At 44.4% G+C, this 288358-nt stretch overlaps 6 protein-coding genes across 9 annotated transcripts in view; 3 read left to right on the plus strand and 3 right to left on the minus strand.

Moving 5' to 3' along the window:
- Positions 1 to 7694: 7694 nt before the first annotated feature.
- On the minus strand, positions 7695 to 40643 carry clec14a (C-type lectin domain containing 14A; the record flags this gene model as incomplete). The annotated part of the gene is made up of 9 exons (XM_083633043.1): positions 40496 to 40643; positions 39719 to 39952; positions 37681 to 37892; positions 37076 to 37343; positions 33421 to 33834; positions 16193 to 16459; positions 10598 to 10677; positions 10167 to 10194; positions 7695 to 8038 (listed from the first exon to the last, which is right to left on the minus strand). The coding sequence occupies exons 2-9, from the start codon at positions 39936 to 39938 to the stop codon at positions 7695 to 7697; spliced, it is 1833 nt and encodes a 610-aa protein (XP_083489169.1). The 5' UTR covers positions 39939 to 39952; positions 40496 to 40643.
- Positions 40644 to 49964: 9321 nt separating this feature from the next.
- sec23a (Sec23 homolog A, coat complex II component) lies at positions 49965 to 94254 on the minus strand. 2 transcript variants are annotated; one of them, XM_083633987.1, is made up of 21 exons: positions 94201 to 94246; positions 93858 to 93895; positions 89888 to 90136; positions 89378 to 89435; positions 85437 to 85523; positions 84372 to 84608; positions 80278 to 80354; positions 78047 to 78191; positions 73852 to 74010; positions 72360 to 72475; positions 71746 to 71869; positions 71274 to 71354; positions 70874 to 70963; positions 66935 to 67041; positions 64357 to 64510; positions 63796 to 63873; positions 63516 to 63677; positions 60233 to 60319; positions 51961 to 52116; positions 51721 to 51786; positions 49965 to 51309 (listed from the first exon to the last, which is right to left on the minus strand). In XM_083633987.1, the coding sequence occupies exons 3-21, from the start codon at positions 90106 to 90108 to the stop codon at positions 51220 to 51222; spliced, it is 2295 nt and encodes a 764-aa protein (XP_083490113.1). In that variant the 5' UTR covers positions 90109 to 90136; positions 93858 to 93895; positions 94201 to 94246; the 3' UTR covers positions 49965 to 51219. The 2 variants fall into 2 exon arrangements, with proteins under 2 accessions (XP_083490113.1, XP_083490114.1); XM_083633988.1 differs by lacking the exon at positions 93858 to 93895 and having other exon boundaries at positions 94201 to 94254.
- A 7392-nt stretch (positions 94255 to 101646) lies between these two features.
- Positions 101647 to 138449, minus strand: srp54 (signal recognition particle 54). The gene is made up of 16 exons (XM_083633765.1): positions 138365 to 138449; positions 126873 to 126981; positions 123963 to 124060; positions 123083 to 123174; positions 122549 to 122738; positions 121465 to 121531; positions 121320 to 121377; positions 121093 to 121243; positions 118854 to 119002; positions 117815 to 117915; positions 116311 to 116397; positions 115380 to 115453; positions 114736 to 114844; positions 104818 to 104988; positions 103498 to 103593; positions 101647 to 103289 (listed from the first exon to the last, which is right to left on the minus strand). Exons 3-16 carry the CDS (start codon positions 124038 to 124040, stop codon positions 103198 to 103200), a joined length of 1515 nt encoding a protein of 504 aa, XP_083489891.1. The 5' UTR covers positions 124041 to 124060; positions 126873 to 126981; positions 138365 to 138449; the 3' UTR covers positions 101647 to 103197.
- A 5841-nt stretch (positions 138450 to 144290) lies between these two features.
- On the plus strand, positions 144291 to 156301 carry LOC310772627 (uncharacterized protein). The gene is made up of 6 exons (XM_083632473.1): positions 144291 to 144424; positions 149988 to 150148; positions 151782 to 151900; positions 152284 to 152421; positions 154574 to 154891; positions 156059 to 156301. Exons 1-6 carry the CDS (start codon positions 144317 to 144319, stop codon positions 156202 to 156204), a joined length of 990 nt encoding a protein of 329 aa, XP_083488599.1. The 5' UTR covers positions 144291 to 144316; the 3' UTR covers positions 156205 to 156301.
- A 1806-nt stretch (positions 156302 to 158107) lies between these two features.
- LOC310773912 (uncharacterized protein) lies at positions 158108 to 181609 on the plus strand. 3 transcript variants are annotated; one of them, XM_083633913.1, is made up of 8 exons: positions 158108 to 158453; positions 160200 to 160321; positions 161373 to 161511; positions 168947 to 169068; positions 169275 to 169385; positions 177677 to 177783; positions 179024 to 179136; positions 179336 to 181609. In XM_083633913.1, the coding sequence occupies exons 1-8, from the start codon at positions 158357 to 158359 to the stop codon at positions 179413 to 179415; spliced, it is 891 nt and encodes a 296-aa protein (XP_083490039.1). In that variant the 5' UTR covers positions 158108 to 158356; the 3' UTR covers positions 179416 to 181609. The 3 variants fall into 3 exon arrangements, with proteins under 3 accessions (XP_083490039.1, XP_083490037.1, XP_083490038.1); XM_083633911.1 differs by having other exon boundaries at positions 179046 to 179136; XM_083633912.1 differs by having other exon boundaries at positions 179046 to 179136; positions 179339 to 181609.
- Positions 181610 to 191136: 9527 nt separating this feature from the next.
- Positions 191137 to 288358, plus strand: part of baz1a (bromodomain adjacent to zinc finger domain, 1A) — a 114909-nt gene continuing 17687 nt past the window's right edge. Inside the window, exons 1-26 of the mRNA XM_083633763.1 lie at positions 191137 to 191239; positions 191476 to 191652; positions 198284 to 198562; positions 208748 to 208921; positions 214114 to 214215; positions 217185 to 217272; positions 217746 to 217868; positions 222228 to 222332; positions 234851 to 235045; positions 235228 to 235323; positions 235515 to 235653; positions 237048 to 237179; positions 240893 to 240994; positions 241191 to 241415; positions 250033 to 250198; positions 253560 to 253664; positions 261674 to 261768; positions 263573 to 263670; positions 264821 to 265044; positions 267957 to 268174; positions 270345 to 270463; positions 270665 to 270807; positions 276395 to 276537; positions 278542 to 278613; positions 287817 to 287899; positions 288329 to 288358. The exon at positions 288329 to 288358 is cut by the window's right edge and continues 135 nt beyond it. Coding sequence (XP_083489889.1) covers positions 191540 to 191652; positions 198284 to 198562; positions 208748 to 208921; positions 214114 to 214215; positions 217185 to 217272; positions 217746 to 217868; positions 222228 to 222332; positions 234851 to 235045; positions 235228 to 235323; positions 235515 to 235653; positions 237048 to 237179; positions 240893 to 240994; positions 241191 to 241415; positions 250033 to 250198; positions 253560 to 253664; positions 261674 to 261768; positions 263573 to 263670; positions 264821 to 265044; positions 267957 to 268174; positions 270345 to 270463; positions 270665 to 270807; positions 276395 to 276537; positions 278542 to 278613; positions 287817 to 287899; positions 288329 to 288358 — 3369 coding nt within the window. The 5' untranslated portion in view covers positions 191137 to 191239; positions 191476 to 191539. The remainder of the gene's footprint in view (positions 191240 to 191475; positions 191653 to 198283; positions 198563 to 208747; positions 208922 to 214113; positions 214216 to 217184; positions 217273 to 217745; positions 217869 to 222227; positions 222333 to 234850; positions 235046 to 235227; positions 235324 to 235514; positions 235654 to 237047; positions 237180 to 240892; positions 240995 to 241190; positions 241416 to 250032; positions 250199 to 253559; positions 253665 to 261673; positions 261769 to 263572; positions 263671 to 264820; positions 265045 to 267956; positions 268175 to 270344; positions 270464 to 270664; positions 270808 to 276394; positions 276538 to 278541; positions 278614 to 287816; positions 287900 to 288328) is intronic.

Raw genomic sequence — 288358 nt, forward strand, 5'->3', positions numbered from 1 at the left:
TACTAATATACTGTATATGATATATATATACAGTAGATTGCTCGGTTTCGATGACGACATGTTTAGCGTTATCGGAGTCGCCATCTTTTTCCAACGTTACAGATTTTCCTGTTCAGAACTGACCCCTAACTTCCGGGACCCCCTTGTGGCTGAAAATGGAGGCCAGCTCCATCGTTAACTCTTCCTTGCCAGCCATGCTATTTGCTAAGTTAGATAGACCTGGGACCTTAGAAAACTTAGATTTTGTCATGAAAAACTCTGTCAGAATTTTAAACCAAGTTAGGAGTGTTCTGAGTTTCAGCAGAAAAGGCCAGCACACAAAAAAGTCCAGGGGAGGGAGAGCAGGGGGAATGTGAGAGAGGAGAGAGGAGGAGAGCACAAAAGTAACATAGAAATAGAGATGTTAAGTCCTCTGTGGCCAGACATTTCAATACAGTGGGTCATGATGTGTGTTCCCTCAGATTTCAAGGCATTGAACATGTTCATCCTCTGAAGAGAGGTGGTGACAGAGACAGGGCTCTTTTACAAAGGGAAGCCTTCTGGATACACACGTTGCAAACAGAGCACCCTAAGGGTCTCAATGAAGAACTGCTACTCGGTTGTTTTCTTTAGAATGTGCTCGTGTGATACCTGTAATATACAGGCTTACTTTATTTTTCTATTTTTATAATACTTCTAATTTCTATATAAATGCTATGTTAAAATTGTATGTCTATAGGTCTGTTTGTGTGCTTTCCTGACCAATGTGCGTTTTGAACTTTGTTGTATCTCTTACACAATATGACCTATAATTGTAAATTGTTTGATACGGTTGTTTTCTTGTTTGTACCCGTCTACGTTCGGGGGTTTATGTGAAAAATATTTATATAATTGAATGTACTTCCGGTTTTGACTGTATTTAACCGCCATGTCCGCCTACTGCGGCACAACACTGAGAAAGGCCTGTGTGCCGAAACTGTTTGTTGCTGTGCTGCTGCCCTACCCAGACTACAGGTATTAAACCTTTGAAAGGACTTTTTTGTGTGCTGGCCTTTTCTGCTGTGACTTGATATTGTATGTGCCTTGCACCAAAGTTATTTATATATTTTTTGGAGTGTGCTCGCTGTTCACTTTTTTCCCGTGTTCTGAGTTTACCAGATGTTTCTGTCCACACACCAATTTGTTTCAATCACTCTTGGCTCCATGGTTAGACAGAAACAACCATGCCTGGAGTGAGAAGGGGCTGGTTTCCATCAAAGACCTATACATACTGTGTAGATGATCATTTTGCATCCTTTGATCTACTGAAGAGGAAGTTTGAGTTGCCCGGCCGGCACGAACTGGCTCAGGTTCCTGCAAATCAGAAATTATGTTCGATCCAAGATTCGCACCTTTGAAGCACTCCCAAATGAGCATGGTTTTTTCGATGTATTGCTGAGCCCTCCTCACTCCAAGCATCTTATCTCTAGATTTGTATGTCTGTTTGACAACTGCAACATAGCCTCTACTGAGAGGATTAGAGAAGCATGGCAGGGGGAACTCTGTAACAATGTCTCTGAGTGATCATGAAACACTGAAACTTTACTGCTTTTTTAACAGCTGTTTCCACTTTAACCATGACATATGGGTTTGGTTAGTGCTTATTCTATTCGATTCTATTCTATTCTATCCTCTGTGTGTTTTGGCAATGTGGGAGGGGGTCCCTCTTGCTTGGATCACACCCATTTTCGACCTCGCCCTTCATTTTGACGCCATCTACATACCTGTAAAGTTTCGCACCTTGCACAGTTTTGATGATATTGCATATGTACTGTCTGTGCACAGAAAGGCATGCACACATGCATACACACATGCACACATAATGAGACTGTGATGTGAAGCTGGCAGACAGCGAGCCAATCAGAGCAGCTCATTTATTTATTTATATCAACAAAAAAAAAAAATCACAAAGAAAAAGGCAGTGAATGGTTCAATGACAGAGTCAAGTGGTCCTCATATTAGGACTACAAATAAAAATAGAAATAAAATGAAATAAAAATATAAAGAAAAAAGAAATATAATCCCTCCCACCCACCCACCAGAGCAGCTCATTTATGAAGATGTTTATCCTGTAGAGCCTGATGGATAGGTTGCCATGGTAACAACAGGTCCAAACAGCATTTTACTAAAGACACACCCACGCACGCACGCACGCACGCACGCACGCACGCACGGCACACACACACACACACACACACACACACACACACACACACACACACACACACACACACACACACACACACACACACACACACACACACACACACACACACACACACACACACACACACACACACACTGAATGAAGTTAAGGCTCTAAAAGGGATAGTCCCCCCCTTAAAAAAAAGGGGGGGGGGTGAATAGATAACGAATGTTGGATGAACTGTACACTATTCATCACAGACACTTCTCTGGTTATCTGCCCTCTGGCGCCACCTGCTGTCCTGTTACACCCACAGCCTCCTGTCAGAGGACTGATGGGGATGCTTGCATGCCAAATATTTTGACCTGATTTAACTTAATTTGTTTATTATAGATTTAAACTTGGCACCACTGAGATGTTGTTTACGTGTTGCTGTGTTTGTCTTCTCTGCTGCACCTGGTACTCCTCGCTGCAGCCAGGTGTGTTGAGTAAAGGGATCATTCAATCTCTCTCTTTTTGAGTGCTATAGTATGATGTTGTGGTCATTGCAATGCATTATGTTTGTTAAGTCAATGTAATAATAGTTGTGTTGGATAAAGACCCTTCATGTATTGTCGAGTTAATTGCCACTAATTGTCTTTTCTGTGTTTGTGGAAGGGGCTTACAATATTTAGCCGGCTAGCCTGGCTTGCTCAATCTGCCTGATCCAGCCAGGACTTGAGACCCCTCCTGGCCTGACAGCATAGGACCCAAGGGTGCATGGGTTTAGCCTGTTTAGGTTTCCAGTTTAGTTCTGTCATTTTTATATATATATATATATATATATCGTCACCCTCTTAAAATAATGGCCTAAAGTCACTTTTTGAGTAAAATGATATTTTTGCCTAAATCATCTTTTCATGATGCTGGCCACCTCTGGTAAAATGGCCTAAATGGCCTTGACAGACAGTGTTATTTGTATGTCATAGTCATCTATTGTCATAAAAAAAATTGTGGAATGATTAATAAATATCATATATTCTGTATTTGGTTCAGTTTTTTATGTCTTCTGAAAAACATATGATATATATATAATTTTATCTTACCACTAGGAGGACTCCTAAGTCGCACTAATACATATCCAAATAAAGATTTTAAAATAAAATGTAGGCTGTCACTGATTTAACATGAAACAATTACAAATATAGGCAAATTTTCACTGATTTAACATGAAACAAATCATATAGGCTGACTAGTCAAGTGTGCAGCTAATTGTCAGCCTCCTCTCTCTCCCTGTCTGCTTCCCCTCCCTCTGTCTGCCTCCTCTCCTTCTGTTTGCTTCCCCTCTGTTCTGTCTGCCTCCTCTCTCTCCACCTCACTTTGCAGGAATCAAACCTGCGCTTCTCCGCATACAAAGCGGACACACTAACCACTGGACTATGCCGTCTAGCTTACTTACAGTGGATCTATAGGCGTTTTTGACAAGGCTCTCCCAATGAAAGACTGGAAAAGTGTTTACTGTCCGAAACGGGAATCAAACCATGAACCTTTGGCTTGCAAGACAGTCTCTAACCAATGGACTATGCAGCCCAGCTCACATACAGAGGATCTACATGTATAGGCGTTTCTGACAAGGCTCTCCCAATGAAAGACTCAAAAAAGTTTTACAGCCCTAAGTGGTAGTCAAAAGGTCAGCTGTCTGTGGTTTTCTCTCTCATAATAACCCTCTGCTCATATCTCTGCAGAGGTCGGGGAGAACAGCCCGCCCCCCCCTTGGCTCCAGGTAGCGGCAGTGGAGCAGGAATCGAACCGGCCAACCTCTGGCACCTGGTCGACTATTCCTTTTATTTGGACTACCAGCTCCCCTTCACACTCACAGCTCTTCTCTGGACACTTTTGTCTCTTTCCTCTGGCTGTCGCCATTCAAAACTGACTGAGGCTCGAACCCACGACCTCAAAAGTGACTGAGGGGGGGGGGGGGGTCCCATGGGTCCGCTAGTATAAAACCGCAATATAGACTCTGTTTGTGTGTTTGTCTGTCTGTCTGTCTGTCTGTCTGTCTGTCTGTCTGTCTGTCTGTCTGTCTGTCTGTCTGTCTGTTTTATGCCGTTTTACGTGTGAGTGGGCGGAAACTTTCAGGGGGTGTAAAGAGCAGCCAGATTTTTTAATTAGGGCAGATTAATTGCCCTAAGGGTAAGTAAGGCCTTTGGACAGAAGGGCCCTTTTCCAAAGAACAGAATCCAATTGAAATTGGCACAAGGCTGACTGCCCTAAGGCTGAGGCTATAATTCAGTGATGATGTCATCAGTGATGTCATCAGTGATGATGTGATATACTGTAGCCTATATATAAACATAATTGTAAATTTTTGTTTTCAATTCAGTTTAGTTTCAGTGAGTTTCCAGAGTGGGTTTGTTCATTTCAGTTTATTTGTTGTTGTTTAGTTGTTAGTTTAGTTTGTATTAGTTTGAGTTTAAGTTTTGATGTAGACACCCCAAAACTCTTCCAATCACATCAGTGTCTGTGAACTGAAAGGAGCTGTTGGTTTGAGTTGAGATTTTGAAAGCAGAGAGACATCCGAGTCATTTCCTCTCTCCATGCAGACTTCAGACAGGAAGATGAGTTTATAAACACAGAATGGCTGTTTCCTGTCCCCAAACAAACACTTCCTGTCCCAAAAGCTACAGAAACCTCAGGAGACAATGTCTGTGGCCAGAATAGATCTCTATTCCCTCATTTGTATAGTATAGTATAGTATAGTATGGTATGGTATGGTATAGTATGGTATGGTATGGTATGGTATAGCATAGTATAGTATAGTATAGCGCAAGTCTATCTATAATTATGGTCCATTTCCACCGCTATTATTAGCGCGGCCCTGCCCAGCTCGACTCGCTTTTTTGTCTCATTCCACTGGTCAAAAACCTGGACAGCTCGGGTTGAGTCGGGGTTGAGTCATGCTAGTTTTAGTCCCTGCTTTGTCAGGGTTCCAGGGCTGTGGACCTGGTACCATACGGTGACGTGAAAACACTGCAGACGACTGATTGGTCAGGCAGAATCGTGTTTACTGTGTCTGGATACTGTCTGTCTGTCAATGCTGGATACCAATTTAGTGGGACTTTCCTTATCTTCTGTTATTTCCAGCAGTCTTTTGTGTTGCTGCCTTACCATGACGGTAGTTTTCAATTGTTTTGAGAGAGAAAAAGTCTGCTGTTCGGGAACCCCTTGTAGTTGTGTGTTACGTCGGCTCTGCTAGGCCGGAGGCGGGGGTTTAGCAGTTAGGGAATATTGTGAAAATCTAGGAATAAATTCCTTACCGAGAAATGTCTTCACCAATGTGTTCATAAAGGTGTCTTAATATACATATACAAATATTTAAATTCAACTCCTGGAGGAAAACCTGTGACAGCTGCTGAAAGTTGGGGTATCCGGAACCTTATCTGTGAAAAATGTTAAATGTTTAATTATGCCTTAAGTAGCTTGTGAAGGGTCAAACTAGGGGTTTTTCATGATTCTGAATCGATTGCAAGCATTTGTCTTGCACCAAAACCACTCATTGGTGGAAAAACGGCCACGCCCACTTTTACATGTAAATTAAAAAGTAGCTTTATTAGTTTATTTCAATATCTGGCTCAAATGCTCGTTAGAAAACAATACTGCTCCATAATGTCAAATGTCTCACAATGTCAAATGTCTCAGGAGTCTTAGTCTGAGTCTTCTCCAGATTCTACACCATCATGGATACAGTTCTTGCAGCATGTAATGCTCCGCATGCTGAGATACACTTGACACCATTCTTCATGCAGCTGCACCGCCGGTTGCTGCAATCTCCGTTACAATTACAGCTTGTGAACTGGAGTAGCTCTTCAGGAGCCATGGGGACTAGTGTTGGAACTGGCTCATAACCATGAACCCCCACTGTCTATCCATAGGGGTCCAAAGACATGCTCTGCAGAAGCATCCAGTCCTGGGTTTGGAGATAGGCACGGAAAGAATGCTGTGCAGCTGCACCCTCTGTTGGAGGTGGAGTCTCTGGTTTGATCACTCCGGCCGCTGCCTTCCGCGAGAACATGTTGTATCGGATTGCACCTAAAGTAGTACCTGGTGTGGTAAATGTGCTGGAATACCAGCCCTGATCACCAAGTCCTTAGTAGCCTACTAGCCTGTACGTCAAGGAAGATGTCAATGTGTTCATCAATGTCTCCTGCACAAAACCTGTAAGAATGAGAGATAACAAGAATTCCAATGTACCTGTACTTGTACTGGTTATAAATGGCAAGATAAACTTTCTATATTCTATTCCATTCACCTGTCAAATAGCGTTGTTTTCCTGTGGCCTCCAATTAAGTTAAGTTAAGTTATCCTTTATTTATCCCCATGGGGAAATTCATCCTCTGCATTTGACCCATCCTCTACTATGAACCTTCCTAGAACTAGGAGCAGTGGGCAGCCGCAGTGCAGCGCCCGGGGACCAACTCCAGTTCTTTTTGCCATTGCCTTGGTCAGGGGCACTGACAGGAGTATTAACCCTAACATACATGTCTTTGATGGTGAGAGGAAACCGGAGCACCCGGAGAAAACCCACATGAACACGGGGAGAACATGCAAACTCCACACAGAAAGGACCTGGGACGGACCAGGGTTCGCTGTGAGGCAACAGTGCTAACCACTGAGCCACCGTGCCGTCGTTGTAGAAACCATATCACAACCGGTGAAAGCGTGACAAAAGAGCAGGTAGCGCCTCTGTCTTTCAGAGAGAGCTTCTCGGATCCAGCTGACATCGTAAGAGCCCTTTGACTAGTGGATGATTGGTGCTTGAGCTATGGTGCACCAGCATTACCAGCACGTCTGTGTCTTCTGCCCGCACCTGAAAATAGAACAATATACAGTACTGTATGTGCAAAGTGTCTTGAATCGTGCAAAAATGGTTAACTTAACAATTGTCAAGTTATTTAATACTCTTCTTTTTTGAGGATAAATACACTTGCATAATAATAACGTGGCACATCAAAATACAGCACAACACAGCAAAAGATCAACACACATATTTTTTGAGTAATCGTAGTTGATGTAAGTACAACAATACCTACAAAATGTTTTACTGACCTCAACAGTCATCTGTAGCAGCAGCCAATGCCGCTCTCACAGTCGACGTGTCAGCATCATTGTCACACTGCTCCAGTCCATGGTGATCTGATGTTTCCGGAATGTTGAAGAGAGGAGATGGATGAGCTCACTCTTGCTATGAGTGTTGTCCATGAACTTTGCCCTTGGTGTCAAATTTATCATATCCGGTCGAATCCGTAGATCAGAGAGTTCTTGGTACGCCGGATGTGGTCGTGATCTTTTGGCGAGCTGTTATAGCCATCAAAGACTACAATGATCTTCTGAGAGCGACTGCCAATACACTGCACATAGCTCAGGTAACTGTCAGCAATCTCCTGCCAAGTCTGACCTTGTTCCCACTTCACCATGTAGATAAGCCATCCACCATCAATCACCAGACTGGAGCAATTTTGGTTAGTGAGGTCAAGCGGATCGGTCAACTCCTTCAGGCTAGTCTTGAAAAGCCTGCCTTGTTTGCCTTGTTCATCTTTTGATCTTTATTGCTGAACAAGGACAAGGGGAAGGGAGTCAGCTCATACTCTAAGCTTGTCTCGACTGTCATATCCCATTTGGCGATAATGATCAGTCGGTTGAACAACTTGAGTGAGTTTAGGTGAAGCTTCTTCTCATTGACCTTGGGAATCTTTCTGAGCGATGATAGGGCCTGTACCTTGGACTTCACCTCCATGGTCGATGTCACTGACCGTCCATCCAGCTTTATCTGCATCTCCCTCCCTACTTCAGCTGCTCTCTCCGTGTTGACTGTGTCATCTGCAGTGCTCGTGAATCCTGTTGAGAAGGACAAGCAACAGCTTGTCTCGATCGTGGTCGAAGGGATTGTTCTCCTCAAACCATTTGAGGGCAAGTTCAATCGCTTCATCGTCTCGCTTCATCCGTGTTTTGCCAAGGTATTTGTGGAGTGGACCATGATTCTTGGGTGCCATGGCACTAGTCCGATACCTCACGAGTCCGACACCTCATGAGTCCGAAAAAAGAGGCATTGGACAGACGTCTCATTAGTCCAACAGCTCGTTAACCCGACAACTAAAATCTCACTAATCCGACCGCTCGTTAGTCCGAAAATAATGTGCTCTGACTGCAGCGCATGAGTTCTCATTCAGTCGAGACTGTGTACAAAACAGCAAATTGTTATGCTGGTTTTCTCTCCTTTCTCTCTCACCCCCTCCCTCCTCCTCCCTCTCCTCCCCCCTCTCCCTAACGAACATAATTATGTTTTTGATCATCCAATAGTTCAAGCACTGCATGGCTATTATGGCCTGATGACACGGAGGTATAATTTATGATCAGACGTGCGTTATTAGATATGACAATATGGAAACAGCACTCCAGAACAGGCTGGAATGAACGTTGTAGCCTATATGCCTACTATTGTGTGTATTACAGCGGGTCGCGGTCTGTTTAATTAGGCATCATGCGTGTCGATCCTGAAAACACATGATCAACAGGGATCATTTGGATGCGCGCATGGAGACAGGGCGCACAGACCTTGCCGGTCGGATTCTGATCCGCTCCCATGATGAAGATATAGGCTAGCTACAAACACACACACACACACACACACACAGCAAATAGGCTTCCCTGCCAATTCTGAAACAACAGAGCTATGTTTATAGGGGGTATAGTAGTATAATTGGACCATTCTGGTAACATTCTTGGATGTTTATTCATTGCTCCACTAGATGGTAAAATCTGTTGTAGGCTACTGCATCCGACACAATGTCACGGTCGCAATGTAGATACAGATTTTTATTAACTACACACACACACACACACACACACACATACAAATAATAACAATAACAATGATAATAATAACAATGATGATAATAATAATAATAATAATAATAGTAACAACAATAACATAATAACACTACCAATAATATAATAATAATAATAATAATAAACAATAATAGTAGTAGTAATAATAACTACAACAACAACAACAACAACAACAATAATAATAATAATAATAATAATAATAATAATAATAATAATAATAATAATAACAGCTTTATTTTATTTATTTTTTGGGACAGAGTTCACTCAAAAGGTAGCCTACATGGGCTGGGCGTGTGTGTGTGTGTGTGTGTGTGTGTGTGTGTGTGTGTGTGTGTGTGTGTGTGTGTGTGTGTGTGTGTGTGTGTGTGTGTGTGTGTGTGTGTGTGTGTGTGTGTGTGTGTGTGTGTGTGTGTGTGTGTGTGTGTGTGTGTGTAGCTAGCCTATATCTTCATCATGGGAGCGGATCAGAATCCGACCGGCAAGGTCTGTGCGCCCTGTCTCCATGCATGCGCGCATCCAAATGATCACTGTTGATCATGTGTTTATATCGACACGCATGCCTAATTAAACAGACCGCTGTAATACACACAATCCTGTAGCCTACAACGTTCCTTCCAGCCTGTTGGAGTGCGTTTCCATATTGTCATATCTAATAACGCACGTATGATCATAAATTAGACCTCCGTGTCATCAGGCCATAATAGCCGTGCAGTGTCATAGCCTACTGGAAGTATCGGATGATCAAAAGCATAATGTTCATGAGAGAGAGGGCGGAGGAGAGGGAGAAGGAGGGAGGGAGAGGGTGAGAGAAAGGAGAGAAAACCAGCAGCGACTCATGCGCTGCAGTCAGAGCGCATTCTCTTCGGACTAATGAGCGGTCGGATTAGTGAGATTTTCGCTGTCGGGTTAACGAGCGTAGGACTAATGAGGTGTCTGTCCAATGCATCATTTTTCGGACTCATGAGGTGTCGGTCTCGTGAGGTGTCGGACTGGGGGCAGTCCCCGATTCTTGACACCTTCCTCCATGCGCTGGTTGACATCGGAGAAGTGGTTGAGGGTCTGCACCCAGCACTTGTGGCCAGAATCACTATTTCTCATCCTCCCTCTGCTCACCTACCTTCTGACTTGGCCGCCTTCATCAGTGTCTGCTCGATACAAATGTCACACCAGGTGCCAGACCAATGATGGCAAGAGTAACGGACAGTAGGCAGTGAAGCTTTCGAAGCTTTCCTTGTAACTAGGCGAAGTTTCGAATTGCTTCATCAGCTGACAATACAGCTGTGCTGCGCCCTTGCTGTATTGATGATGCCCAGCAACTGAAAAGATGTCCAGCATCCTTGTAACAATGCAGGACAGGTGCCCGTCGTGGTCTGCAAGCCGTTCCCTTTTGATGAAGATCTTGATGACATCGACCATGTAGTCGTACTGCACCCAGAGTGCAGATGTTTTTCCTCCCTCGGCAAGTCTTTTGAAAGTTTCTTTAAATCTCGGTTCAAACACTGCAACTATTGGATCTGTATGTCCGGCTCTCATCTTCCCATGAGCTACCTTCTCCCTGAAGGTCCTCATTTCACCAAGCTCCTCCTCAATGAAGGTGTGTTTCATGACGTACAGATAGATGGCTGCATCTATAAGAAGGTGAGCGTTGATCATCACCTTGTCAAAACACCCTCCATTCATAAAAAAAAGGTGGGCGTACCATTTTTTCCACCAATGAGTGGTTTTGGTGCAAAACAAATGCTTGCAATCAATTCAGAATCATGAAAAAACAATTATTTGACCCCTCACAAGCTACTTAAGACAGAAGTAAACATTTAAAAATTTTCACAGATAAGGTTCCGGGTAGCCCAACTTTTAGCAGCTGTCACGGATTTTCCTCCGGGAGTTGAATTTAAAACTTTTTATATGTTATTAGACACCTTTACAAACAAAATGGTGAAGAAATTTCTTGGTAAGGAATTTATTCCCAGATTAGCCAAATATCACACAATCGCCTGCTCTATTGGCATGCGCAATGCCTATGACATCATCAGTGCCTATGACATCATCAGTGATGTTATAAGATGATTTGGGGACAAAAATTGAAACAAACAGTTCCCAGTGCCCTATAGAGAGGTCCAGTAACGAGTCCGGAAATCATCGATGCTAACAGCCCTGGTTCTTCACAGTTTTCGCCTATGGGAGTTTTGAATGGGTTTTTGGCGCGATGCTTCTAATAATCTCTCTGGGCAACGCTGGCTTAATCAAACGTGAACCAGTGTTTAGTAACATCATCTTCACACATGAAGACCACTTTTATGAGTTTTGAAGCTTTTATGTGCCGTTAAAAGGGTGGCTAGCTAGCAAACGGCTAAATGAGACTACAATGTCGACGCGGATATTATACGTCATCACGAGTGAACGCGGAAATTCTTTCTCTCGCGCCTTCGCGTGGACTCCTATGCGACACTGTGTGTAGTTCTGGATTAGCTTAGCACGAGCTTTTTACTTCTAGGGCTCGCATTTACGCTACAAAACTCATGAAAGTGGTCCTCATGTGTGAAGATTATCCCGCTGAACCTTGGTTCGCGTTTGATTAAACTTGCGTTGCCCACAGACCTTATTTGAAGCATCGCGCCGAAAACCCATTCAAAAATCCCATAGACAGAAACAGTGAAGAACCAGGAAGTTCGGGACTTCCGCATTCAGCCTACAAAAATACGTCATCCCTGGAGCTCTCTATTGCTCCCTTTTATAATTCCTAGGCTCGGCTGCTGTGCGGCCTCACCCGCCCTGCAGATCGACCTCTGTGGGGGCTCGCATATGCAGCGCGGCCGCTGCGCAGCCTCGCCCGCAGCTCAGCTGCTGCATGGCCTTGCCTGTTGGCATGCGCAGCGCATATTTTGCTCAACTTCACATCACTGATGACATCACATTCTCACTGAGGATGTCACAATGCCTATGACATCCTCAGTGATGTCACAATGCCTATGACATCATCAGTGGGACCAAAATTGAAACAGACAGACAAATATTGCCAACTTGCTCCCTTTTATAGATAATACTAGGGATCTCGCGCGCTACGCACGCTCGATTCCTAGGCTCGCCCGGCCGTCCTGCAGCTCGCTGAGCTGCCCCTGCAGATCACCAATCTGGCCCTGTAGCTCGCATTCGCAGCTCGGCCGCAGAGCGGCCTTGCCCGCAACTCGGCTGCTGTGTGGCCAATGAGACCAGCATCACTGATGATGTCAGATTTATGACATCACTGATGATGTCATCAGTGGGATTTACGACATCACTGGTGATGTCACAGTGGGATTTATGACATCACTGACAATATCACAGTGGGATTTATGACATCACTGGGATTTATGACATCACTGATGATGTCACAGTGGGATTTATGACATCACAGTGGGACAATCACAGTGGGACAGAGAAACAAACAGCTCCCATTTATATACTGATGATGATGGTACAGTAAGATAGATAGATAGATAAATTATGTTGAAAAGAAATTGTATTACATTATTGTCTGAACATTGTCGCTTGATATTGCTATATGACGTGCACCTGCTGTCATGACCTTTGCACTCCATTGTTGATTGCTATATATTGACAATAACCTTAAATTTGCACCCTGATGAAGAGTCTTCTGAGATGGGATATTTGACACTTGTTTTTTCACAATAGGAGACAAACTTTTTTATTGTGTGATCCAACCCATTCCTGACGAGCAACTGTTTCCTGTTTATACTGACTGCGGACCGACGCAGTGCTCCTAGTTCGGTCGTTTGTATCATTTTACGATTCGGACACTTAACAAAAAATGTCTGACGTATTACTGTAGTGCCCTGAAACACAGACACAGAGTAATTATTTTGTAAAACTATTACTACCCTGAACATACGCTGTAAACATATTACCCTAGAGTTATGATATCAGAGTAATAATATTCTATTATCAAGGTAATAGTTTTACAGTGTACAATCAATCAATCAATGAAATACTTTATTTCAGACTTGGTCGATATAAAAGACAACACACAAGAGTCTCCAGCACAGCGCTGTTGATGAGATGAGAGAGGAGTGTGTAACTTACTGTACAGAGAACGGAGTAATGTTAATTTTGTCAGCAATTTTTTAATTTATTCTTAGTCCTGTGTCCTTGTTAGTTTTTATCATATAGTCAACCTCATCCTCTTTTTTTATTTAGTCAAGTTTTAGTCGACTAAAAGTTTGAGCATGTTAGTCTCATCTTAGTCAAATAAAACCATAACATTTTAGTCTAGTTTTTGTCAATGAAAACTGTTGAATCTGCTGATGCGCTTGCAATAGTAATGGTCATTTAAAGCAGTTTTGCCAACTCTTTCCCAAGGAAAGTAGCTAATACTGACTCTGCCCGCCCAGGCCAGTGTTGGCGTACACCGGTAGCAATGACGACTTTTGACGAGTGGACCCTATTTACAGTCCCTGCTCGGCCTGCAGCTGAGCTGAGAAGGGAGGGAGGCTGGCTGCGCTGTGAGGAAAGCGCTCAGAGCTCTCTGGATAAGCAAGTAGCTGTACATTTTGGGAACAAAATGCCTCATACACATAATAGATAAGACCCATAGCTACTGTAAGACTGGGCGGGTTCTGTTATAACTGCGATCTCTGTAAATGTGTTTTTAAGACAGCTAAATGTTAGCTACATCTATGATGCTGCAGCACAGGAAAGTGAACTGCTGCATTGAGGGTCTATAATTAGTGTAACTTTCGTTGTCTATTTTTTTATTTAGTCTTAGTCCTGTGTCAATTGTCCTTGTTAGTTTTTATCACATTTAGTCAACCTCATCCTGTTTTTGTTCAGTCAAGTTTTAGTCTACTAAAAGTTTAAAGAGTATTTTAGTCTCGTCTTAGTCAAAGAAACTAAAAGTCTGAGCATTTTAGTCTTGTCTTAGTCTTCGGGAAAAAGGTAGTCGACGAACATTTTTCGTCATAGATTTCGTCATAGTTTTCATCAATGAAATTAACACTACTGGAAAGGTTCAATTATGACTTCCTGCCCATGAGGGGAGTTTGACTTTTGACAACTGATGTGATTCTTCAGTCTTTATTTGTTCCTCACCGATGACAGGCTGTCTGTCCAGGAGCACGGGGGGAGGGTTTTTTTTATTGGCAAACTGTCACTCTGTCGCACGTCTTCTCTGTGATATCATCTCCAGGATCAAAGAACAATTAAATAATATTTCATATATACACAGAAACCCTGTGAGATATAAAGACATATATACACATAAACCCTGTGAGATATAAAGACATATACACAGAAACCCTGTGAGATATAAAAACAACAGCAGACAGAACAGAACAGACAGAAACCTTTAAAGGGACAGTTCACCCCAAAATAAAAATACAAATAAAATGTTTTCCTCTTACCTGTAGTGCTATTTGTATCCATCTAGATCGTTTTGGTGTGAGTTGCCGAGTTTTGGAGATATTGGCCATAGAGTCTGTGTTCTCTCAATACAATAGAACTGGATGGCACGTGGCTTGTGGTGCTCAAAGTGCCAAAAAATGGGAATATGAATCAGGCCCTATTTTGAGAAGTTCTTAAACGATAATTCCGTTTTTTTCAACCTGGACCCTATTTTCCACACTGTATGTGTCTAATAAACTCATCTGACACTTTTTTTTTCAAATTGGTCTAGTACTCACCGAGATTGCCTTGTTTACAGCTGGAGCAATGTGCTCAAACAACTACACAGTGTAACCGAGTCGGGCAATTGCGCACCGCATCGTCAATACACGTTTGCTAATAAAACTGTTTGTTTTGGGCTGGGACTCGGAGGCTCAAACTGTCAATAGTGTCTGGCAACATGGAAATGACTATATGTAGCTAGAGCGAAAATTCTATAAGAGAGACCTTAATGTCATTCATTCACTCACTTTTCATTCATTCACTCTCAGGATATAACTCTAGCTCTCATACCCACTTCTTAATCAACCTGCATTTTCCTGTTCTAGGAGAAACCCTTTAGTTGTCACTGGCTCTCATTCATCCCTCCTGTCCTCATTCACATCTTTCCCTGTCAGGAGAAAACCTTTTAATGTCACGCCCACTCATTCATAAAACTCAGTCACCAATCACCCCTTTCCCGCTTCTACCTAGCGTCACGGTTTGTGGGCGGTATCATTTAGATTTAGCCAATCAGAGCATGACACATCTTCCCATTCAGCCTATCATGGTCTATACTGTCATAGCTAAAAAAAACCTGTTTCTCTCTGTCATCTCATTGCGTTTCAGTGCGTTCCTGCATCCCGCCTCCACCCCATTCTCCTCCAGTCCTCTCTGAGGTCTTCAGATTCAGAAGCCTTCTCCAGCAAGAACAAGTTACTTCACCACCACCAGGTCTAGACTCCACAGGGGGGATATTCAATCTACTCTGGCTGCATCCATCTACCCCTGCTGATCATGACATCATAATCAAGCTGACGTCATGATGGAGTCTAATCGCCAAAACTATATCTCTGTGCCTTCAGGCTCATGTATCTAATCATCTAATAAATCATTGTCATTCTAGAAATGTGTCTCTCTGGTTGAAATATATTTAGCTGATTGATGGATAGTTTCCCATTCAGTCCCTCTGTTTTGGCTGCTTTTTCCAGTTCACTTTTCCACTTTTCCCTTGGGACATGGAAGAGTCTCCAGCACAGCGCTGTTGATGAGATGAGAGAGGGGAAATCCTCCGTGGTGACACAACGCAAGCTTCGCTGTCTTGCTGGTTGCTCCTGCTCGTACGCCCCGGAGAATATTCAGGTAGGAGTCGTCTCCATGCCAGACGATGTGAGAGAGGAAGCATGTGCTAATCTACAACTCTCCCCATCGGCAGAGGGGGTGGAGCAACGACCAGGACAGCAGGGGGAATTGGCCAATTATAATTGGGGAGAGAATTGGGGGGGAATCCAGGGAGGGGGGATCTATCTCGAAAAGACATTGGTGAATCCAGTCCCAGGTGACCATAAACACCATAAACATGGAGAAACTGTCTTTGATGTAAATAATTGAATAGAAAATCAGCCACATATCTCCTCACCAGCAGCGACAGTAACACCCTTCCACCAATCACACGCTCCCTTTCTCATGTTGCCTCCTTCTCATTGGTTGTTTCCATCGCATCCTTGCCTTGCTCCTTGCTCCTCATTGCCATCTTCTCGGCTTTCCTCATGGCTCGTTTCTTGGACCTCCTCATCGTGCAGCACCTCACCAGAACCAGGATCAGAACCAGCAGAAGCAGCAGCCCCATCACCGCACCCAGCGCCGGGATCAGCATGGCGGACAAGCCGCCGCTGTCCGTCACAACCACCGGGGGAGGGGAGGTGAGGGACGGGTTAGTCCCCGGGTGAGGCCTGTGGGTCGGGCTTGTGTCGCCATCGCCTCTCTTCAGTAGAGCTGCAAGGATTAGTTGATTCATTGATTAGTCGGTTGACAGAAAATGTATCGCCAACAATCTTTATAATCGGTTAATCGTTTAGATTAATTTTTTTATAAGACATACTGAAATTCTCTCATTCCAGCCATTAATGCCCCTGGAAACCCAAATCCACAATAACCTAACAATGTAATTGAGGGTGTTATTTACTTAACTAGATTATCAGGCCACTACGCAACCTTCAATTCTAGTTTGCTGGGACTCTGGCCCGGTATTGTGTTGTGTGTGTAAGTTCTGTGTGTGTTCTGGGCGATTCCCAGAAGCGCACTCCTCCAGTTTGAAGTTGATCAGACGAACAGTCCGTGAGATAAACCACTTTTTGTGTTGCCAGTAGGTGGCAATTACCGAATTGCACAAAATTCAGCACTGAACTCCATCAGGTCCCCTAAGCCACTGGCGTGGTATCGGTCGGCCTCCGGCCCGGCCGACGCCACAAAAGTGACTTTCGTGACACAAAACGTGATGCAAATCATGACTGACACCGCTACCCGCTACTCGCCTGCCCACCGGCCCACCTAGGCAATTTTACTAAAGGATAGTTAGTAAGCATCAAAAAGTATTAGAAATTAGTTTCAATCCATATTCGAAATATTGGCATTTAAGTTTTTTTTAAGCTTTCCTGATACTGGGTTTGAATTGGGCGTTGTTATGCTCGAAGACTTATTACACAATAAGCTCGCAAACCAATCAGGCCGAAGTGCCACTACCTGCAAATAAAAAAAAACACACCCAGGTGCTGAAGTAAACGGTGCAGACATACAAACACAACTTAACCAATGTTTAACTATAAGAAGAAGACAATGCTCGAGTGACATCACTGATGACATCACAACTGCCTGATGACATCACGTCATGTGATTGCGTGACATTTCCAGTTGAGAGACATTACTTCACACACACACTCTCTTCCTTATTCCCCTCGATCCAGACCCAAATCACTGTCCGAGTGACATCACTTCCCTGTGACATCACTTCCCTAACCCTACCCTAACCGCTTCCAGGTGAACTTTTTGGTACATCTCAGGCTCATACTGACAAAGTCACCCATAGAAGCGGATGCACCTCTTAAAAATGCATCAGAATGTATCAAGTTCTGCTGCACTGGGGGGTGGGGGGTGGAAGAGAGCACCGGGGGGACTTCAGCAGACATGCACCCACAGTTTCAGAGCAGAGAATACTGCTTAGTTTTCCATGATTTTGAAACCTAATTTCATCATGGAGACATTCAAATTGGCTATAAAGTGGGTGGTGTCTGTCTGTCTGTCTGTGCTCACTCGGACAAACACAGGGCATGCTGACTAGAATAAATGGCAGCCGTCACTGTCAAAGTTATATCCCAAGAGGCTCTAAACAACTTTTTGAGGCCTATTGTCTAGAAGCCATCATAAAGTACTTACCTATGCCATGGAGGACGATGTACAACATTTAAAGTCCCTGGAAACCAGAAATATTTCTTTATTATTTAGCATTTTGAGTTAATCACATCACAGGACCCTATGTTAATAAGCTACCAGCCAAATTTGAACGATGATGAACGTTGCAAAGTATATAAATTTAGGTTTGACAGGTGTGGCAAAACGCATGAGATTTCATTATTTTTTAGAGTGTACTTTCTCCCGCGGAATGTGTGGGCGTGTCCGTCTGCAGCAGGGACATTTATCTCCTCTGAGAGAGAGAGCGCGAGATCAAGTTACACAGCACTTGCGAGTGTGTGTGTGTGTGTGTGTGTGTGTGTGTGTGTGTGTGTGTGTGTGTGTGTGTGAGAGAGCCACCAGCCTGTGTGTCTCTCGCTCTCTCTCACTAGTCGAGAGAGAGAGAGAGAGAGAGAGAGAGAGAGAGAGAGAGAGAGAGAGAGAGAGAGAGAGAGAGAGAGAGAGAGAGAGAGAGAGAAGCACATGGCCTGGCTGAAACCCGACACCTTGCTAATCTCACAAGCATAGCGCTTGGCAGACGCACACAGAGGGAGACGGACAGCAAGGGAGCGCTGTCACTGGGGGCAAAGAACGGACTTGCCATAGGTGGGTGCGGATTGCGCGCGTGTACAAAGGTTATATAGAGCTTATGACGTCATAAGCTCCTGCGTTTTAGCACCTCACGCACTGCTGTCTTCAATGAGGAAGTACTTTGTAGAATCTTGTAGAAAAGTGGCGATTTTAAGGCTTTGGGTTGAAAGTAATGTATAATAATTTCGGAGGCACAAAATGACTAACATAAGACCCTAAATAACATAGTTAGAACGTTTTTGTGGATTTTGGTTTCCAGGGACTTTAAAGCTATCGATAAAAAGAAATGCGATAAGTGCATGGAATCTTTAACCAAACATGCACTTTTAACAAAGGAAGACAGCGAGATAACCAGTGGGGATAACAGGCGACTGACATCCAGAATTTATATTTTATTCACTTGAGTAACCGCTCCGTGGATGATATATATGCCGAATTGAAGAGTGGTGCCTGGCAATCTATTTTATGTAGGCCTACCTCTGTATAATCAAGAAACTTTAAATTAATAGTGTCAATGTTTTTCATAGCGAGACAACAGCACGCACGCATGGGTGTAGCAGATCAGGAGAGGCATAGCCTACAGCAGACCACTTTTTCCATCATGTTTTCTCTTTAGACTACCTCACATTTATTTGGGGAACGAGATTAATTCCCTCGTTTTAGGGTTTGACTGGTGTCTGGCGATGTTTTAATCACATCAATCAATCGTCTTCAACCAACTCCATTACGCGCATAACGTAATGGCTGGAAACTCGCATAATTCAGCATTTTCTTTTGCCGACTTTCTGAATACCATGACGATTTCATGATACCTTTGGATCACGGAAGGCAAATGAGGGAGAAGACTCATCTCACTGTCACCACGATTGCAGATTTAACATCCAAAACAGCAGCATCATTGTGGATGTGAGTGGATCTACGTTTACTAGTTTCTTATTATCCATTGCCTGGCCTCCCAGGATACCTCTAATGTTGCATTTACCCCCATGCACATCGTTTGACCATTTTTTTCTACTTATAACTGTATGAAACACCATAAAACCAGAGCAGAATCCCAATTTCTTCTGCTTCTCTATGGAGCTCTCGCTCAGGTTGTCCGAGTGTATTGTGGAGCTACATGCGCTGTGATTTGCTTGTCTGCGTTCGGGGCGGGACTTAGTGATAGATCAATTGTGATGTCATCAGTGATTTAATAAATCTTTTCTGCGATCGAGAATGTAGGGAAACAGTGGATGGATGGATCCATGGGCGGAGTTAATGTCATAAAAAATGTTAAAAAAAAAATGCTCACCATTGTAAATCTCCATCTCACTGTCTGGCTGAATATGATCATACAATTTATATCCACTTTGACAAGAATCAGAGGTATCTCTTTGCTAAAGCTGTGACCCCCCTGTCACAGCTTTAGCAAAGCTCTGACAGGGCCTCTGACAGGGCTTTGCTGCAGCCGCCCCCTCCCTCTGGAATGCCTTTCCCAGTCACATCTGACAGGCCAAAACTCATTGGCCTCTATCTTCCCAAAAGCGCAAATTTTGCGTTTGCGCTCGTTTAACGCCGTGCGCAATGCAAATTGGGGGTGGACACAAGCGCATGCCTGTGATAATTGTACTGGGCATTGGCTGCCCCATGCCAAAGCAGGCGAAAATGTGAGATAGATGGCGTTACCCTATCGTCAGCAGCGCGCAATTACTTTGCGCTAAGAGCTTTGAAAAGGACCTCTTATGTGCAAATACCTCTCTGCGCTGGGCGCTCTGCACAGAGATTACGGCTGCGCTCCCAGCGCAGAGAGGTATTTGCGCAGTGGAAAGTGGAATTCCTTTTGGATATGTCATACGCACAGCCTTGCCATGCCAAGACAAGGATCTGGAGCTCACCATAAACAACACACTAGTGAGGGATCCCACTATACTGGCATCTGGCTTGAACCAATTCTTTATTGAGTCAGTAAATGACATGTCATGGCCCAGCTCTTTCCCCCTCCTGATTGCATGGACAGCCCTGTCAACCCTTCCCATCCAATCTTTGAGCTCACAGAAATAACTGACTTAGATGTTGTCAAAATCATAGGTAGCCTAAGGAACTCCACAGCCAAGGACGTTTTTGGCTTCAACACCAACTTCATTAAAGAGCATAAAGACGCTCTGGTCCGCCCTATCACCCACCTGGTCAATCTGTCCATTAAACACGCAGTGGTTCCCTTGGTCTGGAAGTTGTCAGTAGTTACCCCAATTTTTAAAGCTGGGAAGAAGACTGATATGTCTAATTATAGACCGATCAGTATTTTACCAATCATCTCAAAAATAGCTGAGAAAGGGGTTGCTAAGCTTTTGGTTGAACATCTCAGCAAGGAACCCCCTCTGCTGCATCCCATGCAATTTGGTTTTCGGGCCCACCACTTGACCGAGACGGCCATTTCTGTTCTAGTTGAAAAAATCAAGGGGCTACTAGACTGCAATGCTTGTGTCGGTGCTGTCTTTTTAGATTTAAAGAGAGCATTTGATACTGTGAACCATCAAGTCCTTCTGTCCAGACTAACTTACTTTAACTTCTCCAATCATGCACTGAACTGGTTTAAATCTTATTTAGCCAACAGAACACAATGTGTAATGGTAGATGGGGACAAGTCCTCCTATTTGGAGTGCCCGGTTGGCGTTCCCCAAGTGATGGAGAAAATTTACATCACATTAGCCTTTATTTGGACAATCACTAGTTATTAATATATTCATATACATTTCCATTTTAGTTACATATAGTTATGACACAGACATATTTCATAGTTAGATGACCTGTGTACATACACAGATAGACGTCATATTTAGATAACTTGTACCATACATTTGCAGCTCCTCTCGATCGCACACTGTGCCCTGTCACCTTGCCACAGTGCTCTCTTTGCAGGGCCAGAATAACAGATAGATTGAGTCTACTGAATGGCCTTCCAGTGTGCGTCAAGACAATCTGATGTGCGTCATGACATGTAATCTGATGTGCGTCAAGACATGTTATCTGATGTGTGTCCTATAAGTGTCTTTGAGTTTCTGTTCACCCTCCAAATGCTTTTTGAGAAAACTGTAATTAGACAAGCTAGGAAAATTACTGCTGACCCCTCCCATGTTTTGCATATAGAATACGAACTGCTTCCATCTGGTAGACGCTACAGAGTCCCAATCAAAAACAAAAAACGATACCTCAACAGATACAAGAACTCTTTCATCCCCATATCAGTTAGTCTCCTAAACTCGGGTCATAATAAGCATCTACTGTAACTATGATGCACTTGCACTTTAATTGTATGTTTGCACATGTTTGCACTGTCTTGTGGTATGCACTGTTTTGTATGTAGCAGCCGTATGTATGTCCAAGACAAATTTCCCTTGGGATAAATAAAATAATCTTGAATCTTGAATCTTGAATCTTGTTCAATGTATGTAAGCCTGTGTATCCATCCGTGAATATACAAGAGTGCATCTCTTGGCCAAGATCTATGTTCAATACATCATATCAGACGACTTCTTCTGACTCCTGGCTCCATCATTTCATTACAACTGGTTTTCCTTCAAGTGGTTCACTGTTTACCTTTTGGCTCTGGAATTTCATTCTCCATCAATTGGCGACACGAAGAACGGATATCTACAAACAGTTCGGTAAGTTGAATTAAATTGAATAATTCCTTACCTAACTGTTTGTCTGATATAAAAGAACCTAAGTTAGTATTTTGTGGGCTTCTTGAGACAAAGGGGGGACGCCCCAATGTAAATAATACAGATGACCTCAGGACCATTACAAACTCTCTTGACCGGCTGTATTTTGCAGTGACCAGGATGGTCCAGTGTTAAGCTGCACGGCAAGAGAGCCTGAGAAGCGTTATCAATATTGCCTCAACAAGGCCATAAGGCTGCATTAGCAGCGACTAGCATAGTCCAGTCTGGAAACTGCGGCAAGATGAGCTCTCTTTTTCAAAGCCACAAGGCTGCATAGCAGCGACTAGAATAGTCCAGTTAGGAAACTGCGGCAAACACGTGAGAGAGCCTAGGCAATAATTGATACGGTCTGAAGGAACCCCACAACTATACTAATGAAACCAAAAGCATTATAAACAGCAAAAGTGAACAAATTCATACATTTCCAAATCCATACATTTCTTAAGAGCCTAAATTAAAGGAGTACAATAATTGTAAAATATGGAAGTTCGCAATGAAGTATTCCCTAACTGTTTGTCAAACTAACAAATAACATCTGGGAAAAGAACAAATGATCTGTCACAAGTTTTTTTGATTCACAGACAAAACGGGCTCAGTCAGAGCCCTGGACAAGGCATCTCCGCCCCAACAAGGAGGTCAAGCGAGATATTGCAGAACCAAAACTACAACCAACGCATAAATTCCCTGGGAAAAGCACCTCCACCCCACTAAGGAGGTCAAGTAAGATACAGCAGACCCAATACTACATCCAGCAAAATTCCCTGCGGCCCTCTGGTAAGCTCATTCCAATTACGCACACACAACAAGGACAGATGCCAGTTCCAGAAACACAGGCCCTAGAAGAAATAGAAAACATAAGATCAGAAAGCTGCAGCTATTCTCTCTGCTCCTCACCCGCCTTTGAGACAAGAGTTTTGACACCCTGAGCGCTTAAATAGAAGCATGATGATGAGACTGATATATACAGTATAAATCTAGATGTGTTGACTCTGTGACAGAGAATCTAGATAATGGGTAAAAATCAGTCCAAATGTGGGGAACCGGAACCTTGTCCACTGCCAAAGGCGGAACGCTTGAGGGCGAGAGATATTCGCAAACACCTCACAAAAGCAAAGGTCCCTCTGGTACCACCTGGTTCATGTGCCGACATAGTCCGTTTGCAACTTGGAGAAAACTATGTGATACCTTTCACCCATGATCTTACTAAATGTAGCCAAGGCCTCTGGCCTATAGGAGGCTCATTTGATAAAGACAAAATTATGTACATGCAGACTGCAGCCAGACAGTCAATCAACCTCGGCTGGTCAGAGTCTTATGTTACAGAATGCATAAGAGGATGGAAGCGGGTAGCTAAAAAGCACCAGCCTCCCCAAGGCAACACAGCGAGAGTGCCTTGCTCTGATGTTAAAAAGAATAAGGCTCTAACGCCAGAAATGACAAATATGATTGATAAAATTGTCAAAACAACGGCACCCGACAAACTCAGTATAATCATATCTATTTTATTTATTTCACCTTTATTTCACCAGGAAAATTATTTGAGATCCAAGATCTCTTTTTCGAGTAAGACCTGGCCAAAATGGCAACATCCATAAAAACAAAAAACAAGATGCAAGCACAACAAGAACATAAAAGGCAATACAGTCATGAGGAGAATTGAATGTGGGTTGGAGCAGTTAAGAAAAACGGGAGATGAGATGGGGGGGGGGGGGGTAGAAGGGGTTAGGGGAAAAGGTAGGAATGAGGAAAAGGGGGTTGGATGCGGAGGGGTTGCATACAAGATATTAAAAACACTTTATACAGAAAAGCAGTGACATTGACCCATCACATTCTTTAAAAAGTCTGCGATGTGAGTTTTAAAATCAGGAAAGGTGATGAGGTTAGCTAGTTTTAGGGTTTTTTGCAGTTCATTCCAGGCAGAGGGAGCAGAAAGTCCTATCCTGGAACTGAAACAAACAGATATAGTCCGGATCTCAGCAAAATTCCCTGAAAACACTGCAAAAAAGCATCTGCCCTCATGCATCTGCACTGTGTAAAAAACAATCATGTGACTCCCCAGTCTTTCATTAGACATTTGAGAAACAGCGGTATCAATTGTGATAGGTTTGCAGACACAGAGCCCACTGGCACGCGTTTATATTCTAAACAATGTGTCTCCTCAGAGTCAGAGGAGGAAAATGATAATGACCAAATGTTAGAGCTAATTGCATGCACAGAAGCAATTCGTTTAAATGATACCGCGGCAGCCAGAGCCCATGAGCAAGAAGGAGGAGGAGTGAGCGGCCAACCATCCAACCAATCACTCTCCTCCACTGAAGCAGCAGAACAGCGCCCAAAATACAGCCCAACTGAAGCAGGTGCTAAACCGAAGGACAGTAAAACAAAACATAGCATCTTAAAGAAACTGGATATAGACCCAGATGAATTCAGTAAGAGCAGTCTCTCTCGCCATCACCGGTCAGGCAAGGATTATGGCACACGGCCACGATCCTCCTCACAACCTGACATCAGAGATATTGATGGAATAGAAAAACAATATAAACGAAGGCAAACAAAAATAGACCCGAGACATAGACTCTCCCGTGAGGATTTGTCCAAGCTCATGACTCGGGAGGAATGGGCTAGATCAATGTTACACCCAACCCTTGATAAAGAACAACTCCCCACCACCAGCAGAGAGTCTCTCACTGACACAACTGACCATCCTCATTTTATTGCCCCCAAAATCATGGTCGGTGAGACACCCATTCTGAAACCTTGGACACCCCACGAGGCGAGACAGATGCTCAGAGACAGTCCAAATCCTCTAAACAGACCTGGTGCTTTTCATGAATGGCTAGCACAAGTGATATCTCTGTATAACTGCTTAATTCCAGATGTACAACAATTATCGGCATTGGCTTACAATTTGGAGTGGAGAAGTGTACAGACACATTTCTCATTTCCAGTGGGTAGCGGGAATGGAGATTGGCTAGCAACAACAGACGGGGAAAATTATTCCCGAGATGATTGGATAACGCAAAAATGCCTAGAGGCTATCAAGAAATCAGCCAGGAACACAGGAGATCTTAGCAAAGTCACTTCCTGTATCCAAGGTAAAACTGAAGAAACACTTCAGTTCCTTCAGAGATTCCAAATTACTTGGGAAACATCAGCAGGTGTTTGTGTGAGTGAACACAATTTGTTGGCGGTGCAAACGCTCATGAATTGTTTACGTCCCGAGGTCGGAACGGCCTACAAAATATCTGCAAAAGATTGGCACACTGCAGACTTTGCTCAGACAGTAGTTGCACTGTCAAAGCTATGCAGAGACAGCACCACAGGTCTCAGCCCCCATGAAGTCCTGATGGGGAGGAGTATGACCACAAGTGTCACTCCCCCTTTAACAACCCATCAGGCCACCCTAATTTGGACAGAGGAATATATGAGGGAGTACATACTCTCTCTGGCTAGCCTGCTGAGGAAGCATCATTTACAAGTCTCCTCCAGGCTACCCGCACCAGGCGAAGGGCCAACCCACCCCTTTAAGCCCGGGGATTTTGTTTTAATCAAATCACTTTGCAAAGTCTCTCTCGTTCCCAGGTGGTCTCAACCATGTCAGGTTCTGCTGACAACAAGGACAGCAGTGAAAGTGGAAGGAAAGAAGGAATGGATACATGCAACTCGATGTCGCATGGCACCAGCAACAGGGCACCTCCCAGGAGCAGGGAATCCAGTACCTGCACTTATGGCATTATCACTGCCCTCATATGTGCAGGGCTGGTCCTCCCTATCTTCCTAGAGGACCTGCATCAACTAACCACTCCCAAACCATCACCTACCAAGGCCACTAAACCCACCACGGCCCCACGCTCTGCCCAAGAGGCGGAGAAACAAGATAGGTTTTGCCGCTCGGCTCTAGATATTAACCCTTCACAACTAGATGCCAACGGAGTTCCCCATGACAATCTCTACATGAGGTTAATACACGATTTTGCAGCTTCCCTGAACCGCTCTGATTGTTATGTTTGTGCGCCCATCCCCCGTACGGCTGAGGGGGGCATGCCCCTGATTCCAAGCCCATTCCACGGCCCAGACATGATAGGATGGCTACTGGCCATGCAAATGCTTCCCAATGCCTCCTATGGTGGTAAAGTTGACTGCACATTTGATTTATACAACCTCACCCTAGTAACCGCAACTAATTACTGCGGAAACACTGTGCGACAGATTAACTTCACCAAATTGGCTAAACGCAGGTCTAGTTTCCCTGCATTGCATCGACCGGTGTTAACTATAAACCCTTCATACGTTCCTATTGGCAAATACTGTTTCATTCGTTATAGACCAGGTATACCATCACAGTTTTTCCTCGGGAACAGCACATGCGAGCACTACCTTCCGTCTAGCTGTGGTATGTATGAAAACAGACCAAAATGGTGTCCTGGAATGTCCCAGCCATTTTTGCAAAATGTACTGATAAACTCAACCTTAAAACAGGACACCTCGACACCCGCAGTTTTTGTCACGCGTGGGTTATGGATTCCTAGCAGCGACGGTGCAAACACACTAACATCCACAGTATTTATCTGTGGCAATAAAGCCTATGCTTTTCTTCCAACAAATTGGACCGGTTCGTGTTACATTGCTCATCTCATCCCCCACATGTACATTAACAATACACTAATCCACAAGCATGCTTACTATCCCCACCGAGTGAAACGCAACAAAAGAATAAGCGCGAGCACCAAATTCATTTCAGGCCTTCTGCCTTGGTACGGGACTGTTCAAAATGCGCATGAAATTGATCGCCTGGCCGCGGACCTCGAGAATCTTACCGCATTGGCAGAGGCCGGATTTGCGGCCCTCAATGAGGAACAGAAAGCAAACCGTTTGGTAACCATACAGAATAGAGTGGCACTAGATTATGTCCTGGCCTCGACAGGTGGCGTGTGCCATCTTATTGGTCAGGAATGTTGCACCTACATTCCGGACGCATCCGATAATGTTACGCACGTGGGGCAGCATTTGAACAACCTACTCAAAGACATGGGGTCACATGATTCGGCCGCCTCCGAGGGGTGGGACATATTTGATTGGCTCAAACGCACGTTAGGTGCCAAGCTGTGGGCTATTTTACAACCAGTATTGGTTACTTTTGTCGTTCTCGTCAGTATGATCGTTGTCGTTCGCTGTGCCATCTCTCTTATTCTGTATTTAATGCGAAAACCGGTACGCCAATGCACAGTCCAATATGTACAGCCCCTATCCGACTCAGCCCCAGTCACGCCCTATGACCTGGCCTGGTCCCCATACTTCATGGAAGACACCGACTCCGAGGAGGATCTTCAAAGCACCGACATCTGACTGCGTGCACAGCCACGTGCATTCTGGGGCTCCAGGATGTTTCCATTCAGAGAATATTACAGTTGATTTGTTCTCTTAAGTAGTTCTCTTAATATAGAATATTACAGTTGATTTGTTCTCTTAAATAGTTCTCTTAAATAGTTCTCTTAATATAGAATATTACAGTTGATTTGTTCTCTTAAATAGTTCTCTTAATATAGACTACTACCGTTGATTTGTGTGATTTTGAAATAGTGCATTTGATTTTGAGATGTTCCCCTCTCTCTCTCTCTCTCCCAAACCCCCCATTTTTAATGTGTTTTATCCACAGAATGTTTATATAGAAATCAGTCACATTGCTATGGAAGGCCATGATTTTAGATAACTATAATTGTATTTAAATTTTCAATGTTGTTGTTACAATTGAAACAGTAACAATAGGAGGGACTGATGGAGAAAATTTACATCACATTAGCCTTTATTTGGACAATCACTAGTTATTAATATATTCATATACATTTCCATTTTAGTTACATATAGTTATGACACAGACATATTTCATAGTTAGATGACCTGTGTACATACACAGATAGACGTCATATTTAGATAACTTGTACCATACATTTGCAGCTCCTCTCGATCGCACACTGTGCCCTGTCACCTTGCCACAGTGCTCTCTTTGCAGGGCCAGAATAACAGATAGATTGAGTCTACTGAATGGCCTTCCAGTGTGCGTCAAGACAATCTGATGTGCGTCATGACATGTAATCTGATGTGCGTCAAGACATGTTATCTGATGTGTGTCCTATAAGTGTCTTTGAGTTTCTGTTCAATGTATGTAAGCCTGTGTATCCATCCGTGAATATACAAGAGTGCATCTCTTGGCCAAGATCTATGTTCAATACATCATATCAGACGACTTCTTCTGACTCCTGGCTCCATCATTTCATTACAACTGGTTTTCCTTCAAGTGGTTCACTGTTTACCTTTTGGCTCTGGAATTTCATTCTCCATCACCAAGGGTCGGTCCTTGGACCACTTCTTTTCTCATTATTTATTAATAACTTGCCATATTTCTGTTCAAATCTGCACTCCCAGTTGTATGCGGATGATTCAGTACCGTAATTTTCACCCCTGCCAAAAACATCGCGGAGGCCTCTCGCCTCCTCACATCCGCTGCATCTGAGGTACAGAATTGGCTTTCCGAATCCTGCCTTTTGTCGATGATGTTCACCAAACGTCCTCATGAAACAACCCGCTCAAATGTTTTCTTCAATGATGTTGAACTGGAATTAGTATCAGAATTTAAATACCTAGGTGTGATATTAGACCCCACACTGACCTTTAAGAACCAGGTTAAAAAGGTTGTAAACTCGGTGAAATTCAACCTGCTCAACTTCAAACACATTAGACACAGCATGTCTGTAGATTCTGCTAGGACATTTTTACATGCTATGATATTTTCTCACCTGGACTACTGTGTGACCAGCTGGTCTCTCACATGCACGTCCACACTTAAACCACTTGAGTCACTCTACAAGAGAGCACTGAAAGTATTTGACAAAAAACCCCGCTCCTACCACTATTGTAACATCCTGGTCAAACACAACTTACTAAGTTTCAATAACTTAATTTCCTTTAAATATGCATGCACCGTTTTCAAGGTACTAAATGGCCTTGCCCCTCCTCCGCTAAATGAGTACAGTACATCAATCAGAGACCTGTATCTGGATCCACATCCAGAACCACCAGAGCCTCAATTAGAGGCGACTGTGTTATCCCATACAGGCACACCACCTTTGGCCAGGGTCAAGGGTGGCAAACTCTGGAACACAATTCCATCCGCCATAAGGGAATGTCCAACACTAGGCATGTTTAAGGGTCAATTGAAGAGATGGCTGAAGTCCACTCAACTATGTACACATCACCAGGGTATAGAACAGTATGCTTATACTGTATGGATATGTGTGTTCTCTGTATTTTTTTTTCTTTTTCTCTTATATCTGTTGAGTAAGTCTTCTATGTAGATCTTACATTTTAGCTGTATGTTGATCCCAAACTCAGGTTTTAGTATCTGATTGTATATTCCTGTATATTTGTACTTTGTACTTTACACTTAGCTATGTAGATCTCAAACTCAGGTTCTTAGTATCTGATTGTATATTTCTGCATACTTGCACTTTGCATTGTGTTTACATTTTAAATATGTATTTGTTGCACTATGTTATTTTTTACCCCTATCAGGACTCTAAGCCTATCATCTGGCAGGGGGACTAACAATGGAAATCAGTCTTGTGACTGCAATTGTCATGCATTTACATTTTTTTAAAAATGTTCATTAATGTACACCTGTCCCCTATCGAACAAATAAATAAATTTAATTTAATTTAATTGAGACATCAAATTATGCTGCTAAAATTGGGTATTAGCAGATAATTCAGTGAGGCAATCAACTATAACTCACGGAGAAACTTGTATCACATCGCAAAGAGGGAGATTAATTGAAAAAACTTGTGGGACAATGGACATAGGCTATTTACCTTCATAACCCGAAGGGTCATTGGCACCACAGACGATCTGTCAATAAGCTCCCTCTGTCCTTGCACGACTGAGTACACTTTATTACGTATGGAGAGAATTACAGCATATTGCATGCCTCGGTGAGGCAACCTCGCGCAAACAACCATTGCGAGACGGGAATCTAATTGTTTTTTATTGACGTAATGCACAGCCTTGCCTGGCCATGCCTGTGAATAATTCTGGTAGTTAAGACCGCCCAAATCCCGTTTGTGCAGGCATTTTGGGGCGCAGATGATTTTTGGCAGAATTGGCACGGCTCTAATTTGCGCTTGCGACAGGTGCCGTGAACGTTTCCGCATGCCCGCCGAGAATTGCATCCCCAAAATATTTCGGGGCTGTTTTAACTTAAATCAGGGAGGTCACGTCTACCAGACAATTATATCACTTTGAAACAGTTACATTTCTGTATAAGTCATTAGAAGTAGCTCCCGTGAGGTGGGGATGTTTTTGAGGTGGGGATGTTTTTTTTTGCTGCTCGGCAGGGGAGCAAAACTCGGCAGAACACCTGGCGGACGGCGCAAGGCGGAATGCTATCGTCCGTGCCTTAAGGCACGTGCAAACAGTACGCAAATCGCTATTTAGGGATAGCGCCTGTCGGAAGATAGAGGCCCATTGTCTTTCATACTCATTATGTCATCTTTCCAAAAAAGCCTTTTTCACTGTTGCTTTTGACCTATAATATTTCTCTTTCTCTCCCCCTCTCTCTCATCTATTTTAATATTTTCTCTATTAAAGTTGTTTTATCCTGTATTTGTAAAGTGTCTTTGAGCACGGTCAAAAGCAACAGTGAAGCACTATATAATATACATTACATTACTAAACATACAATAATGAGTATTAATGTTCTGTAATTCTACTCATATTCTAATATTTCCATTCTTATACTTATTAAACAATAATTAGAGAGAGACCATGATGATGCCAGCCTTAAAATGAGATATTCCTCTAAATCTGGCTTCAAATGGGCAAAATTTCAAATGTAAAACGGCCACATTTTTTGGGAAGCGTGCCGGCAAATGTGTGCCTCCTGCAGAAGTGGCCCCCCCAGAGCTAAAAGTCAAACTCTGCCTATGGATGGATCCAGAAGAAGGCGCTAATGCAACATTAAGGATGCCAACTCCCATAAAACACCAAAAAGAAAAAGAGAAGAAGCCGATGGCGGATTGCGCTGTGCTGCTGGTTTGAGTGGGAAGACGCAGAGGATTGAGATGGTGCGATGCTGCTAAGAGATTCCTGGATGTGGTGAATGAATCTGGAACAGAGATAGATAAAATACTGAGGGATGCATTTGCGCAAACTCGGACAATTGGGTCTGAGTGATAGTATGATAGTATGGACACTTATGAATTGTAGCACTTTGGGTGGACTATTTTTTTTCTTTTTTCCCATTGCATATAAATTGCATTGTGAAACTACTCAATTGCAGAAGGTGGTGGTGATGCACCAAAAACTGGTTCCAACTGCCATAGAACTCAAAAGAAGAAGAAGAATATTCCCCAACTGTGAGAGGCAGCAATGTCCCCGCAAGGCATCCAGTCTGCCGGAAAGCCATTAGAAGAAGAAGAAGCCAACAGGGCACAGTTGTATGATGGTGCTAAGGTGGGTCGGCGCTGTCTGTATGTCTGTCCAGAGTCTCCACCCTTGTTGTTCCTAGTTGTTAAAATTGGGCTCTGTGGTTAATGACACACTTTTTTTGTGTACAGGTACTAGTGACAAACTCAAAACATTTATTTTTGGTTTCCAGGGGCTTTAAATGTGAATATTCTCTGGTTTCTTTAGTCTTATATGACAGTAGACTGATTATCTTTGGGTTGTGGACTGTTGGTCAGGACAAAAGAAAAAGTAACTGAAGCAGTCACGCACATCCAACAAAATAAAGCAGGTGCAGGAACCAAAAAGCAGTATATAAGGAAAACCGGAGGAGAGAACTTTTCTAGATCTACACACTGGATACCCTCACCCCTAGAGGTCTAAATGATGATTTCAGCATAAAACCTTTTCTCTAATGTACTTGATATTCTTTGGTCCTATTGAGTTACAACTGTTGTATGGTCCTATGTATGTCTATTCTTTTCCATTCTATTCTATGCTGCTGCTGTTATGGGCTCAAATTACAGATGTGGTCCTATGTCTCCTGTGCTGTGCATTTAAATGCTCCTTGTTTTCTTTCAGTGAGAGCTTACTGGATATGACTCCTTTGTATATTTCTTAGGGTCATCCATTCTTAAATATAGAAGCGCCTCTTTAGATCTAGCCAATTTTAAGGTATGACGGCTATTTGGCCTGATGTTGTTTTTATTCTTATGTGCTCTAGGGGTCCGATCTATATTTGTTGTATTATAGCTGTATATATTGGTTGTGCAAACATGTCTGTGTTTTCTACTGTTTTACTGTAGTTTTGCATCTGTGGGTTTTATGTATTTTCTTCTCTCTGGGATCATGTGACTTATCACGTGACCGGTTCACAGGTGTTGGAGAAAATATAAGTTCCATGCCATTTCCTATTCAATAAGCTAATAGTTGCCTAATAATTGCATACGCATAATTATGCTATGAGTTAACATGACATGACATCTCACACATCATGACATGACATCTCACACATGCAGCCTTCTGGCTTTTTAAGGCAATATGTGATAATGCTTCTCAGGCTCTCTTGCCTGGTCACTGCAAAATACAGCCTGTCAAGAGAGTTTCTAATGGTCCTGAGGCCTTCTTTATTATTTACATTGGGGCGTCCCCCCTTGTCTCAAGAAACCCATAAGATACTAACTTAGGTTATTATATAAACCATACATATTGACAGAGAATGTATGGTTTTAAATATACTTTCATAAGACATCTTTCTGGCTCTTGGTTTCATTCATTTGGTTTATACTGTATAAGCTGTTTGAATCATTATAATGCGGATGAGGAATGGTGAAATTCCATTCCCTAACAACAGGTGTATTTAAACATGCCGTCTTTTTGTGGTATTTTATGTCTGACGACATTCACTTAAAACGTCACCTGTTTGTGGATGGTTTAATAAATAAATGGGCTAGTAAACAAGAGTGTCGGTATGCGGACCTTCTTCTTTTTCCTCAGGACAAAAGCAGACGTTTGAGGGCGTCACCTTGGGCTTTGGGGAAAAAGTGATGAACATTTTTTGCATTTGGTGACCTTTTATAGACCAAAATAATCAGCAGAAATGAAAATAATTCGTTGTTGGAGCTGCTGCTGTACTGAGTACTGTTCTTTCATCAGATACCCGTTAACTCACACTGGACTGGACCCAAACACAGCAAAAATAATTGTTAATTGCAGCCGTACCCTTCAGACAGGCGTCCGAGCCCTCAGCATGTTGGGTCCCTTGCTGGTCGTAGCAGACACACTGGTAGGATCCCTCTGTGTTTACGCAGTCCTGCCTGCAGGGGGTGCTGAGGCACTCGTCCAAGTCCAGGCAGTTTCCGGAGCTGTCTCTCTGGAAGCCATCTCTGCAGGCCAGGCAGACGGCATCCATGGACCCGTTCAGACGCCACGCGGCCGGGCTGCCCGAGCAGAACAGCTCCACCTCCACCAGGTGTTTGGACCAGCACTCCACCGTCATGCTGCCCCCTGCTGGTGACGGGCTTAGCGAGCGCGCCCCAGGGATGTTGGGGGTGTGGCCGCCGCACCGCCCCGGGTCCACTCTGGACTCCAGCTCTGGCCCCGCTCCCGGTCTGGACTCCGGCTCTGGTTCTGGTTCTGTTTTTGGCAGAGGTGGGATGTAACAAAGTAAAAATACTTAATTACCAGTGTTGGACAACTTACTCAGGAACTGTAATAAGTAACTTATTACTTATTACTCCTTTAAACATTTATAAAATTACTTCCGGGTTGACCTACAAAAATATATCTTTCTGTGGTACTCTATACTGGACAAATCGTGCATTCCTTTATAACTGGGAACTGGCAATCTTACGGTTCAAAGGTCATGAGCTGGGACGGTGACGTCACCACAGCTGGTATTTCCAGTAGAGGCAAAGTGACCGCCTACTTCCTGCTTCAGCACTGTACCAGAGATTTTCATCCGCCATTTATTTTCCCATCCACATTTCGTAAAATGCGTATAAAAATATGCGTTTTACTGGTTCAAACCAAACGCTACAGATATATTTAGAAACAGGAGAGATCGCATAACATTTCACTGGGATCAAAACGTAAAAGAAATGCGGTTATAAAGAAATAATTATTTTTTCGATGTTTTTTTAAGTTTTGGTACGAGTGAAATGTTCTATGGTCTCTCCCGATTATAGCGTTAGCTGAACCGTTTGGTTCGACGAAGTAAAACAATTTTATAAGCATTTTACGAAATGTCTATGGGAAAATAAATGGCGGATGAAAATCTCTGGTACAGTGCTGAAGCAGGAAGTGACGTTCCACTTTGCCTCTCTATTCCAAACTCGTAGGAGCCTCAGCAGCCCCGACCTAAAAAATCCAAGATGGCTGCACCGCGCAACCACAGTAGTATAATCGTAGTAAATGTTGTTTATTAGCACTTCTGTCTTGTTCGTGTCTCATTAAATCAGCTGTACACACAGTAGCTGCCTAACTTCTATCTGTGTGGACATGAGGCTGCAGTGTTTGTATGCGCAAAATGCCGCGAAATGCCTTCTTATCAACTGTTATTGCTAACAATGGCTAGCCTGGCTAGCGACTGGATCTGACCAGTGAACAATGAACTTCCCAGCTCAAGTTATCTGCAAATGAAACACTAATAAAACGGATGTGATGTCATTTAGCCTCCACATCCCAGTTATTTTGCGATAAAGGATAAAAGTTAAGTGAGGCGCTGAGAAAATTCCCAAAGAGCAGAACATGCCGATCTGCTCGTCGTACAAGTGTTACAGAGACATTCAAAGCCACTTACCAAAGCAGAACTGTTCATTGATTAGATCAGCCGGGGTTTGAAAGCTCGATGCTGCTAATAAATAACTTTAAATATACCAATCATTCTGTGTTTTGTGCTGTTGCGCCCAGCAATCATAGTGCTCCACAGCGCCCCTCTGGTCGGAAGCACACGGAAAAACACAGAAGGAGGCACGGCCGCCATCTTGGCAATTTCAAAAAAATTATATCACCGCCACAGAATTGGGATGAAGAGGTAGGCCTACTTACTTGTATTATCAGCATCAAGCTTTCAAACCCCGGCGGATCTAATCAATGAACAGTTCTGCTTTGGTAGGTGGCTTTGGAATGTCTCTGTGACACTTGTACGATGAGCGGATCGGCATGTTCTGCTGCTTGGGAGTTTTCTCAGCACCTCACTTAACGTTTAGAGAAGGGACTGTGGAGGAAGAGTCTAGCAAGCCAGGCGAACACGACACAAGTCCTAGAAGGGGCTAGGAAAATACAGTCCAGGTTGAAAAAATATGACTTCACTCAACTTCTACCAGAGTATATTTTTAGACAAGTATTTGCACTTTTACTTGAGTAGCAACACCTTTTCATTCCGATGGCGTAATACATATGTGTCAAACTCAAGGCCCGGGGGCCAGATCCGGCCCGGCACCTCATTTCATGCGGCCCGCGAGAGCTAGCAAAGAATACAATTGTGCAATACAATTTTTTGCAATATGGCTTAAAATAGCTATTGTTAAATGGAATAATAGTTGTAGGCTACTAGTTGTCTGTTTGCCATTGTTTTCCTTATAATTCTGCTTTCAGAGCTAGTTATTAATTATTAAGTTATTACTCAAAATTAATAATAATCGAATCAGAGGCAATTATGTAATATGAGAACAAGTAGGCTATAGATACATTTATATCATGTTATATTTACAACCGGCCCTTTGAGGGCAACCATAATGCTGATGTGGCCCGGGGTGAAATTGAGTTCGACACCCCTGGCGTAATATATGCTTTGTCACGTACCTTGTGCATTGGATGTTATGCGCATGCCGCATGGTACCCTTGTGCGCAAGTATGATACGCCGTTCAACAAGCACTGGGCACCTGGTTGGGGTGATGCAAAGCTCAAGTTACGCCTTGGGGTTGGGGTCAGGCACAGGCGGATGAGGGGGTTGGGTTTAGGCACTGGTATCCAGCCACTTGGTTGGGGTTAGGGTTTTGATATGGTGGGGGGGCTCCAGGGGAAGGGTTAAGGCCTAAACATGGTCGTCCGTCCGCCTCGAATTGGAGCCGTCTCGCTGTCTGGCGGCGCCAGCTAGCCCTACATGCTCGGACGCCACTACGCCCTCCCTCCTCCCACCCTCCCTCCTCCTGTGGAAGCTCCGTGTGAAAATGGCGGAGATTGTGTGCCAGGCAGTCTGAATGAAATTGAATGTAAAGTTCCCAATTCTATGTATTAAATTCTAAAAAACAACCCTCAACATTTGGGAAGGCTAAGCCACACAACTAGTTCGTTATAATCTAACGTCATGCTTTGAAAGGCGACTTTACGACGATGAGCCAAGGCAACGGCCAGTCACAACTCTCGTGCAGCTGACGTCATGCACGTATCGTCGGCGCTGAGTCACATTTTGGAGCAGCCCCCGTCAGCCGACGGCGCCCCCTCCCCGTAGGACGGGGCTCCACCCGCTGTCATACGGGGAGGGCGGGGCGAGGCTCTGACGGACGACCATGTTTAGCCTTTAGGGTCTCCAGGGTAAGACCCCCAGGGGAGATCCCCGAAGGTGTCGGGACTCAGGGGTCTCCCCTGTAGACCTCCCTTGGAGACCCTGGTTAGACCCTTCATTCTAAGGCCCCTCAGTCCCCACAGTCCCCATAGCTCCAGCTCCAGCCTCCAACCCCACGGCGTAACTTGACCTTTTCCTCACCCCCACCAGGTGCAGCAAGTGCTTGTTTAACGGCGTGTCTGTGGGTGTTCCATAATAGACACAAGGGTACCGTGTGCGTAACATCCAACACAAAAGGTGTATGACAGAGCGGTGATATACGCTGTCGGAGTGAGAACGGGTCGGGTTGTGAGGATAGTGACTTCTACCTCCTCTGTTCAGTCCAGGTTCTGGTCCAGGGATAGTCTGAGGTTCCGGTTCAGCAGGAGTAGTCACAGGTTCTGGTCTAGGTGTAGTCTGGATTCTGGAGCCTGTCTCTCTCTCCTCAGAGACTGTCGCTCTCTCCTCAGAGCCTGTCTCTCCCTCCCCGGGCAGAGGCAGCACGCTGTCTTGCTCTCCTGCCTGTCTGTCTCTCAGCTTACAGATGAACGGGAGTCTGGTCTTGCAGGATTTGGAAAAGAAGCCCCAGCTCCTCACCTATGGGCACAAATATGTGTCACTACAAACTGAAATAGAATTATTTATATTTCAATTTGAATTGCTCAACTGAATAATTGCACAATTGCCGCTTCACAGGGACGTAACATGTGACAGACGGCACTATGTGATACCCTCACAAGAGGCAAACAATATAGAAATCACCGAACTCCTCTGCGATGGTCTCATTTGTTGATGTAAGATGTGAGGCATCAGTATTACATTTAGACTGTTCCATAACCAGTTAAAAGTTCCTCATAACGGCTTTAAACTCAGAACTCAAATATATGTTTCACATGTGGCCCTAATCCTCTTCCATATTCCTGTCCACACTCACCTCCGAGCCATTGAACACTCCATCCAGCGCGGCACAGCGCTCTGTGGTGCAGGTTTTCTGTGGCTCCTCCCTCCACACAGTGGCGCTATCCACCCGCTGGTCGTGGCTCTCGGACCATTTGAAGCCTTTGAGCGGGAGCTCCTGCACCACGCACCCGTCTTTGGCCTTCCTTAGCCCCACCCAGAAGCTGACTTTGCCGCGGTGCTCTGAGCCTGATAGTAGGGATGTTTATGATGAATCAACAATCGATTAATCGGCGCTAAGAATTTGATCGATCAAACTATTAGCCGGTTAATCGACAATGCTGAAATGATTTAACACAGCAAGTGTGAAATGTAACTTTTACCGCTTATAGAGAGGAGAAAGCCAAGCATACAGCCAAAAAGACAGTATTGATTGTACATCACATTAGCAGGCGCTTTTATCCAAAGTGACTTACAATATCACATTTTGTCATATTTGTTTTTATCACATTTTGTCAACAGGAGAAATCAACTATGGCATAGTTGATTGATGGCATAGTTACTATGCTATGCAACACAGGGCAGCTGTAGCTCAGGAGGTAGAGCGGGACGTCCACTAATCGCTTTGGATAAAAGAGGTCGGTGGTTTGATTCCCGGCTCCTCCAGTCTGCATGTCGAAGTGTCCTTGGGCAAGATACTGAACCCCAAATTGCTCGTGTTGGTGTGCCAGCACCCTGCGTGGCCGCCATCGGTGTGTGAATGGGTGAATGTACCTACTGACTGTAAAGCGCTTTGGATAAAAGCGCTATATAAATGCAGGCCATTTAGACTGTGGAGCTGAGAGTCAGGGCAGCTCCCATGCAGCTGTTGTATATAAATGCAAGCCATAACACAGTCTATGACAGCTAAGACTTTCTGAAGGAATAGAGTAGCACTTAATTAGTTTGAGAAGGAATGAGTCACATTAGTTTGATTTATTTATTTATTTATTCCTGTGTGTGTGTGTGTGTGTGTGTGTGTGTGTGTGTGTGTGTGTGTGTGTGTGTGTGTGTGTGTGTGTGTGTGTGTGTGTGTGTGTGTGTGTGTGTGTAGAATTTTATCCGGCCACAGCTATGCCATTTTACGTGCGGTTGGGTGATATAATTTTTCCGGCTTAGAGCTCCCAGCCGTCACACCGCTCAACAGCGCCACTCTGGTCGAAAGCTCGGTAAAAATAATGTCACCAGCACCGAATTCGGATAAAAAGAGGCATTTATGAGCAGCATCGAGCTTTCAAACCCCTCCATCGAGAAGCAATGAACCCTTCTGCTCAAGTATGTGGCTTTGAAATGTTTCTGTGACACTTGTAAATATGTGCATATCGCTGATTTAGACAGCTTGGGAGCCAAAGTCGCAGGCAAGTCGATGCATACGGGACTCTTGTAGGGTAGCATAGTCTACACGGAAAGACTCATACCGGGGCTAAGAAGAGTCGTGATTGTATTAGATTATGTATACAACACGTCTACAAGCACAATGACAGCTAATGCAGGAAGTTTGGTTGGTTGATTAACTTGTGTAGGCATAACGACAGGTGTAAAAACCTGCGTTTTGTATTTTCTATTTTGTATGTATATCAAATGCTGTTTTTTATATAACAAGGATGGAGACTCTGGAGATGATGTGCCATGGCTGCAGTTATGGAAATTGGCCGCTCCACGGGCTCCCAAAATCGTGACAGACAGACAGACAGACACCGCCGACCCACCTAGGCGCCATCGTGCAACTGTGCGCCATCGGCTCATACAGTTGCTCGAGTGACGGCACTGATGACATCACTGATGACATCACAATTGCTCATCACTGATGACATCACAATTGCTCATCACTGATGACATCACTGATGACATCACAATTGCTCAAGTGACATCAGTGATGACATCACAATCATGACTGACACCGCCACAGACACCGCTGCCACAGACACCGCCACCCACCTAGCCAATTTTAACTAAGATGATTCATTGATTCATTGATTGTTAACTTGACCAATTAATCAATTAAGAAAATTTATAAAAAAAATGTGCATCCCTACCTGACAGCGAGGTGGAGAGGAATGCCCGGACGTCAGAGGCTTCCTGCTGTGTGCGGAGCTCGGCGAGGAACGATCCCCGAACAGAACACTCCTTCAGCGCCTGCTCGAAGCTGAGTGGATTGAGCCTCACGGCGTACGGCGCTCTGGGCTCAGAGCCAGAGACGGGTCGGAGCAGGAAGAGAGTCCAGAGGGAAAGCCAGCAGGAGACAGAGGACCCCATCTCCTCTGACCGATCTGTAAAGTCACCTATTAGAATATTACTTGAATAAAAGTCTTGAAGTATAGCCTGTCTGATATTTACTGTACTTAAGTAGCCTAACAAAAGTAATTTTCTGATATTAAATGTATTGAAAGTATATTTCCTATGCCTTAAGATACTCACACCCATTTATCCGCCCCTCTATAGGTTAAGCAACTTTCTGACTGCTAGCATGTCAAGTTTGAAAGCTCTCGGAGCTTGTATTATTATTACTCTACATGAGTTTATATGTCTCAACTCCCATACGGCCAGGCTATATTTAGGTTCTTTTTTAGTTTTGGGGTGGATAACAATATCTATCTAGATTATTTTGTTTGACCTTTTCTCCTGGCTGTCTCTTGCTTTGATTCAATCGGACCACCACAACTCATACTCCCAAAAAATACTGAAGTACTGTAACACTGTAGTACTGAAAATTATTATTACTTAGTTACAGTACATTACACCACTGCACTCCTGTCTGCTGTCTGATCACAGTCACACTTTGTACTCGTCACATTTTAAGGGTTACTTCTTACCAGACTTTTATTTTGTGGAGTACAGACTCTGTCCTCAGCTCAGCAGCTCTAAGATACCAGGAGGAGATATCAGATGGTCTCTCTGCTCCTGGTTCAAACTCTCCCTGAGCTGGTCTGGAGTCCCAGCAGATACCCAGTCTCTCCAGCTTATCCACCAGTCTATCCAGGTTATCCACCAGTCTCTCCTAATATCTCCTTCAGTTGATCTTCTAGTCTCTCCGTCAGTCTCTCTATCCACAGTTGCTCTGATGGCAGTCTGAGCAGCGGTCTCCTCCCTCCTCATCCTCTGTCCCGTGTCTTGCCCCCCCCCCCCCCCTTTCCCGGCCAGGCAGAGGAAGTGTGCTGTGTCTTGATAGAGAATTGGGCTGCTGCTCCATTTGAGCCGGTTTCCTCTGGAGAGTGGCCTGTGGCAGGGCGGAGGCTCCGGCTGCAACAACAGCAGAGACAAAAAACTTCAGAACTAATTAACCCATGGGATGAGGGCTTGCTCCTGCCCTGTCAGAGAGGGAGGGCACTGTCTCCCCTCTGGATCTGTCCCCTATCTGCAGGGCTTTCCAGAGACCTTTAGATTGGCAGGTGCTCAATGTTAAGAGGGGCACATGCAGACCTGCCAAACTTGGAAAATTATTTTTGAGTACCACAATTTGAGTACCACTTTTAGTTCACATGCTTTTGCACTACTTCGCTTAGTTTGCACACGGTCATTATCCCAGCCATATCATCAAGTTATTCAACATCTAAATAGGCTTTAAAGAAAACAACAAGAATTCCTTTAAGCTCTTCTACTCAAGTGGTTCTCAACCTGGGGGTCGGGACCCCCCGAGGGGTTGCGATCATTTTTGGGGGGTCATAATCATATACCGGTCGTTACTATTTTTGTCAAAAAATAAATCTATGATTAAATCTCCCATACCAAAGATTTAATGTATTATAATTATTGTCATGGAAAAATAACTAAAATGCTTTGTTGATTAATCAATAAATGAGTTGCTCGTTGAAAATGAATAGGAGGATTTATTCCATGAAAAGTTCCACTGTGCACAGAGGGTCACACTCCTAGAAAGGTCAGTCAGGAGTGCGCCACGAGCAAAGGCAAATGGCTGTATCCCCTCCCCTGTCTGGATCTGTCCCCTATCTGGCACTGTCCCCTGATCTGTCCTGTGACAGAGGAGTTTGTAGTTGTATAAAATAGTCCCAGGTGTATCAGTATTTCAAGTCACAGAGAAAATTGCTTTACAGTAGGAGTTGCGAACTTACTTTTTTCTCCCACAAACACAACACAGTTACACCTATTCAAATTCTTCTTATGAAACGGATATTTCCAGTCCTTGATTATGATTGACTGATTCAAAGCTGTTGTAAAATGCTATCGTAGGCTACAGTATATTACCTTTACTTATTCTAGGCCTAGGGTATTCACATTGAGATTTCCCTCTTTTTCAGGAGCGCCCTGTTCACATTCACAACTGGAAGCTGACCAGTACAACCAGTCTAATCTGCTGGCCACTGAGCAGCTCCACTGCAGCGGTTGGGGTTAAGGGCTTTGCTCAAGTGGTGGTAATGAGGGAGGGACAAGTGCTGCTTTTTCACTTTCCCCAAACCCCACCCAGATTTTTGTAACCAAAAACGTGACCTAAAACGTGACCACCGAGAGTGTAGTAGGGAAACAGTGGACGGATAAACCCAGAAGGAGGCGGTAATGCAACATAAAGGATGCCAACTGGCATAAAACACCACAGAAGAAGAACGTGACCAACATTTCAGAACCCACTTACTCCCTTTTATAAGGATGAAACCTTGCCAGGTAGGCAACATGTAGTAACTGTTTTATTAAAGCAATAACCCCAAGAGGCTGTGATTTACAATGATTTGACAGTGTTTAGGCACTCCAAGTTGTGCCTAACTCTCCTTACGGGCGAAAATACATCATAAAGTATTTTGATACAAATTACAAATACTTGCTCAAAAAATGTATCACAATACAAATACAAAATACCTGTCTGAAAATGTATTTGAGATACAAATACGTATTTTGTATTTTGAAAATACATGAAAATACATTTTATAAAAACTTATAAAGAGCTGCAACGATTAGTCAATTCATAGATGAATTGCCAAATATTAAATTAATTGCCTATTTTGATGATCTATTAATCATTTAGAGACATTTCTTTAAGGAAAATGTCCTAATTCTCTGATTTCAGCTATTCAAAAGTGAAATTTTCTGGTTTCCTTAGAGAGTAAATCCTCTCTTTAGTCCTCTGTCACAGTATGTGTACTGTGATGGAAAAATTGTTTGTGACCTATAAGATGTTTGCCCAACTATAACAACGGATGTTTTGGACCCAGACAGGAGTTTCAGTTCTATGTTAAAACTGCCCGTAACATCAGACTGCCTGTTTAAAACAAGGATCTGGTCTTGAGTTTCGTGTCCTAAAGAGACATCATGAAACAACTGTTTCTTCATTTCTTCACTTGTTGTTGTGCAGGGATGCCTCACACACTGCAGTTCTTCCATTTTAGTTTTAGTTGTTTTTCAGTAGAACTACTTTCTCCTTCAGCTCAGCTGTTAATCACCTTCTGTGAGGGCTTTTGACTTAAAGGCAGCATTTCTGCATGTTAACCTCAAGTTTTGGAACTTTGACTATGTTTAGCCATAGATATCTGACATCATAACACAATATATAAATAACTGAAATAGGTAAAAGGCATATAGTAGGTCCCCTTTAAACAACTTCACATTCACCACCATGTCAGTAACTTGTCGTCACAGTATTTATTTAACGTGCAAACATATTTATACAACTAGAAAAGGTTACATTTCAGGAATTGAATGCCCTGATGCACATCCTGTCTAAGGTTGTGAAATTGTGAATCGGTGAGAGGAACGATGAGAAACTGCATCTCAAACAAAAAAGGCCTTCCATGAAATTGGACTCTTGTTCAAATCCTTACATCCTTAAAATGACTTCCCCTCCTTCTGCTTCATAAACAAAATCCAAAACAACCTGGCTATCTAGAACATAATTACTAAAGAACAATCACTCACTGAATACAACTTTCCACTATCAGCAGTGGTAACACCATTCTAGTGTCAAAATCTGCACAGCCATCATTATGCACAGTGAAGCTCAGACATCCTTGTAGCAACAGAAAGACATTTTTGATTTTCATTAGGGTACTTTGGTGTTCAGTTATAGTTTTTCAGTATAACTAATTTCTCCATCTATTCAAATCAGGTTTATGACAGTTAGGTGTTTTTCAGTACAACTAATTTCTCCTATTCAAATCAAGTTTCAGTTTAGTTCAGTTAGGTTTTTTTTCAGTACAACTTATTTCTCAATCTATTCATATCAGGTTTTAGTATAGTTCAGTGAGTTGTTTTTTTCCCAGTACAACTTATTTCTTCAGCTATTCACATCAGGTTTCAGTTTAGTTCAGTTAGTTAGTTTTTCAATACAACTTCTTTCTCAATCTATTCTGAATCATATCAGCTTTCAGTTTAGTTCAGTTAGTTGTTTTTCAGTACAACTTATTTCTCTCTCTATTCTGAATCATATCAGGTTTCAGTTTAGTTCAGTTAGTTGTTTTTTCAACTTATTTCTCCATCTATTCATATCAGGTTTCAGTTTAGTTAGTTGTTTTTCAATACACCTTATTTCTCCATCTTTTCATATCAGGTTTCAGTTCAGTTTAGTTCACTTAGTTGTTTTTAGTACAACTAATTTCTCCTATTCAAATCAGGTTTCAGTTCAGTCCAGTTAGTTGTTTTTTAGTACAAGTAATTTCTCTGTTTATTCATATCAGGTTTCAGTTTAGTTCACTTAGTTGTTTTTAGTACAACTAATTTCTCCATCTTTAGTTTAAACCTGTGTCAATGTTTGTGTCAATGTGTCAATTTGAGAATAAAAAGAAAAATGTATTTTATGTATTTGAAATACACAAAATACAAGATCTGAAAGTATCTTGATACAAATTACATCTCATTTTTCTCTGCTCAGCCAAATACAAATTACAAAATACAAAAAAGTAGTTGAAATACGTATTTCAAATACAAGTATTTCAAATACTGCCCATCTCTGCTTACACACACACTACACACTGTGCCTAACTCTCCTTAGCAGTTCTAAAATCACTGAAAAGCACAGCTTTATGGCTTTAATTTACAGGTGCACAAATGCTATTCTACAAATCACACATTTCTGCTCCAGCTGCTGCAGTGAATATGGTGCAAAACAAACAAATTCACACACTGTATCAAATCATGCGAAGTCCTGGAATAAATTTGCACATCTGCAAATCAGGATGTGAATTCATGCAGTGAGAGGTACACACCTGTAGAGTATTTTCTCACAAGTCTTTTTTTCCCCTTGGATATTTTTTTTAGCACAAACACAAGTCAATAACTACACGTGCTTGAATCTGCCGCTACCAGTCTCAAGTGACAAGTTCCACGCTCTGACTTTGCACTTTGCAAACTTTTGCAGACTTTGCACGTCCAGTTTAAGTCCCTCTGTGGCTTCAAACTTCCTGACTGACCGCGCTGCTGGGGTCTGATTGGCTGCAGATAAGCAGGACTGTGATTGGCATAAAGCTGTGGGCTTATCTGGACAAGCAGGAAGTGTCACACACACACACACACACACACACACACACACACACACACACACACACACACACACACACACACACACACACACACACACACACACACACACACACACCAGAATTGTAGGGTAGATCCCCCCCCTCTCTTTCTATTGTTTGAATTTGGTCATGGTGGTTGTGTGGTTAGGTTTAGTTGGCGTTTTTACAACTCTGTGGCCACACTTTCTAGAACAGGGTTTGTTTGTAGGTATATACCAATCACAGCTCACACTACGTGCCTGATGTCAATGTCACGACGTCACGTGCCCATGCACCACACCGGGCAGGCATCAAACAGAACGGGAGTCAACCAGAAGTGGTAATATCTGTGCAAATAAAGATGCAAAAATAAAAGATATATAGTGGATATCTTAGTTTAATGTAGATGTAAGGGCCATGTAATTGGCTAACTTGCATTTCAGAGATATCGCTGAGTCTGCCTCCTACCATTTCAAGCCACTCTGGTCAGGCTTCCTAACACTCACAAGTAATCTTTTGCAGGTCCAAGTCAAGTCTCAAGTCTCTTATGGATGAATGCATAGCTAAGGAATTCAAAGCATGTGCTATTATCCTCACTCTAGAAGATTCACAAAAAGATTGTTCAAGAGTCCCAAATCTCGAGTCCGAGTCGACTCTCAAGTCTTTAGAGGACGAATCTCACGTCAAGTCTCAAATCACTGTGTGTGTGACATAAGTACAACTCAAGTCCAAGTCCCCATCTCTGGTGTGTTGTTTGGTCTCTCTCTGGGTGTCTCTTCCAGGGTGTGAGTATTGTGTGGAGACTGGGCCGCTGTGTGCCAGGTGACTCTCTGTATGAACAGAGGGGATCAATTTCAAATGCAGTCTGGCTTTTGTCCCGGCTTCATGTTACAGTGAATCAACTGAACTGAATCAAATGTCCCCTTCCCCCCGTCTCTCTCATTGTGTTTTGATGGAATGAGGTTGACCTGCTACTGTAACAGGATGGAGCTTTTACCAACACACACACACACACATACACACACTAGGATGGGACTTTAACAAACAGTGGAAATGTGATTCATTCATTATGTGATGAGGGAAATGTAACTCTTACACACACACACACACACACACACACACACACACACACACACACACACACACACACACACACACACACACACACACACACACACACACACACACACACACCACCAGCAACAATAATGAAACCTAAACCATTATGAGCCCATTGTTGACTTTCTCAGAAACACACACACACACACACACACACACACACACACACACACACAGAGGCTGGGGGTTGGTTGTTGTCACGGCGACCCAGATGCTTCCTGCTTCCTGGAGGAAGTGGCAGGAGAATGACAGGAAGTAGCAGGTCGGAGTAGGCGGGGCTCCGACTAATGAACCGCTGCCATAGAAACGCTGTTGTCATTTAGCTCTGTAACCTGACCCTGCTGTGTGTGTGTGTGTGTGTGTGTGTGTGAACAGTAGATAACAGTGGATAACAGTAGATAGTAGATAAGAATGAAGCAGGGAGCATGGTGAATGGGATTTAATTTTAAAACACTCATGCAGCACTCTCCTACCACCACAGAGACCCAGGTTAAATTCCCGGCAGTGGTACTTCTGGCTTGGTCAGACGTTCCTACAGACACAATCAGTGTTAACAAGTTACTCAAGAAATGTAATTACTTATTACTCCTTTAAAAAGTAATAAAATTGCTTATTACTTGGGATCAAAAGTAATTATTTCCGTTACTTGTTACTTTAGCTACCCCCCTTCCGTAAAGTGATGTACAATCTGTTTAGCCAGCTCCTTTTAGAACTGAACCCACTTTATTGAAACAATAAACCTTTAGGAGGCCCAGCACTGGAGAAAATAATGCAGTAACTTGAAGATACTTGGATTAGTAACTGTAATATAATAACTGTTTTGGAAATTGGAAATCCTTTAAATTACTAGTTACTGTGAAAGTAATAAAATTACAGTAACGTGCTACTTTACTGCCCAACACTGGACACAATTGGCCGTGTCTGCGAGTGCACTGCACTAGTCCCCTCCGCTTTTCGGGGGGAGGGGAACTGACTATGAATTTGTTGAAGCCACCCCCCCCCCCCCCCCCAATCTCCAAAAACACTATTCGGCTCGCTGCTCACACACACACACACACACACACACACACACACACACGACATGTTTTATTTTAGAGAGTAATCTAAAGCCTGAACTTAGCTAACTTCTCTGAGCTCAGAGCTAGAATAATCACATACTGATTTGATTTTGATTTATTGATTTTGCACTGTAAAGACCATACATGCCAAGTGTATTTCACCTGGAGGGGAAATTAATAAAATACAATACATATGATATCAGTGCTTGGAGAGGTAAGAAACCCTGGAAGGGCTTATCGAGAACCTCACCATGTAATTCTTTTTTTTATATATTTCTAAAAAATATATATATTAATTATAACCAAGCAGATAGTACAAATAATAATACGTAGATAGTACAAAATAAAAAATAAAACAAAATAAACAAACTTAATAATTGAGCAATACATCAGAAGAAGTAAATTACAATGGCAACAGAATTTTTTTTTAGCACAATTCCATTGAGCACAGATGTTCTTTTAGTTTCCTTTTGTAGACGGGTAGGGAGGGTGAGCTGTCCATCAGGTGGATATAGTTGTTCCATAAGTTAACACCTTTGTATTTGATGGATAACTGCCCTCTGGTGGTACGACAAAGTGGAATGTGCAGGAACTTAGATTGTCTAGTAGTTCTGGAATGAATGTTTGAGTTTTTATGAAAATATTGTTGAAAATGATATGGAAGTGTGTGACCCTGATACTGAACCTTGAACCTTGAACATACAATAGGCTATTTAAAAAAACTTCAACACATCAACTATAGAGCTCAACAGGCACGTGACTTTTCGTGATGTAATTTGCCCTGGAAGTAAGTTCCGTGTCCAATAAAACATTCGGTTTAAGCGAGAACAAAAAATAAAACCCGGGCGGGGGGTGGAATATAATTTTTTCCCGTTGTTATTTTTTGTTCTTGCTTAAACCGAGTGTTTTATGGTCATTCAAGATTCTCTGGAAGACTTTTTAGGCTTGGTTCGAGCCTTAAAACTCATTATATTTGGATTTATCGAAATGTCTATGGAGAAAATGGACGCGGAACTTACTTCCGGGGCAAATTACGTCACAAAAAGTCACATGCCTGTTGTCTGTTCATCATGCAGTGGCATCATTTCAGCAAAAGCAAAGGATTTGGCAAGGGACGCATGGGGGGGAGCCCCAAGATTTTTGTAAAATCAGCTGTGCAATAGTCAATTTTGGTGAGTTGTTTCTATGCAATTCATTTGACATGTAAGTAGTAAACTTTTTTTTTTATTCCAGTGAATCATAATCATATACCGGTCGTTACTACAGGACCTCACAGGCTGTGCATAAAAAATAATGCTGTAAATTGTACAGGGAACCCTCTAACCTCTAAAAATATTAATGTTTTAGCCTACATTAATAATTGACCACAACACAGTTACATTAATGTAGCCTACTTTTTGTCAATAAACATGACCAAAAGAATACAGTAAAAACAATATAGGCTAGCACAGGTGTGAGGAAGTGTAACCTCTGTAAACTGGTATGTGTGGGTACACTATAGAAATTATTCCTGACAGATAATTCTTTGTGGTTGGAAGGTTTATTTCCATGAACTGAGTTTAAATACATCAATCCTAAATAAGATACATTAGCATGAACAACAGTATTGATAGAGAAGAATCCTTACAATTATCATGATATTGTTTTCAACCATATCACTCTATTTTTGGTAAAGCCCTACGTTGACAAAAATGCAGCAGCCGCCCCTGGAGAGAACTGTCTACAAAGTATTTAAACTATCAGTCAATTGAGCTAGAAAGACCGTCTTTCATATGTAAATAGCCTTCAGAGGCTTCCAGCCGAGCAGCAGGTGTAACTCGCCTTACTTTTGTTTTGTTTTTTGGTTATGGTTTCTTTTGTTTATTTTCCCTTTCCTTATCCCCCCCCCCCCCACATTTAATTCCTGTATGTATGTGGGTGGGTGTGTGTGTGTGCATGCGTACGTGTGTGTATGCGTGGGAGGGGTGGGGTTACGTTGGTCTGTGTGTGGGGTAGCTGGGCAGGGGGATTATAAAGTGCTCCATTAAATGTTAAATGGCTGTTAGATGCCATACAACACATGTTTACAACCTGCTCACAGTGTACCCCTTGCTCTTATGTGTTGTAAGTGTATATGCATGTGATTGTGTATAAAAAAATAATGTTATGGAAAAAAAGAAGACCGTCTGCAAATTATGCTAAACAAACATAATTGGTAAGGAGATCTGTTCAGGCATAAGTATTCACACCAACATAAGTGTCACAGCTTGCATTTAGCCTGTGTGTCATTAACGCCCAATTCAGGACAAAACTCACAGGCCTCAAAGCAAGAAGGTCCCGGGTTCGAAGCCCGGTCCATCCCAGGTCCTTTCTGTGTGGGGTTAGCATGTTCTCCCCGTGTTCGTGTGGGTTTCCTCCCACCATCAAAGACATGTATGTTAGGGTTAATACCAGGGTGGGAATTTCATCATTTTAGGGGCAAGGCCATCTGGCCTTCGGTGCACTTTTTTTTTATGGCACAAAGGCTCCATCCAAAGGCCATTAACATCGTGAAGGGTGATTTTTCTGAAATGTGTTTTAAAATAAGCCAATTACACATCCTTTGCATAGGGCAGCTTTTCTTTTATATGAAATTCTACAAAACAGACTGCAGATCAGATCCAACACAACTTACAACAGGCTTATCCACAGCAGAGTTTTATTAGAAACATGAGAATAAACACAGGCAGACAGTCACAGGCAGGCAGACGAGGCCCCGCTAAAAGCAAACTCTTGTAGTGTTGGAGGGCTGAAGTGAAAAGAAAAGAAATAAATCAAAAATCTGGTGATGCATCTCATTTAAAGTCCCTGGAAACCAAATATAAATATGTGTTTTGAGTTTGTCATTCTACAGAAAAATGTGTCATTATCCACCCAGCCAAATTTGAACAATTAAAAATGTCACCAAGTACTGTATATAAAATTTGGTTTCAAAATCATGAAAAACTAAGCAGTATATAGAGTACCGCAGGGATGACGTATTTTTATAGGCTTACCCGGAAATCGCCGGCATGCTGGTTCTTTAGGAAAAGTCTATGGATTTTTTGGGATGGCGATTTTGGTCAAATGCATTAAATAAGGTCTGTGGTTAACAAAAGTTTATGAAACAGCGAAGTTTGTGTTCAGCAAGATAATCTTCACAAACGAGGACCACTTTTATGACTTTTGAAACGTTTTCTGAAAATCACATAAAAGAAAAACGCATTTACGCTTCAAAAGTCATAAAAGTGGTCCTCAATTGTGAAGATTATCTTGCTGAAGACAAAGTTAGCCATTTCATAACTTTTGTTAACCACAGACCTTATTTCATGCATTTAACTGAAATCCACATAAAAAAAATCCCATTGACATTTACACCTACAAACCAGGAAGTGCTACTTCCGGACTCATTCCTGTGGTACTGTATTTTCTGCTCTGAAACTGTGGAGGCATGTTTGCTTGCTCCCCTCCCCTCACAGTGCTGCACAACTTGATACATTTTGATGCATTTTTTGAATTTGCAGGGTAGAGGCACTTCAGCCTGATTGGTTGTAATAAGTCTGGAGCATAATCAAACTACTTCAAACCCAGCATAGGGAACAGCACAAAAACTAATTGAACTGATTGAAACTAATGTCTAATGCTTTTAGATGCTTACTTACTAATCTATTATGCACATAAGACCATAAATTACATAGTTGGAAGGCTATTGTGGATTTGGGTTTCCAGGGGCTTAAATGGTACCGGCTCAACTTGACTCCACTCGTCTTTTTGTTTGTTCTGTAGTTGGGCCGGCGGGTCGGCCACTTGTGGGAACTTAGGCAGCAAAACGCAAATCAACGCACGCACGCACGCACGCACACACGCACACACACACACACACACAGGCTGGAAATACAGAAGTGACACAGAGGGGGAGGAGCCTCAGGCAGCGCTGGAGACGGCTAACTTCTTCAGATGATCCATAAAGACCTGAAGACTGACATCATCTGTCAGGATGGGAGCTCCAGACTCCTGAGAGAGAGAAAGGGAGAGACAGACAGACAGAGAGGGGGAGAGAGAGGTCTATATAGTATATGGAGCCATCATTTAAAGCAGGGGTGGGCAATTATTTTTCTTGGGGGGCCACATAAACCTAGAATGTTGCTGGGGGGGAGGGGGGGGGGGGGGGTTTATGCTACTAGCCAACGTGAGCTAAACTGTAATTTATAGTTAGCCATCCTCCCCCCCCCCCCAACTTTCATCCCAAAACTCATTTACATCCTTCCTGACCCTATTTTTATCGCCCCCCCCCAGGAGGACAGGAGGTCCTTAAGCTAGAGTCCCCTATATTGTCCAAGCCTATTTCTAACCAACTGCTCTGCTTGAATTTCTCCAGACGGAGGTTTGGCACATGGTAAGGTAAGGGTTAAGTAAGGTTCTCACCTGTCCCCAGGCATACATGTTGTTGTGAGTCTGGGAGGGATTCACTTTGGAGAGGAGGAAGCGAGCCTGGAGAGACAGAGCAGCAAATCCTCACCATCATTATCATCATCATCATCATCATCACCATCATCATTATCACCACTGACACTCTGTATGGAATTTACCTGTGGGATTAAAAGTGCTGTTGAATTTTAGTACAAGTAGCATTGTGTGTGTGTGTGTGTGTGTGTGTTTGTGTACCTGGCTGCCTCCGTGCTCTGTGTCTATGTAGCGGGGCATGGGGAAGCGGCTGTGCAGCAGCTCCTGGGCGTCGTCCACAGGAGCCTGTAGCAGGTGGCGGAAGTTCTCGTACTCTGGCATCTCCTGATACCCTGCCTTCCTCCACTGAGCCACCGTCTGAGGGGGGGGGGGGGGTCAGTGTAAGGGGCCATGTCCACAGAAAGCTTTCTTTTTTTTTAGCTGCCAGTGCCTTTCTGCAATTCATTCTCAATGGTAAAGATGTGCTAGGAGTGCTCCTCTTCCCAGCACCACGCCTGGCATTTCAGCGTTATCTGCGGCTAGTGTTTTTAGCGGAGCTCTCTGTGCACCTCAAGTAGAAAACCTTTAGAGAAGAGTGCTGCTCATTAATGTCAATTTTTTCAACCAACCAAGCTAAATCGAGGAAGAGGCACGACTAAAGATCAACAAACATGGCGGAGGAGAGGCTCTGTGAGAATTATTAATTGTATCATCTTGTGGGGGTTTTAGCTTGCCATTTATTTACCTTATATCAGCGATCTTCTCCCCCAGCAGCGCTGGGTTTCAACATCTGCTGAATATCTGTTCTGATTACGGGGTCCAATTTGATGTTAAATACAATGCTAAGAAGAGTGTTGTTATGATCTGTAGAATGAAAGAGGACCGGGATCTTGCTTTTCCTGTCTTTCTTTTGTCTGAGCATGCTCTATGTGTCTGTGACAAAACCAAATATCTGGGCCACTTCATCACTGACCATATGGGTGATGATGATGATGATATGTATAGACAGCGGCGTGTGTTATACATTCAGGCTAACATGTTGGTCAGGAAATTCCACTCCTGTTCTGATGATGTAAAGATCACACTCTTTAGGGCTTACTGTACCCCTATCTATACTGCCCCCTTGTGGGCAAAGTTTAAGAAGGCAAGCATGCATAAACTTCAGGTTGCCTATAATGATTGCATGCGCATCTTGCTGAAAAAGCCCAGGTGGAGCAGTGCTAGTGACCTGTTCTGTAAGGCGGGGGTGGCCACTTTCCAGGCGCTCCTGAGAAATCTGAGGTACAGGTTCATCTGTAGATTGAACGTGTCTCAGAATGTTATTATTAAGTTGCTCACTGATCCTGGGCTAAGCACTGTGAGATACCAGTCACATATGTGGAAATTCTGGTATGACTCTCTTTTATAATGTACTTTTGTTCTATTATTGTGCCCTTATGTGCTTTTTGTAATTGTGTATGTGTCATCTATGGACCAAGCGTCTGCCAATAAAGGTTTGATTGATTGATTGATACTCAACTTGCTTTGCCCGGGGGCCACTTTCGTGAAATGATAGAAGGCCAGGGGCCAGTTAATAAAGAATCAATATACATTTTTCTGTAGCAGATTGTAGGTGTCAGACGGAGTTTAGTCTGACAATGTTGTGCACACCGGATAGTTACTTAGGTTAAGTACATACATAAGTGGCTGAGTAGCGAGCAGACGGCGGTATTTGACAATTTAGCAGCTAAATCATAGATTATTGAAAGATATTCCATATTCCAGACTGAAATGCTATAACAGAAGTGTGAGTATTGGCCAGAATTACATGAACATTTGGACACTTATTCAGCGGGTATCTTGCATGTTGCGTTCAGGTGCACTGCAATTTTTTTTTTTTTAATTCCATCGCGGGCCACACAGCGGGCGCCCGCGGGCCGCATGTAGCCCGCGGGCTGCCAGTTGAGTATCATTGCCTTATATGCTAGCTAGATAATGCTAGCTAAAGTGTCAGAGTCAGCTCTGTGTGTCTGACTGCATTGGAAGTGCTATAGGCATGATATGACTCGTCCCCCCTCCCCCCTCTGGGAAGGTCAAACCACAACCTTGTCTACCTCAAACCCAGCTATGTGCCTCTAGTGAAACAGCAGCCTGTGACCACGAAGGAAGTGAGATGGTCTGAGGCGGCATATGAGGCACTGCGGGGCTGTTTTGAGGTAGCCTTGACCTACCACATCATGAAGACCCTGGAGAAACTGGTCCTGGAGCAGGTCTGGCCCATGGTCAAGCCATTCTTGGACCCGCTCCAGTTCACCTACCAGCCCCAACTGGGAGTTGAGGACGCCGTAATCTACCTGACCAACCACGCCTACGCCCACCTGGACAAACCGACTAGCACTGTGAGAGTCATGTTCTTTGACTTCTCCAGTGCCTTCAACACCATCAGGCCGGCACTACTGGGTGAGAAGCTGACTGCGATGTGGGTGGATGCCCACCTTGTATCCTGGAGCAACAGCGAACGTTTCAGCCAAAGGCCTTCCTCAGCATTGACAACGCTGAAGAAGGCCTTTAGCTGAAACATTTGTTGTTGCTGCTGCCCGGTTTTGAGGAACTATTAAAACCTGTGAAAGGACATTTGAGTGCTGGCTTTTTCTCACCACTGGAGGACTACAAGTACCTTGGACAATAAACATACATAGACAATAAACTGGACTGGGCTAAGAACACAGAGGCCCTCTACAAGAAAGGGCAAAGGCGTTTACTTTCTGAGACGGCTGATGTCTTTCAACATCTGCCGGACTATGCTGAGGATGTTTTATGAGTCAGTGGTCGCCACTGCCTTCCTGTATGCTGTCATGTGCTGGGGCAGTAGGCTGAGGGCAGCGGGCGCAAACAGACTTAGCAAACTGATCCGCAAGGCAAGGGACATCGTGGGGCTGGAGCTGAGCTCTCTGACATCAGTGTCGGAGAGGAGAATGTTGTCCAGGCTACGTTCCATCATGGACAACGCCTCCCATCCCCTCCATGATGTGCTGGTCAAACACAGGAGCACGTTCAGTGCAAGACTGATTCCACCCAGATGCACCACAGAGCAACACAGGTCTACTAATTGTCCCAAGGACCAAATCTAAACATGGTGAAGCCGCGTTCTCCCACTATGCCTCTCATAACTGGAACAAACTCCCTGAACACATTAGATCTGCCCCTACTCTGCCTATTTTTAAATCCAAGCTAAAGACCTTTATGTTTACTCTTGCTTTTAACTGCTACTAAACTACTGCCTCTCTCGGCCTGTAATTTTAAAAAGATTTTTCCTGTACATTTCCAACAAATGGACTGTACATGTAATAATAATACTGAAGAGTGCCTTGTAACTTATTTAAAACAGAAATAATGTTTCATGTTTGTTAATTTGAGTATATATTTTAACTAAAACTGTCGGCTGTGTTTTTTATGTGTTTTTTATATGTGCATTGCTTTGCTGCTTGTTTTTTCGATTATTTTTTTGTAAAGCACCTTGAATTGCCTTTGTGTATGAAAGGTGCTATATAAATAAAATTTGACTTGACTTGAGAAGTCATTCCTGCCTGTGACCATCAAACTCTTTAACTCCTCACTCAGAACACCAGTCACTCTGAGTCAGCCAATTGGATAGCCGTGGCTCACTCACCCCACCCGTCAAAACACAACCAACTTAGAGAATGTAAACCTGATGTGCAATGAAACTATGTGCAATTACACGTATGGTACTTAAAGTGTAACTTACCCGAAAACACTTTTTTCAGCTTTTAACCAATACTGTATATATGGCTTTTGGGGTGGTATGTGAAGAATTCTGGTCAAAATCTCCACATTTGAGACCAATCGGTTACAATTTTACAAACCCCTATCATTTCAGCAGCATAAGTGCCCTCTATGGGTTCAAACCTGCTTTTTTGTGCCCTCAAATGAATGGCCGATTTGGTACATTGTTACGTAACGGTGGTACAGTATTTAGGCGTGCCCCACTCATATGAAAAATGTTTTTTTCCCCCCATGTGATTATTACTGTAGTTCACGTGGCGCGAGCCCTTTAATTCAATTCAATTCAAACTTTATTTCAGACACAAGGGCAGGTCAATATAAAACAAGACAAGACATAAAGTACATAAAAATACATATAAATGCAAAGACAACACTAAAATAAATACAAGGCATCATAAAAGATAGAGGCTCTTTCTCCAATGTCGCCACAAAGGAGAATAGAACCTGGTGTTGCTTAAAGGAGAATTTCGGTTTTTTACACCACGGTCCTCATTTCCAGCTTAAAATATTATGTTTTACTCACCGAAATAGTTTGGCTTCATTCGGATGCCCACGGAAGATTTTGAGCTCCGAGTAGTCTCCTCAAACAGGCTATAACGAGAGCCTGCGGCGAGTGCGGGGCATGCTGCACACGCTCTCTAAATGACACTTTTTCTGTCGGATCACGGTTCATTATGGTTGTAAATATAATTATTTAGCTAATAGCTAGAAGCTAAGCTAACAACAACACAACAGTCAACGTTGATCTGCCCCGGATGGCGGATGGGGTTACAGTGCCCATCTTCCCCCTCTGTGAAACCACACTTCTTCAGAGGAACCACAGAAGGGGGAAGATACGCACTGTAACCCCATCCGCCATCCGGGGCAGATCAACGTTGACTGTTGTGTTACATTACACTGAATGACCAAATTTATATAACTTTTAAACATTTCGAGTAACACTGTTTCCATACGGATCACCGGCATTAGTTTGTTGTTTATAACGTGGCTATATTTATCACGTTCTCTATCTATCTATCTATCTATCTATCTATCTATCTATCTATCTATCTATCTATCTATCTATCTATCTATCTCTGATACACTGAAAATACTGGGAGGCGGGCCATAGCGTCTCTGTCGATGATTTGATTTGACAGTTCTGGGCACTGACGTTGGCGTCAGTGCCCAGTGCCCACACCCCCAAATTGATTGTCTTCTGGCGCAAAGCGAGTGGGTTCCAGGACGAAACAGGCTCGAGCCAACTACGTTATCTTTGGAGCATTAATTAATTAAATTAATCCGAGTTATACTTAAGTTGCACCCCTGTACTCACCTTGACACCAAGCACTTTGAAAGTCTCTGATGGTTATCGGTCGAAAAGCGCACTTTATATATTAAAATGCTGCTCACTTTTAAAATGACTTTACGTGAGGTCCCGAAGTACCTACTAAACTACTTCTTACTTGTACGAAAAACACATCAGCACGCTACTCGAGGTAGGTCGACAGATTTTATACCCTGTCGATTTAAAAGTCTGATGGGGAAAAATAGCTTCAGGTACAGCGCAGCAGTTCACTGGAACAATCTACCAAGGGACATAAAAGCAAGTACTACTGTGACCAGTTTTAAAAGAGCCTTAAAATACTGGCTCTATAGAAATGCACTTTAAATTACTGGCTTCATGGCAATGCACTTTACATTTATTTTATAGCCTTTTTATTTCAGGTAGTCTTTTTATAAGTGATACATTGCCCTGCTGCTATTTGCTTGATCTGCTGCTATTTATTTTATCTTGAGTTCCTTTAATGTAACCGCTCTCCTCTCTCCTATGTTTCTTTTAAATTGTTTTAAGTGTTTTATGTTTTTTATGCCTCGTCTTACTATATGTTTTATGTGAGGACCACAATGGAAATAAGCCCTCGGACTTTTTTGTGTTTTTATCCTCGGTGATTGATATATTGTCTGTTCTTTCATTACTATATGTACTGTTGTGTTATTTTATTTTATCACCAAATAAATAAATTAATTCATTCATTCAGCAGTGCAGTAAATACAATATTCCTGGAATGCGAGTTTAACTAAACAGTTACAGTACATGTCCTCTGCATTCTACAACAAATAAAGACATTACTATTTGTTTTATTTTGTATGTTATTAATTAATACACAGGACAAGATGTTACTATCCCTTGTGCCAAAATCCGAGGAAAAACACATTTAGAAGCCCAATCCAGAATAAAACAAGCTAACAGGCTAACAAACTAATAAACAAGACATAAATCACCAGTTACCTACCCTAGCCAACAGCAGTATGAAGCATGTCATTGGGGTTTTCAAGTGGGCACCTTCCTTCACCGACGTTTCGTTAAGTTAGGCCCACGACACCTCAAGAAGGCTTAACGGTGTAATCCAGCGTCCTGGAAACACCCCCCTCCATGCTACCACCGCACAACTGCATATTACCTCACTATCCAGGTCGGTTCGGTATGACATTCCTGACTACACCACCACTGTCAATGATTCAGCCCTGTTGATGCGGACCGTTAATCATGACCAACAACAAACAATCCCTAACTACACCACCACCGTCAATGATTCAGCCCTGTTGATGCGGACCGTTAATCATGACCAACAACAAACAATCAATCTGACCTTAGCGAGCTCCCCAGCTAGCATGTTTCCTCCTTATCCACAGCCATTCACTTGCTCGTTCTGCTGCCTGAGACATGTTGCTAACCGCAAGTTTCAGGCTCCGTCCCCGAATGCCCAACTCAGTTAGTAAGGCAATAACGGACTTTGCCACAAAACTTTTGGCCAAGTTATGTTAGTTTATGGGCTAGGAATTCTACCAGGGTCCAGAAGGGAGTATAGGCGGCCATCTTGCCTGCAGAGTTTTCAAATCAAGTAGAATACCGTTTTGCAAGAAATCTGGGGGGGTCAGTCCCCCTTTAATCTTTGTAACTTATATTGGATGCTATTTTATTGATTCTCACTGTACGGAACAGTCGTATGTCTCTGAGAATGTAGATGTTTGCTGATTATGTAGATATTTTGGTTTGTTTGATATTTTCATGCCTGAGAATGTTTGATGTTATGTATATATGGTGGTTTGTTGTTATTATCATGTCTGAGTATGAGCAACTGTAGCATGTCACAATTTCCTCTGGGATCAGTTTTTCTGATTCTGATTATATCCAAAGCACTCCATTCCCTCATGAAAAAGTACTAATGAATCACTACACAGCTGCAGGTTGGGCGAGGCCGCGCAGAGGCCGAGCCTAGGAATTATATAAAAAGGAAGCAAGTGAGCACGGTTTGTTTCAATTTATTATTATATCTTATCAAAACATGACATACAATAACATAGTAACATCAGGTAAACTAGAACGAGCGCACCGCGGCGCGGATATATGCCTCCGCCAACAAGTGAGCAGTTGACATCCATGTCTGTCCAGACTTTGACGTTTGAGCCAAATGTGAAGAAATTCTGTGAAGGTGTTACTGAGATATGGCATTACCAAGCTTGAAAATGGCATTCGTGAGGTCACAGTGACCTTGACCACCAAAATAGAATCAGTTCATCCTTGAGTCCAAGTGGACGTTTGAGGCAAATGAGATAAAATTCCATCAATGCGTTCCTGAGATATCACGTTAACAAGCTTGAAAAGGGTTAGGGTTAGTGAGGTCACAGTGACCTTAACATTTGTCCTTTGACCACCAAAATGTAATTACTTCATCCTTGAGTCCAAGTCGAAATTTGAGCCAAATTGGAAGAAATTCTGTCAAGGCGTTCCTGAGATATCGTGTTAAAGAGCTTGGAAATGGGGTTCCTGAGGTCACAGTGACCTTGAAATTTTACCTTTAACCACCAAAATCCAATCAGTTCACCCTTGAGTCCAAGTGGAGGTTTGAGGCAAATTTGATGAAATTCCATTAAGGTCTTCCTGAGATATCGCATTAAGGCGCATGAAACGAACGGTCGTGAGGTCACAGTGACCTTGAACTTTGACCACCAAAATCTAATCAGTTCATCCTTGAGTCCAAGTGGACGTTTGAGGCAAATTCGAAGAAATTCCATCAAGGCGTTCTGAGATATCGTGTTAACAAGCTTGAAAATGGCGTTCGTGAAGGTCACAGTGACCTTGAACTTTAACCACCAAAATCTAATCAGTTCATGCTTGAGTCCAAGTCAACGTTTGAGGCAAATTTGAAGAAGTTCGCCAAGGCGTTCCTCAGATATCGCGTTAACGGACATCGGACGGACGTACGGACAACCCGAATCCATAATGCCTCCGGCCTGGCTATCGCCGGCGGAGGCATAACAATACAGAACAACGATAAGAGGAACAGGAGACATAAACCAACATACCATAACACCGGGAGACTCATGTGTTACTCTAGTTTGCTCAATAAGAATTTCTTCAGAAGGTTTTTAAAACCATTCAGAGAATTAGCAGACTTAATTTCATTAGGGATCTTGTTCCACTCCTCTCCCCCCGTATAGAGGAATGTACTTTTTCCTACTTTGCTCTTCAGATTCAGTAGTTTCATATCTGCTACACTGGCTCTTGTGTTCCGGCTATGGATGTCTTTGTCTTTATTTAAGATCCCCATTAGCTACAGCACAGCTGCAGCTATTCTTCCTGGGGTCACGAACATACTGGAAGTACTTGGTGAAATAGTTAGAACCACGGTCATGTAATATTTTACATGCATGTCTGTGTGTGTACCTCTCCATGGTAGATGAGGATCTGGAAGAAGGTGTCCATCAACAGGATCCGGTCTGGAAGGATGCTGCTGCTGTCCAGCAGGACCGGCTGCAACACACACACACACACACACACACACACACACACACACACACACACACACACACACACACACACACACACACACACACACACACACACACACACACACACACACACACACACACACACAGCTTACAATTTACAATTGCAATTAGTCATTTGGCAGACGCTTTTATCCAAAGTGATGTACACATGAGATTTAACACAACACAAGCATCTTCTACTCAGGAGAGAACGAGAGTACGGGCCATAAAGCTGAACTCTGCTCCAACACGACAGGAGCTACGAGGCAGAGCAGAGAGCCAAAGTCCATCAGGTGAGAAGGAGCATAAAGATCTTTAGCTTTTTCTTAAAGAATGAGAGGGACTCTGCAGAATGGAGTTTGGTAACTCGTTCCACCAACGATGAACCACAGAAGAAGAGTCTGGATAGAGACTTAAGGGCGAGATATAGTCGAGCAAGGCACCTGGTAGACCTCGGCAGATTGCGCGTGAGCTCCACGCAGGCACCGAGGTTTTCATGGTCAGAGCTGCAGCCAAGTGATCATTGTACAGTGATAAGTGAGAAACTGGCCATCAAAAGTGACAATGAAAAGCCATTATGTGCAGTATTGCAGAGTGCAGTTTCACTCCAAGTCTGAAACGATCTTATCAGCACACTTATTTTTACTGAATAGGCGTTTCAGTTCTCAGCCCTGTGCTGCTTTATCTCTCTCAACACAGTACATTTATTTGAAATGAGTAAAAATGAACAGTTAAGCCCCCACACATGATCCGTGGTAAAACAGCTCTGCGCCCGCTGCCTCGTTGTTTTCCTGTGGGGAGAGTGGTGCCTCCCAACTATGCGGCAGGCAGCACTACACTGCCACATTGCGCTGCGCTCAAAGTTCAAATTGTATGAACTTTGACCTATTTACAGTTGACCTTTCTCCGCTCTACCTCGCGGTGAGAGAAGAGAAGCTCGCTTATCATGTGGAGGCAGCTTTACAAATCAAGGTTTTACCACATGGGTCAAGAAATGTGGTCAAAACATGGCTCAGAAGAGAAAGAAATCTTCAGGTACGCGCTAGCGGTTGCGGAGGGTTCGCCCCTGACGCGATGACGTCATATTTGGCTCACGCCCCCTCGCACCTGGCTCACTACGGCGATCATAAACCACTCTTTAGGCTCTTGTTGTGTGGCAGCACCGTTTTGGTTGCTGCTTTGTAGCTCCATGCAGCAACAGCACATGGGCTCAGTGGTTAGCTCTGTCACCTCACAGAGTTTCTCTGCAGAAAATATGTTTTTGCCGTTCTCCCGAGTGGATTTGGGTTTGACTGGAACCAACGCTGATTGGCTGAAGGAGTTGTCTGTCAAGGCAAGGACACCCGCCCAACCTCCGCCCACTGCAAAACACTGGGTGAAGGCTTCAGGCCAGACGGGAACAAAGAACGAAATGAAATGTGAGTTCACGTGACCGGCTGGTTTACCAGGCTAGTAAAATGTGTAGTATGTATACAGTATGATGTATGTAACCTGTGTTGTGTATATACGTATATGATGTAGTATATGACTTAGGGCTGTGCGATTTTGCCTAAAACTAAAATTGACGATTTTTTCTCTCAAAACCCGATTTTCGATTTCGATTTCGATTTATTATACTATTATACTTCTCTAAACATTTGTTGCCCTGCAGAGCTCTTTTCCCCCCTTTTTTCCATAATTGACAATTTACGCTTTTACTCTGAAGGTAGAACAACTCAACTTCCTGTTTTAGCTTGCCGCTGCTATGCTTAACTTCCTGGCTGTTGCTTGCTAACTTGACACTGGTGGATTTGCGTGTTCCTCGGTGAGATAATTATATTAGTGTCTAAGCGACCACCCGTGCTCGGAGTTATATCTGTACTAGAATAACACAAAGTCACAACAGGAATGCGTGGAACTGCGATAGCAGTTAGGGGGAAATTCAGACACACAGGGACAGGTGAGTCAGCTGAGGCAGCCATGAATACAGCCAATCTATCAGTACTCGGTGGCCTCACGTGTTGTTTTGTTATTATGTGAACTGTAAAGGCAACGTTTCATCGTCCGGTGATAATGTCTGTGTTTGTGTGCGCGCGTGAGTGTGTTGTGGCAATCGTTATCTTGTAGGCTACAGCCGGCAGTGCAACAAGCTGCTTTTTGGTCGGAGGTGTTGAAATAAGTCCATTGTGCTGCTGTTTTTAGTAGCCAGTATCACAGCCTCTAGAGAGACTTTACAGCGGTGAGAATGGACAAGTAGCAGCATGCGTACATGATAGAGAGCCGCCCTGCGTAACGTACTTACCCTAGTTAAAGTGAAAATTAAAAAAAAAAAAAAAAAAAAAAAACGATTTTACGATTTTCATTTTTTTAACATCGTCCTAACTAATTAATTCGATTACGATTCAAAATCGATTAATCGCACAGCCCTAATATGACTGTGATAATGCTATGTCAAGCTCTTTGAGACATGCTTATGAGAAGGGGCTTAACACTAGGGATGGGGGAAAAAATCGATTCACCTAAGTATCGCGATTTTTAATGTCACGATTTTTTGGATCGATCTTTTATTCCAGAATCGATAATCGCAAATTTAAAAAAAAAATACTTTTTTTTTTTTTTTTTTTGGGTGCTTGCAGTCAGGCCACTCACTGAACAGCAGGCCAGGCACCACCTACTGGTTTACTAGTGGTTTTATTACTTTATTAGTTAGTCTGAAGTAATAATTACACTTCAGGGTTAAAGTGGGTGCATCTCATTGTAAAATTGGACTTCAAACGGCCCAAATCTGGCTTCAAACGGCCCAAATTTCACGCGCGTTGGCCCATATCGGCCTGGCCTGCTTGGTATCTAATGCCCGGCCTGAATTATGATCCCAGTCCGCCCCTGTTTTTAACTATATCGCCCAGCCCTACTCATGATATATAATATACAGTCTCTAGTGTATGATTCAACTTTTCCCATGTTCTAATCTAGTGTAAAAAAGCAAACAAACTGAAAAAAGAAAAGAAAAAAATAAACAAAAATCGCAATAAATCGTAATATCGAATCGCAATAATCGTAGAATCGCAATACTTAAGAATCGCAATATAAATCGAATCGGCACCCAAGAATCGTGATAGTATCGAATCGGGAGATAAGTGAATCGCCACAGCCCTACTTAACACGTGTGTGTGTGTGTGTGTGTGTGTGTGTGTGTGTACCTCTGGCGGGCCGTTGAAGGAGTATGCGTAGAGTATGGGCTGTATCATGATGAGTGCCTGGGTGAGGTCCTGTCTGTTGAACTGGTGTCTGTAGTACGAGCTCTCATCTGGACTGTTGTTAAACACCTGCAGGAAGGGAGAGCGCCGCAGGTGGAACATGAACTGAAACACAGAGGAGCAACTTGTTAGAACATCTCACAACACACATACACAACACAACTTGACTCATTACATTAGAGACAACTTTACTGATGGTATAGGATTATGGGATGTACCGTACCTGGGGATAGAGGGAGAAAGTCTCTGAAAATCGGAAGGAGTTAGGATCGTCCTTATGGTAATCTCCAAACTTCTGACACTGGAGAGAGAGAGAGAGAGAGAGAGAGAGAGAATCAGCCATCTTTGCTCAGTACATCTTAGCCTTTCTTACCCTCAGCTGCGCATAAAACTACAGCTTATCAACTTCTTTTTACAATACAAACCTATGAAATCATCGGTATCGGCCATGAGAAGGAGGTAATTATCGGTTATCATATCAGCTGAAGAAAATCCATATTGTGCATCCCTATTTATAATATTTAGACAATATTCATATTTTTCCCATTCTTCATCATCATTCTCAGTTTCAGGAAAGTTAATTCTTTGTGTTTCGTGTAAAATTCTCAGGTGCAGCTGTCTGTACCACGCTAGCTCTTGCAGTAAAGCAGTTTAACAGTTTTTCAGCAGTGAAACCGGTCGGTAGGGCTAGCCGCTTCGGTCAGTCCACCAGCACATTGCGGCTGCTGTGGGGATTGAACTTGCAACCTCTGTGTCACGACACGCACGCTCTCTCCTTCCTCACCAGTCTGATCAGCTGTCTGTCCAGCCACCTCAGCACATCCGGCCCCTCCTCCGTCTCTGCCCGGTACACCGCCAGCCTCGCCATCAAGATGGCCGCCGCCTCCTGGTCGAACGACGCCGCAATGGTCTGAATCTGAGTCTGAGCATCCGCCCAACTGAGAGGAGAAGAGAGAGGGATGCAAACTCATGGATAGTGAAAAGGGTGACTGATACCAGGGCAAGTGTCTTATTTTGGAATGAAAAGGTTAATTGAAAGGTCCCTTTTCCTCTAAGATAACCACTTTAATTAACAGTTAAAGTAATTAATAACTCAGGACGTCTGGGTAGTGTAGCAGTAGATTCCTTACCTACCAACACAAGGGTCGCAGGTTCGCGCCCACGCATTACCTCTGGCTTGGTTGGGCGTCCAAAGCCATCCACACAGGCCCAATTTGCTGTGTCTGCGGGTGGGAAGCCGGAATGAGGGTATGTGTCCTGATCGCTGCACTAGCGCCTCCTCTGGGCGCCTGGTCGGGGTGGAACATGCTACGTCCTGCCGGTGAAACCACTCGCTGTTAGGTGAAAAAGAAGCCGCTGGCAACTGCACATGTGTCGGAGGACGCATGGTACTAGTCTACAGCTCTCCCCAGATGGGCAGAGGGTGGAGCAGCGACCGGAGGAGGGGGAAATTGGCCAAAAGTACAATTTGGGAGAAAAATGGGGGGGAAATCAGAAATAATAATAATAAATAATTAAGTAATTAATAACTCGATTCTAGGTGACCAGCTGACTAGTCTGTGCATGTGTTTGTGTTAGGGATGGGCATTTCAAGCAAAAATACAATTACACTGGGAACTATTCAACCATTCTTCGAAGATCACCCTCCCCCCACACACACATGCCTGGAAGCCTGGAACCAAGCCAACCAGCCACCTACTGAATCGTAAGTGACCATAAAACTTTTCACTTGGAGCAAAAACAAACAAATAAAAACAGGTGAAATGAATAGGGAATTCTCTTCCGGTACGGTAGCTGAGAAAAAGTGGTCAGTAACAGTTGAGCTCTATTGACGTTAGCTAGCCAGGCTAACGAGCAAGGTAGGTAGCATAGAGCCAGCTACCTAGTCCAGCTAAAGATAAAGATATGGCTTGATTAGCCAGTTTTCATGTTAAAACAAGGGAAGGATTAATTCGGGGCTAATCAAGCCATATCTATTCCCTACTAGCAAGCTCTATAGGCGGGCATTTGTATAGAGCTAGCTAGCAACAACAAACAAACATGGAAAAATATACTTTTTAACACATTGAATGCCAGCCATGTTTTCATTCCTGTAGGTAAGTTGTGCCAGGGGTGTTTTTGACGATTCTGGCTCATTTTAGAATAGCCGAGGATTCTTTTCTGTTAAGAATTCATGAACACCAATCATCTAAAAATAACTAATAGAATGTGTGCTTTCTCTGTCTAAAAGAGTTAGTTTGCAGAGTTAGTAGTTATGTAGATATTAGCCGTTGAGTACAGCATGGTTTCAGCGTCTGGAAATTTATTCAGAGATAAATGGCTTTTTGTGAAACAGTCACTTTAACCATTCATTTTTGGCATCAGTAAGACCGTCAGACATTCTAAACAATAGTTTTGAACAGTAATTTCCTCCATAACAACAGGAAACACCCCTCTCATTCAAACTCCTCCCTCCGTGTGTCTTCTCCTCCTTCCTCCTGGCTCTAACAGCGGGCGTGTCAGAAGCGCGTTGCTGCTGCCTGCCTGCCTGTCTGCCTGTCGGGCAAGACGAGTCTGAAATGGATTACTGTAAAATCGCGTCGCCATTTCCTTGAATGGCTTGCTCCCGCGGTGTGTGTGTGTGTGTGTGTGTGTGTGTGTGTGTGTGTGTGTGTGTGTGTGTTCGCGCGTTGCTGCGCGGCTCTGGGGGGAAGGGATCTCTGTCCGTTCTGTGTGTGTGTGTCCGGGCTTCTGACTGTAAAATCGCCAAGCCATTTCCGCGGGAGGCGGCTGCTTTTGTGGCTTTTGGGTCCCGTGGCTGTGACTTCTCTCGGTCTCTGTCGCCACTTAGTGGTCGGTAAAATAGATTACACACATGCTCTTGCTCCAAATAGTTATCTCGAAGATGTAAAAGGGGTTGATTGATGTCCCACCGTCAAAAAAAAAAAATGTTTATGTAAGACGAGTTAGCTCGTCCTTGGCACTTAAGCGCTGGATTATGTAAGACGAGTTAGGTCGTCTATGGCACTTAATGAGTTAAGACAAGGTGATAGTCGCATAAACTTTTTTTTTTTTTTTTTTTTTTATAATTCAATTACTTATAACAGGGTTTCTCAAACTTTTTCATCTTGGGAGCCAAAAGATAAATGTTGTGTCTCCCTGGGACCCAAACTCACAAAAAACATATGGTAATGAGTTGCCATGACGACCAGTTGGCGACCCGGACCCACCCCCCACCGGTCCGCGACCCAAATTGGGTCACCAACCCATAGTTTGGGAAATACTGATTTAGAAAATTCAAAAATCATGACCTATACCTAGTGTGTGTGTGTGTGTGTGTGTGTGTGTGTGTGTGTGTGCGTGTGCTTGCACTAGCAGCGTACTTCCTGGCGGTGGTTGTGACCCGGATGCGTCTCTGTCCAGATGAGTGTTGGTACTGAGTGACGAACTGAACGGCTCCACGGCCGCCCTGAGGGATCGGAGCGTTGTGCTGTGGAAAAATGACAGGAGAGAGGGGTGAAAACGACTGGAGACAGGGATGAAAATGACAGGAGGGATGAAAACGACTGGAGGGATGAAAACCACAGGAGAGAGGGATTAAAATGACTGGAGAGAGGGATGAAAACGACTGGAGGGGTGAAAACGACTGGAGAGAGGGATGAAAACGACTGGAGAGAGGGGTGAAAATGACTGGAGGGATGAAAACCACAGGAGAGAGGGATTAAAACGACTGGAGAGAGGGATGAAAACGACTGGAGAGGGATTAAAATGACAGGAGAGAGGGGTGAAAATGACTGGAGAGAGGGGTGAAAACGACTGGAGAGAGGGGTGAAAACGACTGGAGGGATGAAAACCACAGGAGAGAGGGATTAAAACGACTGGAGAGAGGGATTAAAATGACAGGAGAGAGGGGTGAAAAAGACTGGAGAGGGGTGAAAACGACTGGAGAGAGGGATTAAAACGACTGGAGAGAGGGATTAAAACGACTGGAGAGAGGGATTAAAACGACTGGAGGGATGAAAACGACTGGAGAGAGGGGTGAAAATGACTGGAGAGAGGGGTGAAAACGACTGGAGGGATGAAAACCACAGGAGGGGTGAAAACGACTGGAGAGAGGGGTGAAAACGACTGGAGAGAGGGATGAAAACGACTGGAGGGGTGAAAATGACTGGAGAGAGGGATGAAAACGACTGGAGAGAGGGATTAAAACCACTGGAGAGAGGGATGAAAACCACAGGAGGGGTGAAAACGACTGGAGAGAGGGGTGAAAATGACTGGAGAGAGGGATGAAAACGACTGGAGAGAGGGATGAAAACAACTGGAGAGAGGGATGAAAACGACTGGAGAGAGGGGTGAAAACGACTGGAGAGAGGGGTGAAAACGACTGGAGAGAGGGATTAAAACGACTGGAGGGATGAAAACGACTGGAGAGGGGTGAAAACGACTGGAGAGAGGGATTAAAACGACTGGAGAGGGGGTGAAAACGACTGGAGGGGTGAAACCGACTGGAGAGAGGGGTGAAAACGACTGGAGGGGTGAAAATGACTGGAGAGAGGGATGAAAACGACTGGAGAGAGGGGTGAAAACGACTGGAGAGAGGGGTGAAAACGACTGGAGAGAGGGATTAAAACGACTGGAGGGATGAAAACGACTGGAGAGGGGTGAAAACGACTGGAGAGAGGGATTAAAACGACTGGAGAGGGGGTGAAAACGACTGGAGGGGTGAAAACGACTGGAGAGAGGGGTGAAAACGACTGGAGGGGTGAAAATGACTGGAGAGAGGGATGAAAACGACTGGAGAGAGGGGTGAAAACAACTGGAGGGATGAAAACCACAGGAGGGATTAAAACGACTGGAGAGAGGGGTGAAAACGACTGGAGAGAGGGGTGAAAACGACTGGAGGGATGAAAACGACTGGAGAGGGGTGAAAACGACTGGAGAGAGGGATTAAAATGACTGGAGAGGGGGTGAAAACGACTGGAGGGGTGAAAACGACTGGAGAGAGGGGTGAAAACGACTGGAGAGAGGGGTGAAAACGACTGGAGAGAGGGGTGAAAATGACTGGAGGGGTGAAAACGACTGGAGAGAGGGGTGAAAACGACTGGAGAGAGGGGTGAAAACGACTGGAGAGGGGTGAAAACGACTGGAGAGAGGGGTAAATACGACTGGAGAGAGGGATGAAAACGACTGGAGGGATGAAAACGACTGGAGAGGGGTGAAAACGACTGGAGAGAGGGATTAAAACGACTGGAGAGGGGGTGAAAACGACTGGAGGGGTGAAAACGACTGGAGAGAGGGGTGAAAACGACTGGAGGGGTGAAAATGACTGAGAGGGATGAAAACGACTGGAGAGAGGGGTGAAAACAACTGGAGGGATGAAAACCACAGGAGGGATTAAAACGACTGGAGGGATGAAAATGACTGATAGCAATTCATCCACATTAGCAAGCGCAAGCTAACATTATCTAAAAATAGCCAGCTGAAACCAAAATAGCACAATATATTTGCCACAGTCATTTTATGCATCACTTTTGGCTCGAGCCAGCCATTTATTCTGGTAAAACACAGTGATGTCTTCTGTAGACAGTTTCATGGTAAAAAGCTAACACAACAAGCTGCAAGCTAAGGTCCCTCCATGAATCAAAGGCACAATGCGCGCCAAGAAGATTGTTGCTCAACGTTGGAATCCTCCACATGATATATCACATACTCATTGGCTTCGGAGCTTTCTGGACATATCATACCTGGAACTATCTTCAGCAAGAATTAACAATGCAAAACCAAACACGATTGTAGTATGGACAGATTTAATTTCAAAGTTAAAAGATCTTCTGATTAGGTGATCATTTTTATTTGATGTCTGCCTGTTTTTGTTTTTGTTTTTGTTTTAATTTATATGGTCAGTTGCAATAGCTGGATTGGTGGTAAGGGGTGGGGGGTGGGGAGGGATAAGTGGGTTTATAAATATTCATAATTGTATGGTAGTCATATATACTGTATATATTGTATGAATGTATGCTTTGCCTACAAAATAAAAAATGAATGATAAAAAAAAAGGCACAATGTGCCCTCTAGTTGCCACCCGGCGTCGGATGCATTGCTGCTGTTTGGTGAAACGGGCTTCACTATGGACTTTTTTGTTGGACTGTTGTTGTTGTTGTCGTTTGTTGATGTTAGTGGACTTTATTTCTAAGCTAACGTTAGCTAGTGTTGGAGGCTGTGGACCTTCTTCTCTGGTTTACTGGTAGAGTGCTGTAGAAAAGAGGCGAGCTTGGGCAGAAACCTCACATCACAACCTGAGTCCGTCACATAGAGATTAGCCCACAGGCTGTTATAGACAACAGAGAAAGTCATGGAAGGTCTAATTTTTTAAAGGATGGCTTTACTGGTAATCAACCCACTTTGTATCATTAATAATCTCGGTAATATAAGCACATGGGCAGTGATTACATCTCTGTGTTTTCCTCATGGAGATCTCCCATTTCCTCCTCTGGCAAAGCTCTCCGTTCTGACACGTTTTACGTCATTATGCGTCACAACGGAGCTGCGGAGGTTGTGCTGGAGATGTCGAATCTGCTCCGAGGGCGGCTGTTATTGTTTATTTTTATTTTTTAAGTGTCCACAGAGAATCGCATTGAGAGCCTTAACGAGCCTTAATGACTTACAGCTGGCAGGGGCGGAGTTTCTGCAGACAGGAGCAGGAGCATTTTTCTCCGTGAGATAAACAGAGAGAGAAGGCAAAACACTGCCCATGTGCTTATATTACCAAGATTATGATACAAAGTAGTAGTAGTAGTAGTAGTAGTAGTAGAAAACTTTAATGTCTTCCAAGGAGGCAATTTGTTGTACAACACATTACATGAGGACACAGACACATTAAAACGGCATACAGAAATCATAAAATCATCTATAGCGGTCAATAACACGCAAAGTGGGTTGATTACCGGTAAATCCTTAAGTTACGTTAGATCCCATGCACTCATTGCCAATAAAAAATGTAATACATGTTAATCAATAAATGTAAATTGCTTCAACAATTCTTACATAGGCTATAACTTAAATAACACCAGTGGTAGTATTTTCAACGCCACAACAGCAGATTTGTGATTCTACTTATTTTCCATCTTTCTTTCCTGGTATTCTGACATCAGTCGTTTAACAAGATTAAGGTTCTGCTGCAGGCAGCTGCTTCAGCTCTGACAGATCAATCCAATCTGAAACCAACCAAACCCAGCTAACAAAGAGCTAGACTAAACTAAACCAAACCCAGCTAACAAAGAGCTAGACTAAACCAACCCACTTTGTTAAATGGGAGGCGGTACCTGGTTCACCACCTCGAAGTAGAGAGCCAGTGTCGTACTCTGATCCAGACCACAGATCTTCCACTGGCACGTTCCTCCTGTCCCGATCTCCTGCACACAGACGTGCACACACACACGCACACGCACACACACACAGATTCAGCTCACACATAGACACGCATGCATGCACGCACACACACACACACACACACACACACACACACACACACACACACACACACACACACACACACACACACACACACACACACACACACACACACACACACACACACACACAGATTCAGCTCACACCCTCAGAGCAGCTGTACATGCTATAAAACAGTATAAATAAGATATAAATAAAACAGTGGTTTCAGGTAAGTTAGCTTAGCTGTCCTGCTAGCTTGTTGTGCCTTACGTTCTCGGAGACGCAGGGTCCTTTGGCGTTAAGAGAGACGCAGGGTCCGATGGCTCCTGAGACCTTCACCTCTCGGGATGTCTGAAAACAAACACACTCCACATCACAAACCAAATGCACCCCGCATCACAAACCAAACGCACCACAATGGTTTGATGAGCTCTGCTAATTTGTGCATTATGGAAAAAAACAATATCGCGGCAGCACTCTGCACCAGCCCAGTCTCTCAGTGGAAAATAAGTTTTGCCGTTCTTCAGAATGGATTTGACTGGATCCGACACTGACTGGCTGAAGGAGTTGTCTGTCAAGGCAAGTACTCCCACCCACTGAAATCTCTGTGGATGGATTGATTGGGCTGATGGACTGATATATGTAGAGCGAAACCGCATGTGAGGTCATGTGATCAGGATAGTTTTAAGCAGGCTACAGATGGACAACACAGCGGGGCAGGAAGTGATGTCACGACTCGTACCTTGATCTCCAGCGTGGCGGCGAAGGCCATCTTGAAGTTGCCCTGCACGTCTTTGGTGAAAACTCTCTGGAAGGTTTGCTTAAACAGAGAAGTGTTGAACGAGTCTGCCATCACCATGTAGCCCCTACACAAAGAAAGAAAGAAAGAAAGAAAGAAAGTTAATTTCCTAGATGCCAGTTCCTCGAATGGCCTCTTGATGCTGGCTCCAAAAGCCAGGCCATCCCCATTGACTCTCATGTTAAAATGCCTGACTTTACAGCAGAAATAAACATGTTTACAGCCTGGAACAAAATGTGGTTTTGGTGCTCTGTAGCTAGCAAGCTAGTTCATTGTGACTGACAGGTCGTCTGTCCAGTGATTGATCGTGGTGCTCACCGATCACAGACTGATAGCAGGTGCTGCTGCAGCCATCTTGGTGCCAAAATCAACCAAATGCCAAACTCAAGGTTCCAGAACAGAGGTCCACAAACCAATGGGAGATGGCACGGAGGCTGCGTCCATATTTTTAGTTTATGGTTGGTTGGTGTGTGTGTGTGTGCGTTTGTTTGTGTGTGTGTGTGTGTGTGTGTGCGCGTGTGTGCATGCATGTGTGCGTGCGTGTCTGTACTCTGTACCCTGTGTGGTTGGAGCAGCACTTCATCTCCAGCAGGCCGGTCTGGTCCAGAGCACAGGCGTATATGTCGATGATGTGACCGTTAGTGGAGGCTCTGCTGGCCAGGGCCTCGTAGTGCTACACGCACACAAACACACACACACACACACACACACACACACACACACACAGATAACAACATAATTTACCGTTAAATCTCATTAGTCCTGCAAACCTCCTTCAAGCTGCAGACTTTCATTGGTCATCACAGCACCCTATAATCGGAGAGGAGGCTCCGACCCACAATTGCAAATTGCATGGGCAAGCGATTTGTCAATAAATAAATAAATACTGGCGAACAGTGTGGCTAATCAACAGACCAGGTCATGACTCACCAATATGGGTGGGAATCACCAGATGCCCACGATACGATACTAAAACAATACTTGAGTCACGATACGATAGTATTGCGATATATTGAATATTGCGATATTTCGATATATTGCCATTTCTTACTTTTTCAACTGCAAATGATGTCCCCAAAGGAAAACTTTGTCAACATCTGGTTTATATAAAAACAATTTTCCAGTCTGTACATCTGACTTCAACCATTTTTTTGCCGCAACATTGTCAAGTAGACAGACCAACAACTTTCATAGTCATGTCATAGTTGCATGCACCTGACAAACTGAACTGTTTGTTACAGTCTACTTACAGTCCACCTTAGCTGGATGCGTGTGGACTACTGTACTTACCGTAGGTAGTTTTTGAACAATGCAACTTCACTTCACTCGCACAAAACATCTTGTAACTGGGGAATTTGTAAATTACTGTTATGACAAAACTGTTACTGTTAAAACAAAATGAAAATATGCTACCGTTTGTTTACTGCTGGCCTTGGAACTAAAGTTTATAGTAGCCCGGTGGCCTGGCATGGCCTGCAATTTTTTCTTTTTTTTGCAATATCGATACTTGGCGTCCAAATATCGATACAATATCGCCAGGCACAATATCGTGATACTATGGTGTATCGATTTTTTCCCCCACCCCTACTCACCAACACATGAAATATCTTAAAAATGACGAAATACACTGGAGGGGGGCTTTAACCAATCAAATCGGAATATTTTGATAATGTTTGATTGGTGTGCCATTGGCTAAACACAGACAAACAAGGATTGGACATCTGGAATCTGACCAAAGATCTCCAAACAAGGACAGACAGCCATGCCACACCAAACAAACATCTGTTTGTCTTTGTTGTAGAAGGTCTGATTGGTGTGCCAACTGTGCCATGGGCTTTTTAAGGTGTGGAGTAGCAATACTCAGTCCTTACACACCCACACTCACTCACTCACTCTCACTCTCACACACACACACACACACTCACTCACACACACACACAAACACGCGCGCGCACACACACACACACACACACACACACACACACACACACACACAGACAGACAGACAGACAGAGACACAGACACACAGACACATACACACACACACACCTTGGTGGCCTTCTTCATGAACTTGGCGTTGTCCTTGTCGATGTCGTGCCAGGACCTGATGGGCGTCTTCAGCTCGTCTCCCACCACCATGCCGGGCCCCTGGGTGGCCGGCCCCCCCACAAACGTCAGGATGCGCGAACCCGTGTTTGGGAAGGTGCACTGTGGGCAGAGGGGAGGGTTACTTTTCAAATGTATTCCACTACAGAATACTGAATACATGCCCTAAAATGTCATTTGTAACATATTCCATTAGAATACTCAAGTTAGGTAACATAGTCTAAATACTTTGATTACTTTTGGAATACTTCAAATCATCTTGCTGAGCCATTTGTCGGGGTCACTCTGAATGTACGCAAACGTGAGGGCAATGCGGTCGCAACGCACACTGATGTAATGTTGCGACCTTCTTCAGCATGTTTGTCAGTAAAATGTGTTATATTTCCATGTTAAAAACACATTCCTGACAGAGTTCTGGCTGTGTGTTTGTCAGTAAAATGTTCTTAATATTTCATGTCAAAAACACATTCCTCAGCCTGGGACTTTACAAAATTTAAGTTTTGCTATGAAAAACTCTGTCAGAATTCTAAACCAAGTTAGGAGTGTTTTGAGTCTACCAGATGTTTCTGCCCACACACCAATTTGTTTTAATCATTCTTTTTTACCTCCATGGTCAGACAACAACTACCATGCCTGGAGTGAGAAATGGCTGGTTTCCATCAGAGACCTATACATAAATGGTCATTTTGCATCCCAACACGCACTGGCTCAGATACCTACAAGTTAGAGATTATGTTCGATCCAAGATTCGTGACTTTGAAGTTGTAGCAAATGAGCATGCTTTTTTTAAATGTTTTGTTAAGCCCCCCTCACTCCAGGCATCTTATTTCTAGATTTGTGCATCTGTTTGGTGGCTGCATCAGGGCCCCCACTGAGAGGATTAATTAGAGAGGCGTGGCAGGAGGAACTTGGTTTTGATTTGTCTGAAATTATATGGGACAGGAGACTTGTCTGTGGTCCAATTCTGCTCAATTAACAGCAGACACCAGCTGATCCAATTTAAAGTCACGCACCGTCTTCATTATTCCAAGTCTAGGTTGCACAAGATCTACCCTTCTGTCTCACCACTATGTGATAGGTGTCAGGTGTTAGATGGTACACTGTCCCACGCTTTTTGGTTTTGCCCTTCACTATCCGGATTCTGGGCCAAAATATTTGATTGGTACTCTAAGGTCTATAAAATAACCCTTCAGCCAGAGGCGGGACTCGCCATCTTCGGCTGCTCTGAATCCTCCCTATGGCTGTGCAACAATCTCTGACACAGGAGACGACTGTTGCCAAGAGACTCATTCTGGGAGTGGAAGTCCCCCTCTCCACCTTCTTTTCAGCTGTGGCTGACAGACATGGTCTCGGTTATACTGTATGTATGGAGAGACTCCGAGTCCTGAGGACCAATTCACTTAAGAAATTCTCAACTATCTGGGACCCATTTCTGGCCTACTTGGACGAGGTTAAAAGTGACAAGTAACTCGCCCAGCTGACTTTTCATGGACCCCTTGCGTGGGATCTTACACCAACTCCACTGGCTCCCCATCAAACTACGCATAGACTATAAAATCCTCCTCCATACTTTCAAGGCCATCCACAACCTCGCCCCCCCATACCTGTCCGACCTCCTCCACCTCAACATTCCCACCCGGTCCCTCAGGTCTGCCTCCTCCATCAACCTCACTGTCCCCCCTGCCCGTCTGTCCACCATGGGGGCAAGAGCATTCAGCTGCTCTGCCCCTCGCCTCTGGAACTCCCTCCCCCCCGACATCAGGAACATCGACGCCATCAACATCAACTCATTCAAAACAAACCTCAAAACACACCTGTTTAGGCAGGCGTATGTCTGAGACACATTTCCCGCTGGTTGCTCTGCTGCAAGCTCTGTGCTTTTTTTTCTGTCATGTAATTTAACTGTTTTGATTGTATTTTTGTAACTGTTTACTTGTTGTACGGCGACCTTGAGTGCCGTGAAAGGCGCCTTATAAAATAAATGTATTATTATTATTATTATTATATCACGCGGCTGGCAGCACCACGCTGTAACATTGGAACGGACATGTTGTCGAGTTACATTAGCCAGATGGCTCAGCTCTGCCTGCCACAGTGCTGCTGTAGGCTAGCGCGCTGCAAACTGTGGAATGGAATTTCTGGAGCAGAGCCATGTCTCATGTTACGTTACATTATTCAGCACGAGCCATGTAAACTAGATCGGATCCAGCACGCACGTGGATCGGCAATATCCGATCTGTGAATTACGTCAGTATCGGCACCTGATAACGATATTGGATTGGTCCCATCCCTACGAAAACCTTCTATCCTCCTACCCCTGCACACCTCCAGCAGGCCCACAGCAATGGACAAAGCCTTCCATCCTACATCCTACCCTCCTATTCCCCTTCACCTGGAGCAGGACCACAGCGATGGACTTCCTACATCCTACCCCCCCTCACCTCCAGCAGGCCCACAGCGATGGACATAGACTTCCATCCTACGTCCTACCCCTCAAGTCAAGTCAAGTCAAGTTTATTTGTATAGCCCTAATTCACAAGCATGTCCCAGAGGGCTTCACAGAAAATATGTCTAGCTAATTCTAGCTGACACAACAGTAGCAAATTACAGAATAATGATAACACATTGAACAATTGATATAGAAATATAGAAAATATAGGAGAGCGGAGGAGAGAGCAGGAGAAGGGAGGGAGAGCAGGGGGAATGTGAGAGAGTGATGGGGTGGGGAGGGAATGGGAAATGTTGGGGAGTATAGGAGGTGGGGAAGGAGCAGTGGAGGGGGGAAAGAGGAGAGAGCAGGAGAGGGGAGGGAGAGCGGGGGGATGTGGAAGAGAAGAGAGCAGGGAGAGGAAGGAGGTGGGGAGAGAATGGGAAATGTGGGGGAGGAGAGAACGGAGAAGGAGAGGTGGGGAAAGGAGCAGGGGAAGGGGGAAAGAAAGAGAATGGGTGCGATGCTTTAAAATAGAATGGATGCCATGCTTTAGAAAAGTGTGTGTGGGGGGGGGGGGGGGGTTCGGGAACGGGAGGATGTGGGGAGGGAGAGCAGGGGGAGTATGAGAGACTATATGGAGAGAACAGGGAAAGGAGGGCTAGCTGACACAACAGTAACAAATTACAGTAGTAATAATAACAAATCGAACAATCAGAGAAATATAGACACACATTTTACAAACGGACATATCATGTCGATTTCTTTGCAACCAAACTATGCTTAACGTAATTTGCTGAAAGCCTTTAGTAGTGAATCCCTTTTGCCAAATAAACACATATTCACATATAGGGCTTATGGGTACCACGCTTTAGGGTAGAATGGGTGCAATGCTTTAGAATAGTGGCGGAATAGTGAGAGGGGATAGAATGGGTGCCATGCTTTGGAGTAGAATGGGTGCCATGCTTTAGAATAGTGGAGAAGGGGGAAAGAGGAGAGAGCAGGAGAGGGGAGGGGAGAGGGAGAGCGGGGGAATGTGGGGGAGGAGAGAGCAGGGAGAGGGAGGAGGTGGGGAGAGAATGGGAAATGTGGGGGAGGAGAGAACAGAGAAGGAGAGGTGGGAGGGTGCAGGGGAGGGAGAGCAGGGGGAATGTGAGAGGAGAGAGCAGGAAGTGGCAGGAAATGGGGAAGGTTGGGGAGAGGAGGAGGGGAAGGAGCAGGGGAGGGGAGAAAGAGGAGAGAGCAGGAGAAGGGAGGGGGAGAGCGGTGGGATGTGGGGGAGGAGAGAGCATGGAAAGGGAGGAGGTGGGGAGGGAATGGGAAATGTGGGAGAGGAGAGAACAGGAAGGGGGAGATGGGGAAGGAGCAGGGGAAGGGGGAAAGAGAAAGAGAGGGGGGGAGAAGATCAGACAATCTGACTACTCTAGACATTAACCAGAACTAACTAGGACACAGGGGATCTAGCTAATCTACAGCCTAGTCTGGCCTGTCCTAATTCTGCTCTAGTCTGATCTTAGCCTGAACACTATAACAGGTCTACAGCCTATAGCTAGGCTGTAGCTATTCTAACCTACCGGCAGCCCTCGACCAGTGATGGTGAGCACCGATGGCCCCCACCCCGGGGCCCCGCCCCCACACACATAACCCCCTACCCCCCTTCACCTGCAGCAGGCCCACAGAGATGGACATCCTACATCCTACCCCCCTCACCTCCAGCAGGCCTACAGCGATGGACATTGCGACGCCCAGTGAGCGGAGCGGTCTCTTGCCCTGTGTGACGGGCCAGGGGTCCCTCTGCAGCTCCCCCAAAAGGTCAGTCAGGTTCATGTCGATCTTCTGCACCGGCTGTAGAAACCTGTGGAGCAGGCAGGGGGCAGGATTTTACCATTTTCAAATAATCATTCAATTATAAAAGAGCAGAAAATGTATGTGACTATCTTTTTGTCTTAATGTTCCCTTGTCAACTGAAGTTAATGGGGACCAGGGGGTATTCCATCAAGCCAGCTAAAGGAAAATCCTGGCTTATTTCGATAAGCCTGGCTCATTTAAGTGAGCGTTTCGTTCCATCAAGCTGACTTATCTGAATGCCGGCTCAGTAACCATGGAAACTTATGCCTCAGAACTAGCCTGCTCTGTACCAGGCTAACTGCCAAGCTTAGTCTAGCTTTGTGTCATGAGCCCTTTTCCCACATGCGCTTTGTACCGCAAAATGACCGGAACGTGGTCTAATGCCTGCATGTGGGAAAGGCGCCGTGCCGGTATAAGCGCGACCCCGTCGTCGCGGCCATTTCACCAGTTTTGAGCCAGTCAGAAGAGCGGTATGCCACGATAGGCAGACAGGTGAGAAAGGGGTCCAGTCATTTTCCGCGACACCGGTCCTTCTCTCATCATGGGCGAGGTGTACACACGTTGCTTAACGTTCACTTCCAGCTTGCGTCATCTAATCATTCGCGCACATCAAAGCAAACTACTTCCACATTTCGCTTCGTGCATTTCGTCGCTGTGCAATGAAAGCCACTTATCTCCAAATCGCCAACTTTTCAGGAAATGAAAAAAAACCCGTGCTCTTAAAATACTGAACACCACGTTGTCATATTTGACACGTCTTCATTGTAGACAGTTTATCGCTGAATGTGTCATTACATTATTAATATCTTACCTGAATAAGCTCAAATGCTGTTACAGGATTATCACACCGTGTCTGGAGCACTTTCTGCTGGCCAGACGATTTAAACGACGATTAAACGACGATTTTCAGACGGCAGCCCGTCTTTATTGTCACACAACACACTACAACACATGCATGCGGCCACTACACACACTCATGCTGATGGTGGCCGGTGAAATATGTCCTCTGCATTTGACCCATCCAGGCTTGTCCTTTCCTCCAGGGGGCAGGCCAGGAGCAGTGGTCGCTTTCTCGTACAGCGCCCGGGGACCAACTTCGGATGTTGTCGTCACTGGTCGGATGACGATGACGATCTGATCTTCTGCATGTTTTTAGTGGGGGGGTTATATACGGAGGAACCCCCTGGGGGAGCACGGGGAGAACATGCAAACTCCACACAGACAGAAAGGCCCTTATGACGAGATACCCCACCTGGGCAGTAGGCACTGAAGATATGGGGGGGAACACAACCACAGCGCCCACAGTGTCCCAGGCGAGAATCGAACTCAGGACCTTCTGACTGTGAGGCGACAGCTCTACCACTGAGCCACCGTGCCCCAGACAGCAGCGTGTGGGAGCCTGCCTTTTAGAGCGCGAGCACGAGCCGCTGTGCTCCAGGCAGCGGGGACGCGCGGGCGGAGCTCTTCACTCTGCCAAGCCGGGGAGAGTGGCTCTGTCATGGCTTGAGCAGTCCCGGAGTAACGTGACATTATTCTTGTCAGAAACAACTTCGATTTGCATACTTTAAATGAGTTTGCAGCCGAAGGACAACCCGAAAACACCTTATTGATCTAAACCCGACCCCCCAAATAAGCTCCCCCTTCCCCCCGCCCCCCAACACATACAGGAAATTTCGCTCCTAGATTCTCACATGCCAGCGCTGAGGTGTGAAGGGAAATTCCGGGAAATGTCCGATATTGACTTACAGGTAATTTTCAGGTACGCATGTGGGAAAACGGCTAAAGAATGTCCGACGGGCAGAAGAGGACTTCAAAAAGACAGTTCCATCAGGTGTATTTTCACTCTCACATTACATGTCATGTAATACATGTAATACATACATGTCATGTAATAAAAATTAAAAACTCATGAAGATAATGTCACCACTTACACTGTCTCCAAAATCAATCAATCTAATAAATCAATCTGACTTTTACTCCCATTTATTTTCTCGGATCTCACCAGAGTTTTGAATTTTAATGAGTTCGATGATGCAAATCAATTATGTATAGTATCTCTCTCAGTGTGTGCGTGTGTGTGTATGTGTGTGTACCTGTTGGACAGAGGCTGTTGAGGAGCTTGTGGTCCTCTTCCCTGGGGGGCTGAAGGTTTGGTCAGACCCAGCATCTCCTAAAGATCAAACACATGGTGTTAATTCACATTACATTCACATTACATTACAGTCCCTGCCTGGAAACCAAACATAAATGTGTGTTTTGAGTTTGTCACACCACAGGAAATTTTTTATTATCCACCCAGTCAAATTTGAACTGAATTGAATGTCGCCAAGTATATCAAATTAGGAGCACCAATCTCTATGTTGGTGGTTGAAAGCGGAGCACTTTCAAAAGTTGAGAAATGTTAAAGCACCGGAAGAAAAAGCCTGCCCCCTCGGACTACTGTATAGTTCCCAAACTTCCCAAGACAATGTTTCACAGTAGAGACTGACCTCTGCTGGTGCGTGATGTGCACTACAATCTAGATGTATGCTGACGATACGATCATATATCTACATGCAAAAAATAAGGCACAAGCTGCAGCAGATCTGTCAGCTGCAATGGTCAATATATCAAACTGGTTAACTGAGTCATGTCTACACCTCAATGTAAGCAAAACTGTATGTATGTTTTTTTACAAGTCTGCAAACAGAGATCCAGACCCAGATGTCTTGGTAGCAGGGAGCAGTCTTGCAGTCGTGCAAGAATTTAAATACCTAGGCATAATAATAGACTCCCAGCTAACATTTAAAAAACAAGTTAAAAAAGTTGCCAACCGAATCAAATTCAACCTGGCAAATTTCAAATATATCAGGAACAATCTGACTACTGAGGCTTCAAAATTGTATGCCAATGCTATGATTTTTTCCCATATTAATTACTGTCTCACTAGTTGGACACAGACAGGTAAAACTACTTTAAAATCAGTAGAAACACTCTATAACCGAGCCCTGAAAACACTGGACAAAAAATCTAACTCATATCACCACTGCAAAATCTTAACTAAATATGACTTTTTAAATTGGGAAAACATGATAAAATTTGCAGATATTTTACTTGTGTATAAAAATTTTCATGGTCTGGCCCCCCCTCCGCTCAAGGAATTCATTTCACAAATCCAAAATTCATCTACCAGAGCCTCTACCTGAGGAGACTGTAAAATTCCACATAGGAGAAGTAGCTTTGGGCAGTCAGCCTTCTCCTACAGAGCAGCACATACCTGGAACACTATACCCGTAGAACTGAGAAACATCACATCTCTCAACTCCTTCTCCAACTCCATAAAACATTGGCTATTGAACAATCAAACATGCATCCATACTCCAGGATAGTATTTTTTGTTGTTTGTCATTGTTTGTCTGCTTTGTAGGGCATGTGCGTTTGTCTGTGCTTTTGTCCGTGCTTTACAGTAAACCAGGGGCTGCATAATTGTGCTTATATGCTTTTGTCTGTTTTTATGTGCTTATGTGCTGTTGCTCTGGCATGTATTGTATCTATGCTAATGTCATCTTGCATGTTCTTTTTATATGTGCTCATGCATGTTCTTTTTATATGCTATTAATCTGCTTGTGCTTTTCTTCTTTTATATGGTTTTGTCTACTTATGTCTTCTGTACTATTGCATGTGTTTGTTAATGTTTCACATATAACATCAACCTGCCAGGGACTGCAGACGGAAATTAGCCTGTATGGCTAAATCTGGCACATTTACATGATGGACTCACGTGCTCATGTTAATTAATGTGCATTGTCCCTTTTCTTAAATAAATAAACAAACAAACAATACATCGCCTCAATACAGCATCTCCTTATCAGTTTAATAGAAAGAGGAGTGCATGTATTTTGACTGTATTGAAAATCATACCGTTGTGACTTCTAACTGCCCTGGTATAGCCTGGGTAAGCCCTGGTATACCCTAATGGCCTATGTCCACCGCCTGCATTACAGCTCCGTGCAGCTGCCTCAACAGACCCACACTCTTATAATCTGACACAAATAGAACAGGTGCGTATTTTTTCCGTACCGCGTGTATTTCCCATCTATTAACATGGGCGAGAGTCTGTTCCAGCAGTTTTACACATCTGGGGCCGGTTGCACCAAGTGGTCTTAACTATGCCTGGTCGTAACTCCTACGTCGGTCTTTGTTAAGACCAGTCTTTAGAGTGGATTTATGCCTGTTGCACCAACACGGCTTACGTCTGGTCTTAACTATGCTGGTCGTAGCAATGCGCGTCCATGTGAATTGCCAGGGAATGCACCCTGATTGGATGATGTCGCAAAAATGTGCCTCGCGACCTGCTTGGAGCGCACTGTGCCACTACGCTCTCTCAGCCACTACTGTATGTGCATCACTACACCCTCCCTCCTCCCACCCTCCCTCGCTCGCTCCGGGGAAAAAATGGCGGTGATTGAGCCAGACAGACAGTCTGAATGAAATTGAATATAACGTTCCCAATTCTATGTATTAAATTCTAAAAAATTAACGGCAACATTTGGGAAGGCTAAGCCACACAACTAGTTAGTTATAATCTAACATCGTGCTTTCAAAGATGGAGAACTGGCTGTGTTATGACGATGACGGTAAGGACTCAAAAAGGTCTCCGCCTCCTCCTGACCAGGCGTAAGAGTTACGCCTGGTCGTAGTGAAAAGAAGGCTTAAGCCGTCTTGGTGCAACCGGCGTAGCTGTTAGGTCGTAAAGTTACGACCAACTTAGCTTAAGACCAGTTGGTGCAACTGGCCCCTGGTGTACATTGGGTTTAAGACTGTGATACCACCCAGGCCCAACATGCACGTCTACTAACCGGGGTTTCTGCAGGTTTCAACAAGTAAAATGTAAGACTTCTTAAGACCATTATGAATGCAATTTAAGACATATTTATGGCCGTATGAAATCCGTTTTATTTTTTCCAAATTAATTTTTTTTCCATTTTAATTTAAATTTAGGGGTTGGGATCAATATTTTTTGTTGACTTGGCTCTCTCAGACAGCCTCTTCGACATGTTTCTCAAAGTGAAAACCAAGTTGTGAGGTGACGTAAGGGTCCTGCGCAAGACCGACCCCCCGCTCAAAACACCCCAATCCAAAAGGGAATTATTTCTCTAGGACAATTTTACAATGATGAAATTATTTAGGTTACTACAATAATTAGGTCTACCGTAAATTCCGCACTATAAGCCGCACCGGAGTATAAGCCGCACCTGCAAAGTTGACTGTTTTTTTTACATATATAAGCCGCACCGGACTATAAGCCGCGGGTGTTTTAATGGTATTTTTTTTTATTTTATTGTGTTTTAATGTTTAATTACCATATGTAAGGGTTCATGCACAGAGGGGATTGTCGGGAAAGAGATGGCTGTTTGAGGAAGCTCCCATTTATTAACATTTCAACAAAACAACATAACACAACACCACCTGTGTTGTTTTTTACAGTGCACACAGTGTCCACGGTGTGGTGAAAAGAGGGCAAGAGAAGAAATTAAAACAGAAGTGGATTTATAGTTAGAAAGAGTGCTAAAAAAGAGAGATTTTTTTTTTTTTTTTTTTTTGGAAAAAATCCATAGATAAGCCGCACCGTTATATAAGCCGCAGGGGCCAAAAAAGGCCAAAAAACGGGAAAAAAGCCGCGGCTTATAGTCCGGAATTTACGGTACTTTTGATTTTGATAATTAGCCCCACTTTTTATCAATTTCAGCCAAATTATGGAAAATTCTGCAATATTCCATGTTTTACAGTTGATTTTACGCCCACCAATTTTTTTTTATTACCAAATTGCATGATTCCATTCGTGTTTTCTGTTTTGCGGAAATCATATGGGCCTACTATTTCACATCCATACTGGCAAAAAAAAGTAGGGTGAGATGAAGGAGAATCGGGCTTCGATGCTCGTGATGTGAAACTAGTTTGAGTGATGGTAGCAGGTTTTTGTTGCTGGCTTTTTGCAGCGCTTGACTGAAGTTAATGCAACTTTTTAAACTTCATCACCCAAACAATTTAAGACATGGCAACATCGTATTTAAGACATTTTATATAAATGCAGTCCAATTTAAGACATTTTAAGACCTAAAATTCAGATGATTGGATTTTAGACTTTTTCAGACCCCGCAGAAACCTTGCATAACTAACGTCCAGGTGCAGTGAGTGTGGTCTGTACCTGCAGCTGCTTGGCGCTCAGGTCCTTGGTTCCTCTGAACACATAGCTCTTGGAGATGCCCTCACAGCCCAGCTCGTGGACCTGCACCATGCGGCCGAAGGTGATGAGCCCCACCAGAGCTGTGGGAGGCAGCAGAGACAGAGACATCTGCAGGGACTCCTTCAATGCCTGGAGGTCCTCCTCCTCCATACAGGTGTCCACCACATACAGGAATACCAGGGGCATCTGGGGACCGCGCTGCCAGGAACACATATGCATCAATACATATATCAATAATCTATCAATCTATATCTGCTCAGAAAGCCAAGGTGTTGCAGTGCTAGTGAAATGTTTTGTGGTGCAGGAGTCTACACATTTCATGCACTGTTGAGAAATCTGACCTACAAGTTTATCTGTCGTCTTAATGTGTCTCAGAACCTGATGATTATCATGCTGCTGTCTCAACCTGGTCTCAGTGCTGTTAAGTACCAGTCCAGCATTTGGCCACATTGGTACAACTCTTTAATGTAATGTATTGGGGTATGTATATGTTATGATTTTATGTATTGTCTGTTTTTATACTGGACCTTGTGTCTGTTAATAAAGTGATGATGATGATATATACTGTAGCTACGCAGCCTCGCTTGCTCAACTTTGTGCATCGCCATGCTATTCCCTCTCCAATTATAGGCTGGTGAGATAGGTGCTGCTTATTAATGATTTGTAATTAGCCATTTATTGTTTTATCAGGCATGTATCGTTGCAGACAATAAAGGCAACATTAAACTGACCGATTTCTGAATGGAGTTTGGCAGAGCATGCCCTCCATGCAAAGTGAGATCGCTCCCATATGCTCCCTGCATAACCGCTGGCCTTCTGTGTTTTGGGTGAGATTTGGGTGGCAGTAGTAGTGTAGCCTATAGTCTAGTCATGAAATGACTGATTTGGTAGTTTTGCGATTTCCAAAGTGGCGTGAGTGAACCTCCGAAATGACATTTCAAATGTCAAAGGAAATACCTTATGTGTGTGTGTGTGTGTGTGTGTGTGTGTGTGTGTGTGTGTGTGTGTGTGTGTGCAGACTCTTACCTGCACCACATACTCTATAGTGGAGAACTGAGGCAGCAGCTCAGCCGGCTGGTTCACTTCAGAGATGCCAGCGTAGGTGGGCGGAAACTGAAACACACACACACACACACACACACACACACACACACACACACACACAGTTACTGTCGACTGTCACTCTACTACATTCCTTTTTCAGTTGCTAGGTAGTTCAGACTAAAGATAAGCAGTCCCCCCAGGAAATTGCGGATTTGCAAAAGCGATTAAATGCAAATACTGCAAAGACTATTTGCGAGGACTTGCAATTTTTTCTGCAAAAATGGCAGAACAGGTTCCTCAACTTTCCATTTTTGCCAGTTCCCACAATTTTACTGCAAAGAAAATCACATACAACTTTGTAAATTGCATTGCAATTTTTGAGAAGCGATTTTTTTTATTTAGTCTTAGTCCTGTGTCAAATATCCTTGTTAGTTTTTATCATCTTTATTCAACCTCATCCTGTTTTTATTTAGTCAAGTTTTAGTTGACTAAAAGTCTGAGTATTTTAGTCTCAACATATTCAAAGAAAATCGTAACTATTGTTTCTTTAGAATTTCCAAACTCATAAGCTGGTAACTATGACCCTCTGCTTTGTAAAATTAAAAATGATATTAGGAGATGGAATCTTGTTCCTTTTATGGGCATTAACGCCAGAGCAGAAGTGATTAAGATGAACATACTTCCGAGGCTACTTTATTTATTTCAGACATTACCTGTGGAAGTAACCGACAGGGAATTCATAGAATGGGACAAAATGATTTCACGATATATTTGGCAAGGGAAGAGACCGAGAATCAGGTATAGGACATTGCAGTTACCTAAGAATAAGGGAGGGTTAGCTTTACCGTGTTTGAAGAGTTACTATCAAGCAGCGCAAATAAAAACATTGCTGAATCTGTGCAATCCCTCTTATAAAGCGAGGTGGAAAGAAATTGAGGTTATGACAACAGATGGGGTTCCTATCCAGGCTATAATAGCCGATAATAAATTGAGGAGACACCTCCGAGAGGAGGTAAATCCATGGCTGGATATATCAATTAAAATTTGGAATACAATAATAACAAAAAATAATTTGACAATACATAGTAGGTTGATGAGATGGATTGCACATGATTCAGAATTTAGACCAAATAGAACAGACAGGAGATTCAAAACATGGGAGCGGGGACCCAAGATACACTGGGAGTTACTGAAGAATAGGAATATCAAAAGTTTTCAAGAAGTGAAGGATCAATTTGGCTTGGCTAATCAGGACTTTTATAGGTATTTGCAATTGAGACATTACATAGAGCAAACAATGAGAGAGGTGAATCTAGATGAATCAGAATTGGGAATAATTAATATGTTTACCTTGGCACATGAATCAAACTTGGGAAGAAAATTAATTTCGAATTTATATATGAGAGTGGAAGATTTGAAGGGCAGTGACACAATATATATAAAAGAGAAATGGGAGAGAGAAGCAAATATTGAGATGACAGTGGAGGAATGGGAAGAGGTCTTTGAACAACAGTGGAAAACAACATGCTCCTCATCTTGGAGAGAACATGGATGGAAAAAATCACAAGATATTTTTTAACTCAAAATATCAAAACACAAGGTGCTGGAGAATGTGTGGAGCAGACAGAGCTGACCATTTCCATGTATTCTGGGACTGCCCTATTCTAAAAGGTTACTGGCAAGAATTAAAGAAATGTATGGATGAAATAACCAAAGTGAATCTTCCACTCTCATTTGAGGTATTATACTTGGGGAAAGTAGACCAAGGGCTTGTGCGATTAGGAGACAAACATATATTTAGAATGATGTTAATTGCAAGTAAGAAAGCGGTTACAAGGAAATGGCTGAAGGCCGAAGCACCTAGGGTGGATGATTGGATTGAAGTAATGCATGATATATACAGTATGTGATGGAGAAGCTGACTTATTCTATCAGACTGCAACAGGATAAGTTTAAAGGAATTTGGGAAAAGTGGATCGGGTATATAGCGCCAATTAGAGCAGACTTTGTATAAGAGATTGTGCAGGGCAAGGAATCCCTTAGTTCAAGGTTTAATAGCTACAGATATGTACATGTTATGATTTATTTTTGTATTTTTTGTTAACTCATTGAGTGCCAGCCACTTTTGGAGAACGGACGCTCCCAGTGCCAGAGTTTCAGAGCGTTTTCAGTGATTTCTCGAGGCCCACAGAATATTGTGTGATATTACTATGTAAACACCGAACACGCAAAAAGAACAAGGAGACTCTATTGTATCATCAGCAAAAAAAAGTTTATTGATACCATTTTCCGTTCTTTAGTTATCAGCCGGAGAAGATAGGTCAAAAACAGCAAAAATATGCTTTTCTATCAGGAAGCTGAGATATTCAGCCTTTTGTGAAATGCATTATTTCAAGCACATTCACTGACTCTAGCTAATATTTTTTTGATGATGTGACCTGGTTTAGTTCTGTGGTGCATGCGTGCCCCACCCCCCTGTCCCCCCCTCTCCCCACCTCTCCCCGAGTCAGCTGCCAACTCCTCCCCACACGCACAAAGTCTATTCGGAGCCTCTGTTTTTGCGCCGCGCAGCTCACAGCAGCAAGGAGGAAATGCCCAACGCGACTGCAGGTAAGGGTTGGCCCTTCGGCGTTGGGTGCTGCCTTTCTGGTGTGTTGAGAAACTATATGCAGACAGACAGACAGGCAGAGGAGCTGCAGTTGTGTGCGCGGATTGATTGCTGTTGGCAAGCAGCCCAGAGCCATCATGTAGATGGCTCTGGGCTGCTTGCCAACAGCAATCAATCCGCGCAGCATGAGCGCGGTTTGTCTTTGATCACGGCTTTGTCAGACTGTATTCCTGTCATCTGGAGAGCACTGTCGCCACCTAATGGCTCGGTAAAATAGGTTATAGACATTCAACATGTCCCAAAATGTTACAGGACATAGATCTGGCTTCGATGGACCCCCCCCCCACAGTCGTCGTCTTTGGCACTCTACGTCAGTATTTGAATTGACGACAGCTGTCGTCATTGGCACTCAATGAGTTAATAAATGTAAAAATCAGAGCTGATATAGAGACGACTAAGATGTATGGAGAAGAGCATAAAGAAATGTGTGGTACTGAATACAACTGTCAATAAGCATACATGGGAATTGAGAGAGGGGGGAGTGGGGAAGGGAACGCAGGGATATGATTGTATGTATGTATGTATGAATGATATAACACTATGTATGACACAAGAAAATAATAGTAATGATGTATCAGATGCTCTGTATTCCATGCTGAAGAACAATAAAAAAAGAAAAAAAGAAAAAAAAAATCCAAACTCATTGGAAAGATCTATGCATCCATTGTTATGGAATGGTATTAAGGTTTGAAGGTGCAAAACAGACACAGATTTAACTGTTTAACATCTTCTTCTCCTCTTCTGATTGGATCTCTTCCCAATTCTTCCCTCCCTAACATTTTAGTGTAGTTTTTATTTGTTGATGAAAATGTCAATAGTTTTTGTCATCACAAGTTTGTTTTGATTTCGTTTTAGTCAAATCTTTCATCAGTGAAAATAGCTAGTCAATGAACATTTTTCATCATAGTTTTCGTCTATGAAATTAACACTGCCTTAGGTCTTCTAGTTTCTTCTGCTAACAGGATCTCCACTGTAGCTTTAAAAATGACCCTGCTCATAGGCCATTCTAGGCTTTCCAACCAGGGGTTCCACCATCACGGTCCATAGTGAACCCCGATTGGGGGGTTTCCAGGGGGGTGCCCCCCTTGGACAAAGAAATGTTGTACATTTTAAAGTAAAATGCATTAATCTGGTGCACTCTGAGAGCAAAATAAAGAGGCTAGGCGAGCGCCTAGGAATCGAGCGCGCGTGATGCCTAGTACAAATAAACTGGACTCTACTGCAACACAGATAGTGTAAGTGTGTGTGTCCCCACCTGGTTCCTCTGGTAGCAGAAGTTACAGGCCCACAGCTTCGCTCTGTAGTCCACTTGACTGATAGAGAGAGAGAGAGAGAGAGAGAGAGAGAGAGAGAGAGTGAGAGACAAGAAGGAGAGCCTATTTTTATTTAAATATTTGATTGGAATGTTACACAGCTCGTTACACATTTCTTTATTCTAATCTAGTGTATCTTCACATATACAGTACTGTACTCCCCCCCCCCACATGTTCTATGATAATATAAACAATTTCCCAAGTCAATAAAGCCCCCTTCTCTCAGTACTGAAGGAATGAAGAACTTTCAAAATCATCTCAATGTGCATGTGAAAAATGTTGAAATATTGTGTGAAATATTGTATGTGCTGAATCTATGTATTTAATATACCGTTTGTTTCATTATTTCTCTCATTTATGTTTGAATCTATGCTTTGGCAACATGTGCACATGTACGTCATGCCTATAAAGCTCATTGAATTGAATTGAGAGCGGGAGAGAGAGTCCCTCACCACAGGGGGTTGAGCACAGCTCGGCAGGTGGCCCGGGCACACAGCAGGGGCTCGTACTGTATGGGGGGCAGGTCGGGTCTCTCTTTGAGCGGGGTTAGCAGAGCGGCTAGCGGCACCACGAGCCGCGTGGCCTCCAGACGAGATGACGCCCACACGTTCCAGCTGAAGCGCACACCATCACGCTCCTCATTCTGACTGATGTACTCTGAGAAGGTCGCCATTGCTACGCCACAGAGACACACCCACAGGCTGCAGAGAGACAGACAGGAAGAGAGACAGACATGGAGAGAGACAGACAGACAGGGAGGGAGACAGACAGACAGGGAGAGCGACAGACAGGGAGAGAGACAGACAGGGAGAGAGACAGACAGACAGGGAGAGAGACAGACAGACAGACAGGGAGAGCGACAGACAGGGAGAGAGACAGAGGGTTAAACTGTTAGCCTGGTTAAAACCTAAGGTTGTCAAAAGTATCGATAGTCAATACAATACTCCCACCACTTATATAGCGCCTCAGACTGATGACATCATCACTGATGACATCATATCAGTTATCCATTCCTGAATGACCATTACTGACTGAATGAATGAATGCATGACTCACCCCAAAAAGCCTTCTATTGACCACGCGCTGCGCACCCTCCCTATCATTGGTGGGTATCTGTTGCTTCAACAAGATAAAAGTCTTCTGATAGGCTGATTACTAGAGCAGGGGTTATCTGCTGTGTAAGTGAGTTAAAGATGTATGTGTTGTTGTCCCTCCAGCCTGATTTAAATGATCCGATATCAATTCATAAAATCCAGAGATTTTAATAATCTACATTACATTACATTAATTCACAGTGTTTCACACTACAACAGTGTTGTTGTAGTATGTTGAGTGTTGTAGTGTGTTGGTCATGTTAAAGTACATTGCTTTGGGATCAGTAATGTAAACATTTATATTTTTAATAAGGCACCAGGTTAGAGGGTTCCTTGATAATTTACAGGATTAGTTCTCTGAGAATCTCTTTCATATCCAAGCAAAATTGGTATTGTAACTGAAATTTCCCTAACCGAATCCATACTGACTCCAATCGGAAATCAAATCAGGAGCTTGTGAATGGGAATCTAATTAATTCAGGAAATCAGTGGGGACACAGCACTGATATAATCAGTGTTGGGCAAGTTACTTTCAAAATGTAATATACTACATATTACTAGTTACTTTGATTTGAAAGTAATAAGTTACCTTACAATATTACTTTCTGTGTAGAGTAACTCGTTATTATTACACTACTTTTGCATTACTTTTACCCAAACAACAGCAGCAGCAGAATGACATCGCCGCCCCGGAACCATCCTGAAAAATAATTTCAACCGCCTTGAAGTCAGTGTAAACCATGCAAAATTCAACATTTTATTCTTTTCCTTTTGTTATTATTGTCATCTATAGTAGTTATATAGTGGAGCCTAGGAATCGAGCACGCGAGACTTCTAATATATATATATATATATATATATATATATATTAGAAGTCTCGCGTGCTCGATTCCTAGGCTCGCCTGTGCGGCCTCGCCCGCAGCTCGGCTGCTGCGTGGCCTCGCCTGCTCTATTGGCATGCATGCACAGCGCACAATTGCTCAACTTCGCATCACTGAAGACATCACTCACTGATGCTCGAGTGACCATCACTGATCACATCATGGAGTGCTCGAGTGACATCACTCAGCGCACAATTGCCCAACCTCGCATCACTGATGATGATGACATCACAATTGCTCGAGTGACATTACTGATGTCATAGACATTGTGACATCATCAGTGACATCACAATTGCTCGAGTGACCATCACTGATGACATTGAGTGATCAAGTGACATCACTGATGATGTCATAGTAGACATTGTGACATCATCAGTGTCAGTGACATCATTACTGACCAAAATCATCACAAATCTCACAATGTGGGACTAAAAATGCAGACATGCAGACAGACACCACTTTGGCAATTTTATATAATAATAATAATAAATATATAAAAAAAATATAAAAAAAAATATATATATATATATATATATATATACACACACCCACTTTAATCCTTACATTAAATCTGTTGTGCTGGATTTACTGTCAACATCACAGCAACAACCACCTCGCTCCTCACTCACTGGGCGGCTATTTAGCCTGCAGCTGGGCACTTGGGCAACCCCCTGCAATACCCATCCCTACGGTGAACATGTCACAGTAAGTACGACTGAAGTCCGTCCACGAGGGCTCAGTCCACAAGTGTGGAGAGCGGACATTTTGGATTGGGCCCAAGTCAAGTCTCAACTAATTAAAACTGTGACTCAATCATGTGACTCAAGTCCCCACGTCTGTTAAAATGTTTAGCTCATTTAGTAGGTGAGACAACATAATGATTAACTGAAAGAGCATAAAACCATGATATTGAATTATCAGCTGGCTCCATCTTCACTGATGTAAAGCAACAGGCAGTGAAACAGCTTGACATCCAGCTGGCTGACCAATATTACAGCTTGTCACATTTCAGTGGAATCATGTGTGATGATCTCTGTTGATTTGACCAGACAATATTACAGCTTCTCATGTTTCAGTGGAATCATATTATGTGATGATCTCTGTTGATTTGACCAGACAATATTACAGCTTCTCATGTGTCAGTGGAATCATATTATGTGATGATCTCTGTTGATTTGACCAGACAATATTACAGCTTCTCATGTTTCAGTGGAATCATATTATGTTATGATCTCTGTTGATTTGATCAGACAATAATATTACAGCTTCTCATGTTTCAGTGGAATCATGTGATCATCTCTGGTGATTTGACCAGACAATATTACAGCTTCTGGTGTTCCAGTGGAATCATATTATGTGATGATCTCTGCTGATTTGACCAGACAATATTCGTTTCTCATGTTTCAGTGGAATGTGATCTCTGGTGATTTGACCAGACAATATTACTTCTCATCAGTGGAATTATGATGATCTATGGTGATTTGACCAGACATATTACAGTTTCTCATCTTTCAGTGGAATCATATGTGATGATCTCTGGTGATTTGGGATAACCAGTCTGTCTGACTTTGAACTGATGAGAAGGCGCACATTTTATTGGAAAAATTAGGTGTGAGGATATTACTTGAAAATGTCACTTCCGTTTAACATTACCATTCAGTTCAATGGGATAAAGGATTAATTTGATTATTATTTTGTGCAATGTGTTGTGATTTACACATATGTAATGTGAGTCATATTGTGATATACTATTGATATGAGGGGGGGGGGGGGGGGCTGGAATCGTCATTATAGTGATTTCAACCATTTCCCCCAGCTCTAGATTCGCTTTAGCAGGTTGATTGGTTATTCTAATTATAATAATCAGTCACTGGTAACATGTGAATAACAAAATAATAACTAGTCTTTTATAGTGAAATAGAGGAACTTAGTGGCTCTACGTGTTGGTAATAAGCTAGTTTCATGTCTCTCAAAGCTCAAGGAAAATGGATAATAATAATAATAATAATTCAATCATAAGAAACACAATGACAGAACGTACGACTGTTTTGGTCATGGGTTTCATACACTTTCTGTAATAAAACATCTAAAAGCTAAAATCTTATCAAATGGGTGTCTGTGGTCAGGTTTATGTCAGATTAGGGTCCCTGATGTGGAAAAAGTTTGAGAACCACTGGTCTATAGATTCATTCATTTCATTTTCGGTCAATGTTAGTCAGATGTCAAAAAATTATACCTAAACAAAATCCACTGGACTGAAACTGCTCAGTGGATTTTCCTTATTCTTTCTATGGATTACTTTTTCTTTTAGAATTACCTTTCGCTTCACCTGCAGGGTCAGCCACAGCTATCACTCTGCACCAGTTAAATCAGCTGATGAACCACATCATATTAATAATATTATACTATTAGCTAATGTCACAAGTGAACTGAGTCTCAGTACAAACCATATATATCAATGTGTTGAAACAGCAGAAAGATGTATCTGGAGAGCAAAACAAGCTAACGTTAGCGGTCTTCTTCACAACACAGCAGTGAAGAAATGTTAGCATGAAGTTTAAAATGACTGAGTGAAGTTTTTCTGTCATTTCTGTACAGACAGGCAGTGTTAGCATGAAGCTAACAGCAGCTAGCATGAACACACACAGCAGCCTCTAAACACCTCAACAACCTTCAGACTGGATTTTTATGACAGATTTGACACTCGAGCTGGACTGAAACTCACATATATTATATTATTTCTACTGTGAGCAGACAGGCAGTAGAGACAGAGAGTAGAGACCGACTCACCTCCTCCTGCAGGCAGCTTTCTAACGTTGTTCTGACTGAGCTCCTCGAGCCCAGCTGACTGACAACGCAGCAAAACAACATGGCGGCGGCGCCACGTCAAGACAGAGAGGGGAGAAAAAGAAGAGCTCTCACTCCAACTCTGATCCACGAACCGCCAACAGACAGTCTGCCGTCACTGCCAAGACATTACTACATTATGATCACTGTAGCATTTTATCCTCTAATGCAGAATGTGTTTATTGCAGAACTTATCTAGGTTTATTTGTTGAAGCCTACAGGGGACTATATCAGGGTATATTCAGGAATCCTGAAGTTAAATTCAATATACTTTTTAAGACAATTTTTAAGACTTTTTCCAATATATTTTAAGACCTCAACGCTATCACATCAGCGATATTGCTGCCACGATACAGTACGATTTTGATTAAATTCAGATGCCAGCAATCGATATGAGACTATCATATGCCCATGTAATATAATGTATTTGTGATTTAATTGTTGTATTGATGATGGAGTATTTCTATCTTGTAATTTATTGATTATTTTGATTTTTATTGTTTGGACCCCAATATTTTAATATTGTGTCAATAAAGTAACTAACTAACACAATCCGCATAATGTTAGCTCATCAAATGGCGATTAAGACTTTTTAATAGCCTACTTAAGGGCATTAATTTTCCCTAAAATGATTAATCAACTTTCAATACTTCTCAAGACCCTGGCGAACTGCCTGTATATGCAAATAGCTAAATGCAAAATTGACAAAATAAAATGTATGCATTATAATTTTCCACATTATTCAAGTAAAAATGAAAATGAAATAATCAAATTTGCATCTACACATAGGCCTATCATATTAGTAGAGCAGATAATTGCAAATATCACCCCAAATATTGGTGTCATCATTGAAGGAGCACTGTCAGCTCTTTTCAAGGCTCTTCATTTCATGTCAAAGTAGACAATGTGACCTGGAAGAATTCTTCCAACATGAGAATCAGTTTGCTCCAGCATCACTGAGTGACAATGGTAGGCTGCATTCCTGTCAGAAGTCTCAGCTGGTCAACATACTGGAAGCAGAGGTCCCTCCATCAGACTCAGAACCTAAGGCAAAAGTCATAGTCATTGATGGCTCAGCATTGATCAATGCACTGCCTCCACGCATGGCCGTAACTAGCTATGAGCACGGGGAGGTCCGGACCTCCCCTAATATTTCAGATTTTTTTTTTTTTTTTTTAATAAAACAATCTGCATGGAAAAGCATGAAAAACACGGGATTGCTTTTATTTTGAAACGAAAGGCAGGTCAGGCAGGAAGTCATCTGACGCCGCGTCCGCGGTAACTTGATTCCGAGAGAGCAGCAGCATGGTGGTGAGTGATGACTGTCTGTCTGCCTAGCGAGATAATTGAAGGTGAGCGAGCTGCGAGACAGTGAGCGAGTGAACTACAGACAGTGAGTGACAGTAGCTGTGTTTCCATTACAGTTTTTCGCAAAATAATTGCGATATTTCTACAACTTCGACAATGTACAATTGCGACTTGTAGGCGTTTCCATTGAAGTTGAGTTTGAGTGACGGCGCACACACCTGAACGCAATTCCCCGTTGCAGCAGCTGCCACAGTGATTACGCATGGGGATCTGCCCCAAATCCCGTCCCCTGCATGCTCAAATCCAACCAATGGTCAATGCAAATAACCACATGAAGTTACAACGCATATAAACGAGCCTGATTATCAATTCAAAAGAAATGAGTGTCGTACCCTGCCCCAACATGTTGCTGGCTGCGGTGAATGCAGTGAGCGCGAGAGGCAGAGGAAAAAAGGTAGCCTACAACTGCGTGCACACAGACAGGCAGCCTGTCACCATGGACCGATTTCTGTCATTAACACGTTGAGTGCCAGAGGCGAGATATCTCGTCTTACATAATCCAACGCTTGAGTGCCAGAGCCGAGATATCTCGTCTTACATAAACATTTTTTTTTTTGACGGTGGGACATCAATCAACAACTTTTACGTCTTCTAGATCACTATTGGAGCAAGAGAATGTGTATAATCTATTTTACCGACCACTAAGTGGCGACAGTGCTCTCCTGACTAGAGGAAGGCAAGCATTTTTTTAACTTGTCACGCCATTCTCACCCCAGCCATTCTCATGAAAATGGATGGGGGAAAACGCTTTCGTTTTCGCGCTGATTGCTGGCGATGCGGGATTGCAAATTTACATAATAGATTACAGGTGGAACACACTTTGAAACACGCAGCATAAATATGACCAGAATCGCAAAAGCTTCTCTCAACCAAAACTCCAAGAAGCGAGCGAGTCCATCCCGACTTCCTCAAACAGCGGCCGCGCAGCCACAGGCACAGGACAGCAGCAAAGCACTGAGACTGGTGACAAGCTTGTGACGGCCGCTGCAGCCAAGAAGAACGCCCACGGAGGGAGGAGTTGAAGCAACTCTCCCTCTCGCTCTCTCCCTCTCTCTCTCTCCTCTCTCTCTCTCTCTCTCTCTCTCTCTCTCGAGAGAGAGAGAGAGGAGAGAGAGAGAGAGAGAGAGAGAGAGGAGAGAGAGAGAGAGAGAGAGAGAGAGAGAGAGAGAGAGCGCACAGAGTGGGAGACAAGGGCACCCATAATCACAGGCACGTGAGGTGGTTCTAAAAATCCATTTATCTCCAAACTCTCTGAAAATCTCTGAAACCATGCTGTACTCAACGGCTAATATCTACATAACTACTAACTCTGCAAACTAACTCTTTTAGACAGAGAAAGCACACATTCTATTAGTTATTTTTAGATGATTGGTGTTCACGAATTCTTAACAGAAAATAATCCTCGGCTCTTGTAAAATGAGCCAGAATCCTCAAAAAAAACCCTGGCACAACTTACCTACAGGATTGAAAAAATGGCTGGCACTCAATGTGTTAAACATGATCTATTTTCCCCAGCTCCGCTTTTGCACAACACTCGTCTTTCTGCTAGGTTGCTGCGGAGGTTTTGCCATGGCTTATCGAACCCTTTCTCCCTCATTTTCCTTTGATTTTCCGCTCCTTTTCCAAAGGAGAAGATGGGTCACATGACATGCAAATGCGAAAAATGTGTTTCCATTACACTTTTGCGATAAACTGCTATATCGACACGTCTGAAAAACCACCTCATGAGAGCGCAAAAACTTTTTGCGATATTTGGGAGGTTTTTCGAAATTTACGTGTTTCCATTACCCACTTTCTATTGCGATATTTAGATTTTGCACATTTCTGAGGGTAATGGAAACACGACTACTGACAGATTTTTTAGCAACAACCAAGAAAGTAAGTGTCTAGTCTGTCTCTTAAGTAATGTTACCTGTGTGACACGTTGGGATGCTACTGGCTAATCATGCATGATGCCAATTGCCAAGCTCCCGAAGTCAGGTATGCAGGTGGCTATATGCATGGTTTCAGTTTCATGACCCAATAAGTAACAAAAAGAGGTGGTGTAAAGTTAAAAACAACATAATATATTTTATTTTATTTTTCAATCGTTCCTATCAGGAATAAATAAATGTCCCTCTGTATGTTTTTTTTTATTATCGATGATGACTTTGTGTGTTGTGTACGGCTTGGGTTGTGTACCTGTGTTTGTAGGTGTCATTTTGATATGAATTTGGCTAAAACAGTTTGTGTTTGTTAGTTACAATTATGTTGACAGGAGAGCTGAGCAGGTGGTGACATGAAAGAGAATATACTGAATAATGACATCACAACAGTATAATCCTAATGTTGATTTAAAATGATATATTACTCTAAATATGGCTAAAAAAGGGGGGAAAAAACCCTCAAATCCGCCTCCCCTTGGTGGACCTCCCCATTTCGGAACCCTGGTTACGGCCCTGCCTCCACGTACTGTACATCAAAGACGTTTGATGACTATGCTAGTGAAGAGATTCGTACCAAGCTGGAGTCTTACTGTGCCATCTACAGGAGGGTTGATGTTGTGTTTGACCTCTACAAGAAAGACAGTCTTAAGTGTGAGACAAGATCCAAGCGAGGGAAAGGTGTCAGGAGAAGGGTTGAAGGAACGAGTAGAACTCCAAACAACTGGAAAAGCTTCTTGAGGGATGACATGAACAAGACAGAGTTGTTCCTGTTCCTTGCAGACAGAATTGAAGGCATGGACAATGCTAGCAGTTTCATTGTGACAAAAGGTGAGGATGCTGTCTGTAACAAGGCAAGGGACCTTTCAGGAGACCCATGTCGACATGAAGAGGCAGACACGAGACTCTTTGTACATACCAAAGATGCCGTTTTGGAAAGGTACAAAACAGTGATCATTAAGGCCAATGACACAGATGTAGTTGTCATAGCTGTATCTGTCTTCTCTTCCCTAAAGGAACTTGGTCTTTTGAAACTGTGGGTCGAATATGGCCAAGGAACCAATGCCAGATGCATTCCTATCCATGAAGTAGTGTCTGCCATGGGGCCCGAGAAATCAAGTGCGTTACTGTTCTTTCACGCCTTCACTGGATGTGATGTCGTCTCAGCCTTTCGTGGAAAGGGCAAAAAGTGGGCAAGGCAGACGTGGAATGTGTTTGGTGAAGTTGGCAGGACCTTTGCCAAGCTGAGTCAGTACCCAGTAACAGTGGATGATGAAGACATCCAAGTCCTTGAAAGGTTTGTACGACAGGTCTAGTGCCACCACTAATGTTAACGAGGCCAGGCTTGATCTATTTGCACGCAAGCAAAGGACATATGAGTCAATTCCACCGACACAGGCAGCCCTTAAAGAACATGTCAAGCTTGCAGCCTATCAGGCAGGAATTATCTGGGCTCAAGCAACTGACCCTCAGCCAGACATCAAGTCCCCTGCTGACTATGGATGGGCAAAAGATGGAGACACAGGGCAAATTTGTTGGACAACTCTTGCACCAATTGCAGCAAGTTGCCAGGAGTTGACGAAGTGTTCATGCAAGGACTGCAAAGGTAGATGCAAATGCTTCAGATCAGGACTTGTCTGCACAGAACTCTGTGGATGTGAATGCTAACAAGCTTGAACAGCAAGAAGAAATTTGTGTCAACTTCTAATCACTATTGAAATCAAAATCGGGTCGATAGTCAAGGAAAAGTCAGTAATCGGTCGACTCAGAACTAAACAAGGTCACAATAGGCAAAGTTTGACCTTGACCAGGCCCGTATCCAGTATTTCGAAATTGGGGAGGTCCAGACATGAAATTTTTTTGAGTCCCCCCCCCCCCTTTTTTTAGCCATATTTAGAGTAATATATAATTTTAAATTTAAAAACAAGTATTTTTTTTAACCTTTTTTAGCCATATTTAACACGTTCACTGCCAATGACGAGTTGACTCGTCAAAAAAAAAAAAAAAAAAAAAATTTGACGGTGGGACGTGGATCAACGCCCCCCACGTCTCCTATAAAAATATTGGAGCCACCGAACGTGTACAACCCATTCCACCGACCCACTAAGTGGCGACAGTGCTCTCCAGACTAGAAAAAGCCGAGCCAAAACTGCAGGGGAACGCGCGAGGAAACCATTCTCATACTGTAAAATGGATTGGCGAAAACGCTTTCGCTTTCGCGCATTATCGCGCTGGGAGCTGGCGGTGGGGGATTGCAAATTTGCATAATAGATTATGTGTGCAACACACTTTGAAACACCCGCAGAAAGCCCACAATCGCACGCAGCTTCATTGCAGCTGAGCTCACAACCGAAACGACTCATGCAGACTCGCCCAAAGAGCAGCCGCCAGCAGCCAGGCAGCACAGACAGGCAGAGCCTCGCTTGTGACAAACGCTGCAAAGCAACCAGAGACACACCCACGGAGGGAGGAGTTTGAAGGAGAGGGGGTTTCCTGCTGCTATGGAGGAAATTACTGTTCAAAACTATTGTTTAGATGTCTGACGTCTTACGCCAAAAATGGTTAAAGTGACTGTTCTATCGAATTTCACAAAAAGCCATTTATCTCAGAATACATTTTCAGACGCTGAAACCATGCTGTATTCTACTGCTAATGCCTACATAACTACTAACTCTACAAACTAACTCTTTTAGACAGAGAAAGCACACATTCTATTAGTTCTTTTGAGATCATTTGTGTTCACAAAATCTTAGCAGAAAAGAATCCTCGGCCCTTGAAAGATGAGCCAGAATCCTCAAAAAAAAACCTTGGCAGAACCTACCTACAGTATTGAAAAAACGGCTGGCAGTGAATGTGTTATATATTGTCAAAGAGGGAGATATATAGCATGATGATAATGCTCTATATCTCCCTATTTGCTCTGAATCATGCTCTGAATACACCAGTTAACATGACACAGACTTAACATAATAGAAATATTATCAGCAAACTTAATGACTAGACTAATTATTCTGATCTGAATGGCATATATCAAGAAACATTGACTCCTCTCTTTGCTGTATAGTGGGAGGTGCATTTTTGAGTAGGCTATTAAAATAGCATGTCAAGTTCACATTTCTTTATTGCCAGATTAAACAATTCTTATTGGTTGTTGGTTGGTTCAACACAACATGTGCGTGCATGCGCGCTTCTTCTTCTTCTCTAGCCTACAAGCATGTAACTTCCTTGATTGTTATTGTTGATAATTCTATTTAAATAGGCAACATTTTCATTTCCCGAAACATTCTTAAACAAGAAAGGAACATAGTGCACTGCAAAATATTTTTAATTACATTTGTAAAAAAAAAAAAAAAAAAATCTTTCTCTGATATTATTAGGGAGGTCCGGACCTCCCTGTCCTCATAGCTAGATACAGGCCTGACCTTGACCATGACCTTGACTAGCCATCTTGTGCATAACCATAAGAAATTGCCAAGTTTGAGCAAAATCTAGTGAATAGTCTAGGTTTTATAGGGAAAAATCAGTATTTTCTTGGATATTTTAATGGCCATCTAGAAAAATGGTCACCATAATGGATTTTCAAATGGCCAATCAGCCAAATTTGAAGAGTTCCCTATAGAGAGTATTCATGCCAACTTTCATGCTTGTATCACAATTTGAAATATTTTTTCACTTATCTGCTCTACTGGGTGTGGTACGACCATGAAAATGGAAAAGCTGTTTTACATTCAACTTAAAGTCATACCCCACTAAGTGGACAATATTCAAAATAAAAATTTGAAAATTAAAATGCAATATAAACAATGTAACATCATTTTCCATTTATGAAGCAATATTTATGCCACAATTAAGATTAAAATACAATTGTCTAACAATTCAGGAAAAAAGCGGCATTTCATTTTCAGAGACTTAACCTACTGTAGAGCAGACCACATTCAAAAGTTAAATCAAAATTAAAAATTAAAACGCAATATAATTAATGTCATCGAATTTTCCATTTGTGTATTTGGTTATTTTTTTTTACCAAACTTATAGTCAAATGAAATTTGTTTAAGTTACATGCGAATCCAACATTTTGAGAACTTCCGAGTTTAAACTGAACCCCCTGTCCTATCTAACGGTTATCATCACCCACATGGGTAACTCCCCCCCCTCTCTTTTTTTTTTTTACAAGTGATTCATCGTGAAAATATAGGCATCTTCGGCCATACCTAACCCCAGCTCTGAACCCGCTCTGAACCAGCACAAAAATAGTTTTCACTCATCAGGGAGTTTTCCTCACTTTGTGTATTCAAATCTGCTTTCTGTAAGAGTTCACACAGAGAGAATACAGTACAAAACTAAGACCATGCTTCACACTTCCATTCATCCAAACAGGTAGTGAGATCAAACATACCCTGCTGTAAATTAAGCACAGGCTGTGGAAAGACTGCTTTTAAACGGTTGTTTCACGCAACAGTATCATTTTAACCACCCCGACTAAATTACTGGCTTCCGTAGGAGGACAATCATATCTTCGGATCTGCAATCGGACGTCGGAGACGGGTAGGAGAGCGTTTTGAACAGCCGTTCCCCCTATTGCCCATTGGAACGCTATGTGACCGTAATACTGCACGAGTGTATATATTATATATACACAAAATACAGTAGTAGGGTCACATTGGGGCTACCAAACAGGCTGTTCTGTTTGGATGAATGGAATGTGAGCATCAAACACCAAAAATAAAACATAGGAGGGCTTTTAAAATGTTGCAATACAAATTTTTATTATAACATGACAAAAATACCGTCACAAACTAATTCAATTATCTGTTGCAACTTCACCCTCCGGTCAGACTGTCGAATACTAATGACTTTAAAATCCCTCAGCCTCTCTGGTTTATACACACAAGTTAAAGGGGCAGCTCACCCTAAAATCCAAAATAGATATTTTTCCTCTCACCTGTAGTGCTCTTTCATGTCATAGCTATTTTCTATTTTCGACCAAACTAGACCCCCTAGGTACTGCTCTACTGCTCGCTGCAGTTTCATGTAGGAACTATTTTCTATTTTCGACCGAACTACACCCGCTAGCTGCTAGCTAGCTTCTGTTCTACTGCTAGCTGCGGTTTCATGTAGGAACTAGCTAGCAGCAGCTAGTGGGCGTATTTCGGTCAAAAGAAAATAGTTCCTACATGAAACTGCTCACAAGGTCTGTGGATTATCTTGAGAAACCGGGTCATGATGATTTCTGGAAAAAGACATTGCTGTTGACTTTTTAAAACATATTTTTTGGCGCTTTGAGCACCATAAGTCGAGTGCCACCCAGTTCCATTGTATTGGAGAGAAGGCAGACATCTCTACGGCCGATATCTCCAAAACTTGGCAACTCACACCAAAACCACCTAGATGGATAAATAGCACTACAGGTGAGAGGAAAAATATGCGTTTTGGATTTTAGGGTGAGCTGTCCCCTTAAACTAAGAAGTCCTGCTCTCATCTCCTCATTATGAAACATCTGGGTGCCTTCTCTCCTCTCCTCCTCCTCTCAAAGCAGCAGAGGACAAAACCAAATTCAACCACATTTTATTTCAGACCCTCCCTCTCTGAGAGGCTCCTCTCTCTCAGCTTGTGGGCAGAGCTTTGTAGTTCTTTAAGGCGGGGGCGGAGGTCACATGTTGTTGAATCCCATCATGCCTTTCATGTTGCCGGCTGCTCCCTGCTGGAATTGACGCATCATCGACTGGAGACCAGCCATGCCGCCTGGAGACACACACACACACACACACACACACACAGGTTGTAATCAGGCTGGTAAATGACTACAGTATGTTTACCTGGAGTGCAATAATCCGTCATCCTCCTATAATAAAATTGGCTAGGTAGGTGGGTTGGCAGTGTCTGTCTGTGAGTTAGGAACGCGACGTCGGACTGATACCGATACCAGAAAGACAACAGACACGCGTCTCACCCATGTGGTGCAGGACTCGAGGATCCATCATCTTGGCCATCTGCTGGTTCAGTTTGGCCATCTGAGAAGGATTCACGTTCTTCGACATGTCACCCCCTGGACACACACACACACACACACACACACACACACACACACACACACACACACACACACACACACACACACACACACACACAGCATAGACTGATATGTACGTATAGACCAGGGATTGCCCGGGGGCCACTTTTGTGAAATGATAGGAGGCCACGGGCCAGTTAATAAACAAACAATATACATTTTTCTGTAGCGGATTGTAGTTTTTTTGGGGTGTCAGCCGGAGTTTAGTCTGACAATGTTGTGCACACCGGATAGTTAGGTTAAGTTAGTTAGGTTACGTACATACATAAGTGCCTGGCTAGCGAGCAGACTGCAGTATTTGACAATTTAACTGGAGCTCAGCCAAACTTTATTTCACATTAGTTATTATTGTGAATTAGATTCTAATTCACAATGAAAACTAACGTGAAATTATTAGGAAATGGTCGGGGGACCACTCTGCACCCTGTCACGGGCCGCATCTGGCCCCCGGGCCGCAAGTTGAGTATCACTGGTATAGACTGTGTAGTGTGTCTATCTACATGTATATAGTGTATGTTCAGTGTGTACAGTGTGTATACTTGATGTATACTCTGTGTATTCAGTTCTTTTAAACAGGCCCTTGATGTGTGGACTCAGTACCTTTAAACAGGCCCTTGTTCATGTATGTACTCAGTACCTTTAAACAGGCTCTTGATGTGTTTCAGTACCTTTAAACAGGCCCTTGATGTGTGTTTAAGTACCTTTAAACAGGCCCTTGATGTGTGTTTCAGTACCTTTAAACAGGCCCTTGGTGTGTGTTTCAGTACCTTTAAACAGGCCCTTGATGTGTGTACTGTACTCACTCAGTACCTTTAAACAGGCCTCAGGTACACAGTACCTTTAAACAGGCCCTTGATGCGTGCTTCAGTACCTTTAAACAGGCCCTTCATGTGTGTACTCAGTACCTTTAAACATGCCCTTGATGTGTGTTTCAGTACCTTTAAACAGGCCCTTCATGTGTACTTAGTCAGTATCTTAAATAGGCCCTTATGCTTGTACTCAGTACCTTTAAACAGGCCCTTGATGTGTGTTTCAGTACCTTTAAACAGGCTCTTGATGTGTTTCAGTACCTTTAAACAGGCCCTTGATGTGTGTTTCAGTACCTTTAAACAGGCCCTTGATGTGTGTTTCAGTACCTTTAAACAGGCCCTTGATGTGTGTTTCACCTTTAAACAGGCCCTTGATGTGTGTACTCAGTACCTTTAAATAGGCCCTTGATGCCGCCCATCTTCTTGACCATCTGGGCAAACTTGGTGTACTGTGTGAGGAGCTCCTGGACGTCCCGTGTGGCCACCCCTGACCCCCGGGCCACCCTCTGGATTCTGTTAGGCTGCTTACTGAAGAGCTTGGCCCCGTCTTTGTTGTCCAGTTCTGTGGAGAGACAGACCTCAGACCAGTCACACCTCAGACCAGTCACACCAGCAAAATGCTTCCACTCTGGGACTAAGGCCGAATGCAGATTCAATCCCTCGAGAGACGTATAGTAGTCCGGCTGTAGTCCGTCAGGGTGGGCGAGCTCACTTCAACTCCCTTTTCTGCCTCCTCCCCTTCAAAACAAGCATGAGTGCGAGCAAACCAGGAAAAGACGAGTGGTCAGGCAGGCAGCTTTCATTGACAAAATAACCGGATGATTTTTATTGAGAAGAGAACAAATATACAGAGATATTGAGAGAGAAGAGAAGAGTGAAACGAAGCAGAGCTGTGTGTGTGTGTGGGGCATCTAGATTGGCCAGCGGGGCGTGACGTAGGGCTGGATCCCTTAAAAGTTGGATCGCCCTGAGCTCTCTTGCCGTACGACCTCTGCGTGTTTTTCATGCATCCCCTGCGTCGCCCACTGTCGGAGCCTGACTGACTACCCCCATTGACTATGAATGGAGTGCGGGTGGGCCAATGCGAGCGCCTGATCCTGTGTGAACTCCGCCTAAAACCCACCTACGGCCTATAACACGAAGCAAGATTAATGGCATAGCGAGGTAACTTTAGGTTTAACCCTGGGTTTGCCATGCTACGACGCTAGTTCACTTCTTACTGAGATAGATTTCCATGGCAACTTATGCTTCACAGCTAACCTGGTCCGGAGCAGGTTAAGTTGAGAGGATAAGATCAAAACCCATGAAAGACCCACCTTCTGACCAATCAGCTCTCTGGAAACAGCGAGTGACCATTCATGTAGGATCCCCATATGAAAAATACATTGCATTCAAATGAAAATCACAAAATAAAGAAACATGAACAGCTTCTGTTGAATTAATCGAGGACTTAAAGGAGAATTCCGTTTTTTTACACCCCAGACCTTATTTCCAGCTTAAAATATGATGTTTTACTCACCCAAATAACTTTGGTTTCATTCGGATGCCCATAGAAAACAGGCTCAAACAGGCTATAACGGGCACAAACAGGGCAAGCTGTAGCCTGGGTAAACCCATCCCCCACGTGACCTGCTCTCAGACCTGTTCTCAGTCACTATGTGACTATATAGTGACTGGGAACTGAGAGAGCAGGTCACGTGGTGGCTGGGTTTACCTAGGCTAGGCAAGCTGCATGCGCTCTGTAAATAAAACTTTTTCTGTCACGCTGCGGTCCATATCCTCATTATATGATCCATAAATACACGTGAGGCTGTTTGTACGCCTCCGGGCTGTTCTGGTCTCCTCATACGGGGTCTGTGAATCGTGAGAGTTACAGCGTCCACATGAACACCACCAATCACCATTTATTCTCGGCCGTGCAGCCGCTTGTTCGTCCTGCTGTTCCTCTCTCTCACTCCTCGTCCGCTCTTCAATTTGGGCCAACTCTTCAAGTGTATACTCTGGCTCAAATCGATAAGGGCGGCCATCGTATTCAAAGTCATCATCCATATCGTCGAAATCAGACAAATATTCTGGCCTTTTTCACAAAATCTTCAAGTTGTTGTGAACAAGACAATAGTCGCGAGGGAATGGCTCCTGTGTGCAGGTAACTTCAGAGCAGCCGGTGTGGAAACTCTCACGAGACTTGAACGGGACAAACGAGATTTGGATTCACAGACCCCGTATGAGGAGACCAGAACAGCCTGGAGGTACAAACCTGGTACAAACAGCCTCACGTGTATTTATGGATCATATAATGAGGATATGGACCGCGGCGTCACAGAAAAAGTGTTATTTACAGAGCGCATGCAGCTTGCCCCGTTTGCGCCCATTATAGCCTGTTTGAGGAGCCTACTCTGAGCTAAATATCTTCTATGGGCATCCGAATGAAAGCAAAGTTATTTGGGTGAGTAAAACATCATATTTTAAGCTGGAAATAAGGTCTGGGGTGTAAAAAACCGGAATTCTCCTTTAAGCCTTGCACTTGTACATAGGCTAATTAAATTAAGCCTACTTACCACTTTGGAATATGTTTTTATATTTATTCATTTTTATTTGTTCCCAAGTTACATTTGACCGCGCCGATTGCAGCTGAACGGTGCGTGGAGAAATAACACTAAATCACCGGCGTAAAAAGGTTACATAAACTTCTCCAAAACGCGCCAAGGTGCCGTGTCCGCAACGGAGCTGCGGACAGCCACATGCCAGAATAGCCTACTGCATTTAAGCCATTTAATGGGATAGCCTACACACATATGTAGGCTAATTCATATCTAGGCTACTCCTGCATTTTGTATCAAAGTGCAACTGTGTTGATTTTGGCCTGTATGAATTGAAATCTTCATATTTTTTCCAGCATAGTAGTTGTATGAAATATGCCACTCTGCTGCCAATAATTATGTGACCACAGAATAGGCTATTTTTTATCAATGAAATCTATGCCCGCACCGTGTCAATTCAGTTCAGCAGCTTTTTTCTTAATCTATTATCATTATTTCCTTATTTATAGGAATTATTCCATCAATGCAACCAAACACATCATGAGTGATAAGAGATTATTCATTGAGCCTACATTTCTAAATCTATGGTCTAAATAGACCTACGGATTTTGGAAATTTAGATTGAGATTACACATTACTTCCACTCACAAAAAAGACATGCAGGTTTTAATGAGTTTATAAACTGCTGTAGATGATGCCATCTCACTTGCTTTACACACTGATAGTACACCTTGAAAAGAAAAACCCCTATGTCAGATTGCTGTTTATCGACTATAGCTCTGAAACTCAGGGGTCTTGGTCTGGGCAGCTCCATCTGTAACTGGCAGGCCCGGCCTGGCAATCTGGCAGCTCTGGCAAATGCCAGAAGGGCCGCTGTGATTTTGGGCCGCTTTGGGCCGCTCTGGGCCGGTCTGACCGGCCCTCAATGCATCCGAAGTACGCTGTCAGTGTGTCAGTCAGGTCAGCCCAAAACACACTGGGAAGAGAGATGGGACGGCCCATTTTTACAGGTGAGTTCTGTCAAGTGGTCATCATGGATATTGCATGGTCTGAGAGGCGGAGACACCGCCCCCCCCCCTTTTCCAAAAGTGAACTTGGCCTGCTCCGTGCAGCGTGCTCCTCCCGGCTCCTCCATGTCAAATGTCAATGTAATTACATCACTCAACGCAGCCACGGGGGAATAGATCAAATACGAACAGTATATGTCTATATCTCAACATGATGAACATAAACAAAGCAAAAGGTGGCGCCGAAAAGAAAAGAGACAAAAAATGTAAGGGCCTTGAAGCCAATGCAGAAAAATATGGCAAGATAAAAATGTTTTTTCCGCCACAGTGCACTGAAAAGAGTGCTGCTACTAAGACCCCAAGTGTCAACTCCTGTGCTGCTAGCAGCAGTACCAGTACGGTGGTGCAGTCGGTAGCGCTGTCGCCTCACAGTTAGAAGGTCCTGAGTTCGATTCTCGCCTGGGACACTGTGGGCGCTGTGGTTGTGTTCCCCCCCATATCTTCAGTGCCTACTGCCCAGGTGGGTTATCTCGTCGAAAGGGCCTTTCTCTCTGTGTGGAGTTTGCATGTTCTCCCCGTGCTCCCCCAGGGGGTTCCTCCGTATATAACCCGCCCACTAAAAACATGCAGAAGATCAGATCGTCATCGTCATCCGACCAGTGACGACAACATCCGAAGTTGGTCCCCGGGCGCTGTACGAGAAAGCGACCACTGCTCTTGGCCTGCCACTTGGAGGAAAGGACATGCCTGGATGGGTTAAATGCAGAGGACACTTTTCACTGGCCACCGTCAGCATGAGTGTGTTGTGGCCGCATGCATGTATTGTGGTGTTCGTGTGACAATAAAAGACGGGCTTGTCCTTTACGAGTTTTTTAGCAGTAGTACCACCACCACCACCACGGATGTCAACTCCACCGAGGCACAGAAATCGCCCACTGTCGTGGCCGATGCTGGGCCTGGGCAGCATCATGGGACCGACGAGCAGCAGTCCGCCGGCCCCGCTATCGCCCCCACCACCACCGTGGTGACTGACAGTGATGATGGCGAATTTTCTGAGGAGGACGTGGACCATGGAGGAACTACACAAGCTGAAGCTAACTTTGCAGAAGTAGGTGTCGTGATATTGTTTGCACAAGTAATGTTGCTTTGTTTATGCACATCAGATCTGGGTCCATTCATTCATTTACTGTAGAATTAATGAATGAATTGGTTAAATTTAGAAGGTGAAAATAACCTGTAGTCATTTTGTAATTTAAATCAAATGCTGCTGGTGATGTAGCCTAATTGAAAACTGGATTAACATGTCAAAATAAATAAATACGAGAAACAAAATGGAAACTAATGTCAGAAATGGGCTTTCCCCCCTTGTAAATCACACAGAAGAGAAGAGAAGAGAAGAGAGGCCCACTGTCCCTGCTAGTGATGCTGCTGATAAGGATGTGACTGGGAGTGAGCCCATGGAGGCTGCATTTAACTACTTTACACACCCCAAATTGGAGGATTTGGATTTGTTTTTGAAGTTCCATCCTATTCAAACCACCACCCACAATGCTGTGAAGAATCTATTCCATTGCAGCAATGGAACAAAGCGAGCCTGGTTGACATATTGTGGGGAATCACACACACTGTACTGTTCCGTGTGCTTGGCTTTTGCTAAACAAGTCAACCCTTTTACTCTGGGAATGTGTGATTGGAGGCATATTCATCAAAGAGTCATGGAACACGAACACAGTGGCTGTCACAAAGAGTGTGCAGACGCCTACTTTTTAAGGATAAGCAAAGGAAATATAAAAGAGTTGCTCAATGTGAATCAAATGTCCATCGCAAGAGAGCAGGTGCGTAAAAGGCGACAGGTACTGGAACGGATTATTGAAATAGTGAAAGTCATAGGAAAACGTGGGCTCAGTTACCGAGGAGACAAAGCAGAGGCTGCTTACACTTTGGAAAATGATACTGCAGACCATGGCACTTTTTTAGAGCTTGTTCTCCTGTTGAGCAAATTTGATCTATGCATGCAAACACATGTCAGTAAGTGTATTGAAGACAGTAAGAGGCTGCACAACTCCGGGGCCAAGGGCAGAGGATCACTGGTCACTCTCCTCTCCAAGACAACCGTGAACACGGTCATAGAGGCTATTGGGCGTCTCATTAAAGAAAATGTTGCTATTGAGGTTAAAAAGGCTGGCATGTATTCCATTCAAATTGACACTACACAAGACATAACAGCAAAAGACCAGTGTTCAGTGATCATTCGCTATGTGACGACAGACGTGAACATACAGGAGAGAATGATAGCACTTGTCAACTGTGAGTCATCTACAGGACAGGCTTTTGTTGACCTGCTTACATCTGTCTTGGAGAAAATGGAACTTAATATTGTATGGAATTATTTGCCTATCTAAAAGCAAGAGGTCGTTCAAGCAATTTGAGAGCATGATTTATCAATTTCACGTTCATATTTTGGACCCTTGGACTCAAAAAGCCCCCGCCTATGCTTAAATTTGCTCTGCTTGTCATCAAACTGCACTCAAAAGTGTTCTGCTTGGACAGATTTCCTGCACTCGCACTCAAAAATCCCCATCTCACACTTATGGCCCATTTCCACCGCAGGTAGTAGCGCGATCCCGCTCCGCTCGACTCGATAAATGGTCTCATTCTACCACTAAAAACTATCCCAGCCCGGGTTGTATTGGGGTCGACTCGTGCTACTTTTCGTACCTGCCTCGTCGAGGTTCTATTCTGTGAACACGGCACCATACGGTGACGTGAAAACATTGTTGACGACTGACTGGTCAGGCAGAATCGTGTTTACTCTGTCTACTGACTGTCAATGCAATGCTGGCGGCTGCATACCAGTTTAGTGGGCTTACCTTCTCTTCTGTTATGTATATTTCCATCAGTCTTTTGTGTTGCTGCCTTCGCCTCCGGTGAAATAAAATCGTGGCGGGTGTTCAATTGTCTGAGAGAGAAAAAAGTCTGCTGCTCAGGAAGCTCTGTAGCTGAGTGCAGGCTGCAGCGCTCCGCTAGGCAGCAGCGGGTGTTTGGTGAAGCCGCGGTCTTGCCTGGTGAGAGGCTGGTGTTGCGCCTCTCCCGTCCCCGCGCAGCGCAGCGCATGCCTGTGAGTTTGACTAACTACAAAGTGATATCCATTCTCCTGGCCGATTGTCACATTTGCCCATGTACACTGTAGGTCATTTAGAGGCACCAGTATTTCATAAACAGTTTAAAAGTTCTGTGGATGGATTTAATTGTAACGTTATGTTATAGCCTACTTCGGCTATAAGCGAAGGACAGATATGCGGTCGCTATGACGACCAGCTGTGGGCGGGGGTGGGTGGGGGCAGATGATCCGCGGTGGAAGCAAAACGTCCATCGGGCCGAAACGAGTAGAGCCGAGTGGTGACGAGCTGTGCAGGGCAGTAAAATGTGGTGGAAATGAGCCATTACATTTGCTCTGTTTGTGCTCAAACTCTGCCTGCATGCAAATGTCCTCCCCTCCCCCTTCAAACTGCTTCTGTGCGCTCTTGAAACTTCTGCTCTTGGATCTCCTCTCAGATTTGTTGCGCAACAATCCTGCCAGAAATCCACAGCCAATAGAATGCTAGGATAGTGTCACATGATCACTGGGTTCAGGGATCATGTGACACTATCCTGGCATTCTATTGGTTGTGGGTTTCTGATAGGGTTGTGTCACAGAAAATCCGAGCGCAGACAAAAGATCCAAGGGGAGAAATTCCAAGAGAGAGCACACTCAGTTTGAATGGAGAGGGGAGACATTTGAATGGAAGCACAGAGTTTGAGCACAAGCAGAGAAAATCTAAGCGTGAGCAGGGGATATTTGAGTGTGAGTGCATGAAATCTGTCTATAAAGAAAAGTTTTGAGCGCGAGCGCAAAGTTTTGAGTGCGAGCGTATAGTTTTGAGCGCGAGCGTATAGTTTGAGGACAAGCAGAGTAAATCTGAGCATACACGGGGGCCTTTTGAGTCCAAGGGTCCAAAATCTGAATGTGAAATTGATAAATCATGCTCTCAAATTTCTTGAATAACCTCTTGCATTATGATAGGTAAATAATTCCATAATATCGCTGACTGTGTGGGTAATTCTACTGATGGAGCGGCAAACATGCAAGGGGAATACAGAGGATTTTCAGCGCTCTTGTCAGCTCATTCACCACAGGTGCATGTATGGTGTTATGGCCATGTACTAAATTTAGTGTTAATGGATAACACTGGATCTGTTCTACCAAGTGCATCACTTTTTTCTTTGTTAAATGATATTGCTGTTTTTCTGCGAGATTCATATCTAAGAATGAATGCATGGGAGGATGTGAGCAAGGATGCACAGCACAGGCGACTGTCACCAATAGGTGAAACCAGATGGTGGGCGAAAGACGCAGCACTTACAAAAGTGTTTGGGAAGTTTGGGGATCCAGAGGGAAGTCTTTACATCGACCTTGTTGTAACACTCAAGGCCCTGAGCGACAAAGATAAGATGAAACCGACGGTTCGTGCAAAGGCTGACGCTTATGCAGAAACCCTGCTGAAATACCAGACCATCCTCACTGCCCAGACGCTTTTACGCATCTTCAAGCTAACAACTCCACTTTCCAACTATCTGCAAACCAGTGGAATGGATTTGCTCACGTCCCATCACTTTGTCACAAGCACACAGGACAAACTGAAACAATATGTACGGGATTTTGAAAGCGTAAAGGGAGCCGCAGACACATTTGTGGAATGGGCGAATGGAAAACTAGATGAGTGTCAGACAGACGCAGAGGTGGAAGAAGCGCTGCCAAACCGGAGACCACAGAAGAAAAAGAGGATGCCAGGCGAGTTATGTGATGACATAACAATACCAGACGCCAACAGAAAGTATGAGGTAGAAGTGCACAATGTCATTCTGGATACCATCGTCGAAAGCATTTCCAGACGTTTCGCAAAAAACAGAGAACTGTACACAGATTTTGCCTTGCTTCATCCCCAAAACTTCACTGACATCAAATGTAATGGTGTCCCTGCTGGTGCACTCAGTGCGCTGAGCTCCAAACTGCTCAGGCATGACAGAAGAGCAACTCCAGAGGCCTTACAGGCTGAACTAGGCAGCCTGGCTACACACTGGGACATGCTGAAGGTGTCTGTCCGTAAAGAGTATACTGTCAAGATGAGCACTGAGGATGAAGATGATGAGCAGACGCAGACCCCAGATGAAGAATGGGATGTTGTGAACAAAACCTGCAAATCTTGCAAAAAGTGTCCCGTCTGTTGTTATTATGTTTTACAATGCTATAATCTGCTCACTGATGCCTACCATCTCATCGGACTTTGCTACAAGTTTTTATTAACTCTGTCTGTGACACAAGTTGCATGTGAGCGAAGCTTTTCAACATTAAAATTGATCAAAAACCGATTAAGGAGCACAGTATCACAGGAGCACCTTGAAGCCTTTATGTTGATGACAACCGACAAGGAGACTCTGGTTTCGTTGGACACGGACTGCATCATCGACAGGGTGGCAGAGAAGAGTGCGCTGATGCGGTGACTGCTGCTTTAATAAGGTGAATATTAAAATATTCACCAGAACCAGCGCGCCCCAGGGCTGCTGCCTCAGTCCTCTACTGTACAGTCTGTTCACTTTTGACTGTGTCGCCAAATTTGGAAATAATATCATCATAAAATTTGCAGATGACACTACTGTGATTGTATTGATAACCGATGGTGATGAGAGGGCATATACAGTAGGAGGGAAATAGAAGATCTAATCCTATGGTGCCAGAAAAGCAACCTCTCTTTAAACATCAGTAAAACCAAAGAAATCATTGTCGACTTTAGGAAGTCCAGAGAAAATCACAATGCTGTTTCCATCAACGGGTCATCTGTTGACATTGTCGATAGCTTCAGATTCCTGGGAATACACATCACAGACACACTCACATGGTCTCTTAACACCAAATGTATCCTCAAGAAAGCACAGCAGAGACTGTACTTTCTGAGGCGCCTCAAGAGATTTGGCTTGAGTGCCAAAGCTCTTGTGAATTTCTATCATTGTACCATAGAAAGTGTTCTGACAGGTTGTATCACAGTGTGGTTTGGCAACCTGACTGCCCAGGACTGCAGACGGTTACAGAGGATTGTGATGGCAGCAGCTAAAATCATTGGCACAGAACTGCCACAACTCCATAACATCTACACCGCTCGCTGTAAAAAAAGAAGAAGCCCAGAACATAATTAAAGACAACAGCCACCCCACCCATACCCTGTTCTCACTCCTCCCATCCAAAAAAACGTTACCGCATCAAATCACACACCACCCATCTCAGTAATAGTTTCTTCCCCAAGGCAGTCAGGCTGCTGAACAGCTGAACCATACGCACTGAAACGCACTTGTCACCTGTCTGTATTTGTAAATCACATTGTATTGTATTGGTGGGTTGTGGTATGTATATATACACTTGAGTGTATAGCTGTTGTGTTGTGTAGCCTACAGAGTTATGTAGGTTTACACCTTATTTTTTCTTGTCGGTCTGTGTGACCATGTCCTTGTGTGTTTAGGCTGAGAGTGCCGTGAGCATAAGGGGGGGATCTGTTTATCCTCCATTCGTGATATGGGCCTCTAGGCTCAGTCCCTCACAACCACAGTGTGGAAGTGGAGCTGACTACGGCTTCCTGGAGGGGACAGTTCACTGGACAGTCATCATGAACTAAAACGTCAACGTTGATTCTGAGAAGATCACTCTAAAATATATAGAGGTGTGTGTGTTACCCTGGTCGTTCATGCTGTCCATGATGGTCATGAGTTTCTTCAGTCGGGCCATGGACTCCTGCTCGTTCCCTTTACTCATGAAGTCTGTCCCGAAGCCCGGGATCATGCCCTGAACACAACAACAACACACGTCAACAACACCACAACAGACACTTCAACAACACACATCAACAACAACACAACAGGTGGCATGTAGAGTCTACAACTCTGTAGACTAGTCTACAGAGTTGTAGACTCTACAACTCTCCCTAGATCGGCAGAGGGGGTGGTGCAACGACCGGCACAGCAGGGGAAATTGGACAAGTACAATTGGGAAGAAAATGGAAGTGGGGGAAAAAAGTGGGTGTAAAAAAAACAAAGTTGATAACAAAAACACACACAAACGAAACAGGCACATCAACATAAACTAAACAAAAAAAATAAAAATCCAAAAATCCTGTTCTATATTTACATCTACTGTCTTGTGTTTTCTGTTGATGAGTGTCTGCTGTAACACTGCTGCATCTCATTATCCTGCTGACAACATCCAAACTAACTCATTATACGTTGTGTGTGTGTGTGTGTGTGTGTGTGTGTGTGTGTGTGTGTGTGTGTGTGTGTGTGTGTGTGTGTGTGTGTGTATGGAGACTGATACGTGTGTTTACCATGATCTGTCCGAAGGGGCCCATCTTCATGATGTTCTGGAACTGTTCGTACATGTCTCTGAGGGTGAACTGGCCTGTATGAGATCAAAGGTCACACAGAGGTCACATGGAGGTCACACAGGGGTCAGCTCTGCACCAGCAAGGTACTCTACACATAAACATAAAGTACTACACCTGCCTGGGAGTGCAGTATAAAGTACTACACCTCCCTGGGGGTGCAGGTGCAGTATAAAGTACTACACTTTCCTGGGGGTGCAGTATACAGTACTACACCTCCCTGAAGGTGCAGGTGCAGTATAAATTACTACACCTCCCTGGGGGTGCAGCAGTATAAAGTACTACACCTCCCTGGAGGTGCAGTATAAAGTAATACACCTCCCTGTTACCATGGTCGTGCAGTATAAATTACTACACCTCCCTGGGGGTGCAGCAGTATAAAGTACTACACCTCCCTGGAGGTGCAGTATAAAGTAATACACCTCCCTGTTACCCTGGTCGTGCAGTATAAATTACTACACCTCCCTGGGGGTGCAGCAGTATAAAGTACTACACCTCCCTGGAGGTGCAGTATAAAGTAATACACCTCCCTGTTACCCTGGTCGTGCAGTATAAATTACTACACCTCCCTGGGGGTGCAGCAGTATAAAGTAATACACCTCCCTGTTACCCTGGTCGTGAAGTATAAAGTGCTACACCTCCCTGGGGGTGCAGTGTAAAGCACTACACCTCCCTGGAGGTGCAGTATAAAGTACTACACCTCCCTAGGGGTGCAGTACATGATTACACCTCCCTGGGGATGCAGTTTGCAGTATAAAGTACTACACCTCCCTGGGGGGGGGGGGGGCAGTAGTAAGTACTACACCTCCCTGGGGGTGCAGTAAAGTACTACACCTCCCTGGGGCTGCAGAATCAAGTAGTTTCTCAGTCTCACCGTGTTTCAGTTTGTCGATGAGCTCCTCGTTGTCGTCCAGTTTGAGCTCGTTGACTTTGTCTATCAAACCTTCGATGTCTCCCATTCCTAACAGGAAACAACAAACTGTTACTGAATGTTTACACACCAACACTGAGGCCATGACCCTGCATGTAACAACCAGCTGGAAAACCAAGGGGCAAGCTTCAGGGCTGAAAAAATGCAGCCAATGCAGAAGTGCCTTAAAGGAGATTATTTTTATTTTTTTTACAACCTGGACCTTATTTCCAGCTTTAATTATGATTTTTAACCCACCCTGATGATTTTTGTTTGATATCCAAACACTAAAACATTAAAGGTCCTATCCGTAAGTTTGGCCGGAAAATAAACAAAGTTTTTTCTATGACCAATTAGTGAATGTGCCGTTCCTTAACTTAAAAAACAAGCCCAGCCGCACCTCTCTGCGTTCACCCATTGCAAAGATATTGCAGGATTTTCATGCTTTCCCAGCAAATTATTAACAGGCAGATGTGACGTTCTGTGCGTTCACGAGCCTGCCTCTTGTCCTCATGGCTCCGGCGTAAATAAACAGCTAACAGGAAGTGGCTAATGTTACGTTCGTCGCTAGCAAAAGCAAAAGCAAACCACAACAACACAGACTCCAGAAAAAAGTCCACACAAAATAAATAAATAAATATTTATCTAATGAAGCCCGTCTGGCCAGGCAGCAGCAATGTGACCGACATCGCGTTATTGCTGAGATCTCAACAACCGGCCCACGGGTTTAAAAACTGATGCCTCCGTTGGAAAGAGCGTGACTCGAAATGGTTAACAAGCCAATGTTTTGGTCACTCAGTGGCGTTTTGAGCCCGGCGAACGTGGTTACAACAAGTAGGCAGTGGGCTTAGCTAACTTAGCTAACAGCTAGCTAGTTAACATGCCACCTCATCCTCAGTCAGAGTCAAATTGTCATACGTACAACTATAGCATTCCATTGAGTCGTACGTCATCGTTCCATTTTAGCAACTAACTTAACTTTTTGAACTTGAGCACAAAATAGTTATTTGTCAAAAAAATATTTGGCAAACAGATTGGCTAATCAACATTGTCAAGACATCACTCAGAAACATTAAATATTTTAAAACTGACTACGGTAAATACACTGGAGGGGGCTTTAAATCTGCATTCTTTCTAATGGCCAGGAGGGGGCAACTCCACTGGCTACAAAGTCTGATTGTATTGTAGAAGTCAAAGGGAAAATCAAGTCTTCTTCAATACAGCATGATGATCATTTAGTAAATGATGGTTGCATGTAGAGCCAAATAGACGATAAAGCAGACTATGCTTTGGGGTGTGATTGACAGGTCGCCGGTCAGTGATCGCGCAGCTCACATGGACCAATAGCAGGTGGAGCTGTGGCTCTGTGGGAAACTCCTGGTCTCACACTAGCTGCTTCTGGCAAAACAAAAATAGATGGCGACAGTCAAAATCCCAAACTCGCAAAGTGTAAAACCAAAGTGACTACCCAGCAGTTTGCTGATGAACGGTTGTGTCTTAAACGGCTCGAAGTCGTCGATGTGTTCTCCTGTTCCAATGAAGATGATGGGACTCTTAGTGGCAGCAACACTAGAGCGGAGGAGGACAGAGGAGACGAGAGAGGAGAGAGGAGAGTCAACAGTCTGCTAATCAGTGACACTAGTCAGTGAATTTAGCTGTGTTGTGATTGGTTTCTGCCTCCATTCAGACAGATCGGACTTAGTGCATGTGAGTGAGTTTGACTGTCATTCAGTTTCTGTTGATGTATTCAGACACATCCTCACTTCTCTACAAACACCGTGATGCATAAATCCTTCCCCCCCCCGCTTGTTTAATGCAACACCAAAGTAGGGGGATCCAGGGACAGGGTATGTGTATGTGTGTGCATGCCGCGTGTGTGTGAGAGAGAGAAGGCTTAAAAAGAAGCAGCATTAGTGCATTACTGAGTCTATGTTCTGGCTATAACCATTCATTTAGGGAATAAATATTGTTCCACAGATTGAACATGATGTTTAGATGGCATTGGTACATTTATTATTAACAGCTTAGTTATATAAGCCAGGGAAAAAGATTGGATCTGATTGATATCGGTATTGGCAGATACTCAAGGTTGTGGTATCGGTATCAGATCGGATATAGAAAAGGTGGTATCGTGCCATCCCTACTTTCAATTATCTTTTACTTGAGAAAAATTGACATTTGGGTTGAAAAGTGTATTACTATTATAATTATTATTGTATTATGTACGTATTGTATTAACGTACATTACAATGTACCTTCTTGAACTAAACCACCCTTAAAAAAAACTAATGCTACTTATTCCTTCAAGTATTGACAAATGCGTATTTCTTTTAAAAGGTCTTGGTTGATGTAGACTGTGTTGCAAAGTTGATTTCACTACCGTTGACAAAATGTACTATTGTAAGTCGCTTTGGATAAGTGTCTGCTAAATGACGTAATGTAAATGTACTTCACTACAGCAAAGTAGGAGGTGACTGTGAGCTGACATGATGTGGGAGGAGTCTTACGCGCTTAGAGCTCCGCCCCCCTTGGCGTGTCCATCCAGCTTGGTTACGATAACAGAAGCCACATCCACCTTGTCCTTAAAGGCCTTGGCCTGAGCCTCGCACGCCTGGCCGATCGATGCATCCATCACGTACACAATGTTGTCCGGTTGCTAGGAGACACAAGACAACATTCTGGAAGGACTGGTGCAGACAGAGAGACAGTCTGATGACAAGACAGTTTGATGACCGACAGCTGATCACTGCTACTGACTACTTCCTAGGATCTTCATTTGAATGATCCAATATTGATTCATAAAATCCAGAAATCAATCTTTTAATGTCTGCATTTTCCTGTGTATGGATGTAAAATGTAAAGTTGTTGTTTACACACTGCACTAAGTTAGGCAATTATTTGCTGCAGCCCATTTTACTTTGCCAATTCCTCCTGCTGTCCCAGTCGTTGCTCCACCCCCCTCTGTCGATCTGGGGAGAGTTCTAGACTAGCACGTGCTTCCTTTGATACATATGCAGTCACCAGCCGCTTCTTTTCACTTGACAGGTTCACCGGCAGGACATAACGTGTGTGAGGGTCATACTATCCCCCCAGTTATTGTCACTCATCAAACTCTTTGACCAATCGCAGTAGCAAAGCAGAAGAACTTCGACGATTCTGCGCCAAATAACTTACATTGATAAGAAATTAAGGCTAATAGGTTGTTCCACTGCAACATCAAGGCGGGAGCCTTGTTATCAAAAAAGCACAATAGCTTTGTATCTTGTATTTGTATTGCCTTCCGTGTTCAATACTCTTTCTGCTACATCCGGTACGGTACCTACACCGGCAACCACCGTAAATGTTAACTTTAGCTACAAGCAGCTCAACAACAAGCTGCTTTCAAAGCTGATGGGTTCCTGGAAAGAGAGTGACTCAAACTGGTTAACAAGCCAATACTTTGGTCACTCACACTGGTGTTTTGAGCCCGGTGAAGTGGTTACAGCAGCAGTAGTGGACTTAGCTAATGTAACTAGCTATTTAACATACATGTGTGTTGTTGCAGCACTCTGTAATACATCATCGGTAACAGATTAGCCCCACCGCCTACATCGACCAGACAATCAGGCATCACGGACAGTATCTGTCCTGAATAGCCGCCAGTGGACGCCTTGTGTCCAGACCCATATGAAGACTGCTGACAACTGTGATTCATATGGCGCTGGATACCAGGCTACCAGGTTAGAGGGTTCCTTGTACAATTTACAGCATTAGTTCTCAGAGAATCTCTTTCACTTCCAAGCAAACTTGGTACTAGAGCTGCACAATTAATAAAATATTAATCGTTATCAAGATTTTGGCTTCCCGCAATCATGAAAACAAGGAAATAGAGATAAGAATCGAGAATAAACGTGTCCGTAAGCATCTTTGCTCTTGTTTTGCCTTGTGTTGTAAATCCAGCGCACCCCTTTCCCTCACAATGGTGCGCTCCGCCCCTCCTCCAAAGCCCAAACACGCTGTTGTGCGTCTGTGTTTTCAGCTTCAGTCCAGAACAGAGAGCCGGTGCGTTTGTCCATTTATTTTTAAACCTTCCTTGGTAGAAGATGGCGGGTGACAGTTGAAAGAAATCCAGTGTTTGTTTTTTTTAAGTTTAATAAATGCATGATCTTCCCAAAGTCAAAGAGTAATCATGTTAAATAATTGTTATCTAAATATTGATAAAAAATAATCATGATTATCATTTTGACCATAATTGTGCAGCCCTAACTTGGTACTGTAACTGAAACATCCCTACCTGAATCGATATTGAATAGCATCAGAAATCAAATCAAAACCTTCTGAATCGGAATCGATTTGGGAAATCAGTGGCGATACCCAGCAGTGATATTGCAGTAGCAATATTGCAGTAGTAATATTGCAGTAGCAATATTGCAGTAGTAATATTACAGTAGCAGTATTGCAGTAGTAGTATTGCAGTAGTAATATGTAGTAGTATTGTAGTAGTATTGCAGTAGTAATATTGCAGTAGTAGTATTTCAGTAGTAGTATTTCAGTAGTCGTATTGCAGTAGCAATATTGCAGTAGTAGTATTGCAGTAGTAGTATGTATCGCAGCAGTAATATTGCAGTAGTAGGATTGCATTAGTAGTATTGCAGTAGTAGTATGTATCACAGCAGTAATATTGCAGTAATATTGCAGTAGTAGGATTGCATTAGTAGGATTGCAGTAGTAGTATTGCAGTAGTAATATGAAGGCAGTGACACTGACCACGGCATTGGAGACCTGAAGCATCTCCTCAAACAGAGAGTCTTCCTGTTTGTGTCGGCCGCTGGTGTCCACGATGATGATCTCAAAGTTCTCCCCCTTAAACTTCTCCACTCCCTCTGCTGCTATCACCACAGGGTCCATCTCTGTGTAACTACAGGGAGAGGGGTGTGTGTGAGAGAGAGAGAGAGAGAGAGAGACAGAGAGAGAGAGAGAGAGAGACCACTCACCTCCCATAGAAGGGGATTCTGGCTTTTGTTGCGTTCTGTTTGAGCTGGTCGAAGGCACCTTGGGAGAAGAGAGAAAGATTTTTTAAAGGGTAACATTTAAAACATTCAGACATTTCAGAAGATGCAGACGCAGCAGAGAGTTTACCAGCTCTGAAGGTGTCGGCACAGATCAAACAGGTCTTCCACCCTTTTCTCTGGTAGTAATACGCCAGCTGAGAGAGGAGAGAGGAGAGGTGGTGTGATGCTAGCCTAGGTAAACCCAGCCACCACGTGACCTGCTCTCTCAGTTCCCAGTCACTATCATAGTGACTGAGAACAGGTCTGAGAGCAGGTCACGTGGGGGATGGGTTTACCCAGGCTAGTGTGATGCAGGTCAGGGACCAGCAGTGGATTTTGTCATATAGAAAGCCACCTGAGAAGGTTTTCGTTTTTATGCTGCATTCATGTGGTGTCAGAATAATCAGAAAAATCTGTTCCTGCCCAACAGGGAAAACACATCCTCAAGTCGAAAAATCAACTCAGAAAGTTGGTGAAAATACTGGTACGCGACTTTCCGACTTATACGTAGAAGCATGGCGGAAGAAGGTTAATGTTTTGTTGATGGTAAAAAACCTTTTATTAATCCAGGTATTGCATATAAACTTTTTTATCATAATATGTAATTTGTAATATGATATTACAATACAATAACAGATATTTGAAAATGTATGAACGGTTAATGCAAATACCTTTTCGAACTAATCTAGGTCACTTTATGTGGACAACGCTCTGAGCAATAAAATAAATACAACACATCTTTTGTAGCATCCTTAAAAAAGCTCATGGACGAAAGTCTCAACTTCCAAACTCGGTAAATGGGACCATCCGAACAGCACGTGAATGCAGCATTTGATAGGACTTTGTTCCAGAGATGGGGTCTTGACTCCCATGACCTGATTGGTTTGTGTGGCTCACCTTGGAGCAAGTGGTGGTCTTGAGTCACATGACCTGATAGGTTTGTGTGCCTCACCTTGGAGCAGGTGGTGGTCTTGAGTCACATGGCCGGATTGGTTTGTGTGCCTCACCTTGGAGCAGGTAGTGGTCTTGAGTCACATGGCCGGATTGGTTTGTGTGCCTCACCTTGGAGCAGGTAGTGGTCTTGAGTCACATGGCCGGATTGGTTTGTGTGCCTCACCTTGGAGCAGGTGGTGGTCTTGAGTCACATGGCCGGATTGGTTTGTGTGCCTCACCTTGGAGCAGGTGGTGGTCTTGCCGCTGCCCTGCAGACCAACAAACATGATGACGTTGTTCTTGCCCTTGGTGGGAGTCCAGGCCTTCACACCGGGGTCCACCAGCTTGACTAGCTCCTTGAACACGGCATGCTGGATCATCCTCCTCTTGTTCAGGCCAGATGCCATCTCCTCCAGGTCTATGGCAGCCCTGCAGAGACAAAATACAACCATGAACCATGAACACCCCACTCCAGGCTCCACCAATAGTAAGAAATGGTACTCTTCCGGTCTCCTAAATGGGCGTGGTTATCAGCTTGTGATTGGCTGTCTGTCAATGGCATGAAACTTCATTGGCTGACCAGTCTCCTAAGGGGTGTGGCAGTGTCGAAACAGATACAAAAAGTGAGTGGAAGTTGAGGTGTCTCTATATTGAAAAGTCTCTGGTTAAACTTGTCAGATACTGCAGAGCTACAGGTCACAATCAGCTACTGTCAGACCAAAACAACTACAACACTAGACCAAGGTGTGTGTGTGTGTGTGTGTTCCCCTCACTTGACGTTCTCCCTCAGCTGTTTGACCAGCTTGATGTTGACGTCAGCCTCCAGCAGGGCGGCGCACACTTCCTTCAGCATGGCGTTCAGAACCTGCATGGGGCGGAACCTGAGTTACATCATCAGAGAGGGACACCAGTCTCTGCACGGGGCGGAGCCTGAGTTACATCATCAGAGAGGGACACCACTCTCTGCAGGGGGTAGAGACTGAGGGCGTCTGATTCTCAAGTGAACAAGCTACAGTATATAGGTGGCATTTCTAGGTAGGAAGTTGTAATATGGCTCATGCAGTCGGGCAGGCGTAGCAAGTCGGACAACTTTTCTAACGATCATGCAACGGGCCAAGCAAGTCGCTGGTCGAATCTGCGCAGAACTTGCTCATCTAAAACAAGCCGAAAGTCAGAATTCTGAATGTATTCTCAGAATTCTGACTTTAAACTCGGAACTCAAATAAATGTTTCACTTAGCCCTAATCCTCTTCCGTAGTTTAGATACCGCCATCCTAGGAAAACAAATATTGTGTCCCCCATGAGGTCAACCGTCTGTCCTGTTCCTTAGTAAGCACTGTGTGTCTCACACACACACACACACACACACACACACACACACACACACACACACACACACACACACACACGACAGTGCATGGCTCTATTATACTATCAATGATAAAGACCCAGGAAAGACCCATCTGATTGGATGAAATGTTTGTCTCTGCCCCTCTTGCAGGATGACTCAAGACAAATGTGCCATTTAGTGCTGTCATTTTGATATGATATTGATCAAACACATAAGTAATGTGGAGGAGGAGCAGCGATGTCTGTGTGTGTCTCTTGCTGGGTGTTGTGCTGGTGAACGTTGTTGTTGTGTGTTTCCGTTACCTCCTCGTTGATTATAGTGGCATTGCTGAGCGACCTCAGCGCCGAGGTGATCTTCCTCCCCAGGTCGGCTAACACCATCTTGGCGGTCTGGAGGAAACCTGACGGAGACAACACATGTTAAACCGCTGCTGCTGCTGGAGACCTGTGCCACATAGATCTGCACTGCAGGCCTCCTACAATGTACAATCTTCTTAATTCTCTATCTTGAATTAATTATTTTTATCCTGAGGAGGAGCCAGATTAACATAATCACTGTTCACTAGAGCGTAACGATTCATCGGGGGGGCTGCGATTTCCAAATCTCAGTCTGTAGTTAGTTTCTTCAGAGAGAGCTTGGTCCAAACTAGGGATGTAATGGATATTTTAAGTAATTTCAATATTTGACTAGTCCCATTACTTTTTTGTATAAAAAATTTTGGTTCTTAACCTGTAGTTTATGGACACCTGAGTCTAAATTACTATGGCTTTTGTCGTTGTGTTTTAGCTGCACACTAAGCAGCCATAGGCTTTCAGTTCTATCAAAGCCTATGTTTTTTGTATTACTAAAACACTCATTATATCAGAAGTGTTCTTTGTTTTTAGGTTAGGTCAGAGCTATGGTATATTAAATCATCCATCTTTCATGTCATGTTACTGGCAACTAAACCTGTTCGAATTTTGCATTGGGGACAGTTCTATTGAAGTGAATGGGCAGGCATGGAAAGTCCCACTATAAACCATGATCTGTGTCGTTTCACTTTTTATTGAAAATGCTTCCACCAGATTGAAGAAAAGGCACTATGTGATGTTGAATGATGTTTTATGTAAATGTGCACATTTGTTTTCCTTATTATTGGTCTCCAAACAGATCATGGCTCTGTCTAGCAGATAGATCCCCTATAGCTGAACTCAAGTCCTTGTTTGGTCCAAAATAGAGCTAACTAGATAGCTAACTATACCATGATAGAGGATATGACCGAACAGGGCATCAGTCAATATCACATAAATGTTTTTTCTTAATCTGGTGGAAGCATTTTTCAATCAAAGGTGAAAAGGCACGGATATTATGGTTTATCGAGGGATTTACCCTGCCTGCACTTTAACGTTAGCTCCAGGTTAGCACTGTAACGTTAGCCGGTTGTTTTTGGAGCCACCGACCGACACAAAACCTGGACATTTCATTTCGGGTAAAGCATGAGGGGTTTTTATATGTATTACGCCAGCTCTGTCAGTATGAAGTGCTTTTAATGTGGAGATATTTGTTCACAACAAGCAGTTTGCTTGCCGAGCGGGGAGGACACCGCTGCCTGAGCTAACGTTTGCTAGCCACAACAGCTAACGGTCCGCCATGTAATGCGTCCGACCAGTCGTCTGTATTCAGCAATGTTCCGCACAGTCGGCTCAACATATAGACATTAGGGCTGTGGCGATTCACTTATCTCCCGATTCGATACTATCACGATTCTTGGGTGCCGATTCGATTTATATTGCGATTCTTAAGTATTGCGATTCTACGATTATTGCGATTCGATATTACGATTTATTGCGATTTTTGTTTATTTTTTTCTTTTCTTTTTTCAGTTTGTTTGCTTTTTTACACTAGATTAGAACATGGGAAAAGTTGAATCATACACTAGAGACTGTATATTATATATCATGAGTAGGGCTGGGCGATATAGTTAAAAACAGGGGCGGACTGGGATCATAATTCAGGCCGGGCATTAGATACCAAGCAGGCCAGGCCGATATGGGCCAACGCGCGTGAAATTTGGGCCGTTTGAAGCCAGATTTGGGCCGTTTGAAGTAGGGATGGGCATTTCTAGCAAAAACACTATTCGAAATTCGCTGGCCAAATTCGAATTTAATTCGAAATTCGAAAATAAAAATAAAAATGTAAAAAAAATTAAAAATGTAATTTTTTTTTTTTTTTGTGAGTGAAATGTTGCATTGTCTCCCCTGATTCTAAGTCTACGGCTTTATTAATTAATATAAAAAGCTTCTGCTGTGGATTTTTAGCTCAAACAAGCATTGCACCACTGAAGTAAAGAACATGTTACATGACATTGACATTTTTTGAAAATAAAAAACAGTTTTGACAATCATGAGTGGTTCATTAAATATTTAGTAGGCTCAGGTCTGAGTGCCAAAGGGGTGCCAAAGTCACCCCCTCTCCCTCTTCATGGGATTTCATCCGCCATTCATTTTTCCATAAACCTTGCTTAAAATGCTTATAAAAATTGTTTTTGATTTCGATTTGACTATACTTAGAATCAGGGGAGACAATGCAACATTTCACAAAAAAAAAAAAAAAAAAAAAATTCGAAATTCGAATTTCAATAATAAAAGTCGACCTTGATAATAACAACGATTATTCGAAAATTCGAAATTCGATGCCCATCCCTAGTTTGAAGTCCAATTTTACAATGAGATGCACCCACTTTAACCCTGAAGTGTAATTATTACTTCAGACTAACTAATAAAGTAATAAAACCACTAGTAAACCAGTAGGCGGCGCCTGGCCTGCTGTTCAGTGAGTGGCCTGACTGCAAGCACCCAAATTTTTTTTTTTTTTTTTTAATTTGCGATTATCGATTCTGGAATAAAAGATCGATCCAAAAAATCGTGACATTAAAAATCGCGATACTTAGGTGAATCGATTTTTTCCCCCACCCCTAATAGACATCGGCCCGCAAACGCCCGCGGGACTTGTCCTGCATTATAAATTCCAACTGGGCGGGAATTGCCGCAAATATGCGCGTTACCCGCAATCCCGTGCCAAATTTTAGGCCCTACCCTGAGTTGTTAAAGTGCAAGTACTCGAATGGTAGAAATGTTACTCGAATAGTAACGTTATGAACGAGTACTCCTGCCTATCTCTAACCCATAGCATACTTCCATTAAGTCAGACTAATTCTAGAAATGTGAACTCACGGTGTCAGTGAACGGGCTCTGTGTGTGTGTGGAGGGGAGAACCCCTGCTGACGACTGTCTCTGCTTCACCAGCTCAGCTCCCAGGTCAAGATGACTGCTCACTCACTTCCTGTAGAGATGCAAAACAAAACACAGTCACCAGGAGGCAGCAGAGGGTCAGAAGGTCAGACCACAGCAGATTCAATAAGGCTGTGTCCAAATTGCATTTTTTCCCCTATCAGGACCAGTGCCCTTTCCTCTTCAAAGCAACAGGAAGTGTCTGCAAGGCGCACAAAAGACGGCCACTCCTGAAAAGTGCTGCAGATGGCGTTTTTCTCCCAGAGCAGATCCAAGGGCGTAGGTTCGATTTTGACATTGGCAGGCCGGGACACAAACTGCACGCAAAGCACGCAGCATGAGAAATAGAAATGGTGTTTCTAGTACTGTAATTTGACTAGTCAAAATAAATGGGGAGAGAGAGAGATGCTCACTCTCATTAACTCATTCGCCACCAGAGTTGAAAATAAAGTCACTAGCCACCGCCAGGGTTTGTGAGCATTTTCAATGATTTTCCACAACCCACAGAATATTTTCTTCTATGACTATTTAAACACAGAATATCCCAAAAGACAGAACAAAGCCTCTACTTTCATGGGGAAAAAAGAGTTTATTTAGTTATCGACACATGAATGTGGGTTGTTTTCACTGACACCGTGTGTCTCTCACCAGAAAGCTGAGAGAATTGCCTTTTTGTGCATTTAACGTTAGTTACAAAAGCACGTCGACAGTGTTTTCTCACTGCCAGTAGCCTACAGTAGGGGTTGACAGATACTAGCTAGTCCGACCGGTCACACAGCCAACGCTCTGAGTCCTCGCTGCTCGTTAAAAATGTCCAAATATGCGTTATTCTGATAAACTGGTCACATATTTGGAATGTTACTACTAGTGCTGCACAATTAATCTAATCGCAATCGCGATGTCAGCATGTGCGATTACATAACCGCAAAAGGGTGCGTTTTTTTTTTACGTCTTTTTACGTCTTTGTGTGTGTGTGTGTGCGCGTGCGTGCGCCTCCTCTAACTAACGTTACACGCGACGCAGTGTCGCGTGTAACGTTGGGCATCAACACTAGCGGGAGACTTCTCACATGCACTCCCGCAAATAAGTAATGTTATGCGCAGCAAGGTTCACAAACATAACATCTTACCGAGAGGGGGAGAGAGAACATCCATGATCGCTAACAGCTAGCTATGCTAATAACATGCATGCATGTAAACAGCCGTGTGATTAGTGAGAAAGTCGGTAAAATAAGGAGAGAGCTGCAGGTGCTTATGCAGAACTTTTAAGTGCACAGTGGGTAATGACGCGCTGTGATGAAGAAAATAGCGAGATTAACAAGGTTGATAGCAGAGAAAACACTGTCGCAGCTGCCAGTAGCAGCACCTCTAGGCTTCTAGCTAGCCTGTCACATGATGCCTTCATGGTCCCTTGATAAAGTCTGCAGATGCACATTACCTCGCCTCTCTCTCAAAAAAAAAGAAGAGTCACGTGAGTGTGGCGTTTAAGGCCATCTGTCACTACAAAATAAATAAACGGGGTGTATCATTGTATTACTGGACAGACATGTAATTAACTTTGCAGTCTGAGCCATGTTCTATGTGCTGTAACACAGTGCAATTTCTATTTTTTTATAAGTGTTTTATTTTTTTGAAAGATAATTTTATTTCAAATTGTTTTATTTATTTCGTTTTAATATATTTTAAAATGTAATATATTTCATGTATTTTAGTCTGTGATACGTGAAACCGTGGTATTTTTGTTCAAGGTTATCATACCTTCAAAAACTCATGCCGGCACATCCATAGATACCATTTATTTATTATATTGCAATCACAATCGCAACTTGCAATATTGTCCACCATAATCGCTAATCGCACCTTTCCCCCAAATCGTGCAGCACTAAATGTTACGTTCTCATCCGAAAAAATATTAAAACTTTATAACGGTTTGTTTGTTTTGCTTGAAAAGAGCTTTTTGGCAAGTCCAAAAATGATAAAGGTAGGCGTAATCTACTTCCGGGTCTAAAACAGAAGAACGATTACAAAATGACGTTATGCGGAAGCGTCCTTATATGGGCAAATAATAAGGTGGGCTGGGTCCATTGTGAGCATGCCCCTCTCTCTCCCTCTCTCTGTCCACAGGTGGTTGATATTGGTCCCTAGCGTTCCCTACCCAATGAGCACATGAGCACATGAGCGGAGCACTTTCAAAAGCTGAGAAATGTTAAACTTTTCAGAAAAGCACTGGGTGACGTGAACCGCCTTTTCTCAGCTGACCAATCACAATGACGGCTAAAGGGCGGACATACTCCAGGCGCGCTTCCAAAACGTGAGGGCCGTGTGGCCAATATGACGTCATCGTGGCGTGATTTCTAACCCCACATAGGATAAGCAATAACCACGCCCTGTGGCGCCGGGATTGGCCAGGAGCAACACTGGAGGGCACGCAGCCCAGCGATTTCATGAACCAACTGAATAGCTCTTGAGAACGGACAGCGATTTCGAGAGCGGACATTGAAATTAATTATGGTCACCTACCTTCCTTAGCATAGTAATAATAATAATAATAAGTATAATAATTGTAATTACACAATGTAGCCTACACAATCTACAAAAACATGCAATAATATAAACGGTGTTGTGTTCACGTTCATAGCTCATATAATATAATGTATCATATCGTTAATTTCAAGCTCAATTCTTACCCAGAGAAAAGGTACAGCACTGAAAATGTAACAAGCAATAGTTTTTTAAACATCTTTATTTTAAAAGATGAAAAACCCCAGGTGCTTTAGTCCCAAGCTTCAATGCTCCTGGCCAATCCCAGCGCCACAGGGCGTGGTTATTGCTTATCCTATGTGGGGTTAGAAATCACGCCTCATCGTGGTGGCCAGATTTTTCTAGCAGTGCACCACTCCACTGTGCAGGGAGACAGGAAGAGAAATGAAATTAAGAGGTACACTGAGCCATGTTTTGATCACATTTCTTGACCCATGTGGTAAACTTTGATTTCTAACAGTTCGTTTTTAGTCATTTCAAGTAATGTGCTGTGTTGAGAGAGAGAGATCTAGGCCTATTTACATTCAATAAAAACAAGATTGGCGATTCTATTCATGTGCTGATACGATCGTTTGAGAGTGAAACCGCAGTCTACTGAACACAATGGCATTCATTGACTTTTAATTGAGTTTCATTGACTTTCTCATGGGCCATTCACAGTACTATATAAACAGCGGTGCTCTGAGCAGCACAGCCATGTCTACACTAGGCCGTATTGCACTTCGTTTGCACCTATTGTCCACACTACCTCTATTGTTTGGAGTGTTAAAGCCGTTTTAAAGACGAAGACGGGCTGATTAGACCAATTAAGGTCAGGCACAAGTTAGGGCAGCTAAGTGTAGGTGGAGCCTGGGAAATGAGGGTTGACTTGAATGAACAGCTAGTCATCCCAGCATATACAGTATAGTTAGCACCCGGCTACGTCCAGGCTTGTTACTGTGGTCTGAGGTAGAGAAGAGAGTTTATTTTATCCAACTCACAGTCCCGTGGGAAGATCGAGTTGAGGAGGCTTATGAGCACAAGAAAGCTAGGTATGCTGAAATGGCAGCAGAGGCAGAGCAGCGAGGTTGGAGGGCTCGAGTGCGGCCTGTAGAGGTGGGCTGCCGTGGTTTTGTGGCAAAGTCCGTTATTGCCTTACTAACTGAGTTGGGCATTCGGGGACGGAGCCTGAAACTTGCGGTTAGCAACATGTCTCAGGCAGCAGAACGAGCAAGTGAATGGCTGTGGATAAGGAGGAAACATGCTAGCTGGGGAGCTCGCTACGGTCAGATTGATTGTTTGTTGTTGGTCATGATTAACGGTCCGCATCAACAGGGCTGAATCATTGACAGTGGTGGTGTAGTTAGGGATTGTTTGTTGTTGGTCATGATTGACGGTCCGCATCAACAGGGCTGAATCATTGACAGTGGTGGTGTAGTCAGGAATGTCATACCGAACCGACCTGGATAGCTAGGCTTAGATAGTGAGGTAATATGCAGTTGTGCGGTGGTAGCATGGAGGGGGGTGTTTCCAGGATGCTGGATTAAGCTTCTGGCATACTCTTCGCGCACACGCTGGAGGCGGGGCTCCGAGGAGGGCGCACGCACTCTGCGCAGGCCAAAACAGAACATACTCAGTGCTCAGCTCGCTCCTCCAGGCAGTCTGAATGAAATTGAATGTAACGTTCCCAATTCTATGTATTAAATTCTAAAAAACGACCCTCAACATTTGGGAAGGCTAAGCCACACAACTAGTTCGTTATAATCTAACTTCATGCTTCAAAAGGCGACTTTACGACGGTGAGGACTCAATCACAGCAGATATCCACTGATAGCCTACCACGGAGATCTCACAGGCACAGGCAGCAAAACCGACGCGCTGATAGAAAAATCTCCATGGACGCGCCGCGCTGCGCTCAGGCCTCGCCCCCCGACACACCCCGTGCGATGACGTCATAATCGCCGCGCGCCCTATGCGCTTGGCTGGGCGCGAAGAGTATGCCAGAAGCTTTACACCGTTAAGCCTTCTTGAGGTGTCGTGGGCCTAACTTAACGAAACGTCGGTGAAGGAAGGTGCCCACTTGAAAACCCCAATGACATGCTTCATACTGCTGTTGGCTAGGGTAGGTAACTGGTGATTTGTGTCTTGTTTATTAGTTTGTTAGCCTGTTAGCTTGTTTTATTCTGGATTGGGCTTCTAAATGTGTTTTTCCTCGGATTTTGGCACAAGGGATAGTAACATCTTGTCCTGTGTATTAATTAATACTGCTGATAATCAGTTGTTTCAACATCAGATATAACACAAGTCAAATGCCAACAGTGTTGAGACTTTGAGAGATTTGTTTTGAACTATTTGTATGCATCTATCTGCCAGTGATCTATCTATATTGTTATTGGCTTGTTTTAATGCTTTTGTCAATAAAAATTGCCAACAAATAGCCTTGTTGTTATTGTGCTATGTACTTCGGTAAATCATGTAGGCTACCTGAATGTATCACAATATGATCGCAGAAGGAGCCCATTAGTTGTCAGAGGCAGGTTGGATAAAATGATCAGATGTGATAAAGATTGTTGATGTCGAGTGAACACGAACTATGACACGAACCGAAGATTGGACCAGACGAGGCACACCAAGATTGGGCCAGAGGATATGACGACGGCCGAAACAACCGACCAATCAATGCTTTATATTTATTGAAATGAAATATGGTGATATCTGTATAAATTCGGCATACATTACATACTGTAGACTACACCATACCATATATTTCAATATAATTCAAACAACGGTTCCTTTCCCATACCATGGTGGACTGGACTGTAGCCTACAGTAGGCTATTGCTGTGAAAAAGTGACTACACATGTGATTGTGTTAAGTGTTACACTCTATCGATAAATGTTTTCCAATGACACATTAGCTAGCCATATTCTTAACTGAGCTTGGTGGAATTATCTCAAGACAAGTGTGTATCAGCTTAATGTCCAATACAGAAGAGCATGAAACAAATCTGCAAAAACTATATTTATTGAAATGTGATCGTCATGTTACATAATGTTATAGAGCCCAATTGGTCTGCCCATAGCGTCGACTTTACATGGAGGCTATGTAAGAAATCATTTGCATCTGTTAAACCAACATATATCTTCCATAATGAATTAAATCATAATCATAATGCTACAAAGACATGAGCTAATCACCACAGAACCGCACAGACCATTTCGCCCGGTATCACGGACGTAAATGTGTCCAGGCCACTGAGATGAATATGAATCTTTATTATATGTCGATGAAGCGAGCAGCTCTGAGCTTCCATCAGCTAGCATGGTCAATGTGCTGGCTGGATCCCCTGCCCTCAAAAGTCCGATTTCAAAATAGGCTTATTTTTTGATAAACTGGCCTCATAACGGGGATCTATAGCCTACAGTTATGTGTGTACTAACATTATTAAAAGATCATAAAGGTAACGCTGTTTTCTGACAGCTTGCTGCTTCTTCTTCTTTTCTTCGAGTTGAACGTAGGCGTAGTTGCTGCCCTCTCGTTGTGGACTCCAGTACTAAACATAGAGGCATGCGCATGCGCAGTGTAATGGCGGGTTCACACACACGCCTAGAGCGACGCTTAAAGCTACGCTTTAAGCTACGCTTTAAGCTACGCCTAGGCATATAGGCATTGCTTCATGCACGCTAAGCGCCTATTTGCGTTCACACAGGACGCCACACTGAAGCCCCGCTCTGCGCTACGCTGATCACATGAGCAGTGGTTTTTTACACTTTTCAGATCTGATTTATAGCATGGTATAAACCTCTTTTTTATTGTAATGTGCAAGTGACGATGTCTGTCTATTTCCTGGCCGGCTGTAATTGTTATTTTCCCTCAGGTAATCATGTGACTATGAGTCATCAACACCATGAGTGATACATGCATTGAGACAGGGGGGGTATATATACATCTGACAGAAAAGACGTTAATAGAGGAACACATGAAGGACAGCTCTCCTACTATGCACTCGTTAATTTGCGCTCCACCCTCCCTTTTGGGCAAACTCGGTAGAAAATATGGCCCAAGTCCGTCAGAAACAACAGCCAGCTTGACAGTTCAGCGCGCCTAGACACTGAAAAATAGAACAGACACCTAAACGATAAATGCAGCGCAGCGTAGGCGCAGCGCGAGCGTGGCTTCAGCGCAGCGTGGCAGCGGTATGTGTGAACACTCTCTTCTGTTAACAAGGACGCCTAAATTTTATGCGTTGCTTAGGCGTTGCTTAAAGCGTCGCTCTAGGCGTGTGTGTGAACCCGCCGTAAGCATCGTATTGCGGGCGTCTCGCATGAGCTAATATGGACGCAGACTGCTCGGAGCCTGCTCTAGTGTAGACTGGGAAGGCTTCAACTACGGGGTCTTTGAAAACGGCTTAGTGAAGATGTAGCCTGAGCATGAACCCCTCGTCCCCAGCGCGGAGTGCGCTCCTGGTTTGCGGAGCGCCACTTCGCGCTGCCTTCCTGGAGTATGTCCTAAGCTTAACCAGCTGGTTAGGGAGCTAGCAGCAGGTGACGTTTTCATCCGCTTTTAGTTCTCCTCACAAAAAGTGCTCCAGTCAGCGCTTTTTCCACACCAAAAAACAAACAAACAAAAAAACACTGATAAACGCTATGTGGACACACACCCTAACAGATTCAACACCCCAAATTAAAACTGACATTCATCTACACTTTTTTCATATCAAGGACCTAGTTTAGTCCACATTACAGCCACAGACCCCCATTTGAGGAGATTTTGTCAAATCCAAATATGACAGTAGTTTTATTGTCAGATATGATTTAGTCCAGAATTCCATGATTTGCTGTGTTGTAGGTAGAGAGATAACAGAGAAACTATGGTCAAAACAGTCATTCTTCGACATTCTCTAACTATGTTCACTTGTAAATGAAATAATGCTGAATTTAATACATCCTTGAATACAATAGGTACTGTGTGGGAACACCCACAAAATGTTATTATGGTATTATTATGTTAATATGCGCGCGACTCGAGTGGGGTAAAACCCCTCATATATCTCAAAAGGGGTGACTCACCAAAGGACAATGCTGTGGCTCTACACTACAGGATTGGGGATTGTAGAGCAGGTACATAGATGTCTGTTCAGATGTGCGTTTACTGCAGGGGTTAAATCCCAGATCCTGTCTGCCTGGGCTGGGCTAGCAGCTAAATGCTAACTATGCTGAATGGGGAGAATGGGAGGATTTACCACACCCTGACCACGCCCCCAGCCAGCTACCCCAGCGTCTATGACGCGACATTGACTGTATCTATTCATCAAGTTTTCTGTGGACCTCCTGGAACCTCCTCAAGGACCCCTGGTGGGGTGCCCCATCTATGTGCCGACAGCCCAGAAGCAGAACCAGCTGAGCGAGGCGGCGTGCAGCGTGTCGGTGGGTGGGCCGGCTGTAGCTAACCTCTCCCAGCCCCCACGTCTAAACCTAACCTCTCCCACGACACCTAAACCTAACCTCCCCCAGACCCTAACCCTAACCTCTCCACCCCCCACGCCTAAACCTAACGTTGGCATTGCGGGCTCTCGGCACTGCACTGCATGGTCGCCATGTTAAGAACCACTGCCCCAAAAGATTAAAAAATAATGTGTCTACACAGCAGCAAATGTTCTTCTTGCATATAGAGGCATTGTTACATTTATTTTACAGTGTCTTGTCTTTTATAGTCTGTTATTGCTTTTATTGTCTTGTATCCTGTGTATGTATTTTTGTGGAGGCTGTTGTTTGCCAAGCTAATTTCCCCTCTGGAACAACAATGTTTTATTGATTGGTTGAATGAATCATATTGATTGGTTGAACTAATCATCAGATCCTCCGCCTCTCCTGCTGCAGCTAAAACTTTTAGCTCAAAATTGAACATCGTCATCCAAATTGCTCTGGTGTTTCTAGAGCTACCACCCGCTCTGCTAGCTCTCTTTAGCCCTTCCCACGCTGTTTTTTTTTTTTTTTTTACAAATTTATTTACACAATACGAAAATACAGGTTCACAACATAGAGGTTACAAGACAACTGTTTGAGGTAAAGCAAAGTCCATTCAACATAATACATACAGAAAATACAGAAAGGAAAGAAAAGAAAGGGAGGCATATGAGAGACTAGATTCAATAGACAAGGCTTTAGTTTTCACAGCTTTAGAGTTTGTGCAGTACTTTAGTGTATCCAGGTATGCTTTTAAAGTCGAACTGAACCCGTTTCTTCACGTGCATATGAGTCCGTTTCAGACTGAAAAGTGAAAACATAGTTTGTCAAAAAATGACAGGTTGAGAGGCGGGTCATAGTATCATGTCGATGATTTTATTTGACAATTCTGGGGACTGGATTGGGCTTTGGCCAATCCTGGTGTGTTCCGCCTCCAAATCGAGTGGGATTTAGTGTGTTGTGGCGCTCCCCTCGGGAAGAGCCTGGTGACGCGAGGTTAGTGGCTGAGTGGAGCTCAGCGAGCCGCAGGCAGCCAGCTGCCTTCGTGTTGCCGAGCGGAGAGAGCAGCACGTCGGCCTGGAATCTCCGAAGTGCGACCCCTGACGACAACCAAGCTCTCGGATGCACGCGCCATTATCGCTGCTGTAAATACGATATCCCTGGAATGCGCGTTTTAACGAGCCAGTTACATTTCTTTGCATTCTTAGAGATTATAGTTTTAGTTTTTTGTTCATGTTTCTAACAATTGGCCAAGTTAGTAGTTAGTTTATGGGATAGGAATTCTGCCAGATGACAGGCACTAGGCGCCATTTTCTACTTCATTTGGAAGAGAAAATTATCCTGAAATGAAGATTTGATTGACAGCTGCATGTCGTGATATGATTGGTTGAAATGGGGTAGAAATTTGATAGTACTAGGTGACGTCAGCAAACTGTACATTACTGTTATCAATGAAATCTTGAAAAATGAACTTTTGATGTAAAAAAGTGTGAAAAACTAAAGAAATTAGATTGTTGTGATTTTCTTTGCATACATTATTAAATAGGTGCACTGCATACTAGGGTTGGCACGATGGACGATGGCATCGACCATCGTGATTGGCCGACCCCCCATCGACCTCTGAGCCTTCTACATTGGATCATCGTGATTAATTATCTGTTTGAAATAAATGTGTGCCGTTTTAATAATAAAAAAGTCCACTTACCATGACGCGTGGGGGACGCGCCGGTGGCATTAAACGAGCGCACCCAGTTCAGACTCAGAGAAGCCTCCCCTCCCCCGCTCTAGTGTGTCTCTGCACTGGGTGCGCTTGTTTAATGATGCCGGGGCGTCCCCCGCGCATGAGAAGTCAGTTCTTTTGTTGTGATAACTTTTAAGACAAAGAAGAAACTTCACGTTCTTTCCTGTTTACAACCCAAAGTGAGTACAAGTCTTCTACTGTGAATTTAACTCGCCTGTTTCCAAAGTGAAAGTTGAAGTTGATACAGCACTAGCAATATTGAACGGCGCAAAACAAATAGGCTAAGGTTAACGTTACAGATCCTGACCAACAACATGTGCGTGTGTGTTGAATTTAACTAGCTGGCAGAAAACTGACAGAATTACTGGCGGATATAATGTTAGATTCGCGTGGACTTTTGAACCTAATAAGAGAGAGTTGAGGAGACTGGAGAGAGTTGAGAGAGCACAGCAGCTACTGCTAGCTGTTACACACTGCTTGAGTCGCCTGGCTCTGTGCAGTAGTAGCCTGCCTGTCGGTCTCATGAAGAGCTTAGCTATCCTACTTTTAACGTGCATTGCAGCGGCGGATGGCATAAATGACGATGCCATCGTTCAAAACGATGTTTCACTGTAAAACAATCACGATGGATATTTTTGTGACATCGCACAACCCTACTGCATACCCAGGTATTTGAACTAAAAGAAAAGAAAAGTAATTTTTGGGTTCAGCTCGACTTTAAGTATGACTTGAAGACAGTAAGATTAGGTTTCTGCTTTGCAAATTTGCTGGCATGTATATGGAATTTTGCTAATAGAGAAATTAGGTTGAAGACATATATTTTTTTAGAGGGGATTTCATCAAAAAAAAAAAAAAAAAAAAAAAATCAATTTTAAAGTTGAGTTGAGTACCTAATTTCCTGTTCAACAACATATTAAGGTAACTGCCAAAAGGTCTGAGTAGTACAGTCCCATAAAAGGTGAGTTTCTGTTTCATCAACAAGGTGACAGAAGGAACAAGAGGGTCAATGTTTAGTTTGTATTTTACAATAACTGAATTGACAGGATAACGCCTGTGCAATATTTTCAGAGATACTTCTCTTACTTTATTAGAGAATTGTCTAGGACAATAACCAAGTCTTTTCCCAATCTATGTCGAGATACGAGTTGTTCCAAACAAATATACAGGCAGGTCTACTGAAAGTCTCCCTCTGAATTAGTTATCTTATTCTCACGCTGGTATATTCACGTAGGTCGTATCTACGAACGTTATACCAACGTCCTGAGAAGGGCTAGCTAGATGTCTCTCTCTAACATAAGATTGTTCAACCATGTTATTATTATTGTTGTGTTCAGCTAGAATTAGCTAGCGTTAGACATATTCTCTGTAAAGCCCTATGAGACATGCTTGTGAATTAGGGCTATAAACAAATAAAATTGACTTGCCTAGCTGCTGCTAACGTTAGCTGTCTTCTTGTCTGTCTACCTGGATCAGAGAACACTACCAGTACTGGCAGCAATATTTGTCAGCTGTTTTTCTTGGTAGCGTTAGCTTGTCACCACCAGCAACCATTATGCTAGCCAACGTTAGCCTAGCTGCTAAGTAGCCTAGCGGGGAATTTTCATCAAACTGGAATCAGGCCCAGAGTGAGTTCGTGCACACGGAGACAGCTGAACAGCAGTGTTTACAGATTAAGACATTAACAGTACAGTATGAAGGCGTTCATCTTACCGGGTAACGTTAGCGTTACTGTGATGCGATGAGTTGATTTGACAAACAGCTGGCTGGACAAGCAACTCACTTTGGAGGAACGTCATGCAAACCTCCGCGACCCGGAAACACAACATATCTGCTAAAAAAAAAAAAAGAAAAAAAAAAAAAAAGAAAGAAAAAAAGCTTCCACTCTCGCTTTTTTTAGAAGCATTTTTTCCAACAATATTTTCTGTGCTCATAACACAATAGACAAAAAGTTAAATGTCAGAAAAGGACAGAAATATGCAAACATGGGGGGGGGGGGGGGGGGGGACTCTTGAGAAGACCCGCCCTGCGCATGCGCCTTACAAGTTTGTTGTGTTGATATCCTATCTCAGCAACATGCCTTCAACTGAAGGAGAAAAACGGTAAATTAACAATAAATTCACTAGTTTTCCATCCATCAAATTCTTTTCTCAGCTAAACTAGCTAAACTAACGGTTACTTTGCTAACCCAACGTAAAGTTATTTCGGTTTTAACGTTCAATTAAAGTTACTGTCATTAGTTCTGGTCATCGTCTAATACATTAGCTTCTCAATATGATAAGGTGGGAAGGTCTGTCTGTTTAATATCAAAGGCCCCTTTGTTGTTAGTATAGGGCCATGGACGCCCGATTGTCTCTGCGACCAAAATCGATGACTGTCTATATTGTAGGCAAATAGATAACAGATAAATGATCATAATGGTCGTTCTTCTACATTCTCCAATTGTCTTAACTTCTTGTAAATTAAATAATGTTGAAGTTTTACGATTCATCAGATTGCTGGGAAACTGGGACCTCCTTACCCCTGGTGGTGTGAGTGAAAATGTATTGATTGACTCGACAGTGGTCCCCGGACCCCACGTTGAGAACCACTTGTATAAAATATGATGATTTTTCTCCTCAGACCATTTGGCTTCAGTGTACGACCCAAACCTCGCAAAAACGAGGAGAGGTTTACCTGCATCAACCCCCAGAATAACAATATATCCCTGGGGCTTCTTCCTGCCTTGAAGGTGGGTCTCTCTCTCTCTCTCTCTCTCTCTCTCTCTCTCTCTCTCTCTCTCTCTCTCTCTCTCTCTCTCTCTCTCAATTCAATTCAATTCAATTCAAAGGGGCTTTATTGGCATGAGAAACATACATATACATTGCCAAAGCAAGTGTAAAATGAGGGTTAGCGTTAAATGTTAAAATGTTAAAATGTGCGTACAGTTAAAGATATTGTAACGAAGTGGGTATTTGTCCAAGGAACTGGAGACTTGAAGTTGGTACAGGCTTTTTATTCTTGTCTTCACAATACACGCTCCTAGCAGCTAGCTTCGCTGCTAGCTCTAAACCACCCGGTCAGCTCGCCCACCCTGGCCTGACTGGCCTCCGCCCCGGCCGCTGGTCACATATATCCCCTTCCCCCTAGGAACACACCCACACATATCAGTTCCTAGCCAAGCACGGAAACACCCCAATACACGTAATTACCCGATACGTTACACATCCCCCACACAAATTTAATGTCGCTTCCACGCGACATGCACAACCCACACACATCCCCCTGTACCAAAACACACCCAACACAATATTTTTCCCATCACCACATCAAATTATAATTCCCCAACAACAGTCTTTTCTTTTCAGCACCCCGTCATAATGTCCAGTTTTCATTAGGTACTCCGTAATGTCTAGTTTTCCATTAGGTACCCCCATAATGTCTAGTTTCCCATTAGGCACTCCATAATGTCTAGTTTTCATTATTTCCTTTCTTTTTCACACATTTAAATTCAACCCACATTTCCCACATTTAGTCCCTTTTAAACCCCATTTCCATCCCCCCTTTTCCCAGCTTCACCAATTCCCCTGAAGCACTCTTTTCGGTCCCCCCTTTTTGTTTGTTCCAGTAGCAAATGCACGAACGAGCACCGGATCGACATCCTCGTCCTCCGGTCTCCACTCGCGCCCGTCGACTCTCCAGCTGACCCTGGCGTCGTCCTCCCGGCCTCGCACTCGCTCGTTTTTCCGTCCCCCTCCTCCAGGGTTGAGGACAGCAGAGCGAACACCACCGGCGTCGTTCTTCCCCTCGGCTCTCCACTCGTTTTTCCGTCCCCCTCCTCCAGGGTTGAGGACAGCAGAGCGAACACCACCGGCGTCGATCTTCCCCTCGGCTCTCCGCAGTGCAACGTTAGGGGGTGTATAGCGGTTAGGCTGGGCCGGTTCCCCCGGCGGTAACCCCTCTCGCTCACTCGGAGACACGAGCGTCGCTCTCCAGACTGTAACAACGCTGCAGACGATGTCCCTCTCTTCCCTCTGGCTGTTCACGCTCTTCCCAGCCTGCGTCTCACCTCCGGCCTCCACACTCTCAGTGCAGTCCCTGGCCAAGTGCTCCGGTGACTGGCAAGTCCAGCAGAGTCTCACCTGTCTGCCGCCTGCACGTCTCTCTTCTCCCGCTGTCCCCCGATCTCCGACAGCCTCTGGACACTCTCTGGCTAGATGTCCGATCGCGCTACATGCCCAGCAGGCTCCCTGCTGTCCATGTCGTTGTCCCGCATACCCGGTCCGTCTCCCGGAACCGCATCGGCACCACCTCGCCACGTGGCCCGGCTCTCTGCAGGTCCAACACAGTCTCTTCCGTGGCTCTTCCGGCCGCTCTCCCCGCTGCATTACCTCCGCGCTCATCAAGTCCACCCGCTGCATGACTTCTCGCAGCGCCCGCATCACCTCTACTGCCCAGGCAGGAGTCTCTTGCACCAGCCGTCCGACCTCTCTCAACACACGGGCCTCCATGCCCGCCAGCATCGAGCTGATCCCCGCCGTCAGCTCTCCTTTCCTCCCGTTCACCGATGGCCATTCTCCGGAGATACTTGATTCTCCGCGCACCATCGCACGTGGTTTTAGCAGCTAGCAGTTAGCAGTTAGCACCCCTGGTAGCTAACTTACTAGCGCTAGTTTCTAGAGCCAAAAAGCCGCACCACCCGTCTCTTTTGCCGTTCCTTCTCACCCTCTCCCCTCTCGGCCGAATCAGAGGCGTTACCGCTTTACTGTCTGACACCAATGTAACGAAGTGGGTATTTGTCCAAGGAACTGGAGACTTGAAGTTGGTACAGGCTTTTTATTCTTGTCTTCACAATACACGCTCCTAGCAGCTAGCTTCGCTGCTAGCTCTAAACCACCCGGTCAGCTCGCCCACCCTGGCCTGACTGGCCTCCGTCCCGGCCGCTGGTCACATATATCCCCTTCCCCCTAGGAACACACCCACACATATCAGTTCCTAGCCAAGCACGGAAACACCCCAATACACGTAATTACCCGATACGTTACACAATATACAAATAAACTTGGAACTTGTGTAAACACTGATTTTGTTCTTATTAGAGGTATTTAAAGCTATACAGCAGGAGCAGGAGGCAGACCCGGGGCCTATCCTGCTCTGGGTTGAGGGTGGTTATGTTCCATTATCTTCCATCCTTTTCTTGTCACAACAGTTCACAAAGCGTGCTGCTGTGTTTGCACATTGTGGTACTTCCCCCAGTCTTCGTATAGTTGGCAGGTGGTTAGGAAGTGCAGCTCTGTTTCCACCTCCTTTTGTGTGCAGTGGGTGCACAGTCTGTCCTCTCTTGGGAGCCAGGTCTGCCTGTGGCGGCTAAGGGGACATCTCTCTACAGTCTCTCTGCGGGTGAGGGCTTTGTTATGGAGCGTGTCAGGGTCACTTTCTTTTAGATGATAGTACAATTTAAATGCTCTCTTTTGAATTTTGATAACTAGCGGGTATCGTCCTAATTCTGCTCTGCATGCATTGTTTGGTGTATTCCATTGGACACGGAGAATGGTTTTGCAGAATTCTGCATGCAGAGTCTCAATTTGGTGTTTCCCCCATTTTGTAAAATCTTGGTTGGCAAGTGGACCCCAGACTTCACAACCATAATAGGGAAATGGGTTCTATAACGGAGTCCAATATTTTGAGCCAGATTTGAATTGGGATGTCTAACTTTATGTTTCTTCTGATGGCATAAAAAGCCTTTCTTGCCTTGTCTCTCAGGTCGTTCACAGCTTTGTTGAAGTTACCTGTGGTGCTGATGTTTAGTCCGAGGTAGGTATATTTTTTTGTGTGTTCTAGGGCAATCGTATCTAGATAGAATTTATATTTGTGGTGCGGGAGGCTGGGTCCTTTTTGGAATATCATAATTTTTGTCTTGGTTAGGTTCACTGTCAAAGCCCAGGTCTGGGAAAATGTGTGTAGAAGGTCAAGGTGCTGTTGTAGCCCTTCTTTGGTTGGAGACAGCAGCACCAGATCGTCTGCAAACAGCAGACTTCTGTGTCTACTAGGGTGATGCCAGGTGCTGCAGACTGTTCTAATGTTTTCGCTAGTTCATTGATGTACACGTTGAAGAGGGTCGGACTCAAGCTGCAGCCCTGTCTGACCCCCCGGCTTTGGGGAAAGAAGTGTGTGTGTTTTTTGACAATCTTAACAGCACACTTGTTGTTAGTGTACATTGAGTTTATGATGTCATAGGTTTTTCCTCCAACACCACTTTCCAATCATTTGTAAAGCAGACCCTCGTGCCATATTGAGTCAAATGCTTTTTTGAAATCAACAAAACAGGAGAATAATTTGCCTTTCTTTTTGTTTATTTGGTTGTCAATTAGGGTGCTGAGGGTGAAGATATGGTCTGTTGTACGATAATTTGGTAAAAAGCCAATTTGGGATTTGCTCAGGACATTCTTTTCAGTGAGGAAATGTAGGAGTCTGTTGTTGATGATCATACAGAGGATTTTCCCGAGGTTGCTGTTAACACAGATTCCACGGTAGTTATTGGGATCAGATTTGTCTCCACTTTTGTGGAGCGGTGTTATCAGTCCTTGGTTCCAAATTATTGGGGAACATCCCCGAGCTAAGGACAATGTTAAAGAGTTTTAGTATGGCCAATTGGAATTTGAGGTCGGTGAATTTTATAATTTCGTTCAGGATGCCGGCGTCAACACCACAGGCCTTCTTGTTTTCTAGTGATTTTATTTTGTCCTGTAGCTCTTTTAGTGTAATTGGGGAATCCAGTGGGTTCTGATAGTCTTTTATGGTTGACTCTAAACTTTGTAGTTTATCTTGTATGTGTTTTTGCTGTTTATTATTCTCTATTGGACTAAAGAGAATACATCTCCATTTTGGATGGGTAGATCCTCATGTTTTTGTTTGTTTAGAGTGTTCCAATTCTCTCTCTCTCTCTCTCTCTCTCTCTCTCTCTCTCTCTCTCTCTCTCTCTCTCTCTCTCAATTCAAAAGGGCTTTATTGGCATGATAAGGTGCATCTTACATTGCCAAAGCATACATTAGCAACACTTAGCAATTACAAAGAATCAAATACAGAAAACAAGACATTTTGTTACCCAGTGATAAGATAGAATAGAATGGAAGACTATTGTTGACCAGAATCTATTCAGAATAATAACAAAACAGTAATAAACGGGCAATTAAACTGTGATAGTGCAAATAGTGAGCATTTACAGTATATTACAAACAAAAGAAAATCACAGAATTTGTCTGTCTGTCTGTCTGTCTGTCTCTCTCTCTCTCTCTCTCTCTCTCTCTCTCTCTCAAATCGGGGCAAGACCCCAATGTGAAGCATGCTTAGGTAAATACAAGAAGGTAATTTAGAAGAACTTAGGCCGCGTTTCCACACATGCAAGGTTGCACACATGATTGATTTGATTGATTGATTGATTTTATTCAACAATATAAAAATAGATACACGATATGAGCTCCATGTACAATTTTAAAACTGTCAAGGATAACACAATAAAGCTAGTATGCTTATTTCCATTGTGGTCCTTGCTGGCTGTCTTGTTTCATTTGATTCTTCTGTTGTGTTTCATAGGAGTTTCTGCCAGACAGCTATGATTACCATGTCTGTGAATACAAGACCATCAGTAAGACAGACCATCATGAGAACTTCAGGACCACTCTGCGGATGACCTTGTCAACCACGGATGAAATAAAGCTGTGGCTGAAGTCTCACAGAGTCGGCTGGAGGGTGGAGCGAACAGATCACGGAAAGGGCAAGAAAGTTCTTTACAAGGTAAGACATCCTACACTCCTATTTGTACAGGTCAGGCAATGTTCGAGTATTATTAAACAAGCACAAATTTGCAATAGCTGCGACCAGGGGCGGTTCTAGGCCTTTTTTGGGTGGGCTTTAGCCCACCCAAAAATAGTCTCAGCCCACCCAAAAATTAGAGGCAAAACCCCCCTTTTTTCTTTTCTTTTTCTTCTCTCCAAATCCAATTAAAGTACATTTTCTCAGATTTATTGGTGTCTTTCTAGTCACACAATTTAATAGTCAGTGTTTCCCATACACTGATCTATTTGTGGTGGTACACCCTACATAGATTTTGACCCCCACAAATACTACCACATATTAATTTCAACTAGTTGACTGCAAACTCCTGCTTTAGTGCTTACAGTATATTATTATCTTGTCGGAATATTATTCCAGCCAATAAGTTAGGAAGTTCCCTTTTGATTTAATTTTACTTTTGTTTTGCCTACAAAGCAAAATGTTACTTTACTTGAAACTTCCCTGAAGTGATTTTGGTATTATTTATGCAAGCATAATTCTACCATATAGTAACCTGTATGCAGAATATATATAGTATATATAGGGAAACAATTTTTTTTTCATCGCTGTAAAACCACAGAATGGTAAAGAAGATATTGATGTGTGTAGTTCTTCATAGATCTAGTCTCTTCATTTTGATCTCAAAGTGCGCCAGTTTGATCCATTTTTACTTGAAACTGTAGAAAATTTTCTTCCGGGGGGGCATGCCCCCGGACCCCCCTAGGGGTGCAGCGGCCCATGACCTTTGGGTGGGCTGAGCCCACCCAAACCTCTGACGCTAAAACCGCCCCAGGCTGCGACCATGTTATGTGCATTTTCAAAATGCAAGATGGCAGCAGCAGCCCACACTACTCTGCCTCTGCCACCCTGCAGTTCAGAATTGGCCCCCCACTGCCCCCTTTCAGCCAATTGGCGTGAACACACACACACACACACACACACACACACACACACACACACACACACACAAACAAACGCACACATACACAATCTAGTGACAAATTTCAGCCTCCTAGGGCAAAAACTGTGCCCACTAAAGTGTGGTGAACCTTTTGTGCACCAACCTACTGACAGTTACTTATATAGCTGCTGGTCACAGCTAATAAAAATAATATTTTTGGTGGAGGGAATGTAGGTAATTATAAGGCCTATATATAGGCCTTTCTTAGCACAATCAATGCTGTGCCTCATACAGAATGCCCAGCTCCTCCTTAGTTTGCAAAAAAAGGGTGGAGTATCTTAATATTTAACACAGGCAATTCACATCTGTGGAAGATGTAAAGCAGTGTTACTGTTTCCCCTACCATTCTACAGGCCTGGCGGGCCCGCCAGGCCTACAGCGCCCCCGCCAGACCCGAAAATAAATTGCACAAAAAAATATATATTATATTTTTTATTTTTTTTCCTGCTCTCCCCAAAATTTAAATTAACCTTTATGGCATATTATTACAATACAACAATACTGGTGTTGACAGTGTTGACAGTAATAGAAGATGCCAAATCATTCAAAACAATAAGCATTTTGCTTTTAGGAGCATTGTGCCAGCGTGCAGCACTGTTCCAAAATGTGTCAACGTGTGTCATTGCCTGGGAAACGCACATCCCCATAATACATCTGTTCGCATCGCATCCCATAATAGTATGATGATACTTGGGATGCCATTGCGAACAGGTTAGCTAAAAGTTTAACGTCGCCAGCGAGGGCCCCCACCGTTGCGGTCAGGGTACGTTTCAAAATCCCTCCAGGCCTGAACATTTTTCTAGGGGAAACACTGAAAGCATACACTTACCTGACGTCAGCACAACGCATAGGTGTAGGAAGCAAGGGGGACATTGTAGGAGTACTATAGGAATATTATAGGAGTACTATAGGACTATTATTGGAATACTATAGGAATATAGGATTACTGTTAGAGAATGAAATTCCACAGCCAAAAGGTAAACAGTGAACCACTTGAAGGAAACCAGTTGAAATGAAATGATGGAGCCAGGAGTCAGAAGAAGTCGTCTGATATGATGTATTTGACATAGATCTTGGCCAAGAGCAAGAGATGGACTCTTGGCCAAGAGATGCACTCTTGCATATTCACGAATGGATACACAGGCTTACATACATTGAACAGAAAGTCAAAGATACTTATAGGACACACATCAGATTACATGTATTGACGCACACTTGAAGGCTACTCTGTAGACTCAACCTATCAGTTATTCTGGCCCTGTAGAGGGCACCGTGGCACGGTGACAGGGCACAATGTGCGATAGAGAGGAGCTGCAAATGTAAGGTACAAGTTATCTAAATACGTCTGTCTGTGTATGTACACAGGTTATCCAAATATGATGTATATCTGTGTATGTAACAGAGGTAGGCAACAGCACTCGAATTAGAGTAAATCTTGAGTTTTTTTATTAAGGGCAAAACAGACGCGTTTCAGCCTTAGGCCATCATCAGTGTACATCAGAACAGATGACAATGGGTAGTATATATAGAGGTGTGGTCAAACAAATCACCTTGAAAAAAACATCAGCAGATGGAGTGCATCTGTGGAAGCTGCAATGCAGCCAATCACAGAGAAGGAGGTGAGGCCACAGCTCGAACAGGCAATCAACATCATTTCTAAGGACTATCATAGTAGTGACAGCCCTTGTTAAGTACATAACATTACGAATTATAAACAATACAAAATACAAATTAGAAAGTTAAATAGAAAGTTAAAAAGAGGGTTTTTACCAATCAATGGGACAAATTTCTCAGGGAGTTGACACATAACATTACAAGAAACAACCTAATAGCAATTCTTCATTTAGGCCTCTAGGGCTCTCAGTTTGTAAGGTGTGGATGTAATAAGCTTCCCTTTGGAGTAAGAGTTTATCTCTGTCTCCACCTCTTCTGAGAGGCTGAATCATTTCTATGCCTTGAAATTTAAGAGAGCTGACATCATGTCCTACAGAGTTAAAGTGACGAGCGACTGGGGATTTCTCGTCCCTGTTCCTTATGCTGGACTTGTGTTCAGATATCCTGATTTTTAATTCTCTTTTAGTTTTCCCAATGTATATGAGCCCACAGACACATCTTAAAAGGTAGACAACAAATTTAGTTCTACATGAAATTCTATTCTTGATGTAGAATTGTTTTCCAGTATGGGGATGTGAAAAAGTGTCTCCTTTGATCATTGCGTTACATTGGGCACAGTTTAAACATGGAAAATTACCTGCTGGGAGGTTACGATTAGAAAGAAAATGCTGTGGAGGAACATAACAATCAGCTCTGACCAAAGTATCGCTCAAGTTTTTGGCACGTTTATGTGCAAAGATTGGTGGGGATTGGAAAGAATGAGCTATAAGGGGATCACTGGATAAGATATGCCAGTGTTTCAAGACTACTTGCTTAATGTCAAATGTTAAAGGAGAGAAGGTTGTAGCCAGAACTGTTTTGGAGTCCCTTTTAGGGGGAGGCTTAAGAGTCAACAGGCTATTCCTTTCTACCTTTTTAACTTTATTTAAACAGGTCTCAACCACAAAATCATTATAGCCTCTTTTTTTGAAGCGTTCACACGTTTCTGAGGCTTGCTCTTTAAAAGCCTTATCTGAACTGCAGATTCGTTTAGCTCTCAGTAGTTGGCTATATGGGAGACCCTTCTTTAAACTTGGAGGATGGTAGCTGCTATAATGTAAAAGAGTGTTCCTGTCGGTCGGTTTTCTATAAACTCTGGTGTTAAGGTGGTCTGTTTTTTCCACTAAGACATCTAGAAAAGAGACAGAATCATTGCTATGCTCCAATGTGAATCTGATAGTTGGCATGCATGAGTTCAGGTATGAATTGAAGGCTTGTAAAGAAGACACACTGCCTGAGAATACACAAAAAATATCATCAATGTAACGAAACCAGCATTTTAGAAGAGAGGAATAAGGATTGTTATGATAAACAAAGTCCTCCTTGAGCGATACTTTGGTCAGAGCTGATTGTTATGTTCCTCCACAGCATTTTCTTTCTAATCGTAACCTCCCAGCAGGTAATTTTCCATGTTTAAACTGTGCCCAATGTAACGCAATGATCAAAGGAGACACTTTTTCACATCCCCATACTGGAAAACAATTCTACATCAAGAATAGAATTTCATGTAGAACTAAATTTGTTGTCTACCTTTTAAGATGTGTCTGTGGGCTCATATACATTGGGAAAACTAAAAGAGAATTAAAAATCAGGATATCTGAACACAAGTCCAGCATAAGGAACAGGGACGAGAAATCCCCAGTCGCTCGTCACTTTAACTCTGTAGGACATGATGTCAGCTCTCTTAAATTTCAAGGCATAGAAATGATTCAGCCTCTCAGAAGAGGTGGAGACAGAGATAAACTCTTACTCCAAAGGGAAGCTTATTACATCCACACCTTACAAACTGAGAGCCCTAGAGGCCTAAATGAAGAATTGCTATTAGGTTGTTTCTTGTAATGTTATGTGTCAACTCCCTGAGAAATTTGTCCCATTGATTGGTAAAAACCCTCTTTTTAACTTTCTATTTAACTTTCTAATTTGTATTTTGTATTGTTTATAATTCGTAATGTTATGTACTTAACAAGGGCTGTCACTACTATGATAGTCCTTAGAAATGATGTTGATTGCCTGTTCGAGCTGTGGCCTCACCTCCTTCTCTGTGATTGGCTGCATTGCAGCTTCCACAGATGCACTCCATCTGCTGATGTTTTTTTCAAGGTGATTTGTTTGACCACACCTCTATATATACTACCCATTGTCATCTGTTCTGATGTACACTGATGATGGCCTAAGGCTGAAACGCGTCTGTTTTGCCCTTAATAAAAAAACTCAAGATTTACTCTAATTCGAGTGCTGTTGCCTACCTCTGTTACTGTGATCTCCCTGCAACCTGCACCGATTGAGCTGCTTAAGACCTGGAGCTGTGCGAGCTATTCCCTTGCTGCATATCTGTGTATGTACACAGGCCATCTAAATATGAAGTATGTCTGTGTCATAACTATATGTAACTAAAATGGAAATGTATATGAATATATTAATAACTAGTGATTGTCCAAATAAAGGCTAATGTGATGTAAATTTTCTCTATCAATTACTCATCATGTTATTTATAGGAATAGTGTTGGAATATTATAGGAATACTAGATCCCTATTGCCAAATCAAATTTTATTGACTGTATCTCCTAATAGACAGAACAGGACTAGACAGGGCACGCTTGGTAAGTGAAAAGTTCAAAAATCCATCCCAGGGGAAACACTGGAATGAATGACTTCTTCTGAATTTAGCAGAAGAAACGGTGATATCTCCAACTATGGTTGCTCTTTTATTTTCCTTTTTTGTTCTTTTCTGTCTTTTTGTTTACTGTTTTTTTTTCTCATTTATTGTCTGTATCTGATTTTAATTATGTGCAAATGAATAAAAGTAAACAATGACCATTGCAGATGTCACTATGAATAATGTGAAAGAGAGGATCCGATTAACAGATTGTTGCCACAGACCTAAACTAACAGCTGTACTGTCCATTTAAGGTGATCTTTAGGTGCCAGTATAACGTCAGAGCCCGCGTTCGGGGCCATTCTCAGGGCACTAACACAGTGCCAGGCAGAAGCAAGAACACAAACTGCCCTGCTAACATGACCGTGACCCTCCTGACATGTCCTGCTGAAGATAGCAGAGGCAGGCCGTGTAGGTAAGTAAGGCTCACTCTAAATATGACATCTTCTGATTTCCGAGGACCACCTTCCCAAATAAATGATAGGCTATCATTGTGATATCTTGATACCAGGGGATGAGAAACACTGCCCTAGGTTAGGGCTGGTTGATATGGTTGAAATCAATATGATAATCATAAGGATTTTTCTCGATACCAATATATCTCACATTATAGTTTGTTTTCGTTGATATTGTGTGCTTTGATGTAATTGTTAATATTGGTTTAATTTCTTAGGTAGAGATGATGTAGCCTGGGTAAACCCATCCCCCACGTGACCTGCTCTCAGACCTGTTCTCAGTCACTATGGTGACTGGGAACTGAGAGAGCAGGTCACGTGGGGGCTGGGTTTACCTAGGCTAGAGATGATGCATCAGCCCATTAGAGTTTATTCTCTCTACCTGCACAATCTTTTTATCCGCTTATCTCCTTTCGTTTGTTCTTGTTTTTACTATGTGCAAATAAATAAATGGTACATCTATGCAAAATCATGTTAAATAATTAATGTTAATATAAAGTGATAATAATAACAATAATAATATAAAATAATTAATATAAAATAATTAAATAATTAATATAAAATAATAAAATAATGAATGTTCATCTCATTGAAGCGAATGGTAATGTTAGGTGTGATGTCAAACAAGGCAGAAATCTTCAAATAATATTCCTACCATACCTCATTTTCTAAGTTTTTTTTTTAAGTGAAATTTGCTTGTCATCATCAATTTAGACTGCAGAAATGTAAGTCACACAGGCGAGGCTGGTTTCGAGGTCTCCAACTTACAAGCCCAAGACGTTAACCATCCGACCAAAGGGACAATCCCTTTGGCCAAGGACCAACGTACGCTTTATCCACCCAGACCCCGGTTCGCTACACTATCTTCATATCATCACAATATGATTCCACTGAAAGATGATAAACGATAATATTGAATTATTGTCCAGCCCTAACTCTAGTGTTAGCCCTGTTGTCCTGTCTTCTATAGTAATCCCCCTGCCACCCCCGAGTTTTGAAATGGACATGAGTGCTCCACCAAGCCACCTATTGTTTCGGAGGTGTACTGCAGCCAACACGCCGAGATACATTTGAGTATGTACAGTCTCACTGTCGCCGCTAGTCGGTGGCAAGTCTCCAAGTCGAGGCTGCGCAGAACCCTGTCAGCGCCTTTAGGGTTCATGCTCCTGTCAGTGCCCCTGACCAAGGCAATGGCAAAAGAACTGGAGTTGGTCCCCGGGTGCTGCACTGCGGCTGCCCACTGCGGCTGCCCACTGCTCCTAGTTCTAGGAAGGTTCCTAGTAGAGGATGGGTAGAATGCAGAGGTTGAATTTCCCCATGGGGATAAATAAAGGATTGCCCAACCACAATAGTAGCAAGCACACTCACCAAACGTTAAAACGCCAATGCTGAAGAAGGCCTGTTTGGCTGAAAAGTCCGTTGTAGCTGACTGCCCACATGATGGATTCAACTTTTGAAAGGACATTCAAGTGTGCTGGCTGTTCTCTCCTTTAGATAAATAAAGGATAACTTAACTTACCACACACACACACACACACACACACACACACACAGTAAAGATCATGGTATTTTTGTCCAAATTTGTCTCCTCAGAAGCACGGACCCTCACGTGCCCGCCTTCCCTACAATAGTGACCATGTGCAGTGACCACAACCATGACATCCATGAGGCTGATGTCCTGAGACACTGCCACCTGGAGGACTACACACAAGGTATAGAGAGCCAAGGTCACGCCCTTTTCCGCGTTCACCATACGAACCAAGGGATTCATTTTTCTATCTACATTCCGTAAAATGCATATAAAATAGTTCTACTCGGTCAAACCAAGCGATACAGCTATATTTAGAATCAGGAGAGACCATATAACATTTCACTTGGACCAAAAATAAAAACATTTAATTTTTTTTATCCATTTTACTTTTTACGAAATATAGATGAAAAAATGAATGGCGGATGAAATCCCTTGGTTCGTACGCTAAATGCGGAAGTGGATGTGATTTTGGCTCTCTATTCACTCTTTCAACTCTGCTTTATATGGGCGTCTGGGTAGTGCAGCACTCTGATGGAATCTTTTGTTTGATTCTCTCTGTCTCAGACGAGTATCAGGCTGAAGCTGAAATGGATGAGCCATCACCGGTCAAAATGAAACGAGGGCGACCCCCAAAGAATGCGCACAAACCTCCCCGCACCAAGTCTGGCAGGGTGGCTACCGCGAAGCCCACCGCTATTCGGGGTTTGTACAAAGTCTTGAAAGTTTTGAAAATGCTTAATTTTAACAGTCGTGTTTTCAAGGTTAGGAATATGCTTGAATTATACTCATTGGAAAGTGTTTGATTTTCAACATAATCTGGTGTTTCATCTACACAGTAAACCCAAAATCTTTTAACGCCTTAAATGAAATGATCCCATCGTCTCCATTGTCTCCTGGCGTCTCACACAAGACATTGAGCAGAGCTGGATTGACTGCATCGGCTCCGAACAAAATGAAAAGGGGCATTTTTGCTCCACTCCGCATCATGAGGGCGAGCCATCTGCTCTCAGCAATCCTAAAGACAAGTGCTTGAAAAGTGCTTGAATTTTCAGGGTATCCACAGGGTCTTGAAAAGTATTAAAAGTTGATTAAGATCCTTAAAAAGTATTAAAAACCTCTTTTCACCTGACAGCGGGGAGCTTCACCGCCAGGAGTTAGCATGTGGGAGGATCACGCTATTCCCACCAGTTCTGTTCCGCCCCGAACAGGTGCCCCGACCACTCAGAGGAGGCGCTAGTGCAGCGACCAAGACACATACCCCAATCCGGCTTCCCACCTGCAGACACAGCCAATCGTGCCTGTATGGACCAAGCCGGAGGTAACAGGGGGGCACGAACCTGCAAATCTCGTGTTGGTAGGCAGGGAATCTACCGCTACACTACCCGAATGCCTGGAGTCCCATTAGTGAAGGGCATTTGGACAATGTTCTTAAACTCAACCAATTGTTGTCATTCTACCTTAGGCTACTGTTTTTTTGAAACTACATAATTTGTTTACTTGGAAAGAGTACATTTTCACATTTGGTGTGTACCATAAATTCCATTGCAAGTTTGGTCTTAACACGTTCACTGCCAAGGACGTGTTAACACGTTTTCAGAATCCAGCTGTTGACTGCCAAGGACGTGTTAACACGTTCTCAGAATCGATTTTTTTTTTTGACGGTGGGACGTTGATCTAACCCTTTTACGTCTTCTACACCAGAATTGGAGGTATTGAATGTGTATAATCTATTTTACTGACCCACTGAGTGTCGACATGTCTCTCCACAGTAGAAAGAGGCGACCCAAAACTGGAGGGAAAAGCGCGACGAAGCTGTTCTCATACTGTAAAATTGATGGCGAAAACGCTTTCACTTTCGCGCTGATGCACAGCGGTGGCAACGGTGGGGGGTTCCAAGAATAGATTGGATGCACACTTTGAAACACGCAGCATAACTATGACCAGAATCGCATCAAAGCTCTCAACCAAAACTCCACGAAACGAGCGAGTCCACCCAGACTTCCTCAAACAGCGGCCGCTCAAACAGGCAGCAGCCAGGCAGCAGCAACTTCGTTGTGACACGCCCGCTGGAGAGCCAGGGAGGCAGGAGGAGAACACACACGGAGGGAGGAGTTGGAAGCAGAGGGGGGTTTCCTGCTGTTATGGAGGAAATTACTGTTCAAAACTATTGTTTAGATGTCTGACTCTTACTGATGCCAAAAATGAATGGTTAAAGTGACTGTTCTATCGAATTTCACAAAAAGCCGTTTATCTCTGAATAATTTTTCTGACGCTGAAACCATGCTGTATTCAACTGCTAATGCTTACATAACTACTAACTCTACAAACTAACTCTTTTAGACAGAGAAAGCACACATTCTATTAGTTCTTTTGAGATATTGTGTGTTCACAAAATCTTAGCAGAAAAGAATCCTCGGGTCTTGAAAGATGAGCCAGAATCCTCAAAAAAACCCTCTGGCAGAAGCTAACTACAGTAAAAAAAAAAACGTCTGGCAGTGAATGTGTTAAATGTAATATTAAGTGGGATTAAAAGCGTCTTAAAAAGTCTTAAATTTGACTTGTTTATACCTGTAGACACCCTGTTAGCACTGCTCAAACTCAATATTTCGACAAATATTTTTCCTGTCCCGTTAACAGGATTGATAGTAGAATTGACTTGTTAAAGACATAACCCGTAATATAATACAAATTTGATGCCCCCTTGCGGCAAATTTATATTTGAACATGAATTATTTGCTTTGTGTGAAGTCCTTGAAAATGAAAAATACAAAATAATAATAGTGCTTGAAAAAGTACTTGAAAGTCCTTGAATTTCATATTGTAATGTCTGTATGAACCCTGTATTGTTTTCCAGCATCACATCAAGCTGCTGTAGCAGGGTTTTCTGAGATGTGCCAGGAGCTGGTTGCCATGGTGACGAGCGACTCGTCTCTCACAGCCTCAGCAGCGGCTGCAGTAAAGGCCTTTCAGGACATCAAAGACAATCCATCCAAGATCAGCACCGCCTTAAAGACGTTTGGCTTAGCCTCTGATAGCTCCACAGTGAGAAGCAGGGCACGCCCAGGGGGGCAAGGTCACCCTGCCAAGGTCACCACAGGACCTGAGTCAGCCAAGAGGGTCCCAACACCAGCTGCCCACTCTGTGTCGGAGGGCAACAGCCACCCAAATGAAGGTAATTGTGAGTCAGGGCCATATCTTTCGCTCAGTGCAAGGGCAAGCATTATCTTTGCAAGTTTCTAGCACTCAAAATCAAATTTTCTCTCCTTTTAATTACCACTCGGTCGCTGAAACAGGTCCTTTGATGTACTAACCCAGTGGTCTTTGATGTACTAACCCAGTGGTCTTTGATGTACTAACCCAGTGGTCTTTGATGTACTAACCCAGTGGTAATTTAACCCAGTGGTAATTAAAAGAAAAAGTGAGATTTTGAGTGCTAGAAATCTTATTATAATTATAGCAGCAATGGGTTGTGGCCGGGCACTGACAGAGATGCTCACATCCAAGTCAAGTCTCAAGCTTTTAATTTAACAATTAGGTGATTGCCCTAATTACCTAATGATGTGATGTCATCAATGATGTCAGTGATGATGTCATCAGTGATGTCATAAGTTCAGTGATGATGTCATCAGTGATGATGTCATGTTCCACGAGGAAACGTGTGGAGCTTTTATACTCTGTGCGGGTTTCTGCTCGCGGAAGTGAGTGGGGGGCTTGCAAACTCTGTCCGCCCAGCTGCGTCCACGTAGATCCGCTAGTAGTGACAGTACAGTGACACCATGGCAAAACTGTTCAAAATGACATTATTTGGACCAGTAAGTTCAAATGACATCATCATGACATCATTTGCACCAGGAAGTTCTGTGAATGAACGAGGAGCTCATTCATTTAGTTTATTCATTTATTAAAATGAATAAACAGCAACTGTTTGATACTCCCTGGAGTGGACATAAAAACATTGAGATGATTTATGTGAAAATGTTTTAATTATGGTTTAAAATAGAAATATACAATACAATAATTACAATATAAATACATCAATATATAAAAGGATGAACACTACAAATGGAGATACTTTTGTGATGTTTGAAAATCAGCAAAGTGGCCCTTTAGGTGTGGGGAGTGTTATTCATTCACTTACCCCATTTCAGCTAATAGCAGGTCACCAATGTGTTGAGCCAACTGAGAAATGGTATATGTGGTTCATTGTGTCAATATTTTATTATTGGGTATAATTGTGTCTTCAATTGTAGAGATAACTATGATCAAAATAGTCTTTCTTCTAAATTCTTTAGTCATGGTCACTTCCTGTAAATAATGGTGACGTTTAATAATTCATCAGTTTGCCCTGAGGAGAGAAGAAGAGAGAAGAAGAGGAGGAGAGAGGAGAGAAGTGAGAAGAAGAGGAGGAGAGAGGAGACTGCCTGGTCTGTGGCGCCCTCTGATGGCTGGAGCGGGGAACTGAGTCATGTACAAGTCGTGTTGTAGTTTATAGTAATGATAATAAGTTAACAACAACTCTATTTTATAGCATTATTCTAAAAACTATTTACAAAGTACATACAATAACACCCAGTGATGTGAAACTACCACAATGAATGATAGAATATAGTATATATTCTATCATTCATAGATAGGCATTCATATTACACGTGTGCGCGCACACACACACACACACACACACACACACACTGTTAATTTGATTGAGAGACATGATCTTGCTCTCAAGTCAGATTGTACTGAAATAGAGTCACTGTTGAAGTATCATCTTGTGACTTTTTTGATGGGGGAAAAGGTGATCATTAGGTGCATATATGATCCACCCCACACCCCTGACACAAGTATCAGCACCTTCAATTATGCTCTTGCATCAACCCTGGATGTTAAGTAAGGAGGATACAATCTGCTTTCTTTTGGCGACTTCAGTATAGATTTATTTAAAAATGAAAGTCAGTCACAGGTAGCTGATTTCTTAAATACATTATACGCCAGCTTTTTATATCCTCTCATCTACAAACCATCAAGAGTGACGGATAGGTCTGCTACACTGAATATCTTTTACTAATCTTTAGGTAAAGTGGCAAAAACTGGTTTTTTTAACTGACATTTCTGACCATCTTCCCATTTTTCAACTAACATTGACTACTGTAAAGTGTCAAAAGGGGCTGTCAAAAATAAATGAAAAATACAGAATATTTGACATAAGAAATACTGAATGGTTTAAAATTTTGATTGATGATATTTCATGGGATGCTGTTTATAAGCAAACTGACTCAGATTTAGCCTATAAAACTTTATCTTTATTCAACTCTGCTATCTTTATTCAACTCTACTTTTAACACTTGTTTCCACTTGTGAAACCATGCAAGAATATCCGGAAATCTTTTTTTTTTAAACTCAAATCCAACACCCTCGAATTCTGCTAGGTAAAATTACAGTCCACCTAGGGTTTCCTGTCTACCAGCACATTATTTTGTTGTTTTTACCTATGTCTGTTTCTGTTTTTAATTTATGTGAGAGAGAGAGAGAGAGAGAGAGAGAGAGAGAGAGAGAGAGAGAGAGAGAGAGAGAGAGAGATATGTATGTATGTATGTATGTATGTATATATATATATATACAGTATATATATATATATATATATATATATATATATATATATATATATATATATATATATATATATACTACTTTTGCTGGGCGGTTGCATTATTGGTGTCTCCAAAAACAACAACATTTTGATTGATTTATAGGCTACAATGTAACAATGAGAACAATTAGGCTACCATAACCTTGGTATTGATTCTTGACCTCAAGGCAGCTGGGACCACAAGAAAACCATTTTTAACACCCTTCGCGGTAATGGATTAAAATACGCCCCCGCAAGGTCCCCCTGTTCAAGAGGGCACATGTACAGACCTGTCTGAAGTTTGCCAATGAACACCTGAATAATTAGAGAAGGCTTGGGAGAAGGTGATGTCAATGATGTAGTCAGATGAGACCAAGGCGAATGGGGGCACTTTGGGTGGACAGTTGTGAAGCTGTTATAGTCCAGTAGATGGCGGTAATGCAACGCTGATGGTGATTGATGCCAACAGAAGAAGAAGAAGCGGCGCGTTTACTTCCCGGTCAGATTTTCTAAAGGTCGCGTGGTGTTTGACAAACAACAGCTGACTCGCTGACACGAGTCTCCAGCTCAATATCCAGAATCATCTGTTAATGCGACTAAGATGTACTCCTTACAAATCACTCTGACTGAAGACTGAAAACACGATGTTTAGCCGTGCTCATGCGCAGATGATTGACAGCTTCAGGCTCCACCTTAAACTCTACACTCCACGCGTCTTCCCTCTCTCACGTGCTTGTGCTCAGGGAGAAGCAGAGATAACTTCAAGTTCCTCCAGTCCAGACCTTAACGTTAGTTGGATATGTCCATGTTCCACAGCTTGTGTTAGTGTAACAGGTCCATGCTGCTACAGACAGGCTCGAGGTGAAACTGGTCTACAGACAGAGAGGTTTGAGATGAAAGCTGGTCTGCAGACAGACAGGCATGAGGTGAATGACTTGTATGCAGGCAGATAGGCTTGAAGTGAAGGCTGATCTACAGACACAGACAGGCTTGAGGTGAACACTACTCTACAACATGAACTTGTCAGAAGCTAAAGCTGAGCTGGAGCTGCTGTTGTCCAGAGTGAAGCCTGCTGAGCTGCCCAGGCTGCTGGACTGGATGAGGAACTCAGGTACACAATGACTCAGGGGTGTTCAATTATTTTTCCTGGGGGGGCCACATGAGAAACCCAGAATGTTGCAGGGGGGCAAACAAATGTCATGCCATAACCTCAAATTTTCTCACTAGATTAAATTATAGAAAACATACTGTGCACTTAGTATTCAGCATTCAGCTATTATTGAAAATCACTCCAAATTGCCAATTCAGGTAATCTCATTCGATGTTTTAGCTTCACTAGTTCAAATCTAGTTAGCTGGGACTCCGGCCCGTATTGTGTTGTGTGTAAGGTATCAGTAGGTGGCACTATGCCGATTTGCATGAAATTTGGCACTGCACTCTGTTGGGTTCCCAGCAGCTCACTCCCCAAGTTTGAAGTCTATCAGACGGTCTGCGAGATAAACCGCTTTTTGTGTTGCCAGTAGGTGGCGCTATACCCAATTGCACGAAATTCGGCACTGAACTCCGCCAGGTCCCCCTAAGTGCACTCACCGGGTTGGAAGTCAATCCAACGAATGGTTCTCGAGATAAACCACTTTTTGTGTTGCCAGTAGGTTGCGCTATGCTAAATTGCATGGAATTTGGTACTGTACTCCATTAGGTCTGCCTAAGCGCACTCCCCAAGTTTGAAGTCGATTGGACGAACGGTTCTCGAGATAAACCGCTTTTTGTGTTGCCAGTAGCTGGCAACTTGGCACTATGACGAAAAGCACGAAATTCGGCACTGCACTCCATCAGGCCCCCCTAAGCGCGTTCCCCAAGTTTGAAGTCGATCAGGCGAACGGTTCTCAAGATAAACCGCTTTTTATGTTTGCCAGTAGGTGGCGCTATGCCGAATAGCATGACATTTGGCACTGAACTCCTAAGCGCACTCCCCGAGTTTGAAGTCAATCCAACGAATGCTTCTCGAGATAAACCACTTTTTGTGTTTGCCAGTAGGTGACACTATGCCGAATTGCACGGAATTTGGCACTGCACTCCATCAGTTCCCCCTAAACGCACTAGTTATTTAAATAAGGTCACATAATAGCCTAAATGTGTGTGATTTGATTAAAGAGATAGTTCAGAGATACAGTACAGATACAGTAGTTGGGGGGAATTTGTCTTTTTCCCCCACTTTCCCAGAGTCAGAAGAAACAAATAAATGCCTAGTTCAGACAGACCTTTATGTATTTGGTGTAGTCTGGAGTATGTCAAAGCAATATCAGGCTATCTTGGCTCATTTGTCGAGTGTCTTGGATCAAATAACAATCAATTGAAATTGTTTGAAACTAAGCAAATAAAGTAATGGGGGGGGGGCACAGTCTCAGACTTTGAAAACCTACGGTTAGTGTGATATATTGCTATAGTCAGTAGGGATGGGCATTTCTAGCAAAAACACTATTCGAAATTCGCTGGCCAAAGTCGACTTTTAATCGAAATTCGAAAATTAAAATTAAAATGTAAAAAAAAAAAAAAATCAAAATTCAATAATTTTTTTTTTTTTTTTTTTTTGAGTGAAATGTTGCATTGTCTCCCCTGATTCTAAGTATAGTCGAATCGCTTGGTTTGAGCAAGTAAAACATTTTTTATAAGCATTTTAAGCAAGGTTTATGGAAAAATTAATGGCGGATTTTTTTTTTCTTTTCTCTCCAATAAACGAATTTCGACTTTCAATAATAAAAGTCGACCTTGTGTGTGTGTGTGTGTGTTAGTCAACTTGTTCCTGTCTGTTAAAGAGACTTCGTTAGTCAGAAGCCCCCTGTGCTCTCCTCTGCAGATGAGCTGGATGAGGTGCTCCTGGACAACAGGAAGGTGATCCTGCAGAACATCTCAGAGGAGCTGAGAGCTGCTCTGCCTCTGGAGGCCGTGCTGCCCAGTGAGGCCTACGCCACACTACAGGTACCAACTACTCTACTGATACTGATACTGATACTACTGCTGCTGTGATGATGGTGAAGGTTACTGATAAGCCGTTTTCCCACATGCGTACCGGAAAATTACCTGTAAGTCAATATCAGACATTTCCCTGAATTTCCCTTCACACCTTAGCACGCGCATGTGGGAATCTAGTCGTCAAATAGCCAGTATGTTGGGGGGCAGGGGGAGGGGGGAGCTTATTTGGGGGGTCGGCAAAACTTGCCACACAATAAATCACACTCGTTTGACAAGAGCAGCGTCAAGCCAGCGTAATAAACACAGCCGATTTCCCCCCTCCCCTCTGAGAGAGGCCAGTCCTTCACTCAGTCCTCCGTACTTCGCAGCAGCCTGACACAGGACAGACACAGCGAGAATGGCAGAGGCTTGCAAGGCAAGCTGCCCAACGCTTGTATGTATGTAGAGAAAGCAAATGCACAAAGCGAAATGTGGAAGTAGTTTGCTTTGATGTGCGCGAATGATTAGATGATGCACTTTGAAGAAGTTGGGATCCGTGTCTGAGAGAAATAGTTGCTGGTTCGATGTTTATCCGTTCACCTGCGTCGCGTTGAAGCACTTTTTACAGACTGGCTTCGTTTGATGTGTCCGGGGTTGCCTTCGGAAATCAGCAAGCTGACATACTGCTCTTATTAGGCTATCACAAGATCATTTTGCCAGTTTGCTTTAATGTGCGCGAATGATTAGATTATGCCCGCTGGAACATTAAGCAACGTGTGTAGGCTACACCTCGCCCATGATTGAAGGACCGCTGTCGCGGAAAATGACTGGACCCGTTTCCACTTGCGTCCCCTTAAGAGCATACCGCTCTTCTGACTGGCTCGAAACTGGTGAAATGTCGGCGACGACGGGGTCGCGCTTATACCGGCACGACGACTTTCCCACATGCAGGCATTAGACCACGTTCCAGTCATTTAGCGGTACAAAGCGCATGTGGGAAAACGGCTATACTGATACTACTGCTGCTGTGATGATGGTGAAGGTGACTTGGTGGTAAAGTGATTTGGTGTTGTTGCAGACTCAGCAGCAGCCTCGGCCCACTCTCCATGTGGATGCGTTCCTGTATGATGAGGAGCAGGTGGACTCTCTGTGTGAGGAGGGCAGGCTGAGCCGGACCTACTGTCTGAGCTGTGGATCCTGCAGGACGGCCCCGCTGGGTGGGAAAACAAACTCACCCAACACACTCAACACCTAATGCACCCCACACCCAATGTAGAGGCTAAGCCAACGCTTTTAGCCAGTGGTTCGCAACCCCTGGGCTGCGGACCACCACCGGTCCGCAAAGCATTTGCTGCCGGGCCATGAGGAAGTTATATGATTCGACAGGGAGAAAAAAGAGAGAGAGAGAAACACTTTGGCTATTTGTGCGGTAATTACGTTGAACTTCGCATGGTCTGTCTGTGTAGTGCTGCCCAGACTGTATAATATACAGTAGTATATATATGAGTGTATATAGTGCTGCCAGCCTTCACCTTTCCTCAGCCCTGTCACGTGTCATGCCCACAACACACACATGCACGCGAGGTCATCAGACGGTCCCACTGGCACTGACCAAAATAATTTAGATGTGCAAGTTGCAGTGAACAAGCTTGAGAAACGTCGCTTGAGTTTTTTTCAGAAGAGGTGGGGGAGATGACATGAGACGTGACCTAATGAGGATGATACACAGAGACAGCAGACTGTAAAAAAAAACGGGGGTGGAGGGCTTTCAACTTGGACCAGCCACTTGGAAATGGTGGTGGGCTGAAAACTATGCTTGACATAACATAACACAACAGCATTCTGAATCAAAGTCCAGGCTGACTATCTAGACATAACACAACACAAGAGCATTCTGGATCAAAGTCCAGGCTGAATATCTAGACATAACACAACACAAGAGCATTCTGGATCAAAGTCCAGGCTGAATATCTAGACATAACACAACACAGGAGCATTCTGGATCAAAGTCCAGGCTGAATATCTTGACATAACACAACACAACAGCATTCTGGATCAAAGTCCAGGCTGAATATCTTGACATAACACAACACAAGAGCATTCTGGATCAAAGTCCAGGCTGAATATCTTGATATAACACAACAGCATTCTGGATCAAAGTCCAGGCTGAATATCTTGATATAACACAACAGCATTCTGGATCAAAGTCCAAGCTGAATATCTTGATATAACACAACACAACAGCATTCTGGATCAAAGTCCAAGCTGAATATCTTGATATAACACAACACAACAGCATTCTGGATCAAAGTCCAGGCTGAATATCCTGACATAACATGTAGACTCCGTTACAACATAGTGCAAAATAACAGGGCATATAGGTGCAGGAAAACAAGAGAAGCAACAAGCAATAAGGCAGTAAAGCAATAAGACAAGTCAAAGACAGTGACATCGTCACTGCACATAGGTGCAAATGGCATGGACATACTTTAAACATAATTAACATTGTTTGCACAGGTGCAAATAGCATATACCTAATTAAACATACAATTAAACATTAGACATACGTAATGGTAGCAGCTACAGTACAGTACAGTACAGCTACTACACTATTTGTGTATGTTAAGGAGTCTCGTGGCCTGCGGGAAGAAACTGTCCCTCAAGCGATTTGTGCGTGCTTTTGGGACCCTGTATCTCCTCCCTGAGGGTAACAGGGAGAACAGGCTGTTGTGGGGGTGGCTTGTGTCTTTGATGATCTTCAGGGACCTCCTGAGGCACCGCTGGTTGTACAGTTCCTGCAGTTCTGGCAGCTCACATCCTGTTACGTGCTGGGCCGCTCTTAGCGCCCTGTGGTCCATGGTGGTACAGTTCCCGTACCAGGTGGTGAAGCAGCCAGTCAGCAGGCTTTCAATGGTGCCTCTGTAGAAGTCCCTGAGGATTTTTGGCCTTAGCCCAAATTTCTTCAGGCGCCTGAGTCCGTGTAGTTGCTGTTGGGCCTTTTTGACAACAGTGGCAGTGTGGCTGGCCCATGTCAGGTCCTGGTGGATGTTGACTCCCAGGTACTTGAAGCTGTCCACCCTTTCCACCACTGTGCCGTTGATGGTGATTGACTACAGATTGACCCCCCCCCCCCCCCCCCCCCAGATTGACCCCCCCCCCTCCTGTAGTCTACAATGATCTCCTTGGTCTTGGAGAGGTGGTTGTCCTGGCACCATTGTTCCAGGGCTACTGGGCACCAGTCGTTGAGGCTGGTCACTTTCTGCTGTTTGGAAATGGGGATGATTGTTGCTGATTTGAAGCAGCAGGGAACTTGCCGGAGGGAGAGGGACTGGTTAAAAATGTCTGTGAATACGCCTGCCAGCTGGTAGGCGCAGGCCTTGAGGACACGCCCAGGGAGGCCGTCCGTGGGGGGCGCTCTGGCAGAGGGGTCGAACCTAGCCTAGAACGCGTTGAGTTCGTCCAGCAGGGTGGGTGATGTGCTAGGGTTCTGCTGTTTCACCCCTTTGAAGTCTGTGGTAGCATGGAGTCCTCTCCACTAGGGCTGCCAACATTCCATCCCAGCAATACGGGACGGTCGGACCAACGGGGGGGGGGGGGGGGGGACAGACAGACAGGTCGCAATATATATGCCTCTTCCCTTAAAAACGGGACAAGTGGCGTCTCTTTTGACCCAAATACGGGATGTCCCGGCTAATACGGGACTGTTGGCAACCCTACTCTCCACAGATGTCTGGGGTTGGAGTCCAGTTTGGACTCCAGCTGCTTGCCGTATTCTCTCCGTGCTTTTTTGATTGTGGCTCGGAGGGCATATTGTGTCTGCTTGTATTCTTCTGGCGTTCCAGAATTGAAGGCGTTGGTCCGGGCGTGAAGGGCAGCCCGAACCTCACTGTTGACCCAGGGTTTCTGGTTTGGCATTATTAGGGGTCCAAGCACGAAGTGCGTGGATCCCTATTGTATCTGTTCCGATTATTTATTTTTTTCTTCTTCTCCGGTAAAACTGTATGTACAGCAGAAACTGTAAGGCTCAGCATAGCCAGACTGGGCACATAGATTGTAAATGTGCCTCACTACTCAGAAACAAAAAATTACCCATATCGGCCAGATGGTGGCGCTATAACAGACCATTTTGCGTTATGGTCCATATCTTCTGAACCGTGTGTCCTATACTCAAAATTTCACTTCTCAGGGATTCCTTGGATCAATACGCATCTATCCATATAGGCCCCGCCCATTTGCGTGTGCCTAGATTTTCCGCCATTTTGAATTTTATCAAAAACCTACTTTTGCGAACTCCTCCTAGACCGTTTGGCCAAATCACACGGGCATTTTTCTGGGACATCTATGGACTACCCCGACCTAAAGTTATTAAAGGATTTTGGATACGTGAAACCGTTTTGAAATGATAAATGTCTAAACTTTTGTGTATTTGCTTTTGTTCTTTTCCTACCCTAAAAGTGTGTGGATCTCAGAAACCATACACCCCCCATCACCCAAACTTTCCACACAGGTTCACGACATCACCCACTACTCAGAGTAAAAAAATTACACCAATCCACCAGACGGTGGCGCTATAACAGCCAATTTCACGTTTGTCGGTCCATAACTTCTGAACTGCGAGCTGTAGAATCAAAATTCCACATCTACTGGTTTCCCTGGAGCATCATGTATCTAACCCACTAGGCCACGCCCATTTCTGTGTGGTAGATTTTCCGCCATTTTGAATTTGATCAAAAACCTACTTTTGCGAGCTCCTCCTAGACCGTTTGGCCAAATCACACAAAACTTTTTCTGGGTCATCTACGGACTACCCCGACCTAAGGTTATTAAAGGGTTTTGGATACGTGAAACCGTTTTGAAATGATAAATCTCGAAACTTTTAATGAAACACACGCCAACACTAAATTGCCCACAACTCATTAACCGGTCAATTACAACTACTGCTGCTACTACTGCTACCACTCCCACTACTACCAACACTACTACTACTACTATTACTACTTCTGCTACTATTACTACTACTACTACTACTACTACTACTACTGGAAGTTGGAATGTAGCATTTTGGGTGGGGTTAATGTGTTTTGGGGTTCTGCATCTGCTGTAACATAATACACAGTTGGTTTAGATGTCACACAGTAATGCCCGATCCACAAAGACTTGACACCCACGTTTGAATAAAAACAAGTTTATGCCATAATAAGGTTACATCCGTGCCTTGTCATTGCTGTGGAAGGATGGTGTAGGGGTAAAGTAGCAGACCCCAAAGCTGGAGGTCCTGGGTTCAAACCACGGCCAGGTAAGTATTTTATTTTTTGAAAATGTAGAATAAAGGTTAATCTGGATATAATTATGTATAACGCTGCTGAATACACACTGTGTACATAGCAGAATAACTGAATATGCCTATTCATGGTAATGTCATATTTTGACGTCATCTTGACATTCCTGTGTAGATGTCTAAATGATCCCCAAATCGGCTGTGATTTGGCCTAGTCCTGGACGTCACTGAAAGATGATATCAGAACATCATGATGTAATTGTGTTTGCTGGGAGCCTTCTTTCAGATGAGAGAGGAAAAACATTCCAATACATTATTGTGTCTTCACATGTGAAAGGTCCAAAAAGAGAATTCAATCTGAATTATCCTTGTCACTCATGTGCTCATTGTAACAGCACAACCCACACCAATTAGTTCAAACACCTCCATTCAGGGCATACTTTTAATGTAAAGTGGTGCATTATGTGTGTAATACAAAAATGTCCTTAATGGTAAATGGACTGCATGACAAGCTGCCATGCAGGGTGCTGGCTATAGTCACCAAAAGCAATTTCAGGGATAAACCCCATCAACCTTCTGTAGTGGACGCCCTACGCCCTATGGTTTGATGTGTGTGTGGGAAAGACACAATGACAACTGAAAATTCTGATTTCAGAACACAAAAGCTCCATCATGAGACAAGAACTAACCTCTCCTGTTGCAAAACACGTTCTTGAACACAGCCACGCAATCTCCAGCTAACATTTCCAAGATATTGAAAAAGTTCATGAAACACCGCAAAATAAGGAGGCAGTATGTGGGGTTTTAATTACGGTTACTGACTTACCTGTCTGAAGTTGAAAGTTTTTCATCCCACGTGGGGTTTGAACTTTGAGCGGCAATGGTCTTTAGTTAGCATAAGTCATGTGCTTTACCAAGTGAGCTATCCAGACTGTTGTATTTAACTTTGTAGACCATATTATATGTATCTGCAGAGCCAGAGAAGTACTTGTCGTATTGACAGTATGTTCTACCCAAATACCACTTTCTGTCCAGATACTTAAAGGGATATTGTACACAAAAACTGCTTTCTATCCAAGTACTACTTCAAGTTTCAAGACATCACCCACTACTCAGAGGAAAAAATTACACCAATCTACCAGATGGTGGCGCTATAACAGCCAACCACCACTACTACTGCTGCTGCTGCTACTACTACTACTACTATTGGCTACTAGTGGCGGCTGTGGCTCAGGAGGTAGAGTGGGTTGTCCACTAATTAGAAGGTTGGTGGTTCGTTCCCCGGCTCCTCCAGTCCGCACGTCGAAGTGTCCTTGGGCAAGACACTGAACCCCAAATTGCTCCCGATGGCTGTGCCAGCACCCTGCGTGGCAGCTGGCCGCCTTCGATGGGTGAATGTAGGCACATTGTAAAGCGCTTTGGATAAAAGCGCTATATAAATGCAGTCCATTTACCATTTACCATTTACTATTCTTAGTACTTCTGCTGCTACTACTGCTACCACTCCCACTACTACCAACACTATTACTACTACTGCTACTACTACTACTACTAGTACTGCTTGGAAACCGTCAGGTCACCGGATCTCAACCAAACTTTGTTTACTTGTGCATATACCAAGTCTGAATAAATGTGCACTATCTGACATATACCCCCCAAGTCACCGGAAGCTTGGACCCCGCATCGCCGCTTGCGGCTATATTTTTGATTGTTTTTGTTGGGAGTATGTCCTCGGTGCATTTTTTTATGAAGCATGACACATAACACAACACAACAGCATTCTGGATCAAAGTCCAGGCTGAATATCTTGACAGAACCATTGACAGTAAATATGACAGAACACAACACAACTAGCCTGGGAAACCAGCCTGTCACGTGAACTCACATTTCATTTGGTTCTGCGAGACGGTCTGGCCCCAAGGCCTGGGAGGGTGTTAAGCAGAAGCTGCAAAGCGGAAGAGCCAATCAGCGACTGCGCTCAGTGCCCTGTGATTGACAGTGCAAGTTGGCCAATCAGGGGCGGACTGACGTAGTTGATGACGTGATACAGGCTGACGCTGTAGCAAAGATGGCGGCTTCCGAAGTAACTAGCAGTAATGTGAACGTTAGCATAAACACAGCCATAAGTGAAGTTATTGCATAAATAGACTCAATAACAACAATTAAACAAGAGCAAGTTTCTCGGCGGAGAAGACGTTTTCGCTATTCTACCGACTGGATTTGGCAAAAGTCTGATCTATTAAATTGCTAATGTTGCTGCTGTCTCTGAACTAAACAGCGCCCTGTGATGACGTCACTTGTTTTGGTACGCTGATTGGCTGAAGGCGTTTGTCAACGCAACTACGCCCGCCCATGCTCCCGCCCCTAAGGACTGGGTGAAGAGTTGGAGCCAGACCGTCTCACTGAACCAAATGAACGTGACAGGCTGGTTTACAGGCTACAACACAACAGCATTCTGGATCAAAGTCCAGGCTGAATATCTTGAGAGCCACAAAAGCACTGAAAATTCTATTTCCAACATCCTCATCACATCATCTCTCCTCGATGGGACTGGACCACCAGGCCTCCCACAGTGGGAGTGTGCAGTGCAGGGGTGCCCACACTTTTTTACCTTGCGAGCTACTTTTAAATAGGCTGGTAAACCAGCCGATCACGTGAACTCACATTTCATTTTGTTCTTTGTTTACGTCTGGCCTGAAGCTTTCACGCAGTGTTTGCAGTGGGCGGAAGTTGGGCGGGTGTACTTGCTTTGACAGACAACTCCTTCAGCCAATCAGCGTTTGATCCAGTCAAAATCCACTCGGGAGAACGGCAAAAATACATTTTCCGCCGAGAAACTCCGCTGTTGCATACTCCTGTACTTGTTTAATTGTTGTTATTGAGTCTATTTCTGCAATAACTGCACTTTATGGGTGTTTAAACTCGATGAACGTTGACATTACTCCTCGCTAGTGGTGTTCCTGATTGGCCGGTTACGATGTCAACTATGAGGCGAGTCGCTGATTGACTCGTCCGCTTTGCAGTTTAACCCTTGTACCCCCCTTATATTTTGTTGCACTCCCTAGGGTCCAGCAGCTGGATATTGATATTGATACTTGTTTTTTATATTCATAATAAAAATTAGGAATTAGGCAGCCTAGGAATCGAGCGCGCGTAGCTTGCAAGATTCCTAGTTCATGGAAAGGAGCACTAATTCCTACACCAAACACACCTGACACATCATCACAGATCTGTGGAGTTTTGTGTTCTCAAACCTTTTGAATTTTGAAGTTCTCCTCTCCTATCCTCTCTTATCTCCTCCTCTCTCCTCTCCTCTCCTGCTCTCTCCTCCCCTCTCCTCTCTCCTCTCCTCTCTTCTCTCTTCTCTCTGGCAGATTTCATCTCTCACTCGTTCTCCATCTCTGAGCTTCAGTTCATCTTCCAGAACGTTCTTCCAGATCTGAGCGGTGGGATGCTGCTGGACGTGGGCTCCAGACTGGGAGCCGTGCTGTACGCGGTGAGGGCAGTGGAACACAGGAGAATACAATAGGATTGATTAGAATACAATACAATACAGTACACTAGAATAGTTTGATAATTTGTTTGCATGTCATGTTTTAAAATATTTAATATTCTAATAAAAGTGCTGTGAGAAGAGCTAATCTGTGTGTGTGTGTGTGTGTGTGTGTGTGTGGTGTGTGCACGTGTGGTGTGTGTGTGCAGGGTTACCTGTACAGCTCTGCGGCCAAGCTGGTCGGGGTGGATATCAGTGAAGAGTTCGTCAAACTGCAGAATTCCACAGTGGAGAAATACGGCTTCTCTGACCGAGTCCAGGTCAGGGCTCAACAATAAGGCTTTGCCCGGGGGGAGTAAATTGCCATGTCGGGCTAGTAAATCTAGCAACTCACTTACACTCAATTATAATACTCTTATACAGCACATTCATGACATTATTGTGCTTTCTTTCGACTCTATGAGAGCTAACGTTACTAATGGTCACAAATTTAAGCTATTCATTATTTTACCAGTAGGAGGCTCTGCACACCACATCTACTGTAGATCAAAGAACCAATCTCCTGTAGCTCATGTTGAGAGCAACACCTGTAACTTCACCGTGGCTAAACGTGTTTCAACAGGCTACTGGAGACACATGTTACCTCCCGGACGGACGGTCATATTATAAAAACATAGGATAATAGCGCATTTGTAGTCAGGTTGGCCAAGACATGCCGCTATTTTGTTTAGCTAGCAAAAGTTAGCAAGTTAACTTGCCGGTACGTCACATTTCATTCGCCATATGAGTGAAAATGCAACGTTCATTCAACTCAACCATTATTTTTAGCTGTATAAACCATTTACTTAAGCAACACCGGAGATGATGAGAAACAACCAACAGCAGAGGTAGCATCATGGTAATAGTAGAGCAAGAGCGAATGTTTAGGGAAAATATCACTCCATAACAACATAAATATATACATTAATCAATGGCATAGGCTTGTTTGTATTTATAATATGCAGTCATCAAAGCGAAACAATTAGCTGCTTAGAGTTTAAAGATGAATACATTTAATGAGAAGTAATTGTACCTGCTTACTTCACAGCATTATCAAACAGAGTACATCTTCACAAATAATTGATACGAGCAACAAAAAACGCAACGCGTTTCAACCGTTGGTTTTCATCAGGCTGTATGGAAGGGCGTCGACCGCCGCACCTGTATAAATAAGAGAGCATACGTGGCACAGGTAAAGTGGAGTGACGTGGAGGGGGCAGAGCCCTGACGTCAGAGGAAAAGATGTGCTCTACTAGAATAAACATAGAACTAGCAGAGATCCATAGATAATGATATCATACACAAGTGTGTCAGCAATAGGCTACAAGGCGCATACATATATGCTGTAGGAAAATACAATATGAGGTACTGCAAAGCATATCAGCAATATAGGCTCCAAAACATAAGCATATGATGCAGGAGTAGCAGAGAGCAATACATAGAATTAATAAATGCAACTGTGGACATTCCAGCAATAAAGACTTCATGAAATATTCCCGGACCGAAGCTAAATAAAACATGCAAGGTCCAGCTCCTCATTAAGTCCGTTAGGAGCAGAGGTATCCAGCCTGTGGATCCAGTGCGCTTCACGCTGGAGAAGCGTCCTGTCCAGATCGCCACCCCTCGGGTGAGGTTTGACAGTGTCTATGGCCCAGAAACGGAGGTCTGAAACACTGTGATTATGCTGGACAAAGTGATCGACCAGGGGGGCCTTGGTGTCCTGACGCCGGAGCGCGCTCTTGTGCTCCGTGATGCGTATGCGTAAAGGACGCAAGGTCTTCCCGATGTACCAAAGCGGGCAGGGGCAAGAGATGGCATAAATATGCAGTCATGACTGCATTGCTTACAAAAGCACAGAATTACTAATGGCACAATGAATGAAACATGCTGTCTTCACTTCTATCAGCAAAACCAATTAATAGGAGGCCACGTCCCCTGTCCTGGTTGTCATCCGGGGAGAGGAAGTGAAGAGGGTGGACTCTTACAAGTATCTTGGGGTCCAAATCAATATAATAAATGTGATTTAGGCCAACTTAAAGGATTTTGGTGTCTGCAAAAGTGACAGCGTTTCTACTGTTTTCGTAGAATGACCCAAGATCGTTAAGATCTTGGGTCAAGAGCTAAAGTGACATTATGTGAAGTGAAGTTGACCTTTGAACTTTTGGATAGAAAATGTCATCACTCCATTTTATTCTATTGACATTTGTGTAAAATGTTGTCATAATTAGTGTATTAATTCTTGAGTTATGGCCAAAAACGTCTTTTGTGAGGTCACAGTGACTTTAACCACCAAATTGTAATCAGTTCATCCTTGAGTCCAAGTGGACGTTTGTGCCAAATTTTAAGGAATTCCCTCCTGAGAGCTTATGAGAATGAGAATGAGACGTATGGACGCATGTCAGACACATGAAGCAGGGTCATGTGGCCGTTACTAGGCATGGGCCAGTATGCGATTTTGACATCTATGTTAGGTTAACAGTATGTTAGGGGTTATATAACACATAGAACATAAATAATCAAATTATTTTCTGAAGACGGATGGTGTGTGAGTGACTTCCGTTATGAAGAAACCCTGGATCAACAGTGATGTCCGGGCTGCCCTCCACGCCAGGACCACCGCCTTCAACTCTGGAACACCAGAGGAATACAAGCAGACAAGATATGCCCTCCGAACCACTATAAAAAGAGCACAGAGAGAATATGGGAATATGCTAGAGTCCAAACTGGACTCTAACAACCCCAGGCATCTATGGAGAGGACTCCATGCTGCCACTGACTTCAAGGGGGAGAAACAGCAATCCCCCCACACATCACCCTCCCTGCCGGACGAACTCAATGCATTCTACACTAGGTTTGACCCCTCTGCCAGAGCGCCCCCCCTCCTCTCCTACCCCTCAGCGCACCGCAGCGACAATCATCCCCATTCCCAAGCAGCAGAAAGTGACCAGCCTCAACGACTGGCGCCCAATAGCCCTCACGCCCATAGCCAGCAAGTGCTTTGAAAAGCTGGTTATATCACAGATCCGCCCCACACTCCCCCTGGACCACGACCCGCTACAATTTGCATACCGCCCCAACAGGAGCACAGCGGATGCAGTAGCACACGTGCTCCACACCGCCCTCTCCCACCTGGAGGGGAAGGACACCTATGTGAGAATGCTGTTCATGGACTACAGCTCAGCATTCAACACCATAGTACCCTCCAGGCTGATACGCAAGCTCAAGGATCTGGGACTAAACACAGCAATGTGACTGGATCCTGGATTTCCTGACAGATCGCCGCCAGGTGGTGAGAGTGGGCAACCTCACCTCCTCCCCACTGACCATCAGCATAGGAGCGCCCCAGGGGTGCGTCTCCAGCCCCTTCTGGTACGACCTCTACACCCACGACTGCGTGGCGACTCAATCTTCGAACACCATCGTGAAGTTTGCAGACGACACAGCAGTCGTGGGGCTGATCTCCAGGAGCGACGAGACGGCCTACAGAGAGGAGGTGGGGGCACCCCCCCCCCCAATCACCATCAACGGCACAGTGGTGGAAAGGGTGGACAGCTTCAAGTACCTGGGAGTCAACATCCACCAGGACCTGACATGGGCCGGTCACACTGCCACTGTTGTCAAAAAGGCCCAACAGCGACTACACGGACTCAGGCGCCTGAAGAAATTTGGGCTAAGGCCAGAAATCCTTAGGGACTTCTACAGAGGCACCATTGAAAGCCTGCTGACTGGCTGCTTCACCACCTGGTACGGGAACTGTACCACCATGGACCGCAGGGCGCTACGAAGAGTGAGACACGCGGCCCAGCACGTAACAGGATGTGAGCTGCCAGAACTGCAGGAACTGTATAACCAGCGGTGCCTCAGGAGGTCCCTGAAGATCATCAAAGACACAAACCATCCCCACAACAGCCTGTTCTCCCTGTTACCCTCAGGGTACAAATGTACCCTCAGGGTACAAATGAACACAAATCGCTTGAGGGACAGTTTCTTCCCGCAGGCCACGAGACTCCTTAACATGCACAAATAGTGTAGTAGCTGTACTGTACCGTACTGTAGCTGCTACCATTATGTATGTCTAAGGTTTAATTGTATGTTTAATTAGGTATATGCTATTTCCACCTGTACGTCAAATACGTCAAATTTAAAATGTTTAAGCACGTCTAAAGTATGCACATGACATGTGCACCTATGTGCAGTGAATATGCCACTGTCTCTGACTTGTCTTATCACTCTACTGCCTTATTGCTTGTTGTGTCTCTTGTTGTTTTTGCACTCATATGCCCTGTTTTATTTGTACTATGTTGTAAACGGAGTCCACAGCACAAGAATTTCACACGTGATACTTGTACCACGGAGTGACAATAAAAATCTTGAATCTTGAATCTTGAACTTGTGGCGTGTGGCATCGTGCATATTGCACAAAATATGGTGGGCACGGTATTACAGGGAAATCTTATGGTACGATAACTGTGGTTTGCTTGATATTGCGGCATCATCGTGGTTATCGTCACATCCCTAGTTGTTACTGATTATAAAACGGATAGCTCCGGTCCTAGATTGTGATAGGCTGAGCCGCGTTCGAAGCCATTGTATAATACTCTATAAACACACACCTGTGACCACATCACAATATCACTGCGCCATATTAGCTAGCTACGTTAGCTAAGCCCGCTGTCTTTAACAATGTATGTCAGCCTCAAAACGCCACTGAGTGACCAAAACATTAGCTTGTTAACCATTTCGAGCCATGCTCTTCCTATGGGGGCATTGTTGAGATTTCAGCAATAATGCGGGTATTATTGCGCTGTTTTTCTGGGGGTCTCTCTTTGGTGTAGAGCAGGGGTTCTCAACTTTTTTTTTTTAATTGCTGCGGACCGGGGTGGCAGGGGCACGTTCTGAAGGATAGGATTTAATGGATATTAAATGCATAGTGCATAGTTCATACGTTTGGATCCAGTATCAAATATCAAATACACAAATATTTTCCTCACATGAACATAATATAAAAGCAATTGCAACTCACCATGTGTCTCCCACACACCGCACAGCCTGTGTTTATTCCTCTTTCTCATGTCTGTGAGATGTTTTGTTAGTTCAAATCGATACATTTTGTGGATGGCCACAAGAAATGCATTTCCAACACTTAAAGGATGACTTTACCGATAACCAACCCACTTTGTATCATTAATAATCTTTAATATAAGCACATGGCAGTGTTCTCTCTCTGTTTTGCTCACGGAGATCTCCCATTTACTCCTCTGGCAAAGCGTGCCGTTGTGACACGTTTTACGTCACAACGGACCTGCTCGAGAGGCAGAATCTGCTCTGAGGGCAGCTGTTATTGTTTATTTTTGTTTTTTAAGTATGTGCACATCCATGAAGAATTGCATGGAGAGCCTTAACAAGCCTTAATGACTTGCAGCTGGCGGGTTGGAGTTTCTGCAGGATGATTTTTCTCTGTGAGGTAAACAGAGAGAGAAGGTAAACACTGCCCATGTGCTTATATTACTGAGATTATATATGATACAAAGTGGGTTGATTATCGGTAAAGCCATCCTTTAATGATTTCACTTTAGTCGTATTTTTTACTACACAAAAGAGGTGCATTGTAACCTGACAAACCAATCCAGCGCGTTTTAATGCATGTGTGGGGTGGGGGGGGGCACAATGTTTTATTATGATCCTCTCCTTGTGCCTGTCTTTTTACTTTCGATTTCAACTACCGCTCGCTCTCTTCTGTCTGTCTGTCTCTCTCTTGCTCACTCTCTATCTCACTCTCTGTCTCTCTCTCTTGCTCTATCTCACTTGCTTTCTGTCTCTCTCTCTCTCTTTCTCCCTGCCGAATCATATCGCTTCCTCACGGCCCGACAGCAAATGCTTTGCGGAATGGCACCGGTCTGGGGCCTGGCGGTTGGGAACCACTGGTGTATAATACAGATGACATGTGATTATACAGCAGGCAGAACACTGAACTGACTGGAGGGGGGCTTGAAGAACTACATTGCTTGGCGGAAGATTATTTGTTTTTGTTTTTTGCTCAAACCTTACCAGAGCCCTGTACCACGAAACATGATTACTGGTTTAGCGAGGTAACTTCAGGTTTAACCCTAGTTTGGCCATACCACGACGCTAGTTAACTTCTTATTGAGATAGATCACCATAGCAACTTATGCTCTATGGCTAACCTGCTCTGTAGCAGGTTAAGTTCAGAGGATAAGATCAAAACCCATGAAAGACCCACCTGCTTACCAATCAGCTCTCTGGAAACAACGAGTCACCATTCATATGGTCCCCATATGAAAAATACATTGCATTCAAATGAAAAAGAAAAAGAAAAAAAAGGCTCCTGTTGAATTAATCAAGGACTAAAGCCTTGCACTTGTTGCAGGCTACATTTAAATTAAGCCCTACTTACCACTTTGGAATATGTTTTTATATATTCATTTTTGTGCTCTCAAGTAGCCTAGATACGTTGTTTGACCCCGCCGATCGATTGCAACTGAATGGTGAGTGGAGAAATATCACTAAACCGGCATAAAAAGGTTACATAAACGTCTCCAAAGTGCACAGGGCCGTGTGCGCAATGGAGCTGAGGCAGTGAAATTGGTCATACATGCTAGAATAGCCTACTACATCTAAGCAATTTAATATGGCCTGCACACAGATGATTCATATCTAGGCTACTCCTGCATTTTGCAGCTGCAACTGTGTTGCTTTTGGCCTGTATGATGTGATTGAACTTCATATTTCCAGCATCATTATATGAAATATGGAGATATGCGACTCTGCTGACAATAGCCTATATATGTGACCACAAAATAGGCTATTTTTTAATAAATGAAATCTGCCTGCACGTACCGTGTCGATTCAGTTCAGAAGCCTTTTTTTATTTTATTATCATTCTTTTTTTTATTGATAGCCTATAGGAATTATTCAATCAGTGTGACTAAACACATCATGAGATCATTATTATTCATTGAGCCTAAATGGTCTATACATACGGATTTTGGACTGAGATAGATTACACATTGCCATTAAAACCTGGATGTCAACAAAACTACTCAAACTGAACACTAACAAGACTGAGCTCATGGTTGTGGCCCCCAAGGCACTGCTCCGGAAGGTTGGAGATCTCCTCCTCCACGTGGACGGCTGCTCCATCTCCGTCTCCCGAAGTCCATAACCTGGGTGTCATTTTTGATTCCACTCTCTCATTCCAGTCACACATCAAATCTGTTACCAAGGCTGCCTTCTTCCACCTCAAAAACATTTCCCGTCTTCGGCCGTCACGCTCAGACTCTGTGGCTGAGACCCTCATCCATTCATTCATTACCTCCCGGTTAGACTATTGCAATGGAGTCCTGTTCGGGGCACCCAGCAAAGCCCTGGACAGGCTTCAGTATGTGCAGAACTCGGCTGCTAGGGTTCTCACCCACACCAAGCCCTGGCAGCACATCACCCCCACCCTCATCCGCCTCCACTGGCTCCCAGTCAAGTTCCGCATCTCCTTCAAACTCCTCCTCCTCACATACAAGTCCCTCCATGCCCTCGCCCCCCAATATTTGTCTGACCTCCTCCACCAGTACACTCCATCCCGGGCCCTAAGATCTGCTGATGTGGGTCTCCTCTCCATCCCCCGCACCAGGTTGTGGACCTTCGGCGACAGAGCCTTTAGTGTGGCGTCTCCAACCCTCTGGAACTCTCTCCCCCCCGAGATCCGCAATGCTCCAACACTGGCCATTTTCAAAACAGCTCTCAAGACGCATCTTTTCAGCCAGGCTTCTCCCCATTAGTTAGATAGGTTTATTTATTTTTTCCCTCTACCTACGGGTCCTCCCCCCCTCCCTACTGCCCCTTTTCCCTACCCCCCATTCCTGACTTGTAAAGCGACCTTGGGTTTCTAGAAAGGCGCTATATAAATTTGATTTATTATTATTATTATTATTACCGGTACTCGCAAAAAAGAAATGCCGGTTTTATTGAGTTTATTGAGAGGGTGAATTGAGTTGCTGTAGGATACGTGGAGGTAGAAACCGCTCTTCAAATAAATTACTGATGTGGATAAAAGTGGTAACTTTAGACAGTCATTCGGGAACAGACTAATAATATCCAATTCGGATTTTGATTCTGACATTAGTAGTAGTTGGCTTTGAACGAATGAGGAAATAGGCGTGTCTGGCGCTGTAAAAGCTGCTCTGAGCTGGAGCAGTCCATATTGCATTGTGATTGGCTAGTTGTTAAAAACCACGCCTCTTTGCGGGCACGAGCTCCTGTGCACGAGCATTTTCATGTGCACGCGCTCTCAACTTGATTAGAAAAACCTGGTTCCAGTTAACGAGTGTCGACCTACGTTCGGGGTACAAGTTAGCTACAATCGGGCTTATCTGGTTTAGACAAACCAGATCAAGGGACAGATCCTGGATCTTCTTATACAACATTCGTGGTATACGGCTTGGGTGTGCCTTAAACACCTTGTAAAATCACTTATTGTTAACTACTACAACAGAACCAACAGACCAGTGCTTGTCTCTCTCCGTCTCTCCCTCTCTCCATCTCTCTCTGTCTCTCTCAGGTTCTCCATGCAGACGTGTGCAGTCAGGATGTTTTGCTGCAGAACGCAGATGTTCTGGTCATGAACAACGTCTTCGAGTATTTCATGGAACCCAGTGAGCAGATAAAGTGAGGAGCCACACACACACACACACACCTCTTTTTGTCTGCTTTCTATGTCTGTTTTATAGAGTACAAAGAAATGTGCTGACCAGATGTTAAAATTTAAGTCCATTGGCCAGCTAGAGGGCTAGCTGGCCGTGCTATATTGTTTTGTCTTGGTTTTAGATTTTCTTTTTATTCTTTCATTTTCTTTCATTCTTATTTGTTAGTGTGTGTGTTTTTTGTATTTTATTTCATTGCTTGTGTGTCATGTAATGTGTATTGTTGTCTTGGACCCCAGGAAGACTAGCTGTCATCTAGGCGTCAGCTAATGGGGATCAATATAATAAACACACACGCACGCATGCGCATGCATGCGCACACACACAGACACACACACACACACAGACACACACACACACACACACACACACACACACACACACACACACACACACACACACCTTTCTCCCAAGGGGCGACCTCCAAGCCTGAAAAGTTATGCCAATGCAGAAGTCCCCTCAACCTGAATTCTTTCTAACGGCCAGCATTCTTTCCACTGGCTCAAAAAGAAGTCTGATTGTATGGAAGTCAATGGCAAAATTACCCTACTTCTCACTTTCCTAATGAGTTTATGGTCTCAATCGCTAGTTTCAAGTCTGCTTCAATACAGCATGAGTCAATTAGACGATAAACGGACTATGTTTTGGGGCATGATTGACAGGTTGTCTGTCCAGTGATCAGGCAGCTCGCCAATCATGGACCAATAGCAGGCGGAGCTGTGGCTCTGTGGGAAACCCCTGGTCTCACGCTAGCTATTTCTGGCTAAAAAAACAACAAGATGGCGACAGTCAAAACACCAAACTGGAGGCTTCAAAACGGGAGTCCATAAACTTTTTCTTTCCGTTATTTATACAGGTGGAGTCTCACTGAGAGCAATGCTCTCTTTTTCAGGAGTGCCCTGTTCACATTCACACACATTCACACCTGGAAGTTGACCAGTACAACCACAGTCTCATCTGCTGGCCACTGATCAGCTCCACTGGAGCGGTTGGGGCTAAGGGCCTTGTTCAAGGGCACCTCTGTAGTGGTAATGAAGGAGGGGCAAGCACTGCCTTTTCACTTTCCCCACCCAGATGTATCCTGCCGGTCCCGGGGATTGAACCAACAGCCTTCCGGTCACAAGCTCGCTTCTCTAACCTTTAGGCCACCACTGCCCCAATTGGTGAGGTCATGGTGGCTATGTCCATATAAATTATTTATACAGTCTATGGTCTCTCCTCTCTCAGAGCCTGGAGCTTTGTCTTCCATCACTTCAGGAAGAAAGGTTCTCTGCTGCTGACCGTCCCCAGTCTGCAGGAGGCGCTCTGCAAGCTGCAGGTAACACACACACATCCCAGAATAGACACAAACATACGTCCCATAATACACACACATTGAATCCTTAAAAACGTGCTTTTACTTGATTTTATTTTTTCACTCACTTAGCTTGTGCTTAAAGTAATTGTTTATGTCCTTTGTATATCCTTTGTATGCTGTATTTATGTGCACATAAATCATTCAATGTGTCTGTGTGTAGCAGGGGTCCGAGCCTCCCGGCTGGCTGGAGGAGGTTCCTCTGGACTACGATGTTTACCTGAGCAAAGACTCCGCCCCTGAGGACCTAAGACAGATCCACCTGTACCGAGTCACATGACCTACAGGTCCACCTGTACCGAGTCACATGACCACATCCACATCACATCACCTGTACATGGAACAAGTTAGCCTTGAAGGCTTTCTGTCAGAAAACCTCACCAAATTGTTGTGCTTTCCTAACCCTAGTAATAACAAATCTTTGAAATGTAACTGAATGTTTTCATAGAATAAATTGCTTGTTAAAAATCTGTGTGGCTTGACCAGGAATTGAACCACAGTCCTCAAATTGGAAGACAAGCACCTTACCCATTAAGCCAGATGCCCAAGCATACCCTGAGCTGAACATTTTCAACCCCTAACCTTAACCAATTGTGTTTACTTGCCTAACCTTAACCAACAACAACTGTTCTCTTTGGCTAACTTCTTCCATGTGCACATCACACACAGATCCACCTGTACCGAGTCACATGACTCGTTTCAGTAAGGCCACTCAGGTCATCGGACCAAGGACTGTTAATTGTCCCCTGAACCAGACTCAGAACAAAAGGTGAGCGGGCTTTCTCGTCCATAGCACCAACACTGTGGAATCGCCTCCCCCTAGGTATGAGATTGGCAGACTCAGTGTCCACTTTTAAATCGCTTCTTAAAACCTATTTATTTAAACAAGCTTTTTATTAACTCATTGAGTGCCAATGACGACAATCGTCGTCAATTCAAATACTAACGTAGAGTGCCAATGACGACGATTGTCGTCAATTGACGGTGGGACGTGGATCAAAGCCAGATCCATCTCCTGTGAAAGTATGGTGGATGTTGAATGTGTAAAAGCTATTTTACGGACCCATTAGGTGGCGACAGTGCTCTCCAGATTAGAGAAAGGCGAGGAAAAAAGAGAGAAGAAGTCATGGGGAAACGGAAATCGCATCGGTATGCATCGATATGCATGAAGCATAACGTTAGCTGTGCCTGCAGCAGCCAATCTGCTGCCACAATTGAGCCCCTCCGTGTCCGCTGCGATAGCCCATCTGCATGATTAGTTGTGGAGTTGTTATTATTCTCAACTGCAAGCGATGGGAGCCATTGACAAATACACGTGGAACGCTGTAAAAAAGCTGGATGTAGCGCACTTTTCAGTGCAGAGCAAACTCAGCAGAGCCACCAGAGACACACCCACGGAGGAGGGGTTTGCAGTTGAGGGGGGGGGGGGGGGGCGCCGGGCAGCATACAACACCGACCCAGACAGCAGGACAGGATTGGCAAATACAAGCTAGAATATCTGATGCCCACCAGCAGTAAATCAAGACCAGCAAGAAGCTGCAACCAGCAGCGCACGCAGGGGCCGCAGCTAAAAAATATTATTTTGCCAAACAAAATTCTTTTGTTTTCACTGTTTTATTGAAGGAAATTATTTTTGAGGTGTCACATCAGAAAATATTAGCTTCAGAGTCAGTCATGTGCTTGAAATGCTTCATTTCACAAAAGGCTAATTATCTCAGCTTCTAATTTGAAACGTCTCTTTTTGGTGAAATCAACCTATCTTCTCCGGCTCATAACTAAAGAACGGAAAATGATATCAATAAACTTTTTTTTGCTGATAGAAGAGAGTCTCATCGTTCTTTGGGCGTGTTCTGTGTTTACATAGTAATATCACACAATATTCTGTGGGCCTCGAGAAATCACTGAAAACACTCTGAAACTCTGGCACTGGGAGCGTCCGTTCTCCAAAAGTGGCTGGCACTCAATGAGTTAATTTGATCCCACTCGCTTCTTTTTATTTTTTATTTGTTGCCTGTTTGGTTTTCATTTTTGTTGTTTTATGTGCTGTTCCTGCACATGCTATTGTTGTGTTATTTACCTGTTGCAGTTTGTGCCGGTTGACATTTTTAGCCTGCTTTTGTGTACCTGTTGGCTAAATTTTAGTCTCGCTGGCCAGCCTCCTCTCCCTTCTGTCCGAGGAGTCTGGCGCCTCAGGTCTCCATAACTGGGATAAACCCTCCCCTGCTCTACTCTGCTCTCCCATTGGAAGCGTCGATTTCAGATGCTGCCGGATTTCCGCTCGGTCATTGGCTCCGACCATGTCAATCAGAGCGGCTTCCGCTCCCTCCTCCCTGTGTGTCTGTTGTGGAAGGAGCTGTGGCCGATTTTACCAACGGGCTTTACCGGGGCTGAAGCCCCGGGGCCCGGGACATCAAGGGGCCCAAAAAAAAAAAAAGAATTGGATATAATAATAACAGCAATAATAAATACTAAATAATAATAATAAAAGTGCTTGTTGTGACATCTCAGTGGCAATGTTTTCTTTCCAATCAGGCTGTTTATGAAAGAACATGATGGCTAAACCTACAGTTTGTGTTTGTAAGTTAGAATGCTGACAGGAGAGCAGGTGGTGACATGAAAGTTAGTGAGAAAAGGAGAAGATACTGAATAATGACATCACAACCGTATAATCCTAATGTTGATTTAAAATGAGATATTCCTTTAAATACGGCTAAAAAAGGTAAAAAAAAAAACACTAAAAAAAAATTCGGCGGCGCCCAGCCCTTCCGCTTGAGGGGGGGGCCCTGCAGAGATGAATAGCCCCAGGGCCCATGAAGTGTAAAATCGGCCCTGGGGAGGAGATGTTTGGGGGGACAGCGTTGCAGACAGGGCCCAGGACTCACCGCTCTCCAGTTTTGTGTCTAGCGTCCAGCCCGCCGCCGTGCACTATCGGCACCACCGACCAAAAGCCATCGTTTACCCGGGGAGTCGGACGGTTTCGGGGGTGTCTCGCCAGCTGGGCGAGTTAAGTTTTAACCCTCATTTAATTCATGTTAAATGTTGCGTGTGTCATTCCCTCCCTGCCCCTGTATGCTGTGCGTAAAAGGAGAGGACGAAAAGTCTGAGGTTTTTACTGTGGGTGGCAAACTTACCTGTAGGTACTGTTAGTAGGAGTCATCTCTCTGTGGCCAGTTTAATGTGTGTAACCCCAGCATTTTGGGGTAGCCCTTCTTAGCAGCCTATCTTAGTTGCTGTGGACTGTATGCATGCTGTATGCATGCTTTGAGTGCTGCCATTTTTACAAAAACAATAATAGCTGCCCCTCTCATTCAAGATTCAAGATTCAAGATTTATATTGTCACTCCATGGTACAAGTATCACGTGTGAAATTCTTGTGCTGAGGACTCCGTTTACAACATAGTACAAATGTGACAGGGCAAAAACAACAAGAGACACAACAAGCAATAAGGCAGTATAGTGATAAGACAAGTCAGAGACAGTGGCATATTCACTGCACATAGGTGCACATGTCATGTGCATACTTTAGACGTGCTTAAACATTTTAAATTCAGCGTATTTGACATACAGGTGCAAATAGCATATTCCTTATTAAACATACAATTAAACATTAGACATACGTTATGGTAGCAGCTACAGTGCGGTACAGTATGGCTACTACACTATTTGTGTATGTTAAGGAGTCTCGTGGCCTGCAGGAAGAAACTGTTCCTCAAGCGATTTGTGCGTGCTTTTGGAACCCTGTATCTTCTCCCTGAGGGTAACAGGGAGAACTGTTGTGGGGGTGGTTTGTGTCTGATGATCTTCAGGGACCTCCTGAGGCACCGCTGTTTATACAGTTCATGCAGTTCTGGCAACTCACTTCCTGTTACGTGCTGGGCCGCGCGTCTCACTCTCCGTAGCGCCCTGCGGTCCATGGTGGTACAGTTCCCGTACCAGGTGGTGAAGCAGCCAGTCAGCAGGCTTTCAATGGTGCCTCTGTAGAAGTCCGTAAGGATTTCTGGCCTTAGCCCAAATTTCTTCAGGCGCCTGAGTCTGTGTATTCGCTGTTGGGCCTTTTTGACAACAGTGGCGGTGTGGCCGGCCCAAGTCAGGTCCTGGTGGATGTTGACTCCCAGGTACTTGAAGCTGTCCACCCTTTCCACCACTGTGCCGTTGATGGTGATTGGGGGGTGTGTGCCCCCCCCCCTCCTCCTGTAGTCTACAATGATCTCCTTGGTCTTGGAGACGTTCAGAGAGAGGTGGTTGTCCTGGCACCATTGTTCCAGGGCCCCCACCTCTCTGTAGGCCGTCTCGTCGCCCTCCGAGATCAGCCCCACGACCGCTGTGTCGTCTGCAAACTTCACGATGGTGTTCGAAGTTTGAGTCGCCACGCAGTCGTGGGTGTAGAGGTCGTACCAGAAGGGGCTGGAGACGCACCCCTGGGGCGCTCCTATGCTGATAGTCAGTGGTGAGGAGGTGAGGTTGCCCACCCTCACCACCTGGCGGCGGTCTGTCAGGAAATCCAGGATCCAGTCGCACATTGCTGTGTTTAGGTGGTGGGGTGGGGGGGGGGGGAGGGAGGGAGGAGAGCGGGAGAGGGGTGGGGGAGGAGGGGAGGCGCTCTGACAGAGGGGTCGAACCTAGCGTAGAACGCGTTGAGTTCGTCCGTTGAGTTTGTTTCACCTCTTTGAAGTCTGTGGCAGCATGGAGCCCTCTCCACAGGTGTCTGGGGTTGTTAGTGTCCAATTTTGACTCCAGCTGCCTTCCATAGTCTCTCCGTGCTTTTTTATAGCGGTCCGGAGGGCATATTGTGCCTGCTTGTGTTGTTCTGGTGTGCCAGAACTGAAGGCGGTGGTCCTGGCGTGAAGGGCAGCCCTGACGTCGCTGTTGACCCAGGGCTTTTGATTTGGCATTATTTTGACTCTCTTTGTGGGGACTATGTCGTCGGTACACTTCTTTATGAAGCATGACACCGTCTCTGCATACTCGCCCAGGTCTCCTGCAGCTTTGAACTCCTCCCACACCACTTGGTCAAAGCAGTCCCTCAGGATGTCGTCTGATTGGTCTGACCAGCAGTGGGCGGTTCGGAATGCTGGGGGCTGTTTTTTCAGTTTTTGTTGATACCTGGGTACGAGTAGAATGGAGGCGTGGTCCGATTTGCCGAAGGGGGGGCGGGGGACGGCCTTGTAGCCATGGCGGATATTTGAGTAGCACTGGTCCAGTGTGTTTCTGCCTCGGGTGGGGAAGTGAATGTGCTGGTAAAGCGTGGGCATTCTCCCTCTCAGGTTTGCCCTGTTAAAGTCCCCAGTCACCACCAGGGCCATTTCTGGTTGTTTTGTCTCCTGTGCGCTGATTGCTCGTTGCAGCTCTTTCAGTGCGACAGTCACGTTTGCTTGTGGAGGAACATATACACCCATGATGGTGACTGACGTGAATTCCCTCGGACTCCAGAACGGCACGCATTGTAACATTACATACTCAAGATCTGTTGAGCAGTAATTCCCAATGTTAGTGATGTTTACGCACCAGTTTTCGTTAATCATTAGACAAACGCCTCCGCCTTTTTTCTTCCCGGATCGTTCATCTCTGTCTCCTCTGTATACACTGAATCCTGGTAGAGTGATAGAATGATCCGTTGTATCAGGAGTGAGCCAGGTTTCAGTCAGACATACTGTAGAACGTTACATCGCGCTATGTCTTTTTGGAATTGTGCTCGTGCTCTTAATTCACATAGCTTATTCTCCAAAGATTGGACATTTGCCAGTAGGACGCTGGGTAACGGTGGCTTGTTGGCGCGCCTTCTTAGGCGGGCGAGTATTCCCCCTCTCCTACCTCGTTTCCTTTGGTATTTTATAAGTTCAGGAAATTCCGTGAGGTCGGGAGCTTGCCAGTTACTGTTGGGATAGATCCGTGCGTTCCTGAATTGGATCAGCGCGTTCCTGTTGTATTTTTGTCCGCCGCTGGTGTCGGCGTTTTTGTCGCGTTTTTGTTCTCCTCCATTGTGGGGAGCGGATGGCTGCGCCGAACAAAGGTCCCGCCGTCTGTGTAGTTTCTTGCAAAGAAAAGTGCGAAGACGCTACTATATACACTATTTAAAAACACTGTTATATACAATAGGTATTTACAAAGCGAGTCGAAGCAACGAAATTAAAACAAAACGCGTTTGCACTAAAATAAAAAGCCTATTTGTCTACGAAGTTACGGAGCTCTCAGCGGGTCGCCCTCTCCCGGCGCCTCCCTTCTCTTTTTTTTTCATGCTATAGACCCCTTATACGACTACGTCACACTGACATCACACAGCGTCAATGCGCATGACAGAGGCAGAAAGACAGTCTGCGCAGCCCTGGCAAGTAGTTTTCCAGTGGCTGGAAAACTAGACGAGCTAGACATGTCTTCGTGTTGTGCAGTGGGATGCCAGAATCTGAAAGCTATTGTAGCAGAGTATTTGGGTCCGCCTATTTACACTTGGTTAATAAAATAAACGATAGAGCCAGGCTGTAACGTTATAACAAGCTTCACCTAATTCTCCCCACATATCCTGTTCTACCAACTCGAGGGAACATACACAGCCTCGCATACACACGCAATAGAACACAACACAACACTGAACAGTCTAGTTACACTATCAACAAAGCAAGGACTAAAGTTTTACCGAATCCCGTCAACTCATACTCCTTTTAATGCTAACCGTAGGCGTCTTTGGTTGCAAGCCGAAAGAGGAAATCATTAAGAATGCCTGACTTTGCAGTGCTCGCTCATTTCATATCAGGTAAGCTGTAGCTGTAGGCTGCTAGTAACGGCCACATCGCTCGTTAAATAATGTCATTATTGAGTTTAACTGATTGGAACGAGGACATCATTAAAAATGCCAGACTTTGCAGTGCTCATTTCATATCAGGTAAGCTGCCTGTAGCTGTACGCTGCTAACAGCCACATCGCTCGGTTAGTTAACAACCAAGTAACATTACATAATGTCATTATTGAGTTGTGTGCATTATCAACATAATAATATATCTTTGCAAGTTACAGAATAACTATCTACGCTATGTATTGCTGGCCACTCTAGGCTTGGCCATTTCTTCTTGTCTTTTATCCATTGACACAGCGCCAGTGTGTATGGGTCTGTAAGACGTATACCATTAACCAACGTTAATTTCGATGCATAACATTGCTTATCACTAGGCAATAAGCTGTTGTAGTAAGCCGAGAACTGCATTTTAAAACTAAAATCTAACTTGTGTGTCGCAGATGGGCACAGAGCAGTCCTGACAGCGGCGGCTTTTACACAGCTCTCTGTGTCTGTCAATGCTGGGCTCTTTGAGGCTTTTTGCCTCATTGATGCGCGCGCAGCTCCAATGTTGACAGCTGTATAAGGGGTCTATAAAGCTCTAAAAAATAATAATAATAATGGTATTGGTGATCAGAAATGCATGCAACATATTGGGTTATGGAATTATTTGCCTATCTAAAAGCAAGAGGTCGTTCAAGCAATTTGAGAGCATGATTTATCAATTTCACGTTCATATTTTGGACCCTTGGACTCAAAAAGCCCCCGCGTGTGCTTAAATTTGCTCTGCTTGTCCTCAAACTGTACTCTCACACTCAAAAGTTTTCTGCTTGGACAGATTTCCTGCACTCGCACTCAAAAATCCCCTGCTCACACTTACATTTCCTCTGTTCACGCTCAAACTCTGCCTGCATGCAAATGTCCTCCCCTCCCCCTTCAAACTGCTTCTGTGCGCTCTTGAAACTTCTGCTCTTGGATCTCCTCTCAGATTTGTTGCGCAACAATCCTGCCAGAAATCCACAGCCAATAGAATGCTAGGATAGTTTCACATGATCTCTGGGTTCAGGGATCATGTGACACTATCCTGGCATTCTATTGGTTGTGGGTTTCTGATTGATAGGGTTGTGTCACAGAAAATCCGAGCGCAGACAAAAGATCCAAGGGGAGAAATTCCAAGAGAGAGCACACTCAGTTTGAATGGAGAGGGGAGACATTTGAATGGAAGCACAGAGTTTGAGCACAAGCAGAGAAAATCTAAGCGTGAACAGGGGATATTTGAGTGAGTGCATGAAATCTGTCGATAAAGAAAAGTTTTGAGCGCGAGCGTAAAGTTATGAGTGCGAGCGTATAGTTTTGAGCGCGAGCGTATAGTTTGAGGACAAGCAGAGTAAATCTGAGCACACGCAGGGGCCTTTTGAGTCCAAGGGTCCAAAATCTGAACGTGAAATTGATAAATCACGCTCTCAAATTTCTTGAATAACCTCTTGCATTATGATAGGTAAATAATTCCATATTGGGTAGGCTACCTGTGATCATCATTGGAGGGGGAGACACTCACACACACACACACACACACACACACACACACACACACACACACACACACACACACACTATTAGAAGCTACTTGAATATTGGTGGGATGTATCCTTTATCTCACCCTGTTGTATCTTTTCTTTCGCAAGAAGTAACACAAATTACATGGAATAATAACAATTGCCACAATTTCACATCACTCCATCCATGGCTGTACCCCATCTAGCCACAACCCAGGGATGCCTGCGCCCGCGGTTGCCACACGCCCCACGTGGTCTGGGGCCGAATATGCCCTTGTTTTTAATGAAGTGAATTTAGTAAAAAGCACAGCCTGCTAGACAGTGAGGCACAGGCTGGCTCCATAAAGTTGCCAGTAAGCTGTTTGTTTACCATCCCGTGATCCCTTGCTTGTATTGAAACCGATGTCTTCCTTCTGGAGTGACGCAGTGTGAACAACAGCTGTAAAGTGTTTGGGATTTGAATGATAATCTGAATATTCATAATCATCTACTGGCCGTCCCGCCTGAGTCACGGTGGCTTGTCATTTCCTGTGATTATCTCTGAAGTAACTTCTCAGTTACATCACCGCCCCCCACGAGACGCGGCAGGATGTTTCCCATTGGCTGTCAGATAAAGAGAGGCGCGAGAGTGAGCCAGTCGACGTGAATGTGGATGACAGTGAAGCTCCGCCCACTTACACACTCGCTATGCTGCATTCAGGGGACCTACATCAACTCGGAAACTGAGAAATATACTACTTACCAAAATATTGGTGCTTTGTCATATCAGAGTGATGCGATCCTTCAATTTTGTGTTTTTATTTAACTAAATTCTTATTGGGGCATTTACTCCCATTACTGTAACTTTAGAAGATCATCCAACAGTTTTACAACAGCTTTTCCTGCACTGTAGCATCGCACTGTAGGGGCAGACAAAAACACCTTTGCAGCAGGATCTGGAGTCTGCCAAGGATGTGTAATGTCATAGGCTACTTATTCAACCTCACCATAGACTGGGACTGGGTCATGCGGAGAACAAAAGGTAAGGCAAGCGGAATTCGATGGACTCTATTCCAGCCTTGAAGACCATTGAGTTCGCCAATGATCTAGCCATCCTCTCTCACACACAACAGGAAAAAATAGCGACTCCAGTGTATGAAGCAACAAGTTGGGCTGGTCATCAACTGCAATAAAACAAACATCCACTGGTGGGTAGAGTAACAAAAACAGTACTCATGCAAAAGTACAGTTATAATATATTATAAATCTCACACGCTATACGCATGCTCGATTCCTAGCGAGCCCGCACAGCAAGTGGAGTGCTCGAATGACATCACTCAGCGCACAATTGGCATGTCATAGACATTGTGACATCACAATTGCTCGAGTGACCATCACTGATGACATCATCCAATGTGGGACAACAATTGCAGAGAAACAGACAGAACCCACTTACCGTAGGCTACTCCCTTTATGATTTTACTCAAGTAAAAAAGTAGCCTACCCATAAAAATAAGAGTAAAAAAGTATCTTGTAAATAAACATCAGGGACTGATAAAGCCGAAATATTTTCCCAAATTTAAGATGTTTATGAGCATATTTCCTGCAATTCTTCATTGCATAAACAATGACATCACAATGTTTAAACACAATTTGACATGACAATGTGACATCAGTGACTGCTGACATTGTGACATCAGTGATTTATGACATCACTGATTATGTCACAGACACTGATGATGTCATAGACATTGCAACATCAGTGATTGCCCTTCAGAATAAAAGTCCAACACACACTTCACACCATTGAGATATAATATGATATATATTGAATATGAATACATATAGGTCGATGCTTCACACACATCCCCTAGCCCATTGGTTCCCAAACTGTGCTCCGCCTGGTGGTCCGCCAGAGATTTTTTTTAACCCTGAGCAGTTGCCGGATTGGGCCGATTTTCGGAAATATATATTTGGAAAACAATTTTGAACATATAGGCTACTTTCAGAGGCTGCAGCAGGCTCAGTTTTAAAGCCAAAGTGAAGTTTCTGGTATCATGTTAACTAGGAGACTTAAGGAATCGATTTGTACCAACCATGTCATGCTAGCTTGTCAGGAAGGTAGCTAAATAACACTCCAAAGTTAGGCGAAATTTTGGCGAGGGATTTTTTTTTCTTTCAAAGGGGTCCTCTTTTTCACAGCCTAATGTTGGCAGGTGTGTGTGTGTGAGTGTGTGTGTGTGTGTGTGTGTGTGTGTGTGTGTGTCCATTTTGAACCAGCTAGTAGCCTTATATTGTTATTTATAGCCTTTCTGCTGCTATTGCATGGTTTTATTAATTTTTTATATATGCAAATTTTATTTTATGGGGGGTGGTGGTGGTATGTATACGCAGTGGAAGTGGTCCCTGGGAAATTTGGCTTGGTACGTAGTGGTACGTAGTGGTCGGAAAAGGGAACCCCTGCCCTGCCTGTCTGTGCCAATGCACAGGCAAGCTGATTTTTCCATTTTCCCAAACAAGCTGTTTTTTGTTTGTTTTGCCAATCTGTCCTGAGTTTGGGGTGTGCATCCCTGGGTATGGACTAGTATACTACTGGAAATCTGCACTTTGCGCACAAATTTCTAGTGTAGACCTCTGGAGAGGACACTCTGGAGTGTGACCAAACTCATACCAACTCATGTGTTCACCGGAGTTCCTTTAGCTCGAACCGAGTTTTTTTGATCAGTTATGTCACTCTGTGAGCAATTGTGACGTCACCAGTGATGTCACTTGAGCAATTGTGATGTCATCAGCAGTGTTGGGCAAGTTACTTTTAAAATGTAATATACTACATAAAGTTACTTACAGGGATGCAAAGTCATGGAGAGTGAAAAAGGTGACAGATACCAGGGGGCCTGTATCTGTTTTATGTCTGTAAAACCACACAGAAATTCTCCTATTTTGGGATGAAAAAAGGTGACTGTCACCTAAATGTGACTAGTTTGCATCCCTGTACTTACATTTGAAAGTAATTACAATATTACTGTCTGTGTAGAGTAACTCGTTACTTATTACACTACTTTTGCATTACTTTCACCAAAATAACAGCAGTAGAAAAATGACATCGCAGCCCCGGGCCGGAACCATCCCGAAAAATAATTTAAACCGTCTTGAAGTCATGTGTAAACCGTCCAAAATTCTAAATGTTATCCTTTTCCTTTTTTATTGTCATCTATAGTGGTTATTTGCACACAATTTGATTAGGAAATGATTGTATGTTTATTTAAATATGTGCTTTGATTTTTTTTTTTTTACTCAATTTGTAACTTGTGTTACTTGACAAAGTAGGCCTAACTGGTATTACTGAAATCCTATTGACAATAAGTTATTACTGAGTTACTGCTAAAATTGTAATTGTTACTTTTGTAATCAACAATGGTCATCAGTGATGTCACCTGAGCAATTGTGATGTCATCAGTGATGTCACTCAAGCAATTGTGATATAATCAGTGATGTCACTCAAGCACACACACACACACACCATAATATAGCCTACATTTCATGTAGAAAATCAGATGGGGCTCTTTCAGCTTACAGCTCTTACAGCTGCTAAGCTGTGTAAACAGACTGGTTGAACATGTAGTTTCCGAGCTTCCGGTGGGTCCCTGAAGTGCATCAAAACTTGGTCAACAAGCCGCCAGTCCGCCTGTGACCCGGGACTTCACTGTTTTAGCGCGGATTCTCTTCTCAACACAACTCAACACAACTCAACTGGGTCAAGCTGCTGGTAAACTCTCCTCTATATCTGATGCTTCTCAGTAAACTCACATTATATTGTTTGACTTCTACTGTGTGTGAAGCGAGTTAGTGTCTTTTAGCGCTGTGTGCGTGTGTCTCTCCATGTGGGCAGATTAACAAAAGACTCGCTCTCTCCTCCTGCTGCTCACACTAAACAGGTTTATTTCAGTGTTTCTGCTCACTTCCGCTTCTCTTCTCACCTCTGTTTGCCTCCTTTTCCCTCAGTGTGTGAGCAGTGTGTGAGCAGCCGACTGAAGGAGAGAGTTGAGACAGACGGATAGAAAGGAAGATGCCGCTCCTCCACAGAAAAGCTTTCATCCGACAGAAGCCGCCGGCTGACCTCAGACCAGACGAGGAGGTCTTCCTCTGTAAAATCACACACGAGATCTTCAGGACTTACGAGTATGTACTGACTCTGGGTCAGATCTGTCTGATGCTGCTTCACAGGCTAAAGTCAAGTCTGACTGGAGTCCTGACTGACAGTTGGCTGAGCTCACTCAAACTTCCACCCAAGATAAACAAAAGATCACTTTATTTGGAAAGAGAACAAGTTTATATTTCTATAATATTTCTATATGTCCAGAAAACTGTTATAAAGAGGATAACCTTGCTAGCTGGTGGATTAACTAATTCTTATATGACAGTTTGGCAGGTGGGACGTTAGCTAGCAGAGCTAAGTAGGTTAGCGGCTAGCGTTAGTAGCTAACGTTAACTGTGCTGCTGTCAGTCGCTAACGTTAGTTAGCATGAGCTAGTTTCACCGGTAGCTAACCAGCGGGACTGGAGCCGGGCCTGCTAGCCGGAGACCAGAGCTGCTACCCGGCAGGAGGTCCTGGGCTGGCCCGGGTGTGTTAGGAAAGTCTCTGAAGTCCAGATGGAGAAGCTCCAGACTTCACTCAGGACTCAGGAACTTCTCCACAGGGTTCCTACACAGGTCTGGGCGGGGGGGGGGGGGGTGAATGAATCGGATAATTTCCAGGTCTTGAATAGTTTATTCAATAAAAAAAGAATCTGGAAAAGTCTGAAAAAATAATTATATATATATATATATATATATATATATATATATATATATATATATATATATATATAATATGACAAATCAGCGTCACGCCACTGACCCCCCAAAAATGCATAACCCCCGGCACTTGACTAGTATGAGTTGTGCCAAACAAACGTTAATATCTCAAAAAGTATACATCACATCGCTTATATTTTGACGTTCTGTGAGAGCAGAATTAGCTCAAGAGTTTGATGTATAATACATGTCGTGTTAAAGTTGTATGAACTGTCGCAGTTTTTAAATTGTAAACACGGTCAGCCGGCTAGAGTCAGATGCTCAAACTCAATCTCCATAGGGTTCCATTGCCGTTGCCACCCAGTGACGCGGTTTGTTTACCAAACTGCTGCTCGGCTGATCCCTCGTTTACATATTAATGCGCCGGGTGTGAAACCCTGTCTCCAGCTTCATGAGTCCAAGTAAGCAGCCATTTCTAGGCTCTTAACGGAACCGCCGCCATGCACGGACACATATCCCCAAACCCGGACAGCTTAGTTTGGGGTTTCAGCCATTAAACCGGGTGGAAACAGCACATAATCATTTGTAGCAGCAGTTGAAGCAGAATTTTGATAGAATATTGGCAGAAAAGGGGTCAGTGTTTGGCACCGGTGATGCTAATAATCGTGGACATTGCTTAAAGGATTTGGAAAAGTATTGAAAAATGTTGTTTACTGTCCTCCTGAAACAGACATAGTCGTGCGTTCCTTTATCGCAAAATAACTGGGATGTGGAGGCTAAATGACATCACATCCGTTTTGTTAGCGTTCCATTTGCAGAAAACTTGAGCTGGGATGTTCACTGTTCATTGGTCAGATCCAGTCGCTAGCCATTGTTAGCAATAACAATTGACAACATGGCATTTCGTGGCATTTTGCACATACAAACACTGCAGCCTCATGTCCACACAGATAGAAGTTATGCAGTGCTGTGTGTACAGCTGATTTAATGAGACACAAACAAAACAGAAGTGCTAAACAATATTACTACGATTACTACTACTATTGTTGCGTGGCGCAGCCATCTTGGATTATTTAGGTTGGGGCTGCTGAGGCTCCTACGAGTTTGGAATGGGAAATACCAGCTCTGATGACGTCACCGCCCAGCTCATGACCTTTGAAGTCGTAAGATTACCAGTCCCCAGTTATAAAGGAATGCACGATAGGGCTGGGTATCACCACGTTTTCCCGATTCGATACGATTCTGATACACAAGGTCCGAATTTGATTTCTGATTCAATATTTCTGTTACAATACCAATTTTGCTTGGATATGAAAGAGATTCTCAAATAATTAATGCTGTAAATTGCACCCTTAACCTGGTGCATTATTAAAAAATATTAATGTTTACAGATGTTTACCAGATCTCATTTGTGCTAAGAACCAAACCAAGCAAGTCTAACGGGGTTAAAAGCTTCAAGCATCCACAGGAAAAGGCATATATTAAAGGATCGATATTGTGATTTATCAATCGATATCGGTTCCTCCAAATGAATATCGATTCGATATTGATATATATATATATATTTTATCCAGCCCTATGTTGGCATACAACTAACCACTTTCTGTGGCTGTAGACCCATCAACAGAATCGGCATTGTTACAGAGAAAAGGCGGAGTCAGCAGGGTTAAGATGAGCGTAAATCACACTGAGTCACCTGTGTTACTCCCTGAGATTTGGGTCTGGATCGAGGCGACAAGGAAGAGGGTGTGTATGTGAAGGGATGTCACTCAACTGGAAGTGATGTCACGTAATGGGACGAATCAGTGTGACATCACAACCACCCGAAAATGCGTTACCGCAGCAGAGTTAACTAGTATAAGTTGTCCCAAACAAATGTTAATATCTCAAACACTATCACATCGCTTATATTTTGACATTCTGAGTGAGAGCAGAAGTATCTCAAGGGTTTGATGTATATATGTATGTCATTCATGTAAAAGTTGTGTGAACTGTCTCAGGTTTTAAAATGAAGTGAATTTAGTAAAAAGCACAGCCTGCTAGAGTAAGACACTCAAGGCTGGCTCCATAGTAGGGATGGGCATTTTAAGCAATTTAAATACTCGAGTACTCTCCTATTATGAACGAGTGCTCGAGTACTCGCGCGGGGGGCGCGGGCTGTGTGATTACTATGGTAATGACTGCGCAGGGGTAATCTGCTGTGTATGGGGCTGTTCACACATAACGTTTGCATTTTTGCATGGAAAAAGCGCTACCTGGAGCATTTTTTGTCAGGAGAGGGACTGACTGATATTAGGTGATGCTAAGCTAACATCTAAAGCCTACCTCAGACAGTATCTCTGATGGTTGGATGGATGGCATTTAGCGCTTTGGAGCAGACAAGTTGTGAAACAAGCGAAGGCATTTCCAATACATGTCCATTGTTGCTGAATAGTGATCACCATGATGCGATTGTCTCCCAAAAAGTGATTCTTTCTCCACATTTCTTGTGACTAACGTTATGGGAAACGACAGTGTAGTCAGTAAACTAGTGCAACGTTTTGAATGAGTTTTATCGGGCGTGCGCTATGAAGAAGCGTGCTTCTCATTTTTCATTTTCGGGAAGAGCTGGAAAACTTCCGGTTAAAACTTTCAAAATAATGTTACTTAAACAAAAGTAAATACCGTAGCTTATTGATGCACGTTGGAGGAGAAAAGGTATTTCAACGAATGAAGCAGCATCCTTGTATCAAAATACTCGTGATGATATATGGTGTGAAACTGTGGCTGTAACGCATTACTCAAAATAAATAAGGTTACAATAAGCGTTTTCTTTTGAAAGCAACAAAGCGGATGACGTACTTGTACATTCTGGCTGACTTGACGCCCGGCCGTGCAGTTGCTGCCAGATCCACATGACGATGCGTGCGTAGATCTTCTAATCTAGACCATTTTTAAAGGGGTGGGGAGTGGGGCGAGTACCCGAACAGCAGAAACGTTACTCGAGTACTGACGTTATGAACGAGTGCTCGAGTACCCGAGTAATCGCGCCCATCCCTACTCCATAGGGTCTGATTATAAAGTTGCCCCCCGTAAACCGTTTGTTTACCAACACTGATGCCTCATATTGCTCGTCTGTGATGTCATCAGGCAGTTGTGATGTCATCTGTGATGTCACTCGAGCAATTGTCTTCTTCCTCCTCCTAGTTAAAATTGGTTAAGTGGGGTCTGTGGTGGTGGCAGTGTCCATCACGATTTATGACAGAAATGATGTCACTAAACTAAAAATGATGTCACGCAATTGCGCATCTGTGATGTCACTCAGGCAGTTGTGATTTTATCAGTGATGTCATGACACGAACAATTGTGATCTTCTGTCTGTCTGTGGCGGTGGTGGTGTGTCCGCCACGATTTATGACAAATGATGTCACTTAACTGAAAATGATGTCACTCAGGCAGTTGTGATGTCATCACTGATGTCACTCGAGCAACTGGGATCTTATACTAAGCAGCCGCTTATAGTGACTTCTATAAGTGACTGTGTGTTACTGCCGGGATGTGTGTGTGGGGGAGATCTGTGTGTTCTTCTTCTGTGGTGTTTTATGGCAGTTGGGATCCTTTATGTTGCATTACCGACTCCTCCTGGATTTATCCATACACTGTTTCCCTACATTCTGTTCCCTCTCGCCGAGATCTCTTGTGTGCATTTGCAGTTGCCCAACTGTGATGTCACTCGAGCAATTGTGATGTCATCAGTGATGTCACTCAATCAACTGTAATCTTATCTATTAATGTAAAATTGAGTACGGTAAGTGGGTTCCGCATCCTGTCCGTCAGTCACAATTTTTTTTTAAGCTGTGCAGCCGCTTCTATACGTCACATGTATCTCCGTTTAGCATGAGGTGTTTAGCATGAGGTGTCCGTTTGTAGCGTATGAACTCCACAGCTTACTTCAGCACCTGGGTGTGACTTCTTTTTATTGAGGGCCACTTATGAATTTTACACAAGTTCAAACAATAACAGTAAAACACACGGACATAATTTCAACATAACTTACCGGTAACTGTAAGAACACATGCAATACTATAATATAGTGGCTTGAATCAGCGGAGAAAAGTTTGCCTAGAACTATGCCTTAAACCTGCTTAACCTGGGCAATTGGGCACAATCGGCGACCCGCATGGCTTTGAAAACAGTGGCAGAAACCAAGCAGAGTGGTAATGTGTTGTTTGTTGCCAGGCAACCAAAGTAGCACTCAGTTGTTGTCTTGAGAAGTGACGCATGACGCGCAGATTTTATCCGCTCATGTTGAACTATTTTCAAGTCTGCGTGATCAACCACTGCAGAAAAATCCACCATCCACTCACTGTAGAGCCAGCGGTGAGCACGGGGTCAGTGCCCCTTCCATAGGAAAATAGTGGCATTTTGAGCCAGTACACAAACACAAAAATACACACACAAGTGGCTCAGTGAAAGAAAGGATTGTTAATTTGCGGTCTGCAGTGCATCATACATGTGCTCACAGCCTCACGCACACAAGTAAATGCACGTTCAAAGTAACACACAATGGACACTACACTATAATGTTTCACAAGGTCTGGTCCGGATTGATTTGTAGTTCGGTCCGGATCCGGACCACTGCTTTAGTTCTCCAAACTCTTGTTGTGACATAGACCTGGTGGGTGCTTTCCTTGGTTACCGTAGCCCTTGGCCGGGAGCAGATGTCATCGGGTGGTAGCCTTCATTGAGTGTTTCGACCGTTCCTATGACACTCTCCAGTTGGTGGGTCGGCAGTGGTGGCCACATCACTGCCCATATGCTCCTGGCTTCCAGCTTTCCTGAGAGGCTCACCGACACCTTTAAAACTACTTTTATTGTTTGAATTGCGTTTCTCCTGTTGATTTATACTTTAAAATGGCCTGCATTTTTTATATAGCACTTTTATCCAAAGCGCTTTACAATCAGTAGGTACATTCACCTACACATTCATACACCGATGGCGGCAGGCTACCACACAGGGTGCTGGCACACCATCGGGAGCAATTTGGGGTTCAGTATCTTGCCCAAGGACACTTTGACATGCAGACTGGGAATCGAACCACCGACCTCTTTTATCCAAAGCAATTAGTGGACGACCCGCAGCCCGCTCTACCTCCTGAGCTACAGCCGCCCTTGTAACTGTATACGTTTCATGTTTTATCTGCCATTCATAGAAAGTGTCTTATACTGTCTATATAAATTAACTGTATTATTATTGTTATTATTAGGGTTACGGTTCTGTTAATCTATGGCACAGAGGTAGAGAGAGTGGACAGCTTCAAATACCTAGGTGTCAACATCCACCAGAAACTAACTTGGACCAGCCACACCACCTCTGTTGCCAAAAAGGCCCAACAACGCCTCCATGTTCTCAGGGGACTAAAGAAGTTCGGCCTGAGACCCAAGATACTCAAGGACTTCTACAGAGGCACCATCGAAAGCCTCAACCTGTTGACCGGCTGCTTCACCTCCTGGTACGGGAGCTGCACCACGATGGACCTCAAAGCGCTGAGGAGAGTGAGGCGCACGGCCCAGCACGTAGCGGGGTGCGAGCTGCCGGAACTGCAGGACCTGTACACCCAGCGCTGCCTCAAGAGGGCCCGGAAAATAATCAAAGACTCAACCCACCCACTCAACAACCTGTTCTCCTTGCTACTATCAGGGAGGAGATACAGAACCCCAAAAACTCGGACAAGCAGGCCGAGGAACAGTTTCATCCCCCAAGCCACCAGACCCCTAAATATAATAAATAAAACCACACAATAATGACTCAAACCCCTGGGCATTGGTGGGCAATATGCAATATACTATATACTGTATGGGCAATAGCAATATATACTGTATGTATTGACGGTAACGATATGTAACGGAACACAACACAGCTCAAGAATTTCACACGTGTGTACTTGTACATCGAGTGACAATAAACATCTTGTATCTTGTAAGCTTGACTATGCAACAGCTAGGAAACGGCTGATCTCTCCTCTCTCTCCGGCAGTGAGTTTTTCGAGCGGACCATCCTGTGTAACAGTCTGGTGTGGAGTTGTGCTCTGACGGGGCGAGCGGGCCTGACGTACCTGGAGGCGTTGGAGAGCGAGCGGCGTGCGCGGCACAGCCTGCAGAGTTTCCCCGCGGCACTCACAGTTCCCCTGTTCCACCTGGTGGCCCTGACGCGCCGCTGCAGGCTGACCGAGCTCTGCGACGATGTCCACGCCTTTGTCAAGGAGCGCTTCTTCCCCGGGGAGATGGTGGAGGTTACCACACGCAACGGAGCCAGGTACAGTGCCACTCACCGACCACTAGGGCTGCAACTAACCATTACTAACCATTATTTTCATTGGCCATTAATGTGTTGATTAATCGTTTAGTTATAAAATGTCAGAAAATGGTGAAAATGTGTTTACCAAAAGCCCAAGATGACATCCTCAAATGTCAAAAAAAAAAAGTCTTGTTTTATCCATAACCAGTACCGGTCCGCCCTATATGCTCACTACGCAGCTTGCGTAAGGCCCCCAACACTGTAAAGGCCCCGCAAAATAATTGCGCAAAGTAACTTGCATTGATCAGAAGTGACAACTAATCGATCCATTGCAACACCAGTGCACAGCAATACTGCCATTTTGGCCTGGAGGAGACACCTCTGATTGGCTGCTATGGTTCTGTGCTGTTATCCCGTTGGCCAAAAGTGGTGCTGTCAAAAGTAAATGTGTCAACTCTTAAATCTTACCTTCAACACTCTTTTGGCCACCCTAGCCTCCCTCTGCCTCCCCCAAAGTGTTTAGCGGGGGTCAATGTAATCAGTAGCTACTACATGTCAAGTTTGCTGACTGACTGCATGAAAGATGAAACGGATTTATCCCTCTGGCAATAAAAAAAGAAGACGAAAAAAACGTAAAAGTGAACTGCGACAAACAGCGGGCAGGTAGGCGAAACCTGTTCACTCCGTCACCACTGTTGCACTGTCAATGGTTTGTTGTTGACTTCTGCAATGTAGCCTAATGTGAAGTTGACGCGCTAACGCAACTTATCTCTCTAGTATGCCTGTCAGTGTTTGCTTTAGCTAACCTAGGTAGCTGCTATAAATAACCACATTGTGCATGCAGTACACAAAATGACACTAACATTTAGCAACTTGTGGAGGCCAGGCAGAAAAAAAAAGACTGGATCATTGCATGTCTGATGTATGGATGGATAAACAGATAGACAGACAAACAGACAGACAGACAGACAGATAGATATTCTCATAGAGCAGGGGTGTCAGACTCATATTAGGTAGAGGGCCGGATTTGTTCAACTGAGACCTCATGGGGGCCGGATTTTTTTTTTACTAAAATCAATTCGACTCATTTACCCATTTACTCCACAAAAGAAATACTGCTCTTTCCATTTCTCTTGAAACTGCCTGCATTCCGTGTCAACCTTTCTCTTTTTCGACAGCATCTTGTTCAGGGGCGGACTGGGTTCATAATTCAGGCCGGGCATTAGATACCAAGCAGGCCAGGCCGATACGGGCCGACGCGCGTGCCGGCGTCCGAAAAATTTGGGCCGTTTAAAGCTCAATTTGGGCCGTTTGAAGCCAGATTTGGGCCGTTTGAAGCCCAATTTGGGCCGTTTGAAGCCCAATTTGGGCCAAGTCCAATTTTACAATGAGATGCACCCACTTTAACCCTGAATAAAGTAATAAAACCACTAGTAAACCAGTAGGCGGCGCCTGGCCTGCTGTTCAGTGAGTGGCCTGACTGCGGGCACAATTTTATTTTATTTTTATTTTTTTGCAGGCCAGGCCAGGCCAGGCCAGGCCACCGGGCATTTGCCCGACGTGCCCGATTATGCAGTCCGTGCCTGATCTTGTTGATTCTTTTGTTTTTTGGTAGGTAGCTGAATGCGCGATTCAATTCCAGCGTGGCATCATGGCGGCTTTGTTTACACCTGATGACCTACTGACATACTTCCTTGTAGTGCAGGTTAATTAACTTATGAATGAACTCTTAGCTTGCTTATTAGCCACACGTAGTTCATGATAATGGGGTGCGAATTTAATAATAATAATAAAAATAAATAAATATACAGTAGCCTATATATATATATATATTTTAAATATTCCAAAACATCTCGCGGGCCGGATGAAACCTGCCCGCGGGCCGGATGAAACCTGCCGTATCTCTGACATCCCTGTCATAGAGGAAATTAGGCTATATTCACATTTGGTGGTGGTGCACAAAAAAGACATAATAACAAGGCCCAAAAATACATTGACAATAATAAACAAGATAACATTTAGTCTATCACACTCAGTCAAGGTTTAGTTAAAAGTCTAGACTAGGCCTACTGCATGTTGGAAAGCAATGGATTGACATTGACTAAATAGCTATTGATTAGTATTGCAGCCAAGCTATATTTAATAGTCTTTTATATTTGAACATGTATAACAGGAAATCTGCGGGAGAACAGTTTGAACAGGGTCAGATGCAACTGATCAATATAATAATAGTGTTCTATAATTTGGAGGTTCTACGCTTACCGTAAAATACCAATTAGAAGCCGACTTCCAAATTGCCGCGGGTCCCATATATAAGCGGGGTCTGGATACATATTTTGTACATAAAAGCAGGTCCCAATTTGACGCCCGGTTAGTTTTTTCAATGTTTTCTTTTTACCTTTGCGACATCCTGTTGAATGCATCTCCCAAACACAACGAAGAAGAAAAATCGGATGAAGAAGACGAACAACGAGGAAACGGGAACAACGAGGAAAAAAAACACATGCACGAAACTTGCTGATCAAAATTCGTTTTCCGTCAACATCTGATGATTCTGAAAATTGTGTAGGCATTTCCTGAAGATTTTTATACACTAAAACCGACATCTCTGGTGTAATAATTATTTTGAGAAATGTGCCTATGGTATGTTTCTCTGCCAGCGGGCATAGAAGTCGGCTTCTAATTGGTATTTCACCGCACACCGCAGCGGAGGAGGCAGCGCATGCAGCCAGCGGAGGAGGCAGCGCATGCAACAAATAATCTGCTCACATGATGATCATGTTCTCTCACCTTCAGCGGAGAAAGTTTAGTGGTAAATACCGGTAGGTCACAGTTCAGCTCAAATTTTATTTGATTTCCTTTGCAGAATCTTACTTAGGGCCTCTGGGAGGTCAGGACCGGTGCTGTCCATAACCCAAAGATATTCAGTCTCTCATAGAGGAGTAAAGAAACCAGAAACTTCACATTTAAGAAGCTGGAATCAGAGAATTTGGAACATTTCCCTTAAAAAATTACTCAAGCCGATTAATTGATTATCAAAATAGTTGGCGATCAATTTAATATTTGAAAACTAGGGCGTTAATATTATTATACTTCTCTAAACATTTGTTGCGCTGCAGAGCTCAACCCCCCCCCCCCCCTTTTTCACAAGTGACAATTTACGCTTTTACTCTGAAGGCAGAACAACCCAACTTCCTGTTTTAGCCTAACTTGATATGCCTAACTTCCTGGCTGTTGCTTCATTACATTACATTACGTCATTTCGCAGACGCTTTTATCCAAAGCGACTTACAATAACACATTTTTTGTCAGCAATAGAGCAATCAACTATGCAACACAGTCTGTGACAACTACAAGTTTAGTTTAGGTTAGTTTATTTTTATTTTTATTTTTATTAAAGAGAAAGAAGTTACCGTAGTTCAAGAAGGGCCCAGATGGAGCCTGAAAAGGTGTGTCTTTAGTCTTTTCCGAAAGATCGGCAGTGATTCGGCCATCCTGACCGAAGGTGGAAGCTCGTTCCACCATTGAGGTGCCAGGGACGAGAAGAGTCGCGAACGGGATGAGCGACTTTTGAACCCCCGTAGTGGAGGAGGGGCGAGGCGTCCTGCACTGGTGGAGGAGCGGAGGGAACGGTGAGAGATTTGGAGGCTGACCATAGATTGTAAGTACAGGGGGGCTGTCTGGTGTACTGCCCTGTAGGCCAGTACCAGTCTCTTGAATTTGATGCGTGCCGAGATGGGAAGCCAGTGAAAGTCCTGGAAGAGGGGAGTGACATGAGAGAATTTTGGTTGGTTGAACACCAAATGGGCTGCAGCGTTCTGAATGAGCTGAAGCCGTCGGATGGCTGCAGCAGGTAGCCCAGCCAGAAGAACATTGCAGTAGTCCAGGCGAGAGATGACAAGTGTCTGGACCAGGAGTTGTGTTGCTTCCCTTGTGAGAAACGGACGGATTTTGCGGATGTTTTACAGGGAGAACCTACAGGAGCGGGCAGTTGCTGCGATGTAGGCTGAGTTGGACAGCTGATTGTCAAGGATCACTCCAAGGTTCTTAGCTGTTTGAGAGGGAAACACAGTAGTGTTGTCAATGGAGATGGAAAGGTCGGTGAGGGGACAGTCTTTCCCGGGGAGGAAGAGTAGCTCTGTCTTACCAAGATTCAGCTTGAGATGGTGGGCAGACATCCAAGCACCAATGTCTTTGAGGCATGCAGCGATACGTGCCTCGATTTGGGTGTCTGAGGGGGGGAAATAGAGGTAGAGCTGAGTGTCGTCAGCATAGCAGTGATAAGAGAAGCCATGAGATGAGATCACATGGCCAAGAGATCTGATATAGAGAAGGAATAGCAAGGGGCCCAGGACTGAGCCCTGGGGCACACCTGTGCTAAGAGTACAGGATCTGGATAGGGATCCTCGCCATAGAACCTGGTATGAGCGGTTAGAGAGATAGGAGGCAAACCAGGAGAGTGCAGATCCTGAGATGCCTAGATCAGAGAGAGTAGAGAAGAATCTGGTGATTCACTGTATCAAAAGCTGCAGACAAGTCAAGGAGGACAAGGACAGAGGAGAGGGATGAGGCCTTAGCAGTGTGTAGGGTGTAGTGACTGAAAGGAGAGCTGTCTCAATAGAGTGAGAAGCCTTGAAGCCAGATTGTAGAGGATCCAGTAGGTAATTCTGGGAAAGATATAGAGAAAGTTGTTCGGAAGCAGCCCGTTCAAGCGTTTTGGAAATGAATGAGAGAAGAGAGACAGGACAGTAGTTCTGGATGGCAGTAGGGTCAAGGGAGGGTTTCTTAAGGAGTGGCTTGACTCTAGCAGTCTTTAGAGGAGCTGGCACAAGACCAGAGGATAGAGAGGAGTTGATAAGGGTAGTGAGGAAGGGAGATATATCAGTGGAGATGGATTGGAGAAGAGCGGAAGGGATAGGATCAAGGGGGCAGGAGGTGGCACGGTTAGACCTGACCAGCTTAAGGACCTCTTCGGGGGAGAGAAGGAGGTAAGTCCTGTAGCAGGGGTCAGAGAGTTGGAGTCGGGAGTATTGCAGCTATTGACTGGAGGGGGGAAGGAAGAGCTGATGTAATTTACCTTCTTAGCAAAGAAGGTTACAAAATCATCAGCAGAGAGGGAGGATGGTGGGGGAGGTGAGGGAGGGTTTAGGAGAGAGGAGAAGGTAGTAAAAATAGTTTGCTGGGGTTGGAGGCAGAGGACTGGATTTCAGAACTGAAGGAGGTTTTTGCTGTTGAGACAGCAGATGTAAAGTTAGAGTGGATAAGATGGTAAGCAGAGAGATCCCTGGGGTTCTGTGTTTTTCTCCATGTTCTCTCAGTTGCCCGAAGCTCTGTTCGATGAGTTTGCAGAGATTCAGACAACCAAGGAGCAGGGGGAGAGGATCGAGGAGGTTTCGAGGTGAGAGGGCAGAGAGAGTCAAGAGCAGAGGAGAGAGAGGATAAAAGAGTAGTGGAAGCCTCCTGAGTGGATAGGAGAGAGAACTGCTCAGCTGAAGGGAGCAGGGACAGGACAGCAGAGGAGAGGGCTGTCGGTGAGAGAGCTTATAAAGGTTATAAAGTGATGATCAGATAGAGGGAGAGGGGTGACAGTGAGGTTGGAAGTGCAGCAGGATCGGGTGAAGACCAGGTCAAGCAGGTTCCCTGCCTTATGAGTGGCTGGAGATAGAGAGGGGGAGAGATCGAAGGATGAGAAGAAGTTAAGGAAGAGGGGGGATTGCAGGGTTACCGCCTGTATGTTGAAGTCCCCCAGAAGCATGAGTGGAGTGCCTCCTAACCTGCAGTCACTTGACACTGCTGGATTTGATCGAGCACTCAGTACTCTGTTACCTGTATGCTGGGTCTGTGATCCATAAAGTCGATCAGATGAATATTGAAAGTTACTCGTTAAATAGATTCCTCTGCCATAATAAGCTTAACAAGCTGATCTGTCAGATGACCTATCACTGTTATTCTCCCAATATGCCCGCCGGCAGCAGCTTGCCCAAGTTTTTTTCTTTTTCATTTATTCTTTTTTGTATGCGTCTGATAAATCCCTCTGTGTAAGTCATAGGATATTCCCTCTGATCATCCAGAATATTTGTATATCCCTCAGCAGCAGGTATATACAGTAGGCTAGTTCACATCTCCATGGCAACGATAGAACATCATGCCGAAATGCCTCCTCGTGCTGTGTAAAAGCACAATCCACGGCGGAAATATGGCGGGGCTGCTTGGTTCTGTGTAAAAGGGCAGAGGGGGCCTAATGGCCGATCCTCTTTACACCAATATTGCGAGATCTGTGTGTAAAAGGGGCTTTAAATTAGTGCTGCACGATTAATCGAATCGCAATCGTAATGTCAGCACGTGTGATTACATAACCGCAAAAGGGTGCGATTATATATATACAGTATATATAAAAAATGTCTTTGTGTGCGTGTGTGTGTGTGTGCGCGCACCTCGTCTAACTAACGTTACACGTGACGCAGCAAATAAACAAACACTTTTCTCTGCCATCACACTGGACATCAACACTAGCGGGAGACTTCCGCAAATATACAGTAATGTTATAACGTTAAACATAAACATCTTACCGAGGGAGAGACAGCACCCACCACTAACAGCCAAGCTAACTTAGCTTAGCTAAGTAACTAGTCGATCAGAAAGAATGTAAACAGCCGTGTGATTAGTGAGAACGTCTGTAAAAGAAGGAGAGAGCTGCGGGTGATTATGCAGAACTAGTGCACTTTTAAGTGTACAGCAGGTAATGACCCGCTGTTAGGGTTGCCAACCGTCCCAAGACGTGTTCCGTATTGAACTGATACGGGACACGCTTTGTCCCGTATTCGAGAGACACTGCAGTACAAAGTAGGGATGTCAACGGTTAACCGCCGAGAACGTCTTTGGTCGGTTAAGCATGTCGGTTAAACGGTCAATTTCCATGTTAATTTGCATATAACAGTGTTGCCAATGTGGCGATTCCCCCCCCCCTTCGTGGTCAGCAATGTAACATAAGTATATTAAACGATGGGGCAAGTGTTAATCAAGCTAGATTTGGAAATAAACACATGGTTAATGTTGATTTAACGCATTCCGCAGCGAAGCACACACACAGCTGAACACCTGCTGCAGTCACAGTGAAGTGAGCGCACTGACTGCCACGCCCCTCTGCTGCTCCTGTCTGAGCACAGCTCAGATGTGCTCGGTGACCATTTCAGAATGATTAACACACCCAGCGAAACAATCAGCTCATACATGTTCTATAGTTTTGTTAACTCCGTGTGTGCTGTCATTAGCCTACTTTTTCTTCACTGTCTCATTCGGTCTAACTCTCTCCCTCCCTCTCTGCAGTGCATGTTCATCAGGCACACGCATGCATACGCTCGAACTCAATGATGAAACAGTAGTTTTTACCGTGTTACTAAACTGCAGACATGAAGCAGTCGAATTGACGATTGAAAAGTATCAATTAACGTTAGTCTTTACTGTCCAACACATGGCAGTTCGGAGAAATTGTTTCACAACAAGAGACTGCGTGTGGAGTGCGGACTCGTTTTTATAATGTTGTGGAGCCCTGCAAGACACAGAGAGCACAGCCCTTGTCGCGTGTGTGAAGAGAGAGGGAGAACGGGTGAGACAGAAGCAAACTATTTTTTGCAGATCTCAAAAGCAGGTAAACCACTGTGGAATTAGTGAGACTATTGCTAAAAGAGAAGATACTGTAGTGATGCGCACTTTGTCAATGCGCCCTCGCCTGCAGCCTGGGCTGTCGTCCGCTCAAACAGTACTTCACGGGGCGGCTGCGTGTCAATTAACGTGTCCTTAATATGCAAAGCGTGCAGCTCTAAGCAGTATAGCCTATCGGAGGAATGTTTTTGTTTAGATGGCTGGAGGATTCAACTCTTCTCGTTTTGTTAATGTGTTTTTTTCTGCTTGTAGATGTAAAAATAAATGCTTTCTAATGAAAAGAAATTAAGCATTTGTTGTGGTAATGGTTTAATGGGGCACAGACAGTAAAATAGCGCATTTTAATCTTCTCGGTTAACCGACACTTGTCGGCTAATGAGGGTCGGTTGTCGGTCAAGAAAAATTATGATTTTCGACATCCCTAGTACAAAGCTAGTTGTATGAGCGAGTAAACTCCGCAGCGGAGTCTCCATTCAGTCCGCTGGCACCGCTGCCCCTCCCCTGGCCTATGTAGCCGGTAGGGGTGGGGGAAAAAATCGATTCACCTAAGTATCGCGATTTTTAATGTCACGATTTTTTGGATCGATCTTTTATTCCAGAATCGATAATCGCAAATTTAAAAAAAAAAAAAAAAAAAAAAAAATTTTTTTCTTGGGTGCTTGCAGTCAGGCCACTCACTGAACAGCAGGCCAGGCGCCGCCTACTGGTTTACTAGTGGTTTTATTACTTTATTAGTTAGTCTGAAGTAATAATTACACTTCAGGGTTAAAGTGGGTGCATCTCATTGTAAAATTGGACTTCAAACGGCCCAAATCTGGCTTCAAACGGCCCAAATTTCACGCGCGTTGGCCCATATCGGCCTGGCCTGCTTGGTATCTAATGCCCGGCCTGAATTATGATCCCAGTCCGCCCCTGTTTTTAACTATATCGCCCAGCCCTACTCATGATATATAATATACAGTCTCTAGTGTATGATTAAACTTTTCCCATGTTCTAATCTAGTGTAAAAAAGCAAACAAACTGAAAAAAGAAAAGAAAAAAATAAACAAAAATCGCAATAAATCGTAATATCGAATCGCAATAATCGTAGAATCGCAATACTTAAGAATCGCAATATAAATCGAATCGGCACCCAAGAATCGTGATAGTATCGAATCGGGAGATAAGTGAATCGCCACAGCCCTAGTAGCCGGTGTCATGTTACAGCAGCCTGAGCAAGAGGCTGTGGACAGTGCGCAGGACACAGGGAGCACTCAAAGTTCCTCACTCACCAGGCATCACAATGCCATTTGTTTTTTTCACAATGTCAATATATTTAGATGTGATAATAAAGGCTTCAAGAGCCTTGTTTAGGTACCTTGAAAGTGCTTGAATTTTACTCTTAAAAGCTGTACGAACCCTGCTTACAACAGTAGGCTATTGCAGGTGTAAGACTTGTTATAGGCTACAGTAATATCCTCAGTCTAAATCCATACTTTTCAATAATTGTCTTTTATTCAGAAGATTTAATATGAAATCTAAAATGTTTTGCACTAATGATGTAAACTTTTGCAGGTCTGTTCTATTCAAAATAATAGCTGTGTAAAATTGCTGTTTGCACTGTTCTGTTAAACGAAATATCTTTAATGAGTAGGCTACATGCCAATGTGAAGATAAATTATATCAAAATGTAATTTGCACTACTGTTTATTGTTTTTCTTCCATAGCGCAAAAAACGCAAAAACTTATCAAAACCAGGTTTGTGTGTTTGCTTGTATTAATGGGTAAATGGTTGAAGCCGAAGCCATTACAGTTGCCCCCGGCCGGACCGTCCCACGTTCCTTATTTCCATTTCAAGAAGTTGGCAACCCTACCCGCTGTGATGAAGAATATAGTGCCATATGTAACACTCTCTCTCTCTCAAAAAGAAGAGTCACGTGAGTGTGGCGTTAAGGCCATCTGACTGTAATCTGTCGCTACAAAAGAAATAAACTGTGTGTGTATTACTCATTGTATTTACTGGGCAAACATGTAACTAACTTTGCAGTCTGTGCCATTTTACACAACCTATGTGCTGTAACACAGTGCTGCACTTTATATTTTTATTTTTGAGACAGGCAAATGTCTCAAACATAGACTGATATCACAGGATGTTGTGAAGAGTACATTGCTATATACGGTAATTTGTAAAGATTTTATTATAAAAAAAAATACATGCTGTATTCTCTTCGTAAAATGTTTTATATTTTTGAAAGATAATTTTATTTCAAATTGTTTTATTTATTTTTTAATATATTTTAAATTTTAATATATTTCATGTAGCTATTTTAGTCTGTAATACCGGCACATGCCTAGATACCATTATATCGCAATCGCAAATCGCAATATTGTCCACAGTAATCGCTAATCGCACCTTTTCCACAAATCATGCAGCACTACTTTAAATTCACTTCCACGAGGCAGTGAAGCCCAGAAGAAGTAAAGTCAAAATGACACACGGCTGCACTCTGTGATGTCATCCAACTTTCTGTGTGTGTGTGTGTGTGTGTGTGTGTGTTGCAGACACGTGTGTGAGATCCTGGAGGTGCAGTCTCCTCATGCCAGTGTGAACGGAGCGCCGGTGAATGGCCACGCCAAGCCATCAGAGGACGACACCATCGTGATCAGTGACAGCGATGAGGAGAGCAGCGCCCCCCAAACCCCCAGAGCACCGCTGAACGGCTCCGTGGCTCCAAGGTCGGGCAGAAATTAAAATCGAACTGATATTCATTTTACTGATCCGATATCGATTCATAAAATCCACAGAGGGATCTGTTAATGTCCACCTTTTTCTATGCTTGAACCGTTAGTCTGGTCTTTCGATTTAAAATCTATACACTGCACTAAAGAAAACACTTATGTAGGGCTGGCTGATAATTCAATATTATTGTTTATCGTCTTGATGATATGAAAATATTTTAACATTGTGACACAGTTCTGCTGTCTAAATGGATGATGACAAGCACCTTAACTGGGAGATTGGCCTATTTGCCATTTTCCTGATAGGGATGCACAATATTTATCGGACCGATAAATTATCAGCCGATATGGCCATTTTGCGTTATTATTTATTATTCCGATAATGACATTTTAGCCGATAAATAGACCCCGATAATACGGCGCCAACTTGACTTTGTTTTGCCTTGGGAGCAGCACAAGTTGTTGCGTGCTTGTGACGTCACGTGACATTTTCCCTGTTAGGGTGTGGCTGTTTTTCACCGTTTCAGATAACAAAACAACGCTATTGCAATTTGCAATCCATGTCCCACAAGATTTCCGAGAGGAGGGGAAAAGTCTGAGCTGGCGTTAAATTAAACCAAACCTGGGGGGAGGCAGCGGATTTGTTTAGCGTCTAGCTGCTAGTAGCTGGCCATCGCCTAGTCGCAGGCAGCAGCGGGCTGCCGTTGTAGCACTCCTCTGTCTACAAGCGGACTGCTTGTTGTGACCAAACATCCCCTCCTTCAAATCACTTCATACTCCCAGAGCTGGCGTAAACCATATAGAAAACCTCACGCTTTTCCTGAAATGAAACGTTCAGGGTTTGTGTCTTTAACTCCAAAAGCAACCCGCTAACCGGAAGCTAACGTAGCTAGCTGCTAGAGCCATGATCTGTTTGGAAACCAACCAACCAATAAGGAAACAAACCTGCACATTTTACATACAAAATGCCAGTCAACATTACATAGTGTCTTCTCTTTAACTCATTGAGTGCCATGGACGTCTTTCGACGTCCAATTAAATAGTGACGTAGAGTGCCACGGACGTCTTTCGACGTCCAATGCGTTTTTTGACGGTGGGACGTCGATCAAAGCCTTCCGCATTTCCTGTACAACTATTGTAGCTATTGGAGGTCTATAACCTATTTTACAGAACCCTTAGGTGGCGACAGTGCTCTCCAGGTTAACAGAAAGGCAGAGAAAAACAGAGAATAAGTCGTTGGGGAAACGGAAATCGCATCGCATCCGTATGCATCGATATGCATGAAGCGTTTTAACGTTAGATGTGCCCGCAGCAGCCAATCTGCTCCCACAATTGAGCTCCTCCATGTCCGCTGCGACAGCCCAGGCCATTCGCATGATCAGCCGTGGAGTTATTATTCTCAACTGGAAGCATAGGAGCCGGTGACAAGCACACGCGGAAGGCTGTAAAAATCTGGATGTCGCGCACCCTTCACAGTGCAGAGCAAATTCAGCAGAGAGCCACCTCCCATACAGGAGGAGTGTGCAGTTGAGGCGGGGCGGGGGGGGGGGGGGGGGGCACGCAGAGCAGCACACAACACTGACCCAGACAGACCCAGGCAGCAGGACAGGATTGGCAAACGCAAGCCAGAATATCCGATGCCCACCAGCAGAAAATCAAGAAAGCAAAGAAGCTGCAACCAGCAGCGCACGCAGGGGCCAGCGCTGCTGGTTGCAGCTAAAAATATTATTCTGCCAAACAAAATTCCCTGGCCTTCACTGTTTTATTGAAGGAAATTATTTTTGAGGTGTGACTACATCAGAAAATTAGCTTCAGAGTCAGTAACTGGGTTTCCATCCAAATGTATCGCATAATTCAAGCGAATTTTGTGAAAATCCGCAAAATAAAATGCGAATTTATGCATGTTTCCATTCAGTTTTGTTTAGCGAGTTTTGGGAGTCGGCAGGTTGAGCAGTCGGTGGCGCTTCTCGTCAGGAGGAGGCGTAACGTGCCTGTGTGCCTGTAAGAGATCTCTATCAGCGGAGACCTGGGCCCCGTTCCAATACCCATACTTGTACTTCTTTCTTGTAGTATGTACTGCCGCTGCCCTCACAAAGTATGGATTGTAGTGTGCAGCATGCATGCAAAATGCATACTATTGGGACACACTACATCTGTCGTCACGTGAGCTTCCTGAACTCCGACCTCTTGCTCACTCCCGCCGACGTCCGCAGCGCCACATTTGAGTTTTTTTTTTTTTATTATTATTTTTTTTTTTCAATAAACAAAGTCTGGCAGTAACAAACAGTACATTATACAAAAAATTCAGACTAAACATTTACAAAATTGGACAGACAATCAAATAAACAAAATAAAATAAATAAAGCAAAAACATTAAGTCAGAGTTCTAAACAGGAATCAAGATATGCATGTTTTGGTACACACTCCATGCTTGTTTGGTTTTAACATATTTCAAGGCTTTCTTAAAGTTAATTATCTCATTCATGAACACGCAGCTCAGTCAGTGCGACGTAACTCCAGTAGGTGGCGGTAATGCACAAAAAGTTGTTTGCCAACCGCCATAAAACATTAGAAGAAGAAGAAGAAGACATAACTTCCTGCTGCGCAAAGGATTGTGGGGAAGTTTGGCTGAAGCAGCATGCATCGATGCATACTCCGAAATAGGAGCTGATCTAGTACAACATCCTGGTACTCTTGGCATACTGCATCTGACATACTATGTATTGGGACATACTAAATCTTTTTTTGCCTACTAAATAGTATGGAAGTATGGGTATTGGAACGGGGCCCTGCTTTGATTGAGTCATCACCCGGTGATGGTGATGATCACCGTCCTCATCGTCGTAAAGTCGCCTTCAAAGCATGATGTTAGATTATAACGAACTAGTTGTGTGGCTTAGCCTTCCCAAATGTTGAGGGTCGTTTTTTAGAATTTAATACATAGAATTGCGAACGTTACATTCAATTTCATTCAGACTGCCTGGCGCCACCATTTCCCCCTGGAGTAGCATGAAGCGGAAGTGAAGTCACATCTGGTACGTCATCGTTAATTCGCAAAATCTGTTTCCATTGCAAAAGTTCGCATCTTCCTACTGTCGATACGCTGATAAATCCACCCCCTCCAAGCGTAAAAACATTTATGCGATATTTCGACCTTTATTCGAATTTCTGGTGTTTCCATTCAAGTTTATATTCGCATTTTGGGTAAATGCGAATATCCAGAGGTGGATGGAAACCCAGTTAGTGATGTGTTTGAAATGTTTAATTTCACAAAAGGGCCATTATCTCAGCTTCTAGAAAAAAACTGCTCTTTTTTGTTAAATCAAGCTATCTTCTCCGGCTGATAACTAAAGAACGGAAAATTATATCAATAAACCTGTTTTTGCTGATGATAGAAAAGAGTCATCGTTCTTTTTGCGTGTTCATTGTTTACATAGTAATATCACACAATATTCTGTGGGTCTCGAGAAATCACTGAAAAAAGCTCTGAAACTCTGGCACTGGGAGCGTCCGTTCTCCAAAAGTGGCTGGCACTCAATGAGTTAAACTGGTGAAACAACACATGATGGCTTATAGTGAGACTTTCCATGCCTGCCCCATTCACTTCAATAGAACTGGCCCCAATGCAAACTTCGGACAGCCCATTTAGTTGCCAGTAACATGACAATAAGAATCTAAATTACTATGCCTTTTGTCATTGTGTTTTATCATGCAGACTAAGCGGCTATAGGCTTTTGTTTCCATAAAACCCTTATTTATTTTTTGTATTGACTATTCAGTGATACACTTGACTAAAACAATCATATCATATTATATCAGAAGTGTTCTTTGTTTTGTGTTCATAATAGTGATGTCAGTTAGATTTGGTTAGGTCAGAGCTATGGGATATTAAAATATCCGTCTTTGCTCACATCATCTGCCTTTTTTCTGATTCTTTTTACCCCAGGTGTGCATAAAATACAGGTTAAGAACTTTTTTTTTTATCACAAAATGTGAAATGATTATCGGTTATCGTATCGGTTATCGGCCAGGAGAAGCAGATATTTATCGCTTATCGTATCGGCTGAAAACATCCATATCGTGCATCCCTACATAAAATGCAGGTTAAGAACTTGTTTTTTTATACAAAAATGTGAAATAATTATGTTATCGTATGGGTTATCGTATCGTTATTGGCCAGGAGAAGCAGATATTTATTGGTTATCGTATCATATCCTGCATCCCTAATTCCTGATAGTATGATGAGAAGATAGATACCCTTCTCTTCCCTGTGTGCCCCTCGTGCTAGTTAGCTTAGCACAAATGACTGGGTAGTCTGTGGAACGGGCTAGCCTACCCCCGTTAAGTCACCAAATACACATTTCAACAGCACCAAAACACTCTTACACTCGTACATGTTGTGACTCATGCATTCACCACATTCTGAAATAATAATGCATAGACACATTGTTATTTTCTAAGCTGAGTGATACATACTGGAAGTACCGTAAATTCCGGACTATAAGCCGCACCGGTGTATAAGCCGCACCTGCAAAGTTGACTATTTTTTTCTTATATAAGCCGCACCGGACTATAAGCCGCGGGTGTTTTAATGTTTTTTTTTTTTTTTTTTTTTTTTTTTATTGTGTTTTAATGTTTAATTACCATATGTAAGGGTTCATGCACAGAGGGGATTGTCGGGAAAGAGATGGCTGTTTGAGGAAGCTCCCATTTATTAACATTTCAACAAAACAACATAACACAACACCACCTGTGTTGTTTTTTACAGTGCACACAGTGTCATACAGTGTGGTGAAAAGAGGGCAAGAGAGGAAATTAAAACTTATTATAGTTATATAGGATTTATAGTTAGAAAGAGTGCTAAAAAAGAGAGATTTTTTTTTTTTTTTTTTTTTTTTTTTTTTGAAAAAATCCATAGATAAGCCGCACCGTTATATAAGCCGCAGGGGCCAAAAAAGCCCAAAAAACGGGAAAAAAGGTGCGGCTTATAGTCCGGAATTTACGGTACCTTCCTGAAGAAAACCAGAAACTCCGTCTTTGCTTCAGCTTCGACTGCGACAGCCATACAAGATGTCTCTGACCTGTGTGTGTGTGTGTCTGTCTGCCTGTGTGTGTGCGTGCGTGCGTGTGTCTGGGCGTGTGCGTATGTGTGTGCGTGTGTGCGCGCGCGCACATGTGTGTATCAGCAGGAAGAGGAAGAAGCCTCTGAGTGCGTCAGTGTTCAGATACACAGTGAGGATGATGAAGGAGGAAGGCAGCCAGCTGTTCACCGCCAGATCCAATCAGATCAGGTCAGAACACATTCACCTTCACAACACTAGAGCTCTTTCCGACATGCAGTGAACTCCTGAATAATTGTCCGTTGTGAGCGGATCTTAACCACCCAAGCCCCAACAGTACAAAACAAAACTACAGTTTAATGCCGCGAGTGGGCGTGTGCTTACAAGCAAACAATTTTTTGCACTTCAAGCATTATCAACATTGACTCCCTAGTGAAGTAAAAGATGCTTAACTTTTCGTTCTCTGGCATCTCTCTCTAGATGCTGCGCGCGCTCCTTTCTAGCCTACCAACCGTGCTTCGTCGTCTTCCTCCTTCCCCTCCTCCTCCTCGCTCATTTCTGTAGGAGGCAGCACATAGACAGCAATGCTGTTCTCTGTGTGTGTTTTCCCTCTTTGTTAAACTCGTTGTCTGGGCCAGATTGAAAGTAGCTTCCGGTCCCACGTTGTCTAGTTTTCGAGTCACAATATTGTCCCTCGTTGGTTTCCCTGCAAGGGCTCGCCCGCTACGTGGGCTCACATACGCAGCTCGGCCGCCAGCGCGGCCATGCCCGCTGGCCTGGCCAGGCGCACTTGTGCAATTGGGCGGAAACCCCTCTCAGATTATAGGTGTGAGATTATTATTAGCCGAAACTCCGTCAGGACCTAAAACACCTACAATCGCTCCAACTCTGTTCTTGTGTCAATTGGACTGTAAACGATAACTGCAGCGCATGGAAAAGGAAGGGCCCTATCTTGGTACAGGCGATATCCCCTATTTGCGCTTGCGCACCTGTTTGCGCATGCCTTAAGGCAGGGAGGAAGATAACAGTCCGCCTTGCACCAGTGTCCAGGTGTTATGCCGAGTTTTGCACCCCCACCCGGCAGCATCTAAACGCATTCCCACCTCACGGGAGCATATTGTAATGATTTATACAGAAATGTAACTGTTTAAAAGTGATATAATTGTCTGGGTAGACATGACCTCCCTGTTTTCTAAGTTAAAACAGCACCAAATATGGGGGGGATGCAATTCTCGGCGGGGATGCGGACACGTTCACTTCACCTGCCGCAGGTGCAAATTGGAGCCAATCAAAACCAATCAGATTCCCGTCTTGCGATCGCTGTTTGCGCGAGGCATGCAATATGCTGTAATTCTCTCCATGCGTAATAGAGTGGACTCACTCATGCCGAGGACAGAGAGAGATGGAGATGAAGAGAACTTATTGACAGATTGTCTGTGGTGCCAACGACCCTCCGGGTTATGGGATAGGTGAAGGTAAATAGCCAATGACCATTGTCCAACAAGTTTTCTCAATTATTATCTTGGCCACACTGATCCGTGGTGTCTGTCCGTGTGCGTTCATTTCTCTGTTCACTTCCATTCATTTTCAATGACAGCTATCCGACTGTCCGTGGAGCACTCGGAAGCGTACATATCCAAAAAATTTGCATACGTTTTGATGGACAGAAAGTTGAAGAGGGATGAACTTTTTCTGGATGGACGTATCGGATGGTCGGATAGTCACTGTCCGTTTAGCCAATCAGAGTCGAGGTCTTGAGAGGAGGCGTTCCGAGATTTGTTTCAACTTTTCAAAGAAGATGGCGGCCGAGGCGATGAAGGAGGCTATAATTAATGCTGTGTACACCATCCCGCTGTTGTACAACGTGATAGTCAGTGTCACCGTCTGATTTCACCATCTAATCTGGTCATTCGGTGGCATTTTATTGCCACATAAGTATCGTAGCGCACAGAGCTAACAGCTAGCTGACGCCAACTTTCTTCTTCTCTCGGTTTATAAGCGGGTCGCTGACACCTTCAAGGTGCTTACCGCCACCTGCTGTACAAGTAGGTTACTTGTACATGCAACGGACATAAATCTATCCGTCTATCCGTTCTGTCCATTTTCTGACGGATCAGTGTGGCCAAGGCCTTACTTTCCCTCTTTGCGATGTGATAAAAGTTTCGAACGAGGTATTTAGCGCGTAAGAGGTGCTTTTAAAAGCTCAGCGCAAAGTTATTGCGCACTGCTGAAGATAGGATAATGCCATCTATCCCCACATTTTAGCGCTGGCATGTGGCACGCCTATGTCCAGTACAATTATATCAGGCATGCGCTTGTGCATGCCCCCAATTTGCATTGCGCGCGGCGTTAAACGAGTGCAAACGCTAAATTACCGCTTTTGCAGAGATAGGGCCTGAAGTCTTGGTGTGACTGCCGACATCCGGTGGGGCGGCTGTAGCTCAGGAGGTAGAGCGGGTCGTCCACTAATCGCTTTGGATAAAAGAGGTCGGTGGTTCGATTCCCGGCTCCTCCAGTCTGCAGGTCGAAGTGTCCTTGGGCAAGACACTGCACCCCAAATTGCTACCGTTGGTGTGCCAGCACCCTGCGTGGTAACCTGCTGCCATCGGTGTGTGAATGGGTGAATGTCCCTACTGATTGTAAAGCGCTTTGGATAAAAGTGCTATATAAATGCAGGCCATTTACCATTTACCATTACACCCGCTCTGCACCAGAAACCCCGAAATATCAGCCATCTGTCCCAGAGTCTTATTAGTCGTCAGACTGATAGGGTGCCCAGATTGCACAACACTTAACCTTTCAAAAAGCTTAAAGAGCATGGTGCAGGTTGGAGACCACATTGTATTAATATGTTGGAGGAGTATATAGCAGTGGGATAAAAAAAAGCAGCGGGCCACTGCTCCTGAAATGAAACTACTTCCTGTGATGTCAGCCCCAGTAGAACGTCCAGCGGCAAGTGATATCACAGGTGTTGAACGCCCATTCAGAATGCCACCTTTTTCCTCCGTATTTCTACCCTGGGGTTTTTTCTTTTCTTGGGGGGGGACGTCGTATAATCATGAGCACAAATTCTATGTTCGTTCAAAAAGTTCAACCTGCACCATGCTCTTTATAGAGTGGGTTTTGTCCCTCTGGTGTCAGCTGGTGTCAGACTGCTGGGCTGACTGGATCATCTGACTGTTCTTGTTTTGGTTCCTCAGTCGCAGGAAGAACATTCTTTCCAGAGAGAGACTGAAGCTGCTATTCAAGCAGCACTGTGAACCTCAGAATGGAATCATCGCACTCAAGGTGGGTTCCCTGATACCTCCAAAACCTGGATACCCCCAGAACCCTGATACCCTAAAACCCTGATACCCTAAAACCCTGATACCCCCAGAACCCTGATACCCTAAAACCCTGATACCCCCAAAACCCTGATACCCAAAACCCTGATACCCCCAAACCCATGTCTCTTAAAACAGTCACATTGGCTCCTGTAATTAAATGCTCCCGACAACTACGTCTGTACTTCCTGGAGGGGAAAATTGGTCAAAACGGATGTTCTGCTCAACGTCGGGACATCCACTCATTTCCCTAATCACCTGCCTCGGTTATGTTTACATGATGTGTCGTGATTGGTCAAATTACCCCTCTGTCTGTCTGGGCAAATGTACATACTTCAAAGATTGTAGAAGAGATGGTCTGGCTTGAGACACTACCAAAACCCTGATACCCCTGTTTGTTTGTTTGTTTGTGTGTGTGTGTGTGTGTGTGTTTTCCAGGCCTCTACAGTAGTGAAGTTCCGGCTTGCAGAACAGACGTTCTCCCAGTTCTTTCCGGACGAGCCACCCCTCTTCCCCTTCAGCCCGCCCCCTAAGGGGCGGGGCCACGGCTCACCTGCACAGGTGAGGAAATTCCTGCGCTGTCCCTGTTCCCAGTATGGTCTCTGCTCTGTCGCTGTGTCCAAGCATGCTCTGGCCCTGTGTCCCAGCATGCTCTGGCCCTGTGTCCCAGCATGCTCTGGCCCTGTGTCCCAGCATGCTCTGCTCTGTTCATTCAGTGGTGTGTCATGGCAGCAACACCATCGACATGACCGAGAGACGAGGAAACACAGAAAAGAAAACATCTGAATTCTGACAATCTTCTGCAATCACAGAAAATGGCCGGGCCAGTGTTTAGAATTATAGGGTTTAAATGAAAATTACATGATTAAATGTCCATCATGCACAGGTGGGACCAAGTCATTGTTTTTGCAAGTCACAAGTAAGTCTCAAGTCTTTGAACTCAATAAGTCAAAACAGTCAAGTCCTGAGTCAAAATTGGCAAGTCCTGAGTCAAGTTCCAAGTCTAGACTGACAAGTCCCACGTCCTGAAATTTTAGTTTTGATTCCTTCCTGAACAAGTCATAATGCGCTCTTCACCAAATGTAATGCCATAGCCTGTGTTACAGAAAAACTAGGGGGAGTGGATCTGCAGTTGATGCAACAGATCGCCGCTAACCTAACGTTAGCTAAGCATCAGCTCACTAACTACGTTAATATTAGCCTCGACATAGCGTTTTCTGTGAAGCTTCAAATGTCAAACGAAGTTGGAAGTTGTTGCATCTACGTGTGTAATTTTCAACCCGCACATTTTGCATCCTGCACTTTTTTTGTTGAACTCTGCATAGTTTTTGTACAGTACCGTGTACTGGCACACGGTAACTTTTGCTGCATTCATGCTCTCCTCGGATGGTCAGATTTTCCGAGTTGGCAAGTCGTTCTTCTGACTTGTGTTCATGTGCTTGTGGTGTCGGAATGATCGGAACGTGGAAACCAAACCAGGATTAATGGCAATGGACAACTTTTCTAACTAATTGAGGTCGTTGTACGTGGAGAGCAACTAACGGTGCTTTATGTTATGCATAGTAATACCATATTACAAATTACATGTGAGCAACATAAAATGTTTCTTACCAACCATCATCAAAGCATCTACCGTAATTTCCGCACTATAAGCCGCACCGGAGTATAAGCCGCAGCAGCAAAATTGCCTGTTTGTTACATATATAAGCCGCACCGGACTATAAGCCGCAGGTGTTTTAATGTTTTTTTTTTTTTTTTTTTAATTGTGTTTTAATGTTTAATTACCATATGTAAGGGTTCGTGCACAGAGGGGATTGTCGGGAAAGAGATGGCTGTTTGAGGAAGCTCCCATTTATTAACATTTCAACAAAACAACATAACACAACACCACCTGTGTTTTTTTTTTACAGTGCACACAGTGTCCGCGGTGTGGTGAAAAGAGGGCAAGAGAGGAAATTAAAACAGAAGTGGATTTATAGTTAGAAAGAGTGCTAAAAAAGAGAGATTTTTTTTTTTTTTTTTTTTTTTTTGGAAAAAATCCATAGTTAAGCCGCACCGTTATATAAGCCGCAGGGCCAAAAAACGGGGAAAAAGCCACGGCTTATAGTCCGAAATTTACGGTACTTTAGTCTGCCATGTTTCTGCGTATGACATCGAGGCGGCAAGTTGTGTCCCAAACTTTTCGACGAGTTTCTGAGTTGTTGACTTGACCGTCCGTTCACGTGAAATTTCCCAGTTGGGATCAAATTTTTCCAATGACTGACACCACGTGCAGCGTTAACATCAGTTCTTCATTATTCTCTCCTGCAACTTGATTGGATACTGTCAGACTGGTTCAAACAAAGTGAATCTGGGAATGAATAGTGTTAACGTTAGTTGATTCAGGAAATTAATTTATTCATTTTGATAAGTCCAGTCTAAAGTAGGGCTGGGCGATTAATCGAATTTTAATCATGATTACGATTTGGGCTGTCCACGATTATGAAAACAAGATAATCGACATACAACGATTTTGCGGCTCTTGTCACTCTCGTTCTGTCTTGTGTTGTAAATCAAGCACACCCCTTCCTTTGCAGCGGTGTGCTCGGCCCCTCCCCCAAAGCCCAAAGCCCAAAGCGTTTCAGCTCGAGTTGTGAATGGCTGTCATGTGAAGAGCCACGGCACGTTTTTCCTCCCTGGCTATTTCCTTGATAGTACAAGAATAAGAGGACAGAAGTCACAGAAAGAGAGCCGCTGGTCGAGAAGAGAGGTGAAACAACGTATGTGGGGTTGTAACACTATGGTTTCGCCGAGTTTAAAGGTCCACACATCAAGAGCGATGCGAATATACAGCAAAGAATTGCGATGCGAGTTTTGACCCACCTGTCAAGATATGCGCGGTCGTGGCTGTACCCCGCAACACGACCTCTTCTTCTTTGTTTAATCACTTGAAATCCACTCACAAAGTGTTCTATGACCAAGCAATAAATGCTAAACGAACAAAAAGACAAAGCCCCAGTTACTGCCACCGCATACAGTCATCGATTCAGGACACTCTTTCCAATACGACCGCATATTCAACAGCTAATGAGCTCACAGATAAACATTAACAATGTTATGTTATACTTTATTTATCCCCTTGGGGAAATTCACCCTCTGCATTTGACCCATCCTCTACTAGGAACCTTCCTAGAACTAGGAGCAGTGGGCAGCCACTGTGCAGCGCCCGGGGACCAACTCCAGTTCTTTTTGCCAGTACCTTGGCCAGGGGCACTGACAGGAGTATTAACCCTAACATACATGTTTTTCTTGATGGTGGGAGGAAACCGGAGCACCCGGAGAAAACCCACACGGACACGGGGAGAACATGCAAACTCCACACAGAAAGGACCTGGGACGGACCGGGGTTCGAACCCGGGACCTTCTTGCTGTGAGGCAACAGCGTTAACCACTGAGCCACCGTGCCGTCCTAGCCTATTATGAACCTATAGCCAATAGCCTATTAGCCTATAGCCTATTATGAACCTAAACGTGTTATTGTAAGTCGCTTTGGATAAAAGCATCTGCCAAATGAGTAATTTAATGTAATGTAAACTAACGTTACTAGCGTTCTCATTTGGTTAGTTTTGAGGTTTAAGGACTACTACCGGTAGTTCAGATGTTTACCAACATATTGAATGTAGATTAATAGTTGCAGTTGGTTGTGGCAGTTCACTGCAACATAGTAGGCCTACATAATACTGTATATTTATTTTAGTTTTTATTTTATTTCTAAATCTTTGCACTTTTATTATTTATTTTCACTTAGGTATTTATTTATTTTCAATTATATCTAAAATCCAAAGACATCCAATGTTAAAAAGAAAAGCCAGTGTAAATGTTCAATAAATTCATGATGTTCTCAATGTCAATGAGTAATCGTGTTAAATAATCGTGATCTCAATATCAATCAAAATAATCGTGATTATGATTTTTGCCATAATCGAGCAGCCCTAGTCTAAAGTAATCAAATTTGTGACTTGAGTCCAAAGGCTCTTTCACACACAGATCGCGCAAAAAGGCTTTGCAGAAAGCCTGCAAAGCCTGGCAGCCTCGCCACATAAATTGCTTTCACACACAGGCCAGCAGGACGTAGCCTAGGTAAACCCAGCCACCACGTGACCTGCTCTCTCAGTTCCCAGTCATAGTGACTGAGAACAGGTCTGAGAGCAGGTCACGTGGGGGATGGGTTTACCCAGGCTAAGCAGGACGGCCACATTCCCGTCCCGCGGTGTCCTTTCAGGCGACAGCCACTGCTCCCGGATTGAAAGGCGAACCGCTGGAGGCATTTCCACTCAGCTCCTCGCTCAAATTAATATTTTCATAGGTTAGTGTAGCCTAGCCTACTGTATGATGAACTGATTTCGAGAGGGAATATCCTCAGACCAACTCGCCACAGACAGCTATAGCCCTCTGAAGCTTATTATTATATCCGTTAATTTTACCTACTAATGTCAACATCGTTTGAGCATAAAGCCTAACCACACGGAGCATTCCTCCTGGCGTCCCTGCAGTCATGATTGTATAGGCTACTTTTTTTACTTTCACTCGTGCACTTTCTTGATACATGAGGTGATTTCCCCTGTAATTTTTTTATGAATGAGCTGACCATTCGCACCTTTTCCGGCTCGCTGCGACGACGCTTTCAAATGGAGGCGGGTTGCCAGGTAACCCGGCGTTGTGACTACCTACCGTGGCGGGACAAAAGGCGTAAAACAATTATCCACCAAAGCGCGTTCACGACTTTCACATCGGAGGCGCGAATCCTATTTTCTGTGCATTTTTCGGCTTTCAAGGCCGGTGTGAAAGAGCCTCAAGTCATGTGACTCTAGTCCACACCTGTGCCATCATACGTTAAACCTCTTCGTGTGTGTGTGTGTGTGTGTGTGCGCGCGTGCGCAGCAGAGCTCATCCCTGTTGAAGGCAGCAGAGGAGAAGCTGAAGCTCCTTCAGCAGGAGGTGCTGTCTGTGGGGCAGCAGGAGAAGGCCCGGCTGCAGCAGGACAGGGTAGGAAACTCACTTTTTTAACACCTTTTTTTGTGCCTTTCTTTCAGGGGCATTTTTGGATAATTTCCAGGTCAGTTTTATCAAATGTTGGGAATAAGGATGAAGAAGAACTAGACGGACAAACCCGTCTTTATTTATCACACGACAACCCAACACATGCATGCGGCCACACACACACTCATGCTGACGGTGGCCAGTGAAATATAGTCTCTGCATTTATCCCATCCAGGCTTGTCCTTCCTCCGGTGGGCAGGCCAGGAGCAGTGGGCAGCTTTCTTGTGTACAGCGCCTGGGGATCAATTTCGGTTGTAGTCATCACTGGTCAGATGACGATCTTCTGCATGTTTTTAGTGGGGGTCCATACCGATGTTGTATGGAGGAGCCCCTGGGGAGCATGGGGAGAACACGCAAACTCCACACAGAAAGGCCCTTTTGACGAGATAGCCCAGCTGGGCAGTGGGCACCTGAGGATATGGGGGGGGGGGGACACACCCTCGGCGGTCCAGGCGGGAATTGAACCCAGGACCTTCTAGCTGTGATGCGACAGCTCTACTGCTGAGCCACCTATGTGTGTGACTAGTCGGTTAAATGTTTAAATGTTAAATGCTACCCTCGCTAGTCGGCACCAAAAATACTAGTGGGTTAAACTAATAACTAAATTATCATAATAAACAATTCCGGGGGTAACTGTTGCATCTTTACGCAGCCACTACAGTAGCCCGCCTCCTCTAATGCCTGGATGTAAACAAACCAGCATGTGTTAGTCAGAGTGGACCATTGGCTGTAACATTAGTAGTAAAGGAGCAGAAGGGAGATGACATCTCGTAAAACCAGTGCAGTTTGGCATTATTTTGATCCAGTAATTTGTAAATGAAAATATGGTTGTAGGCTGTGTCATAAATTGCCATATAATGTTAACCACTCAATCGACATTCAGCACAGGCATGTAGACGCAAGGACAGCAGGGCCTGATGCTAGCTAGCACTGCTAACGTGTTAGCCACACAAGATAATGCCACTCATATGATCAATGAATGACTGCACAAGATGCTTCCACTCAACTTTGTTGAAGGCAAAGGCTTAAATGGACTATATTGAGCCAGAATACACGGTGCTGGGGTGAGCTGTCATGTTTTCTGATGTGCAATGTTCATAATAAACAGCGCAAGTGTCCCACACGATGTGGATATTGATGAACATAGATTAAATTGCGCTCAGTTTCGGCTCTTTCTTAGTTATGAACTAGTCGACTAGTCTAAAAAATAAAAAAAAGACGTCTTCAGGGAAATTAGCCGCCACATGCATCCCTAGTTGGGAAATACCTGAGTTCGTAAAACAATCCGTTTTAAAAAACCCTCATTTCCTATAACCTGAACAACATTGTCTAACATATTATGCAATGTATATGTACTTGGGAAAAGCTTTTCAAATAACATGTAGACTAGAGGTCGACCAATATTGGTTTTTCAATGGCCGATGCCGATCTTTAGAGAGCAGGGCGGCCGATGGCCGATATATAATGCTGATTATTTAATTTTTTTTCATTCGATAAAAATATGATTAAAAATAAAAAGTTCGGAAACGTTAATTCGCTCGATTATTTCTCCCCTTTAATAATACCAATTGGTATTGTATTTTATATCGTTGGAAAGCCTGATTAGTCACCTTTACAACAGGGTACAACTTGTAAGGATTGTGCATTCGTGGAATGAGAAACACACAGCTAAACGTGTGGGTAGCGCCCCCAAAAAATGTGCCAAAATCTCCTGCAATATTCTTCTGTTGGTATTTTTTTTTAAAGAAATCTAGTAGCCTAGATTTCCATTATCCATTCATGCACATTGAAAATCGAATATAACATTATACTGTAGGCCTACATCTAATATAAGATGTTATCTTAGCCAGTACAGTAACATGTTTCTGATTATTATTTTTATTAAATAGAAAAGTACATTGGGTTATGCGGTATATATTTCAGTAGTGGCTGGTAGGCTATAGTGAGAGAGCAGTATGTCAGAGAACTCATTCATGCACTGTTCTATACATTAACAATAATAATAATAATAATGTAACTGTTTAGATTTGCTGTCATTTGATGGGAGAAGTGTGTTTGCAAAAGATGATGGTGAGGTGACTGAGGAAACTTATCGTTACAGTAGACTCATGAGTGCATGAGAAGACTCACATTCCTAGCTTTCAAAGCTCAATAGCCTATATACTCTCACTAACTCTTATACATTTACTGTCTGTAACGCTATGCTTGCAGCCAGGGGGGATGCATGTAGCCTACTGTGAAAAGCTCGGGTTGATAATGACAACATAACGTAGACGCAAGCCAGTCCAATCGTCCGTCTGCGACGAGTCAATCCAACATTATTTACAGCAGGTTGCATGAGCTCAAAATTTTTTCACGCATTAAATAACAACTGTCCCAAGACATGTTTTCGTATGTTACGTTTGTATGAACGTTTGACAGGCTCGGGTAGACTGTAGGAGGAATGCTACGCTATCTCATTAAACAGTAAACACACACGCGAGCGTGCACACACGCACACACACACGGAGCTATTTAGCCTACTACTAGGAAGCTGTTCCTTCAGCAAAACACTATTGACAAGTAGCGTTAACGCTAGCTGTTGGACTCCCCCTTGTTGAATCTCTAACCCAAATTAATGCAACCTGCTTAAATGTTGGAATGACTCGTCGCTTGAGACAAATTGATCTGGCTTGCGTCTGCTTTCAGTTTCAAATGACATGCGTCCCTCCGCAAATTGAAAACTTATAAGAGTGAGTGAGAGTATATGTTGAGCTTTGAAAGCTAGGAGTGTGAATCTTACCGTAGTTTTCTTAGTGATAGAGAATAGAATTTCACCATTCCTCATCCGCAATATAATATATATAACAGCTTAATATAAACCAAATGAATGAAGCCAGGAGCCAGAAAGTTGTCTTATAAGAGTATATTTAAAGCCATAACATTCTCCTATAAACTGCATTATAGGAGAGACTGAATCTCAATGTACCATCTGATCAATGTACAGAGTCTCAATATTCAGCAGCGATGTCACAGTTTGACACACGCTTTATAGGCAAGGAAGGCAGAGAGAAACAGAGAGAGGAGGGGAGAGGAATGTGTGAATAGTTTGGAGTGTGCGTCAGCTCAGTCCAACTGGGAGACTGTTATCAGCAAGCGTTCCTGTCTCATGGTCATTGTCATGCTGAGTTTCTGAAGGCTAGAGCAAAGGGGAGAAATATCCTCCTTGATAAACTAGTTATGTGTCTCTGCATATGCAAATATGCATTTGTGAGATGTCTTATTACTAATAACTCATAGCATTAATTATGTGTATGCAATTATAGCTTATAGCTTATTGATTAGGAAATGCCAATGGAACTTCAATTTTCTACAACACTTAGTTTAAGATCCAGCAAGCATGTATCACAGTAAAGCCGTTTTCCCACATGCGTACCGGAAAATTACCTGTAAGTCAATATCGGACATTTCCCTTCACACCTCTCCTCTCGCATGTCGGAATCTACCAGCGAAATTGCCTGTATGTGGGGGGGGGGGGGCGGCACTGCAGAGCGAGTGGGGAGTGACGTGTCGGCAAAACTCTGAATGGTGAAATAAGTTTGCTTGTTTATCCGTTCACCTGCGTCGCGTTGAAGCACTTTTTACAGACTGGCTTCATTTGATGTGTCCGGGCTTGCCTTCGCTGTCGGCAACGTAAGCAAAATACTTCCACAATTCGCTTCGTGCATTTGCTTAGTCCCTGTCGGGCTGTGACTGAAGGAGGAGGACGGACTGTGGCCAGAGAGCGAGCAGAGAGGAGAGGGGAAAATCAGCACACCCACACATGAAGCTGACATAGGCTACTGCTCTTATTATCACAAGATCATTTCGCCAGTTTGCTTTAATGTGCGCGAATGATTAGATTATGCCCGCTGGAACATTAAGCAACGTGTGTACACCTCGCCCATGAGAGTGTCGCGGAAAATGACTGCACCCGTTTCTCACTAGTATCCGCTAAAGCGCATACCGCTCTTCTGACTGGGTCGAAAGTGGTGAAATGTCGGGGACGACGGGGTCGCGCTTATACCGGCACGGCGCCTTTCTCACATGCAGGCATTAGACCACATATTTCAATAAATTAGAATAGTGTGAAGAAAATCAGCAGTTACTTCTCAGTTATGACTGACTCCAGCCTCAGTCCACTCCCTCTGAATCTCAGCCAAATTTTTTAATCATCTTTGCTTGACAATCCGCTGAAGGATCTGTAGGTACGTGTCGCTATCAAGTCCATCCTTCAACACACAACAGTAGACTCTTTGACAGCTTTTTTTATGCCCTGGGCAGACCGGGGGAGGGTCAGCCACTGTTTCATTTTGATATGTTTCTGGTCCTGACTCAGCGGGTGGTTTGCATATTGAAAAACGTTAGGGTTGTGCTACAACCCGGGTTTTACGAGTGAGAACGAGAGCTCTCACTAGTGCCTTGTTCGCTGCGTACGCAGCACCATGGAAGACTGTCATTTTTGCTCCAAAAATTACTTTACATTAAAACCTGACCACGCCCCTTTAGGTGACGTGGTGCCCCCCTGGGGCTGACTGGGCCACCCACCTCCCCCCGTGACTACGTCACGGCCAGTCAGCCCAGGGTCCGCCACTCATTTCTTCCAGCCAGCTGAGATCTGACGCACCCAGAGACGCATCGACGCAGCAAGGCTGGGTAGTGAGAGCTCTCGTTCTCACTCGTAAAACCCGGGTTGTAGCACAACCCTAACGTTTTACTTAGTTTCGAACTCAAGCTCTCACTAGTGCCTCAATTCAACCGACCTTGCTGCCGGGAGCACCCACAGGGCGACCCGAAAGGCACCGGTGAACCACGGCTATATGGCAACGTTTATGCCTAACCGAATGACATATTAGAGTGGCAACGATACTACTTTCTTGCCACCGACAGCACCGCGTGCGCGAACTGCGAACCGGACACGTCGAGACTGTAGTACCTGACAAAAGTGTGATGAGAGGACCATGAGGCCGCGGCACACATGTCCTCCACCGACACACCACGCAACAACGCAGAGGATGTCGCAACACCTCGCGTAGAATGCGCCTTGATACCCTCCGGGGGAACCTTGCCCACGGCAGAGTATGCCAACGCGATCGCCTCCACTATCCAGTGTGATAAGCGATCCTTGGAAAGGGGTCCGCCCTGGGCCCTTTGCCCAAAGCAGACCAACAGCTGATCTGTAATGCGTAATGAGCGCGTCCTGGCCACATAGGCCGAGAGCGCCCTTACGGGGCACAGCATGTGCAAACGTCTCTCCTCACCCGAACTGAACGGCGGGGGACAGAATGCCGATAAGTCTATAACCATAGACCTATAGCTGGCATTAATATTCTTGGGCTGGTACGCCGGGTTAGGTCGCAACGTAACCCTGCGCCCATCGTCCCCAAAAACCATACAGGCCTGCTGCACTGAGAGGGCAATCAGGTCACCGACTCTCTTTGCTGACGATAAGGCCAGCAGCAGCGCGGTCTTTAAGGACAGAAACTTCAAATCGGCGGAGTCCAAGGGCTCAAACGGATGACCCGTTAGCCCGTCCAGCACCGTAACCAGGTCCCATTTGGGAAAAACGCACCGCACCGGCGGGCGCAGTTTACGCGCCCCCTTCATGAAGCGCGAGACCAAAGGGCACACCCCCACGGGGGTCCCTTCAATCCCCATGTGGCAAGCCGAAATCGCGGCTATGTACACCTTCAGCGACTGCGGGGACTGGCCCGCGTCAAGCAGGCTTTGAAGGAAACAGAGAACTGGACGCACGCTGCAGTTCACTGGATCCACACCCTTACTTGTGCACCATCGCGAAAAAACCCGCCACTTGTACGCGTACTGAGTGCGGGTCGAAGCAGCCCTAGCACTCTGAATAGTGTGCACCACATTGTCGGGCAAGCCCCGTGCTAGCAACTGGTCCCGTTCAGGAGCCAGACTGCTAACTTCCACCTGCCTGGGGAGGGGTGGAACACCTCCCCCTCCGCCTGGGATAGGAGATCGGCCCGCACCGGCAATGCCCAAGGCGGACCCTGCGCCAGGGAGACCAGGTCCGCAAACCACGTCTGCCTGGGCCAGAACGGAGCCACTAGAACGAGCCGGAGACGCTGTTCCTTCACCCTGTCCAACACCTGACGGATCAGGGGGATCGGTGGAAACGCATAAAGCCCCTCCCGTGGCCACGCGTTCGCCAACGCGTCGTGTCCCAACGGGGGGCTGTCCTCCTGGATCGAGAACCACAATGGGCAGTGCGTCGCGCGCCGCGATGCGAAGAGATCGACGCGGGCACGACCGAACCTGGCCCAAATCTGTTCCACCACCTGAGGGTGGAGGCACCACTCCGTATGACGGGGGTAGCCTCGAGACAGCAGGTCGGCGCCGTAATTCAGCCGTCCCGGCAGATAGACTGCCGACACTGACAGGAGACGGGGATACGCCCACAGGTGAATCTCCGCCGCTCACCGGTTCAAAGTCTTCGACCGCACACCGCCCTGTTTGTTCAGGTGGGCGATCGCCGCCATATTGTCCGAGCGAATCAGCACATGGCGTCCATGTATGACTCGCTGGAAATGAAGCAGAGCGAGGCGGATCGCCTCCAGCTCCAAGACGTTTATGTGGCGATGCTCCTGAGCCTCCCACCGGCCGTTCGCCGACAGAAGCCCGCACACCGCACCCCAACCCCAGAGGGAGGCGTCGGTGCGAATCACTAGCCTGAGCGGGACCGGGCCCAATCGAGTGCCCCTCGATAGGTACCGGGGGTCTGCCCATATGGCCAAAGCCAGGCGGGCCTGGCCTGTCATAGGCACCCTGCGATGACGGTCCCTGGCTGGATCCAAGCGGAACGCAAGGAACCAGATATGGAACGGACGCATGTGTAGCCTCCCCAGGGGGAGCACATGCAGTGCCGAGGCCATCAGGCCCAACATGACTGTGCACTGAAGCACTGACACCGAGGAGCATCGACGTAATGCCCTCGCTGTCCGCACCGTGCGCGCCTGTCGCTCCCGCGAAAGGCGGGCTCGCATGGCCCGGGAGTTCAACTCGAGCCCCAGGAAGATCGCCGTCTGCTCTGGGGCGAGGCAGCTCTTTTTCCAGTTCACCAGGAACCCTAAGGTTTGTAGGTGATCGGTCACCACCTTGGTATGTTTCATGGCATCGATCCTCGAGCCGGCCACAATAAGAGCGTCGTCGAGGTAAAGGAAGATGCGAACCCCTCTCGCGCGGAGGGGGGCCAAGGCCGTCTCCACGCAAGCCGTGAAGGTTCGCGGGCTCAAAGACATGCCGAAAGGCAAGACACAGAACTCGTAAGCCTTCCCCAGGAAGGAGAACCTCAGGTATTTCCTGTGTCTCTTGACCACGTGGACATGGAAGAACGCATCTTTCAGGTCCACGGAAGTAAAGAAATCCCCCTGTCTCAACGCGTTGAAGAGGTGGGGAAAAGAGAGCATTCGGAACGGGAGCTTCCTCAGCGTCTTGTTGAGGCGCCGGAGGTCCAGAATTGGACGCATGGAGCCGTCCTTTTTGGGCACGACGAAGTACCTGTGGTAGAAGCCCGAGCGCACCTCTGCCTTGGGGACCGAGCGGATCGCCCCCTTGGCGAGGAGCGAAATGACCTCCTTGTGGAGTATGTCCATGGACTCCCCTTCCACGGCCGTATCGTGGGTCCCGTCGAACCTGGGTGGGGCCCTGGCAAATTGCAGGGCGTAACCCTTCCGAAGGGTGCGCCGCAGCCACGGGGACGGGGAACACAGACGCTCCCAGGCCTCGAGCCTGTCGGGCAACGATGGTCTGAGTATATTGTTGGGCACCGGGGGACCCGGTGCTTTGGTTGGGGAAGAAAAAGGGGGGGGCGGGACCAGAGAGGCTAAGCCCCCCTGCCGGTTTCTTACGCGGGCTCCGCCTACTGACGTGCCCTGTGAGCGTGTTGAACCGGCGAAACCCCCCAGCCGTGCAGCTTTCGCCGGCTGGGGGGAGTAAGGAGGCAAGACTCTCTTTTGACCACCGGATGCGGACTCGTCCGCTCGTGCGGTCCCCAGGAGAGCTCCCGACCAACGATGGGCCCATGGCACCATCGATGGTGGGCTTGTCCCGGGGGCCTCCTGACGGCGGATAAGCGATCCTGGGAGAGCTCCCGACCGAACTCGGGCGCTGGGCACCGAGGACGGTGGGCTTGTCCCTAAAGCTACAAGCCGAAGGCTGGCCCTGAAGCCAAGCCCCGGCGAGCTGGGTTGGGTAGGCCCCTGCTGAGTCCCAGACCGAAGTTGAGCGCTGCGCTCCAACGACGGTGGGCTCATAGCCCCCCCCCTTCCCCAGGGAGGTGACTAAGTACGGGACTGGTTACCCACTCCCCGCGCACCCCCTCGTTTTGGGGGGCGGGGGCCGCGTACCCTGGCCTGCCGTGGGACCCATGATGGGCCCACCGCGGCTGGGTGGGGCGCATCCATTGGGGGCGCCCTAGCCGGTGAGACTCGTACCCGCTGGCGCGGGGCGGCCCGCGGAGGCCCCGGAGGGCGACTCTGCGCACGCGCTTTGACCTGGAACCGGCGGTCCTCCCCTTTCGCCTGCTTGGGCATGAGGGTGCTGACCGCCGCCGAGTCCCTCTGACGCGTCTCCAACCGCTGGGCCCAGTTTTCCACGGAAGGGCCGAACAGGCCCTCCGGGGAGATCTGAGCCCCCAGCAACCTCTTCTTATCCTGCTCAAGGAGCTGGGTAAGGTTCAGCCACAGGTGGCGGTGGGTGAGAACGGAGAAGGCCATGACCTTCCCACTGTTCTGCGCCAGGCAGTCTACCATACGCATGGCGCTGCCCCCGAGCGGCAGCTCGGGGGCAGGGTCACCTTGCATCTCCCGCAGGAGCACCACCTGGTAGCCCTGTAAAATGGCCAGGTTGTTGGTCATGGCGGCGGACTGCCCCGGGGAGGCATCGCGGTTAACGCGAGTTTATCCGCCCCCTCTAAGGCCGACCACGGAGCCATGCCCGCGCAGAGCGGCTTGGTCTCCTGAGGCCTTTCCCATCCTGACTGCACCGCGCGAACCACGTCAATACAGACGGGCAGCCGGGGCTTCGGGCGGGGTGCCTGTGGTGCCTGGAGTGGCTGGTAATAGCAACCCCGCAGCACTGATTCGGGGGGCGGAGGTGGCTCGGCCCGAGCGATGCCGAGCTTCGCCGCAGCCCTAAACATTACCCCCAAAAACTGCTTCTGATAGGGCTCGTTGAGGCTAGCCTCCGAACGGGTCCCCACCAGAGAGGTGACCGTGGTAGCGCGGTCCTATTCCTCCCCGCCAGACAACTCCCCTTCGGGGGTGTCCTGGGGGGGAATAATGGGGTCGTAAGGGAAGAGCCCCCCCTGTTGTAACACAGGGTCGATGGGCTCGTCCCCCCAGTTTAAAACCTGCTGCTCGGGTAGGACCGGGGAGCCCTGCTCGTCAGGTAGCTCCTCTTCCTCCGAGCGGTCAGACCCACCGCATGCGCCTCCGTCGGGAGGTGCATGGCTAAGCCGCGGGCCCATCTGGACAAAGAGCATCGCTCTCTCCCGTAAAACGGCCAGGGTAAAGCCTTTGCAGGCCCGGCAGAAATCTGGCTTAAGCAGGGCGTCGCTAGCATGGTTATGCCCGAGGCAAAACACACACTCCCTGTGGCGGTCCTGGATCGCCAATGTAGCCTCACAGCTAACACAGCTCTTGGCTGTCTCCCCCTGTCCCATGGCAGCCGCCCGGTTCATTGTGCGAGTAAGCAAAGCTAACCCGCCAACAAGCCCCGCCGACTGTACCAGAATTAGCGGGAGTTAACAGTGTAAGCTGGCTAAATACAGTAGCTTGCAACGGTGAAGATGCTGGAGTGCTACAAGCTAGCTGCTAGCTGCACGAGACACTTAGCTAGCTAACTATCTAACGTTACTCCAGCCGGAGTAACGCGCGCGCTCTAACCCTAGTAGCTGGCGCCTAAAGTACCTAGCAAACAGAAGCAACCGCACGGATGCAAGGCTAGCTATCTGTGACAACTGTGCTAATTAGCCTGTTGTTCTAGTGCTAACGGTACAAGCTATTCTGCACGTATGCAACCTAGCTAAGAGTTTTGAGTGCAGACCTGAGTCAGCGCCCAAGCCTAACACAACGTTACCCCAGCCGGGGAAAACGTTCACATGAGCTGCACGGCGGCAGCTAATACAACAGTTAGCAAAGAAAGATACTCTTAGCTTTGGATGGCTTGATCCGGTGCTGCTGGTGAAGAGTACAGGAACGGGTCCCCGAATCCTGATTTATCTCGTCCACGCGAACCTCTTGAGGTGGGCAAATCAACTGGAGCGAGTCTATTTATCCAAGCTATGAAGAGCGCTAATTTCAGAGCTAACCGCGGAGCTTAAGAAAACGACGTCCTCACACTGGCTGGAAGAAACGAAGAGTGGCGGACCCTGGGCTGACTGGCCGTGACGTAGTCACGGGGGGAGGTGGGTGGCCCAGTCAGCCCCAGGGGGCACCACGTCACCTAAAGGGGCGTGGTCAGGTTTTAATGTAAAGTAATTTTTGGAGCAAAAATTACAGTCTTCCATGGTGCTGCGTACGCAGCGAACAAGGCACTAGTGAGAGCTTGAGTTCGAAACAAAGTAAAACTAGTGTGCTTGTGAACTAGCTAGCAAGCTAGCACTGACTTGAAAACCCCAGAAACCCCGCAAGTGAAGCGTCCGAGAACAATGGACTCATACTTAACAAAAGCCTCGGTGGCCGAAATACTGTCAGAAATGGCAGCATATGACGGATTTACATTCAACAGCATGGCGAAATGTGCCTACCTCAGAGCAGCACTCAAGAGAGACGGCCATACTCCCGAAAAAGCAAAGTAAATGAAAATAAATAAATATTCTGTTAATTTTGAGTGATCATTTAGTTTATTAGGCTGATATCCAACATTGTTTGGCTATTATAGAAAGGCTTCTGAACACTATCAGAATATGGAATCCATCTCAGCTTAATTGAAACACGTAAAATAACTTGCTTTAACGAATTTATTTGTTTATTGTCCAATATCACTTCCCAAATTAAGTGCTGTAACGAATTCCGTTTATTGTCAAATAACATTTCCATGAGGCCGTTCTTATCAGCAGACCGATCACATGCAATGAACACGGTATTTCATGTGAATTTTTTATCTTAAATTATAATGTTTGTTAACATAAATTCATTCTTTTTCTTTAATCCTATAATAAGAATGAGAATAATTATTGATATCAGCAAATAAGACACTACAGCATCAAGTTAGCAACCCATAGATTTATTTAAAATAAATAAATAAATAAAAAGGGTGATTTCCCGGGAAATTTTTCTTCATTTCCCGTTTCCCGCTATGCCTCATTTTCGGGGAAAAATATGAAACCCTAATTGGTAGAGATGGAAGCTCCGAGATGGAAGCCGTATAACGTTAGTCCAGCTCAAATAAATATGGGCGGCCATTTAATTCAAATGCATTGTCCATATTCTCAAAATCAGATGAATATTCAGCCGTAATTTAACAAAAATCATTCAGCTCCGCTATCTGTTACCCCAAACAAACATGGCAGCTCCCCATCCCACCTTTCCGCCCCACCACAGCTGACTTCCAGCAAAGGGAGCTTCTATCTCTACCAACGTGACCTCAATACCCAGAGTGCCTTGCGGCCCTTAGAAAGCAGAGCTCCCGTTGGAAATTATATAGACCAAATCACAATGTTGTTTAGAATAACATCCGGGTAGACAACGCCTGCGTCACATACATACAATTTAATGTAGCGGTGAAACAGGGGCGCGGCACAACTGAGACAAAGAGAAAAAAAAATCAGGTTTGATGCTTTCATATCTCATTAATTAACAACATTTCACTAACGTTAGTTTGGAGACCTAATTTACCTGTTGGGCCACAGAATAAAAACCATTAAAGCTGGAGTTAGATTTGGTTTATCAACACAGTACATAAGAACCAAACGTCAGATCGGTCGGACCACCGTGTTTAACTAGGGTTTATATCTTTAATGTTACAATTATGCCTGAAAATGGCAACAGAAATAAACAATGCACAAGTTTGTGATATCTCCACAATTAAAGTCAATCGGCAGGTGTCTACCTGGAAGTGACTTTTGTTGTTAATGCGACGTCACGGTGATTCGGTCTATATCTTTATAATAATGTCATGATGGAATAATCTGATCCTGTCAATGGTAAAAACAAGCTTGTTTAGTGCAGTAGGGGCATGTGGGAAAAGCGACTGAAGCGATCTTGGTCAATACTGCACCAATAAAAATAAAAAAATCTGTTCACATGACTTAGTTATACATAAACAAATGTGAGAATAGGGCCCAGGTTGAAAGATAACGAAACTCTCCTTTAACTTTATTTTATGGGGCACTAAAAAATGATCCCAGGGAATTTCCGATTTTTGTTTTTTACAGGCAATTTGCCCCGACCCCCGGCCCACTAATTTTTACTCCCCTGCAGCAGGAGAATGCCAGGCTGTCGGTGGGGAGGCAGGAGAAGGCCCAGCTGAAGAGGGAGAAGGAGGACGCTCTGCTGGCCAAGCGGAGGGACAGGGAGGAGCGAGACAGGCTGAAGGAGGAGCTGAGGAGGAGGTTTGAGGAGGAGAAGCAGAGGAGGAAGGAGGACAAGGAGCGCATGAAGCTGGAGAAGGAGAAGGTGAGTTCAGCCCACAGACCTGCTGGACAGGTTTGATCATGGAGGAAACTGGAGTCAAATACATATTCTTTGTTTTTTGGCTGACAGTACCTGTGTAGTGTCAGTGCTGTCCTGAATTGGTCACAGTTCTGTCTGGACGTAGAGCACGTCTAACATCTGTCTAAACATCTTCTCTGGTCCAGGAACGAGAGAAGCTGAAGGAGGAGAAGAAGAAATATGTGGAGCGACTGAAACTGTGGAACAAACCCAGAGAAGACATGGAGTGTGAAGACCTGAAGGTCAGAGAAAGTTTATAACAAACATCACCAGAGGTTCCTCACTCAGGATCTCTAGATGAACATGCCTGTAACTGTGTGTGTGTGTGTGTGTGTGTGTGTGTGTGTGTGTGTGTGTGTGTGTGTGTGTGTGTGCGTGTGTGTGTGTGCGTGTGCGTGCGTGCGTGCGTGTGTGCGTGCGCGTGTGCTGACAGGAGCTGCCGTGCGCAGTACCAGTCCGAACCCGTCTGCCTGCTGAGCTGTTTGGAGAAGCTCTGATGGTTCTGGAGTTCCTCAGGGCGTTTGGAGAGGTGTTCGACCTGAAGGACGAGTTTCCTGACGGAGTCTCACTGGGTCAGAACACCATTTCTCTTAGGGGTGGGGGAAAAAATCGATACACCACAGTATCGCGATATTCTGCCTGACGATATTGTATCGATATTTGGACGCCAAATATCGATATTGCCAAAAAAACAAAAAAAAAAAATTTTTTTTTTTTTTGCAGGCCATGCCAGGCCACCGGGCTACTATAAACTTTAGTTCCAAGGCCAGCAGTTAACAAACGGTAGCATATTTTCATTTTGTTTTAACAGTAACAGTTTTGTCATAACAGTAATTTACAAATTCCCCAGTTACTGAATGGGCTGCACAAGATGTTTTGTGTAAGTGAAGTGAAGTTGCAAAAACTACATAAGTACAGTAGTCCACACACACATCCAGTTAAGGTGGACTGTAAGTAGACTGTAACAAACAGTTCAGTTTGTCAGGTGCATGCAACTATGACATGACTTTATGAAAGTTGTTGGTCTGTCTACTTGACAATGTTGCTGCAATAAAATGGTTGAAGTTAGATGTACAGACTGAAAAATTGTTCTTATATAAACCAGATGTTGACAAAGTTTTCCTTTGGGGACATCATTTGCAGTTGAAAATGTAAGAAATCGCAATATATCAAAATATCGCAATATTCAATATATCGCAATATCGATATATCGCAATATCGAAAATATCGCAGTATCGCAATACTATCGTATCGTGACTCAAGTATCGTTTCAGTATCGTATCGTGGGCATCTGGTGATTCCCACCCCTAATTTCTCTACTGCTGTCCCAGTCTGTTCTGGACCCAAACTGGACCAGTATGCTGTGGTTTTCCTTTGTGGTCTGGTCCCAGTATTAAGAGTTCTCAATGGGCCTGAAAAGTCGAGCCCAGTTCACCCAAGAGCATTGCATGCTATACTACCCTACCTGACCAATTAACATAAATTGTCGGGTCGAACCCGGCCCTACCTGACGGGTTTTATCGGGCCCCGTTGGGTTCGGGCTGAAACTGAGAACTCTACCCAATACAGTCCAGTATGGTTCTGGTTAGACAGCCACACATTTTTGGTTCTGGTGCTTTTACAGTTGGAGGTTGACAAGCTGGTTGTTCCTAATGTTGTTCTACAAACAACCAGTTTTTATTGTATTGTTTTATACATTGTTCTTACTGCTGTATTCTCTGTGTGTCCTGCAAGCCGATGTGGGCTGGGCACAGCAATGTGCATGACATCTTAATAAATCAATCAATCAATCAATCTACAAACAACCAGACCTGCTGCTGGTACTGTACCAGTAGAACCAGTATTTTTGTCTCAATCTCTGCAGAGGCTCTGGAGGTGTAGCTGGTTCTAACAGGATCTCCTCTCTGCAGAGGTTCTAACAGGTTCTTCTCTCTGCAGAGGTTCTAACATGTTTTCCTCTCTGCAGAGGTTCTGGAGGAGGCTCTGATGGTGTCGGATCCTGAAGGTCCACTCTGTGAGCTCCTCTTTTTCTTCTTGTCGGCCATCTTCCAGGCTCTGGCTGAGGAGCAGGAGGAGGAGGCCAAGGAGCCAGCGGAAGGTGCACACACACTCACTCTATACCAGAGGTTTTAAAAGTGGGAAGCGGGCCTCCCCGGGTCTCCAAACAGTTTTAGGGGAAGCTCAGTGAATGGAAGTGAAAAAATATCAAAATAGCCTAAATGTGTGTGATTTGCTTAAAGTGTAACTTACCCCCAAAACACTTTTTTTTGTTTTTAACCAATATGGCTTTTGGGGTGGTATGTGAAGGATTCTGGTCAAAATCTCCACATTTGAGACCAATCTGTTAACAATTTTACAAACCCCTATCATTTCAGCAGCGTAAGTTCCCTCTATGGCAGTGTTTCTCAAACATTGGTCCGCGGTGGTCCACTGGCGGTGGACCACGGTGGACCACTGGCGGTCCGTGGGTGCCCCCTAGTGGACCGCGAGTAGATTTATCTTTTTTTCCCTTTTTTTTACCTCCCACTATCCAATCAGAGAAATGTTATGTTTTCTGGGAAACGGAAGGTCAGATCGCGATGCCTATTATGGACTATATACATTTTTTCACCCCAAATCCAACGGCACCACCCCCGAGTCTCTGAGTTACAGTTGTGGAGATAGGTCCACTCTGCATGCAGGGCTACAAGAGAGAGACCGAGTGCAGCGGGGGGTTGGTGGTTCCAAGTTACTGACCAAACACTATTTCAGTAATTGCTGTCAGAATATAGAGCCATTTAACACTTATTTGAATACAAAAACATCACTGAATGCAACTTTAAGATGGCAACAGATAGCCTATTTGACTTTGACAACATTGTCCATTTATTGAACTTGAAAAAACTTTCTTTGAACTTTGAATATATTTGAACTGAAAAGGAGAAATAAATGTAAAAAAAAAAGAAGGTAAATGGACTAAAATAAATTGTATATATTTTTTATATCGGTTATCTTGTTTTCATAATTGTGGGAGGCCAGAAATTTTATTAATTGTACAGCCTTAATGCTATTTGTCATTTAATTAGCCTGTAATTTGTAATTTACAGTTGAAGATGTAGGCCTATTGTTTTTGGGGATGTTGTTGGAGTTAGGTGGTCCCCGAGTTTTTTTTTATTGGTTAAGTGGTCCTTGGTCTGAAAAAGTTTGAGAAACACTGCTCTATGGGTTCAAACCTGCTTTTTTTTGTGCCCTCAAATGAATGGGTGATTTGGTACATCATGACGTCACGGTGGTATTTGCGCGTGCCCCACTCATGTGATTTTTTTTTTTCCCCCGTGTGATTATTACTGTAGTTCACGTGGCACGAGCCCTTTAAGAGCAATGCATCATGTGTAATGCCTACTGTGGCTAATGTTAGAGGCTAGCTAGTTATGTTACATGGCAGTAAAACGCCACTGAATGACCAAATTGATATAACTTTTAACCATTTCGAGTAACACTGTTTCCATACGGATCACCAGCGTTAGTTTGTTGTTTATAACGTAGCTGGCTATATTTCTAACCTCTATCTACTGTATCTCTGATACACTGAAAATACTGGGAGGCGGGCCATAGCGCCTCTGTTGATGATTTGATTTGACCGTTCTGGGCACTGGCGTTGGCGTTGGCCAATCCTGGCGTGTTCCACCCCCAAATCGATTGTATTCTGGCACGAGTGGGTTCCAGGCATAGGTCCAACTACGCTATCTGGAGCAGCGCAGCAAATACAATATTCCTGGAATGCGAGTTTAACTAAACAGTTACATGTCCTCTGCATTCTACATCAAATGAAGACATTACCCTTTGTTTTATTTGGTATGATACATACTTATTGGCCAAGTTATGTTAGTTATGGCCTAGGAATTCTGCCAGGGTAAAGAAGGGAATATAGGCGGCCATCTTGCCTGCAGAGTTTTCAAATGAAGTAGAATACCATTTTGCAAGAAATCTGGGGGGGTCAGTCCCCCTTTAAAGAGATACAGTACAGTAGTTTTGGTGAATATTGCTGTTTTCCCCACTTCCCCAGAGTCGGAAACAAATAAAGGCCTTCAGATAGACCCTTTTTAATGTACTGTATTTCGTGTAGTCTGAAGTATGTAAAACGGCAATATCAGGTTATCTCGGCTCAATTGTTGTGTGTCTGGGATCAAATAAAGTAATCATAATCCCATAGGCATCCAGGAATTGAGTGAAACTAAGCAAGTAAAGTAAAGGAGGCGGGCTTTTTCTAAGCTTTGTCTGAGGGGAGGGTCCACAGCCTCAGACTTTGAAACCCCAGCTCTATACTCTTATGTGTAATATAGATACTGATGCACAAAACCAGATGGACTAAGTTGATATACAGTATATTTATACAATGTTTCTATATAGAATCTGTATAGTAGCCTCGGTGCTCTACTGAGCGATTTAGAAGATCTTTTGTTCCTGCTTCTGTAAAATTCTTTAACTCATTCACCGCCAAAGACGTCTTTGACGTCTTATCAGAAATAGCCATCCACGCCAAAGACGTGTTTGACGTGTTTTTGTTTTTATGAGTGCAGCGCGTAGTTGAAACACTTACCCAGCCTCTGACATGTCATCTGGTCCCTATCCTCAAAGGGTAGCCGACAGCACGTTATCAAACACATACCGCAGCTGTTGTTTGAAACGAGGAAGAAGGAGGAAAAGAGGAAAAACAGAGAAACGCGCTTCCTTGTACAGAGGAAAAAACGCCATTGAAACGCCTCTTGGCGCGCTGCACTGCTGCCTTGCTGCAGGGCGAACCTGGATTGCCTAGTCAAACCCGTGACGAACATGATCGATCCGGTTCCAGCAGCGCCTGGTCCCAAAGCCAAGCCGCGGACCCGTTCCTGTGTCGTGTGACTCGTGTCGCAGCATTCGTCCCACTCCCAGCCCGAACGAGAGGAGGAAAACGAGCAGCAGAGGAGGCAAAACGCTGATGGGGAAGGAGGGGGAAGGAGGTGCGATCTAGCTGCAGGCAGCTGTGGACAGAACTCTCTCTCTCTGTGTGTGTGTGTGTGTGTGTGTGTGTGTGTGTCTGTGTCTGTGTGTCTGTCTGTCTGTCTGTCTGTGTGTCTGTCTGTACACTCACTCACACTGAGCAAACTGTATTGTTGAATGTAAAAAAAGCACTTCATATATATATATATATATATATATATTTTTTTTTTGTCATTTGTGTCATAATGAATAATATTTACATGTCTGATGTCAATACAGTTCAAAATAAAAGAATTGAGAGCGAGTTCTGCATGATATTGTGTGCTGTACATAAATGCCATTTTCTGCAATTTCTTTTCTCAGAGAGACATTTTGGGTGAAAACAGGGTGTATATAAATGGCTATAAGTAGAGTACAGAACATGCTAAAAGCTCACTTTTTTTTCCCTGGTGAACCCAGAGACGTACATCTTCATTTTGAGGTATTGCAAATCACTCTGGTGCTAATAGATAATTTACTGTGGGTCTTGAAAGATGACCAACAATTATGAAAATCTTTGGCCTGTGCTAAATATTGGCAGTCCTAAACTGGCGGTGAATGAGTTAATGAACACTGCTAGCTCTGTATTGTGAGGCTCTCTCTCTCTCTACTGTATTATTGTTATTGTGCTGTATGTTACTGTTTCTTGTATGTATCTGTACTCGCTCTGGTGGCAAACTATGTTTCCCCTCGGGGATTAAGAATAAACACCATACCATACCATAAATGGTGTGTTGTGCATAAACTGTCAATAGATAATCGACAATTAATCTAATAAAACTAATAAACTGTATTCTTGTAATCTTTGTGTAGGGTTGGATCTGTCGGAGGCTCTGGATGATGATTCCGATCCCACCCAGTCTGCGATGAGCGCTGTCGCCTCATTGGCTGCTGCCTGGCCTCAGCTGCACCAGGGTAACACACACACACACACACACACACACAGTCAGAGTCCCCTGGCATGAGTACGTAGTACATATAGAATATAGACTTATAGAAAATCTCTACCTGTCTGCCTATCTGTCTCACTATCTGTCTGCCTGTCTTTCTCTCTACCTCTCTGTCTGCCTGTCTGTCTCTCTACCTGTCTGTCTGCATGTCTGTCTCCCAGGCTGCAGTCTGAAGCAGTTGGACCTGGACAGTTGCACTCTGTCAGAAATCCTTCGTCTGCACATCCTGGCGTCAGGCGCAGGCTGTAACCATGGAAACGCCAAGTTCCGCTACCAGAAGCAGGGCGGGTTCACGCTCATGGACGACCCGTGTGTCGAGCTGCGATTGGCTGAGCCGGCGCTGCTAAAGAAGCTGGCATGCACGGCGGTGTACGACCTGACGCCAGGTCAGTCTACTGCCACCAAACCCTATGAAACCCCACCAAACATAATGAAACGTCACAAATCCCCCCTGTAACACTAACACCCAGGGCCCAAAATCAACTTTTTGACTCGCTGGCCAGGTGGTGGGTAGATGGAAAAAATCCACCCGCCAGGCATATTTTTTACAGAAAAAATAATATATCGCATTTTTGTCACATATACATCTATCTAGAGCTGTCCCGAATACCGTATTTAGAGCGTTGACTCTTCGGGGAGATAAAATCGATCATAATCGAAGCTTCTATGGTCCAGTGAGGGTGTTACTGACAGAGGAACAAACAAACATGTAACGCTAGTTGTAGGCTACTCACTTTGATTTGAATGGACTCAGCTCAGTCAGCATCGTCCGCTCCGTGGCTCATAGTAAACTTTCTTGCATCATGCTTATAAACTCGTGACAAAAAGCTCCTCATCTGTCCTCCTGATGCCCGATTTTCATCCAACTTTTCTCAGTCCGACGTGCGGATATTATTTGCCACCAAATGTGAATTATAGGTGGGCTCAGTATAACGTTAGTGGACTTGCCTGCATGCTCGCTGAGCTTGTTAAGAGAGCTGTGTGACTGCTGCTACTTCACGTTATAAACAAAGTAATGGCCCATTTCCACCGCTGGTATCACCGCGGCCCCGCACAGCTCGTCTCGCTTTTTTGTCTCATTCCACCGATCAAAAACGTTGAGACCGCCCGGGTTGAGTCGGGGTTGAGTCGTCCCTGCTCTGTTGAGGTTCTAGGGCTGTGGACCTGGTACCATATGGTGACGTGAAAACACTGCAGACGACTGATTGGTCAGGCAGAATCGTGTTTACTGTAGGCATCTACTGTCAATGCTGGATACCAGTTTAGTGGGGCTTACCTTCTCTTCTGTTATTTCCAGAAGTTATTTCTTTTGTGTTGCTGCCTTCGGCTCTGGTGAAATAAAATCGATCTCCTTGCTCAGCTTTAACATGCGGTGGTTTTCAATTGTTTTGAGAGAGAAAAAAGTCTGCTCCTCGGGAAGCCCTTTGTAGTTGGCTCCGCTAGGCCGCAGGCGAAGCCGCGGTCTTGCCTGTTGAGTTGCCGCTGGGGTTCTCCCCGTAGCGCCTCTCCCATCCCCGCGCAGTGCATGCATGTGAGTTTGAGTAACAACAAAGCGATATCCATTCTCCTAGCCGATTGTCGCATTTGCCCATGTACACTGTAGGTCATTTAGAGGCACCAGTATTTCATAATCAGTTTAAAAGTTCCGTGTATGGATTTAATTTTAACGTTATACTTATAGCCTACTTCGGCTATGGGCGGAGGGCAGATATGCGGTCGCTATGACGACCAGGTGTGGGCGGAGGCAAGTAAACTTGCTATGGAAACAGAGTCTATATCAAGTAGAGCCGAGTAAGACCAGATCGAGTAGAGCTGTACTGTGCTGTTATATGTGGTGGAAATGAGCCATAAACGACTTGAATTCACTTGAACACTTGTAATGTTACTTACACTGGGTTGAAAATGAGGAAAGAAGTGTATGAAGTTTCATGTTTATAAGACAACCTCTTTCACGTCCCTGTGTGCTGCCTGCCTGCTGGGTGCGTTTGTTTGTTCTCACGGCGCATGCTGGTGTGAGTAGGGGTGGGCAATATGGCAAAAATATCATATCACGATTTTTTCAGGCAGGATCACGATCTTATCACGATTCTTTTTCATCTTGGTTTTTAAGACTATTTTGCAAGTTACTGAACAGTACAAGTACATCCAAATAGGGCTGGGCGATAAAACGATGTCGAAAATGTTCACGAAAAAAACGGCCACGATAACGATGATAAATTTATGAGCTGTAATTTCGATAAAATATTTTCAGTGTTGCGTTCAAAACCCCTCAGAAACATGACCGCAGCTTAGCACAGCAATGCTTATTGTGAATAACGTGTCGTTTTTGGGGGGTATTTGAAGGCAACACTGAGTGGAACCAATGGCATCAATGGAAAATAAACCATGTGATGCATCATGCACGCGTTTGCGGAAGAATCCCTTTCTCTGCTCAGAGCCTCGCAGTCGGCTGGCCCGGCAAAAGAAGAGTAACATAAACAGATGGAATTAAAATATGTCAGGCCGTGGATTTGTACACGGGAGATAAAGCTGCAGCAGACAGTAGTTCTGGTTATGGGTAGCGTAGCGGTAGCGGTGCCGCGTCTATGTGCCGACAGGCCGCAGTGCCGACAGGTCGCAATGCCGATAGCCCACAAGCAGAACCAGCTGAGCGAGGCGGCGTGCAGCGTGTCGGTGGAGCTAACCTCTCCCAGCCCCCATGCCAAACCTAACCTCCCCCCATGCCTAAACCTAACCTCCCCCAGACCCTAACCCAAAACCTAACCTCTCCCAGCCCCCACGCCAAACCTAACCTCCCCCCATGCCATGCCTAAACCTAACCTCCCCTAGACCCTACCCAAAACCTAACCTCTCCCACTCCCACGCCTAAACCTAAGGTCAGCATTGCGGGTGGTCGGCATAGCGGGTGGTCGGCATAGCGGGTGGACCCCAGCGGTAGCTGGCTGTCATGAATGGTATCAAATTAGCATCTACATCGCGTTAGCTAACGCTAACGTTAGCTTACGCGCTAACGTTAATATCTTCATACTTGACAATCTTGCTAACGTTATGCTATCTGTTAGACCATCTATAGCAGCTATCCAAATAACATTACACATCTATGGTTTAAACAGTCTTTGCTTCCTTTATCAAACCAACAGCAGCTAACTATAGCTGCATAATCAACACCTAGCCTTGGACCAAGACGTTCATTGCATTAAAACAACATAATGCAATACACACAACAGAATAAGCACGCCAAAGACCAGTGGTATAAGGGAAAACAAGCAACAAGCATAGAACAATTATAATAAGCTGAAAATGCAAATGGATCAAGTTACATTAAAAAGCCATAAGTGAATAGTATGGACAAACCGATGACTAAATAAAGGGTTATCATTTAATGACAACAATAGCCAATGAGCTGCATTGAGCCTCTCTCATGAGAATACTTTGAATTGAATTCAACTTAATTGTAACCGGTCAGAGATTAATAGAGTCGTATCGAATACATTCTATATCGCTCTGCATTGAATTTTAATTGTGCCCCTAAAATTCTTCATGTGCTTTTTATGTGCAATTAGTATTATTGATAAATTTATATCGTGATAAATATCAACATCGATCGATATAAGAAAACATATCGTGATAAAAAAAATTGCCATATCGCCCAGGCCTACATCCAAACTAATTTCAGGGTTCGTACAGTCAAGAAAAACCCGGAAAAGTCCAATTTAAAATACAATTCCCAGGCCCTGGAAAAGTTATAGAAAAAGTTTTGGAAAAGTAATGGAAATTTGTTTCATAAATATTTTCATGTCGTTCATTTCTTACGCTGAGTTTACAATAATTCATGTTTGGGGTTCCCAAACTTTTTTAGCTTGGGATCCAAAAAATAAATTTTGTGTCTCCCTGGGACCCAAAAATAACATACTGTAATGAGTTGCCATGACGACCAGTTGGCGACCCACCCCCCACGGATCCACAACCCAAATTAGGTCCCGACCCAGAGTTTGGGAAACACTAAGAAATAATAACATTCACAAGCAGGCACGCGCTCAATAACGTTAGCTGAAAACTAGTTTTGTGGTGGCCTGACACAGTTCCATAAACTCGGTGAGGGAGGCAGGCAGACTAGCCGCTTGGTTAATGGAGAAATACCGTAGGCTGCCTGCCTACATCATGTCATGGGCGCTGCTGCTCCTCAAGGTAATGTAACTTACTGCAACTCCCATCACTGGACTGGGTTTTTTACGACAGCGAGGCAACTGCTATCACCGAGCAGCACGTCCTTCTCTCGTCAGCTACAGTATCAAGCAGGCAGCGTGACCGAAAAATTGGCTGCTGACGGCGGCTAATTATTAGTATTTAACTTGTTCAAAGATGCCAGTTGTGTGTGTGTGTGTCTGTGTTCCCATCACAAGTGAAACCAACTCCTCCTGTGTTGTGAGGGGTGGGGGGCTTTGGAGTCATCTTTCAGACTTGAAATGCAACTGATAGGATGTGCACTGCATGTAGCGTGATTCTAACGATCTGTCTGGAAAGGCAGATCGTGGAGCCATTCTAATCGTTAACGATCTAAGATCGTCATATCGCCCACCCCTAGGTGTGAGTTGATCCCCGTGTTAAACAGTGTTAGCCTGAAAGACCCCGCCCAGCCAGAACACTAGAGAGACTGTCTCACGAAGCACTCATGTTAGCCGGCTGCACACCAAAACACACAGTTGTCATTTTACATGATGACTATTTTGGGACCCGCCACGTGGCGGGTAGATCCCTGAGCGTCACACGCCAAACGTAAAATCTAGTCGCCATTGGCGCTTGGCGGGTGTTAATTTCGGGCCCTGCTAATGCCCAATTTATGCTTCGTCTCTCGACACTTTTGAAACTTGTCTCTCGACAGATATGACGTCAGAAGAGACAGAAAAACTGTCTATCCACACTTTTCTTTGGTGTCGCCTACCTGGAGAATGTTATGTCGCGGACAGGGCTCGAAAAATTAACTTTTTGACTCACTCGCCAAGCATATTTTTTACCCGCCAAAATAATAAATCAAATTTTTGTGTCACATATACATATATCCATATATATTAGTGTTACCAAGAGAGTTCCGTCAATGAGAGAGAAAGTTCCATCAATGTAGCACTGATTGGCTAGAGAGAGAGTTCCGTCAATGTAGCACTGATTTGTTAGGGAAAGAGTTCCGTCAATATAGCGGTGCCACTCCCAGCCTGCCCGGCCAGCAGCTACTTTCCCCGGGCAAAACAACATTTGCCCGCTCAGAGACCATTTTGGGCTTCCCCACAGCTGTGCAACAGTCTCTGACACTGGGGACAACTGTTGCAAAAAACTAATTCTGAAAGAATGGAAGTCCCCCTCTTCACCTTCTTTCCAACTGTGGTTGACGGGCATAATCTCTGTTATAAGGATGGAGAGGCTCAGATCCCTGAGAACCAACTCACTTAAAAAGTTTCTAACTATTTGGGACCCGTTTCTAGCCTACCTCGACCAGGTTAGGGGCGATGGGTGACTTGCCCGGCTGGTTCCTGTTGGACGCCTCGCCCATGCACAACATCTCTTACAAGCACATAAGCACCCTATATGGACGGTAGCACCACATTATAGTAACTGTGTCGATATTATATGTATGTTTTTCTTTGTTTTCCTTTCCTGTGTCTGAGCTTGTCTGTTTTGTTCGTATGTTATAATTGAAAAAACAACAACAACAACAAAAACATTTAGAATTTATAAAGCGGGACCAGTCCCGCATGCGTTTGCGCGAGCCGATGTGTAGGTTAGGCTGGATTCACACAGGATCAGGCACTCTGCATTGGCCCTCCCGCGCTCCATTCATTGTCAATGGGGGTCAATGGGGAGCCTGTCAGGCTCCGGCAGTGGGCGAACCAGGGGGCTGCGTCAAAAACACGCAGAGGTCGTACGGCGAGAGAGCTCAGGGTGATCCAACTTTGGGGGGATGCAACCCGATGTCATGCTGCAGCTGGGCAAGCTAGATGCCACACACTCCTGAAACCTGGTACCACTTATGCTTGGTTCACACTACAAGCATCTCAGAAGCAGTGCTGAAGCAGTGCTTCACGGATGCTTCCAGCAGGAGCCTTGCCATTCACTCCAGAATCACTCTTGTTTTGCTCCATGCATCGCTTTGTTTTGCCCGGCGCTGCCCTGTCCCCGCTCACAACTTGCATTGACTTCATGCCTGGCTCTCTGCCCGGGTGAAAAATAGAAGCTGAAACTATCACTGCAGCGTGGCGTGGTGAGGCAAAGTGCTGCGGCTGGTGTGATCGGTCTCGCCTGTTAACAAGGACGCTGAAATGAAGCTGCCTCCACGCTGCATTGCTTCCGCCTAGGATTGGCATATTAGGGGGTGTTCGGCCCATTAGCCTTCACAAGTGCATCACATTGGATTGAAGGACTTCTCAGTGCAATTTTCACACTTGGCAAACTCATCCTGTGGGCCGGATTGGACCCTCTGGCGGGCCGGTTTTGGCATGTGGACGTGGCATATGGTATATTTGACACCCCTCTCCTAGATAGATATTGGATTAATAGGTTTGTGTTCCTGGGTGTTTTGCAAGTGACTTACAAGTGTAAGTGTCTTTTTTACCCCAAAATGATTCTGAATGTTGTTGTTTTTTACCGTTATTTATACAGGGGGAGTCTCACTGAGAGCAATGCTCTCTTTTTCAGGAGCGCCCTGTTCACATTCACACACATTCACACCATCGACATAAATAAATATGGACAGAGCGTCCCTATCTCCTCCCTGTATGGTCTATTGAAGCCAAAATCTGTGAGCTCCCCGCCCCTCTGAACTTTCTTATGTAGAGCTGCTGTTTCTAGAATGCGCACAGTGCGCTGTGTATTTATATACAGTCTAGCTCTGTAAATATGGCACTTTAAGTTGTAATATTTTTTGTCTCGCCAAAAGTAACCAGGAAGATTCCCACTATGAGATCAGTTTATCAAAATGACGCCTGTACGAAAATCAGATTTTCATTGTCGAAGATTGAACCTGTATCAGCCAGACAAGTCAGACCTCCGGGCTGACGGCTGAAGGCTCCTCTTCCGGGCTGCTGCTGCTACAGCCCGGAAGAGGAGCCTTCAGCAGGGCTGCTCATAGCCTCTCACTGGGAGAAATTATCGGATCTCTGTGTTGATTAGCCTAATGTTTCCGTGGCATTTTGATTAACTTTATGATTTAATTCCTTTTGGAGCAAATGTTGGTTTGACAAATCTAATCGGGAGGCTACGTTGTTGTACCCCCCGGTACAGTGTGGGTAGGGCAGCCAAACCTATAACGTTAGCCCAGTGCGTGAGCCAGGCTGCCTGGTCTATTCTCTGACTCTGTATATCCCACTGAGCTATATCTTATTTATGCCAATGGTATATCGTTACTAAGAGAGAAGCTTGTGGGGGGGGGGGTACGGTGGTGCAGTGGTAAGCGCTGTCGCCTCACAGCTCGAAGGTCCTGGGTTCGATTCCCACCTGGGACGCTGTGAACGCTGAAGGAATGTGTGCCCGTCTGCATGTCCTCCAGTGCCCACCACCCGGGTGGGGTCGTCAAAAGGGCCCTTCTGTGTGGAGTTTGCATGTTCTCCCCGTGCCTCCCGGGGGTTTCCTTCATAATATGAAGACATGTTTTGGTTCACCAATGCAATATCCTGGTTGCTAATGTGGTTCCTCCTCTGGTCGTTAAGGGCACCTGTTCAGAGGGAGGGGAACTGGTTGGAATAGCGTGAACCTCCCACGTGCTATGTCCTACCGGTGAAGCTTCCTCTGTCTGGTGAAAAGAAGCGGCTGGCTAACTGCCTATGTCTCGGAGGAAGCATGGAGCCAGTTTCCGCTCTCCCCAGATCGGCAGAGGGTGGAGTAGCAACCAGGATAAATAAATTGAATTAGCACTAATGGGGGATAAAAATGGGATAAAAAATCGGGGGGTGGGGTGGGGGTGGAGAGAGGAGCTTGTGAAGAACGAACATCCCCACAGTCAAAGCATTTCTCTGAGATATCCATATAAAAACGTTTGTTGCTTTAATACCAAAAATAAAACCTCTGTTTGTATGTGACACTAACGGCTAACCCGTTAGCGATTAGCTAATGGCTGGGGGTTACGTACTAGGCCCCATCTTACCCGGGACGGGAGTTAACGTTATAAAACACATTTCCTGGCAGTTGGACAACCTGGTAAGTTCTGAAAATATGTGTATATTATTGGGTTATTCCAGCTATCGTTATCGGTGACTGTGATTTTCCCATCCACTAACATGGGGGAGGCGGGCCTTGTGACCTATACTGGCTACAGCCGCCAGAGCGGCGATCTAACATGCAGCGGCTTCACTAAATGGGACCAGGCCTACATGCCTGATTCACACCTGGAAGCTGACCAGTACAACCGCAGTCTCATCTGCTGGCCACTGATCAGCTCCACTGGAGCGGTTGGGGTTAAGGGGCTTGCTCAAGGGCACCTCGGTGGTCATAAAGAGGGAGGGGCAAGCGCTGTCTTTTCACTTTCCCCACCCAGATTTCTCCTGCCGACGACCTTTCGGTCACAAGTTCGCTTCTCTAACCTTTAGGCCACCACTGCCCGTTTTGTGTCTGCCCTGGTCACTTTTGTCACTGTCTATAAGTTTGCATCCCTGTGTGGTGCAGGATGGATGATATTAATAGATGTGTGTGTTGGTGTGGTGGGTGTTGCTGTGTGTGCGTGTGTTTGTGTGTGTGCGCGTGCATTGCTGGGTGTGTGTGTGTTGCTGGGTGTGGGTGTTGATGGGTGTTGTGTGTGGTGGCTGCATGTGTGTGTTGCTGGGTGTGGTGGGTATTGCTGGGTGTGGTGTGTGCTGCTGGGTGTGTGTGTTGCTGGCTGTGTGTGTTGCTGGGTGTGGGTGTTGCTGGGTTTGTGTGTTGCTGGGTGTGTGTGTTGCTGGGTTTGTGTGTTGCTGGGTGTATGTGTTGCTGGGTGTGTGTTGCTGGGTGTGTGTGTTGCTGGGTGTGGGTGTGCTTTAGGAGAGAAGCTGAGGATCCTGGGGGCTCTGCTGGGGAAGCTGCTCACGCTGGCCTCCAGCAGGGACCTGATAGAAGACTGTGTGGAGGAGCAGAAAGCTGCCAGGCAGGAGCTGAGGGAGATCAAGGCTGAGCAACACAGGAGAGAGAGAGAGGAGGCTGCACACAGGTACGTACATACACACACACACACACACACACACACACACACACACACACACACACAGCAGAGAGAGAGATGAGACTGCACAGGTACACACACACAGCAGAGAGAGGAGGCTGCACACAGGTGCACAGACACATTTAAATTATTTATGTCCACATAAATACCATACTACAAAGGACATAAACACTAATAATGCAGTCAGATGCTGGGAGACAGTTAGTTACAAAAGTGCCTAGTTGGCAACCACAATAATGCATACAAAAAAAAGGGAACACCACACAGGGTGATGGCAGTGGCAAGTTGACAAATACAGTTACACTGTAATACAAGATACTGGTTAGTATCCGCTTCAAGGATACAAAAAGCAGCGCCTTCTCCATATTGAGTGGCTACCAATAATAGCAGAGACTGAGCAATACCTTGCTAGCTGTTTGGCACTTCTCTTAGGTAGTCCAGCCATGTGGAGGCCTCTCACAGCCAGTTTGTTAACATGACCCAGGCTACCGAATATGAAAACTAAAAGTTTACAAATGTAGCCCAGCTGTGAAATGTTCTGCTTCAGCTGTTGATACTTTAACATCTTTGTCAGAAAGGCCTCCTCTAGGCTGTGGTCAAAGGTACAGCCAACCTCTCTAGGATGAATACCTCTGTGATTTTCATTGACAACAACAACATCAGGAGTGTTAGCTGGAATATTAGAGAACACATCAGAATTGTCACTACACAGACTGAACAGGCTTGGCTTCACACTGGAATGTTTATAGAGCAAGATAGAAGATCTAAAAATAGAGGTGATCTCCTTTGATATCAAATCCACTATTCTATCATGCCTACATATGTAGAGCCCTTTGTATGCATGGCAACCATTTAAGATGTGGGACATGGTTTCAGTTAACTGTTCATGACCATGATGTATACAGTGACGAGCATGATTGTCAGGAAACCAGATGGAAAGGTTAAGCTTGGTTGGTAAAACCTGTAGTCTCGCTTTTATAGTGAAGATGACAATGCTCTCGTCTACAGCTGGATTTTTAAATACTGCATGAGAGACAGTGATCTGCTACAGGAAGGCATGCAAACTTCCCTTGAAGTTTCAACTCAGTCCAGTGTTGTTGCTGTCTGCGTTGTTGCGCTCTCAAGAGGTGACCTCGGGCATTTGTTAGTGGAAGCTGATGTTCTGATCCACAAATGTCCACGGTCGCTCTCACAGTGATGCTGGGGTCAGATATAATCTCCTCCCAGACATTCACTGCCTCAGAGTTGGACCCCACCCACTCCAGTGTGACTTTGGCCCAGCCACATAGATCGTTCAAGTCCGGCCAGTCAGACCACACACACCAAAGCCAGGAGAGCGACTGTCCAGCTTTCCGCTGGGTTTCTTCCTGAAGCCCAGGAAGCTAGGATCCGACCCACGTGCCAGGGGGACCTTGCGTCTTTTTAGGTCCAGGAACAAAGAACCTCTTGCGAGCTCCCTGACATGTTGGTCATCGCTGTTGAGCATATTTAAAAGATGGCCGAGCCTCGTAGCAAAATAATTCCATTCAAAATTTGGGACCCCCAGATCACCCTCCTGTTTACTATGGAACAAAATATCACGTGTAGTATGAGTATTCAGCCCAGCCCACTGTCTTACCCAACGTATGGTTTTATCATTCAATACACGCAAGATCGTATGTGGAATATGGACATTGGAAAACAAGTGCTGGACCTTGGACAGTGCTATTTGCCTGACTGCTTGCAATTTCATGATGAGTGGCAGGGGCGATGCATCTATTAGATCAAGTCTGGTGGAATACTCAGATATGATGTCATTGACTTGATCTTTCCACTCTCCTGCCACATTAAATTTATGCCCCAGGTATGTATATGTCTCATGTAGTGAGTAAACTCTGAGTGGCTTATTGTTGATTATGAATTCAGGTATTGAGTCTGATTTAGAGTGATACCAACGGTTACCCCCGCTCCGCCTTTCATAAAAAACTGCACATTTTGAATCTTTCACCTCCAGTCCTGACCACTCTAAAAATTAGTCAGTTCTGGAGAGCATGGTGTTAATAACGTCCTCCTGACGGGAGGCTATCAGAACATCATCTCAAAATCCAAAAAAACACAATAGAATTTACTGGATTCGTGCTTAAAGTCATCAATACCAGTTTTGAGACAAAACACATGTGTTCGCATGTTCGCATCCACAAGCCATGGTAGAATTCTGGCAAGAATTCAGTTTATGCTGCCACAGATAAGACAGCTTATTCCTGCTCACCTTCCTCCGCCGTTCGGACACACACACACACACACACACACACACACACACACACACACACACACAGGGAAGAGCAGGGCAGACACCACAGAGGGAGGGAGGATGGCTGAATGTTTATTTTGACTGGAACAGTGTTGTGTTTTTTTTTTTTTTTTATCACTTTATTTCTCAGTTTTCACAAAAAACATGGATGTCACAAAATACAGTATGAAAACTTTTTCTCCCCCCCACCCCCCCTCCCTCCCTCCCACCCCCCACCCACCCCATGGGGACTGACAAAAAAAACAAAAACAACACCACCAAAAACAACTACAAAATAAAAACAACTACAACAACAACAATAACAATAATGGACAGATGTGTGTGCGACTGTGCGTACAATTATTTGGCTCACATTAAACTACCTTTTCTCTGTTGTACAGTGTTGTGGTTTTGATGTGAAAATGTGCTAAAATAACTGGAGAACACAAGGCTCCACTTCAAGGCTCTCCTTGTCTCCTCTATCCTTATCTCCTCTCTACTTATCTCCACTCTACTTATCTCCACTCTTCTTATCTCCACTCTCCTTATCTCCTCTCTCCTTATCTCCACTCTCCTTATCTCCTCTCTACTTATCTCCACTCTCCTTATCTCCTCTCTACTTATCTCCTCTACTTATCTCCACTCTTCTTATCTCCTCTCTACTTATCTCCTCTACTTATCTCCACTCTTCTTATCTCCTCTCTCCTTATCTCCACTCTCCTTATCTCCTCTCTCCTTATCTCCACTCTCCTTATCTCCTCTCTACTTATCTCCACTCTCCTTATCTCCTCTCTACTTATCTCCTCTACTTATCTCCACTCTCCTTATCTCCTCTCTACTTATCTCCTCTACTTATCTCCACTCTTCTTATCTCCTCTCTCCTTATCTCCACTCTCCTTATCTCCTCTCTCCTTATCTCCACTCTCCTTATCTCCTCTCTACTTATCTCCTCTACTTATCTCCTCTCTACTTATCTCCTATCTCCTTATCTCCTATCTCCTTATCTGCTCTCTCCTTATCTCCACTCTCCTTTCTCCTCCTCTCCTCTCTGCTCTCTCCTTGTCTCCTCTCTCTTCTCAGGGTCCGTGTGCGTAAGGAGGAGAAGCTGAGGGAACAGGAGCTGAGGATGAAGGAGAAGGAGGAGCGGCTGAAGGAGCAGGAGGGGAGGAGCAGTCAGGCTAACAGGTAGAGGAGGAACAGTCTAATAAAACAGTCACACCTGCCTTGTTTAGTTTGGCTGAATGGAACTATGTGAGGGGTTTTCTTGTATGTTTACCAAATTACCAGAACCAATTTACCAGATATTTTTTTATTTGGGCGTGGTTAGACACATAAAGAAACGAATAATATGATGTTATTGCCATACAATGACTTGGGATGGGTACCGAGAACCGGTACCAAACGGGCCCCGGTGACGGATTTCTAGATACCGGAGGATCAATAAGCTTTCACGTTAACGGTTCTCTTATCGGTACTGGAGAAATTAAGAAAATAGGTTTCCTATTTATTTGCTACATAAACGTTATCTTGAACATTTTATCTCACCAACTCCGTAAGACATGCCTATGATGTGTTATTTGCGATTTGCCCCGGTTGTGGTTACCCATGATACATGGACCCACCTCATCAGGTAGGAATATGTGAACATGGATGATTAAGACGAGAGTAGTAAACATTATCCAGCTCTTTGGGTGTGTTAATAATCAAAAACCCAGTCTGAAATAAATCGTCAAGAGCATCATCTCTCAGTTGTCCTAAAGAAATGTTACTTCCAGAGCAGGGGAGGATATTTAGTGATTTGGGGGCAAGTGCAGCAGACAGATACTGTCTTGCTTTATTTATGCTTTCCCTAGCTTAATGTTGGTATTGGCAGTGGTAGGAGATTTAAATTCTTATATAATGCTGGATATTTAAATTAATAATAAAAACGGACCCATTAAGATTTAGCAACTTTTTTTTCTTTCTCTTAACACATTGAATGCCAGCCATGTTTTCATTCCTGTAGGTAAGTTGTGCCAGGGGTGTTTTTGACGATTCTGGCTCATTTTAGGACAGCCGAGGATTCTTTTCTGTTAAGAATTCATGAACACCAATCATCTAAAAATAACTAATAGAATGTGTGCTTTCTCTGTCTAAAAGAGTTAGTTTGCAGAGTTAGTAGTTATGTAGATATTAGCCGTTGAGTACAGCATGGTTTCAGCGTCTGGAAATTTATTCAGAGATAAATGGCTTTTTGTGAAACAGTCACTTTAACCATTCATTTTTGGCATCAGTAAGACCGTCAGACATTCTAAACAATAGTTTTGAACAGTAATTTCCTCCATAACAACAGGAAACACCCCTCTCATTCAAACTCCTCCCTCCGTGTGTCTTCTCCTCCTTCCTCCTGGCTGTACAGCGGGCGTGTCAGAAGCGCTTTTGCTGCTGCCTGCCTGTGTGCCTGCCTGCCTGCTTGCCTGCGTGCGGACGCTCCTTGTGCGAGTCAAGATGGGCCGGGGAATGCGTGGGCGATGGGCAGATGTTGATTCTGGCCTTTCTGAGGTGTTTCAAAGTGTGTTTCACCTATGATCTATTTTGCAAATCGCTCTCCGCTCTCTGTGTGCTGCTGCCGGTGCGCGGCCGCTCTCAGGCAAGACAAGTCTTGAATGGATTACTGTAAAATCGCCACGGCATTTCCTTGAACGGCTTGGTCCCGCGGCAGTTTTTTCTTTGATTTCGGTCGTCTGGGGGAGCACTGTCAACACTTAGTGGGTCGGTAAAATAGATTATACACATTATCTTGCTCCAATAGTGATCTCGAAGATGTAAAAGTTGTTGATTGATGTCCCACCGTCAAAAAAAAAAAATGTTTATGTAAGACGAGTAAACTCGGCTCTGGCACTTAAGCGTTGGATTATGTAAGACGAATTATTTCGGCTATGGCACTTAAGGTGTTAAAAATAACGAAAATAACCAACAACAACCAGCCCTGGGGGGGGGGGGGGTTCTCTTAAAAATAACAAAAAGTACCGATAAGAATACGTTAAAGCAGTGGTTCTCAACCTGGGGGTGGCTGCCCAATTATTATTATTTATTTATTTTAATTTTCCATTATATCTCCCGTGCAAATGATATAGTGTAGTCAATCAATTTGAGTGAGATAGTGAAATGAGTGTGTGAATGCATCCTGGAGCCGGAAGTCATCTTGTGTGGCAGACTGACCCTGGACACTCAACAGGTGCAGCTAATTAACTGCTATGCCTAACGGGCTCCAAACAGGTCGCGGACCCCAACATATTTTTTGGGGGGTCCCGGCTCAAAAAGGTTGAGAACCACTGCGTTAAAGTACCGGATCAATGCAGTATCGATAAGAGTAGTAGTATCGTTAGTTAATTCCTTAACGATACCCATCCCTAACAATTACACAGCATCAATAAGTTTGTTCTACTACATTGTAGTGTTGTCACGCGATACCAATATTCTGCCCTGCAATACTATACCACCCAGTATCACGATACTGGGTGGTATCACAGCACGGTTGCCATACATGGCCATGACATCAAGCAGGTCACCTCCTACACATACCTACGGGTCCACTTTGATAGGGATCTTAACTGGCACACCCATCAGCATTGGAGCGCCACAGGGATGTCTCTCCAGCCCCTACTGGTATGACCTCTACACCCATGACTGTGTGGCAACCCAAACCTCAAACACCATCGTGAAGTTTGCGGACGACACAGCAGTGGTGGGGCTGATCTCCAACGGCGACGAGACGGCCTACAGGAAAGAACTGGCTGTCCTGGATGGCAATGGTGCCAGGACAACCACCTCTCCCTGAATGTGGCCAAGACCAAGGAGATCATCACAGACTACAGGAGGGGGGGGGGGTCCCACTGCCCGGTCACCATCTACGGCACAGGTGGAAAGAGTGGACAGCTTTAAATACCTGGGTGACCTAACATGGTCCAGCCACACCACCTCTGTTGCCAAAAAGGCCCAACAACGGCTGCACGGTCTCAGACGACTAAAGAAGTTCGGCCTGAGACCCACAATACTCAAAGAGTATCATGGTAGTTGGAAACCCTCATTAGTGTTTTGCTTGCACCTGTGTTTACCCTGCCTTTTCTTTCTTTTTTGTCATTTACTTTTTATTGTTATTATTATTTTCAATGACAAACAAAACAATACAGAACAAACCAGTACAAAAGAAACATTCATTCATTCGCACCCACATACAATTCTCATTTATAAGCGTGTACACACACCACCATGTTTCTTCTCAGCTATATAAAGTCAGGCCTTATATCCGACACATAGGCAAGCCACTTCGACCACTTATCTTCAAAGGAATCAGCTTGAGCTCTTAGTCTAAATGTTACTCTCTCCATTACATATATCGAGTGGATTAAATCTATCCATTCATTTACAGTTGGTACATCTCGTTTTAGCCATTTTCTAGTCACTGCCTTTTTGCTGGCCACTAACATCACTCTCAACATATATTCGTCTCACTTCGCACAATGCAACTCTTCTATATCTTCCAAGTACAGTATTTTAAAATCAAAATTAATTTCCATCATAAAAACCGCCTCCAGGACCTCGTGTACTTCCTTCCAAAATGGAGCCACAGAGGGACAACTCCAAAAGATGTGAAAGTGGTTTGCCATTGCATTTCCACATGACCTCCAACATACAGATTGGTGAGAGAAGTTAGCTTTTTGCGCTGGAGTAGAGAAGTATCTAGTCACATTTTTTCAACTGAATACCCTCCAGGATGGTGTACTTGTCATTTTCCATTGCTGACCACATATTCTGATCCATTCTTCTGGTGATATTGTGGAGTTTCCCTCTGCTTCCCATCTTTCCTTAATATTCATAATATGGTCACCTTTTAGATTTTGAAGAGCAGGCTGGAAGCTATACACTCTACCTTGGTTCAAGAGAGTACAATGTGCTGTAAGACCATTAGGAACCCAATTTCTAAAAGTTGAGTCATATCTACTGGGGATGAAATTCGAGTCATATGCAAACCACATATGCCGCCCTATCCTTCAAATGCTTTCTAATTATTTCTTTCCATGTTTTAAGAGAGCTAATTACCCAAGGGTTATTGGGATCCGATAGAAAATCAGTCGATGAAGGGTCCCCTATCAACGTGTTAACTGGAATTCTCGCGCTCATTGAGCCTTCAATCTCTTTCCACCTAGAATTATAGCTTGGAGTACACCAGCCCACTAGTGGCCGAATCTGAGCTGCTCTATAATAATCCCTCAAGCATGGAAGGCCTAAACCCCCATTCTCCTTTGCTAGTTGCATTGCTTTATATCTAATCCTCGGCTTCTTCCCAGCCCAGATAAATCGTCATATAATTTTATCTAAATCAATGAAGTATTGTTTGGTTTTTCCAATGGGAATCGATTGGAAAAAATATAAGAATCTTGGGAGGATTTACTCTGCCTTTTCGACACAAAATGGTCCCCGTGAGAAGGGTCTATTCATTGCTTGTTTGCTAACATGTACAGTACGGTAAGTCTAACAATCGCTTGTTTGCTTGCCTGTAATATATGTGATTTAGTAGTATCGTTGTAACTGCACGGCCTCGCCTGCCCTGCAGCTCACCCACTGCACGTCGCATACACAGCTCGGCCGCTACGCGGCCTCGCCTGCTATATGACATCATCACGGATGACATCACTTCAATGTCATCACATCAATTATATAGCCTCAGCCAGGAAGATGATGTCATCACATCATTAGGTAATTAGGGCAATCACCTAATTAAACAATCCGGCTCCGTCAGGTCACCCGCAGGGGTGCTCTTTACACCCCCAGAAAGTTTCAGCCCGTGGCCGGCCAGAATTCTGCTCGCATGCACACACATACGCACACAGACACTTCTCATTCTTATTATATAGATAGTTAGTTGCCCGTCAGCTGTCGTGTTTGCGGTGTCTTCAAATGCAACTTTTTGGCTTGGTCGGGTACTAGCTGCCGCTAGTCCTTTCTAGTTCTCCCGGTGTGTCTGGGGCTTAAGACATTTTGAGCTCACGGCCCTAGGGATGGGTATCGTTTGGATTTTATCGATACCGATACCGGTACTGCTTATTGATACCAATACTTATACTCTTACCGATAGTACGCCATAATTTGGTTCAAAATAAAGACATGCCATGAAAAGATGTCAAAAGATTCAACAGTTATTTTGTTATTACTTACTACAAGTCAAATTCCTGAGAAGGCCTATTTCACCACTGTGAATATTTATTAAGCCTAGGTCACCTTTGTAGTAGAAATAAGCAATTATTTTTGAAATTCGAGCCCTTTGACCAGAGGAAATGAAATAATGCATTGCACACGTCACTGAGTAGAAACTCGAAACCAAGATAAGTTGCCTGCATTAAATCTCTTTACGGAGGCCTTACCTGCTGAATGGATGGCTCTGGATGTAACTTTGCTGCAAGCTAACATAACAGGTAAAGTTAACACTGTCGCTGTTCGTTGTTCTGTATTCAAGATTCAAGATTTGTATTGTCACTCCGTAGTACAAGTACGCACGTGTGAAATTCTTATGCTGTGGGCTCCATTACAGACAAGGTGCAGTAGGTATTCAGAGTTTTCAAAGTCCACATAATATTCTGTCAGAAAATAGGTCAGGTTCAGCAAAGCACCCTGATGATATGATATGATATGATATGATATGATATTTTCATTTATATTGCGCCCCTCAGCCAACTTTTACATTGGTCCGGGGTGCAGCCCAAGGGAAAAAAAAGAAAGAAAAGAAATTAATAGACAGGACAATGGTGACAGGGAACCAGGCAGACGGACAGACAGAGAACATAAGTACACCTCAGACACACAACAAAACAGCAAAGTAACTCGGTGATCATCTAGAGCGAAAAGGTGGGTTTTGAGCAAGGCCTTAAAAGTCTGTAAGGTGTTGGCAGACTTGATGTTCAAAGGGAGCTTATTCCACAGTGTCGGTGCCATCACTGCCAAAGCCCGGTAACCCCTTGTCACCAGTTTGGCTCGCGGGACCCTCAGACACAGTTGGTCATTTGATCTGAGGGACCTGGAGCTGACGGATTTGACCAGGAGTTCCTCAATGTAGGCCGGGGCGAGACCGTTGAGGGCTTTGTAAACAAACATCAGCATCTTAAATATGACTCTCTTCCTCACTGGGAGCCAATGGAGAGAGACAAGAACTGGGGAGATGTGGTCCCTCATTCTGGTGCCTGAGGCCAGCCTGGCAGCAGCATTTTGGACGCGCTGGAGGGGGTAGATGGTTTTATCAGGAAGACCAGAGTAGAGGGAATTGCAATAGTCCAGTCGTGAGAAAATGAGCATGATGATGACTTTCTGAAGGTCGCTGGGGGAAAGGAAGGATTTGATTTTTGCAATGATGCGCAGTTGAAAGAAACAGGATTTTACCACTGATCTCACTTGATGGTCGAAGTTGAGATCTGAGTCAAATAAGACTCCAAGGTTTCTCACAGTGGGTTTCACCAAGGAGGAGAGGCTTCTCATGTTACTGGAGATCTGAGTGACTGAGGTGGTGCTGCCAAACAGAACGATCTCCCCCTTGCTCTCATTCAACTGCAGGTGGTTTTGTGACATCCAATCCTTGATGTTGCCCAGGCAGGTCTTCAGGCGGTCTAGCTGTGGAGTCAGCTATTGTGAGTGGGAGATAGATCTGTGTATCATCGGCGTAGCAGTGGAAGGAGATGGTGTGCCGTGTAATGATTTGACTGAGGGGGAGCATGTAGAGATTGAAGAGGATGGGTGCCATGATTGAACCCTGTGGGACCCCGCAGGTGAGGTTGGCTTGCTGGGAGGAGAAGTTGGCTAGACTCACCGAGTAGGTTCTATTGTTTAGGTAGGATCTGAACCAGGAGAGGGCGGTGTTGGTGATGCAACCCCCTGTTGGAGGTGGTCAGTGAGGATGGAGTGGTCCACTGTGTCAAATGCTGCACTCAGGTCGAGGAGGACCAGCACAGCACATTTCCCAGTGTCCACGGTGAGGAGAAGGTCATTGAGGACCTTCAGGAGGGCTGACTCAGTGCTGTGTCCTGCCCTAAACCCCGACTGGAATTTCTCCAGGATGTTGTTCCTCTTGAGGTAGGGCATCAGCTGACTGAGGACAGCCTTTTCCAGGATTTTTGATAGAAAAGGCAGTTTGGAAATGGGCCGGTAATTACTGAGGAGGGTGGGGTCTAAGCTGGGTTTCTTGAGGAGAGGTTGAACCACTGCGTGTTTGAGGCAGGATGGAACGGTACCAGTAGCCAGGGAGTTATTGACAATGCCAAGGATGTGAGGACCCACGGTGTCAAAAACCTCCTTGAGGAGGGGGGCAGGGATGGGGTCCAGGGGGGATGAAGCTGGCCTCAGTGAAGAGACGATCTCAGAGAGGGAAGAGAGAGTAATGGGCTCAAAACTGGCGAGGGTGAATGAGCATCCCTGAGTGGTGGGTAGGTCCTGTGTGGAATGTGGGATATTTCTTCTGATGGTCTCCACTTTTTCTGAGAAAAAGGACAGAAATTCCTCACACTTAGGGGGGGATGGATCCTGGAGTGGACAGCGGTGGGAGGGGGGTGAACAACAGAATGAATAGTCCGGAATAGAACTCTGGGATTTTGTGTGTTGTTGGCAATTAGAGTAGCAAAGTATTTGTCTCTCTCGTTTTTTACCACTCTCTGGTAAATGATGTTTGGTGTTTGTTGCAAAGAGAGGCAGAGTTTTCTGTCTGTCTCCCTCCCAATCATCACAGGGTAGTCGCTTGCTTTATCCTTGAGACTGTTGTGTGATTCAACATTGCGATGCCTCATCATGAAACTAGTTCCAAACTAGTTCTTCCAAATATACTACTGATCTTTTAAACCTGCCGCAAGCGTAGTGACAAGACATGAGTGTAAACACGCAACGTCAAACGCCTGGTGCCGCTTTGTCATCGTTAGGGAACCGTAAAAAAATTAATAATAATAAAATAAAATACCGATAGCAAACACAGAACGTCCAGAACCTTATCGATACTCCTGGTACTGACCAATCAGGAACCGGTACCAATTAAATACCGGTGCTCAGTACCCATCCCTACGGGCTGAACATAATGATGGTCATAACACGATATGTCTGTCTGAATGTTTATCACCTGTCTGCCTGCCTGCCTGTCTCTGTATGTTTCTCACCAGTCTGTCTGCCTCTTTGTCTCTCAGTGAGGATGGCCCTCTGTGCGGTGAGACTCCTGCAGACCAGCAGACTGAGGATGAGGAGGAGCTCAACTCTTCATCCAGTGGGAAGAAGATGAAAGGTGTGATCTTCATCTAATACCTTTTTTACATGAAAAGTCCCACTAGTACACGTTTTTTTTTTTACCCCAGCTAAGCACCATGGGGTAACAGCAGCAGCATCGCCTTTTAAACTTTTAGATTGCACTCTCAACCCATTAAGTTTCTCCATGGCTGTGCGCTCTCTGTTCCACCTCCCTTCTCCCTTCTCAAGACGGCTGCCCGGGGCTAGCGTCAGGCCAGCCAAAACAAAATAAAAACTTCTGGTTAAAACTTTCAAAATAATGTCATTTAAACAAGTAAATAGTAAGCGCTGCAGTGAAAGTCGTCTCATCCGTGAGACGCTTTTCTTTATTTTTTCTGTCTGCATATAACGTCAATGTAAAGTAATTAACTGCTAACACGTTCACTGCCAATGACGTGTTGATACGTCAAAAAAAATCCAACGGTTGACTGCCAATGACGTGTTGATACGTCAAAATAAAAAAATAAAAAAATTTGACGGTGGGACGTTGATCTAACCCTTTTACATCTCTTATATAAATATTGAAGCCACCGAACGTGTACAACCCATTCCACTGACCCACTAAGTGGCGACAGTGCTCTCCAGACTAGAAAAAGCCGAGCCAAAACTGCAGGGGAACACGCGATGAAACCATTCTCATACTGTAAAATGGATTGGCGAAAACGCTTTCGCTTTCGCGCTGATTGCTGGCGGTGGGGGATTGCAAATTTGCATAATAGATTATGGGTGCAACACACTTTGAAACACGCAGCATAAATAAGACCAGAATCGCAAAAGAAACCCCGTTTCTTGGGGTTTCTCAACCGAAACCCCAAGAAACGAGCGAGCCCATCCTCGCCCAGCGGCCGCCAGCAGACAGGAGCAGCAGCAGCAGCAGCAGCAGAAACGAGCTTGTGACACGCCCGCTGCAGCCAAGAAGAACACACACGGAGGGAGGAGTTTGAAGTAGAGGGGGGTTTCCTGCTGTTATGGAGGAAATTACTGTTCAAAACTATTGTTTAGATGTCTGACGTCTTACTGATGCCAAAAATGAATGGTTAAAGTGACTGTTCTATCGAATTTCACAAAAAGCTATTTATCTCAGCTTAAATTTTCAGACGCTGAAACCATGCTGTATTCAAGTGCTAATGCCTACATAACTACTAACTCTACAAACTAACTCTTTTAGACAGAGAAAGCACACATTCTATTAGTTCTTTTGAGATATTTTGTGTTCACAAAATCTTAGCAGAAAAGAATCCTCGGGTCTTGAAAGATGAGCCAGAATCCTCAAAAAAACCCTCTGGCAGAAGCTACCTACAGTAAAAAAAAAAATGGCTGGCAGTGAATGTGTTAAGAAAGTATAATTTCAGCCTGTGGGAATCCGCAACTTCCACAAAGGCCTTTAAAATTGTAGCCTACATGGGACATATCAAATTGATTGATACATTATTTATGTTAAACATTTAGTAACCCAAAATGCATGCGTCAGCATAAGTGCTGGTCGAATCCCCTACCCACAATGCTTGGTCACTGTGGTCAATGTCAAAAGTGGGGTTTTGATAGGTATCAAAACAGGGTAAGTGCAGCTATGCCCTATTGGCAGCAATCAAAACCCTACTTTCACTGTTACGGCTTTCCGATTTTATTCAATTAAAACTTATGGGTCATGATTTAAGTTGTCCTTCTGGCACTGAGAAGATCTCACTGAGACCATTCAATTGATAATATACTCATATTCATCCAAAATTGCTTTCTCTCTGGCTGCAAGCCCTTAGTATGAGAACATTATTAAACATATCTCTCTCTCTCTCTCTCTCTAGGTAAAGTGATCCAGAAGGAGAAGCAACAGTCGGTGACCTCTGACCCCTGCCCCCCCAGCAGCCTGAGTGCAGAGGAGCTGGAGGAGGAGCAGGAGAAGGTCAGTCTGTCTGGACAGGGAGGGGACTGTTATGGTACCAGCACCACTCAACTCTCCTTTAGCAGCACCACTTGGTTTTCCACTGCAGATAGTGTGCCCCCCCACAACTGGTCGTCATAGCGATGATGCATGAAACTGCAACGATGTAATCTTCAACACGACACACAGCTAAACTGGAAGGTATCACTCAGAGGAATGTCTGGACCGCATTTGTTTTGCGGGTTGCCGTTTAATAGTAGTACAAATTACAAGTACAGTAGTACAATTGCAGTAGAAAAAAGTAGGCAGTGTAAAAAATTGCAGCTGCCACAATAGCATGGCTATTTAAATACGGCAGGTTTGTGCAGGATGTCCCGTGTCGCACAATGATGATGCTTCTCTCTGACCTAATCTGGGAACCCAACCGTAAAAAAAATAAATCTCTAACAACCTCTGGGGGCAGGCTCGTTTGAAGCCATGAATAACCGGAAGTCAAGGGGCTCCGGTCGGCAGCGGAAGAAAATCCCTTTCCGCTCCCTGTAAGCTCTGCCATTGGCTCTGACTGACCGGCTCTGACCATTTATGGATTTCTTTTCCGCTCCTTGCGTGTTGCTCTAAATCCCTCCGTTGCTATCTATGAAACAACAACAACAATGCTAGCTCGTTGCTACCGGTTGCTACACACTGAAAAGGGTAAGTTTTACTACACACCGGTTGACTCTTAGTCACGTCCACTCCATTTTCATTGGGTAAAGTGCAGCATGCGAGCCTGCCCCCCTGTTATTGAGCTTTTCACTGAGCTTGCTGACAGATTTTCAATGGAAGTTGAAAGTCTGTCTCGAAAGATTACTCTGACCAATCAGCAGGCTGCAGTGTTTTCACCTCACATTTTGGTATCGCCTCAGCTTGCTTGGAACCTCAATGGAGGTGCTACCACAAATTATACCAGGTGATGTGGTATCTGGTACCTCCACTTGCCCAATGGAAAACCAAACGAGGAGAGTAGACTCGAGTTGAGCCAGTAACATGCAGTGGAAAAGCAAATTTAGACTGCGGTCACTAACAGAATCTGGATTGAACTGTTTAACACTCTTTCCCCCCCTTCTCTCTCTCTGTCCCCCTGCCCCCCCCCCCCCCCCCCCCTCCTCTCTCTGCCTCCCTCCCTCCACAGGTGCGCTCCCTGCAGGAGCGTATCCAGTGCGCAGCTGCCTGCACCTCTCTCCTCCCTCTGGGCAGAGACCGGCTGTACCGCCGCTACTGGCTTCTCCCCTCTGCCGGCGCACTATTCGTGGAGGAGGATGGCTTCGGCCTGACTGAAGACATGCTGAAGCCCCGCCCTGTCGGGGAGGAGGGGGTGGGGTCCGAGGAGGAGGGGGCGGAGCCTGACGCAGAGGGGTAGGTCATTTAAACTGGTTTTATGCTTACGCGAAATCGCCTGCACCGAGGGGTCGCCGCAGCTGGGCGTCCTATCGGTGCAGCTCGGCGGAGGGGGCCGTGCAGCTCCTCGAAAATGTGACTCTGCGGCGTCAACGTGGACGTGACCAGCACGAGAGCTGTGATTGGCCGTTCCCTTGGGCCGCGCACATATCCGCTGACGTAGTTGTTGTGAGGAATGAAGAAATGCCATTTCCTCATTTAACAGTGCTTGTCCCTCATCTAGCAAAGCCTTCTGCAGGCTCACCGGAATGAGTTTTGAAATGGAGTAAATAACATGTCCCCCCACCGACATGATTGCAAGTTCTTGGTAAACGACATGATAACGTCATATGGAAAACACGCAATAGGGGACATTCACACCAAAAGCGTTTTTGGAGCTGCCAGCACCTTTCTGCAATTAATTCTCTATGTAAGGACGTGCTAAACGTGCCCCTCTTTCAAGGAACGCACCTGGCGTTTAGCGCTGGTGCCATCTTTTGTTTTTGGAGGAGCGCTATGGGCGTTTTTAAGGTGAAAAAGTTGAACATTTGGAGGAAAAGCGTGCTGCTCGTCTTTTCCACTCCTACCTTTTCTCCTCCCAGAGGGATCCTCAACCTCCGCTGCTGCCAGAATTGGCAATAATCTGGCTTTCATGTTGACAGTCAACAACATCAGACAAAACTAGCTGGCTACCGTCCGTTTAGTCGTCGTCTTCTGATCTGTACTGCACGCGACTGCAGGGGAAAACAAAAGGAAGCACACAAAAAACGCTCCGTGCACTGTGTTTTGTGCACAATGGAAGCGCTCTCGACATGATTTCCATAGCGTTCTAACTGAAAAAAGCGATTTGGGTGTGAACGCCGCCATAGTGTACCACAAGCCACCTAGTGTTTTGGACATGTACTGCAGCCAACGCGCCGAGTTACGTTCGAGTATGCACAGTCTCACTGTCGCCACTAGTCGCCGGCAAGGCTCCAAGTCGAGGCTGCGCAGAACCCTGTCAGCGCCTTTAAGGGTCACATCTGGGAGTTGGTACTGCACCATTGACAAACAGTATTCATTATAAACTTAATTTGCATAGTAATTGTTTAAATCCAACATTGCAAAATTATTTAGCACTTCAAATCAAATCAAACATAAAGCTAATGAAATAAAAAATGTATATATGTAAAAAACTAGAAAGCCACTCGGAGAGTGCAGACCTCTGGCAAGGTTTGTGCTATTATTGCTTGTTCGTTAGTCGGATCCGCTCCATAATGGGAATGAGAATAGAAGGTAAAAACAATATTAATTGTAACAATAATAGGATAAAAAACAACAAATCAAAGCAACTGTGAAAATTTTGCAGAGAATCCATCAGTTAACACGTTCACTGCCGTGGATATCGATATCATTTTTTTTTGACGGTGGGACGTCGATCAACCCCTTTTACATCTCCTATTAAAATATGGGAGGTATTGAATGTGTATAATCTATTTTACCGACCCACTAAGTGGCGACAGTGCTCTCCAGACGAGAGAAAGCCAAGAAAAAACAGCCGCGTGAGGAAGCCAATCTCATGAAAATGGATTGGCGAAAACGCTTTCGCTTTCGCGCAGGGAGCTGGCGGTGGGGGATTGCAAATTTGCATAATAGATTATGGGTGCAACACACTTTGAAACACGCAGCATAAATAAGACCAGAATCGCAAAAGCTTCATCAAAGCTCTCAACCGAAACCCCAAGAAACGAGCGAGCCCATCCAGACTCGCCCGACGAGGGGCAGCCAGGCAGCACAGACAGCAACTCGCTTGTCACACACCCGCTGCAGCCACGGAGGGAAGAGGAGAACACACACGGAGGGAGGAGTTTGAAGGAGAGGGGGGTTTCCTGCTGTTATGGAGGAAATTACTGTTCAAAACTATTGTTTAGATGTCTGACGTCTTACTGATGCCAAAAATAAATGGTTAAAGTGACTGTTCTATCGAATTTCACAAAAAGCCATTTATCTCAGCTTAAATTTTCAGACGCTGAAACCATGCTGCTAATGCCTACATAACTACTAACTCTACAAACTAACTCTTTTAGACAGAGAAAGCACACATTCTATTAGTTATTTTGAGATATTTTGTGTTCACAAAATACTAGCAGAAAATAATCCTCGGCTCTTGAAAGATGAGCCAGAATCCTCAAAAAAAAACCTTGGCAGAAGCTACCTACGGTAAAAAAAAAAAAACTGGTGGCAGTGAATGTGTTAAAATATAAATAAATAAATATTATATATATATATATATATATATATATATATATTTATATATACCGTAAATTCCGCACTATAAGCCGCACCGGACTATAAGCCGCAGCAGCAAAATGGACTGTTTTTTACATATATAAGCCGCACCGGACTATAAGCCGTGTTTTAATGTTTTTTTTTGTTTTTTTTTTTTGTTTTTGTTTTTGTGTTTTAATGTTTAATTACCATATGTAAGGGTTCGTGCACAGAGGGGATTGTCGGGAAAGAGATGGCTGTTTGAGGAAGCTCCCATTTATTAACATTTCAACAAAACAACATAACACAACACCACCTGTGTTTTTTTTTACAGTGTCCGCGGTGTGGTGAAAAGAGGGCAAGAGAGGAAATTAAAACAGAAGTGGATTTATAGTTAGAAAGAGTGCTAAAGAAGAGAGAATTCATTTTTTTTTTTTTTTTTTTGGCTGAAAAAATCCATAGATAAGCCGCACCGTTATATAAGCCGCAGGGGCCAAAAAAGGCCAAAAAACGGGGGAAAAGCCGCGGCTTATAGTCCGGAATTTACGGTATATATATATTGGATACCGCGATGCATGAGCAACTAAGCCTGTGACGTCCACCCTAAAAAGGTCTATTAACGCAGTCTTCCTCTCCCCGCTCAGTGCCAGCTTTAGCCCCACCCCCAGCCCTGGTCCCATCCCCCCAGTGGAGCGGCCCAATCAGTGGTCTTTCTTCAGCTCGGGGGCAGAGCTGGAGCAGCTGCTGGAGGCGCTGAACTCCCGTGGACACCGAGAGAACGGCCTGAAGGAGACGCTGCTGCAGGAGAGAGAGCGCCTGCTGCTGCTGCTCGACGACTCTGCACGCAGCAGATTCCACACAGGTAAACAACATCACTACAGTTAAACAACACACAGGTAAACAATAACACAGATTCCACACAAGTAAACAATAATGCAGATACCACACAGACAATACCGATACTGGTACTAGGGCTGTCCCGACGCGTCGGCTTAGTCGACGTCATACGTAAATGCGTCTGCTTGCATAATGTGCGTCGATGCGTCGGAATTAAGTGAAGAAAAGATCATTAATACACTAGATAGCTCCGTTCCAATATAAGATTTAAAAATAAATGTTTTTAATGGCTTCTGTGTGCGTTAGACTTGTGTACAATGGCTTCTATTTCGGGGGAAATCCGACCGGAAATCATACTGTTGTTGTCAGCTAGCGGAAGCGGCTAGTGAAGTTGGCTCCGTCTATCACACGGTTTTGTTATTGATTTGTTATCGGGTGTCCTGTTGATGGGCAGCAGACCGTACCAAGTCAGTCCTGTTTTAACGCACTTTTTGATCACGCATATTAGGATTATCAACACGTGGAACGCGTTTGCTAGTCACTTACAGAGATGTAAACTAGTGACCTTTAGGTGACAGTCACCTTTTTCATCCTAAGATAGGATTTCTGAGTGGTGTTATGTCTGCCCTGGTATCTATCACCTTTTTCACTATCAATGACATTGCATCCCTGCACTTAATTAATGTAAGTTAAATAATTTCAATTACTTTAACATTTATTTGCCAGTGATTATCTTAACTCATTGAGTGCCAGCCACTTTTGGAGAACGGACGCTCCCAGTGCCAGAGTTTCAGAGCGTTTTCAGTGATTTCTCGAGGCCCACAGAATATTGTGTGATATTACTATGTAAACACTGAACACGCACAAAGAACGATGAGACTCTATTCTATCATCTGCAAAAAAAAGTTTAATGATCCCATTTTCCGTTCTTTAGTTATGAGCCGGAGAAGATAGCTTGATTCATCCAAAAACAGCAATTTTTTTCTAGAAGCTGAGATAATTGGCCTTTTGTGAAATTAAACATTTCAAGCACATCACTGACTCTGAAGCTAATCTTTTCTAATGTAGTCACACCTCAAAAATAATTTCCTTCAATAAAACAGTGAAGGCCAGGGAATTTTGTTTGGCAGAATAATATTTTTAGCTACAACCAGCAGCGCTGGCCCCTGCGTGCGCTGCTGGTTGCAGCTTCTTGCTGGTCTTGATTTGCTGCTGGTGGGCATCGGATATTCTGGCTTGCGTTTGTCAATCCTGTCCTGCTGCCTGGGTCTGTCTGGGTGTTGCGTGCTGCTCTGCGTGCCCCCCCCCCCCCCCCCCCCCCCGCCCCGCCCCGCCCCGCCTCGCCTCGCCTCAACTGCACACTCCTCCTCCTGTCTGTGGTGGCTCTCTGCTGAGTTTGCTGTGCGCACAGTGAAGGGTGAACATCCAGCTTTTTTACAGCGTTCCGCGTGTGTTTGTCACCGGCTCCTATGCTTCCAGTTGAGAATAATAAACAACTCCACGGTGTGGATGTGCGGATGTGCTGTTGCAACCGACACGGAGCGGCTCAATTGTGGGAGCAGATTGGCTGCTGCAGGCACAGCTGCAGTAACGTGCTTCAGCATATCGATGCATACGGATGCGATGCGATTTCCGTTTCCATAACGACTTCTTCTTTGTTTTTTCCTTGCCTTTCTGTTATGTGGAGAGCACTGTCGCCACCTAAGGGTTCTGTAAAATAGGTTATAGACCTCCAATAGCTACAATAGTTGTACCAGAGATGTATCAGGGATTGATCCACGTCCCACCGTCAAAAAACGCAATTGACGACAATCGTCGTCTTTGGCACTCTACGTCAGTATTTGAATTGACGACAGCTGTCGTCATTGGCATTCAATGAGTTAACTGCATATTACTCCAGTAATACTCCAACATTAATCTGTCAGCAATCCTTTTGAATTTGAGGTTCAGTATATATATTTAAAAAATCGTTAGATTAATCGACTAATTGAAGAAATAGTCGTTTGGGACAGCCCTAACCGGTAACACAAATTCCACACAGGTAAATAATAACGGATACCGCACAGGTAAACAATAACACTGCTACCACACAGGTAAACAATAATACAGGCACCAGTACCACACAGGTACCACAATGCACCTCTGCAGCTCCTCAGCCAATCAGGTGCCTTCTCTGTTCTCTCCACATGTTACAGAGTCGTCCAAATCCGTCCCAGAATGCCTTGCTGCTGAGACTCAGATGGAGACCCGGCTGAGGGACCTGCTGCTGGACATCGAGGACCGCATCCACCAGGGGACTCTGGGGACTCTCAAGGTACACACACACACACACACACACACACACAAACACCAACCACACATACGCACACACACCAACCACACATCCACACACCAAATGTACACACACACACTCACCGTGAAACCCGAGGACTGTCTACCAAGGAACAGGAGGCAGTTCACGTTGCACTAACCTGTCTGCCTGCCTGTCTGTTTCTCTGTCTGCCTGTCTGTCCAGGTGATGGAGAGACAGGTGTGGCGGTCGGCATTGGAAGCGCGGAACTACGAGCTGCTTTGTTCTGACGGACGAGAGAATGGAGGGATGAACGGACGATTGGAGAGCATGGAGCTAGACTCCGCCCATTTGAGAGCCAGAGACAGGTAGGAGAAACAGAATGCCTGGTAGAGAGAGGTGGGGAGAGACGTACAGGTAGGAGAGAGACTGGTACGGAGGGTCTGACCATGGTGTTCAGCAGGATCCTGCTGCAATTTAATTATACCGTAAATAAAACAATATCCATGTTGTAAAACACAAACAGGCAATGTATATTTTTAAGAACAAAGTAAATACTAATAACTATGTTTCCCACAGGATTTGGAGAGATTGTGGTGGGTAGACCTTGCTTGGACCCTGTTGGGGGGTTCGGGGGGCCATGCCCCCTGTAAGAAAAATGTGTACATTTTAAACTAAAATGCATGAATCTGGTTAACTTTGAGAACCAATTTAAGAGGCTAGATCAGGGGTGGGCAATTATTTTTCATTGGGGGGAACATGAGAAACCCAGATTGTTGCTGGGGGCCGAACAAATATTGTCATGCCGTAACCCAGGAACTTTGATGATAGAAAGGACCACAAAAAAATGTCCTCGCTACCAGAGGGCCAGATTTTGCTGAGGGTTGGGGGCCAAACGGCGCCGGGGCGGACAAATGTTGGGCATTTGAAGTCAGGTTTAGAGGAATAACTCATTTTAAATTAACAGTTGTGATGTCATTATTCAGTCTTAAACACCAATATTTGATCCTTTTCTCACTCACTCCTATGTCACCACTTGCTCTTCCTGCAGGGCTTGAAATTAACTTTTTTGACCACCTGCCAATATGGCTGCTAGAAGTTACCAGCCAATTAGAATTTCCACTAGCCAAAATGTTTTTCTAGAAATAAACCAGAATATGAGTGGGTTAATTTAAGCATAAGTATCAGTAAGTGGCCCGGGATTCTCAAAGCCTGTGTTGAGGGTCACACAAGAACAAAAATGCACTCTTGAAGCTAAATAAATCCAAAACCAACAAGTTAATTATTTACAGTTTTACTTACCGTAATTGTAGAACAGTCATTTCTTACACATGAGATTACTTTTAGCCTTTTAGTCATAAAGATTATTGAAAGATATTCCATATTCCAGACTGAAATGTTATAACAGAAGTGGAGTATTGGCCAGAATGACATGAACATTTGGACACACAGCGGGTATCTTGTATGTTGCGTTCAGGTCCACTGTAAAACATTTTTTTTTTTTTTTTTTTTTTTTAACTGTATAAAGTAACCGGTAGGCCAGAGGCCAGTAGGCGGAGAAATAGCCGGCTGCCGGGGCTTGGGGAACTCCCTGCTACTCCCATAAGCTTGTGTAAACCACATACCTTATTTCATGCATTTAACCAAAATCCCCATTCTAAAATACCATAGCCTTTCCCCCTAAGAACCAACGTGCCAGCGATTTCTAGTTAAAGCCCCCCTCCAGCCAGTTTTCAGCCTGTGTAAATCCTGGGTGTACAGTGGAAATGCAAAGCTGCGCGCGCCGCAATAAACTACATCACCAGTCATCATTTGTGCCAAAGATCGTCTATTGGTAAGAACTGAAGGCTTATACCTTGTTCCACTGCAACATCATGGCTGGAGCACTGTTGTCCAAAAAGGATAAGAGCCTCGCTCCTGCCTCCAATATACGATCTTTGTCTCCATTCCAGGCAGTAGACCGGAAACAGTATGGCTGCCTCTACAGTGTTTCCCATAGGATTTTGAGTATTTGTGGTGGGGGACCGCAGACCCCCTAGGGGGGCGCGGGGGCATGCCCCCCCCATGAGATTTTTTTAAACATTTTAAAGTAAAATGCATGAATTTGGTGTACTTTGAGAAAGCTTAACTCATTGAGTGCCAATGACGACTTTAGTCGTCAATTGCTTTAGTAACGTTGAGTGCCAAAGACGACTAAAGTCGTCAATAGACCCTTCTCACGGGGGCCATTTTGTGTCGAGAAGCCAGGGTAAACACAGGTGCAAGCAAAACACTAATGAGGGTTTCCAAATCCCAATCATGGAAGTTGGAAACCCTCATTAGTGTTTTGCTTGCACCTGTGTTTACCCTGGCTTCTCGACACAAAATGGCCCCCGTGAGAAGGGTCTATTGCGTTTTTATCCATCTCCTGTGAAAGTATGGTGGCTGTTGAATGTGTAAAAGCTATTTTAGGGACCCATTAGGTGGCGACAGTGCTCTCCAGATTAGAGAAAGGCCAGGAGAAAAGAGAGAAGAAGTCATGAGGAAACGGAAATCGCATCGATCGATATGCATGAAGCATAACGTTAGCTGTGCCTGTGAACAGCAGTCAATCTGCTGCCACAGCCCCTCCGTCTCCGCTGCAATAGCCCCTCCATATGATTTAGTTGGCGACACCAGCGTCTTTCTGAAAAGTTACATTATTCTCAGCTGGGAGCTGGCGACACGATGTGAAAAAGCGGGGGGATGCAGCGCACTTTTCAGTGCAGAGTCAGAGCAAAAGCAGAGCGAGAGCAAACGCAGCAGCCCAGAGACACTCCCGAGGAGGAGGAGGAGGGGGGTGGGGCACGCAGGGCAGCAGAAAGCCCAGAAAGCCCAGAATCGGACGCAGCTTCACAGCTCACAACTGAAACCCCAGAAACGAGCGAGCCCGATCCACACTGCCCCGACGAGCAGCCGCCATCCAGGCAGCAGACTCGCCTGACACAAGCAGCACTCAGAGCGAGCAGCAACATCATGACACACCCACGGAGGAGGAGTTTGCAGTAGAGGGGGGGTGGGGGTGCTGTTATATTGAAGGAAATTACTGTTCAGATGTTTCAGGTCAGAAAATATTAGTTTCAGAGTCAGTGATTTGCTTGAAATGCTATATTTCACAAAAGGCTCAATATCTCAGCTTCTAGATGGAAACGCCAATTTTTTCTGTTTTTGACCTATCTTCTCCGGCTGATAAGTAAAGAACGGAAAATGATATCAATAAACTTTTTTTTGCTGCTGATACAATAGAGTCTCATCGTTCTTTGTGCGTGTTCGGTGTTTACATAGTAATATCACACAATATTCTGTGGGCCTCGAGAAATCACTGAAAACGCTCTGAAACTCTGGCACTGTCCGTTCTCCAAAAGTGGCTGGCACTCAATGAGTTAAATTAAAAGGCTAGATCTAAGTAAGAACATGTCATCATTACTGTGCTGTGGGTTTACAATGACAAACTAAATTTCTCCCTATAGGTCAGGGATACTCAACTTGCTTTGCCACTTTCGTGAAATGATAGAAGGCGAGGGGCCAGTTAATAAACAAACAATATACATTTTTCTGTAGCGGATTGTAGGTTTTTGGGGTGTCAGCCGGAGTTTAGGCTGACAATGTTGTGCACACCTGATAGTTAGTTAGGTTAAGTTAGTTAGGTTAAGTACATACATAAGTGCCTGGGTAGCGAGCAGATGGCGGTATTTGACAATTTAGCAGCTAAATCATAGATTATTGAAAGATATTCCATATTCCAGACTGAAATGCTATAACAGAAGTATTGGCCAGAATGACATGAACATTTATTGGACACTTATTCAGCGGATATCTTGCATGTTGCGTTCAGGTGCACTGTAAAAAAAAAAAAAAAAAAAATTTTTTTTTTTGGTCAACATAATTTTGTGGCGGTCCAAATATTATTGTGGCGGCCCGCCACAAGTTCCTTTATGTATGGGAAACACTGCTCTATCTCTGCAAAATGTTGGTCTAAAAGCCACAATATTGTTATAAATATCAGCAGCCAGCCAACAGATATCAAAGCTGGTGTCTTATATGGAAAAGATATGGAAAGAGCGTAACTCGAACTCGTTAAAAGTGACTATCGCGGCCATTTTGAGCCTGGTGAACACTTACTTAGCAAACACGCTAACACCAAGCTAACGGCAGATGGTATTTACTGTAGTACTAAATATTGTATTTGTCTATGACACGTCACTTGTTAGTCTGATGTCAGCACCCATTTTTAGCGTGAGACAATTTTTATGACTTTGAGCCCAAAATAAGGTTATTTGTCAACAAAATACACTGGTGAACACTGACTAATTAGGAGAACAGAGAAAAACACAGTTACACATGAAATATCTTAAAAATGACAAAACTGACTGGAGGGGGGCTTTAAGCCTACAAAAATATGTCATCCCTGTGGCACTCTATACAGTCCACTATAAAATACCCAAAATGCACTGCGATTTCTAGTGAACGGCTACATTTTGTACCACAATGCAATGCGGTTATGTTTAACACATTGACTGCCAGCCGTTTTTTTCTTGCTGTAGGTAGCTTCTGCCAAGCCGTTTTTTTGAGGATTGTGGCTCATTTTACAAGAGCCGAGGATTATTTTCTGCTTGGAGTTTGTGAACATACAATATCTCAAAAGTACTAATAGAATGTGTACTTTCTCTGTCTAAAAGAGTTAGTTTGTAGAGTTAGTAGTTATGTAAGCATTAGCAGTTGAATACAGCATGGTTTTAGCGTGAGAAAAAATATTCAGAGATAAACGGCTTTTTGTGAAATTCGATAGAACTGTCACTTTAACCATTCATTTTTGGCATCAGTAAGACCTAAACAATAGTTTGAACAGTAATTTCCTCCATAACAGCAGTAAACTTCCCTCTGCTCAACTCCTCCCTCCTGTGGGCGTTCTTTTTTGCTGCAGCGCCATGTCACAAGCACTTTCCTACCTTTGCAAATGCACTTTCTCATACTCTCGACCTCTCAAATAAATTTCTGAATAGAAATTAAATTACTCTAAATTATAGCGAAAAAGAAACAAAAAAGAATGGGTTGAAAATCCCATTCTAAAAGCCTTTTAGAATGGGATTTGTTTCCAATTTGGTGTCGGACTAGGGGGCAGTCCCCGCTTGTCACCATTGCTTTGCTGCTGCTGTGCGGGTGTGTGCCTGTCTGTGCGGCTGCTCTTTGAGGAAGTCTGGTTGGACTCGCTCGCGTCTTGGAGTTTTGGTTGAGGGCTTTGATGAAGCTTTTGCGATTCTGGTCATATTATGCTGCGTGTTTCAAAGTGTGTCCCACCCACAATCCACTATGCAAATCTGCAATCCCGCACCGCCAGCAATCAGCGCGAAAATGAAAGCGCCTTCGCCAATCCACCTTCATGAGAATGGCTTCAGTCACACTGCTTTTTGCTTGCCTTCCTCCTTCCTTGTCGCCACTTAGTGGGTCGGTGGAATGGGTTGTACACGTTGTACACGTCCAATACCTATATAAGAGATGTAAAAGGCTTAGATGCACAACCTACCGTCAAAAAAAAAAAAACGATTTTTTTGACGAGTACACTCGTCGCTGGCAGTTAACAGCTGGATTGTGTTTGACGAGTACACTCGTCGCTGGCAATCAAGGTGTTAACAAAGGAGAAGAAGAGTGAGGTAGTGTCCGAAACGGGTTTGAGCGTTCCCCATATAGTTCACTATATGATAAACACTACAGTTCACTATATGATAAACACTACAGGGGGAATACTGAGTGAGTGAATGAGTGAACTATTCCAAACACGGCTCCTGTGTCTCCGTCAGTCTCTCTCTCTCTCCCTCCCTCTCTCTGTCAGTCCCCATCTCTCTCTCTCTCCCTCAGTCAGTCTGTGTCTCTCCTTCTCTCTGTCAGTCCCTGTGTCTCTCACTCTCAGTCAGTCCCTGTGTGTCTCTCTCTCTCCAGGCTTGCTGATATAAAGGCAGACAGTGTGTGTGTGAGTGGCAGTGGGACGCCCCAGGCGGTGAGCAACACGGTACGCAGCCTGGCCCACGCCCTGGTCCACATCGAGCAAGGCATCGAGAGGAGGTTCCTCAAGACTCCTCTGGGTCGGTCTGCCTGTCTGTCTGTCTGCCTGTCTGTCCACTCTGTATGCCTCTGTCTGTCCACTCTGTCGGTGTCTCTGTCCACTCTGTCTGTCTCTAGCCGCTTTCAGGCATGCCTTGGAACTCTGGAGTTATCTAGAGGGTACCCGGGTGGCGGTTTATGTATGAACACATTTTGGTGAGCTATGCGCGCTCCCGCGACCCTCCTACAATCCGGCTCTGAGACAAGGCTCCTACCTAGTCACATGGGTGGATTGTTCCCTCTCCCCTCCAGAGCTCCGTGAAGTAGCCAGCTCAGTGAGTGGGATGAGGTGGGGGAGAGAGACAGAAAGCCAGCGTGACAGATTATTATTATTATATAAATAGTCGATGTGAATGAGCGAGCGAAAAAAAACATGCAGTTTCAGTTTTTCCAAATGAAGCTCGAACCTGCTCCGTGTATGTCAGCTTTGATCTTATTTTATTTCTGCATAGCTTCGCACAGCACACACATTTAAAATAGAGCATTTTGGACACGAGGGTCGTCCTGCTTCCCAGTATTGGACATCGCTAGGTAGGGTATCTGGATCTGGTTGCGTTCATGCCTTTTACACAGCGTTTGTGAAGATTCACATGCAGAACCGCAAATTCCAAGTAGCGTCAAGTCAGGCAGTATAAAACGGAAACTTCCGGGTACAACCGCAATAATATAAAAATCGTAATAATGGCAATTAAATAAAGTAAATGCACGTGTAATGTTTTTGTGTGCGTGTGATCCGAAAGATACAGAACAGAGATAAACTGGAAGAATATCTGCTCCCTTCGAAAAGTCAATTTTAACCCGTAGTGAATCGACCGTTCTGATTTTTTGTTACTAAGTAATACAACATTGATTTTATTTTGAAGGTAAAAACGTCTAGCTTCCTGTATTCTGTATAATTCTAGTAGGCTTGATGCATTTTAGGACTGAACATAGAGACAGTCGGCATGTGTGGGGAACGCCCACAAAATGTTATACGGCTGGTGGGCGAGTGGGGTAAAACCCCCCATATATCTCAATGGACTGACTCACCAAAGGTCGGTGCTGCGGCTCTAAACTACAGGTTTGGGGAACCGAGCAGAACACAAGACGTCTGTTCAGATGTGCGTTTACTATGGTGGTCAAATCGCCGATTGTGTCTGCCTGGGCTGGGCTAGCAGCTAAATTCTAACTTTGCTGAATGGATAGAATGGGGGATTTACCCCACCCTGACCACGCCCCCAGCCAGGCTGAGCCAGCTAACCCAGCGTCTATGACGAGACATCGCCTCAACCTATAGCAAAGACGTGTTTTCTTTGTAGCGCTTGAGACTCGAGGAAATCGATGCATCTGGTCGTGAGTTCTAGGGTTGTTTAATTAATTAACGTTATGTGCAAACGATTATATGCCGTGAACGTTAGGCAGTTATCGCCCATTATGTATTTTTAGCAACTTGTTTTCAGACTCTGCATGTCATGATAGTTTGTTGAATGTCAATGCGATTCACTTGAAGCTATGCTCAGACAGTGAAGTGCAGCTGTGTGGTCAGTTTTCACAACTCCCTATTGTGTGGTCATGCCCAAATTCCCCCCACCCCCGCCCCCTCTCTACTTTACACCCGGAAGTGCAACACATGTATGAAAGCAACATGCCTCATGTCTGAAAGGGTACACTTCACGTATCGCCGTATAGGTCAGGGTTGCTTGCCCTGAGCCTGACCCGGAGTTCATGCCTGAAAGTGGCTTCTCTGTCCACTCTGTCCGTTTGTCTGTCCACTCTGCCTCGTGTGTACCCATAGAACCCATTCTCATTCAGATATCTTGAAGTGAGAGGTCAAGAGACCCCTTTGAAATTTAGCCTCACTTTGGAACGTTATTATTTAGCCCCCTTCCTGACAAGGCAAGCTAGCATGACATGGGGTTTGGGACCCCAGACTGCAGCACTGTGGGCTCTTGCTGTGGTTTCTGCTTTGTAGCTGTCAATCAACTAACTCCTCCTCCCTCCTCCAGGTGATGAAGACTCAAAGAAAGACCAGAAGACCAAGAAGAACAAGAAGAAAGATGACGACCAGGCCAGCGAGGGTGAGTGAGAGTTTGTGTCTGTGTTGTCTGCCTGGGTGCGCTTGTTTAATGTCCCTGGTTCATGTGACAGGTGACACTGGTCAGTGACAGTGTGGAGTCTACTGCTGTGCAGCTGTAATAAACCAAACTAGAGATGTCAACCAAATGAATAACCGTTTAACCGATAACCGACCATTTAAACATTAACCGATTAGTACTATCAGATAATCAGTAAAAAAAAACGTGTTTACTTTAGCCCAAGTAGGGGCGGCTGTGGCTCAGGAGGTAGAGCAGGTCGTCCACTAATCAGAAGGTTGTTGGTTCCAACAGTCTGCATTTCAAAGTGTTCTTGGGTAAGACACTGAACCCCAAATTGCTCCCGATGGCTGTGCCAGCACCCTGCGTGGCAGCTTGCCGCCGTCGGTGTGTGAATGGGTGAATGTAGGCACATTATAAAGCGCTTTGGATAAAAGTGCTATATACAGTAAATGCAGTCCAAGTAATCTATCTATCTTCTATATACCGTAAATTCCGGACTATAAGACGCACCGGTCTATAAGCCGCGGGACCAAAATTGACTATTTTTTTCTTCTATAAGCCGCACCGGTCTATAAGCCGCGGGTGTTTTGATGTTTAATTACCATATGAAAGGGTTCGTGCACAGAGAGGAATGTCGGGAAAGCGATGGCTGTTTGGGGAAGCTCCCATTTATTAACATTTCAACAAAACAAAACAAAAGTCAGGTCACTAATCCCCAGACAAAATCACACAACAATAGGCTATATGTGCAGCAAACCTGTAACCAGAGAAGTCAAGTCACTAATCCTCGTCTTCCTCTTCTTCCTGCGTACTGAAACCACCAAAGTCCTCATCTTCAGTGTCGGAAACGAACAGGTTCAGGGTGGCTTCGTCAACCACTCTCCTCTCTCCTTCATTGTCACTCAAAACCAACAAACTCCTCTTCATCACTGTCGGCATCGAACAGCCTCTGAAGCCTCTGACGGCCCTCAGCGCCAGCTGTGGCGGCGTGATCCTCTTCATCCCGCAGCAGTCCAGCGTTTTGGAACCCGTTGGTGATTGTGGATGTTTTCACACTCCTATAATATTCCGTGCTGAGACAGTTCCTCCTGCTGCACCGTCCAACGCCTCACCATTGACTCATCGATGCCCAGGTTACGCGCGGCTGCTCTGTTTCCCTCTTTTAATGCGAGATTGACTGCTTTCAACTTGAAAGCTGCGCCGTGTGAATTTCTGCGTACCTTCCCCATGGTAAGTGAGAGTGTTGCTTCTACTGCTCGTTCTCATGCTGTCGAGAACGAGCAAAGCTTTTTTTTGGTGAAAGAATCCTCCAGGGCGCTTCTTGTTAACAGTCCGAGTGAGTGGCAGGTCGAACGTCAAAGGCACTTCATCCATATTTATGATCTGCTCCGGTTCGATGGAATATTCCTTGATCTTCCTTTGTGTGAATTCGCCGAAGTTTGTGATTTTCTCCTGGTAGTCGGGGGAGGGAGTTGATGGCCGAGTGGCCGTTTGCTTACCGTAATTACCATATGTAAGTGGTCACGCACAGAGGGGATTGTCGGGAAAGAGATGGCTGTTTGAGGAAGCTCCCATTTACCGTATTACCGTAACATTTCAACAAAACAACATAACACAACACCACCGTTGTTTATTTTTACAGTGCACACAGTGTCCGCGGTGTGGTGAAAAGAGGGCAAGAGAGGAAATTAAAACAGAAGTGGATTTATAGTTAGAAAGAGTGCTAAAAAAGAGAGATTTTTTTTTTTTTTTTTTTTTTTTCTGAAAAAATCCATAGATAAGACGCACCGTTATATAAGCCGCAGGGGCCAAAAAACGGGAAAAAAGCCGCGGCTTATAGTCCGGAATTTACGGTATTCACCTTATGTAGCCCCGCCCACTTGTGTGTGGGCCGCCTTCGGTGTGTGAATGGGTGAATGTAGGCACATTGTAAAGTGCTTTGGATAAAAGTGCTATATGCAGTCCCAAGTAATCTATATATCTTCTATATATTCACCTTATGTAGCCCCGCCCACTTGTCCCAGTTGTGTTATGCCTTCCTCTTCAAAACACCATCTGTTTTACCTGTGGCCTATATCACGAAGCTAGATTAACATACCTGGGTTTTCCCTTCGTTATCTGGTTACACTTAACCTTAACTTAACCAGACCTCCGCAATCATGATAAGCGGTCTCACGAAGCTGGTTATCAACTCGCTAAGTGAACCCAGGAGTTTCCAATCTAGATCAGTGCGCGTTCACATAAAAGGGGCAGTGTTTGCTGCATACGACCAATCCACTCGCACCATGGAGAAGCCGCAGAGAGCAGCGTATTTTACGATGGAGGAGCAAACCCTGATATTACAAAAAGTAAACCACCTTCGTGAGACTGAAAACCTAGGGTTAACCCTGAAGTTACCTCGGTAAGCTGAAATCCAGCTTCGTGATACAGGCCACACTGGTCACTAGTACTGTACTGTCACAGGAAGTGTAAACACAATAGGAAGTAACTGGCTGACCCCTGTGTTGAAACATTGGTGAATACATTGATGATGTCATAGTGACATCACTGATGATGTCATCAGTGATGTCATAAATCACTGATGTCATAAGAGCATCAGCAGCCTGCTTGGTGCTGCTAGCACCAGCAGCCTGCTTGCAGGTTAACACATTCACTGCCAGCCGTTTTTTTTTTTACTGTAGGTAGCTTCTGCCAGAGGGTTTTTTTGAGGATTCTGGCTCATTTTACAAGAACCGAGGATTATTTTCTGCTTGGACTTTGTGAACACAAAGTTCACAAAAGTACTAATAGAATGTGTGCTTTCTCTGTCTAAAAGAGTTAGTTTGTAGAGTTAGTAGTTATGTAGATATTAGCCGTTGAGTACAGCATGGTTTCAGCGTCTGAGACTGAAAGCTGAGATAATCGCAGTTTTGTGAAATTCAATCAAACAGGCAGAACAGTCACTTTAACCATTTATTTTTGGCATCAGTGAGATATCAGACATCTAAACAATATAGTTCTGAACGCCCTCTCCTTCAAACTCCTCCCTCCGTGGGCGTGTCTGGTGGCTTTCAGCAGCGCGTTTGTCACAAGCAGTTTCTTCTGCCTGTCTGAGCAGTGAGCAGCCTCCCTCCCTGGGAGTGTGGATGGGGCTCACTCGTTTCTTGGGTTTGAGAGCTTTGATGAAGCTTTGTGCGATTCTAGGCTTTATGCTGCGTGTTTCAAAGTGTGTTTTCCACCCAGTCTATTTTTGGAACCCCCCACCGTTGTGCGCCCGTGTGCGCCAGCGTGAAAGCGTTTTCGCCTACAGTATGAGAATGAGGCTCGTTCGTTTCTGGGTTTTCGGTTGAGAAACCCCAAGAAACGGGGTTTCTTTTGCGATTGTGGTCTTATTTATGCTGCGTGTTTCAAAGTGTGTTGCACCCATAATCTATTATGCAAATTTGCAATCCCGCACCGCCAGCAATCAGCGCAAAGCGAAAGCGTTTTCGCCAATCCATTTTACAGTAGGAGAATGGTTTCATCGCGCGTTCCCCTGCAGTTTTGGCTCAACTTTTTCTAGAATGGAGTGCACTGTCGCCACTTAGTGGGTCGGTGGAATGGGTTGTACACATTCGGTGGCTCCAATATTTTTATAGGAGACGTGGGCCCCCCACGTCTCCTTGATCAACGTCCCACCGTCAAATTTTTTTTTTTTTTTTTTTTGACGACTCAACTCGTCATTGGCAGTCAACCGTTGGATTTTTTTTGACGACTCAACTCGCCATTGGCAGTGAACGTGTTAATGTCCACATGTCTGTGCTGGATGTAGAGTTATGCTGCTCTCGTCCAGTCAGTTGTTATATGACGTTTTATCTGACACAGCCTGCCCTACTGTACATACAACCTTATTTTCATTTTCTAGATCAAAATACTGCCAACTTGTGCGTGCTGAGGGCTATACCACGAATGTGGATCCAGGATCTGTCCCTTGATCTGGTTTGGCTTAACCAGATAATTGCCGTCTAGCTCGATACTAGTTGAGTCATACCACGAATGTAGTTCTCAACTCGTTAAGTGGATCCAGGTTTTTCTAATCAAGTTGAGAGCGCGTGCACATGAAAATCCTCGTGCACCGAGCTCGTGCCCGCAAAAGAGGCGTGGTTTTTAACAACTAGCCAATCACAATCCAATATGGACTGCTCCATCTTTTACAGTGCCAGACACGCCTATTTCCTCATTCATTCAAAGCGCAAATCGTGAAGCTGTACTGTATCCTATAGGCTATCAATAAAAATAAATAAAAAAAGGCTGCTGAACTGAATCGACACTGTACGTGCGGGCATAGATTTCATTTATAAAAAATAGCCTATTTTGTGGTCACATATAGGCTATTGGCAGCAGAGTCGCATATCTCCATATTTCATACAAGGACTATGCTGGAAATAATATGAAGTTCAATCACATCATACAGGCCAAAAGCAACACAGTTGAAGCTGCAAAATGCAGGAGTAGCCTAGATATGAATAATCTGTGTGCACTGTGCAGGCGATCCCATATTAAATTGCTTAGATGTAGTAGGCTATTCTGGCATGTATGACCATGTCCAACCCAACGTCAGCCTCAGCTCCGTTGCTCCGTGCACTTTGGAGACTTTTATGTAACCTTTTTACGCCGGTTTAGTGATATTGCTCCACTCACCGTTTAGCTGCAATTGATCGGTGGGGTCAAACGTATCTAGCCTACTTGAGAGCACAAAAATTAATATATAAAAACATATTCCAAAGTGGTAAGTAGGGCTTAATTTAAATGTAGCCTGCAACAAGTTCAAGGCTTCAGTCCTCGATTAATTCAACAGGAGCCATTTTTTTTTTTTTTCTTCTTCTTTTTCTTTTTCATTTGAATGCAATGTATTTTTGACCCATGTGTGGAGAACACACAGGGCCTTAGATTCCCGTTTGTCGGGAATGACTTTGCTCACCTATTTACTTGCCTATTTGGCCGCTGGTCCTGCACCTCTCTGCAGTCCGGTAGGTGGCGGTAATGCACCTCGAAGCTGGTCTTAGGAGGAACATTCTTAAAGTTTGAAATATCGAAATGCATGCTGAATGGTGTAGGCCAGCGATCCTCAAAGTCCGGACTCCGGTCCGCATCCGGACCCAGATGCCGTCCTATCCGGACCGAGCCCTATAACCTATAAATCATTGAGAATTGTTACATTTCACGGAGCTTTTCTTTTTTAACCAGCACATGCTTTTCTACCCTTTACGGTACCTGTTTATCTGCCAGGAAGCTCACAGACCAATGCATGCGCTGTAAATCATCACACGTGATGCTACTCAGCCAATCAAATATCCGATTCGATTCTGCCTGTTCCAGTCGGTTCCAGTGCTGCAGGTGAGAGAGTGTCAGTGACACATGGACGAAGTAGAGGCGAGAGATATAAGTCATTTCACATGGCATGCTCAAAAGAAACGAGTAGACCGCAAAAACAAAGATTTAGTTTTAATCCGGAGCAGGCAGACTCTTAGATGTTCATTCATTGTTCTCACGGGCAGCTCAAAACCAGGCAGTATGTATGTCTCATGTGAAGTGCGATGCAATCCTAACCTGTCTGTGAAAGTGCCACATGAGCAAACACACTCAAATCCAGACTGAGGGCACAATCACACATTCACTGCCCAACGGCATGTGACGTTTGTATTGCGAACGATCGATAGACAGACAGACAGACAGATACATAGAGACAGACAGACCGATAGATACATAGAGACAGACATTGAGACAGACAGACAGATAAATAGATAGATAGGGAGCTCATTTCTCTCAATAGAAAAGGTGGCGTAAAGGGAAGAAAAGGGGATTTTTTTCTCAAATTAAAGCACTTTTAAGATGCACATTTTCCCAAAGCACTCTGTTGTATGTTCTTTTTAGATGCAGTCATTATTTTACTTGAAATGAGAAAAGAACATGTATTTATTATTAGTGTAGGCTAGTTATTTATAATTAATCCAGTTAAATATGAAAACTAAATAAACTTTGTTGATGTTTATTTTGATTTAACAGTTAGTCGTTGACTACATACAGACATTGTACCATTAGGCTACTGCAATCATTGAAGTAGTAGTGTTCAATGGCACTGAATCATAATAAGAGTAGACATTAACAGATACAGAACAGTCTGTTACACTAGCAAATCCTCTCCCTCTTCCCACTCAAATTAGCAGCACACGGGCCTATGCCAGGTTTCGACCTGGCCTTGTTTATATGGGGACCATATGAATGGCGACTTGCTGTTTCCAGAGAGCTGATTGGTAAGCAGGTGGGTCTTTCATGGGTTTTGATCTTATCCTCTGAACTTAACCTACTACAAAGCAGATTAGCCGTAGAGCATAAGTTACTATGGTTGGTGATCTATCTCGGTAAGAATTTAACTAGCGTTGTGGTACGGCAAACCTAGGGTTAAACCTGAAGTTACCTCGCTAAGCCACTAATCTTGCTTTGTGGTATAGGCCTCTGGTTTTACGAGATGTATCTCTGTCCGCTGCTCCATAGACTGTAACATTAGGTCCACTCCCACTTTCGACCATGCTGGCTTGTGTTTACATCCGGGCATTTGAAGGGTCCTAGGCATTTGAGGTTCTACCGCCTGCCGGGTATAGGGGTGACCCCAAATAGTCAACGGTTCGTTCAAAGGAGCCTGGTTCCACTGCCAATCTCACAGTCGAATAGTCACAAAATGTGGTTATGAAGCAAGGATTGTTCCACTCCGGCTAATATGGGGTGCTGAATGTCTGTTTTTACATATGTTCTCCCAATAGATCGTGATGTATACTCTATTTTGGTATAAGTATCAGCCTATTAACTCATTGAGTGCCAGCCACTTTTGGAGAACGGACGCTCCCAGTGCCAGAGTTTCAGAGCTTTTTTCAGTGATTTCTCGAGGCCCACAGAATATTGTGTGATATTACTATGTAAACAATGAACACGCAAAAAGAACGATGAGACTCTTTTCTATCATCAGCAAAAACAGGTTTATTGATATCATTTTCCGTTCTTTAGTTATCAGCCGGAGAAGATAGCTTGATTTAACAAAAAAGAGCAGTTTTTTTCTAGAAGCTGAGATAATGGCCCTTTTGTGAAATTAAACATTTCAAACACATCACTGACTCTGAAGCTAATTTTCTGATGTAGTCACACCTCAAAAATAATTTCCTTCAATAAAACAGTGAAGGCCAGGGAATTTTGTTTGGCAGAATAATATTTTTAGCTGCAACCAGCAGCGCTGGCCCCTGCGTGCGCTGCTGGTTGCAGCTTCTTGCTGATCTTGATTTGCTGCTGGTGGGCATCGGATATTCTGGCTTGCGTTTGCCAACCCTGTCCTGCTGCCTGGGTCTGTCTGGGTCAGTGTTGTGTGCTGCTCTGCGTGCCCCCCCCCCCCCCCCCCCCCCCGCCCCGCCTCAACTGCACACTCCTCCTGTATGGGAGGTGGCTCTCTGCTAAGTTTGCTCTGCACTGTGAAGGGTGCGCGACATCCAGCTTTTTCCGCGTGTTTGTCACCGGCTACTACTGTATGCTTCCAGTTGAGAATAATAACGGCTGATCATGCGAATGGGCTTGCGCAGCGGACATGGAGGAGCTCAATTGTGGGAGCAGATTGGCTGCTGCCTGCTGCAGGCACATCTAACGTTAAAACGCTTCATGCATATCGATGCATACGGATGTGATGCGATTTCCGTTTCCCCAACGACTTATTCTCTGTTTTTCTCTGCCTTTCTGTTAACCTGGAGAGCACTGTCGCCACCTAAGGGTTCTGTAAAATAGGTTATAGACCTCCAATAGCTATAATATTTGTACAGGAGAGGCAGAAGGCTTTGATCGACGCCCCACCGTCAAAAAACGCAATTGACGAACATGTCCGTCCTTGGCACTCTACGTTACTATTTGAAATGACGAACATGTTCGTCCATGGCACTCAATGAGTTAAAACCAAGTCCCAATTAAACAAACAAATCAAACCATCTCATGCCAATAGATTTTCTGATTGCCAGATACTCTTATAAAAAAATAATAGTGGAATATTCGTATTGAACAGCCAAATCCCATTCGAGTTCTGCATCGGAGACAGCCCTAGCCGAGTGGCTGCGTGACATCTTGGACACAACAGTTAACATACGTATATCCGTGTGAAACATTATCAATTTAATTATTAAGATTTTTTTTTCCAATATTTTACTTTCAATCTTCAGAGAACAATATACAAACAAGCTCAGACACAGGAAAAGAAAGGGGGGAAAAACATACATCAACATTCAACATGGCGCTATCAGCCGCATAAGGTGCTTATATGTTTGTAAAAGAAAAATGCTGGGCGAGATTTAATATTAAGATTGACTCATAAGTGACTAGTATTTCTGGTGCCGACTAGTGAGGTTAGCGGACGTTTAAACTAGGGATGTCAATTTTCGGTTAATTTCACTTTCGATTAACCGACGCTAATAATCGATTAACCTATCGGTTAATTCATAATTTTTTAATATTAATTTTTTTTTTTTTTTTTTTTTTTTTGTCTATTTACTCAATGAGCTCATGCCCAAACAAGGCGTGTCTATTTAGATGCTGAAATGTTAATGCTTTTTGTGTTAGAATTATGCCTTTATTTTTTGTTGGCTTTGCTGAAATTTATAAGTTTATTGCCACATTTTGATCAGGTAATCATTCCAAAATCATTCTGGCTCTTATATGGATGACAAGGAAATATATTTTTGAGAGCTTTATTTCCTGTTTATGTAAACATTACAACAACAACAATCTGTTATTTCTTTTGATTTTTTCACATTAGGCCTACTGTCTTTTGCAGCATAAAAACTTAAACAAAATATAGCCTATTTCGATTTGCTGCCAACAATTGAACAAAATTTGAACAAAATAGTTGCATGATGCAAAACACTGTGCAAAATCTGCAAGGAAACTCAAAAAACGTGTCCAAAAAAAAAAAAAAAAAAAATTTTTTTTTTTTTTTAATATTAACTGATAGACCGACAGCAATAACCGAACAACGACGTTAGCGACGGTTAATCGATTAACGGTTAACCGTTGACATCCCTAGTTTAAACATTTAACCGACTAATTGCGCACATCCCTAGTCTGTACAGATAACATCCATCAGCACAACTAAGGACATCTCTCTCTGTCCCTCTAACTCTCTCTCTGTGTCTCTCTCTCAGATGGCAGTGACAGTGGTCGGGTTGTTAAAACAGTGTTGGAGCGATGGAGAGAGTCTCTGCAGACCTGTTCCAGTCTGTCACAGGTCAGTGTGTGTAATATTATAATGTATTTGTGTATATATATGTGTGTGTGTGTGTGTGTGTGCGTGTGTGTGCGTGTGTGTGCGTGCGCACCTGTCCAGACAGTGTTAGTGTATACAGTAATAATATAATCCTATATGCGTGTTGTTTTGCAGTTGTTTGTGTATAAGATGTGCTATTATGTGTGTTGTTTTGCAGGTGTCTATGTATAGTGATATGTGTGTGGTTGTTTTTTACTTCTCTTTAGTCCCCGCCCCTCTCCCTCAAGAGGCTTTGCCTTTTGCCAGGTCACCATTGTAAATAAGAATTTGTTCTTGACGAAAAAGCAGAATTTGTTCTTAATGAGTTGCCTGTGGTTAGCTAAAGGTTAAATAAAAATAAAAAGGTGTTTGTATATAATGTAATGATATGCGTATGTTGTTGTTTTGCAGGTGTTTGTGCACCTGTCGAGCCTGGAGCGC

This window comes from Poromitra crassiceps (genome assembly GCF_964638095.1).
Source record: "Poromitra crassiceps genome assembly, chromosome: 3".
NCBI classification, from domain to species: Eukaryota; Metazoa; Chordata; class Actinopteri; order Beryciformes; family Melamphaidae; genus Poromitra; species Poromitra crassiceps.

Bases quoted from the DNA above. Each gene is read 5' to 3' on its own strand.
- srp54 (XM_083633765.1), bottom strand. From the start codon at position 124,040: ATGGTGTTAGCCGACCTGGGGAGGAAGATCACCTCGGCGCTGAGGTCG. The intron at 114,845-115,379 runs GTAAACACACGT...TGTTGTGTTCAG, and splicing joins GCCCCTTCGGACAGATCATG to GGCATGATCCCGGGCTTCGG. The intron at 103,290-103,497 runs GTGAGACGCGTG...GTGTGTCTCCAG, and splicing joins TCGAGTCCTGCACCACATGG to GCGGCATGGCTGGTCTCCAG.
- LOC310773912 (XM_083633911.1), top strand. From the start codon at position 158,357: ATGAACTTGTCAGAAGCTAAAGCTGAGCTGGAGCTGCTGTTGTCCAGA. The intron at 160,322-161,372 runs GTACCAACTACT...GTGTTGTTGCAG, and splicing joins AGGCCTACGCCACACTACAG to ACTCAGCAGCAGCCTCGGCC. The intron at 169,386-177,676 runs GTCAGGGCTCAA...TGTCTCTCTCAG, and splicing joins GCTTCTCTGACCGAGTCCAG to GTTCTCCATGCAGACGTGTG.
- sec23a (XM_083633988.1), bottom strand. From the start codon at position 90,108: ATGGCGACCTTCTCAGAGTACATCAGTCAGAATGAGGAGCGTGATGGT. The intron at 89,436-89,887 runs GTGAGGGACTCT...TCTCTCTATCAG, and splicing joins GCTGTGCTCAACCCCCTGTG to TCAAGTGGACTACAGAGCGA. The intron at 63,874-64,356 runs GTGAGGAAGGAG...CTCTCTCTCCAG, and splicing joins ACAGACAGCTGATCAGACTG to TGTCAGAAGTTTGGAGATTA.
- LOC310772627 (XM_083632473.1), top strand. From the start codon at position 144,317: ATGACCTTGTCAACCACGGATGAAATAAAGCTGTGGCTGAAGTCTCAC. The intron at 150,149-151,781 runs GTAAGTAAGGCT...TTGTCTCCTCAG, and splicing joins AGCAGAGGCAGGCCGTGTAG to AAGCACGGACCCTCACGTGC. The intron at 154,892-156,058 runs GTAATTGTGAGT...ATAATTCATCAG, and splicing joins CAACAGCCACCCAAATGAAG to TTTGCCCTGAGGAGAGAAGA.